The sequence below is a fragment of the Paramisgurnus dabryanus genome, chromosome 12 (genome assembly GCF_030506205.2).
Source record: "Paramisgurnus dabryanus chromosome 12, PD_genome_1.1, whole genome shotgun sequence".
NCBI classification, from domain to species: Eukaryota; Metazoa; Chordata; class Actinopteri; order Cypriniformes; family Cobitidae; genus Paramisgurnus; species Paramisgurnus dabryanus.
The window spans coordinates 44,490-277,778 of NC_133348.1; the positions used below are offsets into that span (position 1 = coordinate 44,490).

Sequence of the window (233,289 nt, forward strand, 5' to 3'; positions counted from 1 at the left end):
TAAATTTTACAAACACATTTGAATTGTTGCACAAGTTGAGATCAAATAACAGGTAGATTATCTGTTGCTCTACTATAATATATTATAATAATATAATCTAATATAAAAATGGACAAAGACGGTATATTCTGGTTTAGAGGAAATTGCTTTTAGATTAGCATGTGTACACACAGCTCTGCTTTGGCTGGAGTAATGCCCATGAACTGTTATTTAATGAGGATAATGAATTTGCTGCTGCAATAAAATAATCAAGATGCATCATCCTAATTTACTTCCATTAGGCACGACCGACAACACGCTGATACTGCTGATATATAACCCAACCAGCAAAAACTTATGTTTATACAGCGGGGTACATTTTTACACAGAGGAGGTTAGTTGTAACACAGCGTTACAACTAAGCCTCCAGTATACAATGATATAAAATGAAACAATGTTAATACTATGAAAAAAAATGATAACTGTTAATACAATATCAGGGGAAATAACTGACAATAAAAAAAATCTTAATTGTGCAGCCCTGTCAAAAAATGTTCATATGCCTCGATGCATAATACAAGGATGGTTAGATGAAGGATCATGGATGGATGAATGTGTGGATATCTATCCATTATAGGCAGATATATCAACAATATTCACCTTTATAGACAGAATTTTATTGAACAATTTGTCTTTAAACAAAATTTTCTAGCAGGTGTTACAGCAAACCCTCTGTTTGTAATAATTAACCACACCTAAGTTGTAACGTTTGCACTCCTGTCACTTTCGATGCAATTGTACAATAACTGTAGGTCCCCCAAACAAACTTTTAAGTATTAATGAGATGTGTGTGTTGATTGTGTAATTTTTTTATTATTAATCAAACATACATATTTTTGTAATGATAGAGCCAATGCCAAAAAGCATTAGGTTGTGCCCCGCTCTCCCCTAAAAAATTCCTTGTTGCACTTAAGTTTAAACAACTTGACTTAAACAAGTCATTTCAACTTTCTCGACTAGTGAGGAGTCGGTATAAGGGTCAGTGACAAAAACGGTTTGGCAAGATGAGAAATTCAAAAAATAGTTTTTTAAAACTAAAAAAAGTTTTAAAAGCATGCATTAGGTTTATAGTGTATTTATGTTAATTTTTGCAACAAAAAATTGCACCATTTTTATGAACTTTAAGACTGAATTGACCTGAAAATGTCAAATGGTGTAACCTCCAATATGAGAAATATTAAATATTTTATCCACCGTGATGGCATGTAAATAAAAATAAAAACATTTTAAAATATCATTTTATTAGTTTGTAAAAAAATCGTATGTAAAAAGTTCACTAGATAATTATATTTTATTCCACATTTTTGGAGAATATATTTATATTTTTATTTTTAAAAATACTAGTTACACCCATTGACACAGAACTGTTACACCACATTGACATTTTTGCAATTATCCTCCAAATATTCAGTCAAAATGAAAAAAAAAACAGAAATTTTAGACTTGGTCCTCAAAAAAGAGAATGTAAATGAAATTTTAACCCTTTTACATTTAATTGAACCATACGGACACAAAATAATTAACGTAACGTCATTGACCCATAAATTAAAAACATTAAGCTGAATGGGCTTAAGTTATTACAACTTTATTTTTATAATTTATAGCAACTTTTAAATAGTCAAAAAAATTACAGTGTATTTTTGATGTATTTGCTAGAAGATGTGTATTAGAAGCAGTGGCGGAGTGGCAATTGGGAGAGTCGGGACTTTTCCCGGTGGGCCGGTAGTGTTTTAAGGCTGCGAGGGCTGGTCTGATAATAGCCGTGCTTTCAGTCTTTAGTCATGCACTCCGGCCACTTAAAACCTATTTATCATATATTTAATATGCTTCAGTGCTCAAAATGTATCTGGCCGCACCGCTCTCTCTATCAAGCCCGTCTCCCCTGGAGTTCTATCAGCCAATCAAAAAATAAAGAAAGAGGCTACACAATAGCCAATCAGAAAATAGGACTGTTGTATCTGGGTAAGATTTAACGCAACAACCAATAAAAAAGCATAGCCTCGCACACCCACAGAGGAATGGAGCTCCGAGCATCACTTTGAACTGCACAGAGTAAGTCTGATCTCCTGTTTTAATGTTACAACAAATTCACAACTTTGACACAAACAATGACAACTTGACTGCTGTTAGAGAATGTTTCCCAGATAATCAGCATCAGTTCTTCACGAGTGTCTTTAACTTAGCCAACAGTTTACATCCTGTTCACTGACAACACCTGCTCAGAACACGTAAGTTAGTTTAAGCCTCGTTTTATTTTAAAACTAGGGAACTGTTGACTTTAAGATCTTTTAAATAATAATTATAACACTTGGTATTTCATGTTGTTTTGCAGTCATTTTATTGTAATTTTAGATTTCAGCATTTGCTTATTTACAGCGAACCATTTTCTTTTTTCTTTTTTTTTAACCACAGAGGGCTGGTGGTCTATGAAATTTCCCGGTCGATTTTTGGGTCCCACTCCGCCCCTGATTAGAAGCAAGGCTGAATCAGTTCATTAAGATTAATTTTACGCAAGAGAGAATGCCAAAAGATGTCAAACATTAGACAATATAAGCATCCATATAAAATAGCCGGACCAAAGGTAATGTTTTCAATTAATGTTTTATTAAACACTCATTAGTGTAATAAACAAGTGGAAAACAGGAAGCAAGCTAATATCTCTCGAATCGTGCATATTGCGGTAAGTGAGACATCTGAAAAAGGTGTTGCAATATCAGGCAACATTGAATCACATTAAACATTAATTACCATAAACTGGACAACCTGATGTTTTTCACATAATTTTAAAGGTGTAGCCATCTCACAAGATAAAAAGTAACTATCCCTTAGTTGGGACTATAGTGGACTATGAACGAGAGTTTAATGTTTATGTGCGATCCATCTAAATAATGTATTCAAAGCCAACTCTGGACAGCTGCTGCGTTTGCCTGTGTGTATGTAAACAGATCAGCGTCTGTTATCGCCCTATAGGTGATAATGCATGCTGGTTATGTTGGCAGAGATAGGTGCAGACAAACAAGTCAGACAGAGAACAGCAGCTTTCTTTGAAATCCAGCCCTTCGAGCTATTAACATGGAGAAGCGCTTTGAGGAAGAACAAAAGGGATTTGCGTTCGTCCTGGCCTTGTGTGAGAGGTCGGCTGATGAATGAGGTGTTGTCGTGTGCTTTCTGCTGACCCTGAGGTAATTACAGACACTGGAGATTTACGACAAACATGCACCCAATCTCAGACACCGGGATGGCCTCTGCAAACCTAAACATGCTTTTAGTCCATCTATGATTCATTCTCAGTCATTTCCACATTCATAAGACACTTCAGCCCCCCGGCTTCTCATTCACAGTCTCAATTTCATTTCAACTTTCCTCCCCCTCCTTCAGTCGATGCTGCAGAGATCCAGCGCTCTTCCCCCCGCCCTAGCCCGCTATCACAGAGTCAGCAAAAGCCAAAGCACTATGGTTGCCGTTTACACCTTAACAAGGTTTTTATGTGTGACTGTGTCAACATCTGTGATGCGTACCTATGGCAAGCCGAGAAGACAGAAACAGTCCTGGCTCTTCGAGATTATACACGGGCGTTTAATGGAATTCGTCAGACTACAGTTTTTGATTCGGGAGGGGCGGAGAAGGCTGGACCGAGATGGTGTCTTATGTAAGGCTTTGCAGCACTCACAGGCGTTCTGAAACATGGCAAGAGATGTAATGTTTCTCAAGAGAACTCGATAGGAGGAAGAGACTGCAGGTTTTGGGAAAGTGAGGTGTACTGGACCACAGCCTCGATGGACCAAGAGACTGGAAACCAGTACCAGTGAGGATAGAGGAATAAAAAGATGGAGTGAAAAAATGCACTGTGGATGAGAATGAGGATGTGAATATGAGAGAGACAAAAGGGAGGAGGAAGAGGAAGGGTGGGGTTCAGATCTACAGATGCCACTGGGTTCTCTCTCGCTTTTGTTCACAGCGTGCATCTCTATGTCACTGTTTGAGACTTACTAAGTAAAAGCAGCAAAGCTTTAGTGAAGGTTTTTATTTAACAGTTCATGCAAAAGAATCAAAATAAGAAGTCCTGTATGGTACAGTAAGAATTATTTTTCATAGCACAAATGTAGCTGTTATGTTATAATGCTACTTAGCTGTAGATCTATAAATACATTGCCCCTAATAGCTTCAATGTAGCTGAACAAATTTAAAGCATAAGTAGCGTCTAGTATTGCAAGGTCTGTGTTTTCGGTCTTTAGTTCAATTAAAACAATCTCTGTCCAAGCATCGCTTTGTGTCCTTTGAGACCGTGTGAAAACAGGGCGTGTTAGGATGAAGCCAGGCTGAGTCATACTATCTCATGGCTGCCAGGCTGCTCCAACCTTGGCCTGCCATGTCCACCCCTCCACCATCCTTTCTCATCCATCGTGACCTCCGGCCTCCTCTCTTCCTTTCCTTTAAAGGAAATGTCTTTTCTTATCACCCCAAACCGTGTCTACCCTTCTCACACTAAATGACCTTTCCTGTCATGTCTGCTTACATAAATATTTGACAGATTTAGAATTGGACTATAAGAGGAAACTGCGACCCCTAGTGGCAGATGTGCAGCACTGTTTGCATTTACGTCTAAGCATATGAAGTGACTTACAGTGCATTCAAGGTTACAGTGCATTTATTCAGTGTTATGTTTTATGAATTGATAAATGAAAACCATTATGGATCTATTTGAAATTTGCCTATAAAATAGATTGCAATTCCAAGTAATAATAGCTATGAAAGAGCCCAGGTGGTCTATATAGGAATTTCACAAAAGATTTATAAATACTTCAACTAATGGGTTTCAGTGGATCACAAACTATAAATAGGCCTATGATACACAACAACAGATAACGCTAAAATCAACACACATCTGCTTAACTTTGATATAAAGAAAGGAGATCAGCAAAACCCATATGAACAATAAATGTATTTCTCTGCTAAAAAAATTAGTTTTTTAATTTTAAAATATATTTCATTTGAACCTTCATATATCAACATATATTGTATTTCAAAATGTGTTTCAGGGGCAAATACATTTCTAATTAAACCACCCATCCAGCAAAAAAACTATTTTACCTGGCCAAAATATAAAAGTTTATAAAGTATGTATAAAATAAAAAAAAATTCATAGAAAATATATTTAATTTGAACCTTTTCAAACCTGTTATAAACAAAATATTTTTCCAATGTGACAGGAATATACTATATACTACTATAGTGATAAAAAATATTTTGCTTATTTTTTTGTATATTCTGAAAAAAAAATTTTTTGCAATATGGGAACTAATAGATAAACTCATAATTTAATTGTCTAAGGTTCACCCTTTACTGTGAACTTTATTCTGTTTTGTTCATACGGTTAATTAAGGTGGTTCTTGCGAATGCCAAGCCTGCAGTGTAAACGCCACCCCCATGAATACCAACCGAAGAATCAAAAGTGAGACTGGACTTTTTTAGGAAAACACAATTTAGTATTTTGACCCTCCACTTGTATATGTAACGCTCCATTTAACACATTCAAATCTAACACTGATTAATTCTGAGAACTGGTATTTTGCTGCATAAACCTGAGATCAGTATTCAATCTACACTATTACATAAAGGCATTATATACCATACTCACTTAGGGAGATGGTTTGGCTCATTCAGGAGTGTAATAGCTGCCTGCACCGTGGTAATTGGTGTGCTGATATATCCTGGTTCTGCAAAAAAGCGAAAAGTGATTATACATGAACTGTAGATTGGCTGATCATATACAGTACAGAAGAGCCAAAACCACTGGAGAGCTGTTATTTTTTTATTGCTGATCGTACCATTTGGTTTGCCCTGAGAGGGATCCTGGCTGGTTGTCGCCTTCTTCAATAAACCTCAGGCAGAAAGACTTTTGTATACCTGTGTATACCTGAGTAAGCAAACCTCTGCCAAGACTAAATTTGACCATGAACCAGAAAACCACACCTGCAAAGAGGGTCTTCACCACAAAGATACCACCTAAATATATATAAATATATATAAATATATATAAATTCAATGTTTTGACTATATATATATATATATATATATATATATATATATATATATATATATATATATATATATATATATATATATAGTCAAAACATTGAATTACACACATTTCTAAATGCTGAATGACTTATGTTGATTTTAGGTCCACAGAAAATTACTGGTCGAGTGGTATGAGTGGTATTAATATTCATGAGCCAAGTTCATATTTAATAGTCTTTATGAATCATTCATGAGCTGCTGCAAATAATAAGCTATGTCTCTTTATACTCAATCACAGCAGGTGGAAATGTGACAAGAGCACTCACAGAGTAGTGTTTATGTTCCTCGCGCATGTAACACTGAGTCCTCTGCACCACAGAGGGATCAGAGCCCATAAAGGGAATGGCATACTGCTCTATCTCCTTACTAAAGAAAAAGGCTCACCTGAGGGACACCAGAATAGCAGACAAATTAACACTCGTAAAAATTCCCATTTTGTGAACCATTCTTCATCTTTCCTAAGAGAGTCTACAGCTATATAAAAATCTTGCATCACTATGAATGGAAAAACAGTATTAATAGAATAAAATACCAGATAAATATCTCTTTTTAACTTGTGTGCCAGGAACAGGAAGGAGTTTATGCCCAAACTTCTTCCTTATTCCTTTGAGACTGGCGGTGTCGGCAAAACCAAAGATGGCCGACCTCCACGTTGCATCATGGCCACATCCGCCCTGGTAAAGAAGACAAGACATCAACAATTTATCTGAGTACGTGTGATGGGACTGATGCAAATCACCTGCTATAACTCTTGATATACGCAGCAGGAAATATGATACGATTTGATGAAGTGCTTATTAAATACTACCTAATATCAGCCATCCTTCTCTTTCCATTTCTGCTGTCTGCTCATATCTGAATTTAATAATAGAGTGTGGATCTCCCTGATGATAATCCTCCTGAACTCCCTGTAAAATAACTATTTAAAATAAATAGCTTAAACTTCAAAGTAAAAGTAAAGACATCCCAAACTACAAGCTACTCTATTGCACTCTCTTATCAAGTTTCTCATTAACAAGAAATCCTACAATTCAGTTTGTTCTATTGGGATATGATGACAGTGTTAAAGGGGACATATCATGAAAATTTTACTTTTTCCATTAAGTGCTATAATTGGGTCCCAAGTGCTTCTATCAACCTAGAAAATGTGAAAAAGAACAACCAAGTAACTTAGTTTTGGTAAACCATCTCACTGTAAGCATGTGAAAAAATAGGAGATTGAAATTTGGCTCCACACAAGGGAATCTTATTATAATAACACCACCTTAATCTGCAGCTATCCAATTTTGGCACTGCCATTTAGTGCAGAGAGAGAGAGAGAGAGAGAGAGAAATAATTGACAGCACAATTGAGTTTCAATTTCAACAAACCACCATCGATGTTTGCATTTTATCAGCTAATTTGCATTTTAAAGGACACACCCAAAAACGGCACATTTTTGCTCACGCCTACAAATTGGCAACTTTTAACATGCTATAATAAATTATTTATATGTTATTTTGATCTTAAACTTCACATATGTACTCTGGGAATGACAAAGATTTATTTGACATCTTAAAAAAGTGAAAAGTCCCCTTTAACATTATTCATGAGCAGCTGCAATGTTTAATTCCATAAAAAGTCTGTTTCTCTCTGCCGAACTTCTCCAAGGTGAACGCTCAAAACTCACTTTTCAATCAAAGTCAATCAAAAATCCTACAAAGTATAAAAGTATGGATTTCCAAGTATGACAAGGATTCAAAGCAGAACTAACTTCAGGTCTCGTGCTTACAGTTAAAAAGCTCTCCACAATGTGAGCGTTCCTGTAAAAACAAGACAAAGGAGCTGTCAGGCATCTGCTGCTCGGCAGGCGAGATTTAACCGCAGCGGCACTAAAATGGAAAACCACACACACTAGCATCCTGTAAATACTAAAAGTCTTTGCTTATTTCACTCCCGCTAATTGGGATGAGATAAAAAACCTGCCTACAATAAGGGCTGTGTAAAGCAAAGGTCAAAGGGCATAGACAGTGCAAATATCATATTAATGTATGTATGCTTTATTGGTAGATGTGTGTGTTACCAGTACTAAAGTTATGGGTTCGACCCCCAAAAAAACACACATACTTAAATGAAATGAATACATGTGCACTGAAAGTTGTGGCGGTAAAAACTTTCTTAGAATATCAACATGAAACCATTTCAAAAAGTGACCCACCTTTGAACTAATCCTCCTGTGTATAAAGGATTCCCAAATCTGCTGGTACTGAATCAAACCCACAGCTTCCAATGATATACATGCCATTCTCCTGTGCTTTAGGGTGATAGTTCAGCTGAATCCCCTGTAAAAACGTCACAATCCAGGAATCAGATTGTGTGTGAATCAAAACGTGGTGATAAAAAATTTACATTACTACCTGTGGCTCTTCACATATGTCAATGCAATGGGTGCCATTTTCTATGCAGGCCTTTACCACAGGTTCTGAATCTATAATGTTAAGAGAAAATGAGACAACTATCTAGAACACTTGATAGTCAACAGTTCCCTGCAATAACACAACTCCATTTATCATGGTTATTGTTCTTCTTGAGCTATAATGGGCATCTTTGTGGTGCAGGACAGGTGTGTAAATGGTCCTTTTCCTGTGCTTTTCAGCAATAGTCTTTGTGGACTTATGGGTCCCACGCAGTTGAGCACAATGAAACATTGTTTGCACACGATGGCCAATGACTCTGGCTCAGCTACATCTGCTACAATAACCTCTACACATTTCAGCTCTGGTTTACCTGCAGACAAATGGCAGCATGTCAATGATAGATGATCAAGGATCTTTGCAAACACCATTTTGTTGATTTATAATCTGGAAATCATACAAAATTTTATAAACAATCAACTGTAATAGTAAAAGTAATACAATTATACAAACATGACATTATTAGCCAGTATTGATTATTGATCACCCATACATTGACATAGACGTTCAATATCACTTATCGTAGATAAAATTACAATTTCAAACTGATTTTGTTATTAATCACAATATTTGCATACATATGGATTATTTATGTGGCTTAGGGTCTAAAATAAAAGTTTAACATTGTATCATATGTCGCTTTGGATAAAAGCCCCAATAATCCTTTAATCTACAATATTTTGCATACTTTCAAAATCCTTGGATATCCGTACAGGAAATTCCAGATTGTGATGGGATTTCCCAAACATTATGCCTTTAATCAACAATATTCACAAACCCTGTAATCCCATCAGATAATCTCTAAACTCATCATGATCTGACTGACCATGTAATTGCTTGTGCTGTCATGGCTAGGCAAATACAATCTAACTTATCTGTTAATAAAACATATGTGCATCGTTATTATTTGCCATTTTATACAAAAACCTGTTCCCCTCGGAATGTCTGTTTCCCTTCTCGCTTTTGTCCCAGCTGTTTTTTCTTAGTATTTATTTTATAGTTTTAAATTGGTGTGTGCTGTATTGGTTTGTACAAGCTCTGTACATATGCTATATACTATACTAAAAAATTAAAATAAATAAAAAACACCCAGCTATTAGTTGGCTGCGCATGCGCTATCGACAGAAACGCGTTATGACTGGAGGGGGAACAGAATCAGCTGCACACCGGCCGGACATTCGGTACACGTCTCGCAAGCTCCTCCATTACAAACTGACCGGTAAATCCGGTCGCTCCGAACACTATTATACAATACGGTCTTTTACTGGACCTAGTAAGCGTCTCCATTATGTGTCTTCGAATTCATGCAATGCGCAGACCGATCGGCGTATGACACCGAATTACCGCGAGAGCAATTAAAAAACAGCTCTATCGGTCTGCAGTCTGCACTACGTCACGGGAAGTCTGTGAAGTGGCAGTTGAGGTCAGAGCCACCACCTCTGCTGTGCTCGGTATGAAGTTTAATTTGAACGCAAAACTATGATGCAATAGTGGTTTAATAGGTCAAGCTGTTCTTCAAATATATTAAAGAGGAAAAGTGCTGCGACTTAAAGTTGGTGAACGTTTGAGGTACTGTCACACATTGAAACAGAGCGACATCTTGTGGTGGAATGACGTATTAACGAGAAGAGAGAGCGAGAAAGAGAGATAGCGAGAGTGAAGTCTTCTACTAGCTATAGTTTATGCTACATAATACAAGTAAGCCTAAACATTAACAGATAACTACTTTAAAATACTAAAGCATTTTGTTTTTGCCTCAGAGTTTGTCAGCTAAATTTTTTGTCTGAGCATTTTATTGCTTCAAAGAAATGTGTGTATTGGATTCTTCAATTATGTATGCTTTAAATCAGTTTGTGGGTGACACATTTTTCAAAAAGAAAGGCTCTGACATGTGTTTTAGGAGTCAATTTCATCACTTTAAAAATAAAATATTTCCAGTCATATTTCAGAAACAGGACTTGTTTTGGAAGGCAAACAAAAAATTAAAATAAACATTAAACAAGACTTTAATTTTCTGTATAACATTAAAACAAAGCAGTACAATTTACAGACTTTATAACACACTGTAAAAAAAATTGCAGCATGAAGTTAAAACAACTTTGGCTTGTAAAAAGTTGACATAACTTATAAAATCAAGTTGAATTTGTTTATCTTCATTTTTAAGTTAAAGTAACATAAAAATATATGTTGATTTGACCAAAAAAATCATTTGAATTTTTTTTACAGTGCAGAAATACTCACACTCATAATTGTTGAATGTAACACATGCTTGTAACCAGATTGTGCTGTCGGTCATAAAGATTCTACTGATATTAGGCTTGCCGCGATAGTCGGTGAAACGGTGATAACCGGTGCTTCAGCCTCTCACCGGTTAGATCACTTGCCCACCGCGACACCGTCTTTCACCGTCGTTTTGATATTTTCGTGTAATTAAATCATTTAGTTTCGTTAGAGAGAGCAAACACTTACAACTGAATGTGTCTGTTGTCTGAATTTAGCGGAGCTGAACGCGCATCACGTCACAGAGCAGCAGGTGTCAGATTTCATTTATTTCTGTCAGAGTTTGCGAGACGAGCTGACTGACCAGATGATGACAGAAGCCGCGTGCTTACTCGTTTTTGTTATAATATACATATATGATGTTTAATATAAGCGAGATCATTTTTGTTGTTGTGTTTTTCATCAAGAAAAATAATAAACCCATCATTCAAGCCGCGCTTTATGGAGAAGTAGCCGGTTGCTCTGCTTGGGACTGGCAGGTTCTGTGAGAATTACCTGCCCACATTGACTCAAGCACTTAATTAAACCAGCTGTTGCACTCACATTGCATGCAAATTCATACGCGATTTAACGCAGCGTACCCAAGCACTGCATTTAAACAGTTGCGTAATTCAAAAGTGAAAGTAAAATGTGCACATCTGAATGCGCATTTATAAGCCCCTCCCACACGGTGAAACCGGGATCACCGGCTTTGTGACGCGCCGATTAACCGGTGGGAAAATTCTGTCACCGCGGCAACCCTAACTGATATACATTTAAACTGTTTGTCAATATTGCTGTACAGTCTTTTTAATAATAAGTTAACCTTCCATAAATTGCCTTATTTATTGTGATATATGGAAATATAGTTAATATATTTGTACATGTATTCACTTGACTTTTTCATATACAGTCTTGTTCAAAATAATAGCAGTACAATGTGACTAACCAGAATAATCAAGGTTTTTAGTATATTTTTTATTGCTACGTGGCAAACAAGCTACCAGTAGGTTCAGTAGATTCTCAGAAAACAAACAAGACCCAGCATTCATGATATGCACGCTCTTAAGGCTGTGCAATTGGGCAATTAGTTGAATTAGTTGAAAGGGGTGTGTTCAAAAAAATAGCAGTGTGGCATTCAATCACTGAGGTCATCAATTTTGTGAAGAAACAGGTGTGAATCAGGTGGCCCCTATTTAAGGATGAAGCCAACACTTGTTGAACATGCATTTGAAAGCTGAGGAAAATGGGTCGTTCAAGACATTGTTCAGAAGAACAGCGTACTTTGATTAAAAAGTTGATTGGAGAGGGGAAAACCTATAAAGAGGTGCAAAAAATGATAGGCTGTTCAGCTAAAATGATCTCCAATGCCTTAAAATGGAGAGCAAAACCAGAGAGACGTGGAAGAAAATGGAAGACAACCATCAAAATGGATAGAAGAATAACCAGAATGGCAAAGGCTCAGCCAATGATCACCTCCAGGATGATCAAAGACAGTCTGGAGTTACCTGTTAGTACTGTGACAGTTAGAAGACGTCTGTGTGAAGCTAATCTATTTTCAAGAATCCCCCGCAAAGTCCCTCTGTTAAAAAAAAGAACACATCAACTGGCCTAAAGAGAAATGGAGGAACATTTTGTGGACTGATGAGACTAAAATTGTTCTTTTTGGGTCCAAGGGCCACAGGCAGTTTGTGAGACGACCCCCAAACTCTGAATTCAAGCCACAGTACACAGTGAAGACAGTGACGCATGGAGCATGATATGGGCATGTTTCTCCTCCTATGATGTTGGGCCTATTTATCGCATACCAGGGATCATGGATCAGTTTGCATATGTTAAAATACTTGAAGAGGTCATGTTGCCCTATGCTGAAGAGGACATGCCCTTCAAATGGTTGTTTCAACAAGACAATGACCCAAAACACACTAGTAAATGGGCAAAGTCTTGGTTCCAAACCAACAAAATTAATGTTATGGAGTGGCCAGCCCAATCTCCATACCTTAATCCAATTGAGAACTTGTGGGGTGATATCAAAAATGCTGTTTCTGAAGCAAAACCAAGAAATGTGAATGAATTGTGGAATGTTGTTAAAGAATCATGGAGTGGAATAACAGCTGAGAGGTGCCACAAGTTGGTTGACTCCATGCCACACAGATGTCAAGCAGTTTTAAAAAACTGTGGTCATACAACTAAATATTAGTTTAGTGATTCTCAGGATTGCTAAATCCCAGAAAAAAAAATGTTTGTACAAAATAGTTTTGAGTTTGTACAGTCAAAGGTAGACACTGCTATTTTTTTGAACACACCCCTTTCAACTAATTGCCCAATTGCACAGCCTTAAGAGCGTGCATATCATGAATGCTGGGTCTTGTTTGTTTTCTGAGAATCTACTGAGCCTACTGGTAACTTGTTTGCCACGTAGCAATAAAAAATATACTAAAAACCTTGATTATTCTGGTTAGTCACATTGTACTGCTATTATTTTGAACAAGACTGTATGTCATATATCTCTATTTTTCTTTATTTGTCTTGTTGCTGCTGTGACACTCAAATTTATCCTGCTGTGGATTAATAATGTATTATCTTGTCTCCTTATATTTAAGTTTTAATGGTTAGAGCACTAATAAAAACTGCCAAGTCAGGAAAAAATATAAATACACGAAAGGCATGTATTTAAAGTATGGAATGCTTAAAAAAACCTGTCTACTGCAAAGGTCAAAGTTGTCAATTTGTATGTATAGATGACAGATGAACATACAGTACATATATAAATATAATGGCAGTGATATACAGTATGCATATCATCTCTTCTAAACCTGTTTCAGTACCTAAACCAAGCACTCCGACCTGTGCATCAGGAAGCACTGTACTGTATGAGAAATATTAAGGCCAGCCTGGTAATGTGCATTAGTGCATATTATTAGTGTCAGGAGGAATACTGTTGTCTGTCCAAGAAATAGGAGTTGCCCTTAAAGTTGCATAAAATGAGTACTATGATGCAGATGAAGAAGAGAGCCAATGTGTAAAAATGTCCACTCCTTGTCGTACAGGTCCAAAATAAAAGTCAATGTTATGAGAGAAGTCAACGCACACATTAGAGTTTCCCTCTCCAACAAGGCAAGAGAGTGCAGTCCAGCCCATGCTAATTGCCACGGTCACCACACACAAGAGGAGAAGAATGAGGCAGGACTTTTTAGTCGACTCATCTGTATGCATAAGAAAAGTAGGTGTAAACATTCTCATTACTGCAAAATCTGAATATAAAGTGCACTTGTGTGACAAGTTGTTCATAAAAATAAAACCGTACCTTGATCGAAAGGGTCATCTGGTTCTCTGAAGCGGACTTTGCGTTTTCTTGAGTATTTCGGCGGATTAAGAGCGTCTGTTCCCTTGACACAATCTCTTTTCTTTAAAATAGAGACTAAGCCATCTGAAGGAAACATCTAAAGAGATAAAGAAAATAAAAATGATAAACAGTACTGTGTACACAGTCTAATGCATGCAAATCAGCATCATCTACCTTTACGGTATTATAAAGGTTCACATAAAATAAAAAATAAATAAGTAAAAAACCAGAACCATCTTAATTTAAATTAGATTTGTTTTTTAAAAAATGTATAAGTTGCAATTGATCAATCATGTAATAACACCAGATACTATGACCACAAGGGGTCAGTATACACAACAGCATCATTAATTTAATTGTACTAACTTTTTAATACACTTCTTAATAAAGCTTGGGGGCCACCATGATGTTATAAATTATTTTGTGGTATTGTCAAATCAGGGGTCAAAACAGAATTGTATGTAACTGTAATGTAGTTTACTATATTGTATACATTAGTATACTATACTGTATATACAGTAAAGTTTATAGTATACAGTACTGTAGTATTTACTTTAGTAAACTGTAGTATACTCTTAGCACATTATTGTATGTTTGTAGTACACTAAAGTATACTGTAGTAAATATGTACGTTAAAATTTACAACAAGGTTCAAAAGCGCTATACTATCTAGGAATTTTACTATAGTTTACTATAGTACATACTAGAGTATACTACAATATTTTTATTTGGTAAGAAACAAGCATGCAGGGATGTAATGATTAATCAGTTGGAGTGTTTGCATAAGAGTTCTAAACTGTCTAAAAGTCATTAAACACTTACATATGTACATGCATAACACTGTTCTGACGACAGTTTATACTGTTTTATAATACAACCACACCTAACAGCTTGGGAAACAATTATCTCCCTTAAAAATCTGTGGATGACATCACACTATTTTGCTTTAAAGGGACATTCCACTTTTTTTTAAATATGCTCAATTGTTTAGCTCCCCTAGAGTTAAACATTTGAATCTTGCCGTTTTAAAATCCATTCAGCTGACCTCCGTGTCTGGCGCTAACACTTTTAGCATAGCTTAGCACAATCCATTGAATCTGATTAGGCCATTAGCATTGCGCTAAAAAATAACCAAAGAGTTTCGATATTTTTCCTATTTAAAACTTGACTCTTCTGTAATTACATCGTGTACTAAGACCGACAGAAAATTAAAAGTTACGATTTTCTAGGCAGATATGGCTAGGAACTATACTCTCATTCTGGCGTAATAACCAATGACTTTGCTGCCATAACATGGCTGCAGCAGGTGTAGTGATATTACGCAATGCCCGAAAATAGTCCACTGCTATTGAAAGTAACCAAGTTTGAGAGTTTAGTTCGCAAAATATAAAAGCAACTTTTAATTTTCTTAGTACACGATGTAACTACAGAAGAGTCAAGTTTTAAATAGGAAAAATATTGAAACTCTTTGGTTATTTTTACCGTGATGCTAATGGTCTAATCAGATTCAATGGATTGTGCTAAGCTATGCTTAAAGTGCTAGCGCCAGACCCAGAGATCAGCTGAATGGATTCCAAATTGGTAAGAATCAAATGTTTAATTCTAAGGGAGCTGGAAAATGAGCATTTTTTAAAAAAAAAGTAGAATGTCCCTTTAACGAAACAGGAAAAACTGTAGCTAAGCCACGTGCCTTGAATATAGGAACATTGAACTGCTTTTCTTTAAAGTCATATACTCTTCAGCTGAAGGCAAATATTAATACACCTTTGCATATTTAGCTCCTGAGGAGTGACTTGCAAAGATGGCACTAGACGGCTGGTGTCCCAGCATGCTGTTGTATTCTAAGGGCAGATGGTGGTACAGTATGTGAGGGATTAACATCACTCCTACAGTTACCTCCTCTATCTGAATGAGTTTGGCCAGCTCATCCGCTGGAACCTGGCCATCGATGTCTGTGTCTTCCTGCTCTTCCTGAAGTTCCTCATTCCAGTAGTCATCTTCTTCAAGGTTTTCCTCCTGCCCTTCCCCCTCCTCGTTGAGTTCACGATCTTCATCTGGCTCGTGTTCAGCTTCTAGCCGTGAGCAGTCACCCGCCCGGTTTTCCCTCACAGCCGAGTTCACTAAAGTTTTCTCTTGTTCTCCGTGTTCTGTTACATGGGTTGGGCTGTTTCGTGGCTTTGTGTCACTCGTGCTCTGTAACCACAGCGCGTTTTAAAACCGGCCCACTGGCTTCAGACAATGTTTTTGGTGGATAGAAAACAAAAGTTTTACCTTTTCTGCATGCAGATTCGGTCTGAAAGAGAAAAAGTAGTGTTTGCACATTTACTGTTACGGTTTATAGTATTAACTTTATCTGTGTTTTGCAAAATATTTCCAGTTATTATAGCAAACACTAAACAGTCATTTTAGTTTTAGTTTCAATTTTAATTTTAATGAGGCTTTAAAATAACAAAGCAACTTTATTTTTATTTTGCTCCAGCAGCTTCAAGTATAAAGTTTCTCAATTAACTTACAGAATGAAATCTATTTACAAATATATAAAACATAAATTTAAAAAGTTACAAATAACAAAACAACCCAAAAATACAAATTAATGAATGAGAAGCATTTCCCTTTAAAGGTGTGTAAAAACCTTTTTAATAATACCTGGTCATGCATAGATAAAAAGGAAAAATTCTGTTATTGTTACAGGGCTTTCTTAAAGGGATAGTTCACCCAAAAATGTAAATTCTGTCATCATTAGCCTCTTTCACACAGTAATACTGGTAAATTACCATAAATTTACCAGAATGAATTTACCAGTAAATACAAAAATGTGCTGTTCAGTGTTCACACACGCAGTGAAATTCCGTCTTTTTAACAGTAAGACATCATTCACACATCATCATTATCAAAATACCGGTAAATTCGTTGAGAAAGCGGAAGTACCTGTGGCGCGGGGCGAGCTCAGTGTTGTATTTGTAAACAATCCACGTCCTTCATATCCACGGTCCGTATTTTGTTGTTTTCACGTCTGTGGTAAACTCTGACAGTCGCGAAGTTGCTCATGACCAAACAACATTGCATGAGGCGACGTCAAACCGATGGCGTTTTAAACAACAGTACTTTTTGCACATTAGGCTTCACATAGGGCGTGCTAAGGACGTCGGCAATTCGGCAAGTAGGTGGTAAGATGTTTTAAACAACTTTGGTGAAGAAATGTGGACGTAAACTTCAGGTGTGCTCGACTTTCAAGCACGGCATGTGTGGAAACTTCCGTAAACAGTCTGGGCGTAAACGCGTCATCTGTTTTAAAACATTATGATTGGCCCGAAGCTGTCAGCGCGGTCTGACGTCGTCCGTTCTAAATGCCGGTAATCCTATATTTTTCGTTCACACATAGCGCTTACCAGTAAATTACTGGTAATCTTACAACCTGTCTTACTGGTAAATTGGGAGCACTGATTTACCGGAAAGGTTCTGTTCACACATGATCTGTTAACTGCAATTTACCAGTAAATTACCAGTAAAGACTGTATGTGTGAAAGGGACTATTTACTCACCTTCATGTTGTTTTAAACCTGTATGAGGTGTTTCTGTCAAACACATAAAAAAAGTTATTTGATAATTGATGGTAACCACACAGTTGACGGTACCTACTGACTTGCAAAGAAGGAAAAACACATGGAAGCCAATGGGTACCATCTACTGTGTGCTTACCATCATTTGTCAAAATATTCTCTTTAGTCTCAGCAGAATAAAAAAACAGGTTTAAAGGGTGAGCAAATGATGCCAAACTTTTCATTTTTGCTTGAACTATGCCTTTAAGCTCCAAACTCACGGTTTATTTCAGCATATGACTCAGAGCTTTACATACGCTCTTACCTCTGGTGTGTCCTGCAGATGTGACTCAATGACTCTATGTGTGCTCTCTCGCTCTCACTTACAGAAGAGTTACTTTGAGTTTGGATGCTGGTTTTCCACTGGGACTCTGGAACCAAGCATATACAGTAAATTTAAGGCCTTTAAAGTCTCCCTGTAGTCAAGAATTGTATAATTTAAAACACACCTTTGAACATCATAATAGCATATATAAATGTTTAACCTGTAACAGTAATTTCTTCATGCTTTAAAACAGCTTGAATGTAACTCTACACCCTTGCCTCATTTAGTATACGCAGATATATATATCAATATGCAAATTAGTCCCCGCTTCTTCTCAATTGCACAGAGCGGACCATAGATATGAATATGAGAATTCGTCCCCACATTCACTTTTTCGCAACACCTCAGACCATAGATATATATGTAAATAGATGCTACATTCGTCAGGTTCAGACATATAACTGCGACGTACGGTTTTACACAATTTATACGTGAACTTACATGTTAACAGGTTACAACAGTCCCCTTCATGTGTGAGCAGCACAGAAGCATATCTGAAGCAGTAGTGCTGCGATCACATCCATACATAATATCTATGACTCAAACTACTGATCCATGCATTCAACTGTGTTGGTAATATAATTGGTTGCATGTTTGTGACGATAGAAACCAAGGCGATTTTAAATGGCGGGAATGAGTCTGCAATTTTATGGAGAAAATACTCAGCAATTGTGTTAAATGATGCATTTGCACATGGCTTCTCTTAAAACATATTAAAAACACCACATAGACATATAAACAACATTAAAAACCTGATTTTCCTCAAAGTGGGACTTGAAATGTTTTGGCTTTATATATCTGTTTCTCATGAATACACACACAGGGTGTCATCAGGAGGGGACATCTGGAAATGTTATCCAAATGCCTGTGTTGAAGGAGGCCCATTAAACATGTCTTTAAATAGTGCTGAAGGTATGTAGTTTAAGGCGCAATTTTAAATTTGGTCCTGGACCTCTTTAACGCAGCATATGTAAAAGCAGTAAAGAACATATAAGGAGCTCAGATATGTAGAATAAGGCGCAATTTTAAAACTTGGTCCTGGACCTCTTTAACACAGCGTATGTAAAAGCAGTAAAGAACATATAAGGAGCTCATATATGTAGAATAAGGCAGAACCTTAAAACTTGGTCCTGGACCTCTTTAACGCAGCATATGTAAAAGCAGTAAAGAACATATAAGGAGCTCATATATGTAGAATAAGGCACAACCTTAAAACTTGGTCCTGGACCTCTTTAACGCAGCATATGTAAAAGCAGTAAAGAACATATAAGGAGCTCATATATGTAGAATAAGGCACAACCTTAAAACTTGGTCCTGGACCTCTTTAACACAGCGTATGTAAAAGCAGTAAAGAACATATAAGGAGCTCAGATATGTAGAATAAGGCGCAATTTTAAAACTTGGTCCTGGACCTCTTTAACACAGCGTATGTAAAAGCAGTAAAGAACATATAAGGAGCTCATATATGTAGAATAAGGCCCAACCTTAAAACTTGGTCCTGGACCTCTTTAACGCAGCATATGTAAAAGCAGTAAAGAACATATAAGGAGCTCATATATGTAGAATAAGGCACAACCTTAAAACTTGGTCCTGGACCTCTTTAACACAGCGTATGTAAAAGCAGTAAAGAACATATAAGGAGCTCAGATATGTAGAATAAGGCGCAATTTTAAAACTTGGTCCTGGACCTCTTTAACACAGCGTATGTAAAAGCAGTAAAGAACATATAAGGAGCTCATATATGTAGAATAAGGCACAACCTTAAAACTTGGTCCTGGACCTCTTTAACGCACCGTATGTAAAAGCAGTAAAGAACATATAAGGAGCTCAGATATGTAGAATAAGGCGCAATTTTAAAACTTGGTCCTGGACCTCTTTAACGCACCGTATGTAAAAGCAGTAAAGAACATATAAGGAGCTCAGATATGTAGAATAAGGCGCAATTTTAAAACTTGGTCCTGGAGCTCTTTAACACAGCATATGTAAAAGCAGTAAAGAACATATAAGGAGCTCAGATATGTAGAATAAGGCACAACCTTAAAACTTGGTCCTGGACCTCTTTAACGCAGCATATGTAAAAGCAGTAAAGAACATATAAGGAGCTCATATATGTAGAATAAGGCGCAATTTTAAAACTTGGTCCTGGACCTCTTTAACACAGCGTATGTAAAAGCAGTAAAGAACATATAAGGAGCTCATATATGTAGAATAAGGCCCAACCTTAAAACTTGGTCCTGGACCTCTTTAACGCAGCATATGTAAAAGCAGTAAAGAACATATAAGGAGCTCATATATGTAGAATAAGGCACAACCTTAAAACTTGGTCCTGGACCTCTTTAACACAGCATATGTAAAAGCAGTAAAGAACATATAAGGAGCTCATATATGTAGAATAAGGCACAACCTTAAAACTTGGTCCTGGACCTCTTTAACGCAGCATATGTAAAAGCAGTAAAGAACATATAAGGAGCTCATATATGTAGAATAAGGCACAACCTTAAAACTTGGTCCTGGACCTCTTTAACACAGCGTATGTAAAAGCAGTAAAGAACATATAAGGAGCTCAGATATGTAGAATAAGGCGCAATTTTAAAACTTGGTCCTGGACCTCTTTAACACAGCGTATGTAAAAGCAGTAAAGAACATATAAGGAGCTCATATATGTAGAATAAGGCCCAACCTTAAAACTTGGTCCTGGACCTCTTTAACGCAGCATATGTAAAAGCAGTAAAGAACATATAAGGAGCTCATATATGTAGAATAAGGCACAACCTTAAAACTTGGTCCTGGACCTCTTTAACACAGCGTATGTAAAAGCAGTAAAGAACATATAAGGAGCTCAGATATGTAGAATAAGGCGCAATTTTAAAACTTGGTCCTGGACCTCTTTAACACAGCGTATGTAAAAGCAGTAAAGAACATATAAGGAGCTCATATATGTAGAATAAGGCACAACCTTAAAACTTGGTCCTGGACCTCTTTAACGCAGCATATGTAAAAGCAGTAAAGAACATATAAGGAGCTCATATATGTAGAATAAGGCACAACCTTAAAACTTGGTCCTGGACCTCTTTAACGCACCGTATGTAAAAGCAGTACAGAACATATAAGGAGCTCAGATATGTAGAATAAGGCGCCATTTTAAAACCTGGTCCTGGACCTCTTTAACACAGCGTATGTAAAAGCAGTAAAGAACATATGAGGAGCTCAGATATGTAGAATAAGGCGCAATTTTAAAACTTGGTCCTGGACCTCTTTAACACAGCGTATGTAAAAGCAGTAAAGAACATATAAGGAGCTCATATATGTAGAATAAGGCCCAACCTTAAAACTTGGTCCTGGACCTCTTTAACGCAGCATATGTAAAAGCAGTAAAGAACATATAAGGAGCTCATATATGTAGAATAAGGCGCAACCTTAAAACTTGGTCCTGGACCTCTTTAACGCACCGTATGTAAAAGCAGTAAAGAACATATAAGGAGCTCAGATATGTAGAATAAGGCGCAATTTTAAAACTTGGTCCTGGACCTCTTTAACACAGCGTATGTAAAAGCAGTAAAGAACATATAAGGAGCTCATATATGTAGAATAAGGCCCAACCTTAAAACTTGGTCCTGGACCTCTTTAACGCAGCATATGTAAAAGCAGTAAAGAACATATAAGGAGCTCATATATGTAGAATAAGGCACAACCTTAAAACTTGGTCCTGGACCTCTTTAACACAGCGTATGTAAAAGCAGTAAAGAACATATAAGGAGCTCAGATATGTAGAATAAGGCGCAATTTTAAAACTTGGTCCTGGACCTCTTTAACGCACCGTATGTAAAAGCAGTAAAGAACATATAAGGAGCTCAGATATGTAGAATAAGGCGCAATTTTAAAACTTGGTCCTGGAGCTCTTTAACACAGCATATGTAAAAGCAGTAAAGAACATATAAGGAGCTCAGATATGTAGAATAAGGCACAACCTTAAAACTTGGTCCTGGACCTCTTTAACGCAGCATATGTAAAAGCAGTAAAGAACATATAAGGAGCTCATATATGTAGAATAAGGCACAACCTTAAAACTTGGTCCTGGACCTCTTTAACACAGCGTATGTAAAAGCAGTAAAGAACATATAAGGAGCTCAGATATGTAGAATAAGGCGCAATTTTAAAACTTGGTCCTGGACCTCTTTAACACAGCGTATGTAAAAGCAGTAAAGAACATATAAGGAGCTCATATATGTAGAATAAGGCCCAACCTTAAAACTTGGTCCTGGACCTCTTTAACGCAGCATATGTAAAAGCAGTAAAGAACATATAAGGAGCTCATATATGTAGAATAAGGCACAACCTTAAAACTTGGTCCTGGACCTCTTTAACACAGCGTATGTAAAAGCAGTAAAGAACATATAAGGAGCTCAGATATGTAGAATAAGGCGCAATTTTAAAACTTGGTCCTGGACCTCTTTAACACAGCGTATGTAAAAGCAGTAAAGAACATATAAGGAGCTCATATATGTAGAATAAGGCACAACCTTAAAACTTGGTCCTGGACCTCTTTAACGCACCGTATGTAAAAGCAGTAAAGAACATATAAGGAGCTCAGATATGTAGAATAAGGCGCAATTTTAAAACTTGGTCCTGGACCTCTTTAACGCACCGTATGTAAAAGCAGTAAAGAACATATAAGGAGCTCAGATATGTAGAATAAGGCGCAATTTTAAAACTTGGTCCTGGAGCTCTTTAACACAGCATATGTAAAAGCAGTAAAGAACATATAAGGAGCTCAGATATGTAGAATAAGGCACAACCTTAAAACTTGGTCCTGGACCTCTTTAACGCAGCATATGTAAAAGCAGTAAAGAACATATAAGGAGCTCATATATGTAGAATAAGGCACAACCTTAAAACTTGGTCCTGGACCTCTTTAACGCAGCATATGTAAAAGCAGTAAAGAACATATAAGGAGCTCATATATGTAGAATAAGGCACAACCTTAAAACTTGGTCCTGGACCTCTTTAACACAGCGTATGTAAAAGCAGTAAAGAACATATAAGGAGCTCAGATATGTAGAATAAGGCGCAATTTTAAAACTTGGTCCTGGACCTCTTTAACACAGCGTATGTAAAAGCAGTAAAGAACATATAAGGAGCTCATATATGTAGAATAAGGCCCAACCTTAAAACTTGGTCCTGGACCTCTTTAACGCAGCATATGTAAAAGCAGTAAAGAACATATAAGGAGCTCATATATGTAGAATAAGGCACAACCTTAAAACTTGGTCCTGGACCTCTTTAACACAGCGTATGTAAAAGCAGTAAAGAACATATAAGGAGCTCAGATATGTAGAATAAGGCGCAATTTTAAAACTTGGTCCTGGACCTCTTTAACACAGCGTATGTAAAAGCAGTAAAGAACATATAAGGAGCTCATATATGTAGAATAAGGCACAACCTTAAAACTTGGTCCTGGACCTCTTTAACGCAGCATATGTAAAAGCAGTAAAGAACATATAAGGAGCTCATATATGTAGAATAAGGCACAACCTTAAAACTTGGTCCTGGACCTCTTTAACGCACCGTATGTAAAAGCAGTACAGAACATATAAGGAGCTCAGATATGTAGAATAAGGCGCCATTTTAAAACCTGGTCCTGGACCTCTTTAACACAGCGTATGTAAAAGCAGTAAAGAACATATGAGGAGCTCAGATATGTAGAATAAGGCGCAATTTTAAAACTTGGTCCTGGACCTCTTTAACACAGCGTATGTAAAAGCAGTAAAGAACATATAAGGAGCTCATATATGTAGAATAAGGCCCAACCTTAAAACTTGGTCCTGGACCTCTTTAACGCAGCATATGTAAAAGCAGTAAAGAACATATAAGGAGCTCATATATGTAGAATAAGGCGCAACCTTAAAACTTGGTCCTGGACCTCTTTAACGCACCGTATGTAAAAGCAGTAAAGAACATATAAGGAGCTCAGATATGTAGAATAAGGCGCAATTTTAAAACTTGGTCCTGGACCTCTTTAACACAGCGTATGTAAAAGCAGTAAAGAACATATAAGGAGCTCATATATGTAGAATAAGGCCCAACCTTAAAACTTGGTCCTGGACCTCTTTAACGCAGCATATGTAAAAGCAGTAAAGAACATATAAGGAGCTCATATATGTAGAATAAGGCACAACCTTAAAACTTGGTCCTGGACCTCTTTAACACAGCGTATGTAAAAGCAGTAAAGAACATATAAGGAGCTCAGATATGTAGAATAAGGCGCAATTTTAAAACTTGGTCCTGGACCTCTTTAACACAGCGTATGTAAAAGCAGTAAAGAACATATAAGGAGCTCATATATGTAGAATAAGGCACAACCTTAAAACTTGGTCCTGGACCTCTTTAACGCAGCATATGTAAAAGCAGTAAAGAACATATAAGGAGCTCAGATATGTAGAATAAGGCGCAATTTTAAAACTTGGTCCTGGACCTCTTTAACACAGCGTATGTAAAAGCAGTAAAGAACATATAAGGAGCTCATATATGTAGAATAAGGCCCAACCTTAAAACTTGGTCCTGGACCTCTTTAACGCAGCATATGTAAAAGCAGTAAAGAACATATAAGGAGCTCATATATGTAGAATAAGGCGCAACCTTAAAACTTGGTCCTGGACCTCTTTAACGCACCGTATGTAAAAGCAGTAAAGAACATATAAGGAGCTCAGATATGTAGAATAAGGCGCAATTTTAAAACTTGGTCCTGGACCTCTTTAACGCACCGTATGTAAAAGCAGTAAAGAACATATAAGGAGCTCAGATATGTAGAATAAGGCCCAACCTTAAAACTTGGTCCTGGACCTCTTTAACACAGCGTATGTAAAAGCAGTAAAGAACATATAAGGAGCTCATATATGTAGAATAAGGCCCAACCTTAAAACTTGGTCCTGGACCTCTTTAACGCAGCATATGTAAAAGCAGTAAAGAACATATAAGGAGCTCATATATGTAGAATAAGGCGCAACCTTAAAACTTGGTCCTGGACCTCTTTAACGCACCGTATGTAAAAGCAGTAAAGAACATATAAGGAGCTCAGATATGTAGAATAAGGCGCAATTTTAAAACTTGGTCCTGGACCTGGTTAACGCACCGTATGTAAAAGCAGTAAAGAACATATAAGGAGCTCAGATATGTAGAATAAGGCGCGATTTTAAAACTTGGTCCTGGACCTCTTTAACGCAGCGTATGTAAAAGCAGTAAAGAACATATAAGGAGCTTAGATATGTAGAATAAGGCGCAACCTTAAAACTTGGTCCTGGACCTCTTTAACACAGCGTATGTAAAAGCAGTAAAGAACATATAAGGAGCTCATATATGTAGAATAAGGCCCAACCTTAAAACTTGGTCCTGGACCTCTTTAACGCACCGTATGTAAAAGCAGTAAAGAACATATAAGGAGCTCAGATATGTAGAATAAGGCGCAATTTTAAAACTTGGTCCTGGACCTCTTTAACACAGCGTATGTAAAAGCAGTAAAAAACATATAAGGAGCTCAGATATGTAGAATAAGGCGCAATTTTAAAACTTGGTCCTGGAGCTCTTTAACGCACCGTATGTAAAAGCAGTAAAGAACATATAAGGAGCTCAGATATGTAGAATAAGGCGCAATTTTAAAACTTGGTCCTGGAGCTCTTTAACGCAGCATATGTAAAAGCAGTAAAGAACATATAAGGAGCTCAGATATGTAGAATAAGGCGCAATTTTAAAACTTGGTCCTGGACCTCTTTAACGCAGCGTATGTAAAAGCAGTAAAGAACACATAAGGAGCTTAGATATGTAGAATAAGGCGCAATTTTAAAACTTGGTCCTGGACCTCTTTAACGCAGTGTATGTTAAAGCAGTAAAGAACATATAAGGAGCTCATATATGTAGAATAAGGCGCAACCTTAAAACTTGGTCCTGGACATCTTTAACGCAGCGTATGTAAAAGCAGTAAAGAACACATAAGGAGCTTAGATATGTAGAATAAGGCGCAATTTTAAAACTTGGTCCTGGACCTCTTTAACGCAGTGTATGTTAAAGCAGTAAAGAACATATAAGGAGCTCATATATGTAGAATAAGGCACAACCTTAAAACTTGGTCCTGGACATCTTTAACGCAGCGTATGTAAAAGCAGTAAAGAACACATAAGGAGCTTAGATATGTAGAATAAGGCGCAATTTTAAAACTTGGTCCTGGACCTCTTTAACGCAGTGTATGTTAAAGCAGTAAAGAACATATAAGGAGCTCATATATGTAGAATAAGGCACAACCTTAAAACTTGGTCCTGGACCTCTTTAACGCAGCATATGTAAAAGCAGTAAAGAACTTATATATAAGGAGCTCAGATGCAAAAGCCACTAAGCGTCACCTCCATCAAAAATTAGATAATGATATTAACTGAATGCTTTCTGCAAGTATTATACGGTTCATGATGACCAAATAAATTCACTTAAAATCCGCTTAATCCCACCCTTAGACCGTTCAGAAATACCGGTTTGTTGGCAGAATCCATTAAGAGTAAAAAAAAAATGCTTATTTACAAGTAAACATGTCAGACGCACTTAGAGCGTTTTGCATCTCAGCTCTTCATATATCCTATTCTTAGTTTTTTTAAACATTCCTTTGTACTAAAACAGTGATTAACAACAGATACGTGATGTTCTTCATTTTTGGCTTTTACACAATTAGGTTGTGTTGACAGTTAATCAGACAGTCTGACCTCTGTGCCTTAAAGATATCGGTGAAGTAACAGTCACATGCGCAGACAAACATATTTAGGAAATGAGTAATTTCCTGACCTCTAACCATAACATAACCGTTTACTTTTTAATGATGCACCTATTACACCTACAACAGATTTTATTAAAGAAGTCTCTTCGTTATAAGATTAAAGGATGCAAACAATGTGATCTTCCCAAGTTAAAACAATTTTTAACAAATAGGATCATCCAAAAAAATCTGGCATGCTTACCCCATTGCTCCTGAATGGAGGCCAGATTAGACAGAAGTCTCTCATGGTACAGCTTCTCCAGAGTGAGAAACTCCACTGCCCATGGATCTGAGATAGTCAATAACTTAATAAAAATAACACTTAGAAAGGAAATGATTAAATACAATATACTTGTAGATACAACTAAACACATTACAATAATAACTACGTAATCCATTATATCATTATGTCTATTATATAAGCTAAAATGATGCCCATATGGTGACCAGAGGTGTGAAAAGTAGGCATTAAGCAATAGTTATAAGTACACTCCTAAAAAATGCTGAGTTAGTTATTTTCAACAAGGGACGAACCCAGCCTTAAGGTTAAATTAACCCAGAAAATGTTAAACCAACATGTTGGGCTCGTTCCTTTTTGACCAAACGCCAGTCTGAAAATACCCCAGCCTTTTTCAGAGTGTACTGACAAAATCAATCTTTTCATTGTTTTAAATTATCCATCCTTACCCCTCCTTTTGTACAACACCCTAAAAGTCAACATGGTCAGACACACCCTAGAGTCCTCTGATGATAGCACTCACCCTGGTCACTATGACAACAGCATCAACAGGGACCGTTAAGCAAATGAAAGGAAAGAAAAGGCAAAGAAGAAACAGACTGAGATTCCTGACAAATTAGTGTCAGATTTAATGTCAAAGGATACAATCTTCTTCACGGAAATAGTCCTCTGCTATCTGTTTTAGAAGAACAAAATACATAGAAAGTAAATCTTTTATTTTTAGATTCTGCATCAATCCATTTCTCTCTCACAGTTTTCATTTAGCATTTTATAAGTAAATTGTTAACCAAAGTTGCATAATGTAAGACCTGAACATTAATTTTTAATCTCAAAATAAAAAAGCTTTTAATAAGAATATTATTTAGTTAACAGAATGCTAATAGAACACACATGCAGGCGCAAGATAGCAAAACTGCATGATTCTGATAGATTCTGAAAAATTGCTATACTTTTTGTTTCTTTTTAATTATTGCTTAAATACGTCGCCTATTTTCAGTGTAATGTTGAAGACATTCAACTGAGCTAAAGAAAAGCAAAGGTCGTCTTGTGTGCTTTCAATTTTAATTACAACCTTAATGTAAAGTCATTGTTCTCCTGCAAAGGCAAACTATAATAGATTAGCCAGTAGCCACACACTGTAAAAAGTGAAGGCTTCTCTAAAAACGTATTCCAGTGGTAACACCAGTGTTCGAATTGAAGGGGGTCTGGGGGGGTCCCGGACCTCCTATAAGCCTTAAGGGACCCCCCATAAAGCACAAAAATATAAATTAGGGGGGTCCCCTGGTTTTTATTAAAATTAAAATACTACATAAATTTAAAATCCTCATTTTGCATGTCACAAAGCGATACTGTCCATTATTTGTCCCAATTTCGCAATAAAATAATTTTAATTACTTCTGTCCGAAATAAAGAAACTCGCAAGTGCGCCTCATGCTGTTTTCTGGAGGAATTGACAGACGAGTTAATGTCTCTATCTGCGTGTGGAGTATTTTTTACCTTAGTTGCGGTAAGAATCTTTAGGTTTAAGGTTTTTTTTTTAAATCTTCTCAAACAATTATTTCATAACAGTGGCAAAGCTATCCACTCAGACTGACGGCTGGTCAACCCAGTCACACAAAATATTTTATTAGGAAAGCAGAAGAAATCACGCTTAAATGATAATAAATGAGAGTCTCTTTAATACTTAGCTTATCGCTCAACTACGCATCTTTCAGAAATAAATAATTATTTGTAGAAAGTATCTTTTGCATGTGTTTTTTTAAACCTTGGAAAATGTAACATGCAGGGCCGAAGTGGGACTCATTTTCAGCCCTGGAGTTTCATGTCTTAGACCGGCCCACTTTAGTTCACCACTGACTATATTAAAATAATATAATTAAATCCTCAGTGCACTATTCTTTGCAGCCTTGCAATTAATATATTTTCCAAAAATATCGTTTCCAATTCAATGCAAATAGTCTAAAAACAGTTATGATTTTGCCATAATCATGCAGCCCTACCATAAGGTATTTTAATATTATTCAATTAAACTTATTCAAAAACTGCTGAAAAGGATCAAATGTTTTCCCCTATATTTTTTCCCCTAGCGTTTTGCATGAAATAGTAGAAGAATAACTAGTAATAGATTAATCATTGTTACATATATAACTTACCGGTAGATATAAAAAATACGACATTTACCTTTTATCAAGTTATCAACTGCTGAAAAGGAACAAATGTTTTCCCCTATATTTTTCCCCTAGCGTTTGCATGAAATAGATGAAGAATAACTATTGATCATTGTTACATATATAACTTACCGGTAGATTTTTACCTTTTTTACATTTACATTTACCTTTTATCAAGGTATCAAGTTGCGCTCAAGTTTATTTTAAATCTAAACGTGCAGCAAGTGCACTCAAATAGACGCGTCTAAAACAAAACTCGTGTTCACAGGCGACCGCTTTGAAAAGCAGAAGGCGGCGGCGCGTCATGCGTTGTCCATGCGTTTTAAATGAATATGGACCCTAATTATGATTATGAACGCAAGAATTACTTCGTGGTCGGAAGTTGGGGCACAATCAACTTGGTCATAAAGCGGTGGGGACGTATATCACCCGCAAATTACACGAATGGGGCTGCTGTGAGTGCTGGGGACAGCAACCTTCAACCTGGTGGCATGATAACTATCTTTAAAATTATGTATCTTTAAAAAGATTAATTATATGTAATTTATACAGTGAAGAAGACAGTGTTATTATTCATTTGATTCTATTTATGTACCTAAATACTACTGTTAGATCTTGCTTTATTTGTAACTTTGTTCTTTTCTATTTTTATATGCTCATAATTTCCAGTTTTGCTGATCCGAAAATTATTCAATCTATGACTCAAAAAACGCAATGTAATCATCCATTTAACCACTACTATATAGTAAAATTATGTAATTTAAGAATGAGTCCACCCTATTTCACCCCTATTCTGTTTAAAAGTTCTGCCCTTGCCAGTGTTTCACACTAATTTGAGGGGTAAACTTTTTTTAGAGTTTGAGTTAAGGGTAATTTGGGGTTTCTTTGATTAAAACCAGGATCAGATGATTGTTGATCAAGGACGATCACATCTTACGTTGTGAAATCACAGCGACCCTATAATGAGGGGGGTGGAGCTTGGCCGGGGGGTGGGGCTTAGCTAGGGGACCCCCCATAAGCTTTGACATAATTCGAACACTGGGTAACACCTAAACTTATTACGTTTTATAAACTGTTAAATAACATGTAAAATATATTTAAAAATTTTCAACTTAAATTTTTAACTTAAATTTAGAAAAATGAAAGAGATAGTTCACCCAAAAATAAAATTTCTGTCATAATTTTCGCACAAATCTGTATAAATCTCTTTGAGCACAAATAAAGATATTTTGAGGAATGTTCATAATCAAACCAATCATGAGCCCCATTAACTTCCATAGTATTCTTTTTTCCTACTATGGAAGTTAATGGGGCTCACGAACGGTTTGGTTACAAACATTCCTCAAAATATCTTCATTTGTGCTCATCAGAACAAAGACATTTTTGGGTGAACTATCCCTTTAGGTAAAAAAACCTTCACAGTTTAGGCGTTACAAGCGGTGGTGGCTCTTGACTGCTCATCCGAGGGGCGCAAATTAAAAATATGTGTTCAGTGTGTCATGTGTGTTGCTTGTGTTGTCAAAATATGTTTTGGTTGCGTCATGTAAACCATGTGCATCACATGTTTTGTCAAAATAAGTGCCTGCTGCACACACGTCAAAACCATTTAGGATAAAAGAGACGCTCACCACGTTCACAAAATACACACAAGACACTCCCTTAACAGTAAACTCTAATTATGCATGAGATAGAGTATCTGGCAAACGTGAGCGTCTCTTTTATCATAAACCCTTTAGACGCATCTGCAGCAGGCATTTTTTTGACAAGACCCGTGATGCACACAGGATCTCTCGATGCGCAGAACACATATTTTGAAAAAAGGAACCACACACATGATGGGCTACATACATGTTGTGACGAAATTCGCACCGAGCACCCTCCAATAAAGAAGTCACCGGCCACCACGGGTGTATAACATCCCCACTCATTCTACAGTGAAAACGTTCTCATGAGCACTTTTTGGTTAGTTGTTTTGTAGCCAGATTGAAACATCTAATTTTCATGTGGCTTAGTTTTAAGACTGAACATACAGTAGCCAAATATAAACACAATGAACTAAATTCCTTTCACAGTTCTTTCTTTAGTCACAAAGACAGTTTTATTAGCTATTACTTCAAAGCACTTTGAAGGATAACATTATTCCTTTAGCATTTTGCACGCACCTGGTGTAAGGAATGAGGGAGTAGCATGTAATCATTTTCTTCAACAAGAGACTGCAGTGAAGCCAGAAGAAAAGGACTCGGCCCAGGCGGCACAATTCCAGAGAGACTATCTGTAAAAAAAGATGATATCATTACAGTATATCTAAAGACACGTGTCATCTGAGGGCATTCATTCACTCTTCTTTCATTATTCCTCACATTTATCTTCTGTCTGTTTTGAACTTCTGAACCGTCTTCTTGAAATATTGTATTGCTGTGCTTCACACGTTGCTGCATCCATTAAACATTTCAAAGGTTTCTATAATTGTTAGCAATGAGAGCCAAGAAAAACGCGTGTATGCATGTTGATATACGCAGTAATACAGCAATATAGAATTCTTACCACAATCTAAAGAGCAGCTATGGCTCTCCGAGGTATTTTCTTGTGTGTTCCTGTTCTCCGAGTCATCTTTATCAGTGTCTACGTCCATAGCCTTTGTCTCTTTCAGCTTGTTCTGATTCTCATCAGAGATCTCATCTGAAGTCTCTGGTTGAGTAAGTTCACTCATCTCTTCCATCTGTTCCTCGTCTCCTTCGTTTCAGGCTTCTCCATACCTTTAAGGTGATCACAAAGATTAAAGTGCACTCAGTAATTTTGTTTATGTCATGTTGGCCAATAAGGCGTCCATCTTGGACACAATGCAGACACGGCATGCAAAAAGCAACAGTGTGCGGTTAACAATGGCATTGTAGATGTGCTTTCAATTCATGATTTTAACATTCAGTTTGTTATGTGATTTCAAAATGATGCCCAATCGATTTAAAACAATTTAGGGTTTATTATGCTACTGATATGTCTTCATAATCCTATGATTCACATTAAAATCATATCTTTTCGTTCAATTGTACAAACACAAAAGGGCAAGTTATGTCACAGAAGAAAAACACTTTTAAGCTGGTCTAATTTTCACAAATCTGTTTCCAGATTTTCTTAAACTCAGTGGCAAGTGCAAACCTCAGGAGTCTTTAGACATAGCCAGAAAAAGCGGTGATAAATTATTCATGGGATGCATGCTTATCTTTTACTTGGTCCAGGCACTCAATAGATGAGCATTAAAACTAGAGACAGATAGATAGATGGAAAAAGGGGGAAGTGTAGACGATTGTCCACATTGTAAATAGTGTGTCACTGTTAGTGTGGTAACAGAATGATGAGGTGGAAAATGCTGAAAGTAAAACAGAAATACTTGTTGACATGACATGACCACAGATGGCCTGATCAGTGTCAATATGAACCCGTATGAAAGCAGAACAGGTTGAACATACAACAACAGGGTGATGATGGTATAACATCATTTATCAGCGGGGCTGAAAGACTGGCGTACATTAGACAGCAAGATAACCATTTACATTTCTTTAACTGTAACTTATTTTTAATAAGTTATTACAACGAAATGAATTGAAAATTGTTAAAAGCATTACAACGTTGTTAGTTGTAGTGAGGTTTTTGGCCTTATTTCAGTAGTATTTAAAGAGCACCTATTGTCCGATTCACGTTTTTAAGTTTTCTTTGGTGTGTAAGTGTGTATTAGTACATGTTAACAATATGCAGAAAGTACAAACCCCAAAGTAAACGATGACGCAGGTTATCGTCTCCAACGTAAATCTCTTATCTTGGACTACAACAAACACACGGATTGTAGGCACCAGTGTAGACAACACCGATATTATCATAATTATACCGCTTTGGACTCACAGCATGTAAGTTAACTCCTGTTAGGATTGCATTGTGCGCGAATCTTTCAAACATGGTAAGGAGCGTCACATTTCCGCCTGACGTCAGAGGTATTCAGGGACACAAAGCTTTTCAAATCCGTGTGTTTCAGGAAGAAAGTGAAATCTGGAGCTACAAAAATGTACGGTATGCGAAAATAATGTGTTTTTTAACTCTTTCGCCGCCATTGACGAGATAACTCGTCAATTAAGAGAAAACGAGAATTTCTGGCTTTCCGCCAGGTGGCGCACTTCCGCAACTTATACAACCCGGAAATAGCGCCTCACGTGAAAGAGAAAGCACTCCGTGTATGTTTTAAAGATCATCTGATCTCTATCAAAAGTCCTTCACAAAAATAGAATTATCTCAGCTTTTTGCTTAAAATTGGGTGTTTGTGAAGAAACCTACCCATATTTGAGAGGTGATAAAAACTAATGAGGTAGGATGAAACTTTTTTTGTTGTTGTTTGAAAGCAGAGGGTCTGTTCTTTCATTTGATATATTGTTTGTTTATATATTTAAAGAAGAACATTTGTGACCCGTCACGAAAACCAGGGACTCAAGTCGGCAGCACAAGTTTCGAGAAAATGAGAAACAAAGTTTTTTTTCGAAATTTGTGATTTTCGTTTTATTGCAGAATCTGTTAGTTGAGATCACGAAGAAGCCTCTCCATGTTTGAGATAGCAGTTTTTGTATATTTAAAAGCGTACATTTTGCGGTTAAAATAGGCTTGTTTTTCCGGAGATTCTAGCGTGCAGCGGGGGGCGTCATTGTCTGTGTGTATATTTACATACTGTTTAAGCTTGTGTTTTCGCCTCCGCCCCCAAAGGGAACAGCGTGACTACTAAATAAGGATAGTTCGCCCAAAAATGAAAATAATGTAAGTAATGACTCACCCTTATGTCGTTCTAAACTCGGAAGACCTCCGTTCATCTTCGGAACACAGTTTAAGATGTTTTATCGTTAGATTTAGTCCGAGAGCTTTCCCCTTCATTGAAAATCTATGTATGGTTTCCATGTCCAGAAAGTTAATAAAAACATCATCAAAGTAGTCCATGTGACATCAGTGGGTCAGTAAGATTGTGTTGATGCATCGAAAATACAGTTTGGTCCAAAAATAGCAGAATTACGACTTTATTCAGCATTGTCTTCTCTTCCGGCTCGAGCGTGAAGTCACGTGACTGTTGTGACGCGCTGCCCTGTTCCTCAGATATGTTTGCTAAGTTTTTTTTTTTTTTTTTCAAACTTATAGCCTGCGTCTCCCCAGACTGTAAAGCTCGGGCGCACAAAACAAAAGAAAAATAAAAGAAGCTGGGGCGGAACAAATAACAGTCAGCCGCATCGTACCTCAGCCGCGTCACTGACTTTATGCGGCGCCGCAGTCGGAAGACGTCAAAGTACCGCGAGAGCTCTTCAAGAAATGTTACGGAGTAGTTTAATTTCGACTCGCTCTCGCGGTACTTTGACGTCATCTGTATGTCAGTTCTTGCAGCGCAGCATGAGTCCAAACACACAGAAGTTACACAGATATCGTTGTATTCTTCATATAATTGGCTACATGTTTTGTCTATCAATATTTTCCATGAAGTCATTGGCTGATGGAGGAACGAGCGAGCCATTGGTAACATCTCTAAAGGATGTCACGTTTTCGACGGCGCTGTTTGGATGATCTATTATACTACTTCCCTATTTTAAATACAAAATTTGAAGGTGGGTTCATGTGTTTAACGGAGTGTAAGCTCATATACCCTTACATGTTATGATTTAAATAGTCTTCAGATTATATATTATATTGTATTACCAGACATTCATGCGAAATCTGATGTAAACAATCTATATTTCACGGATTATACGCATTTGTGGACAAATATGGTCATTGGATAATCTGAAACAGACTGGATTCGACTTGTGATCCCCACAAAGGTAAAAGAGTCATGTTTATTTTTGCGGGTTGTCATTTGGTCATAAAATACTACATATGATGCTAGAACATCTCAAAAAGGGTTTTACAGGGGGCATGGCTTAGCTAAATGAGATGTAAATGAGCCCTATTGTCTCCCCCAGCTGAAAAGAAGAGTCCCTTTCGTCTCGATTTTCTCGGTTTGAGTATTTCTGAGTTCCTATATTCAAATGGCCACAACTTCTCCAAATCTTATCAGATTTCCATGTGTTACACATCGTTGGAAAGCTTAGGAACTGCACTTTCAGAAACTGTGAATAACTCAAAATGCCCAGATCCGACTTGTGTCCCTACTTTCCGTGACTGGTCACATATTCTGGAAGGCATTAAACTTTTGTGAAAATCATGAAAAATGCTGGCGCAACTTTTTTTGCGAAAATAACGTTGTTTTTTTAGCAATGAAATAGGTGCTCTTTAAAGGCACACAAGGCAAGTCTGAGTATTATTTCTCTACTAGCTCCCCCTAGTGTCTGGGAGTAAATGCGTTCTATATCTAAGACTATACGAGACTGAAGGACACCGGGTCGGATACAGCGAACTTGCAAGTGGGGTATTCTTCCTACAGACGGTAGGGGCGGGCGAGAGAGTCTTCATTCGTCATGTAATGAGTCATTTAACCATATACCGACTTACGAAGATGATTTATTAACATAAAAATGCTGCCTTGTGTCCCTTTAATAGCGTTCTGGTTCCCATCCTAGATAATACATAAAGTCAGCACATTACATATAGATAATATGAACAATAATGCATGTTTCACAAAACTTTAGAGTTGAATATGATTATTGTGAATTTGAAATGAATATGACAGGCAAAGAGATGACTGCGTGCAATGCTAGTATGAGAAACGTCACAACACGTTTATATTAACAGCAGTCAGTCAGGTGTTCGCATGTCGCTAAAACAAGTGATAACATTATGACAATAACTAAGCCTATCTTATGACGATTTTACAATTATTATTTAAACTAAACGCGGATATAAAAGGAAAACCACCATTCTGTTCCTTGTTGGCTAACTTTAAAAGTTGCAATGCTAAAACTTTAACGCCATTTATAACAAAGCGTCTGTCAAACAGATACATGTAAACAAAAGCCAGGTAGAGACATAACTGAACTGATATGTTTTACACAAAAACACACAGCATCGCAATATGATCTAACGTTAAATTAATATGTCAAGTAACTTAATCTTCAATAACCATATGCCCATTTTGTTTTCATTCAAACCGACACAGTCACGAGCCACAATGAAACGCTTTCATACTTACTTTAGGTTTCTACGATAATGTTACAGTTGCGTCTGTACATCCACATCTGTTCTCAATGCTGCTAAAACAGCAGCGACCCCCGTTCCCTCATGTGTGAAATGGAGACTGATCTGAAATCAGTTTCGATAGGCAGCCATTGCATCTATGCAGTTGTTTACGATTACAACCGGGGCGTTTCTTACAAAGGTTTCGGCCCACGGGTCTGGGTGGGTGTTTGGTGCCACCAATCGGCTAATATGGAGCATTGATCTGTTTCGCATTTCATTTCTGCATTCAAGTGCCTGTAAAATGACCATTTCTGTTTGCCTGGGTGCAAGCATCCAAGGAATATATCTTATGAAAATAAACAATGGTTTTATTATAGTAAAAGTATAGTGCATTTATTCATTTGGCAAACGCTTATCCCAACTGAAAAAAGACCTTACTGTACAGTGCATTCAATGATTGACCAGTTACAGAAAGATCCATGCATAAGCATAACCATGCTTTTGGGCGGATTGATTAAAAATTGTATTACCATAGTTTTATTACAAATATCATGGTTAAGACACCAGTAAATATGTGGTTACTAAGGTTTTACTACTAATACTATAGTTAAACTATGATTACTTTTGTTAGACCATGAATATTATATAGCATTCATTGCCTGTGAAAGTCAAACAAGCATTCACTTTAACTATATTTATGATAAATGTTATTAGTTTTCCGTTTGATTATGTGGGCCCACTGCTTGGCTCATGAATTGTTCAAAAATATTTTAAGAATACTAAAGTACAATAAGATAACAATAATACTTCATAAACAAAAATCTTAAATTTTTCTGAACTCTTCTTTCAAAATATTTTTTATTTATATTAATGTAGCCTATTTACCAGACGCTTTTATCCAAAGCGACATTTAAAGGTCATTTAACATTTGATAAGGTCCATGAATCATGATGAACTAATACCTAAATTAATATTTACTTAAATATGAACTAATGATGAGTTAAGGCATGTACTAAATATAAACTAATAAAGAGTCATCATTAACTTCAACATGACTCAACACTTGAATTCATTGTTAATTAATACATTAACTAATAACAAAAAACATGTCATGTTTTACTTAAGGAGATTAGTAAAAGCCTTAAAGGGGACATTTCACAATACTTTTTAAAATGTTAAAGAAATCTTTGGTGTCCTAAGAGTACATATGTGAAGTTCTAGCTCAAAATATCATATAGATAATTTATTATAGCATGTCAAAATTGGCACTTTGTAGGTGTGTAAGTAAAAATATGCCGTTTTGGGTGTGTCCTGTGAAATGCAAATGAGCGGATCGCTCCACTAAATGGAGCGATAGTGCAGATTAAGGGGCGGTATTATCCCCTTCTGATATCACAAGGGGAGCCAAATTTCAATGACCTATTTTTTATATGCTTGCAGAGAAAGATTTACCAAAACTAAGCTACTGGGTTAATCTTTAATACGTTTTCTAGGTTGATAGAAGCACTGGGGACCCAATTATAGCACTTAAACATGGAAAAAGTCAGATTTTCATGATATGTCCCCTTTAACTCAGCATTAGTTTATGTTTAAGTAAAAATACATGTATGTCTTAGTTCATTATGATTCATGGACCCTTATTATAGAGTGTAAGTGTTTTATAAAGCATGTTGTCTAAAAGCCAACAATAAGAGTACTTAACCAACCTAATGAATCTGTTTACAGTGGAAACAAAGAAGACAAACATTTTACATAAAGTAAACTGTGTGCTTACATCATAGCTGTGAAGGAAAATATGTCCATGGATATTTAGGAACTGGAGCAGAAGAAATTAAATATGAGTCCGGAAAGAGGAATCACTGTTGTGATTGGCTGCAGTCTGCAATGGCCATGACTTCATAATAAGGTTGTTTTGCTCTATCACTGAACTCTTAAGATGCCAAAGCTGATTAATATGTGCTTTGACAACATGATGGGTTCACTGTTATTTGTTTGAATGTGTTAGTAATACTAAAAAAATCACACAAAAATATTTTTCATTGTTTATTATCATTCCATATTGTTTTTCTAAAAAACATCTCAGCTATTAAGTACAATGGCTATTGAACATCACTTAAACTTATAATAAAAAGCACAGTAAAGTAAACAACATGTTTATTTTTTAAATCACAAGGGTTGAGAAAAAAAATTAATTACTTTAAAATTATTCGCTCTTCGAGCAACTCAATACACACTAAGTGAGTGTTGAAAGTGACTTTTTACAGTTTTTTACAACCTTGTAGGTGACTATTATATATTGACAGAATAAATGTTGCTAAAGTAAGGCGAGGCCTGAGGACTTTTATTAAGGTTTTTCACATTATGCATAATCACATGATATTGTGGTCCAGATTCAGACCACTTTAAACCCCAGGTGAAGCAATGTTTCACATTTGTACATTTGAAAGGTAGTACTGTCACCATAACAATTGTTATGATGCTTAAAATTATACATTGTGAAACAATGCATGCCAGAATATTACAGCGTGTTGTTTAACAACAGACACCTAATCATAAATTATAAGTGCTTGCCTTATTAAATATTCATGCACATTGTAGTCACCGAAATGTCCATGCGCTTCAGCATCTGAGAGTAATGGTTAACTGCAGTGATCAGGAATTGAACTCATTCATCAATCATGGTAACATTTTGTCACAGATGGACAAGCAGTTATTAAAACAGGTTGCATGCTCATTGCGTGATGTACATTCGATGTTGTTAATCTTAATGTTAATGCATCTTAAGAATGTTAAGAGATGAAAAATGAAAATTCTGTAATCATTTATTCCTCTTTGTCCTGCTGAACACAAAGGATGATATTTGTAATGAAGCACAATTGACTTCCATAGTAAAAAATACTCCTCAATGGTGCTCTAAAATAGTCTGGTTACAAACATTGCTCAAAATTGGTTCCTTTGTTTTTAGCAGAACAAAGAAATTATTACAGGTTTGTTACAACATGAGGATGAGTAAACGATGACAGAATTTTCATTTTTGGTTAAACTATTCCTTTAAGGCAGTGTCTTTGAAATACAGCGCAAAATATTGAAACCTTACTGCACAAGATTAACTACAAAACTTGGGTTAACAGTCTGAATCTATTTTAAAATGCGCAAATTGGTGTTTTCGTCCATTTTGTCGTCGGGTGTGAACCTGCAATCTAATGTGCTGAGCTCTCTCAATGTATCAAGTATCTGCTATACAGCAAACTGGATATTAAGTATGACCTGATTAGCACCAATGGAAGCTTGCATATATAAGGTACTGATTTTTGCATGGTTTTGTACACATATCTGTATTGCATAACAGGCAAAAGTGGTCATTTTATGGCATGCTATATTGCTACAAACCCTTTATGATCTACAGGTGGTCGATGCCGGGACTTTTGTTTGCGCTTAGGTTTTTCATCGAAGCAAGTGACCATCAATACATGCGCTTTACAGAGGTTAACATGTCGCTCTAGTCGTTCGGTAACCTGCTCCAAAGCCTCCAAGTGCTCCAGGGAGTCTACTTCGAATGTCTGCCACAAGTCAACTGCAAAATACATAAAAAGCATAATATTGATAAAAATAAAAGAGTAAAGCCATAGACAAACATACAATTTACTATTCACATTGCTAGGGTAAATATTTATTATGAATTTAAAATCAAAACACTTTTCTTTATAACATGGTTTAAATACTTACATTCACGGCTCCATTTTCCTGGATCTATCATCAGATGCTGCTTGGCATGGTCCAGCTCCCGCTTGAGAAGATTATACTTCAGTCTCACCTCTGCAATCCTCTGTTGTCGATGCTCCAGGAATTTTAGCTGTGCGCTAAAGCGAACTATACGCTGAAAATGTGGTAGTCAAAATGTCACTTTCACTTTAAGCACAAAGAATCACATAAGATGCTATTAAACGTGATGTGTGACAGGAGATTTGCTTTCTGCGCATCCATAACACTACAGTTGAGTAAGAGTTGAGTGCACTAATTTATTAATGTACAAAGATGGCAAATTAAATTCTTGATTCTGATTGGCCAGTGGCGACATTCGGAGGTTTGTTATTCCTAGATAACACACCCTCATCCAAGTACTGTGAGTCACCTTTAAAAGTGTAGTTTAATACTTAAACATAAATTCAATATAAGTAAGTATGCATAATAAATGGCATAATATGAGATTTTATTTACAAATGATTAAACCAAATGCATGTTTGTTAGATTTTTTGGTTATAAAACCTGATCACCATATCTCGATTTATTCTGCATTAGCATTCAGCTGGCTATACGTAATCCCTTACATATTATTTTAACTCTCACCTTGTTCCCTGTCCCAGCTCTCTTTTGTATGGAATCCACATGATCTATTTCATAGACCTTAATTTCATAAGAGTCAGAACGTCCCCGATCTGCCCACTGCATTTTGGGTCCACTGGCGGACCTCTTTAGTGTCAGCAGGCTGTCCTGGGATAGGGCTCTTGGACTGGATCCTGTGGACAAAAACAGTAAATATGAAGATGGGGCTTTAAATCATTTGGGTTTGGGTATCCATCCAAACGTCAAGTGAATCTTTGCAAATGCGAATTGGGTTTCCATCGAGTTAATAATGGATAACGGTGGTATTGGTAAACTAGTAACCAACAATAAATAAAACAAGGCACGCTTAAAAAATGGAGACAGGACTGCATTCAGTTTTGGTTGGAAAAGTTATACATTTTTGAATGCATTGTGACGACGTCAAGTCCCATATATGGTTAAGACAATGATAGCAGAAACAACTAGACCAGGGAAAGGCAACATCGGTCCTTGAGTGCCGATGTCCTGCAGATTTTAGCTCCAACCCTGATTAAACCTCGCCTATACCTGTAAGTTCCAGGTGACTCTTTAGACTCTGATTAGCTAGTTCAGGTGTGCTTGATTAGAGCTGGAGCTAAACTCGGCAGGACATCTACACTCCAGGACAGACATTGCTTACCCCTGACCTAGATGGTCAGTCTCATGGGTTTACTGTTCGCTATGTCAAAATTTATTCGCCAGAAACACTTTTATCTCCAATTATTTGCATTTACTCTTTATCGCATAAGCCAAAAACTACGTCAAGCGAGCGTAAAAAACTTTTTTGTGAATTAAATTATTTTTATTCGAAATTTGGTGTGTTTTTATGCGAAACTTCAAAATGTGCATAAAATTGGGGTGATGGAAACTCAGCTTGATTATTAGATTATTAAAATAAGAGATGCACGGATTCATAATTTCTGTGCCAATAACGATATTTGAATACTTAGGACATCTCCGATTCCGAAAAATACAGATACTCCTTGTTTCAAATGATTATGTTATGAAATCCTAGCAGTGCAGAGTGTACAAACTGCAACTAACACAAATTGATTGCCAAGATATAATCGGTTCTAATCATCAGCTGTTTATAAACAAATGGTCGATGTCCGATAGTAGGAATAAATAGCTTTTATCTGGCAATACCGATTACAGGCTGATTTATCGGTGCATCCCTAATTATTATAATTTTTCTTATGCTGGATTCACACCAAATGCGGTAGAGGTGGAAAAAACACGCTATTCGCACGTAATTATTTTGAGTTTACTCGCTTCATTCGTTCGTGAAATTATAGTCAATCGAGACATGGAAATTCTGCGACTCCGCTCGCTTCCATCAATCACGTCACTACTAAAGCTCCTGATTGGTTAACGCTGCGTGATTTTCCGCCAAAGATTTTGTTAACTCTCGCGTTTCCAGCGGCAGCGATCAATTCCCGTCATTCGCCGAACTAGACGTGCGAATGAGGCGGATTCACGTCTACCGTGCTGCGCTAAACGCCTCATTCATGCCACGAGACCTCCAGACGCGCGTAAACGTGTCTTAACATTGACTTAATATTGAAATCACTCACGCTTGATGCCTCTAATGTGGCAGGTGTGAACACAGTATAAGTTGGCGTGCACACCAAAGCTTTTACGCCGGCGGCCAGCGTATGTTTTCAACTGTTTCCAATGAAAGCGCAGCGTTTTTCAAAAAAGCGTTTTTTTTTGCGATGAAAGTCAGCGCTCTGTGTTTTTTCCGCGCTGAACCCAGAGAGTCAAAAAATATTCAAGTTTGGGTGAAAAGCTCAGCTCATCAATGTCAGTTCTAACACAGCCATCCAATCACAGTGGAGGAGGGGCGGGACAAATATCACAACAACCAACTGGGGCATCGTACAACGACTGATAAACAAAGCAGAAGTATCACAGCAACCAAAGTGCTAAACTGAAAAAAGCTGGCAGTCGGCATCCGCCTGATGTTTTCAGCCACGTTTAAAAGCTTTGGTGTGCACAACCCCTTAAAGAATATTATTTAGCTTGTTCCTCACCTAAGTTGGCCTTTTTCTTTGTACTTCTAGCTCCTTTAGCAGCACCTGGTGAGCAGCTCTGATCACTGAAGGAGTTGTGTGTTGAACTGCTGCTGATCGTAGCTTCACTCTCTCTACGCATGCTATCATAGCCGCTACTGACCATACTGCTCCTGTTATAAAGTAAAGCTGTTTTACACATGGCCGGAGGCAACTCCCCACTAAGAACACTGGTGGTATCGCTGGCGTGGCCACTGGGTTTTCGTGGAGCTGTGATCCAGCTGTATGGAGATGGCAATGTGGTAGCCAAAGGCTTTGTACTCAAGTGTTCCTCAGTTTCGTCTAAATCAGACCCACCTTGGCTTGAGTTGCAAAGAGAGTCTCTGCTACTTTTTAAAAGTTCAATTCTTCCTTTCAGAGGTAAAGCGGAGGACTTGGTGGATAAGGATTGCGTTGACCAGTGGCTTTGATTGGTAGATAAACCATTACAAGAAAGGCTTGTTGTTTTGTTCATTGAATAACCATTCGATTTGGAGGATAGATTTTGGGTTGAATTCATGGGACTGCTGTCAGACATCCTTTGGATCTTTGAACTTGACATTGATTTATTAGCATATGATGCCTTGGACCTAACGATTTTGCATTGAGTCGTGTCGTTTGCATCAACGTCATGCATAGGGAAGAATGTTGGAACCCTCCCGAAACTTTGACTAGCTCGACCTATTACAAAGTTCTCAAACTCTTCTTTGAAATTAGCTGCATCATCCATACTGCATGAATGAGTTGGGATATTGATTCGACCCGTCTCTCGCTTGTTCTTGAATCTTGGTGAGGTACAAATACCCTCTAAGCTTCCCGGTAAACTCAAAGGAGTCCCACTTGTGCTCAGATCCAAAGTATGGCTCCTGCTGGATAATGCTTTCAATCTAGCATTAAATAACTTGCTGCTGTCCTCATGAGGAGCTTTTGTGGTCTCATTTTCTGTTTCCAAAGACTGCCATTGATTAAGCATTGTACTTCTGGACATTCTGGATTCTTCTTTATTCTGTTTTGCATTGGGACTATTCTTATATGTAGATGGGAGGGGTGCGTTATCTTTACTCCTTTGTTTGACCATTATATATTGCGTCCTCTCAAGTGTTTCTCTTGGACTAGGTGGATTTTTGTGTTCTGTGTTCATGTGCAGTTGTGGGGCATCCTTAAAGTTGGACATCACAGAGCTCTGCTCTTTTATAATGTCACAATCATACTGTCTGGATTTTGAGATCTCATAGTGCTTTGGATGGTTACAGCTAGGGCCAGCCTTAGCCATATCCCTTACTTCTTCAGTGAGAGGAACATCTGACCAAGCATCACATTGCGGCGGCTCTTTTGATTCAACCCTCACATTGTCAACATTAGTACTGACTGATGTGGGTTGCACGAATGCTTTTTTCTGAAAAGTTACATCAGATGACTCCAAAGCAAATTCGGTCTCTGAAGTTTGCTCTTTAGTGCCTGAATTAAGAAAACTTGTTGTATGTTCTTGACCCACACTGCCAATAATCCTTACAGGCCGACTTCCTGATGTCAAAGATTGGAGTGAGGGTGAATCACGAACGCTCAATATTTTTGCCTTTCCGTTCTCGTTGGTCCCATTTATTGTTACTTCTTCAACCACACTATACACAAGCTCATCCTGTCCGTTGAGATCCAGTGGCTGCTGAACTGTAACAGTAATGGTGGCCTTCATCTCTCGTTGATGTTTTAACATACAGTGTGGAATGTTTTCATTCACAGAAGCAACAGTATGTGGAGAGCCTAAACCGTTAGACAGGGATGAAGAGGATGAAGAAGAGGATCCAGATCTTGGTGCACTCTTGCCAGCAGGAGAAATTCGTGTCCCAGGTTGAATCGTGGAATCGTGCGATTGCATACTTTCCTCTTCTAATCTCAGAGGCAGTGAAATTTCAGTTTTTTCAATATTAGGCTTAGATCTACTGGAGGACAGGTCATGGATCATGTGGTCACACTGCTTGACGGCATCTAACTGCGGGGAACATGTCTGAACAACCAGAGAATTGACTGCACTTTTTATTTCCTCACTGTTTTGAATGACAGGAAATCTCTTTGGAGAGCTTCCCTGTCTTGTATTATCAGATTTATTAGATGTCTGAACATCTGTCGAAATAGATTTATAGTTCTCGGCTTGGCTTAATTGAGGTGCTTTGCTCACAGTGTTCGCTGCTTGATCTTTGCATGGATCCATTCCAACCAACCCTCTTCTTTCTTTATCTACGTCTATATTTCCTAGTCGATTCTGGAGTTCCGCAAACGTGTTGCACTTCAGACACTCAAACTCAGATCTGTCTTGCAATAATGTTGGCACTGACTCTTCCTTATCCTTTTCTATTGATAGCTGTTTCATGCGATATGCGAGTGGTGGGGATATATCGCAAAGCTTCATCAGAGAACGCTTTTTTGACTCTAACTTGCTCTTGAGTGAAGATGGAATAATAGGCCAAACCTCCCCGCTTCTGTCTGACACCTCTTTATTCAGGAGGCCTGGATGATCTATGACAGATTCAAATGACTTAGCACTCCCAGGACGAACTCCAGGCTCACCAAAGAAACTGGGAGAGGACAGATCCTGATCCAGTGTTCCAGTGGATTGAAAGGTTCTCAGCCTGGTGGTATTATGAGGTTTTCTCTCATTTCCTGAACTTCCTCCTCCAGGGGAGCTTGAAGAAGATTTCTAATGATGATCAAAGAATTGTCAAGATGTAAAGCACAGTTTGAATTCAAAGCACTAAAACATATCTATAATTAATAATTCATAGAATAATTCAAATTTCTCTCCTAATTTACTCACCCTTATGCCATCCCAGATGTACATGACTTGAACTTAAATGAATAATTTATTTTAAAATGGCCTTATGTTATCTTATATGGGAGCCCACATGATGATGGTCCTACACTGCGAAAAATTATTTTCAAGAAAAAAAAACTTATTTTTGTCTTGTTTTCAGTAAAATATCTAAACATTCTTAAATTTAGATGCTTTTTCTTGATGAGCAAAACGACCCAAGAAAATAAGTCTAGTTTTTAGACCAAAAATGTCAAATTTAAGTGATTTTGTGCATAAAACAAGCAAAAAAAATTGCCAATGGGGTAAGCAAGTTTTACTTGAAATTTTTTTTTATTTAGTGTTTAAGAAAAATGTTCAAGATTTTTTTGCTTACCCCATTGGCTGATTTTTTTGCTTGTTTTATGCACAAAATATCTGCCAATAAGGGCAAGAAAGTGTTTCTTGAATTAAGTGTTTTTAAATAAGTAAACTTATTTCAAGATTTTTTCCTCACCCCATTGGCAGATCCACATGAATTATACACTGCAAAAAATTATTTTCAAGAATAAAAATTCTTAGCATTTTTGTCTTGTTTTCAGTAAAAATATATAAAAAAAATTAAATTAAGATGCTTTTTCTTGATGAGTAAAATGACCCAAGAAAATAAGTCTAGTTTTTAGACCAAAAATGTCAAATTAAAGTGATTTTGTGCATAAAACAAGCAAAGAAAATCTGCCAATGGGGTAAGCAATTTTTTCTTTGAATTAGTGTTTAAGAAAAATGTACAAGATTTCTTTCTTACCCCATTGGCAGATTTTTTGCTTGTTTTATGCACAAAATCACTTAAATTTGATATTTTTGGTGTACAAACTAGACTTATTTTCTTGGGTCGTTTTGCTCATCAAGAAAAAGCATCTTAATTTAAGAATTTTTAGATATTTTTACTGAAAACAAGACAAAAATACTAAGAATTTTTATTCTTGAAAATATTTTTTTTGCAGTGTATAATTCAAGAGAATCTGCAAATGGGGTGAGGAAAAAATCTTGAAATAAGTTTACTTATTTAAAAACACTTAATTCAAGAAACACTTTCTTGCCCTTATTGGCAGATATTTTGTGCATAATACTAAGACTATGTTTTCTTGAAAATAATTTTTGCAGTGTATTTCATAAAAAATTACAATTTTCAGGTTTGATTTCATGGGGACTTTAATGATAGATGTATGTGCTTTTTAACAAACGATAACAGAAATAATGTTTAATTGTATTTAACTAAAGAAAGTCGTATACATCTTGGATGGCATGAGGGTGAGTAAATTATGAGGGAATTTTTAGATTTAGTTAAAGGGATAGTTCGGCCAAAAATGATATTAAACCCATGATTTACTCACCCCCAAGCTGTCCAAGTTGCATATGTCCATCGTTTTTCAGACAAACACATTTTCAGATATTTTATAAAATATTTTAGATCTTTCTGTTGATTAAATGTAAAGTAACGGGGTCCACCCATAGTCCACGACCTTCGAGTCCAAAAAAAGTGCATCCATCCTTCACAAATTAAATCCAAACGGCTCCAGGATGATAAACAAAGGTCTTCTGAGGGTAATCCGTGCGGTGTTGTTGTAGAAATATCCATATTTAAAACTTTATTAACGAAAATAAATACCTTCCGGTAGCGCCGCCATCTAAGTCGCGTCCGCATTCAGGAGAGAGTATTAGCGTAGTGTACGCACTTTTCTTAGTGACGTATGACAAATTCGGAGGGCGGGATTTAACGTTTGGATTTAATTTGTGAAGGATGGACGCACTTTTTGGGACTTGAAGGTCGTGGACTATGGGTGGACCCCGTAACATTACATTTAATCAACTGAAAGATCTAAAACATTTTCTAAAATATCCGAAAATGTGTTTGTCTGAAAAACGATGGACATATGCCATCCGGACAGCTTGGGGGTGAGTAAATCATGGGTTTAATATCATTTTTGGCCGAACTATCCCTTTAAACTATTCCTTCAAATGACTATGAAAAAATACCCTGGTCCTCTTTTGTAGCCTTCGGATGCGAGACGCAGTCTGCATTGTACAGAGGGTCTCTGTGAGGTCTTCAGATGAGGTGGATATATGGGCAATAATTGTGGTGGTGCAGTTGATGTTGCTCAGACAGTCTTGTAGTAGCATTGCCAATTTATTTCCCCTGTAGTGAACAAACAACCACTGATAATGTTCTTTATGTTTACATAGGCTACTATTAGTAAAATTGCTAATATCATATATAAATAGACATACTTATTTGGGACATGTTTATGTCTTGTGAGCTTAGCGATGATTATGTTTCCGAGATCTGCAAGACAGACCCCAGAATCCCTTTCCCCCACACAGCTTCCTAAAGCGACCAGGCTCAACTTGCTTTGATCCACATTCACTAAGGGAAAACAATTGTGTTAAAAGAAGAAAGCACTTTGTAACAGTTATTACAAATAAAATTTGAGAACATGATCGGAATGTCACAAATCACAAATGCAACAACATCGATTACAAGATGCTTAAAATAGACAAATGTATGATATTTCACTCTGTGGGTTAGTGTCGCGTAAGGGGATAATGTTATCCAATAGGTCTTTGTGTGGATCAAGATTCATACAGTTACAGTTTCTGTAGCCATGAAAAAGCAGTTGAACTCACTCCCAGATTTGGTGCTACCCCCGATGTGCTGCTGGCGGACATGAAGGGTAAAAAACATGTGACAGCGGTGTCCCGGTGTTCCTCCACTGTTCACCATCCCACTGTTACGCGACGCAATAGCTGCATCTAATAGGGAAGCAGCTATTTCTGGAGTCGGAGCATTTAACACACTGTGGTTGCAAAGCTGGAATAAAGGTTCGACAACACAATCTAATTATGAGACTTTTAAGTAAATGGGAATGTTTCAATTAACATACCAATGAGGCTCTATTTAATTCTGATTGATTTCCTGTGAATACGTATAGCCTACGGTAGTTTGCCGTGCAAGAGATTACAGTTGTTTCTTGCTACAAGAGCAAGAGGATGGCATAACCTTCAATTGGGACCCTGCTTGTAAAAAACACCAAAAATATTTTTTGTGTTTGTTGTTTTCTATATAAAACTATCCATGTGCTCAAAAAAATGCTGGGTTGTTCCAACCCATGTTCGGGTAAAATGGACAACCATATACTGGGTTGTTCAAAATATGAAGATTATCTAGTTAATTTAAAGGCAGGGTGCATGATTTTTGAAAAACACTTGGAGTACCAATACACACTTGTAGCCAATCAGCAGTAAGTTGCCTGGCATCGTTGCGTATGTGTGGGGCGGGGCTGTCACAATGATTAAAGGTGACATAGAATGATTGAATGGGGTATTTATCTCTGTGATGTGACATGTAGACAAAAATATTTTTGTTTGGGTCTGTAATGCCTTAGAAGCTTCCTAAAAACCTCTCTCAGATAGCTCTATTAGGGTGGGGGATTTTAAACAAGTGGTTTTGCACCTATTTGGCTCCCTCTACTGGCTTAACTTGCAATCTCATTACTGATTGGCTAACTTTGTTGCCACTCAAAAAATGTAGCCAATTATTTTAAAGTGGAGGGGCAGTTAGATGCCTGTGATGTCATAAGCATCAGTTTTTCAGATTGGGCCGTTTTCTGGCTGACATTTCTAAAAGAGGAATTTCTATGAGACTGAGATGTTTAGCATGTCTAGCACTTTTTGTTTGTTTGTGAATGCGGGTAGACTACCATTATTCAACAAACTGGTTAAAAATGGTTTTTCATTCTCTGCCCCCTTTAAATAATCGTCTCATCGCAATTGTTTGACCTCATTGCGATGTTTTCAGATCACCGCAATGATTGCACATCTGTCTAAAAAGCACAAGGGGATGCTGCAGAAATTGATTTTTTTGCAGCCACTTTATTTCTTAACAGGAATTTGCAGTTTTTGAAAGATATATTCATTAAATCATTACTTTTAAATATGTTATGTGTATTAATATTTACTTCCAGGTAAACCTTGCAAAAAAATTCATTTAAATAATCACAACAATGTGTGAAAATGTTTTCATGAACAAAAAATATATGAGAAATAAATGTCAAAGCAATAATCGTCATGACGTCACAATTTATTAGACAATTAACCGCCAGCCAAATTTCATAATCGTGACAGCCCTAGTACAGATTCTGTTGGGGTAGGGGCGTGTTTATTAAGTTGATTTCAAATATCAACATTGGCTTTCAGAGACCATGTACCCCGCCTTTAACCCAAAGGTTGGGAGTACTTAAACAACACTTCAGTTTTTGTATTTTCCAAATGTTTGGGTTAAATTGCATTAAAGCTTATAATGTGGTAAAGCCACTTTGGAACAAAATGCTTTGTGTAGACTGCATCTAAACTAATCACATAGCATTCAACACTTGCCTGTATGCCGTAGATGGGGTCCTCTATGAGGTAAGCGTCTTGCTTATAATTCTCTTTGCCTGCATCAACATCAGAGAGTAAATCCCTGATGGCATTGTTTTCTCCACAGACCTCTACAGCTGTGACTGAAACCGAGATGTTAGCCCATGTCTTGTCTTTCTTCCTGTTAATGAGCTTGAAAAGCCAAGAGATAGCACAAGGAATGACTCCAAGGGTTTGAACGCAACCATCATGGCCAAACATCGTGTAAGTCATTCCTGTAAAGCAAAATTAGGCAAGTGAGAGTTTTTTCAAACAGTATAGCTAGCAAACATTAAAATGAGAATAACAAAATAACACAATACATTTTCCCTTTTGGAATACCAAAAACCCAACGGTTAAAATATGCTTAAGTGAATCGGCCACGCCCAATGCCTTTACGAACTGGGGTGTAAAATGCGTTATGGCAATGTCATCACCAATTAAAAGCGAAGCACTTTACTTCCAGTCAAGCATGGTCCGGTATAAAAGATTTATGAATTCTGGCTGTGAGCCAAGGGCCAACATGAAAGCCGGGTAATTCAATCTCGCTAAAAGTCAATGATGTCATACTGCACGTTCCACATAGAGACTGTTGTCCTGATTTCGGGCGGATGACTATTAATAACCTTAAAAATGGATGACCCGCGATGACCCACTATGTAGGCCCCGTGTCGTCTTTTTAAGTAATGGATATGCATCTATTAAGAGGATTCACAGGTCTGAATATGAACCTTTTGTGTCGACACCACGAGGCATGGTCCTTTAAAAAGAAAAATCTTGGGAACATATACTTGATTGATTTGCTTTTTTACTTAAGATGTAAGTGATAGATAGAGTGCCTTTTACACACTTGTGGTGTAAAATATTGATCGTAGACAGATTGACCATTTCTGGTTTTATTAAAGGAAGACTTTATGGCAGCTTTCTGTAAAAGGTTTTAATATAACTCACTTACCCGCATTGGTTTGTCCAAAGCTTAAAATGCAGCCATCAGCCCCAGCAAGCACACAATGTAGCAGGTCACACAAGCTGCTTTCACAAATTTCAGCCTGAAAAAGAATTATATATTATATTATATTATATTATATTATATTATATTATATTATATTATATTATATTATATTATATTATATTATATTATATGGGCTTGTTATGAAAAAAATACAGCTGGCCAATTAAGGCAAAACAGGAGACTTAACAACATAAAGAACAGTGTGTACTCTGTAAACTGTAATCCTAAATTGGCCAGACCCATTTACCTCACTTTCAGCACGTAGGTTAACCAAATATTACTGCATGTCACCATACACTTATGTGGTTCATAACGCCCCCTTTTTCAGATTTCTCCTACAGTCCGGATTTTAAGGGCCTGCCGGTAATGTGTCTCCTGTAGCATTATTACTGGGAGACGATCCCAAAATGGTTTGGCATCAAGCCAAAGATACATCTACTGCTGAGTGAATTCAGGTCAATTGATTGTACCAGATGAGTCTGTCCAGATATTGAATATCTGCACTCAAGTAACCAAATCTGAAAATGTTGCATGTTTGGATATTACAACTCCAATGGGCTCCAGACCGAAGACAGATCGGTTTTCAGGACATATGATGGAAAGAAGGCAGTGGCCCTGACCTGGGTTGAATCGTGGCCAAATGCGGCATCGAAGGTGAAGGATTTTGGTGAGAACGCAGTGCCAGTGGATTGTGTATAAGTTGTGTTGTGTGTGGCTACATTCAACACTGTGATCTGTTTCTTTCGCTGGTCCAGTTTGACACAGTGGGGCTGTGAGGCGTCTGAGGCAGATACCGGACAGACTCGCAGCATCACTTTGACCTACAATTGCAGAAGATACAAGTTATGACATCCTGCCTGTGATCCTACTGTTTTCTACCTAAAATCATCCAACATTATGTATAGAACATTCTTTGAAAAAATAACCTTGATATCTTTAATATTAACTGAGTTAGGTCATGTCAAAGACTTAAATCAATGTGAAATGAATGAATGGACTCAAACTTTGATACTCCTAATCTCATTATTAGATTTTGAGATTTCAGGCTGGATTTCCTAGACAGGGTCACAGAAAATATTCCTAACCTTGAGAATTCTAGACTTGAAATATCTCACGTTATAAGCATGACGTCATCAAGTATATATATATATATATATATATATATATATATATATATATATATATATATATATATATATATATATATATATATATATATATAAAACCAGGTTAAGGTTAATGCTTTGTCTGATATCTAATGCATCTGCCCAGTGATATCAGTCTGTCAAATCATATTTAGGAGAGATGAATTATTTAGGAATCCATTATCTCTGCAACACTTGCTGGACGTGCGAGGCTGAGTGCGATCCGAACTGCAAGGTGCCACCCTGAGAGCGATATAATTTGAAACTCAAGCTGAGTCCCATCAGTGTGAACTGCAGAGAGTGAAGTCAGGGTAAACTAAATTGATTTCCCTTCCACAAGGAGGTGGTGCGATGGAATGGGAAAGCCATTAACATCACATTTAATGGTTATGTAAGAGCGAGAAGCATCTCTAAAACTACAGACAGGTAGAGATTAGACGTGTCTCAAGGACAGACTAAATGACATTTTAAACACAGGTTAAACAAGCGGCTGGCTGGTCTAAGTTGAAGATGGTTTAGCTGTACGTCCAGCTGGGCTGCACAAACCATTCTGAAACCATTAAAGCAGACCAAACAAACCAGCATGGCACATCTGAATGGTTTAGTCTGTTTACACTTTTACAGAGATACAACCCCAAATCAGAAAAAGTTGGGACACTGTAGAAATTATGAGTAAAAAAGGAAAATCTCATAAACATATATTTTATTTACAATAGAATATAAATAACATATCAAATGCTGAAAGTGAGACATTTTGAAATGTCATGCCAAATATTGGCTCATTTTGGATTTCATGAGAGCTACACATTCTAAAAAAAGTTGGGACAGGTAGCAAAAAGAGGCCAGAAAATTTAAATGTACATATGAGGAACAGCTTAAAGGGGAAGTCCAATCTAGACATTTTAGCCTGTTTATCACGGGTAATTTATGTCCACTTTGCATTATACATGAGGAAAAATAAATAAATTTGCACGATTTCGATTATTAGATTGATAGTGTGTTGAAGCGGAATTTTCGTAACGGTCTTTAATGGACACAATTAACCAGAATGCACTGCGCGAAACTGAGTCATTAGCTCCACCCACTAACCACTGTTCGATGCAGTCGTCAGGTTTGTTTGACTTCATGCGGCGCCGCAGGAACCGACAGCTGGATGACGTCAAGGTTCCGCGAAAGGGATTTAAAAGCAAACTCCTCCGTATGATTTCGCGAATCGCTCTCGCGGTACTTTGACGTCATCCCGCTGTCGATTCTTGCAACGCCACATGAAGTTGAACAAGCCTAATAACTTCTTTTACCGCTCAACTAGCTCTCAGATCAACTCAAGTCAACTTGAAGTTAGCCGGCAGACGAACCCATCCAAAGAGTAACTCCGCTTTAACCGTCTCTGAGGGGGAAATCACCAAGGCCCTCGATAAAAGATGACTAGAACCTGTGCAGTATGTGGATGTAAGGACAACAAATTCAGGCCACCGGGAGTTTTTATTGTTGACATCAACGCGACCCTCAGCTGACCCACCACTACACTACTTTGAATATGCAGCCAGCACTTTCGTCAGGAAGATTTTGAGTACTGTTTTCAGCCCAGTTTTTCCGCGGACTCAGGTAATGTAAAATTGTTAAAATATCTAAAACATCATTTGGCTTAGTTGTTGCTTGTTTTGTGTAACTACGGTAAACATACTACGTAGAAAGTTATTATCATGTTGTTGTTATTATAAACACGAGCAAAGCAAGCTAACGTTAGCTCCTGTGCAGCTGTCAATCAAAAACGTTATCATCTACTGTCAATCATCTCGCCTCAAGACCCGCCCCCATTTAGAACATTCAGAATTAATGTAGTCGTGCATTTTTCTTCCGGTGATTTGATGACGCGTCAAATCACCGTTACTGTAGCAGTTAAAAGCTTTAATTTTTTATATGGAGTTAGTACATTTGATGGCAGCACAATCAACTACATATATGGCATGAAATATAGTGTTTGAGCATAATGTTGTTTTAGGGTGGACTTCCGCTTTAAGGACTAATTTGCAACTTATTAGGTCAATTGGCAACACAACTGGGTATAAAAAAGCCTGTCAGAGTGGCATTGTCTGTCAGAAGTCAAGATGGGCACAGAATCACCAATTCCCCCAATGCTGCGGCCAAAAATAGTTTTCTGAGTTTCTCAGAGAAAAATTGCAAAGAGTTTGTGTCACGGTCTTGTCAGACCTTCTGTACTAGATTAAGGTCTGAGTACATCTGACAGGACCGTGACAGTATTATGTTCTGTGTAGGGACACGTGGAGTCATATTGTGTATGTGGCTTCCACGTGTTCCCACTGTCTCGTCACTTTTACCTTACTCCCTTATGTGCTCGTGTCTTACGTAATTAATTATGTTCACCTGTTCCCCATTGATGTCGTGTCTTTATATTGCCCTCTCGTTCTCTGTCGTGTGCGCGTTCATTGTCTCAGGTCAGAGCTTTCATGTGTTCCGTGTTTCTGACTGCTGTTTCTATGTTCCAGTGCTTTTGTTCCTGTTCCGTGTTTATTTCCCTGTTTTACCCCCACGTGGGTTTTTGTGTTTAATAAACCTTCAGTTTATTATTATTTCAGTCGTGTCTGCGTTTGGGTTCTCTTTTGTTTATACCAGTCGTGACAGAATGAACGCGCCCAATTGAACCCAGCGGACACAGCATGCAGTGTGTGTCGGACCCGGAATGGTGGTCCTCGATTGCCAACCAGACTCTCTCCGGCAGTAGTCCCTTCCCACCGCAGAAGGGGCTTCCCCTTAATGACTACGCCCGGGCGGTCGAGAAGAGGAAGGGATGTTACCCGGAGTTTTTAGCCAGCGCCTATCTGGTGGCGGGTATGGATCACCCTCCACCGATTCAGGAGCGAGGCAGTTTACTCCAGCTGTCCTACTGGGATTTGGTAGACTGCCTCGCTCAACGACAGAGCCCAGCTGAAACTGCCCGACCTCTTTCACCCGCCCCTAAGCTAGGGGGTATCCTCACGGGGGCGATCAGGCTGGGGAGGACGACTTCCGCCTCACCGGTGCTAGAGACTACGGCCGCACCCGATCTTCGTCCTGCGTTACCGGTCTCCAGACGGAGAAGGAGGAGGACGAAGGGGGCTTTAGAGCTGCTACTACAACCGGCGCAGCCGGAGTCACGTCCCCCGCCGGCGCAGCCGGAGTCACGTCACCCGCCGGCGCAGCCGGAGTCACGTCACCCGCCGGCGCAGCCGGAGTCACGTCACCCGCCGGCGCAGCCGGAGTCACGTCACCTGCCGGCGCAGCCGGAGTCACGTCACCCGCCGGCGCAGCCGGAGTCACGTCACCCGCCGGCGCAGCCATCTGCGCAACCAACCGCGCAACCCGGGACATACCACTCCTCTGCTTTTCAGCAGAGGTTTAGGACTCAATTTCCACATTCTGGACATTTGTTTTCCCCTGTTATTGCCCCACCACCCCTTCATGATGTTCTGTTTTTGTTAAGCCATCCCAACCCGTTTGTTACGTATGTTTGTTTACCTTTGTTGTTTATTGTGATGTTGTCATGGTTGTCTTCTGTTGTGCAGTCTCTTGTTTCTCGTGTTTAATGTTTTGTTCTGTGGCGTCTTGTATCCGCCTTTTAAGGAGGGGGTACTGTCACGGTCTTGTCAGACCTTCTGTACTAGATTAAGGTCTGAGTACATCTGACAGGACCGTGACAGTATTATGTTCTGTGTAGGGACACGTGGAGTCATATTGTGTATGTGGCTTCCACGTGTTCCCACTGTCTCGTCACTTTTACCTTACTCCCTTATGTGCTCGTGTCTTACGTAATTAATTATGTTCACCTGTTCCCCATTGATGTCGTGTCTTTATATTGCCCTCTCGTTCTCTGTCGTGTGCGCGTTCATTGTCTCAGGTCAGAGCTTTCATGTGTTCCGTGTTTCTGACTGCTGTTTCTATGTTCCAGTGCTTTTGTTCCTGTTCCGTGTTTATTTCCCTGTTTTACCCCCACGTGGGTTTTTGTGTTTAATAAACCTTCAGTTTATTATTATTTCAGTCGTGTCTGCGTTTGGGTTCTCTTTTGTTTATACCAGTCGTGACAGTTTGAAGTTATCATCATCTACAGTGCATAATATCATCCAAAGATTCAGAGAATCTGGAACAATATCAGTGCGTAAGGGTCAAGGCTGGAAAACCATACTGGATGCCTGTGATCTTCGGGCCTTTAGACGGCACTGCATCACATACAGGAATGCTACTGTAATGGAGATCATAACATGGGCTCTGGAATACTTCCAGAAAACATTGTCATGAACACAATCCACCGTGACATTAGCCGTTGCCAGCTAAAACTCTATAGGTCAAACAAGAAGCCATGGGCTGATGGTTTGGGGTTGCATGAGTGCGTGTGGCATGGGCAGCTTACACATCTGGAAAGGCACCATCAATGCTGAAAGGTTTATCCAAGTTTTAGAGCAACATATGCTCCCATTCAGACGTCGTCTCTTTCAGGGAAGACCTTGCATTTTCCAACATGACAATGTCAGACCACATACTGCATCAATAACAACATCATGGCTGCATAAAAGAAGGATCTGAGTACTGAAATGGCCAGCCTGCAGTTCAGATCTGTCACCCACAGAAAACATTTGGCGCATCATAAAGAGGAAGATGCGACAAAGAAGACCTAAAACAGTTGAGCAACTAGAAGCCTGTTTCAGACAAGAATGGGACAACATTCCTATTCCTAAACATTGGTCCTCCTCCAGCTGTTCCTTATATGTACATTTAACTTTTCCGGCCTCTTATTGCTACCTGTCCCAACTTTTTTGGAATGTGTAGCTCTCATGAAAACCAAAATGAGCCAATATTTGGCATGACATTTCAAAATGTCTCACTTTCTACATTTGATATGTTATCTATATTCTATTGTAAATAAAATATAAGTTTATGAGATTTGTAAATTATTTCATTCTTTTTTTACGTACAATTTCTTCAGTGTCCCAACTTTTTCGGATTTGGGGTTGTATATTATTATATGAGGCGGATTCCAGGACAGGGATTAGACTATTCCTAGACTTAAGGAAAGGCAAGGCAAGTTTATTTGTATTCATACACAGAGGTCAATGTAAGAGCTGTCCAAACTAAAAACAACTTGCAATGAGATATCTTAAAATACATCAGGGCCCTTTATTTTGCCTAAAAATGCCCACCAGTAATGTTTTTAGTAAGGCATGTTTGTTAAATTCGATTTCCTAATTAAACTAAAGCCTGGCTTAAGCTAATCCCTGTCCGCGAAACCACCCCTATGTTTGTTTAAATAAAATTTTATTTAATATTATATTGCTACCATGACCCTCATAATAAAATTAAGGAAGTTTGACATGACCGTATTAAAGATATCAGGGTTATAAATTGACAGAATGTTCTTTACATTATCTAATACATTATTTCCATTATCACAAAAAATTACTTTAGCAGGGTTTTCACATACAGGGTCACAAATTCTTTATCTAACTCTCAATATAAGCACAGTAGGTAGGTCAAAGGACCAGAGTCAATAATCCCTTGTATACCACGGTTACCACAAACATTGCTCTGGTGCCTATTTTTAAGACATTTGACAAGTTAGGTGTGCGGTTATCAGAAATTAATGCATACCCACGGAACATTTCTCAGCCAATCAGAATACAGCATTCAACAGACCCATACTGTACGACTTTTGAAACGCTGGATTGCTTTTTACATTTTGGTTACTGTAGTTTTTTACTGAGTAGTGTAATACTTGAGCCGTACCTTCCCCATCACAGGTGGTTCCTTGCTCTTACTGGCAGATTGGAAGAAATTGGCTGGAGTGGGAGGAAAGGACTTCTGCAGTAGACTACTGAAGTTTGTTGTATTTTGGAAGGCACCACTCTCTGAATACTGCCTCCCTCTCCTAACCATCACATTCAGCTTTTGTACTGCCCTGTGAATGTTTAATCATTGAATATACTTGAAAGGACATATGAGGTTAAAAATGCTGAAATCCTAAGGAACAGCTAGATGAACATGAAATAAAAAATCATCTTATTACTTGACAAAGAAAGAGACGGCAGCTGAGGTTCCCGCAGGGAGAAGGGAAGACATGCTGGAAGCTCTGGATGGCTGTGAAGAATTGTAGTTGCATAGGGTCGACGAAGTCATGCTCTCCTTCTCAGGCTCCATTTGTGCATGCAAAGGACTCTGGGAAGTCTGAAAAACATGAACCTTGGTCATATTAAAGGTTAATCATATATATTTTATAATTTGACAGACAAAATGTATTCAATATGTTCTATTTAAGCAATAAAATTAGGTTATATTTTATATATATATATATATATATATATATATATATATATATATATATATATATATATTTATGCATTTGGCAGACACTTTTATCCAAAGCTACTTACAGTACATTAAAAGGTACAGGGTTCCCACACTTTAGTTAACTTCAATTTCAAGGACCTTTCAAGGACTTTCCAGGTGCAATACCCTCAAATTCAAGGTCTACATGCGGGGACACATTTCAAGTGAGAGCAAGGTAACATTGTGTTACCTTTTAAGATACATTGTTACAGTTCCCTTTCGAGGGAACTCACGCTGCATCACTGTGGTGACACTTTGGGGACGCCTCCAGGGGTAAGTGCGTCTGAATGTGTATATCAAATTCAACCAATGGTCAGGCTTAACAACAAAGACAGGGTGATGCGAGAGCCAGGAAGTATATCACTATCTGAAATATTGCCAAAGACGGCCTTACAAGGATGCAGAAAATATGGCTGGGGAGACGCAGCGTCTCGTTCCCTTCTCAGGGAACAACAGTTACATACGTAACCCAGGATGTTTTCATGTGTCAAACACAACTATGCAAAAAAGCATTTAAGTATGAATCAACATTCGCATTTACAGAAGATATAAGCACATAAAATGAACAGTTTAGCACATGTGCTTAAAAAGTCTAGAATTTTTATGATATTATCCTACACTACACAGGGAATAATATGGATTTTTTTTCTTGCATAAAATAGATTCAAGCACTTTCAATTATCTGTATCTATGCATGTATATTTTCAACAACTTCCCAGGGCCTTGAATCCCCCCCCAGATTCACAAACTTTCAAGGATTTCAAGGACCTGTGGGAACCCTGAAGGTATACATTAGCATGCGTGTTCCTTGGGTTCGAACCCATGGCCTTTTGAGCTATTATAATAATACAGGTTATTATGATATAAAACAGAATACCTGCAGCCCAATGCTAAGCCCTGACTATATTCACATATTGATATATATTACATTATAAAATTAGCGACCAGGCAAAATATATGTGTAGCCACTACAGCAGGGGTCTCCAACCTTGAGCAAGGGCTACCACAAGGGATAAAACAACTTTTTTGATGTATACTCAAAACTTTTTTGTTTTACTTCTTAATATGTTTTATCATTGTTTAAAATGTTATAATGCCAAGATAATATAAAAAATTATAAAGAAATATTAAAATTGAGTCTTTTAATAAGATGTGCTTTGGCGGGCAACCTAGTGCCTGCGGGCACCATGTTGTAGACCACGGCACTATAGTCCTATTCTTCTTCCTAAATGGGTGTCTACACTGTCATTGTCAATTTTATCTAACAGTGTATGAACCATAAGTAAAAAAATTAAAGGTGTAGCGGAGGATTTTCTCGAATTTTAGAAAAGAACCGCCTTCTCCACGTTTTTAAAAAATGCATTTGCGCAACAATCCTGATTGACAACTAGGAGGACCAATAGTCTTGATGATCCACCCGGAAAAAGAAAATCCTCCGCAATACCTTTAAATTAGGACACCAATGAGCGGTCCTGTATAAACACCACCACCAGTTCAGAAATTCACCTTTGTTAGGTTTTATAACATTTGAACCCTTGATTTTAAATGACATTAATAACTTTTAGCTTTTGATTTGAAAAATTATGGCTGTGTTAACGCTACCCCATGAATGCAATACTGCATAATGCAAAAACTCTATGATACAGCAGTTGTGTAATGCACTGCAGTCAGATGCTATTCTAAGTGGATGAAGCTGACTCACATGCAGATGAAGTCATGAACTTTCTTACATGTGTCTCAGCATACAAACAAAAAATGTCTGCCCTTCAGGCACTGCTGGAAAGGTCTTCAGTTTAGCATCTAACTGATCCTCGCAGCCAAGATAAGTATCAGGCTGTATTCCTTTGCTTCTGTTTAAGTAAACCCATGTCTTCCCTGCAATCATCCACATTTCCAGAGTCATGATAGCTAAGCACTATCTGCCTTTATCTGTCTCATTGATGTTTTAATCCAACCATGAGAAATGGGAGTGCCCTCCCTGCTCCTTTCCATTAAGTATCTCTTGCAAGAATATAATGCCAATTAGTACTGGAAGTCTACTCTTCTCTACCTCTTCCTTCTCTCACTTCACTTTTCCCCAGAGAGAATCTTGGATTTAATTACATGCATGTATTATTTCCGCAGTTTCACGTTTCCTAAAAGCATGCTGCCCAGTGCCGTCAGTGTTGCATGATTATCTTAAAAAAGCCTCTCTTTTGCTTTTACTCCACGCTATAAATCTATCTTTTAAACTCCAAGTGCACTAGACCTGAGTGAATCCACCTTGGATGTCGGTGTAATGAAATGAAGCTGGACTAATGGACTGGTTTGCCATAGACTTGGCCAGTGATGCATAAAGATCTTGTGCTGATGGACCTGTCTAAGATTTCCACTCCATGCCCAATCTCATAATGCATTCTCATTTCAACTGTATTTACGATCAAGCCGTGTATGAATATTTTAATGGTCATTAAATATTACAGCAGTATTGATCGTGATTTTTGTTGTTGACAGATAGCTACAGTATACGGATACTGCGGGCTTTGCCATTAACCAAGTCTTGTATTCAGTGCCTGTTGGTTCTAATTGAGGCTGACTAGAGGGAATCATAATGATGTTGTAGAGTTTGTTTAGAAAGGCATAGTCATAAATTTTGATATCCCCTTAAATTATGCACATGGATGATATAATCGACATACAGTGTAAACATAAAAACATTCATTTAGTTATAATAATTTGGAAAAAGAATAGGCTTAATGTGAGGCGCTCATCAGATGCAAAAGCCTCTTAACACCACCTCTGTCAAAAATGCGATAATGATATTAACCAATCACTCTGTGTACATATATACGTCTGATTAAAAACAAGAAAAACATGCACTTAGAGGCTTTTGCATCTGAGCTCTCCATATCTTCTTGGAAAGTTTACCTTTTGAGAAGCTGAATTAATTCCATTGCATGAGGACATTTGCAACATGGCCTCCAAATGTTGACGGTCTCTAATCCAGAAATCCGGTGCTTCATTGCAGGACCTCTGATGGGGTTTTGACGCAGCGGGTCGGTGGCTTGAGGTTCTGGGGAGAGTTTGTGAGCCTAAGCCTGTGGATGAGATGTTGGCAGTAGAAGAAGTGGTCCATATGGCCCGGTCTTGGGTGAGGATCGTGCGGATGGCCTCCTGCTTCAGCTGGCTAAAGTGAGTGGAGCAGACGCTACAGCGTCCATCTACGTTGCTCCAGGCTTCTAAAGCACCAGCAGGTGCTTTCATGCTCTCATAAAGATGAATGGGGAGACTGGGATCCTGAAGCACAGAGAGAAGAATGTTATTGCTGGCTGTTAACTCTTTCATAACTGAAAGATTAACTCAAGTGTAAGAATAATTGCATACTGCATAACGACAATTATAGCATGCTTTTTGTAATCTATTAGTCTTACATCAAAATTGACATGCTTTTTAAATCTTACACTAAAAAATAAGTGCTAATAAGCACTAAAAGCTTGTAATAGGGGAACCATTTCTAGTGCTATAGACGGTTTCATCGGACGCACGTGATACACGTCTGGATCCGAACCTTACTTCCGGTTTCGTTTTTTTAATGGTCTGACTAGTTGCTAAACTGATCTCTTGAACAAATGCCTCGTCGAAAATAAGAAATGTTTTGGTTTCCTATCTAATCTATGTGTTGTTTTTTTGCTTGTTATATAAATAAACTACGTTTAAAGTACTTTGTTGATATTTATTCTTAGCGGAGTTTACCGGAAGTTACGTGCGGACCGCGACAGCCGCTTGTTTATGTTGTTACTGCTGAAACCGTCTATATAGCAGTGGTTCTCAAACTGTGGGCTGGGGGGGCCCCATTTTATGACATTTTATAAAATACATTCATTTATCATGAATTCTGTGTAATAAAAAAAGGCTACTAACTAACAGCACTACTTTGTATAACTTAATATGTTTTGTTTAATTAAAATGTTAAATTTTAGAACAGTTTTTTTGTCATAAATTTTCTTTGGGGGGCCGCAAAGGAATGCACCGTACACAAGGGGGGGCCGCACACGGAAAAAGTTTGAGAACCACTGCTATATAGCATCTATAAAGCACCCATGAAGATTGAAGAACTATCCAAAGGTGATATAGCACTACTATAGCCCCAAATATGGTTCTATATAGCACAATATGGTTCTACACAGGTACTACATGGTGCTATATGGCACTTAAAATGGTTCCCCTATGATTACAAGCCAGTGAACCACTTTTAGTGCTATTTAGCACCGTTTGTTGTTCTGCTGGTGATCTGCTTTACTCCTAGGCTGTAAAAGAACCATTTTGGTTCCTCAAGGAACCATTTAGTCAAAGGTTCTTTGAAAACCCATTTCTTTCAGCTTAAATAACCTTTATCCACTATACAAAGAACCTTTGTGAAAAAGAAAGTAAAAACATCCAAAAAAAAATTTCTATTTCATCGTGTACCACTTTTATTTTTAAATGTGTATACTTGTTGAAATTGCTAAAACCAATTAAAAATGTTGAAAAAAAGAGGCCTGAAATCACACAGTATCCGTATATTGAGTTTACTTGAAAAACAACTGGTCCACTAACCTATTTCTTTCTAAAACCAAATACTGAGACACCCACAAATGCATCTCTGTCTGAAATGATTACATTAGTTTTTACATGAATGTTCTTTTTAGCAGAAACTGACATATTTCACCCATTACATGCCAGTGTAATAAAGGCTAGACTAATGACAAATGAATCACAGACCAATTGCAAAAGCTAATCGATTTAAATTCGTTTCAAGGGAAGAGAAAAAAAAACATGTGACTCATATGTAATTGAAATATGAGACGGCAGATAGGGTGGGCGCAAATGTGCATCCTAAATACCCACGACACTTTAATATCTCTATTTAGATCTAGTAAGAGATGTTTCTTTATATCGTTTAAGGTTTAAAAACCAGTATCTTACTTTGGTAGAAAGGTTTCCGTCAATTATTTGCTTGAACGCTTCCCCTCTGAAGATGTTGAAATAAGAGACGCACTTTTTGCATAAATGTCCCGTGTGTCTTTGCGTCCCAATGGATCTGATGGAGTTGTATTCTCCGCATCCATTTAACGATTCCTTGGTCAATTTTGACCGGAGGAGAGAGTGCGTGAAGGGTGTAGGATGTGAAGGAGTGAACCCTGTCCATGGTGCTGTATGGGAATCGCATGATGAAGAGCCAGCGCCTTCGGGCGAAGGACGGTCGACGCTTAAAAACTCCTTATGCACCGAATGACCCTTAAAACGAGGACTTATATGAACGTTGGTCATCTGTAAGAAACAAAAACATTTTAACATTTTATAGAAACAGAATTATATATAAGCACATTTACGGTGCAATATTCATAGTTATGCGTAAGTTTAGGCTTATTTAATTTATGATATGTTACTATTTTATCATGATGTAAAATAACTTATTTACCAAAATATGAATGTGATTTATCTTAAACCATGAGATCCATAGCCTACTTACCATACACCGTTGACTGTCTGTTGTTTCAGAGTAGCTTGTATGATTCTTTATATGGAAGCGCAAAGAAATCTCAATGTCCTACCACAGCTTTTCATCCGATCCATAGAAAAATAGCTACTTCCGGAAAATGTAACGAAACTTTATTTCGTGTAAAAACCCTCAACCTTCTCCTCTCACGTGAAGTGATTTCATGCACTTCACATGCACTGACTTCATGCGGCTCGCATCGATTTTTTTGTGTTCTTCGAGAAATCCAACGATTAGAAGTGAATCTTGAATCGCCGTTCAATCAAATGAAAAGTATTTGAATGAAATCACTCCATGCGATATTTCCCTTAAGTTAGCGATGTTTTAATGTCCATTATTAACTTTAGGATATTCCTTAGAAAAAAGTGCATGGTATGATGGAGAAAAAAGCTCTTTAGACGTATCCTTGGGTTGTTGTTGTATTATGTCTTCATCTTTTTTGTTCTCTGTTACAGTACCACCCACTTGTCATTGCTCTAAGGAATAGAGATTACAAACACTGTTGTGGTTACCATAATGCGAGATTGACCATGAGATAGCGCCACCTATCGACTATCATTTAAAACCGCAAAAGTGCGCTGACCAAATGATGTGGATAACCTTGTAAAGGCACTTTAACATTTTGTAAATGCGTTTTTTAGCTAATTTGATTAGTCTGGAGAAAACATTTGTGGAAAAATAATATATTGGTAAACAACCACAAACCGCAAATCTACGTTGATTGAGAGGTCCAGTAAAACTATTTAATTATAACTAAAAATTAGGGTCACAATCTGATAAATTTTGGACGTGGACCATGTTAACAAATTTCTACCAAAAGTCAAATTTGCTTACTCCAGTACAAGTATAAATATGTAGTACAATGGGCTGTGAAGTCTGTGCCAGCTGTACCAGGTGCTGTTAAAAAAATGTTTTAAACAAAATGTTAATATTAATATAGACTAATTGGTAAGTTAGAAATCAGGAAATGCATGGCCTATGTAAACATTAATATAAGTCAGTTAAACCACAACTAATTGAAACATTCACCTGTTTTATAACTTTGCTGTAACTACACCACTTCTTGCAATAATTCTTTTCAAAGACATCTACAGATGAAGTAAACTCTTAAAGGCTCATAATAACCACAAAATGAACAATATAACAACATGAAATAAAGCATTTAAAAAAGAATATGCTGCTGAAAAAACAATAAAAGTCCTTTATTCACAAATACCTTTATTAACTAGTTGTTTATCATTATTAATGTACTTTGGGCCTTATTCTAGTACACTGTAAAAAATACTTTGCTGCCTTAAATTTTTTTGTTGAATCAACTCTGATTTACAAGTCATTTCAACTTACTATTATTTATCTTGACAAGAGATGAGTTGTTATAACTACAGGTGAGTTGTTATAACTTATAAAATTAAGTTGACTTTTCTCAACTATATTTTATAAGTTGTGACAACTCATCTCTGTTGACATGACTTGTAAATCTGAGTTGATTTAACAAAACATTTTAAGGCAGCAAAGTATTTTTTACAGTGTAGGATTTAAAGGGATAGTTTACGGAAAAATAAACATTTTGTCATAATTTTTTCATCCTCATGTTGTCTAAACCTGAATGAGTTTTTTATTTATTTGATGAACACAAAAAAAGATATTTTGAAAAATGATAGTAGCACACAGCTGTCTTAACCATTGACTAAGGGTCATAATAACCACAAAATGAAAAATATATCAAGTTGAAATAAAACATTTAAAAAAAGAATATGCTGCTGAAAAAAACAATAAAAGTCCTTTATTCACAAATACCTTTATTACTATTAATTGTTTATCATTATTAATCTACTTTGGGCCTTATTCTAGTAGGAATTAAAGGGATAGTTATGCAAAAATAAAAATTCTGTCATTATTTTCTCATCCTCATGTTGTTCTAAACCTGAATAAGTTTTTTTTTATTTGATGAACACAAAAAGATATTTTGAAAAATTATGGTAGCACACAGCTGCCATAACCATTGACTTCCATAGTAGGAAAACAAATATTATGGCAGTGATAAATGTTGAAAAATATATTTTTTATAAATTATTGTAAGCACAGTTGACGGTACCCATGAATTACTTTTCCTACTATGGAAGTCAATGGTTGCAATCACCTTTGTGCTTGCTTACCATCTTTTATCAAAATATCTTATTTTGTGTTCATCAGAAATTCATACAGGTTTAATACATAGCAGAAACCATACTGCAGTTTTTTTTAAGACCAGTACAATTGTCATTAAAACCATCAAATCCATTCTGTGATGGTTTCTGTTGTTTTATTTTCAGTTTTATGTAACATAATATGTAAATCTCTGGTGACGTTATATGTTTAGAATCCCAGGGCAAAAAAAATCTGTTCATTGCAGTTTTGTTGGTTGACCTACACAATCCGGGTCAGCTACAGCGATCATTACGGTAGATCACGCCCATGTTCTTTCAGTTCAGTTACACTCGGGAGGGGCCTAGCAGTGAGGGCGCTATAGAGACTGTTTTGCCGGTAGACAGACGCAGAATCACCGCGGCCGTGCGCAGGTCAGACGAAAAAAGCGCGGTTTAAAGAGCAATATTTTACCATTAAGTCTTTGTTTTTATAAATTGCTTGATCATCTGCACTAAAACGTCAACATGAGCGAAATCAACGTAAAAAAACTCAAGGTAAACGAGTTGAAGGACGAGCTCAAGAAGCGTCAGCTCTCCGACAAGGGATTGAAGGCCGAGCTAATGGAGCGGCTGCAGGCCGCGCTCGACGCCGAGGCCCTGGCCGGAGCGGAGGAAGAAGCTGCAGATGAAGCCGCAGAAGATAACAAGGCTGATGGAAACGGTGTTGACCTCGGACAAGAAGAGATGGGAGAAGAAGCGCCAGATGCGGAGGGGGAAAGCATGGAGGCCGAAGAACAAAATGAAGACGGGGGTGATGATGCAGCAGCTGCTGTGGGCGATGGCGAGGACCTCAAGCAAGACGATGAAATGGGTGAAGAGGAGGATGGGGATGCCGGGGTGGAAATGGACAAAGAATTTGATGAAGATGAGGACGACGAAATCATAGATAAGATCGACGATGAAGACGGTGAGCCAGAATCCCAGACAGTAGAGGGTGAGTTTTTCGTTGGGAATTTTTATTTTTTTACGCCGGCAGCGTTGTATGTTCACATGCGCTTTGAAGCCGGTGAGATCATCACTTAGCATAGGCGGCTAGCCGTTAGCCGGTGGCTATTGTGTGAAAGAGCCGAGATAGCAAGCGTGCTAAATCCTGTTTGTTTCAGTTAACGTGCTAGTTTGTGGTTATTCGACGCTCTATAAATCTATGTAACTGAAAACATAGCGACTGGTATTTTATGCTAGTGTTTTGGCGAGTGTATAATTTGGTTTACCAAGTTCATTGTCTCGCGAGAAAATGTCCTCGTTGCATGCTCGAGGCGGGCCGCGCTTACGCTGACTCAGAAATAGCTGCAGAAATTTAAGGGATAAAGAGGCAATATATGCTTGTAGGGATTATGAATGAATTAACGTACGATCGGCGAGTGATACAGTTACTATCCAGATTGTGGGATAATATGTGCATCCTTTATAAACCCCATAGGGGCTTTGTTTCGTTTCGGCTACTATATCGCCATTGACTTCCGTTCAAGACTCCACGTTGTTGCTGTTCTCCGTTTTTTGTTGCCAGAGAATTTAGGTGTAAATGTTGGCTGGTTACATATACAAACCCTTCATGTAACGTTATATTTGTGAGTGCATACAACATTTAGACACACAATGTCCCACCCACAACAATTATTTTATTTTTAAACATCATGACATGTGTTTGTCTTATCTGGTTTATGCAACTGAACCAGAGATCGTAGTCATTCCACAAGTTGGACTATGAATGTTATTATGCAATAACCAAGCAAACTATTCTGTCTGATCAGAGGTGGTCGGTTTATTTTGTAAGTCTTGGAGACTCCGAGCACACCTAGTCGTGTGGGCCACCCTTAAACCCAGGGTCCAACACGTCCGGGCATTTCATTACTGTTTGTTTTATTTTCAAAGGGGATGCGGACAAAGACAACAGTGCTGATCAGAAGAATAAGAAGGGTGTTAAGAGACGCCGAGAGGAACATGGAAGGGGCTACTTTGAATTTATTGAAGAAAGCAAATACAGCCGGTAAGGATGGGAATAATGGCCTTCATTATCCCCGAAGTGCCACTTTTAATATATATTGGCTTTAAGCGCCAATACCTTACCCATACAACTACAACCCTCATCTACCTCTTAAGTAAAGTGAAAGATTTGTTGAGGGTTATAATAAAAACACCTTACCTTAATTTAAGACAACATTTAAAACATTAACATGCAACAAAAGTGCTCAGATTGAAATATATATTTATATTGTTGAACACACACTTGCGCGTGTGGCGATTCCGACAGCAAACAATGGGATAACGGGAGATGCGGCTTCTGTCATGACGCCGGGGGGAGGGGCAGCGACATACACTTACAATGACGTCACGACTTGGGGCAGTTATGTGGTGGACTATGGTAATGTAGCGAGGATGAAGGGGAGGGGTGGTCGGGATTGTTTTACAATTTTCAGATATGCCTTCGTCGTGTGTATTTTAGGTTGTTTTTACTGTCGTTTATTGTATTTTTATTTCTTCTTCGATTAATTTAACTGGCTATTTGTTTTTCTGGTTTTTTTTCCATTGTATTTGGAATAAGTGTTTAAAAAATGTAATAACTTTTCATTTTGAAGTTTTTCTATTTCTGGTCAATGGGTAAGTACAAATTGTGGTATTATTAATTTGTGTTGTACTTGTGTGGTACTTTACAAGCAGTTGCCGACTGCATACAATGAGAATCTTCTGCCTAGTTTCAGATTTTGGTTTATGTACTGCAATACAGTCACCAAATTCCTGTAAAGAAATAATTTTTAAAGTGATATTTAGTAATAATATTTAATGCATATTAAATGTAACATTTATTTTTTTGAGCCCAATTGTAATTTTTTTGGGATCCAACAAAGAACAAAAATACTTGCAATGTTGGACTTAGTAGGAAAAGACACCCATTGGTTTCCAAAATTAATGTTTTGGTGTAAATGCTGCTTAAAGTCTATTTGGCATCTATAGCAAGCTATTTATTACCATTAAAAAATTAGTTGTCCCATTACTTGTCTTTGTTACAAAGGCAATACAAGGAATGTAGTGCCTGATTGTATTGTTAGCGTATTATTCTAGGCAAAGACAGGGAAAACTTGGTTTGTGTTTTTTCATTTGTGAGTTTTTAAACTTTTATTACCAAAAAGATCTGCATGCCAATGTAAGTCCTTTTAGCCCTTTTGCAGATCATGGCTTAACACCAGGGAAAAGGCAATATCCTTTCCATTGAGTAAAGTGTGATTTATAGTTCTGCTTAGGACCTACACCATAGATGCCCAAGGATGTACAATGTGAATGCAAAGATGAACTAAGTTGAGGAGTGGTATTTAACTTAAACTGTAACACAGCTCGCTGTCTATTTACCTCCATCGCTCCTGATGCATCTTCAGCAACGTACACAACAACCTGCTGCTTAAGCTTTTGCCTTGATACTGAGGGTTACACCAGTAAAATGCCTGTGGTCCTACACAGAATTATAATTAGGGCTTAAAACATAGCAGCTTTTCCATTTCCAGATTTTTTTTCCAGGTTTCACATAAGCAGAACCGGTAAGCAACGATGGTAACTTTTTGCATTCACAAATGTGAATTTATAAGGAATGCAAGATTTGAGCAGCCAATGTCTACTGTAAATCCACTGTTGACATAGCTTTGAGAAAGGACCTCACCTGGACACGAAAAGCATGACAGCCATCGTGGTCATTTTTCATAATCTCTGTGTATTAATGGGCTATTGCCTGTATTTCAGGTCCAAGTCTCCTCTTCCACCTTTGGAGGAAGAAGATGAGGAGTTTGATGACACCTTGGTCTGCCTGGATCCTTGTGAGTTCAACTTGTTTTAAAGGGAAAGTCATTTTTGGGGTGAAATGTATTACACCTTACTTAAATTAGAAAAGAAGTATAAATGTTATGACTAAGTATAAGAGAAATTTGTGTGGTTTTGTACTAATGCTTATTTTGCTGTCTCTTTAGACAATTGTGACCTTCATTTCAAGGTCTCCCGGGACCGCTACAGCGCCTCCTCTCTTACCATGGAGAGTTTTGCTTACCTTTGGGCAGGTGGCCGTGCCTCCTATGGTGTGAACAGTGGCAAAACCTGCTTTGAAATGAAGGTAATAAACACACCGACCACTTTATGTACATCAGTAAGTTAAGAGCGAGTGATTTTGGGATCAGCACAAATTCAAACATCTTAATTATATGCCTCCTGTGCTTGCAGATAACGGAGAAAATTCCAGTCAAGCATGTAAACAGCAAAAGTATGGATGTCCATGATGTCCATATTGGCTGGTCTTTAGCTAATGGAACACTTTTAGTTGGTAAGCACAGTGTTATATTTTCAATAACCGTTTGAATTACTGCATGATGCATGTTTTGCCAAAATGAATGCTTGCACAGCTATTTTCATACCCCTGTATATTGAACACATGTGTGACTGTTACTTTCCTAGGTGAGGAGGAACATTCCTACTCTTATTCTAGCAAAGGAAAGAAGACCACAAACTGTGTCACCGAAGACTACGGGGAAAATTTAGAAGAAAATGATGTCGTTGGCTGCTTCATTGTAAGATCATGATGTGTTACTTAATGTTTCTCAGTTAGTTCAAGCATGTTTTTTGTATATTGTGTTTGACACTTTAATCTCTTACTAGAATTTCGAAGCAGCTGAAGTAGAGATTTCGTTTTCCAAAAATGGCAAGGACCTTGGTGTGGCTTTTAAGGTCGATAAGGAGTCCTTAGGTGGAAAAGCTCTCTTCCCCCACGTTCTTTGCCACAACTGTGCCGTTGAGTTTAATTTCGGTCAGATGGAGACCCCGTTTTTCCCTCTGGTGGAAGGCTTTACCTTCCTGCAGCAAATTCCGGTGGATGTTCGGGTCAGAGGACCTAAAGGACCCGAGACCAAGAAAGATTGCGAGGTAACCTTTAATTTTCAGTGAAACATGAAACATTGGAATTTTCATGGTTCCATCAGTTCTGGGTCATCATAGAAAATTGTCAATAATACCCTTTATGTTCACCTATCATCAATTTTTTTTTTGGCATAAACATGCATTTTCTGTAAAGCAGATTTGAAACTACATCGTGAAAGTGCGATACAAATAGATGTTGTAATCACTCATTGAGTTAGTTGAATAAGTGATTGTAATTGCTCTTTATTTCTAGGTGATTGTCATGGTCGGCCTGCCTGGATCTGGAAAAACTGTATGGGTGAAGAAACACATTGAAGAAAACCCTGGAAAGTACAACATCCTTGGTACCAGCACCATACTGGAGAAGATGATGGTGAGGATCATTCTTTCATCATGTCACCAAATTATTATTATTAGTTTTTTTTTGCATCTAATAAATTTTTTGCTTTTAGATTGGCAGCATGAAGCGGCAAAACAAAGACACAACAAAGTTATCTGCCATCTCTCAGCGAGCTCCTCTGTTCCTGGGCAAGTTCATTGAAATTGCCGCCCGTAAAAAGAGAAACTACATCTTGGATCAGACTAATGTCTCCTCACCGGCCCAGAGACGGAAGATGTGCCTTTTTGCTGGCTTTCAGCGCAAAGCTGTAGTGGTCTTCCCCACAGATGAGACCTTCAAGGAGAGGACACAGAAGAAAGCAGAAACAGATGGCAAAGATGTACCCGAGCATGCTGTTATGAAAATGAAAGGTAATGCATGATGTCAGATTTTATCTTTGTGGTCTGAAACTACGTGTAGTTCATTTATCAAGGAGATGAATTGTATCTACAGGTATCTACACACTACCAGAAGTAGGGGACTACTTTTCAGAGGTCACCTACGTGGAGTTGCAAAAGGAAGAAGCCACTAAAGTTTTAGAGCAGTACAAAGAAGAAAGTAAGAGTGCTCTGCCACCTGAGAAGAAACCCAACCAGGGAGCCGTTACTCCTAAAAAGCCAATGGGACGAGGCAGGGGGCCAAAGAACCAGTTCAGTCGGGGTGGCGGTCCAAGCCCTCGGAGTAGGGGTGGATTCCAGAACCGTGGAAACTACAGAGGAGGTAAGAATCAATTTTGGATGAATAACCAAGCTTTTTTGCTCTTTATGAGATGGTAATATTGAGTAGTACACGAAATCATGCAAATATCTCTCGTCAGTGCCAGCACATCGTGGTGGTGGTTATAACCGCCCTCCACATGGCTTCTTGCCACCACCTCCTGCGTACCGAGGAGGATATCCTTCCCGAGGCAACTATAGCAGAGGTGGAGGAATGGCTCCTCACCGTGGAACGCCTCATAGGGGTGGATATCGAGGGAACATGAACAACAGGGGTCAAGGAATGCACCGCGGAGGGCCAGCGAACAGAGGCAACATGAATCGTGGTGGTGGATCCAACCAAAGAGGAAACTTCCAACAGGTTGGTTATTTTATTTAAAGTCGTCTAAACTTGGCGTAGCTTAAAACACACAGTTTGATCTGACGTGAACATTTTATTTATTGTATTTATCTTTTTAGAAGCACCGTGGCAGAGGAGGCAACCAGCAGAATCGTGGTAGTTTCGGCAACAAAAATGGATCTTATGCACAGTCCTTTAACCAGAGTTGGCATCAAGGGGTGAGTTGATTTTTAAAGTATTTTCTGTATTGGTTGAATGCAAATTTTATGTATGGTGAATTTCTATAAAGCTTCCAAAAATACATACATGTTAATGAAACTATGATATAACAAAAATAAAATATCAGGGCAATTCACCCTACTATAGTCAAATTGTTAGCTTGAGTAGATTTAATTTGAAGCCTTGTAAGGTCAAAATGTTATAAAAAGAAAAATCATAATATTACGATTTGACTGATTTAACTCTTTCCCCCTTTAGTTTTGGAACCAGAAGCCATGGAATCAACAGTATCATCCAGGATATTACTGAATGGGCATTTGTATTAAAGACTGGTGGCCTTTGGTGTGGTGAGATACACAGCCACAGAATAACCATCCACTTTTACAGTTTTTTTTTTTATTTTATTTTAGATTTTTTTTAAGCTAAGTCCGTTTTTTTTTTTAAATTCAAGAAGCTAGTGATAAACACTCAATCCACCTCTAAAGCGAACATTTTATGTTCTCTATAGTTGTGTAGTAACTTCACTCGCTCAGATTTTTGTAAAATGTATTTTTCCTCCCCTTTTGTTTTATCACAGCTTTGAAATTGTTATATCAGGAATTAACTTGTCTTGTTAGTGGAATGCTTTGAATTTCAGGGTTGTGCATTTTATTCTGTAAAATGTCATTTTTACGAAATGTAAATTATTATTTTTCAATTTTTTTATTTGTAAAAAATGTTGTGTAAGAATCCCACAGTACCGTAATCATTTTAAAAGCTTTTGGCAATTATCATATTCATACATGCACAGTTACTCCAGCCCTATCGGTGATGTGATATATTGTTGTTCTATATTTACTTTTCGCAAATCCAAGTTTATTTGTTTGTGTTAGCCCAAATTGTATTCGTAAACTTCACAGGTTTGCAATAAATGCTGTGCTTGCTTTCCTAAGACTTTTATGGCTTTGACTGATATCTTTTAACAAGTTATATCAAGGGCATTAAAGCGCCTTTTGAAAATCAGTCAGATATGGCTCTTAATTCAGCTCTTTTAATTGTCTTCCTGTCTTGCAGGGCATACAGAGGAAACTTTTTTAAAAGTGTTTTTCAGTCAAAGTTTATAATGGTTTAAAAAATTGCAAAAAATCTTTTTCAGCATTAAACTGTAGATATAAAAGAAAATGCATTGCATAGTTGCATAGTCTCTTTCTATTATCTGTGAAACCTATACGTATTAATTCTTTATATTACTTAACAAAAACTTTGACTTCTGCTTTAATATAGGTATTAGTTTTGTAAATACTGCCTAGGTCTAACAAACTCTTTACTAACCTAACAGCTAACTCAACTGCAAGACACCTATGGGCATTTCTTTTGTAAATGATTAACTTTGAGATTGCATAACTGATTGAAAGATTCACTAATTAAAAGTCTTAAATGACTAAAATTTTAGTAAATGGGTGTCAATGGTGTTCACCCAATGTGTTGTTTTTCATTAAATCTCTGCTAAATCATGCAAACCACAGTGATTCAGCGGAGTAACTGCTATATTGTTAATCTATACCGCACTTACCCAATTTGCTTCACATGAAATTGCATAATAGAAACATTTGGCAGAATACAACTATCTTTAAGGTGTTTTCGCCAAGACACAACTTTTGCTTACTATATTCTGCTAACAGTGGCCTTGACATTCATTTTAGGTCTAACATGCAGCACATAAGTACATTTAAAATCATTAACCGTGTTAAGCTGTAAAATGCAGCTGAATTTAAACCTGAATCAAGATTTCATTTTGAATTTAGAAACACTCCAGTTCCTTCTTTCAGTACTGTTATATGTTGTTTGTAATTTATCCTGTCTCGAATATGACAACCCCCTGTATATCATACACCACAAAAACATGACATACTGTACATTTACATTAGGACAGGCCCTTGACTCTTTTTAATGAGTAGGTTTTTAAAAATAAGTGGCAAATGGCCGAAGAAGGGCAGCTATTTTTTACTTAAAATAACTTTTTTTCCCTCTGGATATAAGTGAATATTTTGTTGAATTGCATACTGTTTAAATTGACTCATTTTAGGATGTGTTTTTCTGTATGTTGAGAGTCCTTGTCCATTTATAGAAATAGTTAATGACATAGCATGGCATGAAAGGCATGGTGATGCTGTTTTACTGTACAATGTACATAGACCTTGCTTGCAAATGACACAATTTTACGGAAGAGAAGTTCCTTTGTTATATTAAAGTGTTGTAGAATTGAGATGATGGTCCAGTTAATGATATTTGTATTTTGACATTGTTTTTTTCCAACAAAATGAATGTTACATTATTTTATAATGTAAGGAAATGTGGCATTTAATTGTGTAATAAACCTGATGGATGAGACGCGATTAATCATGCTTGCTTCTCATTTTATGCATATTTTTTCTTTAAAAATGTAACCAATTTCTACAGATTTCTTTTTTCCATTTTCCATTATTTACATTAAAACTGCTGACTTTGAGATTACAGTTAACAAAATATATAAAAAAATGAATTGTGGAAAACTATGTATGGTTACCATTGTAATTATTTGTAAGATTAAAGCTTGTTATATATTTGATTTAGAACCATTTACACCTACTTCATTTATGTGTTAATTCATTTTCAAGTAAGCAATTTGTAATTAAGCTCTTTTATAAACACAAATGTATTTGCAGATGGCACATGGAGAGCAGACGTAAACACTGGAATATGCAAACGTCCACGGTTGACCAAGAGAAAAGTCAGTCGTCAATGAAAAATAGTTTAATTTATATTCAGTCACATATGTGAAATATACAACAAAGCCATTCTATTTACTGAACAAAATATAACATCTACAGATTAATCTGAACACTATGTGTGTCGTCATATACAAATGCAAAAATAAATGCATATCAGCTAAGCAATATTTACAAATTTATACAAAGTGCTTAAGGTGTATAAGGGTTAAGTTGCCAGCACCCTCGATCACTTTTAACTTAAGGTAGAGTGCGTCAAGAAAGCGATGACAAAATGGCACATTCATACAACTGAAATATTATCCATTGCGCATCCACACTTTTCAACAATCATATTTGGGAATTCGGCGACCTCGATTTCAGTATAGTCTCCCTTTTTCACTAAATACATCATAGGTAGCGGCGCGCTCTCAACAACAGCGCACTTCCGTTCTCCGTAACCATAGTTACGCTTGGGCTGCCGACAGCCGCCCATGCACCTGAACGCCTGATACCCGGATGGTTCAATTATCCAGTACTGGGTCCAAGTGAGGGCTCGAAAATTGATAAAGTATTTTTCCCTGCAGCACATTTCGCTGTCTTTGTTGTTTTCACAGTCTCCACTAGACCTGCAATGCAAATAATAATAATTGTTAACATATTGTCTTTGTTAAACACGCTTTTCTATGTGCTTAAAAATAATGTCATGTAAAAAATCTACACATTTGTATCTTGTAAATTAACACATTGTTTTAAAAATGCCATTTAACTTCTTTAAATATCTTAAATATCTATGCAACATTTTAGGAATATTTAAAAAATTGTAACATTAAACATTGTGAGGTGTGTGACCAAAATGATATTTTAATAAAGAAGTCACTCTTACCCAAACTCTTCAAGGTTGAGGGTGTAAAGAACAAGCTCAGGATTTCCCAAAGTGTTGTCATTTGGATCTTGAGTTGTGAAGTGAACGCGCTTGGCCATTTCTGCCGCGTAACTGCCGGGTCTCTCGCCCTCGATCCACACCTCAAGGTGCATGGGCATCTCCATTCTACTCTTTGACCAATATTGCACCGCCTGGGTGACATCAAAGCTCTTCCAACCCGTTTCGTGAATAGGAATCAACCTAAGTAGGTGAAGGGTGAGACAATTAGTATGCATGCTCCTTAACGCCAATCACAAGTGGAATTACCATAATGAGGAAAGAGTAAGGACTGTCTGTGGCCGTCTCTGCGTACCTGGAGTCAACTAGTGAAGTTCTGTTCGACCCGTCTTCCATGAGTTCAACCCAGTAGATGCTCACACGGGCGTTGTTGACGGGTCTGTGGCCCTTTCTTTCCGGCATGGAGCGTTTATGTGGGGCTTTCTTAAAGAGTTTCAGCTCTGCCATGGTCACTTCGCTGTTCTCAGGAATCCTGGATTTCATCTCGAAGACCACACGTTGACGTGTCGTGTCAGAGTATACAAACTCACCAGAGATATCTGAAAAAATATTTTGGGAATTAATAAATGAATGCATGAATAAATGCGCAATGCGCAATTACATTTTGTTTGTAAGAAACAAATAAAAAATTAAGAGAAATACCAAACAAAAGCGCAATAGAAATAAACATGAATTGAATCATAGCATTTCATATTATTTCACTGTTCTTGTCTCTTAATTTTTTTTTTTAATTGTGTTATTTAATTTTTGCAATATTCTCTTACCTGCATTACCAGGGATTCCCCTCAGGATGCCTGCCAGACTCGGAAGAGAGCGGCGTTTCCTTGCGTGGTGCAGTTTAAGCATGGAAGTATACTTGTTCTTTATGTGCGTTGGTATCACAAGGTTCTCCAAATCCCTCTTGTGAATTTTCGGAACCTCACTAAGTCCGAGTTTCTTCAGCATTGCGTCTTTCATATCTTCATGGCTGAAACCGCTCGCAATGGCGAAAAGTGCTGCGTAAAGAAGGCAAAAGGCGCGCATGATGGACATCTTCCAGGTGAAGGTGCTGTAGAGAGAGGCTGTGAAGCTGTCCGGTTCTCTGGCTGAGATGACTGCTTTGACAGCGGCCCATCCTTATATGCACCCACAAGACCCCCAGTCGTTAACACTTTGACAAAGGGGTGGTGACTGACATCAGACAGAAGGTGATACATGAAAGATACGTTTCATCGGAGAAATGAACGGTGTACTTCAAACTAAACTGAAAGTTTGTGCAAATTATGAATTATAAATAAGCATCAAAGTAATAGCAATTTATATAATAAATTATCACTTATACAAAACATGCAGAGAGATGATAGACAGATCAGATAGACAGATCAGATAGATAGATAGATAGATAGATAGATAGATAGATAGATAGATAGATAGATAGATAGATAGATAGATAGATAGATAGATAGATAGATTGCTACAGTACATTGACAATTATTTATTTAAAGGTATTTGTAAAACCCTTTAACATAACATAATCTGACAAAATTGTTACACAAGACTGCTTTTCAATATGGGCAATATTATCAATGTATACATTTTTGCATTTAAAGTTCAGTGTATTGCCACATGGTCACATGGTGTTTCTGTTGTCTGGACCCACAGATGACCTACCAGACACCGTGAACCACAAACGCACTCTTCTGTTCATCTTGCATATGCATGTTGATGTAGCCCCGTTGTTCCTCGTGTGTACATTCCCCTGGACATTGCAAAACATTCCTAGTCTGGCAAGAGTCTGTCAGCATGAACGTTTCAGTCTATCTGTCTAACAGCCTTTCCATTGATCATCCTTGCTGCGGGCCCATCGTCATCATTGGGTGGCCCGAGGGATTAGATGTTTATTCGGAGACCACCATCCTTCTACTTGATACACAGATTAAAATTATTAGGCAAACAGACTGTTTAATCCAGGGTTGCAGTATGGATGTGGATTGGGAGGCTCTTCACAGGTTGGTGATTATCTGATTCCATTGCCAGATTTGCAGGGCCTTGTTTGGTCACACTAACATTAGAAGAGGAGCCAGTGGCACTGAAGGCCCAGTGTCTTAGTTTGTGTATTGGCCCCTCTATTTGCTCTAAGATGTCAGACAGACTAAAGAAGCTCACAGGAAGAACAGATGACAAATGACTGGCTGGAGATGGAGGCAAATTAATGCAATACAAATGCAGAAGCAGACAAAAGAGCTCACTGTTTGAGCCCAGAGGGTTATTACCATATCTGCTGTAAGAGATGATTAATTAGTTGTTTCTGTTTATATTTAGCTCATTTACAGATATATTTGGATGTATGTCTAAAATGTACCTCTGAATTTTGTTTTTAATATAGTTTGCTTGATTATAGTAATGATTAGTCTGCACTGTGAAAAGTAAAAGTAGTAAGTAAATCAATTTAGGGACTACACATAATAGCTTAATCTAAATAATAACGTAATATAAAAATAATATACATGTATGGTGTTCCAAATGTACAATTTTAATTATTTCTTTCTTTTTCATTTCTGATGTAATGTAGTTTACGTAAACGTCTTGTTTTGTACAATACACATGATTCGTACATCAGTAAATTAAAGTCCTGAATTCTTGTGTGATTTCTGTCAGTCTTCTGTCCTTCCCTTGTCGATTATTTTGAGACCCTTTGGTCAATATAAGTACCATGTAATTCTCACAGGTTGTATATCTCTTATCAAAGGATGGAGGTAAAACCCAATCAACAAAACACGCGCTCATTAACACCTCTCTACTACATACGAAAGACGCTCCCATTCAAACGATCCCGCCTCGGTTTGATAAAACAACAAACAATCTTATAAAGGTAACGACAGTAAATACTGCTCTTTCTGTCAGTGAAATGTCATTAGGGAAAAATGCATGCAAATATTTGCTGTAAACCTGCTTTAAACATGCATTTACGCATTATGCATTTTTTATTCGTATCTTTTGGACCTTTGGGTTGATAACAGAATGTTTCCTGTTAGCTTAAATAAGGAAAGCTAAATAATACGTGGATGTTTATTGTGTATAACCAAATTCTCAGGTTTCACAGAAATTAATAATTAAATGTTAACTTCCTGCTCAACATGCCAACATCCTGCCGAAGTTTGGTCCTACTACATCAAATGTTTGTACATGAAAGACGTGATTAGCACCTTATTAGGCTTGGTGTGGCAGTTGTCAGATTCAAAGTCATATGAGTGTGTTTATGAAATAAGTAACACTGACAAAAGAACAGGCCATGCTTTCAAATGTCAAACTCTTTTACTTGAACAGCTGTGCTGTGGCAAAGAGCACTGACATTATTGTTTGATGTGGCGATTGTTTTTCAACTAAACAATTTGAAAAATTAAACACCCAATGAACAGTTTGCAAGTTAATTTTTTTTTTTTAACACTGGACAGTTTAGATATTTACTTTGTGATATATTCAGTAATTTTAACGAATTAAAATGTTGCATTTTGTAAGGATTCTCGGCAAAAGGAAATTAATAATTAAAACAAATGCAATTGCAATGTAGACCTTTGAACACAAGAGGGGGAACGTGCTCTGTTTTCAAGAACGAAAAGTTGTTTGATGTGTTGCCATAACTGACAAAGTAGGTCGCGTAATCGTACCCTATCTTTTATTTGAATGCACACATACAGTAGCTTATCCAATCCTTTTCGAAATAAAATTATAAACCATTCGGCCCTATTGAAAAGAGACCTTCTGTAAGAGGAAACATTGTTTTATTGTTGCAAGGTTGTTTCATTGTGTAAAGTCTAAAGATAGATGTGTTAACCTTTGTCCAGAGTTATATATAAATATGCTCTCAGTTGTAGGCCTGTCACTGTAAAAAATATTTTTGCACTTAAATTTTTTACATTTAATCAGCTTGGATTTACAAGTCAAGACTATTGATTAGTCAAGACTATTGATTAGTCAAGACTATTGATGAGTTTTACTGGCGCAGGGCTTTTTGAGTGTGCAGATGGGTGAAAAGGTGATGTATACCTGTAAATTAATATAAATCTCTTTTTTTGGTCTAGAAGCCTAATTTTGGTCTTGTTTTAAAGAAGACACTTCAATGTTTTTTTTTACAGATTTTTCAAAGAAAGTTTAAATTTAATGTAATAAATAAAAATAATTCAATTAAGCATTATTTTATACATAAAATGATAAAAAAATTAGGTTTGTGTTGGTTTGCTGTGAGGTTTGCTGCATACTCTTGTCACAAATTAATAAATTACAGTCACTGCATTATTATTACTGCTAAAATGTTTTGAAATATGAAAACTACATTCACCTTTCCAACAATATATAGTTTGTCGTGATAGATTAACATTTACATGCAAAATATTTAAGTAAACTTAGGTGTCCCACTCACGGGACAGTGCCAGTTAATGGGTTAAAATGTAAGTGCAATATATAAAAATACAATAAAATAAGAATTTAGAAATAAAGTTCTGAATACTGAAAATGTATTTAAATACAGTTCTGAAAAGAATTACACAGCAAAACTCAGTTTTTATATCGTTTTCAACACAATTATCTAAACATCCTTACAATCGTATGCATTTACTTTGCAGGAAATGAAACAAGTCTTGATTTTGGACAAAAAAATGTAAAGGTTATGCTTCAAACAAGAATTGGGTAAAAACATTTTTTATCTTTACCTCATTGGAAAACTGTGCATAGGCTATGCATAAACTTTATACAATTATGTTAGATTTTAATCTTAAATATTTGAATAAAATATTATAATTTTGCTTGAGTAAATACCCACAGAGAAAACATATAGTATACTTCAGTGTTTACTAGTGTAGTATACTACACTTGTAGTAATGTATAGCCTAATACATTATTCTGTAGTATTAGTTATAGAAAATGTATAAACTGTAGTAAAACTTATATTACTAATATTTACTATGCTTAGCTTCAAAAACACTAGTATCTTTAAATTGTACTATATACTAAAGTATAGCCAATCACAGTGGTTATATCTTGTTTCAATTACTTTTATTGAAAAACAAGTAAGCAAAATATATATTTTGCTGTGTAGCTATATTCCTCCATTCCAGTGACGGTCGCCATGATGATGACGGGTTTCGCCTGCAGCAGCAGCAGCGAGCCGTGAGACGGAAACACGGCGACCGGGAGCAGAGTCCTTCGCCGACATGAACGAGGACGCATATTTCAACCTCATTTCCTCAAATCATCCCTCGACAAGTGCTTATCCCGACACCGTTTCTGAAATTAAAGCAGACGAAGGCACGGCTCATATACGAAGAGAGGAATTTCAGGAGAAAACAGCTTGCTAAGGGTTTCGCAGTCCTGGCAGAGGAGGGGCATATCGGGCTTTGTAGCAATGCAGATCCCGTGCTGCTGATGCGCTTTTGTTACTGCATAATGGATAACCAAGGATCATCATATCTCAGGGGATTGCTTTAAACTTCTTTGGTGACTTCTTTTGTTTAAACACGAAACCTTAAAGGGAGATTCCGATATCTGGAAGGAAAAGGAACACGTCTGGTGTGTATATATATATATAAATATCTACACATATATATGGCAAATCCACCGGCCAGGGCAGGGTCGATGGCTGCAAGTTGTCTTTAATGCATCTGAGGATGGTGTGGAAACGCATTGGTGCGAGAAGAACCATGATTGATCGACCATCATTTTTGTCTTCATTGAGCTGTTAAGTTCTTCCCTTTTAAAGGAGATATCACTTCACTGGCTGGATCCAGTTGCCCATACAGTGGGAGCAAATATTGAGCAAACTCTGAGAGATCAGCACCGTTTGAAACCATGTCTGGAGAAGTGCGTTTGAAGAAACTGGAAAAGCTGATTTTAGATGGCCCATCTCAGTCCAGCGGCCAATGCTTCAGCGTGGAGACCTTGTTGGATGTTCTCGTTTGTCTTTATGACGAGTGCAACAACTCTCCCATCAGAAGAGAGAAAAATATTTTGGAGTTCCTAGACTGGGGTAAGGTGTAGTTCATGTTTTGCATGCCTTGCTTGTCATGTCAATATCAGTATATTTAGACCCAACTGTCACCCTTAAACAGCTGAGAGGAGAGTAAACTATTGTTTTTATTGTCTGACATCGGACAGCTGTTTAAAAGACAAAGTTCCTGTAGGGTTAAACTCACTGTGATGTTCACGAGGGGGGAACAGGAGTGTAGATGACATCATTGCTGGACTGGTTTGTGCATGAATGTGGAATGTGAGTCTCACCTTAATGCATCTTAATGCTGAAACAAGGTGGATACTGTGTAACATGCACAGTATGCTTTCAAATGGGCCATAGTGGAGCAGTGCATTAAAACTTTACATCTGGTTTAGCAGGGGAATTGCATGCATCTCATTAGTAAAGACAGCCTGTAGTCAAGGCAAATACGTTTTATGGGGGCAGAGTTCATGGTTTATCTGTAAATGATCAAAATTCCCGGGAAAGCTCTGTGTGCACATTAAATTAAATGGGAAGATCTCAATCTAAATTCTATCACAATGTTATTTTATTATAAAACAACCGAATATCAGACCATTGAGCAAACATTTCGACCCATAGCTTTCTTCACATCTCATGTGACTTTTTATAGACACATGATTTCAATTCACGACCAGCTCGGCTCAAATGTTTAAAATTAAGCTTTGGATCTCTTAGAAAAGTTGCCGTCATGTGTAACTTTCTGAGAAATTCCTAGAATCAGGTTCTGGGTCGCGGCACAGCTCCTGAAAAGTTGGGTTGGGTGTCAGGGAGTGTTTACAATCGTTTCGACTTGCTTGGTGCTCCCATTTAAATAGGAATGCAAATCTAACGTGCCACCATTCAACGTAGGTAGGCCTGCGTACAGGTAGTCAACGCCAAATATAGTAATAGGCCTAGTTACAAGCAGGTGCAACACGCTGTGAGCAGGCAGTGTGTTTTTTAGATGGACCTATTGTGCGTCATTATATGTGTGTACTGTTTGTGTGACGGAGTGCCCTTTTCCTGTGGGGAGTCTCAGTAGGGCAACGCCAGGAAACGCCGCTGGACACGTGATGTCATACAGGGAAACGGCTGCGCATTGTGTTTGTCCCTTTTGTGGGGGCTTGACTATTTAAAGACCCATTGGATGGGTTATTCACTCGTGAGCTCATTAGCACACGCTCACTCATTCACTCACATTTCGACGTAAGCCGCTGTGACGCTCTTTGGCACGGAGACCAAAGTCACAGAGGAGTTTATTGTCACCAAGGTCAAATTTTGCCTCCATGTCTCACTACTTTATGAAACACATTTCACAGCTGGTATGGGTTGAAAGTCTGGACTGACTTTTTAGCAAAAACTGAATGAAGGCCATTTGCCTTGTTGCTCTGGTTTCCCCTTTAAAGGAAAGTTGAAAAACACATCTTTTCAGGAGCAATTGCTGATAGTTTAAGTAAGAAGTTGAGCGCTGACCACATTGAGTACTGATGGATTGTAACTGGAGCCTTGAGGCCATCACAATGTACCATAACGTAATGAGAATCACATGTATTTTCAGACAAAAACGCTAAGCTACATTTATACACCAAACCCTTCGGAACGTGACAGTCCTCCAGAGAAATCCATGAGTGGTGATACATTCACATTTTGTTTTTTTGATAAAGTCTAGACTGCTAACCCAGAGGCATATTGTATTGTTCTAAATATTTTTTTTTCATTGTGAAAGCATGAATTCATGCAGGCTTCCTGAACTGTTCACTGAAATTGATCTACGGCCAGCTGGCGGCCTGCTTTTCATTCTTTTTCCCTTGACTGACCCGAAGATTGGAGGCAGCTTGGGGAATGATTTGACAGGGTTTCCCACATGATACATTTATTAAACAGTGCAGTGTTTTACACAGGTAATCCCTCAGATTTACCACGGTCCAAAACCTATAAAAAATTTGTAATGCTGTCTATTGCTAACATATGTGTTAATGGAAATTAGATTAAAAGAACGTGGACTCCCTGCTTTTCCTTACAAAAGTGCCATTGAAAATTCCATCTTTTACCCAATCAAATAGTCCGTCCATCTATCTATCTATCGATCTATGATGATTCTGTCTATCTGTATATTTATATCTATTTATCTAGGATGATTATGTCTATCTACTCTGTCTATTTACCCTATCTATCTTCTACTTATCTGCCCTATATATCTACCCTATCTATCTGTCTGTCTGTCTACCCTGTTTGTTTGTCTGTCTGTCTGTCTTTCTATCTAGGATGATTATATCTATCTACCCTATCTATCTATCCATCTACCTACCCTATATCTATATATCTATTTATCTAAGATGATCCTATCTATCTACCCTACCTCTCTACCCTACCTCTCTGTCTGTCTATCCACCTACCCATCCACCTACCCATCTACCTACCCTATATCTATATCTGTCTAAGATGATTTTATCTATCTACCCTACCTCTCTACCCTATCTATCTGCCTGTCCTGTTTGTCTGTCTATCTAGGATGATTATATCTATCTACCCTGTCTATTTACCCTATCTACTACTTATCTGCCCTATATATCTACCCTATCTATCTATCTATCTATGATATTCTGTCTATCTGTGTATTTATATCTATTTATCTAAGATGATTATATATATCTACCCTACCTCTCTACCCTATCTATCTGTCTATCTATCTGTCTGTCTGTCTACCCTGTTTGTTTGTTTGTCCGTCTGTCTGTCTTTCTATCTAGGATGATTATATCTATCTACCCTATCTATCTACCTACCCTATATCTATATATCTATTTATCTAAGATGATCCTATCTATCTCTACCCTACCTCTCTGTCTGTCTATCCACCTACCCATCCACCTACCCATCTACCTACCCTATATCTATATCTGTCTAAGATGATTTTATCTATCTACCCTATCTATCTGTCTGTCCTGTTTGTCTGTCTATCTAGGATGATTATATATATCTATCCATCTACCTACCCTATATCTATATATCTATTTATCTAGGATGAATAGATCTATCTACCCAATCTATCTATCTATCTATCTGTCTGTCTATCTATCTATCCACCTACCCATCCACCTATACCCATCTACCTACCCTGTATCTATATCTGTCTAAGATCATTTTATCTATAGTATCTACCCTACCTCTTTACCCTATCTATCTGTCTACCCTTGTCTGTTGTCTGTCGATCTAGGATGATTATATCTATCCACCCTACCTCTCTACCCTATCTATCTGTCTACCCTGTCTGTCTGTCTGTTTATCTATCCACATACCCATCTACATACCCTATATCTATTTATCTAAGATGATTATATCTATCTACCCTACCTCTTTAACCTATCTTTCTGTATGTCTACCCTGTCTGTCTGTCTATCTAGGATGATTATATCTATCTACCCTATCTATCTACCCAATCTACCTGTCTATCTATTTGTCTGTCTATCTATTTGTCTGTCTGTCTGTCTATCTATCATCCATCCGTCCACCTATCTATCTGTCCATCTGTCCATCTACCTTTCCATCCAGCTACCCATCTACCTGCCCAACTACCTACCCTATATCGATATCTTTTTATCTAAGATGATTATATCCATGTACCCTACCTCTCTACCCTATTTGTCTGTCTGTCTGTCTGTCTACCTATCTTTCCACCTATCCATCCACCCATCTATCCACCTATCCATCCACCCACCTATCCACCTATCCATCTACCTACCCTATATCTACATCGATATCTATTTATCTAAGATGATTATATGTACCTTACCTCTCTACTCTATCTATCTGTCTACCCTGTCTGTCTGTCTGTCTATCTGTGTGTCTATCAGTCGTACAGCTTTGTAAGTATTGCTCCTCCCTGTCACATTCTGTTTCTCTTCCAGAAGGCTTGGCGCAGATCACATCACTCAGCTGTAATAGTATGGTTTAAAGCCAAAGAATTCCCCTCTTCTCCCTCATTGGTTGATTTCCATCCCTTTCCCATTCCTCAGCGCTTTTCTTCAATCACCACACCCTCCAGCGTACTCTCTCTCAGACAGGAACATCTTATTTAGTGCTAACATTATACACGCAGTAGACACCTCCCATGCCTGAAGCGGTGGTATCCACCGATCTGGGAGAGAGAGACGTGTTTAAGTACTTGTGTATTTCTTGTAATTCATTCTAGACAGATGCTTAGGGTGTGTTTCACTAATAGAGATCTGTTATTTGAGATTTGAGCCAAACACCAGTAGCCAAACAATCCAGGCTGCATTTGTGTTCAGAGATGCTCCTTGTGCAATGGAGATGAACTGTATGGAAGTGCTGACTCAGACCTCTGGTTCTTTGCTGGTCTGGTGTGCAATGTTAACGGGTTCGCACAGCAGCTGTTTGATGCCCACGCTTTCTTCTCTATCTCTTTCTGCATCCTCTGTGCATCTTAGGTCTTTATTATTGAGCGTCTGAGTCAGACAGATCAAATCAGTCCGGAGTGTTCTGTCCCATTGCACACTGCTGACTGGATGTAATGCGGCATGCATGCACACAATGGGTGCTGGCTTTACCTGGTGCTGTCTCTTGATTTATGTTGTTAAATAGTAGTGTATTTTTGTCATGCCCTTGAGCTTTGATGCATTGGAGCAACAGATCCTGATGTTAGCATTGCTAAGCTGTAATGCTCAACATGATCCACAGAATTGACCCTGACATTCAATAGGCTAAAAATATAAGAGGAAAATACTTGGTATGAAAAAAATGACAAATGTGCCCATCATGCCCCCTTTACGAGGGCACCAGTGGCACAGGTACTTTTCGTCCTTTTTATTGCTATTGGACAGAAAAGCGATTTGGTGGTTCATTGGTTTTGGCTTGGTTTCTAATTCGGTTGGCGTGCATTTCTATTTCACATCATAGTTTCCAGTCCTCAAGGGTCACAGGAAGCTCTTACTGGCCATGTGGCATGATGAGGCAACCCCAAGTACCACACAGTGTGGAAATCCTGTGGTTGGAGTGATTTTGGTTACCTTGTCAGACCCTGATAGAAATAGCCTCACACATCACATCTACGTTAGGCTTTGTTTTCACGGTCGTATAAATCTCATGAGATCTGCAAATGACAAAACGACCCTCACACTTCATAAACTATAATGCATGACCCACACTTTTTTATGAGCTTTCCGAATTGTAGTACTTTTAACATAATTGCTCCTGCATGTTAAAAACGTTTAGCTGAATTGTCGTAATAGCGGCATAGCTGTAAAAAATGTTTACGCTTCGCAATTTGTGTAATTTGCAAAATAAGGATGTTTAAATAGATTGAAATCAGCTTCGGGCGGCCGCGGTTGATAAGCATCATGCATGCTTTGAGCCAAATTACTGCTTTCACTAAAGTGACCAATTAAGATTTCGGACCTATCCTTGGCTGCAAGTAGACCTTTAACGTAGCTCCCTACCTAGACAGCATGACGCTAGCTATGTAGATTATGCCAGGGTAGTCACTTATAAGCTTTTTGTTTGTGCATTAGCAAGCAAGGCGGCACGCTTGGCATTGGGACACGGTTAATGATTCTCATTCAATGTTTATCGGAAGGTCATTGCAAAGCGAGTAAAATAGTTTCAATATAGCAAAAGAATCTAATAATGTTTTTATAGCGCTGTGCTTTTCCTCTCAACTTCCAGACGGTCTATTGTGGGTGTGTTCGGCTAGATTAAAGGCACTGTTGATGGCTGTCACATGTCAAATATATCAAGGTTAAAGATGAGATCTCTCATTATGAATGCTGTCAGCATGTTTATGGCGGGGTGAGAAGGAAGGGCAAGGGTGCAAGGAGATGCTTTAAGGATGGGGGTGTGGGTTTTCTCATACATATAATTCATTGTGTTTTCGGTAGGAGGCACCTTTCAACTCATTTTCGGAAATGCTTTTGGTTTGGTTCTTCAATAATTCTGTTCCGTAACACAAGAAGAATCCAAATAACATCTCTGATGGCTTTGTGGTTGATATGGCATTCGCATGTCTGTTCTGCAGTCGAGCTGAAAGAACATGCCCCCCCCCAAACCTGTCTGTCATCAGTCGACGTGTTTTGCAACATCTTTCTTTGAAAGCCAATCTGCTTTTTTTGAACTCCCGTGCGCATTTGTTCAAACAGTTGTCGGAACACGTTTCGCCATAATGCATATTTTCGGGGTACTTACGGTTTCAAGTCCCAACACAGACACCTTTACTTTGTATGTTATAATTAGTAGTTGTTTCCAGCCTAAGGGATTGTGGCCCAGAAAGTGTTTTCACTGGAGGACTGCTAGGATCTGTATATATAGACTTTTTGACTTTTTCATTTATTCTTGGTGCTGAAAATGGAGGTTTGATGGAGGCAGATTAAAATTTGCGCCTTTGTGACTTATTCCTTTCCAGACTGAGGCCTAGCTCATTTCGATAAGAGGATATTGTTTAAACGGCTGTTTATGAGCAATATTTATTCATATTACACATTTAAGTGGAAATTTTATAAACTCACACCGTACACAGCCATCTCCAGGCTCAGAATACAGAATAACCGACAGCAATATATTATAGAGCACCTATTTCTTTGCTAAAAACAATGTTATTTTGTGTATTTGGTATAATACAATGTGTTTGCGTGGTTTATGGTTAAAAAACACATTATTTTCCACTAGGGCTGTCACTTTTTATTTGATATTCGAATATGCATTCGAACATGACGTGAAATATCCGTATTCGAACTATAAATAAACCATCCGGTTTTTAAAATGCCATGTGTAGCGCATTTTTTACAGTAACGCCTCGTAATAGGAAGGAGTCTGAGAGTGAGACCGACGACGGGAACTGTGCGCAAGAGAGGGAATCAAATGGGACCAACATGAACCTCGTGTGCATGTCAAGATAGAATTATTATTATTATAGCAGAATAAAAAGCTTGTGTAAAGGCATAAAAAATTTGTTTGGTTCCGGTTTCCGACCGGCCCTGTCAATTTATGTGCGACCCAAATTTATTTTATGAGCTTGGGGAAGAAATAATACACATTAAATAAATAAACAAATAAAAAACTTTGAGGCGAACTATAATTTACCTTTTAGTACAGCACCGTTTTTGTAAAGCACGCGATGCAACATTCGCTAACACATCGTTGTCGTCACTTAAAAAGGCACTGGTAACTTTTGGTTTGCATTCAAGATGCTGTTACGTGAACAGAAACGTTATCTTTTGCCCCTGGCGAAAGTTCAACACCGGCCTCCACATATTGCGTTTCGTTCTTTATTTATTTATTTTTACTTTAAAACACGCAGTGTATTCGTTAAGCTGCATTTACTTTTCCTACTCTCGCTCGCTCGCTCTTTCTCTCTCTCTCTCTCTCTCTCTCTCTCTCTCTCTCTCTCACTCACACACACACACACACACACACACACACACACACACACACACACACACGTACACACACTGACGCGAAGGGAATAATGTGTTTCCATTCATTATGGGTCATACTCACTAAATGCAAATTCAACGATTTGCGCGAATTGATTACATACAAATTCAATGCAATGACGCAATCAGACGCGTCCTCGCAAATGACACGCATTGGGCGGTGCAATTGCCGCGAAAACATACGTTTTCCCATTAGTTGAAAATATGCAGCTCAAGCAACTTTAAGAATGCGCACGCGTGAGAGAGAGAGAGAGAGAGAGAGAGAGAGAGAGAGAGAGAGAGAGAGAGAGAGAGAGAGAGAGAGAGAGAGAGACACACTCCAATAAAAAGAGATAATCCGTGGAGACGTGGCTCTGCGCTGCGTGAGACAAACACGCAATATAGCCAAAGTCACCTCAAATATATCCGCTATTCAACTTAAATATTTTACAATTCCCTACCTATCCCTTGCTGCCACTGGAAAAAATAAAATAAAATAAATTCCCTACCGACCCATGACCTAAACTGACAACCAACCAGAACCAAACTTTATTTTTTTTATGCCTAATACATTCGCATTATGAAATTAGCATGTATGAAGATCATCCATGATGATTTCATCATTTTTACAATGCAATGTAAACTTTATATTAAACAACAACAGCTATATTTTACTATGTTCTTACCTCAACTTTGAATTAATACATACATACCTTTTTTTTAATGCATACACTTCATCTTTGCACAGGGCGGTGTTAGCATTTAGCCTAGCCTCATTCATTCCTTAGGATCCAAACAGGGATGAATTTAGAAGCCACCAAACACTTCCATGTTTTCGTTATTTAAAGACTGTTCCATCAATACACAAGTAAGTATGGTGGCACAAAAGAAAACGTTGCGATTTTTCCTGAGTATTGCTTTCATTCCTTCATTTGGAAAAAATGGATTGTTCAACACATCATTTCATGCTTTTCTTTTATAGCTGTTCCATTTTCTCGCATTGTGCTTGTAAATCACTGTCATAAAACGTTTTGCACTTAAGTTAACAGATTTTCCATCCATTGTACCAGTTTTCTTAACCTTGCGTGAACGACATTGCGAGGGGTTTGCGTGCATGGATCACGTTACAAATTGCAGTTTACTAATGGGGATTGATGCTTGTTTAGAATAGGGAAAGTACAGTTGACACACACTGTCTAGGCATAATGAAATTGTCACATTGGCCTGTTCCAGCAAAGTTGATTAGCGATAATGATGATTGTGATGACTTGGGAGGTGAAGCTACGTCTGCCTTCGGGTCATTTAGTCGAGGTAGGAAACGTCCAGCGAGAGTTAATTCAGAGCCGGATTCGCATAGAATTCAGTAGGGTAGGGTTACAGCAACCATGACATATTTTGCCACGGGGAGGTGAGTTGATGGCATTATGTTGGCCGAAAAATTCCTGCAAAACTAATGCTGGTATTTAAGTCCCTGCAAGATAAACGTAAAAGCACAGATGTGTGTTAAAGCCTTTCACTGCTCCTGTCTCAGTGTCATCTTGTTGGATGACTACGTAACCTTCTCTGGGCTATATGACCTTTCTGCTTCTCTTCCAAGTGTATTAGGTTCTGAGAAGTGGTGATCCACATTTTATTTATACATTGAGTGTCATATGGGCCAATATCATACACTACCCAGTACCCTCATTTGCTTAAGACAGACAGCGCAGCTTTTTATGCATTATTGACCTTCTGTTGTTGTTGTTTAATTCACCGTACCGCATCTGACTTGTAGGTAAATAATTGCAAATAGCGCTTTCCAAAACCTGTCACTGACTGTTCGGTTTTCATTCATACTTCTGAATCAACATGCAATTACGCATGCAGACTGCTAGTAGACCGTATCCACGTGTGTAACCCGCATTAGCAGTGCAGCAAACAAAGAAGAAGCAGTTCACCCAGTAAACCCATAAAAGAAGATTCTTATTCAGATGGATAAATTGATAGGTAAAAAGATGTAAAAAGGAGGGATTTGGTTCACCTCACAAAACAGGTGATAAGGCTGCAGGCACAAAGCGAGTGCATGAACCTGGAACATAGCAAATTAGACGTTGCAATTCCAGCTTACACTCTAAAAAAACAAACGGTGCTATATAGCACCAAAACAATTGCTTTGGATCGTAACGATAGAAGAACCATTTTAGTGCCATATAGCACCGGTGAAGAACCAGTGAAGCACCAGTGAAGCACCAGTGAAGCACCAGTGTAGAACCATAAAGGGGCCATATAGCACCACATATGGTTCTACATAGCACTATATGGTTCTACACAGGTGCTTCACTGGTGCTTCACTGGTGCTTCACTGGTTCTTCACCGGTGCTATATGGCACTAAAAATGGTTCTTCTATCGTTACGATCCAAAGCAACTGTTTTGGTGCTATATAGCACCGTTTGTTTTTTAGAGTGTAGGAAAATGTCATGCCAAGACTTAAACGCATTTTTAACATTGCGTTTAGTCTTTGTCTTTTGTGGAGAGTTTCTGTTGTTGTTATTTGTCGCATAACCTTCCTGCATTCAGTGCATGTTTATCATAGCTCAGAAATGCGTTTTACTTTTTGCTACCTGTAATGCACTTGCAGCACGAAGCTTCGGTTTCAGACACGTCTAATGGGGGTTTGTGGATTCTTCGCCTGCCTTACTTGTTTACATTTTTCCTCGAGGAACGTTAGCACAGGGCTCCTGAAACATGCAAGGCCTCCTTGCCCTGTTTGTTCTCAGTGTTTTCCTATGGCTTTATTGTGTTTGGGAATATCCTGTTTGTGCATTGCAGACAACTGTAATTCCTGTCCGGCCATGCCATGGGGGGGATTCTTTAGGGGATGTATATGAATTTGGGATTTTGAGCGTCATGGGTGCTCGCTGTACCGTTTAACACAATTTATCGCCCCATTGCATGTTTATGCAGTATGAAAGTGATTCTCAGACATGTTTATGTACGTTTGGTACTTATTAATGATTTAATGCCCCTCACTGAAGGTTTCATATATCACCCCACAGGAACTGTTGTACTCTGAGCCATGACTTTGCCTTAGGGATTGGATTCATTATGAGTTATTTTTTTATTCATTTGATATACCGCCGCCATCCAGCTTGTTTAATAACAGGGAATGCCATTTTGTATACAAAGGGAAGCTCCGCCCATAACCAGTGTTCTGTTAATGTAATTTATTCAGTCTGTCTGGACTTTATTAGCTCATCTTACCAATGGCCTTAATTAGTATTAGTCGTAGAAATATCTTCCTGTTTGTTGAAGTTTGTAGTCTGCAGCAATGCATTGTGGGAATGATAGCAAACAAAAACAAATAAGCCATTGCATGCTTCATACTTTTTTAATGGTTTATTATTGTTTAAACCTTGAACCAACATTCCCCACTTGAGCATCATCATGCAGTATGTTTTATGCACTAATAACCAGACCAGGGTTTCTTAAAACCCTTTACGGAAGCGTATTGTACTTTAAAAAATAGCAATAAAGTTTTGACTCTCTTCCAGCGCTCTATAATGAATGCAAATCTGATATGATTCATAGAAATGCTTGTCTCTCTTAGCATTAGCATGGCCTCGTTTTTTTAAATTGTCTTAGCAGCACTTTAGTGTTAATGCCTTATTGGTCTCTCTAGTAACAGCAGAGGAAGGCCATCCTCAGGTCTTTTAGCTCCAGAAGCCAGGACGTGTTTTTCTGGAAGCTGCATTTTTGCGTTGTTACCTCACCGTGGCCGTAAATAATCCCTCTTATGGCTTCCAGATGTCCCCTTGCCAGAAGGGTGGATGTGGGAGCGCGCATTTGCTATTTTCCTTTACATCTGTCTGTACACACCCCTGTCCCCAAATACAGAGAGGAGGGCAAATTTACACAAGCACACGCTGATTCTCACGAGCAGGGTGTCACGCACACCCTTAACCAGTCTGGTAGGAGACGCAAAAAAACGGGACGTGTTTTTCAAGTCTCACAATGCCAGTTTTTTTAAACCTCAGTAAGCTTACTGTACCTAAAAGTGTTTTTTTTTCTTTGTGAATAGTTGACGATTTCATGTCAACTATTGTTTGACAGGCTCATAAATGGCTATAATAGTCAGTAATGTGGTGAAGTTTACATTTACAGCATACTGCATTACCTCGCTCTCGTTTGTCATGGCAACTGTTGCTATGTTATGCATGCCCGTGTTGTTTTTATTGGGTTTTCAGGTGAATGATACTGTATGGCTATTGTTCACCTGCCAGAACCGCTAAAGCTAATATTGTTCATTCACTTATCCTTAGATACATTGGGAGGAGCTTGATTCATGATATTGCATGTGTTCTCGGGTTTCTCCATTCATGGTCCCGATGTGGTCGGTGTTTATTTGGTTTAACTCCACGAAGAGCCGTGATCATAGGGCTGCATAGTTAACCGAAAACAAATCAGCAAGATTATAATTATGGTTGCTCGTAAAAAAAAACATTCAACAAGAAGTGCGCGCACATCTAGCAGGCAAAAACTCAATGAAGGTGCTGCACCACAAAACAAATCAATCACAAAAAGGAAAAGTTTGCAGCATAGCTCCAGAAGTTTCTCAACTTTTTACCACAAGTAACAGTTTGAGCCATGTGGCTGTTCATCTTCATTTAATAAACACATGTTTAAGTAGCATAATAAATAATTTTTCTACTTTTTTGGAGATGTGGCGTACCAACTTTTCTTTTTTGCCATAATTACATTACTATGAAAATGACTCGACTTATCTCAGCAATTGGGTATTGTGAACAATCACAAACAATGTGCCGTTTGGATAAATGCTGTTCCCACGTGTTTGGATCAACACCAACACAGTCTCATGGCTACGTAATTACTTTGAGGTAGCTAATTCGTAGAATTTGTACAATCTCATTCGTACATTTTAGTACGATCTGCTTTCTCCCGGTGACGCTGGGATTAGAGGTGGGGTTTAATTCTTGCTTTTTTGGAAATTGTATGTTTTGTACGATTCACGTGGTACAAATTTGTACGAAGTTACTAGTACGCAAAGTAGGTATGTTTTATAGTATGATCTGCTTTCTCCCGGTGATGCTGGGATTAGGGGCATGGTTTTAATTCGTGCTTTTTCGGAAATTGTATGTTTTGTATGATTCACGTTGTACGAATTTGTACGAAATTACTACTGCGCAAAATAGGTACGTTTTGTAGTACAATCTGCTTGCTTACTGTGACACTGGGATTAGGGGCGTGGTTTCATTCATGCTTTTTCATAAATTGTATGTTTTGTACGATTCATGTTGTAGGATTTGTACGAAATTACTGGTGCGTAAAATACGTACGTTTTAAAGTACGATCTGCTTTCACCCGGTGATGCTGGAATTAGGGACAAGTTTTCATTCGTGCTTTTTCATAAATCGTATGTTTTGTATTATTCATGTTGTACGAATTTGTACGAAATTACTACTGCGCAAAATAGGTACGTTTTGTAGTACAATCTGCTTGCTTACTGTGACACTGGGATTAGGGGCGTGGTTTCATTCATGCTTTTTCATAAATTGTATGTCTTGTACGATTCATGTTGTAGGATTTGTACGAAATTACTGGTGCGTAAAATACGTACGTTTTATAGTACGATCTGCTTTCACCCGGTGACGCTGGGATTAGGGACAGGTTTTCATTCGTGCTTTTTCATAAATCGTATGTTTTGTATTATTCATGTTGTACGAATTTGTACGAAATTACTACTTTGCAAAATAGGTGCGTTTTGTAGTACAATCTGCTTTCTCCCTGTAATCCTGTGATAAGGGGCGGGTTTTCATTAGTCCTTTTATGTAAATTGAATGTTTTGTAAGATTCATGTTGTACAAATGTGTACGAAATTACTGTGCCGTAAAATATGTACGTTTTATAGTACGATCTGCTTTCACTCGGTGGGTGACTCTAGGATTAGGAGCGGTTTTCATCCGTACCTTTTTGTAAATTGTATGTTTTGTACGATTCACATTCTACGAATTTGTACGAAATTACTACTGCGTAAAATAGGTATGTTTGAAGTATGATCAGCTTGTCCCCAGTGACGCTGGGATTAGGGATGGGGTTTCATTCGTGCTTTTCCGGAAATTGTATGTTTTATACAATTCACGATGTATGGATTTCCACAAAATTACTACTTGGTAAAATAGGTGTGTTTTCTCATGAGATTTGGTTGGTTTGAATATGTAACTGACAAAATGCTTACATACAAATAAAAAAAATTATAATACCAAAGGAAGTAATTAACAAAATAGATTTTTGTAGCAATTGCAGGACACTGTTTGTGGGTCTTCATGTACCTCCTACTATAACGTGGTTATTTGAGCACTTCTGGAGTATTTTATTCATTTTTAATTCGTGCTTTTTCAGAAATTGTATGTTGTGTACGATTCACGTTGTATGAATTTGAACGAAACTACTACACCCGGTGAAGCTAGGATTAGGGGCGGGTTTTCATTCGTTTTTTTATTGTATGTTTTGTACGATTCACATTGTACGAATTTGTACGAAATTACTACTGCGTAAAATAAGTATGTTTTGAAGTACGATCTGCTTTCACCCCGGTGACCCTGGGATCAGGGGTGAGATTTCATTTGTTTTTTCTGAAATTTTATGTTTTGAACGATTCAAGTTGTATGTATTTCTCCGAGATTACTACTGTGTAAAATAGGTACGTTTTCTCGTGATATTTGGTTGGTTTGAATTAGGAGGGGGCGATCCGATATTCCGTATAGATATTAGTCCGATATTTGCGAAAATGGTCGGATCGAATACTGTAGAAGTCGGGGAGTACAATCCGATCCGATACCAACACGGACCTTGTCATGGCAACTTGGCATAAAGCGCGACTTGCTGAGCAACATGAAATTGCACAAAGTTGCACTTTAAATTGTCCAAAGATACACCTTAAATTTAATTTTACATTTTTGTGTTGACTAAATAAAAATGTTGGTACTAGTCTGTTTGAAACCATTTAAATAAAAATGCATTTTGCACAATGTCATTTGTTGCACAGTAAAACGTTTGAGTTTTGTAGGTCTGTTTAAGTTTTTGTAGGGCTAACAAATGTGTTATTTGTAGTTTAATTGATTAAAATGGCGATGGAGATGGTATTGGATCGGTATCGACAGATACTCAAGGTTGTGGTTTCGCCATCAGTATCAGACATGAAAATGTGGTATTGGCCCAGCCCTAGTTTGAATATGTAGCTGACAAAATACTTACACAAAATAAGTGTTTTAATGGAAAGTCCATGAATCAAAATAAAAAAATTATAATACCAAAGAAAAAATTAACAACAAAACATTTTGTAGCGATTGCAGGACCCTGTTTGCGGGTCCTCATACCTGTATACCTCCTACTATAAGTGGTTACTTATTCGTCTTTGCAGTCCGTCTTTGAAACAGAAGAGCCTTTTAGTACATCAGTAGTTGCTAGTTGTGAGCATTATGTCTGATTTTATGTATTCAAGGGGTCCACCTGATGTAGCACAGGACTCCCACTGCAGCAGCGCGCGTATTTTAACATGTGGCTGCCGTTAACCCATGTCAAACTGTTGAAAGTTTTACCGAGGTCAAGCATGGCTGATTTTGTCCAGGGATGTTGGAGAATATTTTTTCCCTCTCTCCAGCCGTATTTTTGTGTGGTTAACATGTTGTTAGCTGACAGGAGGGTGTGATAGAGTACCTGACCTGTAGTATGTTACTGTTTTGACTGTTAGATTAACTGTTGGTCAGTGACTCAGTGTAATTACAGTAGCAATGTGAAACAGTGCTGATATAATGACCTGGCTGTGTAATGAATGCCCTGCTGGGACCAAAATGCCTGGAAGCCACCAATTGTACCTTGGAGATCTACCCACTTATTTGCTCCGAGAGACAGATGTTACTTATAACACTGCTTAAGATTATGACCTCATATGTAAACTAGAATTTTGTGTGTCAAACATTTTTATCTTGATTTTTACGTTTTCTGAACTTGGTGCTGTGATGATTTGGGTTTGCAAGATTACTGCTATCTGGTTGCTTGGGCATATTGTGAGGTTTCTAGGTTTTACATTTACATCTTTTATCCAAAGCGACTTAAACTGATGAATAAATGTATAGCTTGAATGCATTTTGTGTTATCGAATCCATGACCTTTGCATTGCTAATGCAATGCTCTACAAAATGAGCTCCAGTCTCTCCTTTAGCTTTTTTTCAAATCTAATGCTTGTTAGATATATGTGATCCTTAAGTAGTCTTAAGTAGCACAGGTATATTTGTTGCAAAAACCCCAAAATACATTGTATGGGTCGAAATGATCAATTTATCTTCAATCAAAAATAAAAAGGATATTGTGTTAAGATCATGCTTCATGAAGATATTTTGTACATTTCCTACCATAAATGTATCAAAACTTTATTTTTATGAGGGGATGTAGTTGCTGATGACTTCCTTTGGACCAATTTTTGCACCTTTTTTTCACCCTCAGATTCCAGATGTTCAAATAGTTGTATCTCAGCTAGGGCTGTAACAATAAATCGCATGTCCCATTAAAAAGACCTGTCTAAAATCGATTCTGCATCGCAAGGCTGCGATTTTGTGTTTCATGCACAGCTTGTGCGTGTCCTATGGCGTTTTAGTCAGTAAGAAGTCCATATCAATCTAAAATCATTATGAGTCGGAGTCGTTTATAACGTGCATTTAAAAAGGCAACACTCGTTAAATAAAATCATTCAAAATATTCTTTATTATCATGAAAATACCTGAAACAATCTTAAGAACGGCGATATAAATATCCTTCTAGACATTTCCAGGAATAGCGTCCGTAATGCTACTTCTTCTGTGGCACAATTGGAGTTACTGCACGAGAGCGCCCTCTGGCTTTTGGATGTGGTGACATTTTACTGTAATTCATTCAAATTCATTCATTGAGAAAACGCGCATTTGCACGATAAATCGTTACAGCCCTAATCTCAGCCAAATGTTGTCATTTTTTTCAAACCATGAATCAACGGAAAGTTTATTTATCAGTGTTTAGATCATCTCAATTTAAAAAAATGTACCCTTATATTAATGAAGAACATCGATATAAATATGCTTATAGGCATTTTCTTGAGATTCGTGTGTAATTCATAGACTGTAAAAAAAGATGGACAACCTGAAGCTGCTTTCTTCTATTGTAATAAAATGTCTGACGATGGGCGCTGACATGTTACGCAAAAACGTCAGTTTGGAGCCAGGGCATGCCCAGAAGTAATTGTACGTGGAGCCTGTAGGGCGGAGCCGCAGTATCAAACTTCCCCCAAACGAATTGCCCAACCATGCCCATTGAACATCGCAATTTTATTGGAAGTGTATTTAATTTTTTTATTTTGACCCAAGTCCCATTCGTTTGCATGGAGAGGGTGGGGTTTATGACGACTTCTGCATCCAGCCACCAGGGGGCGATCAAAGAGCCAGTAGCTTCACTTTTCTAGATGTATGAGGCACACCCGCTGTAAATGGTACTTATTCTTTGGCACTTTTAAGGAGTTTCTGCACGAGAGCACCCTCTGGGTTTTGGATGTAGCGGCATTTCGCCAAAATTCATTGAGAAGCAAACCGCACGATTTATTGTTACACCCCTGGTTCTGATTGTTATTTGGTCGTTCTGATGTTAATGTCACAAACTGCACCTGTGGTACTAGTACTTGGTTAGTTGCACTAGTAGCCAAGAGGTCTGCAAAGGTATCAGACTTTTTGCACATGCCACTGCCACTGTTTAAATTGTCTTTCTATATTTAATGCCAGGAAATTCATGCATATAAGTGTGGTTCCAGTATCAACATGCTTCTTGGGGCCACTGTGTGCTCTGGGAGATTTTCTTCACTCTGAATGCGCTTAATAAGCTGAAACTAAACAAATTTCACTTTGACCTGTTTATTTTAGTCTGACAGGCATTTCCTTTTCTCTCTGAGGGCCCAGACTTCTTTACACTTCTCTCCTCTGCAAAACTCCCATGTTGCTATGGCTGCAGAGATGCCCCACCCTGTGTGCTTGATGCTGATTGGATGAGATTTTTCGGTTCATAACTACGAGCTTGCTGCAGTGGCAGTTTTCACCGTGTGTGCTCTCGGGGAACATTTTTGCAGCATCACAGTTCAGAAAAGCATGAGTTAGCGGAACATTTTCGGAAAATTCTTTAAACAAAGCAAGCAAGGTCACGGTTACATCATTCTGGCACACTACTGTAGGTTTAGAGATTGCTCCTGTTTAGGATAAGAATGGCAGACTTTTACCTTTTTCAAACAACGGTTGAGATCATTCCCTGCTTTTTCGCATATTTGAGCTGGGGACTGCAGTCCTTCCTCTAGGATGGTTACAGCCAAGATCTGACCTGGACATATGTCATAACCACAGAGAGAAAGAAATAGCAGTGCGCAAACGTATTCTGCAGATTATTTGAGTCTAAACAGCAATTTGAACAAGTTACTCAATCAAATGTTGACAACTGTGGTTTTGTAAAATATAGTATGTTACTCTCCTAACACCATGTACCCTTCAATTTAGGAATAGTTTACCTAAAAATTATTTTTGTAATCATTTTTTCACACAACCTTTAAGAATTTTTTCCGTTAAAGATATGTGACTCAATCCATTTGTAAAATATAGTATGTTACTCTCCTAACACCATGTACCCTTCAATTTAGGAATAGTTTACCTAAAAATGATTTTTGTAATCATTTTTTCACACAACCTTTAAGAATTTTTTCTGTTAAAGATATGTGACTCAATCCAGTTAAAGTCATTTTTCGTGATGTAATGTTTTCTTCACAAAATCATTTTACATAAAGTAAAGATCTTTCTTTGAAAATATTTGATATCTTTACAGTAAAGTAATGTCAATCAGTGATCAAAACTTTGATGCTCTTAATCTCATAATTGCAGCGAGACTTTAGCCTGGATTATACAGACAGGGTCCCATTTTTAAAGTTATTCTGTGCCAGGTCTGCGTAAAAAAAACGAAAAAGCGCCTTTTGTGCACTTGAATATGAATTTTAATATGATGACATTAAATACATTTATTTTGGGGAGATCTGTTCTTTTACGCACGCTCATTTGTATATTCTTATCAAGTTTTTTTATTATTAATTTAGTCTTCTCTTTCATTTTTACAGCCAAACCTTTCACATCCACGGTGAAACAGATGCGCTTGCGAAAAGAAGACTTTGAGATCTTGAAGGTGATTGGACGGGGAGCTTTCGGAGAGGTATGTACCATCTACATCCAATTTGTATCTTATAAAATCAGCTTTATTCAACTAGTGCACTCGGTTTTTCCATAAGCACAGGCATGATGTATGTTAACCTTTATTTAGTAGTTTTGAGAGCCTGTTAATGTCCTTTCATACAGATGTGATGATGTCTTTGTGGAATGCGTGGTGGACGGGCAGGCCAGGAAAACTGGCAATATTAGGTTACTTAGTGAGGTCTGGCCGTCCGTGAAGCGGGATCATTGGACATGAGCCACGTACTTCAGCAAAAAGTATTTTTATGAACCAATATTTATTACACATTGAATGAGAAAGCAGCTCTGTGGCACATAGTTCCACGTTTACTCAAGGTGTGTTAAAGGAAAACACCACCATTTTTTAATATATTACTATGTTTTTACATCAACTGAGACAAATTAATACATACCTGTCTTTTTTCAATGCGTGCACTTTTAATCATTGTAAAAGCGCCTAGTGAATGTGTTAGCATTTAGCCTAGCCACATTCATTCCAATAGCTCCAAACAGGGATGAATTTAGAAGCCACCAAACACTTCCATATTTTCCCGATTTAAAGACTGTTACATGAGTAGTTGCACAAGTAAGTATGGTGGCACAAAATGGCGCCATAGGAATGAATGGGGATAGGCTAAATGCCAACACATTCAAGAAGCGCTGTACAAAGATTAAAGTGCACGCATTGAAAAAATATATTATGTATTAATTAGTCTAAGTTGAAGTAAGAACATAGTAAAATATTGAAAAAAAGTAGTATTTTCCTTTAAAGCCGAAGTATAGTCAATTTTTTACATGAACGTGAGGGTCTGCGTATAGTATAGTCCATTTTTTTACGTGAACATTACGTGAACTATGCGCATTGCATGCGTTGGTCGTGCATGCACCTACAGAAGAAGGTAGTATGTAGCCCAGATGCATTGCATTTCGTCACAATTCACATGCGTTCGACTGTGTGCGTATGTTCGTGTACACATAAAAACAGACTATGCTCCGGGCTTTAACATATAGTGACGTATGTTAAAGGCTTAGTTCACTCAAAAGTCGAAATCTGTCAAAAACATTAACATAACTAAAGTAGATATTAAAAGACTAAATGTGTCAGTCACTCGATTTTTCTCTACTTGTCAATGTATGGTGAGCTATGATTTCAACACACAACCCCGTCGGGAGCATTCTCGCCTGACAAGACCACTCCACAGGGTTTCCGCCCTACCGTCCCCTCACTTCAATCCAGCTGTGAAAAGTCTGTTTTGCATAGTGTGAGACGATTTCCAAAATGGCACTAGAAAGGAAACTGTGGCTGTGAGAAAACGTGCAGAGGAACGCTACTACAAACCACACTGAGATTCGCTTATATGCTTTCATCTCCTCATGGATTAGAAGCAAAAGCCCTTAAATAAGTTTAGTAAAATATTTGGTTTATATATAACTGATAAACAAAATGTATTATATCCAAACAAAATAAATAAAATGAATTAATATCGGCATGGATTGCTGTTTGTCTCAGCAGTTTGTTGAATTGGTGTTTTTGAATGAATAAATTGATGTGTCATGTGTGAAGATGTCTTTACGTACTTGATGACCGAAAAAAAGAGCAGTGAACTTTGAAGGGCTGAGCTAAGAACACTGTGCGCCTTCCTGATTATATCACTGTGGAGAACATTGCCAGGACATCGTTGCATTGTCGGGTCATCATTTAATAAATTTTACACACCTAAATGAACCTTGTGTTCTGTGTATTAGGGCCAGGCGATAACGTTTCCTTTTTTATCTGATACCGCCAAGGCCAATATCACAGATATTTATTACCAATTGCAATATTTTAATTAAATAAAAAAAAATTGTAATTTGGGCCTTTTAATAAAGCATTTTTTATCAATATCAGATTCAGAATAGAAAATGTCAGGATGAGTCAAGTTTGTAAATGATCTCTCTAGTTTGTGCAATTAATATTATGCTTTGTAGATGTAATAAAATGTGCTCCAATAGCTCAGTTTATAGGTCATAGCAGTGCCAATGGTCACAAGTTCGAATCCAGGGAACACACGTACTGATAAAAATGTCCCTTGTAATGCACTGTAAGTCACTTTGGATAAAAGCATTTGCCAAGTGTAAATGTTAAAGGAACACTCCACTTTTTTTGGAAATATGCTCATTTTCCAACTCCCTTAGAGTTAAACATTTGCTTTTTACCGTTTTGGCATCCATTTAGCAGATCTCCGGGTTTGGCGGTACCCTTTTTAGCATAGCTTAGCATAATTCATTGAATCTGATTAGACCATTAGCATCACGCTCAAAAATAACCAAAGAGTTTCAATATTTTTCCTATTTAAAACTTGACTCTCCTGTAGTTATATTGTGTACTAAGACCGACGGAAAATTAAAAGTTGCGTTTTTTTTTTTAGGCCGATATGGCTAGGAACTATACTCTCATTCCGGCGTTATAATCAAGGACTTTGTTGCCATACCGTGACTGCAGGATGCACAATGATATTACACACTATGCAGTGCCCAAAAATAATCTCTTGCTATTGAAAGTTACCTAGGGGGCTGTTTTCGGGCGCTGTGTAATATCATTGCATGTTTTATTTAGATTTTACTTTAAAATTATTTATTTACATTTCATGATTTAATTTTAATTTAATTATTTTTTCATAACCTCATGAACCCCTGCAATTCCCCCGCCAACCACCAGGGGTTTCTGAATCCCAGTTTGTTTAATCCAAAGATTAGTAAATCACTTTGTTTCTGTCTACACAGTTGGGGGCGGTTCACATTTTGCATCTAAAACTGCGCAGAAAACGCGACTGCGGTGCTTTCCCCCTTTCCAACGCGCTTTTTGACGCAGCATTTGGAAAATTTTGCAATTTTGTTTTAAACCTTGACTGCCCCACTCTCTATTTAAGCTCCATTGACCTTTGTCTACATTTAAAATAATGTATTTGCATGCGCAAAAGAGGCAAAATGTGAACTGCCCCTTAGCAATAGTGGCCTAATGGTTAGAAAGTTGGGCTTGTAATTTGAAGGGCGCTGATTCGAGTCTAACGATTGGCAGTTTGCAACTGTGGTGCCCTTGAGCAGGCACGTTTCCGGTGATGGCAGTGATAGCTGCGTTTGTTCACTTATCACTCACTAGGATGGGTTAAATGCAGAGGTCACTTTTTAAGGATTCATTTCATTCGTGGCGCCCAATTCGCATAATTTGCGCACCCAATTCGAGTAATTCGCAGTTTCCCGCGCAAGTTTGTGTCTATTTGCGTCTTTGCATCGACTTTGTATGTAATCTACTCGCACATTATCATTGAATTTGCATTTGGTGTGTGCGCCCCACAAGACAGTATTCCTTGTATATCTGTTATAAAACTACATTTATTGTAAAAGCGGCAGTACAAATAAATTTGAATTGAAAATTAAAAATAACACTATTTATCTAACACACTAAATGTTTTTATACACCAAATATATAGATGATTACTCACAAAAGGTTCATCGTATTTGAGGGTCTCTGGCATCATAAAGTTTGAAAATCCCTAGTGTAAATCCAATAAAGATGAGTGTTTTCAGGCTTCCATCATGTTTAACTGACATGTTTATCTTCCTCACAGGTTGCAGTAGTAAAGGTAAAAAATACAGACAAAGTATTTGCCATGAAGATCCTCAACAAATGGGAGATGCTCAAGAGGGCTGAGGTAGGCTGGTGTTTTTCCTAACATCTCTCGGTAGAGCTAAATATCACAAAAATATCTGAATGTGTTAAGCTGTAAATTTTAAGTTTGGTTTTCTCATTATAATGTATAAAAATTTACCCTGTCAGCAGTAAGCTTTACCATCAGACTTTTTAGCTTTGCTGATGCTGTTTGCCTTTAATGGCATGTATCAGCTTCCCATGTGTCATTACATGGATAAGCTTTTTTTAAACACATAGCCCTTGATTTGTGATTCAAAAGCATGGAACTTATGAGCTGTTGTAATTATTTGGTTACTTTTTGATTGAAATGATAAAAAAAAAATGATTGTCACATTCGACCCCTTTGTTTCCTCAGACGGCGTGTTTTCGGGAGGAACGGGACGTGCTTGTAAATGGGGACAGCCAGTGGATCACAACATTACATTATGCTTTTCAGGATGAGAACAACTTGGTGTGTAAAAACTGTCAAGCTTGTGTAAAATTTGAATTATGTCATCGTTCCTGGTTTTGGGGGTAGATTGTGTAATTGCATGCGGCAGACAAGGCACAATGAGTAATGCAGCGCCTAAAGCTTCGGGTTTTGTTATCATTTGTCATTGATAAGTTGTAGAGGGGGAGATAATGTGATGGTCATCAATCACTGGTTTCGGCTTTATAGCACAGTATGTCTTAAGTTGTTATATTTTGTATATAGTGTGACAGAAGAAGACCAGAGTAAAAGGATGGATAAAGAGATTTATAAATCATTATTCATAAATAACTGAGATTGGCTTAATCCAAGAAAGGGAATTTTGTGGATGTGACTACTCAAAGATTGATATCCTTGTTTTGCAGTTCCCCAAAAATGTTCTTCTCTCAAATTTCTGTCTTATTTAGTCCTTGTTTCTTTCTTCTTATAGTACTTGGTGATGGACTACTATGTAGGGGGAGATCTGTTGACTCTGCTCAGTAAGTTTGAAGATCGTTTGCCTGAGGACATGGCCAAGTTTTATCTGGCTGAGATGGTCCTGGCTATTGACTCTGTGCATCAGCTACATTATGTTCACAGGTGAGCTGCAATCTCTCTCTTAGGACACAAATTACATCTAACTCACACCCGAGCGAATGTTTGACAGATCCTGTTTTGTTAATGTTTGTCGGACAAGGCGGGGTCTTTACTTATTTGCATAATGGCAGTCACCAATTGTATAGAGTCCGTGCTTTGATGTATGTGTTTATACAAAAACTTTTTGGTTGGCTTCAGCAGCCATTATTCCCACCTAACACAACATTGGCCCACAAACGCACTTTCTCCAATATACTCATTCTCCTCTTCACAAATAGACATGCAGTCATTTTATTCTTGGTCTGTCAATTGCAGGCTGGTTTTGGGGCACTTGGAGGGACAGGCAGGGGGAAGTTTTTAGCAGTAATCATGGGGTTTGAGGTGTGGTCAGCTCTCTTCTCGTGGGACTTTGGCACATTCGGTTTGTGGAGGGTGGGGACAGCGTTGGTCTCTAGAGATGGGGTTGGTGTGGGTGTGTTTTGTATGAGAAAGTCATGTCGTAGGGTGTGCATACGGGAGTAAGTGCATGTGTGTGCTGGAGGGTAGGTGTGTTGTGTGAAACTAGTTCAAAATGACTCCATGATTTACTCACCCTTATGCAATACGGATACATATGTCCATCATCTTTCAGACAAGCACATTTGAAGTTATTTTAGTAAATGTCCTTGCTTTTCCAAGCTTTATAATGGTAGAAAACAGGAATCTGAGACTTCTGACTTAAAACACCAAAAGTGCATACAGAGGTAATCCGCAAGGCTCCAATGTGTTCTGCGTGTAAGCAAAAATACATATTTCAAAATTAAGAAGTAATCCACATGGCTCCAAAGGGTTAACACGAGTTTACTTTAATATTTTTCATGTAAATGTTAATCTATCACGACAAACTGTATATTGTTGGAAAGTTTAAGAATGTAGTTTTCATATTTCTAAACCATTTAGCAGTAATAATAATGCAGTGACTGTATTTTATTAATTTGTGACAAGAGTATGCAGCAAACCTCACAGCAAACCATTATGTATTATTGTTTTTTGTGTAAAATAATACTATATTGCATTATTTTTATTTATTACACTAAAATTATTAAACTTCTATTACAAAAAATTCTTATTTAATATTTTTACCTGCAGACACTTCTGTAAAAAACTTTAAAGTGTCTTCTTTAAAATAAGACCAAAATTAGGCTTCTAGACCAAAAAATGGCAGAGTTATATTAATTTGCAGGGGTATATCACCTTTTCACCACACACTCAAAAAGGCTGTGCCAGGTAAAGGGTTAATAAAGGTATTTTGCAGGTAATCGATGCGATATTGTAAGAAAAATATCCATATTTAAACTGTAATAACTAGCTTCGGTAAGCTATTATATTTCAGGGTTTCCCGCAGCACATTTCAGTTCGGGTGGCCCGCCTAAGCTTGGAAACCCTACCGCCTTAACTAGGTCATCAAAAAAAATCGAAAGTTTGCTGCACAAAAGGCCGTCAAGTGCATCTCGGAGAATAGCACGTACGCGCTTTACACCGCGAGCGGGGACACGCGCCACATGGCCTAAATGAGAAAGACATGATCCGGACCGTCACTGTCTGGAGGATAACTAGCCAGTTGATAAAAAATCTCGGAGAATAGCGCGGATGCGCTTCACACCGCCAGCGTGCACACAACCCACACGGCCGAAATGAGATAAAGACGTGGTCCGTCATGTCTGGAGGATAGCCAGTTGATAAAACGCGTGTTCGTGAGAACTGTAAGTGGACTTATGTTTTTGGGTTTATTTAAGCCTGTTATTGTACTAGTCTATAGTTCTTGCAAATTTAAAGTAAGTGATTTTAGCTGGTGATTTTGTTGTTTGAGCAACCTGCTAGCTAGGTTTCACGTGCCTGTTGATTCGATATTATTGTTGAGCGCTCTTGCTCAGTAGTTACACTCCTTTAAGATAATGTAATTAATAGTGGGAAATAATCCGTTTTTACAATTTTGCGCTATCTATCATCGTTCGCCAGACATTCTACAACATCTGCTTCAGTTTGTGTTTATTAACCCTTTAGTTTCACTTCATCATGCAGCTATTCCCGTTAGAGGTAAAAACATTTAACTTGTTAATAATCTAGTATGTGTTCATTTTTTGTCATAGTTTTTTCAAGATTAAGTTTTATTTGAGTGTTTTAAATAAAAATATTTTAATTTTCATCATGAATGCCCCACCCTTTTGAATGCCACGCCCTCGGCACCACCCACTCGCCCAACCCTACCACCTTAACTAAAAAAATTTCTGCGGGAAACCCTGTATTTCATAATATGGATATTAGTCTTACAATATCACATCTATTACCCGCAAAAGACCTTTATTAACCAGTTGGAGCCATGTGGATTACTTCTGTGAAGGATGAAAGCACTTTTTTGGCCTTCAAAGTCAAAAGTTGTTCCCTGATCCCTGTTTTCTCCCATTATAAGCTTGGAAAAGCAAGGACATTTACTAAAATAACTCCAAATGTGTTCATCTCATAGATGATGTAAATATGTATCTCAGATTTCTTGAGGAAGAGTACATCATGGTGTAATTTTGATATTTAGCTGGAGTATCGCTTTAAGTCTCCAAAGTCATGGGTTTGTACAAGTGCACAATCTGAAGAACTGATTTAAACTCACAGTTTACACAAAAATGAAAAAGTAATTCACCTGTGATTTTGTTTTTTAAATTGAATAAACCTGTAGCTCATTTTGTAGAGTTTGGGTTAGCACCATAAAGGTTGTGGGTTTGATTCTCAGGGAACACATATCAAATTGTTTACCTTAAATGCTGTTTAGGATGAAAGAGTCTGCTAAATGCATAAATGTAACTGGATTTTGTATTTTCTTCCAATTTAGCATTCATTTACATTTTTAATACAGTCTTCATGTATTGTGTCCCGTTACCATTCAAATAACGTTAGCCTTCTTCTGTCCTGAAAGCTTCTTCCAGGAAAATCTTGAAGCACTTGCTTTTACCCACCCTTATTAGACTAAGTGCCCAAGCTGCTCTGTTTAAGTGAAGGATTTTTAGAGCTTGTGCTTGTAAGTGGTGTTAAGTGTCTGCCAGATATTTGCATACGGTGCCCTCTGTCTTCGTCAATCCTTTCCTGAAGAGGGCCGTCCCATGTCACAGCTGAAGGGTCTGCTGGACGCAAACGCATCTGTCCTGTGTGCTTTTGATGCGGGTGACCGCTGCATTGTGTAAGTGTGAACTGGATTATTGATCAGGGCCATATGTGACTTCTGCTATTGATCAATGCCATGCGTGTGATGGGAGGTTTCTTGTCACAGCTGATCCCAAAAAAGTTGGAATTTCGTTCGGAACCCAAGACATGGCTCACCGTACTTCAAAAGTCAAGAGGGAATATCCCGTTACCTGTAAAGATCCCCTATCAAAGAGTGAAACACAGTTGCCTGAGGCACTGAAGTCACATTCATTTGAAATGGGACAGGTGAATAGATGACCTCATGGAGGGCTTTGTTTGGCGGCACCAGCTGCGACCCTAGTGCTTGTAGCGCAGCTATTTTTTGAACTCGAGAGGCTTGACCTATAAAGCTGAAATGTGCACATACTTTTTTTAGAGGTCCTTAATTGTGATAGCCGGATGTATCGGCCGGATTTGGATTTTTTTTTATATTGCCATTGTTTGATGTAAAGGCAAACGGTCAAATGAAAATCTTAATTCACTTTATGATGTGACGTTATGTTTTGTTACACAAAATAACACTCCTTATTCAAACAGTAGCTAGAGAAAATGTATTTGTTTAGATATCTTGTAAATATTTTTCGAAGTATGGCATTTTGTCCTCGGCCATTAAAAAAACAATATTGGCCGAACACTAGTTCTTTGTGATCGAGGTCAATCAAAAAGGTTGAAATGTATCCAACCTCTCCATACAATAAGTCCCCCACCCCTCTCCCTTCCTGTCTCTAGTTGACCAGCCATCCCTCTGGTAGGCATGAGGCAGTGCCAGATGGTGCTCACAGATGGTTATTGTGGTCTTAAAGTGAGATTACCTCCCTCTGCTTGTAGTCCGCTGCTCCTTAAGACATCAGCCGGGGACAGAGGCACCCAATTATCACCTATACTACAACCCCTGCTGACCATGCCGGGCCTTATAATGGAACGTTATGAAGTGAATAGGCTTTAGCCTAGCAGGAGGCATGCGGTCAGGTTAACCAAGTCTAACACAGATTTAGGTTAAGTGTAGTTGGAAAAGGAACTGGGTTACGATTCAATTTTTTAAAAAGATGGCATTTAATAAAATGTGTTATTTGTTAACTATTCATTCATGATCAAATATATGTATATGAAGAGTGACTAATTTGGGTAAAAATTTGGTTTCTATACCAAGAAAGTGACAAGATGAAAACCAATATTTTCTGTTACAAACTTTCACGTGGCATCTTTAGATTATAATAACATTAAAAATTCGAATCCATAATTTGATTTTCAAAGATTTATTTTAAAAACTGATAATTTTTTCAGCAAAATGCAATAAATCCATGACGAGTTTTTTTTGTTCAAAGTGATTTAAATCTATTGAATCAATATATAAATGTGCATTCATCTTTGCCATGTTATATTCATTTAGTTGACTAGTGGTATACACTGATTAAAAAAATAAAACATTAATGACATTAATCAAAACACTTACTTTGTCATATTAATAACACTGTCATTGCTGCTGTCATCCTTGGGACGTCGCCGCTGAACTTTTTTGACAGCGATCAGCTGTAAAATGTTTTGGTCCTTCTCGATTTTCGTTGAATTCGAGTAAAATAATGGAAAGTTTAGATCCCCTGGGGTCAATGTGTTAGCATGACAGAAGCTTGATGCTGTCGCGTGAGGACGAGCAACAGCTGGCATTTTTCCTTCGCCCGAGTGACTCTCACATAAATTATTCGATTTTGATGGCTTACGTTTCTTCAACGCCACAGAAAACCACCACAGGTTTATCAATGCCATCAAAAGTATTATTTTGTTTTTGTTTGTTCACGGAGTACAAAGTAATAAGGAAAACTAGGACTTCATGTGTATTCAAAGCGCTGCCATTATTGTTTACAATGCGTGGAATGGTGTGCTGTGATTGGTTAAGTGGATTTATTGCATTCTGCAGAGAAGAAGGATTGGCGTTTGTCGCGGTTTAGAAAAAGAGGGAAAGATGTCAGAATAACATGCCGGATATTGGATTTTGCAAAAAATTTAGAATTTAAGTTTTCATACTGACCAGATACAATACTGGTTTTGGTGGTAACTAATTAAATTAATAAAAATAAATCCGTTTATCGCGTTTTGGAACCAAATTCTATATTATAGAATTTTTTTTATCTGATGTCACTAAGGAGCATCACTTAGGACTGTTTTAAGATTCGGCACAAACCTAATTCATATTTCAATATGTCATGTCCTAATATTAATTCCTGATACATTAAATGAATTATAAATAAATAATAAATCCCATTGTGCATTTGTTTAGTAGTCAAAATCCACTTCAAACTATCGCTAAGTCCGAAATTGTGTACTGTGACAGTATGCACTGATTTAGATGAAGTACCTACAGTGTTTTGGGTAAAATATGACATTTTATATAATGTGGGTGCAGTAAGAACGCATTTCAACATACTGCATCCGCCACGTTTATTGTCATGTGACCCGTATGTAAGTGGTATACCCAATGCTAATGTTTAGGCTCCTTAGGACACGTTTGTTTGTACTGTGTCTGTTAGCGGCTCAGTGTTTCCCTTCTAATTGGTTTAACAGGTGCTGCTTTGCTTTAGGCTGTTTGCTCTGTGGCAAAAGACCATGGGCCCTATTTTAACGATCTGAAACGCAAGTGCGAAGCGCAACGCGCAAGTGAGTTTGTGGGCGGATCTTGGGCGCTGTTGCTATTTTCCCGGCGTGAGAAATAACTCTTGCGCCGGGCGCAAATCAATAAGGGGTTGGTCTGAAGTAGGTTCATTATTCATAGGTGTGGTTTGGGCGTAACGTCAAATAAACCAATCAGAACGCTAGCCAACATTCCCTTTAAACGCAAGGGCGCAAGTTCCATGGTGGGTTGCTATTATTATGACGGATTTACCAGGCGCACGCCAGGAGCGGTTCACAGCCGAGGAGACCGACGTCCTTGTACGGGGGAATCCCACGCTTGCCAGCATAAATCGGGCACGCCGTGTAACGGGTGGTGGATCTGCCTCAGGACTTGACGCCAGCAGAGGACATCGCTGCGTCCACCCTCACCGCTGAAAGGGTTTGGGGGCTTTGAAATCGGACCCAAGAAACGCAAGCAAGGTCCAACCCCAAAGTACACTTACAAATCAAGTTCATATACATTAAGGTTTCTTATGAAAACATTTTAATTATTATTTACATAAAATAAACGTAATACAGCCACACAACAAAGTTATGAAAATATTTTAATCGTTATTTGCATGAGAATAAATAAAAACTATCACCACAATGCTCACCACTATGATTCCCCTTATCTCGTGTATTAATATTTTTAAGTGTAACAATTTATGATTTGCAAAAATAACTGTTGCATCTGTGTAGATTAGATAAGCAAAGTGTATGCGCGTTGTGCACCCTATACATTATGGTCAAGCATGCGCCCTTAAAATAGCATAATGAACAACGCGCAACGCGCCACTGACTTTAAACTTTTTTTTTCTGGTCAGTGGCGCAATTGTTTTTTGAAACTGCAAAATAGCATCAGGGATGGTTTGCGCCCGAACACGCCTCTTTTTTCGCGCTGAACCACCCAGGGAGCGCAAGTTCATTCCCTAGTTTGCCGACGTGCTTCTGTGACGGGAAAAACCCGCTGTGCGCCGGGGCAAAATACGAATGATACATGCGTCACGGACAAAGTCAATTGCGCTGGGTGCAAGATAGAGCCCCATGACTGTGAGAATGAGCCAATCAAGACAAGGCTGTTAAAGACTAATGTGACATTCAAAATAAAGAGAGTGATGGGCAGTATGGTCTTGTTTTGGTGATGGATTTGTGTATTTAGAGGTCAGCTGTGTTTAAATGATTAATTAGTAAAATAAATTTTTTGCATTAGGATTTCAATTAAAAAGTAGTAGTAACAACATGCTGGTTAATTTATAAAACTCATACAATATCGTTCAAATGTGTAAGGTCACTTATTCGATATTTACTAATATTTATATTAAATCTAATTTAGGTGTGCTGTGTATTATAAACGTTTTGACAGTACAGCTTCATTATTGTGGAGTGTGGATTGAGGTCAAGCCATTATGGCCTGAGTTCCAACACCCACTGAGTTCCTACCACAATCCCAGACAGACTTCTCTCTATGTGAAAGCTCTTGACACATGATGCGGTTTCATTCTCCATTTAGATGTTTTTGTATAGCTAGTAGCACTAATATATATCATTTGAAAAATGTGATGCTTATTTGCTTAATAGCGCAATGAATAACTGTCCGATTGCAATCCTACAAACAATTTGTACAGTTATCGCTTATATGTATCATGTGAACAATTTGATCCAGATATTTGTTTAATACATTGATTTACTTTCATAGGTCTGAATAAAAAAAATCAACAGAAAATTATGTCCCAGTTAGTATTGCTAATGTAGGGGAGAGCGGGGCACAACTTAACGCTTTTTGGTTTTGGCTCAATCATTCAATTTTTTTTTGAGTTTGATGAATTATATTTTACACAAGCAACACACACATCTCTGCTACAAATGAACATTTGAAGTTTGTTTCTATACCATTCTTGGACAATTACACCAAATGTAACAGAAGTGCAAACGTTACAACTTACCCCATAGGTGGGGTTAATTGTAACAGCCAGGGGGTTAGTTGTAACACTTGCTAAAAATTAAGTTTGCAGGAAAATATTTTAATACTATTTGTTTATATACTTAAAGTGGATATTGTTTATAAATCTGTCTATAATAGACAGGTATCCACACGGTATTCATTCATCCAGCCCTTTTCTAACAATAGTTCAATTATAAATGGATACAAATGTCTAAATATGTGAGAAAAAGCAGCACAATTATGACAAAACATTTTTTATACGTGACCCAGTCGGTAATAACCTACAGTTTAAAAATCTAATTCTGAGATAATGAGCATCAAATTTTAGCCATTCATTTCATTATGATTTTAATCTTTGACACGACTTTATTCAATCAATATTAAAGATATTAACAAAAATAAATTTGACACACGATTTTTGATAAGACAGGCACATTTATTTTGTTGGCAGACAGCAATCATTTGTGGGCAGCCTATTTAGAACAACGGCGCAAATTACGCAAACGTTAGTTGTTTTCATATCCTAAGTGCTGATGGGGTTAGTTGTAACACAGCGTTACAATTAACCCCGCTGGGTCAAAATATTTTCAAGTCCAACATAAAAGTTCCTACGAGCTGCAGACATATTTCAAAATGATGCTACTGTATGTTTTAGTCAACAACACACCGATTAATATGATATAGCATTGGATTTGGTATCTTACACGCCCAACTCAGAAACCAAAACAACATATGATGGAAAAATGTACTTACATGCCTCCAAAACACTCGTTCAGCAATAACTCTCTGGTAAAACATTATATATTTCCAATAATTTGCGGGAGACTGTCTTTTGACAGCGTGAAATCAATACGGAAAAAACAAATCGATCAACCCTGAGCAACAATGTAATCAGTCCGTGTTACAACTAGCCCCGTTTTTGCCCCGTCCACCCCAATTTTAATGTCTTTTAATGATTTTAATGTCCAAAAATCAGCACTGCATGTATTTTTCATATTTTTTATATTTGTTGCATTTATCTTTGCTTTTGTCTCTTTACTTACTGTATTTACTAATATGTATTTTCTGCAAAGCAGCTTTACAACAATGCGCTGTAGAATAAACTTTGACCAATTAAATCGAATGGTAACTTTACATTAGGGTTGCATTTTTTAACATTAGTTAATGCATTAGCTTACATGAACTGACACTGAACAATACAGCATTTATTTATCTTAGTTCATGTTAAGTTCAGCAATTATTAATATAGTTTTACTATTACATCACCTCAACATTATTTAATGCCCAATATAAAACAATTGCATTGGCATTTACTAACATTAACAAAGATGAATAAATGCTTAGAAATTATTGCTCATTTTTGGTTCATATTAGCCAATTCATTTACTAATGTTAACAAATGCACCCTTATTGTAAAGTGTTACCAATTGAATGCTTGGCGGCAGTGTATGCATTGGTCATCTGTCTTTCAACTTAAACATACTTTATCTTCTGTCACATTGCTGACATTAAAATTCAACACTTGGAAAAAATCTCTCCCTTCCACTTCTGCCCTCAGTCAATATATGAGCATTTTGCCAAGCTAGATCGCAACTCGCACACACACATACACAGTGTGTGAACCTGTCTTGTCTTTTAAGGCTGTTAAATGCAGGAAAGAACATGCCAAATTGCCAATAGTTTAGAGTTTTAGAGTTTATCAGCTGTTATGATTAATGATGTGCTGAATAAATATAAGTAAGACTGTGTATGTACATGTGTTTCTAAGTTTTTTTTATGCCTTTTTACACTGTCATCTTTGTACTTATGCCAACGGTGGGACAGTTGCATGATTTATTGATGTGGATGAACATACGTGTGTTTAACATCTTGTACAGTGTCCAGAAGTGTCATGGCCTTTATTTGAATTATGCACAGTGGCAACAGAAGTTTGGCTCAAGCCGATGACCCCTGTATGTCACCTTTGACCCTCATTAGGGCACCTAAGGTTTTTGCTCTGTCCACCTGCTCGCCGTTACATTTACACATTTGACAGATAATTTTATGCAAAAAATGTTTTTGTGTGTTTGTGTTCACTGGGATTGAACCCATTATATAGCCGTTTGCTCTACTAGTGCAAAGGTCTATATATCAACTGAACTAGATTTATACATTTTCTGATTAAATGTCTTTATACACAGTACTTGCTGCCATGATGCTTTTGGTGGTTGCAAGTGTGCTGCTGTGTGTGTTGAGAGATTGTAGTGCATTAGCTATGTCTTTTTAATTGTTCAAGTGCATTGCTTTGGGTTCGCTTGAAGTCCCTTTATAGTCCCTTTGATTATTGCATTGCTGTGGGGTTGCTAGGTGATTCTTTTTTGCCTCGAGTCAATGAATAAAAGCACGTCGTCTCATTTTAATTTATTGACATTTTACCACAGTCCAAATATAAGACATTGCCATGGTACAATATCAATGTGCATGGTTATACTATACAGTAGTATACATATCAGTTCTAGATTTGTCTTACATCTTAAATGAGTGTTTGCTTTGTTTTGCTTTGTTTTATGTATAATCAGGGATATTAAGCCGGACAATATTCTGATGGACATGAACGGTCACATCCGATTGGCTGACTTTGGCTCCTGTCTTAAACTCATGGAAGATGGAACAGTGAGTTCAATGTGAAATCCTCAAGCTCACCATTTCTGTCTCCTAGTAAGATTTTTTTATTTACTTCCTGTTGCCTGTTTTCCTTCAGGTCCAGTCGTCCGTGGCAGTGGGAACTCCAGACTACATCTCTCCAGAGATCCTACAGGCTATGGAAGATGGGAAGGGAAAGTATGGACCGGAGTGTGACTGGTGGTCTCTGGGTGTTTGCATGTATGAGATGCTGTATGGAGAGACGCCTTTCTACGCCGAATCTCTGGTGGAGACCTACGGCAAGATCATGAACCACAAGGTGAGTCATTTGCATCATATGATGACTTGTGGTGGATGTTGTGCCAAGCGCTTGACATTCCTGTTGTGCATGTAAGCATGATGTTATTTGTGAGTGTGTCCTGAAATATGTTTGCGGTGGAGTAACTTCGTTTTTAGGGGACCCGATTGTTCACATTACTCAAGAGCAAAATCTCTCTCTTTCTTCTGCTTAAAATAAATTAAAAAAGAGTCGAATTAGCAGTGAATTGTGAGTGAATTAAAACATTTTTTCTGTTTTTCCTTTACTATTTTATTCTGGATTAGTCATCTCAACCTAACAATGAGGTAAAAATTCACCTTTTCATCAAGGTTTATTTAGTTTTGTGCATAGCTTTGCTATGTAAAAAACCAAGGGGACTTTAGTGGCATCTTGAAGGAATTGCTAACTTAAAAATTTTAATTTTGTCATTTACTCACCCTCATTGTTCCAAACCAATATCCCAACATCCTGTTACTTTTAGTATATATGACCCTGTCTGTGAAATTTAGGCTAAAGCCTCATAATAAATCAAATAATGAGGTAAGGTGCATCAACGTTTGATTTCAATAATTTATTATACTTTGATTTAATCTTTGACATGACCTTCCTCAGTCAATATTGTAAATCACAAAAACTTACTTTTGCTGGGTTTGCACAGACTGGGTTACTGGTATACTAGTGTAGTTAGGTAATCAAGTAAGCAACCCCTCATGTAAATCCCTTTTTTATTCCCAGGAGCGCTTCCAGTTCCCACTTCAAATGACGGATGTTTCAGAAGAAGCTAAAGATCTGATTCGACGACTCATTTGCAGTAGAACGCACCGACTGGGCCAGAACGGCATCGATGACTTTAAGCAGCACCCGTTTTTCGTGGGTATCGACTGGGACAACATCCGCATGTGTGAAGCCCCTTACATCCCTGAAGTCAGCAGCCCCACTGACACCTCTAATTTTGACGTGGACGATGATTGCCTCAAAAACTGCGTATGTGTCTCATTTTATTCTATATGAAAGTAACATAAGCGATAAGAACAGTACAGAAAGCATAGAAATAAACGCTGATCAAAATGATGAAAATCAGAGAGGTAAGCAGGCAAGAGTGGGGCGAAACAGATTTTGTGTGTGCAAGAACTACCAACTGAGAGAGTGTGTGTGTTACAAGGAGCTCTGCTTTTGTCATATCCACATGAAAAAAACTATAGTACATAATACATACCATAGTATTAACTATAGTAACTGTAACATATTTTGTGGCACTTTATATTTCATGGATTCAGATTGCACTACACACTGAACATTATGGCGGCCTCTAAAGGTAAAAATTAAGTATTACATGTTGGGATTTATTACTTACTTACTTACTTATTCATTTAGTTGACGCTTTTATCCAAAGCGATTTACAATTGCTATATATGTCAGAGGTCGCACGCCTCTGGAGCAACTAGAGGTTAAGTGTCTTGCTCAGGGACACAATGGTGTGTCACAGTGGATTCGATCCCGGGCGAGTGTCTTATCCACTGCGCTTACAAAAGCATACAAGCATACAAGATGAAAAGCCGCTAAACGGCACCTTTGTCAAAAATTAAATAATGATATTAACCGAATGCTCTTAGCATGTATTATATATTCATCCAATACTTTCACTTCAACTCCGCTTAATTCCCAACTCAGGCTATTCAGAAATACCAGTTTGTTCGCAGAATCCTCTAAAGGCCACATAGATTTTTAAAAGAAGTCTTTCTAAGTGTACAGAAAATAAATTTGATGAAGATCAGCACACAAAACGACAGTGTTTCACATTCAAACTTGGGTCCCTTGTGAGTAATTTGACCTGAATACAACCCAAATGTGGCAGTCACATGAATCACAGCACCCCCTAATGTGTGCTTCAGTTACTTAATTTTTACATCTTTTGTAATGTTCTAGTTGCATCTTTAGTGATTTTGCAACTGTTTACTAATCAATGTCTTGTCCAACAAAGTGGATTTTTTTTAAAGATGAGGTTTTTGTCAAAAAAAGCTTGCGTGCACTTACTGTACATTCACACCGCTGCCGGTGAGAGCGTCAAACAATGCTCTGGTTGCCCTGCCAACGACACTGTAGAAAAAGTGTAGTGGACGCTCAAATGTTACTGACTAAGAACATTTTGATTGCCATTAAAGTGAAATAACCTAAACATAAGCCTGATCAAAATTGCTCATTTACAAAAAACATGTCAGCGGCCCTTAGAGGGTTTTGCCTCTGAACTCCTCATATATTTTCCACCCAAATGCCTTAGTCATCTGCTTAGTCGATGAGTTACGTAGAGATGCATTTAGAAACTTAAATGAGTTTAATGGATATTTGAGTCTTATATTGATTTTCTGAAATATTTTAGGAGACGTTGCCTCCACCTTCTCACACAGCGTTTTCTGGACACCACCTTCCATTTGTAGGCTTTACTTACACAAGCAAATGGTGAGTCAGAATATCGTGTTTGTCATGCTACCTTCTAAAAAAAACTATTTAAACTGGCATAAGCTGTTTTGCAGGCCTTATCTGGTTTTAGTTGGTTTCCCAGCCTTGCTGTCATGGTTTTGATTTGATTTGATTGGTAAGCAGGCTGTTCTCTCAGTCTGACTAGCTAAGAAATTCTCAAAGCCACTTAACAGACCAGGCTGGAAGACTAGCTTAAATTAATAAACTGGCTTAAAACGGTTCAAGATGCAGATTCATACATTTCCATCTTTGGGTATACCAGGGGTCTCCAACTTGGTGCCCGCAGAGTTTGTGAGGTGCCCGCCAAAGCCCATTCTATTAATAGTCTCAATTGTAATATGTATTTATTACATATTTTTTATATTAGCTTGGCTTGGTTTATGTAACATTTTAAACAATACTAAAACATATCAACAAGTAAAATAAAAAGGTTTTGAGTAGACTATATTTAAAAGTAGCCCTCCAGATTGTTTTATCCATTGTGGTAGACCCCTGGGGTATACAGCATGTAAAAGTGCATGATTTAGATTGTGATGTTAAAATATTTCTATTCAAGTCTTAACTGCAGTCTATTATGTGTACGTGTGTAGCACACTGTCAGACCGAGGTTGTCTGCGGGAGTCTGTGGGAACTGCACAGGTAGATGCTGATCTTCAGAGAAGTCTGGAGGAGAGCCTGGCTTCCGAAGCTTATGAAAGGAGAATCAGACGTCTGGAACAGGAAAAGATGGAACTTTCCCGTAAACTACAAGGTGAGGGCATTCTGTAAGGGAAAGTTTTGTATATAAATGGCAACAGTGCATAATAAATCCTATAATGAACATTCAAGTCATTATCAATGTTATCAAGACATATGACACATACACTCACCTAAAGGATTATTAGGAACACCATACTAATACTGTGTTTAACCCCCTATCGCCTTCAGAACTGCCTTAATTCTACGTGGCATTGATTCAACAAGGTGCCGAAAGCATTCTTTAGAAATGTTGGCCCATATTGATAGGATAGCATCTTGCAGTTGATGGAGATTTGTGGGATGCACATCCCAAAGATGCTCTATTGGGTTGAGATCTGGTGACTGTGGGGCCATTTTAGTTCAGTGAACTCATGATCATGTTCAAGAAACCAATTTGAAATTATTCGAGCCTTGTGACGTGGTGCATTATCCTGCTGGAAGTAGCCATCAGAGGATGTGTACATGGTGGTCATAAAGGAATGGACATGGTCAGAAACAATGCTCAGGTAGGCCGTGGCATTTAAACGATACCCAATTGGCACTAAGGGGCCTAAAGTGTGCCAAGAAAACATCCCCCACACCATTACACCACCACAACCAGCCTGCACAGTGGTAACAAGGCATGATGGATCCATGTTTTCATTCTGTTTACACCAAATTCTGACTCTACCATCTGAATGTCTCAACAGAAATCGAGACTCATCAGAGCAGGCAAAATTTTTCCAGTCTTTAACTGTCCAATTTTAGTGAGCTTGTGCATGTTGTGGCTTCACAAATGCTTTGCTGCATACCTCGGTTGTAACGAGTGGTTATTTCAGTCAAAGTTGCTCTTATATCAGCTTGAATCAGTCGGCCCATTCTCCTCTGACCTCTAGCATCAACAAGGCATTTTTGCCCACCGGACTGCCGCATGCTGGATGTTCAAGTCATTATCAATGTAAACCCTAGAAATGGTTGTGCGTGAAAATCCCAGTAATTGAGCAGATTGTGAAATACTCAGACCGGCCCGTCTGGCACCAACAACCATGACACGCTCAAAATTGCTTAAATCACCTTTCTTTCCCATTCTGACATTAAGTTTGGAGTTCAGGTGATTGTCTTGACCAGGACCACACCCCTAAATGCATTGAAGCTACTGCCATGTGATTGGTTAATTAGATAATTGCATTAATGAGAAATTTAATTGGTGTTCCTAATAATCCTTTAGGTGAGTGTACACTGCAAAAAACTTCTTTAAGAAAAACACCAGCGTTTTTCAATATTTTACTAAGTTTTTACCTCAACTTAGATTAATTAATACATACCTATCTTTTATCAATGCGTGCACTTAATCTTTGTACAGCGCGTCATGAATGTGTTAGCATTTAGCCTAGCCCCATTCATTCCTTAGGATCCAAACAGGGATGAATTTAGAAGCCACCAATTCCTTCCATGTTTTTCCTATTTAAAAACTGTTACATGAGTAGTTACATGGCACAAAATAAAACATGCCGGGCGAAGTAACAATAATTTGTTTTCTTGTCTATGTAATTTCTTACAGTGTACACACTTTTCATGATCTTTTATTACCTTGTGTCCCATAGAGGCCACTCAGGCACTGCAGTATCCAGATTCAGACGCCCCGGTGAATGCTAATAAAGAAGTCGAGATCCGGAGTTTAAAGAGTGAGATCGACATACTAAAAAAACAATTAGCAGGTGAAAGCTCAATATCACTTATTCAGGGCTGAATCCCGGTCTTGTGTTTTTTTACTGTACTGTATTGATTATCCACTGAGTTTACAATATCTGATTTACTCTATAATGTTTCATTACGGCAGACTCTGGTCAGCTGGAGCAGCAGTTGGAGGAGGTCACCACAGCCCGTAAAGATCTCAAAGACTCTTCTAAAATCATCAAGAGTTTAGAGAAACAGCTCAAGAGTATCACACAAGAGAAGGACGATCTACACAAGGTACTTAAATTCTGTCGTATTTTGTGAAAGAGGCAGACAACCATAAAGCCCCGTGTCCACCAAAGCATTTTAAAGCGACTGAAACTGCAAGTGCATGCCAACTGTGGTTGCAATGATACTTCTGTTTTGTTTCATATTTAGTTCCCCTAAATATTAAATGTGCTCATAATTTACCCTCATGCCATCCCAAATGTATATGACTTCCTTTTTTAAGTTGAACTCAAACAAATAATTGAATATTAAAATGCCTTCATTTTACTTTTATGTATCGGGCTCAACATGGCAAAGCTCCAAAAAACACATTCATCCATCATTATAGCAATTCAAATGACTTCAGTGGGTTATTAAATGTCTTCTAAAAAGAAACAATAAGACAAAATGTTTCATATTTTGAGCTTATTTAGCGATCAATATCTTGCACATCCATGGTAACATATAGATGATGGCATAAAAGAATCTTATTTGTGTGTGATGAAACATGCATATGACAACTAGTAACGAAAACCTGGTTTTATCTACATTTTCCAACTTTTTGGATTGATTGTGTGGACTGCTAACATATTTTAACTCAGTTAACACTCTGCAATGTTACCTTAGTCTCTGTAATGTATTCGATGGTTACATCTGTTCAGGAGCTGCTGGAGTTGACTGAGAAGCTAAAGACTCAGATGAAAGAGCTGAAGGAGGCTCACAGTCAGAAGAAGTTGGCCATGGAGGAATTCTCGGAGCTGAACGAAAAACTGAGCGACCTTCGCTCGCAAAAACAACGACTGAGCCGACAGCTCCGAGACAAAGAGGAGGAGATGGAGGGCATCTCGCAGAAGCTGGAAGCCCTGCGACTGGATATCCGCAAGGCTGAGAGAACACGTAAAGAGGTAAGCGTGCACCATAACAGCCTTTGGAAAACTTTGAATCATGCTTTGAATTAATTAAGGATTGGTTGTTTGCATGTGTTGAAATGTAAGAAAAGAGGATATGATAAATATTCCTACAGCCCTTTAATGTCAGTTTTGTGTGTTTTACTGCCTAAATAAATGAAATAAATAACCTACTTAGCTAGTAGCGGTAGCCTATGCAGCTTAGACCAGTATTCACTTGATGATGGTTAGATGCTGGTATCGTATTTGTTGGCTAAGTGTTTGATGTTGTAGTTGGAGGCTCAGGTTGAGGAACACGTGGCTGAAGCTCAAAAGGAGAAAAAGCTACGAGAGAGATCCGAACAATACAGCAGACAGCTAGAAGAAGAGCTGGATGGCATGAAGGTAACTCACAGTTCATACATGTATGGGATTTCAATGGATGAAATCAAACTTTGATGCTCCTAATCTCATAATTAGATTATACGATTTTAGCCTGGATTTCACACACAGGGTCACAAATAGTCAGTTGGTTATCACAGAGTAAACCTTGACATGATGTTCAGGTCTGACTGTATATTGTTCCACGTAAAGGAATAGTTCACCTAAACATAAAATTATCATAATTTGCATAATAATTTCTTTTGAAACAAGACAAAACTGTTAATATGTTTAATATATTATTTCATTGAAATGTAAACAGAAGTGATGCATTTAAACATGGTGGCATGTCAACAACTTCAAATCACATCAAATTGTTGTACTTTTGTGTCTCATATGACAACCCTTACAAAATGGTATTACTACAAAAAAAACACTATAGTTAAAGAGCACCTATTGTCCGATTCACATTTTTACATTTCCTTTGGTGTGTAAGTGTGTATTAGTACATGTTAATGATATGCAAATGGTACAAACCCCAAAGTAAACGATGGCGCGAGTTATCATCTCCAATGTAAATCTCTTTTCTTGAACAAACACACGGATTGTAAGCAACAGTTTACCTCCTGAGATTGGTGATGTAGTAGTAAAGACCGACATTATCATAACTCCTCACGCTTTGACTCACAGCCTGTAAGTTAACTCCTGTTAGCATTGCATTGTGAGCAAATCTTTCAAACATGGTAAGGGGCGTCACATATCCGGCTGACGCCAGAGATATTCAGGCCAATCACAACATACAGATTAGCTGGCCAATCAGGGACACAGGGCTTTTTTAATTCGTGCTTTCAGGTAGAGAGTAAAATCTGGAAGCTCAAAAATATGGAAAATAATGTGTTTTTTAACTATAAACCACGCAGACACATTGTATTATACCAAATACACAAAATAACGTTGTTTTTTATCTATGAAATAGGTGCTCTTTAAATAATGGTCACTACACATTTACTGTAATAAAATCGACCAATCACAATCAAGGATCTTAGAGAACATGATTAATAAGTAGATTTTGTCGATTAATAAGAGGTATGAGCTCATTACACTATATGTCTGGATTATCCTTCAGGAGTTAAAACAGTCCGGACCCTCCGGCACAGCTGTGAGCTCGGACCAGCAGCAGGAGCTGATTCGGGTCCGGGCAGACCTAGAGAAGAAGAACGTTCAGTACGAGGAAGAGATGTGTCGTCGGGAGACGCTTCACAGCGCTGAGATAAAGACTATGAAGAAGGAGCTACACGATGCTGAGAGCCAACACCTCGCGCTCCAGAAAGAGATTCTTATGCTTAAAGATAAACTGGAGAAAACTCGAAGAGAAAGGTTCGTCCATGAACATACGCGAGCATTATTTCCCTTTATGTCTTTCATTGTAGAAAGTAATTGTGCAGTTACTAGCTTTTTCTAGTATATCAAACTATATATATATATTATAGTGTTTTCTTGGCTGGTTCTGTGAATGACAACCTAATACCTATTGGTATAATAAATTGGTTTCTGAAAACAAAACAGAATATTTAGATCTTGGGAATGTGTTTGTCTGCTATGTGCAATATCAGATGGTCCGTGAACAGCCAAAAAGCTAAGATCTTAAGTTTAGACCACCAGCTACTGGTGCCAATAATGTAAACCAATACATGTTTTCCTTTGCATTTAAAGACCCTGTATATTTTCTTTAAAAACTATTAAATCTATAAAAGCAAACTTGGGCAGGGCACATTATAGGCCATATAAAGTAAGCTTCAAAGTTGGACTAAAACCACAAAACTCTGCTCTTAATCCTTTGGGTTAAAGGTCTCTATGGTTTCTTTGGAGCAGAATATAGCTTTGCTGTAAACTTCATTGATGTGTTCATACAGTAAAACAGAACGAGAGGAGATTGAGATGGAGAACGAGAAGGAGAGAGCTCATTTGACGGAGGAGAACAAGAATCTCACCAGTAAAATAGAGAAGGTGAGATCTCCATAACTCCTAAACACAATATTCATGATATTCATCAACCCTATACTGTACTTCTCTTTCATCTACATCTTGAAGTTCTCCTTTCCCGTTTGGCACTTTCCCTCAATTTTCCAACATTCCTAAAAAGGGATCGTAACCACTCTCACTCACACTTACACACAAAATTGCTGCTTGGCACAGCCAGTGTTTATTTTGGACCGAAGAGAAACCGGAATCAGCCAGTCAAATAATTCTGCAAGTTCGGACCTATCGAATAGTAAAGGGCTTCTTATTTTTTGTGGCATGGACTTGAAAATACCTGGAAGCTCAAAACACAAAGGCCAATTAAAACAATAGCACAGTGGGCCAGAGCTGTCATGTCAAATGCCAGATTGGATGAAGTTTAGGAACCTAAGCAAGAATGATAGCATTTGGAAGAATTAAACCAGGATGTGAAGTGCATGAATATATACACATTTCTATAAAAGTGGACCACAGAGGTTTGTATAGATCTACCATATTACTTTTGCCTCCGGTCTTTCGTACAGCGTTTGTTCGATTTCCTGTAGGATAGCTAAATGTAAGCCGAGTTGATGTGAGGTTAATGATAAAAAATGTTTCATATTTGAAGAAAAACTTGTTGGACAAAACATGCAAGTCTCATAATCTTTTTAAATACAGAGCTTATATTTTTGTGATAATCCAAAAGTCTATGGGAAATATGAATGGGCCTTTTGGCGAGAGAACCAATGTCCTGCCATCTTGAGGTTCTTCAAATATGAACCTTTTATGATTTTCGAAGTCTAAACAAAACAAAAACTAATTTAGACTTCAAAATTCATAAAAGTTGTGTTTATCTCTGAAGATTATCTAAGAAATATGTTGGCCAAAAAAATATGTCATCGCTGCGGCACCCTATACATCAGTGACTGTTTAGCAGCCACCTGAGCATCATGGCAGTACATTTTTTTTTATTAGTTTGTAAATATTTTTGTCTTTTTCTTCAGCTGAGCTCTGCGTTTGAGGAGCTGAGCAACATTCACAAGCAGCTGGAGGAGGAGATGAAAGAACTGACTGATAAACAGGAGAGCGTCGCCCATTGGGAAGCACAGATCACAGAGATCATCCAGTGGTGAGTGGAGCCCTGTGTCCAGAGACCTGAGGTATCACTGACACCTATGGATAACCTTCACATGTCTGTGGATTCAAATGTGTGCCATGATGTGCATTCACTGGCTTTAATGTAGAGCCCTCTAGTGGCTGCATGTCATTTAAATTTACATTTATGCATATGGCAGATGCTTTTATCCAAAGCAACAGTGCATTCAAAGTATACAGTACATTTTTATCAATATGTGTGCTCTCTGGGAATCAAACCCACAGATTTTGTTGTGCCATAAAAAGCTACAGGAGCACATTAAACTGTTTAAAGCTGTAAACTGTTTAAAAACAAAGATGTATATTTGTAGGTCATTAGATTTTGTGTTGGAGCATTGAGCTATATTTGATAACATATCTTACAACCACAATCTCAGTGAAGCAATAGTTAGCATATTGACGTAGTATTGTTGATATCACAAACTACTTAATAACTTCATCTATAAGTCCGATTTTACAGTTTATTGAGTGCACATGGCAGATGTCTAACTTTGACTTCTGTGCAGGGTGAGTGATGAGAAAGATGCTCGTGGGTACCTTCAGGCTCTGGCCACTAAAATGACAGAGGAACTTGAAGGACTGAGGAACACCAGCCTGGGAGCCAGAGGAACGGTAAGACACACACACACACACACACACACACATATGCACACATATTTATATGACTGCATAACAACTAGATAAGGATGAAACATGCATTACCTGCTCTTCTGATGTGGTGAGTCTCGCTGGTGTTGTCAGGACATGCCGTGGAAGATGAGACGTTTCGCTAAGCTGGACATGTCTGCCCGTCTGGAGCTTCAGTCTGCGCTTGATGCCGAGATCAGAGCCAAACAGACTATCCAGGATGAGCTTAACAAAGTCAAAGCGTCCAACATGGCGACCGAATGGTGAGACCACACACACACACACACACACACACACACACACACACACACACACACACACACACACACACACACACACACACACTACCTGAGTTAACTGATACTACAAAGTTATTGTTTGGTTATTTAATTTTTTTAAGTCCAAAAAGGTCTAGCGAATTTGTTTCACTTATTGTTATTTCTTTTTGAATTAATAGTCCTTCAGTTGTTTGTTGGGTGTTTTTTTTTCTAGGATGGTTTTTTTAAAGTGACACAACTTTTCATATCTGCCATTTCTGTTTTACAGCAAATTGCAAGAATCTGAAAATAGGAACCAGGAGCTGCTGTCAGAAATTGAAAGGTTGAGAAAGGAGACTGAGGAGCTGAGGATGAGGAGAGGTGATATTAAATGTGCACATAAATCTGCTCAGCATCAACACTAGTGAATAAAAAATCAACTTCAATCCAGCCTAAACGGGTTCGCTGGTTAAAACGGACACTCCACTTTTTAAAAAATATGTTAATTTTCCAGCTCCCCTACAGTTAAACATTAGATTTTTACCGTTTTGGAATCCATTCAGCCGATCTCTGGGTTTGGCGCTAGCACTTTTAGCATAGCTTAGCACAATACATTGAATCTGATTAGACCATTAACATTGTGCAAAAAAAAATAACCAAAGAGTTTGGATATTTTTCCTTTTTAAAACTTGACTCTTTTGTAGTTACATCGTGTAATAAGATCGACGGAAAATTAAAAGATATGGCTAGGAACTATACTCTCATTCTGGAGGGCAATGATATTATGCAGCAGCCAAAAATAGTCCCCTTAGTATCTTTCAATAGCAGGGAACTATTTTCGGACACTACGTTATATCATTGCGTCCTTGATTATTACGCCAGAATGAGAGTATAGTTTCTTGCCATATCTGCCTAGAAAATTACAACTTTTAATTTTCAGTATGTCTTAGTACACGATGTAACTACAAAAGAGTCGAGTTTTAAATAAGAAAAATATTGAAACTCCTCGGTTATTTTTGAGTGCAATGCTAATTGTCTAATCGGATTCAATGGATTGTGCTAAGCTATGCTAAAAGTGGTACCACCAGACCCGGAGATCAGCTAAATGGAATCCTTATGGTAAAAATCTAATGTTTTACTCTACGGGGGCTGGAAAATTAACATAATTTCCAAAAAAGGGGAGTGTCCCTTTAAGCTGGATTAGATGCACCCATAGTATTAGCCAAGCTGATTTATCTGATCAAAAACTTCTCTCTTAGCCTTACCGAGCTTGAGCTGTCTGTTATAAAACTATTTTATTAGAGAATGGGCTCTGTTAAGATCTTATAGACGTTATTTAATATGTACTATTTAATAAGTTAAGTCATTCGTTGTGTAGGTGTAAAGCATCAAGATTCCCAGAATTCCTTCTTGGCATTCCTCAATGCACCCACCTCTGTTTTGGATCAGTTTGATGTAAGTTTGATATCCCAAGGCTTCCTCCTCTCTCCTTTCATGATCATTTTATTATTATTTTTTACTTTTTAACTTTCTTCTGTACTAATACTTTCTAATCTCTGTTGTTTTGCTTCATTTCTTGACATAATATGTAGTTATTGTTTTCTTCCTTTCTTTCGTTGTGATGTCCATCAGGACTCATTTTCATCCTCTTCATCTTCTTTAGTTGAATTTTGGGAAGATGTAAGTTACCTTCATGTTGTCATGGAATATGTGTGTGTATAATCCAGAAAAAAAACACAAAAAAAACACAATACTGCTCTAGTTATGAAATGTTTATGGCTGTTTATGGACGTCACACATGCAGTACAGTAAGACCAACCACTAACATCCAAAGTAAGCCACTCACTTATTCCTGATTTGGCCCAGTTGGTTTGGATTGGGAACAGTAAATTGTGCTAAAGTCAGAGAGCTGTTTTCATCCCTGCAGGAAAGGTCGAACAGGGTGTGTGGTTTCAAAAAAAGTGTTTTTTAACTGGAAAAACTTGCAAAAATAGCTAAATCAAAATACTCTACATAGGCTCTTCATAATGCATTCTGAGAATGACACAAAAGAGGTATCTTAGGAGGCAGCAAAATTACTCTTATTTGAACAGTCGTGTTTACAGTATGATGCCTTTGTAGGCAGTTCACTAGATTTTAAGGCAGCTCAAAAAGAAGATAGAAAAAATATGCATGCTACTTGTTAGCATTTTTGTACTTGCCTTTCAGACTGTACTTATAAGACCACATAATACATACACTTTATATCTTAAATATTTTATCCTTCTAATACACCCTGATCTGTTTTGATAGCGATTATTTTTGAGAATTCTTTGATATGAAGTGAACCCTTTGTGCACATAGACTTAGAGATTCAACCATAGATTAGACACGTTCCTACAAGCCCTCATTCCCAACACTTATTAAAATAAAAGTGCTATAAAAGATTCTTCATAGATATGCCATAGAAGTAAATTTATGCCATAAATTGCCTTTATTCAAATATCATATCTAACGCGTATTTACTATTCCTTGAATCCTTAAATTCTTGCCTGGCTGCCAAACCTCTGTGCATAGTTGTGATCCATGCTTGTCATCTCTCCTTGTCTTTAGCAAACCAAAAAAATTTAATTTTTGACAAGGTATTTGTTTAAGAGAGATTTTAGTTTAGTCACTAGCCAGATGGAAAAATAAATAAATACAGAACGGAAGTTCACTTCAGTTCAGGTGAGTAACCAAGACAACGTGCGTGCTTTCGATGAAACTATATATAGTCTAACGTTTTTTTGTTTTTTTTGTTTTTTACAATTTTTTTTACATGTTTAACAGAAATGATGTTAAAGGTTCTTTATGTAACCAGGCATGCAGCCAAAAATAGTTCTTCTGTGGCATTGTGTAGCACTTTTATTTTTAAGAGTGCATCCACCTTTCTCCTGCGTTATACATGAAATTTGACTGTCATCTTCTTTTTCTTTCCAATTGAAGCGGTCACCTTCTTTTGGTCCAGGACACAAAACCAGACGTGTAAGACTTGCTCTTGTCCTGTGTTACAGTAAAATCCTCCTGTCATGTTGTGTCCTGTGGGTGACAGCCTGTTTTGCACCATGCATGGGTGTCATTTTTTTTTGTGGTTATGTGTGCATTGCATGAAACCTTTAAAATGTGATTTGCCTTTGAACTGTATTGGTAAACCTTTCTGTTGTGTGGTGAAATGTCTATTATAAAGGGTGTGGTAACATTAAATTGGTGCTTTTTATATACAATTAGCGTTGATATTTGCTATTTAAATGGGAATTATTACTTGTCTCTGTATGTGACCCTGTCTGTGAAATCCAGGCTAAAATCTTAATATAATGATGAGATTTGGAGCATCAAAATTGGATTTCAATCACTTCACATTCATTTTAATCTTTAAAGGGACACTACACCTTTTTTTAAAAAAATATGCTCATTTTCCAGCTCCCCTAGAGTTAAACGTTAGATTTTTTACCATTTTGGAATCCATTCAGCAGATCTATGGGTCTGGCGGTACAACTTTTAGCATAGCTTAGCATAATCCATGGAATCTGATTAGACCATTAGCATCGCGCTAAAAATAACCAAAGAGTTTTGATATTTTCCTATTTAAAACTTGACTCTTCTGTAAGTACATCGTGTACTAAGACAGACGGAAAATTAAAAGTTGCGATTTTCTAGGCAGATATGGCTAGGAACTATACTCCCATTCTGGCGTATATCTTTGTGCCTCCTGCAGCAATGTTACGGCTGCAAAGTCCTTGATTATTACGCCAGAATGAGTGTATATTTCCTATCCATATCTACCTAGAAAATCGCAACTTTTAATTTTCCGTCGGTCTTAGTACACAATCTACCTACAGAAGAGTCAAGTTTTAAAAAGGAAAAATATCGAAACTCTTTGGTTATTGAGCGCGATGCTAATGGTCTAATCAGATTCAATGAATTATGCTAAGCTATGCTAAAAGTGGTATCGCCAGACACGGAGACTAAAATGGATTCCAAAACGGTAAAAATCCAATGTTTAACTCTAGAGGAGCTGGAGTGTCCCTTTAACATGACCTTACTCAGTCAATATTAAAGATATCAAGGTTGTATTTCACAAAATGTTCTTTACATTACGAAGGATGATTTTATGTAGAAAACCGTAAATCACAAAAATGCTTGGTCTTCACAGACTGGGTCATGTATTTGGGTATTATTTAACCATATAAACATTAAGGGTTAGTTCATCAAAAAAAAAAAAGAAAATCTTGTCGTCCTCATGTCATGCCAAGCCATATCCGTTCTTCAATCTTCAGATCACAAAAGGCGACAAAATATTTGTGCAAAAAATGAAAAGTTCAGTCTTTATTTACTGAAAATCCTCTCCACCACTGTACATTTCAAATTTGTTGTAGTTTATTCAAATACAGTGCGTGATGCGGTGTGCCGGTTTTGACATCACTGATATTGTGTCGTAACCAATCGCTTGGCACATTTGCTTATGCAAAAGTGTGCATGATATATGTAAGCAACAGCTGAGGTCAGAAAAAAGTCATTGGAACGACATGAGGTTTTAGCACCACATTTACATTTTCAGTTGAACTTGAAAGAAAGACCTTCATACAGTATATTGTGGTTCTGGTTCCTCTTATTGTTTTCCATGTAGCTCCATTGGTTTGTGGGCTGTTTATGTGCTTCTTTACATCTTGCATGTGTAGTGGATGGGTGGTCTCTTTTTAGTGGGTGTGCCATTCCTTTACCAGTGTCTTGGCTTGGAGCCTGAGTGCTTTACCATCGCCTTTGTTCTGCTTGGGATGTAATTCCAGTAAATTAAAGATAATTGTCTTGATAAGCATTATGGTTTTGCTAAGTGTTATGTACGTGTTCTGCTCTGCATGTTGTTGTGCCATTACGATTTATGTCATGACGACGCTATTGTTAAAGTGAATTCTTGTTCTTTCTTAGCTTGATTCTGCAGATTTCACTCCATCCAATACTCCATCACGAGATGAAGATTCACGATCTCGTCGCATATCACGCTCTCGCTCCCCGTCCACCGCCAGCGACATGGAGCCTATTGAGGTATCATGTGACCTCAACTCTTACAGTGAATACATGACTCAATTTGAATTCAATTCTGTTTTATTATGATCAGGCTTTTTCCAGTGTGGAAGACATTGTTTGAAAGCAGCTTTATTATAGTGCAGGAAGTTATGTAATAAAATATTGCAAAGATAAAAAGAAAGCAAAAACTAAAGGCGATTTCTAGTTGCATTCACACAGCTAATAGTAAGTTATGTCCATCATAGAATAGTCTGATATGTTGGTTTGTTCTCATTCTAGCTGACCGACCACACATCACGTGGACTTCACACTCCAACAAGCAGATCTGGGTATGGGAGCCTTGGACATTCGTCATCTAAGGTAAACGATTTAGGTCACATATCAAAAATCTTACAGTTATAGTCTGATAGGGTTGAGCTGTGTGACTATGTATGCGTGTATGTATGCGTGTATGTATGGAAATGTATCAGTTTTATTTGTTTACTATTGCTGAATAACGACACACATTAAGGGTCACACTTTCAGATGAAATATAATTTTTAAATTCAGGTGTGTTCAGACACGCATGTATGGGTGATTCTCACGAAAACTTGGTTTTAAAAATGTCAAGCATGAAAATTTAAAAATTGCTTAAATTTACTTTCTTTCCCACCAGACATTGAAAAACTAAGTCTGGAGTAAATGGGAACATTAATTTAAACACTTTTACTTATCATTTAACACTTTTTGTAACATAATTTAAAAAATGAGTCCTAAAAAATCTCATTACCGCAACAGTCAGAAAACATCAACACTGACATATTTTCAAAATGACATGACAAACCTGAAAGAACTTAATTGTGAGATTCTGCACATGCATTTAAAATCAAAGTATTATGCTTCTATTAATTAAATTAACATTTAATAAGCATCTGTTGTGGTAATGATAATCAAAATGTCGTGTAAGCATTCTGACAAGACAATATTTCAAATTAACTGTAAAAAAAATGATCTTACCTGGTAGCCATCTTGAAGTAACTGGTCCATGTGCTTGGTCACTCAAAATCAAACTTTATTACAATTCTATATATAAACTGTTCTCAAAAAGTGTTGCGGAGGATGAGAACATCAGGCATGGACACATCATTTTCCCAATTTTTCTTCATTATTATTATACATGAATATACAGTAAATATTTTTTCTGTCATCTTAAGTAGTCTAGCAAAACATCCATTTATTTTTTTTCTAAATATTTTTGTGTTAATTTGTTTAATTGCAACATAACGCATGTTCAAACACAGCCGGACACATTGCGGTAATGAGAATTTCAGCAGAAAATGAGGTAAAATTGACAAATTATAAATTCTTATGTTGAAATCACACATTGTGCAAGGTAGAACACAATATTGTGTTAATTCTGATGCTTTTTAATATTACTATATTACACATTTTATAGCTAAAAACATTAGTGCCGTGGTGTTTCAATGGTTTCGTGAGAATCACCCGTATATTGCATGTTCACTTGATATAATTGAACTATATAATTGTCTATAATTATGGTTATTTAATAAACCCTATTATTAGTAGCGTGGGATACTGTTGATATAAAATTACAATATTGTGAATATAAGAAGATTATGGTCATACCACACACCTGTATTGTCCAGCATCTGTCCCTATACCGCATACTAGTATACTTTTACCATTAGGACATCTACAAATTTTTTTTAAAATACATTTTTAATATTACGTTTGCTTCACAGCCCAAGGCACACCAGTTCATTGTGAAGTCCTTCGCTGTTCCCACTAAATGTAACCAGTGCACATCTCTGATGGTGGGGCTTATCCGACAGGGTTGCACCTGTGAAGGTGAGGGGAAATACCCTGTTTATAACTGGATACCAGGTTACATAGTAGTTACAGTACCTGCGCCTCAGATGTGGTTTTGATGGGAGGGTCTCTGATTTCATGACTGTATACATTACCTACCGTGTTAGTGTGTCATGATTGCATGTCGGGAAAGCCCAGTTTAAAACCATTGCTTTAGTGCAGTGGTTGATTGACAAGCGGGTGGGCGGTCCTTCACTGGTAGAGGACCGCCCATATATCAGAATACTGCACATTTCTTTATACAGTCATTGTCATGTATGATAATAATAGCTTAATATACATGCTATACTATAAAATAAACATTAACATTCTTTACCTGGCTAACAATGGTATGTCTTTGTTTCATGCTCAAACTTAATGAATTGAAGCATATTGATTTATTGAGTGTGCCCCTATCCCAGCATTCCTTACTGACTCACTGCCAATTCCTTTTTAGTCTGCAACTTCTCCTGTCATGTCACGTGTGCTGATAAAGCCCCCTCCGTATGCCCCGTCCCACCAGACCAAACCAGGGGCAAACTGGGCATCGACACGCAGAGGGGCATTGGCACTGCATATGAGGGGCATCTCAGGGTAAGATTTACTACATATGTCCTACTTGTTCTTATTTTGTTACTATGCACATTGTTGTGTGTGTCTGGATCAATGACCCTTAATAGTTAAGGCACTAATAGCATTTACTGGAAAAAGTGTTGCATTGTGTAATTAAGATTTGACTGTCTTTACCAGGTGCCAAAGCCCACAGGGGTGAAGAAGGGTTGGCAGAGAGTGTGGGCCGTGGTGTGTGACTTTAAACTTTTCCTGTATGAGCTTGGAGAAGGCAAAGGTGCGCAGCCTGGTGTTACAGTTAACCAGGTCATCGACATGAGGTGAGGGAGGTGTTCATGCAAAAACACATTTTTCAAGTTTAATATAATTAAAGTGTCATTTTATCTGCACAATTTTAGTCAAAAATACTACAATCAAATAAGTGTTACCGCATAAGACATCCACGTGCAAAACCGGATATTTCATGTTATCCAAGCATAGTTTGATGATCCATTTTATCTACTTTTGTGGAATAAAGGAAATTTACTTTTTGTACATAGAAATAAAAAACTTGTTAATTATTAGTGGCAAAAATAGTGCAGAATCTTAAATATTTATCATTATTATAGTCCTAAAATTCCCTTTTTGTTGCCAGATTTTGATTCTATTTCTAGACTTTTATTTTTGGAAACCCCTGTATGATTTGATCAATATTTCAGTCCATTTTATAGTTATTAACTCTTTTGTATCCTGTACAGAGATGAGGAGTTTTCAGCGAGCTCTGTTCTGGAGTCTGATGTCATCCATGCTAACAAGAAAGACATTCCCTGCATCCTAAGGGTAGGACCATACAAGCACATTGTTTCCTCTCCTTACAGCCATGCCCTTTAGGTGGTCACTTAATTTTCACACTTTGTTTCCTAGGTAACAGCCTCTCAGATGTCCGCCACCTCTGGTCGAAAGATGTGCATCCTGATGCTGGCCGACAACGAACAGGAGAGGACGAAATGGGTGTGCGCCCTGAATGAACTCCACCGCATCTTAAGGAAAAACAAGCTGAAGGAACGCTTTGTCTACGTGCCTAAAGAAGCCTACGACAGCACGCTGCCTCTCATCAAAACCACTCAAACTGCTGCTATTATTGGTACAGATACACCCAAAACTCATGCAATTTGCATGTGCTCTGTGCACTGCAAAAATGACTTTCTTACTTAGTATTTTTATATTATATTATATATATATAATATAAAATTATAAAATGAAAAAAAATCTTAGTATTTTTGTTTTGTTTATTATTAAATTATTAAATAATTCTTAAATTAAGATGCTTTTTCTTGATGAGCAAAATGACCCAAGAAAATTAGTTTAGTTTTTAGACCAACAATATCAAATTTAAGTAATTTTGTGCATAAAACAAGCAAAAAAATCTTCCAATGGGGTAAGCAAAAAATCTTGAACATTTTTCTTAAACACTAAATTCAAGAAAAATGAAGAAAAAATGTGCTTATCCCATTGGCAGATTTTTTTTGCTTGTTTTATGCACAAAATCACTTAAATTTGATAATTTTGGTCTAAAAACTAGATTTATTTTCTTGGGTCGTTTTGCTCATCATCATAACTTACTTACTAAACATTTTTTTCTTAAAAGTTTTTTTTTGCAGTATGTGAGCAAGCAAAACGCCTTTCACCGCAAAAAAAAAAATGACTTTCTTACTTAGTATTTTGGTCTTGTTTTCAGTAGAATTATCTAAAAACTCTTAAATTAAGATGTATTTTCTTGATGAGCAATATGACCTCAGAAAATAAGTCTAGTTTTTAGACAAAAACGATACAATTTGAGTGAATTTGTGTTTAAAATAAGCAAAATTATCTGCCATTGGGGTGAGAAAATGTAGTGTTTAACACTGCAAAAAATGATTTTCATGAAAAAAAATCTTAGTATTTTTGTCTTGTTTTCAGTAAAAATATCAAAAAATTCTTAAATTAAGATGCTTTTTCTTTATGAGCAAAACGACCGAAGAAAATTAGTCTTGAATTTAGTGTAAGAAAAAATAAAACTTATTTCAAGATTTTTTTCTTACCCCATTTTTGCTTGTTCTAAGCACAAATTCACTTAAATTTTATATTTTTGTCTTAAAACTAGACTTATTTTCTTAGTTAATTGCTCATCAAGAAAATACATCTTGATTTAAGAATTTTTTGATATTTTTACTGAAAATAAGACAAAAATTCTAAGTAAGAAAGTCATTTTTTTTGCAGTGAAATGCGTTTTGCTTGTTCACATACTGCAAAAAAATGATTTTAAGAAAATAATTTTAGTAAGTAAGTTATGAAAATTAATCTAGTTTTTAGACCAAAAATATCAAATTTAAGTGATTTTGTGCATAAAACAAGCAAAAAAATCTGCCAATGGGATAAGCAAATTTTTTCTTAATTTTTTCTTCATAAATAATTTTCATCAAAAATACTAGGACAGCAATTTTTTGCATTGTTGCAAAGTGATTAACCATTTTTTTCTGTTTTTAGATCATGAGAGGGTTGCTTTGGGCAACGAGGAGGGCCTGTTTGTCATCCATGTCACCAAAGATGGTAAATCTTTCTTTATAAATAAATCTGTCTTTATTGCCCAACATGCTAGGTTGTGTGATGTAGTTAGGAATCATAACTGGTTATTAAGAAGTTGTCGAATTTCAGTAGAGCATGGCACTACCAACACCAAAGTCATGGGTTTGATTTTAAAGGAAAGCATTTACTGATAAAATGTATACCTTAAATGCCAAATGCATAAAGGAATTAATATGAGACTCTGCATCTACTTCTTACAGAAATCCTCCGTGTAGGAGATGTTAAGAAAGTTCAGCACATAGAACTGATGCCTACAGAGCAGGTGCTGGCCGTGATCTCCGGTAGGAACCGGCAAGTGTGTCTAATGCCCATGGCGGGTCTCGATGGGCGGGATGTAGACAAGAACAAGGTGGCAGACACGAAAAACTGCCAGGCGCTGGTGTCCGGTGTGGTGCGCAACATGACCTGCTTCTGCCTTGCCATTAAACGTCAGATCTCCTGCTTCGAGATAAACAAGAGCAAGTCTCGTCACTGCCATCTGGTGGACATACAAGTACAGCACTTCTTAACTTTATTATTTTATCATTTACAGCTATTAACATTTAGCAAAATCTCCTCAGTCACCAATAACGCCACATCATTTTAATGTATATACATCAGTATGTAGATTAGAGGTCTACACGGGTCCAAAAATTCCTACCCGAACCCGATCAGACCCGCAAATGTGCAACACTGAACCTACCCGGACCCGTCTGTTGTTTTGAAAGCTGGACCCGGACCCGACCCGAACCCGTCTATTATTTAAAAGCTGGACCCGGATCCGACGAAGACCCGTCTATTATTTAAAATCTGGACCCGAACCCGTCCGGGAAGACACAGACCCGACCGGCAAATATTCTTAGCTAAATGTTATTAATAAGTCAATAAACAAGTAGCGAAAATTAAACTTTTTGTCTTACCCATAGAAGTTAGTCTTCTCCCTCCTTGTACCTGTCTGTGTGATGCACAATCCTTATTTCCAAGAAAGTTCCATCCGTGTTATTCCTCTCTTGACGATTGAAATGTTTAATGCTTATTCCAGCTTTTAAAGTCCACTTTACAGTCATGGTGATTAATAACGCAGTTTTACATCGGGTCAACTTGCTTAATAATGTTTGCCCATTTGGATTATAATAAACGATTGCTCGTTCAGTGCCATGGCTGCTTTCGTTGCTTCTTTGCTATCATCTCTGTGCTCTTTGAGTCGCGAAAACTTTAGATATAACAGCAAGACGGTCAATTTATAATATTATTATAAAAATAAGAGAAGTCAGGGCAAAATGCGCGGTACGGCGGAATAGGTCCCGCCTTCTAAATAAAAGAGCCAATTGTCAAAGGTAAAGTCATTGCGTCTCACTGCAGAAGCTCCTGACTGGTAGCCAGAGACACATTAAAAGAGCACATGCGCGTCAGCTGCCTGGTTGGAGCAACCAAATATAAACTTTTTAACGCAATTTTAGCGTCATAGAAAAAATGTATGCGACAGTTTTTGTTGCTGATTTTGAAATATTTTATTTAAATGTGAGTGTGTGTTCTCCGAGTCCGATTGACCTCGGGTATTACCCACAATGTTAAACAGACCCGGGCCCCGAAGTAATAGATTGAGACCCGACCCGGACCCGGCTGATCATTTAAAATATAGACCCGAACCCATACGGGTCCCGGGTCGGGTCCCGGGTCTTCGGGTCTCGGGTCTTCCGTGTAGACCTCTAATGTAGATTCCTACTTATTAACAAGCACTTTCTTTATTTTAGGCTCCAGGTATTGTCCAGTGGATGGCGCTGTTCAACCAGTACTTGTGTGTTGGCTATCAAGCAGGCTTCATGCGTTATAGCTTGTATGGAGAATCTCCTCCGATCAGTTTACTCCACCCAGATGACCCCACACTGGCCTTTATAAGGGCAGACAACCTGGATGCTCTTTGTGCGGTAGAAATCTCTGGAAAAGAAATGCTGCTCTGCTTCAGTAAAATCGCAGTTTATGTTGACACACACGGCAGACGCTCCCGGCAGCAGGAGCTGATGTGGCCTGCGATACCCACCGCCTGCTGTGAGTTGAGATGGTTTCTTACTTCACTTTACACCAAGTCATAGCCTTAAAGGTACATACAAGAATGTCTGTTGCATATTGGACAAAAGCTAGAAATGCTGTCCATGTCCGAAATCATCTCCTATACCCTTGTTCGCCTTTCCATACATTAATTGACTAAAATAGTCATCTTGAATGAATACAAATTAATGTATTCAGACACTTTGTTCCTGCAAGAAGGGATGCGGGTGCCATCTGCTGCCAAGACATGGGAATTAATTAGGTTTGACCTTCACAGGTGGACGAGTAGCAGCTAGCCATTTAGTGGACATTAGTTGTGCACTTGTTATTGCAGTGCATTATGGGATTGAATGAGTGCACTCAGTATGATTTCAGACACCACTAAAAGCAGCTGTTCCCTCAAATAATGCACTATTAAGGGTTACTGTGGACACAGCCTTTATCAATCTAGTAAGCACTGATTTGATGTTATCTATAAACCGCTTTTTCATATAAACGGTTTCATTGTACGCACGTGCAGTGACTCGATACGTGTCTGGTCCAAACTTTACTTCCAGTTAAATTTTTTTAATGGTCTTGACTAGTTGCTAAACTGAACTCTCGAACAAATACCTCGTTGAAAATAACAAATGTTTTGGTTTCCTAGGTAATCTATATCTTGATTATTTTGCTTGTTATATAAATAAACTACGTTTAAAGTTCTTTGTTTTTATTTATTCTAAGCGGAGTTTACCTGAATTTACGTGTTGACCATGAAATCTGCATGTTTATATTGTTACTGCTTAATACTACTATAAGAACACACAGGTTTTGTAATGTATTGTATTTGCAGTCTTGACTTATTTGACAATAATTTTTTTAATTAAGATGTATTTTCTTGAAGAGAAAAACTAAGAAAATAAGTCTAGTTTTTAGACAAAAAACATAACATTTAAGTGAATTTTTTGCTTAAAACAAGCAAAAAATCTCCAAATAGAGTAAGGAAAAAATTATTAAAATAATTTTACACTGCAAAAAATGATTTTCAAGAAAAAACATTCTTAGTATTTTTGTCTTGTTTTCAGTAAAAATATTAAAAAAATTCTTAAATTAGGATGCTTTTGCCTTATGAGAAAAACGACCCAAGAAAATAAGTCTAGTTTTTACACCAAAAATGTCAAATTTAAGTGATTTTGTGCATAAAACAACCAAAAGAATCTGCCAATGTGCTAAGCAAAAAAATCTTGAACATTTTTCACTAAATTCTAGAAAAATGTAAGAAAAATGTGTTGCAAAAAATGATATTTAACTACAAGCAAAAAATCTTGAAAATTTTTCTTAAACACTACATTTTAGAAAAATTTGCTTACCCCATTGCCAGATTTTGTTGTTTGTTTTATGCACAAAACCACTTAAATTTGATATTTTTAATATTACTGAAAACAAGACAAAAATACTAAGAAATGTTTTTCTTGAAAATAATTTTTTGCAGTGTGTGGGTTTTTTGCTGTACTGCAAAAATTACTTTCTTGCTTAGTACTTTTGTCTTGTTTCAGTACAGTTATCTAAAAACTCTTAAATTAAGATGCATTTTCTTGAGGAGCAAAATGACCCCAGAAAATAAATCTAGTTTTTAGAAAAAAAAAAACACAAAATGTAAGTGAATTTATGCTTAAAACAAGCAAAAAATCTGCCTATGGTTTAAGAAAAAAAATCTTGAACTTTTTTCTTAAACACTTTATTGGTTTTATAATGTATTATATTAACAGTCTTGACTTATTTGCCAATGTTGTGAAGAATACCGTGCCATTAACACCTTTTATTGTGCCTGACCAAATAAATCTGAAAGTCCCACACTCGCGACAAAAAATGACTTTCTTACTTAGTATTTTTTTTCTTGTTTTCAGTACAAAAATCAAAAAATTCTACAATCAAGATGCATTTTCTTGATGAGCAAAATGACCTAAGAAAATAAATCTTTTTTTTTCCGTAAAACAATCAAAATAATCTGCTAATGGGGTAAGAAAAAACCTTGGACTTTTTTTTAAACAATTCAAGAAAAATGTAAGAATAATTTCCCTTACCCCATTGGCAGATTCTTAGCTTGTTTTAAGCACAAATTTGCTTAAATTATAAAAACTAGACTTATTTTCATCATCAAGAAAAAACATCTTGATTTAAGAACTTTTAGATATTTATACTGAAAACAAGACAAAAATACTAAGTAAGAAAGTCATTTTTTGCAGTATAGATGTCAGATGCCTTTCTGTCAGTTTATGCTTCATGAGAGTGATGCACACACTAAAGTTCAGGATCTGGCCCTGAAAATATTTGGTTTAAATGACCTTGTGCCTGTTTTAAATCTAACAGGCTACAACGCCCCCTACCTGTCGGTTTACAGCGAGTATGCAGTGGATGTGTTTGACGTGAACAGTATGGAGTGGATTCAGACCATTCCTCTCAAAAAGGTTTGTTTCAACTGTTACTTAAGCAGGGATCTCAATACATATTTGATTTTTGTATGCTAAAGCACATTATAAACTGTGAAAACATAATGAATTAATAAACAGATCTTTGCTGTCTTCACGCAGGTGCGGCCGCTGAATATGGATGGCTCTTTGAATCTGTTGGGATTAGAGACGGTCAGACTCATCTACTTTAGAAACAAAACTGCAGGTAACAGAGGAGACTTCACAATGAATTGTCAGTAATGAGGGCTTGAGTGCTGTGATGATGTTGTATAATTATGAATAATTCTGAGGTGTGCATGTCCGCCTTTGTGTGTGTTTATAGAGGGGGATGAGCTGGTGGTGCCTGAGGTCTGTGACAACAGTAAGAAGCAGATGGTTCGCAGCATGAGCAGCAAGAGGCGTTTCTCATTTCGTATTCCTGAGGAGGAGAGACTGCAGCAGAGAAGGTGACTGACGTACACAGATGCAGCAAGATAAACACTGTTTGTTATTTCATTTTACAACTGATAAGGTTTGAGGGATTAGATTACCAAGATTAAGTCTATAGGTGTGTTCAGCAGTAGGTGTTTTGTTTTCTATCAAAAACACCTATTTATGTGGTCACAGTCATGCGAGTCGCAAAACTGTACCCTTACAGAGACTAAAACATCATTGTATATACTACTCATATAGCTGAAGTCTTTATTAAACATATTTGCCAAAAATATAATTTCCTACACTGCAAAAAATTATTTTCAAGAAAAAAAATCTTTGTATTTTTGTCTTGTTTTCAGTAAAAATATCAAAAAATTCTTAAATTAAGATGCTTTTTCTTGACGAGCAAAACGACCCAAGAAAAAAAGTCTAGTTTTAGACCAAAAATAGCAAATTTAAGTGATTTTGTGCATAAACCAAGCAAAAAAAGTGCCAATAAATTTTTCTTGAATTTAGTGTTTAAGAAAAATGTTCAAGATTTTTTGCTTACCCCATTGGCAGATTTTTGCATGTTTTATGCACAAAATCACTTAAATTTGATATTTTTGGTCTAAAAACTAGACTCATTTTCTTGGGTCATTTTGGTCATTAAGAAAAAGCATTTTAATGTAAGAATTTTTAGATATTTTTACTAAAATCAAGACAACAATACGAATATTTTTTTTATTGAAAATAATTTTTTGCAGTGTAGGTGTAAAATCTGCTTTAAATAAATGAAACTGAGTGTGATCGGTTGAGCGGATTCAAAATGGCAGCATTTTAAGTCTGATTTTAATGTAAATCTTAAAGGGCCGGTTTCCCAGACAGGGCTTATCGTAGTCCCAGACTAAAATGCAGATTTGAGCTGGCTTATTTAAAAATACTTTCATTGACATATCTTAACATGTATCATTGCTGTTGTTTTGTCTCAAGATGCACACCTGTTTTTTGTAAGGTTTGTTTGAAAAAACTACTGAAATGTCCTAAAAATAGTCCTGGATTCATCCAAGAAACTGTCACAAAGTGTTTTTAATATAAAAAAATGTGCTTACAGAGAGATGTTGAGAGATCCAGAGAAGAGAAACAAGCTGATCTCAAACCCTACGAATTTTAACCACGTGGCTCATATGGGTCCAGGAGATGGGATGCAAATCCTTAGAGATCTTCCTATGGTGAGACAGCCTGCACCTATCAGACTAATGAATAAAATCTGCTGATCAGAGTCATCTGTATATCACGCTCATACAAACCCATCTTGCTGTGTATGCTATTCTGTTTAATCGAGTCACTTTACAGAAACCTTTGGTTCAGAATCCCCTTTGACCAAGATTATGTGAACAGTTATGTATATTTTATATGTAAATGACTTAAATTAAATAAATTATATCCCGTGATGCAATCATAGGTGAAGTTTGGGGGGACCGGGGGTGCACTCCCCCCCAGACAAAAGCCAATTATGTTTTTTTCTGAGATATTGATGAAATAGAAATATGTGAATTCATGTTTTATTTGTCTAATCGTAATAATTTCATGGGTAGACTAAATAAAAACATTTTTAGCCTTAAGTTACTAATTTAAATAAAGTTTATTTAACTAAGTTTGGGAGGAGCATGGTCATGTAATCAAACCAATCAGCACGAAGAGGTGTCTATAAATAGCCGTCCCTCACCTCTGTCACATGAGAGTTTTTGCAGCATCCCTCCTCCCCGTCACCTCACTCTCAGCTAGTACAGCTATCCCAGTTGAAGAGGGGGATACTCTGGGTTCGCGTTAAAATTTCAAGCTCAGAGACCTCCCCCCGGACAGCAAGCCAAATATGCTTTATCTATTTCCGTTTTCGTTACATGTTAATGCGAACTCGTAAAGCCATATTTAAAATCATGTAGCCGCACTCTCACAAAATCTCAAAGTATTGCAGTACCCTTGTTTGCCAGTAGGTGCCCCCAAACACAAATGCAACTACTTGTGTACATTGTGTCATAAATGTCCACATACTGTATGTGTAGCAGCACACTGCAAAAAATGATTTTCAAGAAAAAATTATCTTAGTATTTTTGTCTTGTTTTCAGTAAAAGTATTAAAAAAATTCTTAAATTAAGATGCTTTTTCTTGATGAGCAAAGTGACCCAAGAAAATAAGTCTAGGTTTTAGACCAAAAATATCAAATATAAGTGATTTTGTGCATAAAACAAGCAAAAAATCTGCCAATGGGGTAAGCAAATTGTTTTTGAAATTTTCTTGAATTTAGTGTTTAAGAAAAATGTTAAAGATTTTTTTGCTTACCCCATTGGCAGCCTTTTTTGCTTGTTTAATGCACAAAATCACTTAGATTTGATATTTTGATCTAAAAACTAGACTTATTTTCTTGGGTCGTTTTGCTCATCAAGATAAAGTATCTTAATTTAAGAATGTTTAGATATTTTTACTGAAAACAAGACAAAAATACTAAGAATTTTTTTCTTGAAAATCATTTATTGCAGTGCAGTATTTCATCTCTTATCTGTTTTCATCAACCATGCCACTCATTGCATGTTTGTGTGTCCCTCTTCTGTGTGTTTGTGTGTGTGTGTGTATGGTGATGTTTTTATAACATGTGACGTGTAGAATGTACGTGCCCAGGACAACCGAGCCGGGTTCAGCGGTTCCGTCAGCATCCCCTCCATCACAAAGAACCGAGCCGAGCCTGGGAGATCTATGAGTGCAAGCAGTGGCCTAGGAATAAGTAAGTACTAATTGTAAAATAACAAGGATGCCAGTACATGCACACGAAATTTAAACCCATGACCTTGGTGTTGCTAGCCGAAGACATATAGGTACAGAATGCATATATGCCTTTTCTCCTATCACAAACATCGTTCCGTCTCTTCAGGATCTTCCTCTCAGAATGGCAGCGCTCTACGGAGGGAGATGTCGGGCAGCAGCTACAGCTCGAAGCGACAGACCATGACATCACCATCTGAGAGCTCGCTGTCATCAGGCGGTGGCATGGATGTCTGTGAAGCGCCACTCTCACAGTTTGACAGAGAGGTGAGTCATGCATGATATACAGTAGGAGGAATCAGATCGGTGGTATCTTCATCACCTCATCCATTCCTGCGGCTGTCGACATCAGTGCCGGATTAGCAGTATTCAGGACAGTATTCAGTTTCCATGGTGATTGCCTCTGGTTAGATGTTCTCATGTCTTAATTTTGAGCCTTTCTATAACTAAAGAAATGTCTTGCCATTAAATACCTTATTTAAAAATACTACAACCCGCCCTATCCCACCCCATTCCCATCAGGCCTGCAACGAGCATAAAGGTGGACCACTTATAATGCCATCAGCCCCAAAAATGCGCTTTAGTGCTTCGCCCCCAGCTTGCTTTGTCAACGCCTACCCCACTCTATGCCTGCCACCCCATTCCACAACATACAGTACTGGTTTACCCTCAAGCTGGGTCCCATTGCAATCCACCGTGCCCTTATATCACCTGTCATCCCCCATATTGCTGTGCTTTGCACCCCCGGCCGCCCCCTGGCCGCCCCATTCTCCTTCAGCAAGTGTGGAAGCCATTTTGGCACTGAGTCTGCCCTTTCCTTCTCAGTGGCAGGCCGTATCGCCCTCGGAGAAGACCCCCGATCTGAAAAGGGCTTTAAGGACACTGCTTAGTAAGATGAAGGTAAAATTCACACGTTTGCAGTGAAACACACACACAACACATGGCTGCTGTCAACCGCAATCCTGCGGAAAGCTCCTTAAATATCCACTGCCATTTTATGCCCATCATAAAGCACACAGCCTTATAGTCCCTGCCTAATGGTGATTCTAGTGAAGCAGAGAGCTTCGAATGTGAATCAAGCTTTCATCCGCATGTTGCGCCTCCATATCGCTCCTGCTCCCTTTTTGTCCATTGCTGAAAATCAGAGTCCTTATGGGAGGGAGAGTTAGACTGGAAACATATGCAGTGTAGCAGTTACAGCAAATGATGTGTACGTTTTTGTATTACTGTGGTATTTTAGTGGTATATACCTTCATGCTACTAAAACTAGATATTATTAAAATTATTATGACAGGTTATTATTATGATTATTATTATTATTACACTGCAAAAAATAATTTTCAAGAAAAAAAAATCTTAGTATTTTTGTCTTGTTTTCAGTAAAAATATCAAAAAAATCTTAAAATAAGATGCTTTTTCTTGATGAGCAAAACGACCCAAGAAATTAAGTCTAGTTTTTAGACCAAAAATATTTTATTGCTCATCAAGAAAAAGCATCTTCATTTTTTCTTGAAAATATTTTTTTGCTGTGTATACGGTCCTGTCCCGTGCATATTTTCGTACAAATGCATTTGGGTGCCGTCTGTTCCACCATAAACACCAAACATATTTGCGCAAATTCTGCAGTCAGCTGCCATGTGCGTTGCCAAACCAACATTTACCAAGAGCAGGTGGAGCCATGCTTGTGAATGACACATTCAAATCGCATGAAATCGAGCTCACATGGTTAAGTAGAGTATGTTTCAGGCCTTAGGGTGGGATTTAATGTGTAAAGTTGAAGTTCATTGATTTGCAAGCTGTGAACTTGGGCATGTTTTTGAGGATGGGTACTTGTTCACTTATTACTTTATGGTAGCATGTCCTCAAAAACATTACTGGTTTAAGGAAGCACTTCATTCACTTTTTATGCTTTGTACGCATGGCAGAGACCAGTTAGGAAGAGGGGTATATAATGTAAACCCTTGGCCTATAAGATTATAAAACCTACTATAAGCAAAATAAAGAGTAGCTTTGAACTGCTTTGTTGTAAATTCTAAACCTTACACAGGTACTTTCTGAAATTTACGCTGTGCCATGTTTACAAAGTTATTCTCTGTTACAAATGTGCTAAATGTCAGATTCCATTTAATTGCATTTTATTTGAGCCCCACAAAATTTGGACTCTTTGCAATAGGGCTGTCGCAATATCAGCCCCATAAAAATATGCGGTTTTCGTGGTCAAAAGAACTTGCTATAATACTGTTGTTGCCACCATTAGATTTGTTGTTTTTGCAATGGTATAGTGATCATATATAAATTATTAGAATACAACAAGAAAATACAGGAAATTTCTATGTAGTATTAAAAACAGTAAAAGTATCAGCTGATTGTCAAGTATTTAGGGTAAACTCCCACTCCACTTGAGCAATAGCAGGAAACTGCAGGATCTCTTAAACCTAAATAAAATTAAATACACATTTATAATTCTAATAAAATTACTTGAGGATTGCAGTCTCCTTTAAAAAGCTCAAGATGTGTTTTGTGCCAAGAGAGGTCAAACTAAATACTGACTGACTGATGCCTGACGAAGACATTTAGTCCGGAATTTTTTTTCATATTTTCCGTATTTTCTGTTTGTATCTTAAAGGGGGACACTCCACTTTTTTTTGAAAATATGCTCATTTTCCAGCTCCCCTAGAGATTTTTACCATTTTGGAATCTATTCAGCCGATTTCCGGGTCTGGAGCCACTTTTAGCATAGCTTAGCACAATCTATTGAATCTGATTAGACCATTAGCATCGCCCTCAAAAATGACCAAAGAGTTTTGATATTTTTCCTGTTTAAAGCTTGACTCTTCTGTAGTTACATTGTGTACTAAGACCGACGGGAAATTAAAAGTTGTGATTTTCTAGGCAGATATGGCTAGGACTATACTGTCATTCTGGCGTAATAATCAAGGACTTTTCTGCCGTAACATGCCTGCAGGAGGCACAATGATATTACGCACTGTCCGAAAATAGTCCCCTTAGTAACTTTCAATAGCAGGGGACTATTTTTGGGCACTACGTAATATCATTCTAGGCCTAGAAAATTGCAACTTTTAACTTTTAAACACAATGTAAATACAGTAGTCAAGTTTTAAATGGCAAAAATATCGAAATTCTTTGGTTATTTTTGAGTGTGATGCTAATGGTCTAATCAGATTCAATGGATTATGCTAAGCTATGTTAAAAGTGGTACCAATTTTCAAAGAAAGCGGAGTGTCTCTTTAAGGTGAAATGGCTGTTGAATTATTTACGAAACTAGCATGTGTCGTATTACCACGTATAAATAATCATAGTTTTAAATCCCGCCAGTTTTGTCAATAGCGGTATATTGTGACACCCCTACTTTGCATGTGTAGTTAAATGTCCATGTTCTTTGTCTGTCATGTGAGTTTTCAAAGAAACCTACAGGGATAGTCATAGTACTCTTACAGTGGTAACACTTTACGGGTCTTATTAAAAAATACATTTGACATTATTTTGTCTGTGTGAAGTCATTTTAGAGAATTGTTTCTAAACACATTATAATTTTTAGAAATGCATTGCTGAAACACGTAACAAAGACTGTGAACTGTGTAGTAATTAATTTTAAAGTTACCAGTTAAACAGTTTTTAAGTTTTATATTTGGGCGGGGCCCCTAACACAATTGTGAGCATCCATTCAGGTTGTAATAGTATTTAAAAGTTATCAGAGACGTTAGCTTTCACGCGAGTGGGCGTGGTTTCAGCTGTTTTTCAAAGATTTTAATTACTTATTTTATTTATTTGGTGTTTTTTTAATCATTTAATCAAAATTGGCTGGGTGGTTAATATCACATTTTTCTGTGGTGTCACAAACTGGGAACACATTTAATATCAGACTTTAACTAACAATGAGCAACGTATTTTAAAAGCATTAAGTTAGTTTTGGTTAATGTAAGTTAATTCATATGCAGATCTTTTTGATTTTAAATATGCTTTCGTAAATATTAAAATGAACAAATTAAACGTGTAAAGTGTTAACTGAGAGTGCTGTAGTCTCTATTGTCAAACTGTTATAACAGTACTTTCATATTTATTTTTCAGGACTCCGATTCGCCAAGACACTCCACCGCATCCAACAGCTCCACCTTCAGCAGCCCACCAAGCCCCTCCTCTCCGCACAAGACCAAGTCCCTTTCGCTGGAGAGCACAGATCGCACAGGGTGGGACACATGATGGACTCACGATGAACCAATCACGAACATGCTCTCCGGGTCACACCCTGTCACAGTGCTCCTCCCCTTTCCATACTATTGCACAACAGGCCCCTCCCATTTATTAATTTGCATAATGGATCACCACTGAGGAACATACAGTATATACATGGAGAAACCACACCACCATGCACAGGAAGCATGATGGAGTCTTTGTCGTGTGTGTGGATATGTGTATGATTGAACAACCGGGATACAGAAATTGACACGACCCCGCAGTGCTGACCGGATGAGAAAAACTGGATGCAACTGGCTCCAGGCGTCTCATTGGAAGACTCTACTGCTAATGGAAATTATGGATTTTACTGTGACAGGTGTTTGTACATAGACTGGGTTAGGGGTGAACGTTTATTTATTTATCATTCAGCAATTTCAAGGTGAAAATACTATCAAATTCTTCGATTCGCTCTTCACCATAGACATTGTTCAATTTCCTGGAAATTCAGTCCTGAAATAATTTACTTGGAAAATAATGCAACGATGTATATTTTTTATTTGCTTTTAAAAAGTGATGTGTGCCGTGAATCGTTTGTTAATTCAGCTAAATAGATGAGAGACGGCCGAATTGTGTGTGAGGTGCTAACATGCAATCTCATCTGTTGCTTCCACTTCTAGATTTGTAGGAGCTTTCGGTGATCCTTTCTCTGTTATCTTCATTATTGCCAGTCTTCGTATAATCTAAACCTTCTGAAAACCAACATGACCTGTCAAAACACATCACAGTAATGTATATAGGCTAAAAGTATAGTATAATATATAATGAGGAAATATTGTAGAGATAAACTATGTGAAAAGAATCTCATTGCTTTTATTTTTAAAAAATTATTTTAATATACTCGCGCCGAGACCATTAAAAAAAACTTCAGTTGTGTCAGTTCTTTTAGACAGTTGTTATTTTGGTTTACGGGACGATACTGCCTTGTGTATTTCTTTCTTTTCTTTTAATAACAGGAACTTTAAGGTTTTTGTGAGACACAGGCCATGCAAGCTGTTTTACTACAAATGTGCTTTAACCATAAAAGCTGCATCATCTCTCCGGCCTCAGCTTCGCTTAATTTCACATTTATTTTTTAAGATATAGCAATATATATATATATATATATATATATATATATATATATATATATTCATTGACCGAAACTGTCCAAATGTCAGCAATGTTGTATAAGAATGCACACAAATATCGTATTTCTGCCATGGAAGTCCAAATGGTGGAACTCATTCCAACATGTAATCTGAGAATTTGCAAACTGACATTTAATTTTCTTTCTGAATTCATGGTTTCTTCTAATGTTACAGTACATGAAATAATCAGAGGTGGACAGTCATGAAGTATTTTTACTTTCTGCTTAAAGGGATAGTTCAACAAAAAATATTCACTCTCATGTTGTTACAGTTTGCTCTGATGAATACCAAGGAAGATATTTTAAGGAATGTTTGTAACCAAACAGTTCATGAGCCCCATTCACATCCACAGTATTCTTTTTTACTACTCGAGTAAAGTAGTATCCGAACCTTATCAGTGATTTTCTTAAGAAGCTCTTCCTTACATTACAATGAATAATATCATATGTTTTACTTTACTACCTTTCAAGAATACAAGTTGTTGTTGTTTTACATTCACTTAAGTATATTAAAAATGTAGTGCTTTCTTGAGATAACATTTAATGTAATTTGGTATTTAATGTACGGAGTCCCTAAGGTGACATTGGAGTAAAAAAATTGTAAGTTTAGTTTCATGTGCTCACGCAAAACCTTCATGTGCAGAATTTTTGCAGAAAGTTTAGTTTTGCGTGTGCATGCGAAACTATCGCGTGCACACGTGAAACATTCGCGTGCGCACGCTCGTGAAACTATCGCGTGTGCACGTGAAAGCGAAAGTTTCATGTGTGCACGCAAAATTAAACTTTATTTAATTTTTGATCCATGTCCCCTTAGGGGCTCCGTATTACCGAAATATAGTGAATTAAAAAAAGTATGATAGAATGTAGTGAAGAAACGTTTCCAAAGAAAAACAAAGCAAACTTGAAACATGTACTTAAGTAGAAATTAAAAATACTTCACTACTGTCCAAAAATCACACTTTGTTTCACCCACACAGTTTGGCTCTTTTTACTATGGAAAAAAATATTTTATTGGATAATAATACATTTGCTAAGCATTGAAACATCACCACTGCTATTAAATGTAAAGCATTAAGCTATATTATAAAAGTTACCTGGGGTTATAATAACAGTTGGAAAAATGGTCTCTGTCAATTCCTGATGTATACTGTTCAAAAATAATTGGACCAAAAGCCTCTTATGTGCAATCCAAATAAGCCCACAATTATAAAGTTGAAATTTGAGTTGCATTATTCTGTTTTTGTGGCCAGTCTTTACCAATGGTCTATTGAAAAGACATTTTAGAAATGAGAGAAGTCTAATAACCAGCACAGACATTTCCCACACATTCTGTATATTCTTGAATTTCATTTAATTATGAATTGCACAGAAGAGTCTTCATGCTTTTGCATTCCATTGGAAAAATCGAGCAGTTCTTCCACACATCTTGATTTCTGCACTTAAGTCACCGATGTGTTTGTTCCTTCCACAGAGAGGTTCACTTTTATAATTTGTGAAAGTTGAATTTGCCGTTTAATTTCCACCTGTACTAAATAAAGCATTTAACATAAGTTAACAACCATGTTGGATAGGGACTCCCACTGAAAACACTCTCACACGTTACATTTATATGAAATCATTCTCATCTCATTTTTTTTGTTTATATGCTTTGTAATAATTTGTAGTTTTGCATGCAATGAATCCTCATTCTGTATGTTTCACGTTGGTTTTGTGTTTCTCACTTGAAAACTGTCTTCTTATGTGGATTTCACTACAAAGACAATTTTTGCACAGAGCTACTTAAAGCAGAAGGTCAAAGAATGGACAAACTGGCCACTATGCATATACGGAGACTTTACCATATTACCTGACGCTGATGTATTTCAATAAAGAGAAATGACACACATGAATCTTAATGTGTAGTGGTGATACTTTATTTTGCACATAAATTACCTGGGATGCTCATTTACGGACATGTTATTAAAAAAGTATTTTCACAGTTTTCGGTAAATTATGTTGATTCGAAAATGACAACTAATTCATGTTAGTGCTAAAACTCAACGGAGAAGAGCTCAGTTGATATGCCAATTTAAGAAATAAGTCTAAAATATATCTATTCTAACTTTTTGTGTTTTACATTTTTTTTATCAAATTCATAGTCCAACCTCAATGTGCGAGGCTTACAGTATCAAGATACAAGTTGTGTCCTACAAAACGGTCAAAAGTGCAACAAACAATAAAAAAGCTGTTTCAAACTAGAACTTTAAAGCATTGAAACATTAAACAGTAAGAAGTTCAACACATCACAGAATGATGCTTAAGAAGCTCTTACCTTTAACCCTGTTTATGTAGAAACACACTGATTCCAGACAGCTTACACAATCTCATTATTTCATATCTCTGAGAAAATCTTAACAGTACAGTACAGCATTTAACCTGAAAACATTACAAGTCTTCAACAGCAGAATTCATAAAGTCCATTCGGCTGAGTTGTTTCTCATTATTTTACATTGGTAAAGCATTGGTGAATGTTATCCCAAGGTCCCAGATTCATGCCTAGGGATCTCAAAGATGTATTATTTTTCTTTTTCAGAGTCATTGTGAATTCAGAGCCAATGTGAGTTCAGTGTCAATGTGAATTCAGTCTATGGGAATTCAGAGTCAATGTGAATTCAGTCTATGTGAATTTGGAGCCAATATGAGTTCAGTGTCAATGTGATTTCAAAGTCAATGTTAATTCAGTCTATGGGAATTCAGAGTCAGTCCGAATTCAGTATATGTGAATTCAGAGCCAATGTGAATTTGTCAGTGTGAATTCAGTCTGTGTGAATTCAGAGCCAATATGAATATAGTGTCAATGTGAATTCAAAGTCAATGTTAATTCATACTATGGGAATTCAGAGTCAGTGTGAATTCAGTCTATGTGAATTTGGAGCCAATATGAGTTCAGTGTCAATGTGAATTCAGTCTATAGGAATTCAGAGTCAGTGTGTATTCATTTTATGTGAATTCAGAGCCAATATGAGTTCAGTGTCAATGTAAATCCAGTGTCAATGTGAATCCAGTCACTGTGATATCAAAATCGGTGAGAATTCTTTTAATGTGAATTAGGAGTCAATGTGAATTCTTCATCTCAATGTCCTTTTCACTCATTTGCTCTCATCTGCTGCAATATTAAGGTTCATGCCTTGGTTCCATCCTCCTCTATGACACGGTGAATCCCATTGCCAGGAACGCTTTGGATGGTCTGGGCAGTGATGCTGAGGTCCCGTACGCTGCTGTGCCGCGATTGGCTCTCCAGACGCTGCAGACTGCCATGTCGCGAATGATCGTTGAGCCGTAGGGTGCTCCCGTGAGGCAGACGGTCTTCGGCACCACGGAAACTACTGGCTGTGTACCTAAATTGGAAAGACAAAGAATTTAAGTAATATTTATTGTAAATAATCATGTTTATCAGACTCTTAATTGATTCTGCCAACAAACAGGTGTTTGTAATTGACCTGATGTGAAATACGTATAATACATTTTATTTTCTCACCTCCCATCTCGTGAGCGGTGCAGACTGCCATGAAAGCTGCTGGCCTTGCTGCTCGCACGGCTGGTGCTGGCACTGGGGGGTTCGTCCAACATGGCGAGGTGCGTGGAGGAAGCGTGAGTGGAGGTGCCCTGCGTTGAGGTGCCTCTGGACTTTCTCACCACTGGGATGTTGGGGTCCCTGAGGAGAAGTTGGGTGAAGTCAGGCTCCTGGAGCACCTGCCTGCTCTCGTGCACGGTGCTGCTGAGGGTGGTGAGGAGGGGAGAGAGTGGAGGAGGAAGAGAGAGAGGGAAAGTGGAGGGCATAGAGGAGTCAGGGAGTTGGGAGGAGATGTTGGAACAAAGGGACGGAGAAGTGGTTAATGTCCTGATATAAGGGGCAGGGGTGTGAGTCAGAAATGAAGTCTTTACATAAACCTCACAGACATTTACAACTAATGAACTCATTGCTGTGGCTATTTTATTTTTATTGGTTTAAACCTCAATTTATTATTGTGTTTGCTACAAATGTGACCTTGGCGCTTTGTGCATCATGATTTTAACATGATAGTAAACTTACTCTTTTCTGCGTTGCCCGTTGAAGAAACCAGCCCACTCAAAGCAGGTCTTTTTACTTCCAACCCAAAACACTGATGGAATGCCCACCACCAGCATCATCAGGTACTTAATGAGAAACAAGGCGATATCTGGCCTGCTTGTCTGTTCCACCTGTAAAGATAATAGCAAAAGATTTTTACATTCTTATACAGGCAGAATCGAGATTAAAGTAATAAACAACCTAAGAAACCTATATCAATATTCAGAACAAAAAGTCTCCCTTATGATTCATGTACAGTATTTGTGGATAATGTCGTGCATGAGTAGTTTTCTGTATGTTTATTTCTGGGTTGTGCATGTTTGATTGTGTGAATGGAAAGTGCTTTTATCTCGGCTCACTGCACAATTGCCGTAGGGATAAACAAGCTGCTGTCCATACACATGCCTGTCATCTCTTTCTCTCCACACACACACACACTTTTTATACTTTAAATGGAGAATTACTTCTGCTCTGAATACGCTCAGCCTGCCTTTACTTTCAGATACATTACTGTCACATATTTAATTCATGTTTCATTCAATTTCATCAAAACAACTCAATAACATTCGCCAACACTATTTCTTTGGGGAGTTCCTACACCCAGAGGCTTTCCTTACCTATTGTTTAATAATAAAAAAGGTATATACCAAAATACCAAATTGTAAGGTTTAAAAAAAGTCATATATTTTTCAATGGTTCAACAATACATTTTTAACACTAAAACAGTTCCTAATATTGTGCACTTACAGTGAGGACAGACTGCGGAGGTTCTCAATTATTAACAACAGCAATGCCATAGTAAGTGATGTTTGCAGTCTGTAATACTTTAAACACGGTTATATTTTTAAAACAGTGGTATTTCACGCATACTTTATGAACAGATCAGCCCTTAAAGGAGTATTCCATGTTCATAAAAAAAGGTTTGATGATTTGCTCACCCTGTGTCATTCAAGATGTTTATGTCTTTCTTTGTTTAGTTGAGAAGAAATTCAGTTTTTTGATGAAAACATTCCAGGATTTTTCCAAATAGTGGACTTCTTTAGTTGACCTTAACAATTTACAGTTTCGATGCAGTTTAAAATTGCAGTTTCAATGCAGCTCCAAAGGGCTCTAAACGATCCCAAACGATGCATAAGGGTCTTATCTGGGTCATTCTTTATCTGGGTACTTTACAACAGTTGAAATAAACTTTAAATACCAATAAATTATAAAATATTTCCATGTTTGTATTCTGTTGGATGAACACAATTCGTGCATTATTAACAATTAAATTTTTTGTTTTAAAATACATATTTAATTGAGTTTGAGAGATTGCATTTCTAACAAAATATGCATGTTCCCACCATACCTTAGAAATGTATGATGGATTGCAACTGCAACAATATAACATTTTTTAAAACAAATTTTAAATAGTTGTATTGTGAATATAGATATTATTTAACATGTACAATTTTATTTTATTTTATTATATATATATATATATTATAAAATTTAAGAAATAATGAGTGTCCCCCACATTAATGTCTGTGGTGTTGCAGCAAGGAATGTCACCCCTTTAAGAAAAGGGGGAAATCTATTTGGACTACTTCCTGTGTGTAAAGGTCATTGCTCAGGTCAAGTGCTGGTTGATATGAGGGGTGCATGGTGAGTGCATTCTTTCTTATTAATTTTCTGAAAGTTAGCTAAATTAAATTTGTTGCACTTTATTAGTGTCTATGGTGTTATGTTTCTAACTTGGCATGGGAGTGGGACAGTTACTGGTTTAAAGGTATACCAAGGTTTTAAAGAGTCAAAACCACTAAAATTTTCTGTGATACCGTTTTCAAGGTATGAACTGTGTTTACACAAAATTAATTAAATCATGTAATTGATGTTTACATTTGAATTACATATTTTTGAAAGAATATTATCATTTAAAAGCTTTATTTTTACCTGTCATGATGTATGTTGCTTAAAAATAAAATGTATTGAGTTAAAAAGTTGATGTTTTTATACACACATATTTGAAAATAACACATTTTATTGTTACAATGGCAATACCGCAAGACCGTGGTATTTCTGCTTATGGTTATTATACCGGTCCGGCAGAATCTCATACCGGCCCGTGCCTAATACTTAATTAATATTTCCTTAATGTCCCCTGATCTTGAAATCATCATGATTGCCGCCTCAATTTTAGAAAAGACTGGATTTAGGCTGTTACTGTCTTTTTACTTTAAATATTGGTAACCCCACAGACATGTGGATGTTTCACCAGTGTTTTTTTTTTAATGTTAAAAATTATTTTAAATTAAAAATGTTATTAAGCATATTAAACAAATTTTAAATGCATAACAATACTTTTATAAAAAAAAAAACAAGCATTTTTATAATTTCTGCCTCTCATTTGCCACCTCAATTGATGACCCATCTAGCAAATATAGTTTTCGCCCCCTCCAAAAAAATACTTTTTAACCACAACCTCATCTTGCACTAGCTTTGTGATGCGCCAGTGTGACCTTACGTATCACGCAATAACGTCGAAAGGTCAAGCATGACGTATGTGAAACTAATGCACCAGTGTTTACAAGTGTGGAGAAAGAGGACCGCTCCGACGCTGTAAGTTGATTGTTTAAAATGGTCCGCAGGTGTGCATTTCACATATGTAACACGTGCCCTTTCGACGTGATTACATAGTACGTACATTTGCGCTAGCACGTCACACCCCTTATGTAAATTAACCATGGTTTTACTACAGTTAAAAAAAACAAGGTTACTGTAGTAAAACCATGGTTTTGCTGATAGTAATCAATACACCAAAAAACATGTTTACTACACTTTACCACAATAAAAAACATTTTTTGTTAGGGACGGCTAGTGCTAGACGTAAAGTTGTGGTTTAAAAGTACATATTATTTCTTTTTTTGGCATAAATGATGATCGCTTTGCTAAAGACCCTTATGCCTTGGTTGGGATTGTTAAGAGCCCTTTGAAGTTCCATTAAAACTGCAATTTTAAACTTAAAACCATTGAGGTCCATTAAAGTCAACTATATGGAGAAAAATTCTGGAATGTTTTCCTCAAAAAACTTCATTTCTTTTTGTCTGAAGAAAGATAGACATAAACATCTTGAATTACAAATTATCAGGATTTTTGTTTTTTTTGAAAGTGTAGTAATCCTTTAAGACTTTGAAGCCACAGTATGTATATACTGTATACCTCCTTTAATTTATTTTCTTACCTTCATTGGGCAGGGAATGTGGTACTCTCTGCACCGCTCCTGTACCCAGGTGCTCTCCCAGACTGATCTGTAGCTCTGCTCATATAAATAGCATCCAATCACTGTCAGTAGAGGCACCAGATACAGCACTGAAAATACGCCAATCCGAATCATGAACTTCACCAGTTTGTCCTGGTTCTCCTTCTCTAAAGGGATCTCCATTCGAACCCTATTAAGTGCAGCAATGCCGGCTAACAGCAGCACCACGCCTACGACCACATCCAATGCGAGAGGAACCAAGAGGAACCATCGCAGGGCCATTAGATCGTAAAGCCCAACAAAGCAAACGCCACTCATGCTGTCGCCCTCGATTTTGTTCATGGCCATGAGGGTGATGGTGAGTGCTCCCGGTACCCCCCAAGCCACGGCATGGAAAAGCAAAGCCTTCTTCTCAATAGCTTCACTTCCCCATTTGGGAACGGCAGCCAGGAACCAGGTGATGGTAAGGATGACCCACCATACGCTACCTGCCATGGTGAAGAAATAAAGAGTCATGAAGAGCAGTGTGCAGGCTTTGTTATGGGAGCCCTGGGTGATGGTGGAGGCGCGGAATCGACCGGTGCTTGAGGCATTACACGACACGCGATCCTCCAATAGGAAACCCAGGAAGAAGACCAGGGACACCATCATGTAGCAGACGGCATAGAAGATGATGGGCCGCTCCGGGTAGCGAAATCGTCCGACGTCGATGAGGAAGGTCAGGAAGGTGAAGAGCGTGGCGGACAAGCAGACGATGGAGACGACCCCAATGAAATAGCGGGCGAAGATGAGCTCATCCTTGCGGAAGTACATGTTCGGGCAAGGAGGCGAGCAGTCACGCACACCCATAAATGAGTATCCCAGCTCGGGGTCAATCTTTAGCTCTCGTGGGCACCAGAAACCGTAGTCCCGTTGAACAGATGAAGGAGATTCTTCTGTACCATCACTGCTGGGGAGAAGGTCTATAGCTCGTGGATAAGAATCATCACATTCTGGAAACCTTGAAGACAGATAAGACAGATTATTATAGCGTTATGTCAGAGTTTTTTTACAACCAAGATGACTGAAATGTGGAACTGTACCTGCTACACTCCATCTCATCTGGCCAGGTAACCCCAAACATTTCCATGAGTTTGTAGCAATCGCTCTTGGCAAGTTGGCACAGGCGTCGACATGGCAAGGTCACACGGCCATACTCGGTGCACACGGGTGCATAAAGGGCACACAGAAAGGGGCGGATTTCTGTAGAGCACTCCAAATTCACCATAGGATGAAAAGGCTGAAAAAGGAGGGGTACAGAGAAAAATATATTAAAATTATTATGGATGCTTTAAATCAAAACTGTTTGGATGTATGGCTATATGCATAGATGCTATTGCTATGGTTTATTTTGAGGCAATTTGTACATTTGGACGTATTAAATTAATAATTGTGCAAGTAAAAAATTTAATCAACAACATTAGGAATACCTAAAGAAGATAATGGGACTGAAATGTATTTAAAACAAAAAATTTCTTTTAAATAGTGCACAGGTTTTATCTATTTTTATTAATATTGGGCATTGCCGTTTTCCTTAGCACCTAGTGATGATTATGCAGGTGTACTAAATTACCTGTTTATTATCAATAAAATAAAATAAAAATTATTGATTTGGTCAGCAAAAGATATATCATATTTTAGTTATTCTATTAGTCTTGATGAATGTATTATATTTATTTTATTAAGAAATTGTTTAGAACATAAATGCTGCGTTCCTGACTACTTGGATTTAGGATATTTCCTATCTCAACCCTGAAATACAATTGAAAATATTGTATGCAATGTATATTTGCATAATTGTGCAATTAATAGTTGTTTTTTTTTTTTTTTTTTTTTTGAAAAACACGCTGGTATATAATTGGCCACCAGCTGACATAGTATTTAATCTAATAGCTTAGAGAAAACAATTCATCTTCTGACATTTTTAACCATTTTATTTGCCAGTCATCTCAAAAACATCTCTGCGTTATTAAAAACTGCTCTTTGCATTTCATTATCAAAATCATATAATGTATTTGATCTGTAGTGACATCACATTAATGCATCTCTCTGAGGAGGATTTTGTTTGTGGTGTGGAGACATGCTGTTTATTAGTGAGGTCTCCTTACACCATGTGGTATTCTGGAAGCAGCACCAGCTTTGGGGCCGGACACAAATATGCAAATCCCTGGGGGGAGACGGAGAAAGGCTCCACCCAGGACCAGACAGATAGACAATAATGCTATCGCCCCTGCTGAGTACAGGCTTTTGTGCTGGTAGGGTGGGGGTTCTGAGTCCCCCCTTGTGTCAAATTTAAAAGGACTAAACTGACTGTCGTACACAGGCACAGCCCATATTAACTCATACTTTTTGCATGCATTTACTGTAATTCTTTTGAATAAAAAAATACCATTACTTAAAATCATAGCAGAATATTTATATAGTGTATGTATAGTGTCTAGCTATTACACCAATTGTTTACTTAAATTTAATGAAAATGGAGTTCTTAGGGCGCACTCACATTATCCAAACCAAACCAAACCATACTCCAGCGCGATTGTCACCCCTCCCTACTCTCCCAGGTGCACGCACTCACACTGTACTTCTTATCGATCCGAGTCCGGGCGCGCTTTCGTCATTAAGATGCGATTGTTTTGAAAAAAACAGGAAGTAAAGCGCTCTCTTAACACTGGAACCCACCGTAATGAAAAGTCTGTGTTTTTTATTCTGAGTCATTTGGTGCGCGATTACAGTGTCATCATATTGCTTAGTTGATCTGTCACGTGTGCAGCTCGGACATTCACGTTACCCCGCTGCTTGCAGCAAAAGGTTTTTACGGAGGCAGATGAACGTGAGTGGTCACGCAACTGACGTCTTCACCTTTTGAATCGCGCTCAGGCGCGATTGCGCTCACACCACAGCCTTCCGCGCCTGAGTCCAAGTAAACCGCGCTCCGGCCCACCTCTGCAACCCGGCCGCGGCGCGATTAACCAATCCGCGCCCGGGCACGGAACAGAGCGATCACACTAGTCAAACAAACCAGGCTTTGGGGGTCAAACGCGCCCGAGCGCGGTTTGGTTTGGATAGTGTGAGTGCGCCCTTATACTGATACAATCAGGGGATGTAATGCACTAACAGCACTGTATCTACCCAGCCCTGGAGTTATTGCAGAAATCATATTTTTAATCTACTGGATTAAAAATATATACAGATTACAAAGTTATTCACTCACTGCCAGCACCGTAGATACCACCCAAAATGTCTAAAAAGGATTAGGATGGATGTTAAGCCTGTCCATTCTGGCACAAAGCATTTAAACCAGCATCATTTTCACACACATAATCCATAAGCCGCCAACATGACACACAGATGAGAACAGGCTTCACCGATCAGACCACTAAAATACTAATAATATGACTTCCATAAATCACTAAATATACAAAAGATTCTAATTACTTTTTAAACATAATTTTCTGATTTTTAACAGACAATAAGTGCAGCTACATAAAATGCACTTAGCTTGATATGTCAAATACAAGTGACTTGTATTGTCGAATTACATGCGCATGGAGAAATTGGATCTGCACGCTTGTTGCAACTATGGTTATTATTACTATGACTGTATTTCGATACAAAAGGTCTTAGAAAACCACTGAGCTCAATTGAGTGGACATACACTGGCTATTACACAACATAAAAATAAAGCGAGTGCCCACATTGCCAATATGATCTCATCATGGCTGTCATGCCGCATTACGTGCAATGGAATAATCTGATAAACTTGAAAAATGTGTGCATCCCACCCATTGCTGCCTTAAGGGAAAACATACACTTCCCTCTTAATGTCCATACCAATGTCTTTGTGTTTCTCAAGGGCTTTACTGAATGTTATTTCGGGACACATAAAATGTCCAGAGATGGCAGATATGTGAACGCATGCAGAAATGACAATGATTGTTACTTCCTATTTGGGCACAGAGCATTTAAAGTATTTGTATGCCATAGGAAGCAAATACTGTATATGGAACTGTAAAAAATAAAAAATTGGTTTTGAGTTAATTAAACTTAAAAATAAATTTGACAAAAATGTTTAGTTAACTAATATTTTTTTAAGTTGAATATTAAATATTGGAATCCATTAAGCTTATCTCCGGGTCTGGCAGTATCATTTTTAGCATAGCTTATCATAATCTATTAAATCTGATTAGAGCCTTAGCATCGCGCTAAAAAATAACCAAAGAGTTTCAATATTTTCCTTTTTAAAACTTGACCCTTCTGTAGTAACATTGTGTACTACTAAGACCGACGGAAAATAAAAAGTTGCGATTTTCTAGGCAGATATGGTTAGGAACTCTCATTCTGGCGTAATAATCAAGGACTTTGCTGCTGTAACATGGCTGCAGCAGGCGCAACGATATTACGCAGCACCTGAAAATAGTCCCCTGCTATTGAAAGTAACCAAGGGGAGTATTTTCAGGAAGTGCATGATATCAGTACGCCTGCTGCAGCCATGTTACAGCAGCAAAGTCCTTGATTATTACGCTACAATGAAAGTCTAGCCATACCTGCCTAGAAAATCGCAACTTTAAATTTTCCGTCGGTCTTAGTACACGATATAACTACAGAAGAGTCAAATAAATAGGAAAAATAGCGAAACTCTTTAGTTATTTTTAGCGTGATGCTAATGGTCTAATCAGATTCAATGAACTATGCTAAGCTATGCTAAAAGTGGTACTGGCAGACCCAGAGATCAGCTGAATGGATTCCAAAATGGTAAAAATCAAATGTTTAACTCTAGGGGATCTGGAAAATTTGCATATTTTTAATAAAATTGGAGTGTCCTTTAATAAAATTAATAAGATCTTTATTAGTATGACAAGTTACACATGCTTCACATTTTATCCTGGTGAATTTAATGCACCATAAAAAAAGAAAAGGTGATTTTTGTGAAAATTGCATTTTTTTGTGTGTCTCAAGTTACGATATTGTGTAACTAACTCAGAAATGCCAAAAGGGACCATTTTAAAGTTACATCTTTGTCAGTGCACTGACGACCTATTGATTCCATCTAATTGCTTAAACTGCATAAAGATAATGGAAAAACAAGGAGGCACACAAGAAGAAATTCTCAGTCACCTAACCTGACCTTTTCAATGCATCCATTCACAAGTAAATACGCTTTCTCCCTCCCTTAACCCATAAATCAAGTGTACATATGCCTGTGTGTGCACCCCCACTGCTCATTCATACAAACTCCAGTTGAGCTCCAGGACTCTGGTCAAGATTCTCACATACCTAAAACCACAACAAGAGTAGTTTTTTAATCATTTACAAATTTTGATCTTCCTTCCAAGTTCTCTTTACCAGCAATCTTAAGGCAAAGTTCATTCAACTACAGTACCATGACAACCAAAGATGCATAACTGGCCTGGCCTAAGGGGAGGGGTCTAATGGAGAGAGGTCAGAGTGCGAGTGACGACCACCTCCTGAGAGAGAAACCCTGCTCTTTTGTTGCAATACAATCGGGATCAGTTTCCCCGGCAACCGCAGTACCTTGCGTGGGGGAGGAATGGAGGAAAGAGGAGGCAGTGAAAAAGGACAAAGAAGAAGATATGGATGGAAACTAATGGTCAAATCAGCCAAATTTCAATGATAACTTTTTAAGTGTAAATGTAACTAAAATCTTACTTAGTCTTACTACATTCTATTGCATATCTAAAGATGTTAAATAAACTATATTTATTAGCTTTTTTTAGTTAAAATAGTAAAAAAATATTTAATTACCTTGCAAAATTGTGAAGCAATACACTTTTATACCTGTGTATGCTGTCATGTAATGTGACAGTAAACATGATTAAAGAGCTATATATTAACATCAATATTCCCAATTTGTACTATAAACAAGGCAATTTAACACACACACACACACACACACATAATGCAATTGTAGGTACTAAGCGCATATTTCATCAACTCCATCTTAGGGTCAGATTAAGATACTTACAATTATTGTTGTGTAATGCAAAAATGTACAGTCTAATAAATCTAGTCCTATGTTTAAACCTGAAATCATAGCATCTTAGTTTGCCCGATTGCATCACCGCAGCTGGACGCCCTTGATGACTATGCCATGGTTAAAATAACAAGAGGACAAGGTCATGCATCGTCTAATGTTTGACAAATGGCAGAGGAAGTTTGTTAATCAAATGTCAAACTACATCAATCAGTGCACCGATAACGCAGAAAATTGTCAGGTTTAGCCAGAATTGTCTATGCTTGTCTATCTTCCTATTACTGTATCCAACCACAAAACCCAGAATATCATCCCTTTAGGCAACTGCCCCACTTCACAAATAAGGTTAACCAGAGTTCAGAGAAAGATGATGCCACTGTCCTGCAGTATTTTAAAAACTGATTGCAGGGACCTTTATCTGCCCCTTTTGAAGCTAGACAATACATAGGGGGCAGTTGTGACAATTTAGTAAATACAGTTTTTTTGAGCTACTCAAAAGCTGTGTGCTTAGGAAAGCTGCAAAAGCTCATGGCTATTTAAAATTTTTTGTTTATTTATTTATTTCTTTTTTGTGTTAGTCGTGCATCCTCCAGTTTGGACATAGGTTTGATGCCATTTAACGAGCTTTGGTTTGTCTTTTTTTTCAGATTTCTTCCAGCTATTTTGGGGTTAGGAAGAACCAATAAATAAAATAATCAAATATTTTTTTTTGAACATGAAGCCGTGTAATTATCCACGTTTGTGTACAACAGGTTCCAGTTACACAGAATTAATTATTATGGTGCAAACAACAAAAAATGTGATGTCCATGTATGTGGACACAACAGGTCATAGGAGGTTAAAACTTGGTTTTTATTTTACATATAGCTTGTACAAATGTATCTGTACAAATCTGCATATGAATTGTGACCACTTTGGATAAAATTATGTTAAAGTTGCCAAGAAACAGAAGTATTGATTATGCTTGTTCGACTACATGCAGCGCCGCTAGAACTGACAGACGGATGACGTTATAGTGCCGCGAGAGGTAGCCGAAATTATACTTTGTATATGATTTCTCCAATTGTTCCTGCGGTACTTTGACGTCATCCGGCTGTTGGTTCTTGCAGCACCGCATGAAGTCAAACAAGCCTGTTGTCTTATTTTTTCAAGTGAAACTGCTTTTAATATGAAAAAAAGGTAGGGCATGACTTGAATTCATCCATCGAGAACTCATTAGATCGTTGGAAGTTGGGTCATGTTGCTATTTGCTAATCGCTGTGATTTTTCCCTAGACCCCACCTGTCATGTATCACGTGTGGTGCATATGACTGGAAGTAAAGAGAGATCAATTCGAGGAGGGGAGGAGATTTGCGTTTTTGATTAAAGATTTTTTTTTAAATAATGAATAATACAGTTTTCATTTCAATTTCATTGCAACTTTAAAGGTAAAATGTAAGAAATATATTTAAATATACATGCACAATAATTTAATAATATTTTGTGCAAACATGGCTGTAAAAGTAGCATTACTTTGTGTTACAGTGGAAAAGTAAACATCAAATTTCTGCACAAATATACAAGAGCAGAATTTTTTACTTTTATTTCGATATCTCTTTAATTTAATTTCTTGTTCTCAGTTATATTAAGAATGTACTTGAGAGAATAAGTCGAAAGCTTGTGAAGTTTTAGATAACGTTTAAAGTGCTGTGTGTGTTCAGATATACACTGCCACTGTAACAAGCTAATGCAGCTGCTCTCGGTGGGCTCAGTGGATTAAACATCGGTTAGATTCAATTCAGGCGTTACGGATGCAGATACGAAGATTATAGAGCCATCAAAATAAACAACGCACTCAGGCATCCTTAACTGCTCTTAACAGCAGGCACTGTGATGTTAACTCTAGCATGCCAGTGTATTGCAACCTTGTTATCTGATACTTATTTCGTCATGCCACATCACAAAAGGCAACAAAACAATGTTTGAAAGGGCAAGCTGTTTAAGAATAAAGATTTGGCAAAGAGTCCCGTAGATCAGGCTAGAGATTAATTTCCCTTTAAACGTTTCTGTAAAGTGATCTGAATTGCGTTTCCCACCAGGCACAAGAAATCTGGGTCAGATCTAAAATAATGGTGTTGGTCTATACTTTAATATACTTTTGAAGTTATTTTAACAGCTATTGTTTACATTTCAATCCAGACCATTTTGGAAATAATTCAGAATTTGATATAAACAGAATTTGTATATAATTTGTGTAAACAAAACATCCGCATCCTGATGTATGACTGTGTTGAGGTCATACCACAGTATAATGGTTATATCCTTAGATTAATGTAATGTAACCTGATCATGTCATTAAAACAATCAGTCGATGTATGATGATAGACACTTTACCTCCATTGCGAGAGCAGCGGTTTGTTGGTCATAGTGATTTAAAAGGTTGGGCATGAATGTGGTATTGTAGGTGAGGCCCTGGCACATCCGTAATGTGATCGGTTCACAGGTAAACATGCTATGGCTCCCAGTAGCTTCCATATTGATTGCCATACATACAGTCAGCATGGAGAACAGGACCCAAATGACAGCCATGGTTGGGATTTCACTCCGAAGCTTGCAAGAGAGTGAGGGTTTATCAGGAAAATCTGAGCTCCTTCATTTCCCCACAAATTATCTGTTGCTTGACGTAAGACAGAAATTGCAAGGATAGGATGTGTTTTTCCATTTTGCCTTGCTGAATCCTGGTCTTGTCGATGTGTTTCAAGCCATTTTCTGTTTTCTGCTTTGGCTGTCCTGTATATACGGGCTTTTAGTTTGGTTTTGCTGTGCAGGAAATCTCAATGCTTATATCTATGGATGAAAGGCATAAAATATCAGATGTCAAATTAACAGACTAGCATTACTTATTCATGAATGTTGTGACAGCGTTTACAAACATTTAAAATCTTCAGGTTTTCCAAGGCATGGGAAATATTGAACAATGCCTGATCAAAGGCCCTGTCACATAACTGTGACAGCAACTAAAAAATTAAGTGTATTATCTAAAAGACCAAAAACAAATTTGGTAAAAAAAACTGTCACCTTGGAAACAATAACGTGAAATACAGAATATGAGTTTAAATTATAAACTTAATCTGATTTTTATTTGAATCAAAAATGAATTTAAAATGAATCGATTGAGAGCGTTACGTTGGCAACGCAAAGGCCGTGGGTTCGATTCCTAGAGAACACAAATACCGATGACAACTACACCGTGATGCACTAAACGTATAGGCGTCTTCCAAATAGCTACATAAATTTAAAAAAATTATATACATTTATTTCCATGCAAACCTTACGTGCGAAATACATTTTACTTCCAATATTAGAAAAATAAATATAGTGATTTTCCACAAACAAACCAATATCTTTTAAAAGAGTCTTTCTCTCAGGAAAGTCAGATAAAACGGCGACTTTGTTACCGTTTTGCATTCGATAGTCACAGAATTTGGTGTTACATGTATAACAAGTATTTTTGCAACATAAAATGATTTGTGCTAATTATTTTAAAAGTCTATTTACTACGCGCGTTCATTAAAATACAGCAAAAAATGTGACGCTTAAGTAACAGATGGGATCTCCATCGTCGAAACCGCGTCGGCGTTGCGTTTCAACGAAACTACGTTAGCTACCTTCAAAATAGGTGTTTGATGTACTCATAGGTGAACTGCAAATTACCATTCTCTCTCTAAACATAACCCTATGCAAAAATAAAAAAACAAATAAATACAAATTTGTAAAAGTCAAAGAATCATTCTTACCTCTCTGGTGGAGATAACTCACATGTGGGACCTCCCTCACTCGTCTTCTCATCTAACAATAAGATCCCTGTGTGATCCTTGTGCAGGTTTCTACTGGGGGCGCGCATTTGACGGTGACGCGGAAACGATTATTGTTTTGTAACCATTGTATACAAAAGCACATTAGAAAAACTAAAGGTCACGAGCGTGAAATAAACAGATCGGATGCAAGCGTCGTGTGTATGGAAATAGCTTAGATTTATCCTCTGATATCATCATTTCAATGGCTCGGGGCCGTTTGGATCAAGGAGCGTCTTCGCACAATCATGAGATGAAGCTGGAGGTTCTGAAAGCTGATTGGTGGTAGCTCGGATCAAAGGGCGGGTGTGTTTGGAAAGGGCGGGACAGAGAAAAAGAAACGTGATTGCTATGGCGACTGGTAAACTGTTTTGTACAGGAAGACCAAAGCTATCAATAACGCATCGATAAACCAAGAAACAAGAGATATATCCTTGTCTTGTGATGACTTACATGATTATGTTGGTGTGATCCTGATGCATAAGGTAGGTCTGGTATTTAATTTTACAGTATATACAGCCTACTCTAACGTTTTACTAGGTGTTTCATGTTATTGTTTCCTACTGTATGTTGAAATCACTGCCCACTTGTTTGTCACACCTTAATGTTGGTACACTCTCAATGATAAAGGTTCCTAAAAGGGTCTATGTATGGTTGATCACAGATATTTTTTAGATGGAGCTGCGTGTAAACGTCTAAACCTCATTGAAAAATGCCTCAAGCACCCAGCACCAAAATGCAGACCAAACTAAGTACCTGGACACCTCTAAATCATCCGCTCTCCAATGCTCATGTATGTGTCAAAGTGCAAAAGTATTATTTATACCATCCTATAATTTCAGAAATGGTTTCAATGGGAATATGTAAGTTAGTGTCCAGATTTTCAGTAGCATACGTTTGTGTAAACTCTTGCAGGTTTTTGAAGATAGAAGAAATCTGCTTGGAAAATGGGTAAGGCAGAAAAATGCAATGTTTAAATACTATATTTTTTACAATCTATCCTCTTTCATTTGCTTCTGCAATGTCTTGTATTTGACATTTGCTCAGTGCCTGTTACTGTTTGTCGCAGTTTGACAAGTGGACAGACAGCCAGCGGAAACAGGTGCTGCAAGACTTTTTCTCCAGGTGCTCTGTCAGCCAGCTGAAGTATCTCAGACAGACTTTGAACAGCTGCGTACCAGAGGAAGCCGTTGACTTCACCAGGGTTCTTCCTAGGGTCATATCCTTGTATATATTTTCCTTCCTAGACCCCCGAAGCCTCTGTAGGTGTGCGCAGGTATGTTTTTTTTATCATGCATTATTGCCGTTGCTGAAGTGTTTCTATCCATTGTTTAAAATAAATTTTTCTACATGCACACTTAAAAATATTCTGTATGTATTTGTACAATTGCAAAACATTTTTGTTGTTTTATGCATAAGTTTTGCTGTTTTTTGTTTCTAGATTTAGGCCAGTGGAACAGGAAAAACTATTTTATTCAAAATATTCTTAAAGGTGCCGTAGAATGTAAAACTGTATTTACCTAGGCATAGATGAATAATAAGAGTTATGCACATGGTTATGACATATTGTGAGCCTCAAACACCATGTTTCCTCCTTATGTAAACCTCGTGCATGCGAAAAAAAGCTGGAAAACAGGCAAATCTCAACAGAACCCAGTCGACATGTACGGCCCAACATTAAATTACACATTAAATTAATCCCAATGTTGTTGCAATGCAAAAAACAAAGTTTTGACTGCTGAGTTAGCACTATATGCTAATTAATGCTATATGCTAGCGTTTAAGCTAAAGTTCTACTATTGACATTACAGTTACGTTTTGCAGGTCCATACTGAAAAAACAAACAGACTTATCACTCAGAAATGTCCATTAAAGGCGCTCTAAGCGAATATGCGAGACATCACTTTTTGTTGATGTTTGAACTGTTTTCAAACAAACGGAGCGTAGCTAACTCCTCCCCCTACCCCTCCCTTCCAGTCTTTCATGAACGCGCCCAACCCCCACCCCCAAATCCTTCTTGTCGTTTATTGGCTGGAACACTTGGTTTTGTTTTGTGGTGCTAGGTTTGGCCACTGTGTTTATATTGAAGTTTGTAGAGCCTGGGCTGTCTACAGAGATCGCATTTTTTTACAGTTTGATCAGCGGACAGGCAGCAAGCAGATAGTGAGGAGATGTTTGCTGTATTTAACAAAAAAATGTTATGGTCTAAAACGCGTGAAATTGCTCAGAGCACCTTTAACAATCTCCAAACAATTGATTATTCCTCAAATTACATATCTTCGTCTGATACAGGGTCAAAATAAGGTCTGTTTACACACACAGAGAGCTACTTAAGGAGCTGCTCTGTGAAACAGCCAATCAGAGCAGAGCTCAACATTATTATTCATGACCCTTTAAAATGAGGTAATAATATTCTTTGGCACCTTAAAATTTGCTTTTAAGTTAAGTTTGCTTTTTTAAATAACTGTTTTGTTTTAATTTAGATATTTTTCCTGGGGGAAAAAACGCAAAAAAATGTGTCGCTATCATCTATTTATCTATATTAGTATGTAATCTTTGTAATATTGTCATTGGCAGGTGAGCTGGCACTGGAAAAGCCTTGTGGAGCTTGACCAGTTGTGGATGCCTAAATGTCTGAAACTAGGCTGGTACATAACCTTTACCCCAACCCCATTTGAGCAAGGTGTATGGAAGAGACATTATATAGAAACAGTGCAGGAGCTTCACGTTAGTCGGCCAAAGGTAAGACAGTCATATTACAGTATGTGGAGAATGGAATGAATATCTATTAAAAGTTTATAAATAAGGGAATTTCTTGTCTTCTGTCATATTTCAATATATTTGACCAGGTGCCTATGAAAGAGGAGTTCATTGTCCCAGAGGTAAAAGTAATTGGTAGTGAGATGGAGAGGTCATTTTCTCAGACTGGTCACACGGACTCAGAGTTTGTCCTCTCGAGTCTGCGTGCGAAGAGTAAAGATGGCAATGGCTTGTTGAAATCAGTCAAAGGTCTTCCACCATGGAGAGACTCGGACAGGCATCCCACTGATACAGTACGCTTTAACTACTTAGATAACCTTGACCCAGTGGAGCATGCAAGAGAAGCGTAAGGAAATTGCACTGTCTTGAAATATTTTATCTAGCACACATGTGTCTTGTATCCAAAATCCTTTCCTGTGTTTTCGCACATGTATTAATGTTTCTGTGTGAGTGTTTAGGTCAAGTGCAGTGCAAAATGCCAATGTATCTTATGTCTTCAGACTCAGAAAGGGCAGATGCATTAATTTCAATGCGGCAAAACAGGAAAACGCAATAAAGACACCATCCCATTCAACATACAAACTGCGCAAGGCCAAATCTTTGGTAAGCAAAAGTAATAGTTTCCAGGACATCATGATCAAGTGGCATCATTCCTATTAAACAGACCATACATGTGCCGTACAAAGGAAAATAGATGCACTGTATTGGTTGGGGAAGAAAATAGACTTTAACTTAATACTTAAAATAATTGGATTTTATAACTAGAAATACAAGTGAAACTGGGGCCTTTATTTTTGTTTTGTCCCAGATGTTTTTGTCATTCGATCTCAATGCAGCAAGAAAGCAAAGAAATAATAGGCCACAATGGGCAGCACAGAGTTTAGAAGCTTTTCCAGAGCACAAGGACTCCATAAAGACCTCCCAATGGAATGCTGGGATACGTCCAGGCCCTGTGAGGCCACCAGTGCCCAGACTAAGTAAGGATGGGATCCGTGCATCACAGAGATTAAACAGAAGCACACCAAGTAAGTAATCGTAAGTAGGAAATTGTGCTTTTGTGCTAGTTTGACCAATGGTGTAAAGTTATGTTGTGTGAAACTGCAATGATCTATTTTTTATGATCTAACACACATTTTTTTTCTTTCAGCTGTGTCACTTTTTGAAGGACAGCCATGAAGAATCCAATGAAGCTTGAGACACAAGGCCATCTACTGGATAATGTTGTAATAGCAAAACAGGATTACGAATGCCTTGAACCTGAGGCTACTCATATGATATGACGTGCATTTATTATGTCTTTAAATGTTAATAATGTAGTTTTTGTTTATGTCGAAAAACACAGCACAATATAATTTAAATATGTTTACATAATTATTTATTTTTTCCTCGTTAATCCCTTAAATGTTTAATCACCACTGGAGGTCCCCATTTGCCTTAGATTCCTAGTAGCACGAAGAAAAAATGCAGCATAAATTTTAAAACAACTTGGTTTTGCAAGTCAATTCACGTACTTTAAGTTTTGACTGTGACTAGTTGACATAATTTATAAAAAAAAACTAGTTGAAGTTGTTTAACTTAATTTTTGAATTTAAAGTAGCATATAAATATATGTTGATTTGACACAATGCTGCAATTTTACAGTGCATATATTAGCTACAATTGTATTTACATTAATTTGAAGCAAAATATTGTCATTTATTTGTATTGTTTACAAATTATTAGACTGTTTCAGATTTTAAAACTTAAAACCGATGTATAAAAATATATATAGAAAACGAATAAATCTGATTGCTGTACTCATGTTCTGCTCTCCGTGGAAAATGTAATTTATTAACCATTATTTTAAGCAGTGTGATTATATTTTCTACATTAGTCTTTTAAAAGGTTTGTTAATTTGTTTATTAAGAAAACAAAAAATATTTATATAATATAAAAAATATATAATTAATATATTTGTATTTTTTATGATTACCATAAGAAACAAGTAATAAAACAAAAAGGCGGTCAATAAATAAGCTATGCTGCCATTTTATTAAAACAGGACTTTTACTATGAAACGTTGACATTCAAGCGACCATTTTGGTTTTGCGTCACTGTGGCTCAGTTCACGGTCGATCTCAGCTGTTGAAGTATTCAGTACATTCACAGTGGCTGTTCTGCAACTCAAGTAGAAAAGTAGAGGTGGAGCTGTTTTACGGTTGTGCTCGTAGACTTGACAAAATCAAAAGCTTTGGAAAAACTATTCACGGAAATTGCTGGTAAGTGCAATATAACTATGTAGACGTGTCTACATTTTTTAATCATTGGATAAGTCGTTTCCAGCGTTTGCTTTACCAACGCGCGAGCCAGATGAGTTGGTTAAGTTAGCGCTCTGTCAAACATAAAATTCCCATAGCCGCAGGAAGTGTGATTTTCACTCTTGGATAAAGTGAGTATTTATGTGTTTGCTATGTTTTGACCGGTGGTTTGTTTTATTGTTACGGTTTAGTTTTACGTTAACAAAAATATATTCCCATAAATCAACACAGTATTTTATTCATGGCATGCGTTAGCACTTCAGTGATTTATTCAGTGGACGTTACGAGGAAGTTTAAATCGTTAAAATATTTGTAGATAGCGTTATATATTCATAGCAAATGTGTATATATTTATAGCAAATGTGTATATTTAATTTAGTTTTCTTAATTTACGACCCTAATGTTGTTTTACAGTAAAGCCACCCTCTGGCGGGTAAATTGAGTTGTCAGTTGGCTGTCTCGTGCGGCTTGGGCTCGTGCTGAGTGTTCACACAGTAACTTATATCTGATTTGACCATTAGGTTAAGTGAATAATATTTGTGATTTTAAATGCATTACATCTACAATTAACAACTAATGTATCTGAACTGTGTTTGAGATCATATTGTGGGTGTGGTGAGAACCATATAGTTTTAAAGTTTAAGCCCCAAAACAGTTTTGCTTCTGTACTTTCTGCTGTTGTGGAACATTGTGATCACTTCATCTCTGATCTGTCCTGACAATACTGACATTCCAGTCGTGCTTTATTCATGGACTTTATATAAATAAGATTTTGACCTAAATCCACATTGCACTGCTTAGGATAAAGCTTGTTTAAATTTATCACAATGGCAAAGAGAAACTCTTTTTGAACACCAGGCCACAACAGCTGTTATTTTTTACTGACACTTACTAATGGAGTGCTGAGAAATAAAATATCCACCCATTGGATCATGTACAGGAACTGATTAATATAATAAAGTGGCTGTAAAACCATTTCCATATTTCCCATTCATTTTTCGGATGTCTTTTCCAATGTCTCCTGTGCCTTTCTGGCAATCCAGAGGAGGTTTTCTAGATTTATTGTCTTTTCCCCAGATCAATAGTAAAATTCTCCCTGTTGCCAGACGGATGGCAACAGCTGCAGTCCTCTGCATGGTGGTTGAGCCTCTGGGTTTGGCTTTGCACGATGTCTTTTGAAATGTCAAGAATCTTATTTTAGGGTGGTTTGACAAGTTTCCCATTCTGACAAAGTTTTCATTGTTGTTTAAAAGCAGAGAAGCATCTGAACGTTGATAATAGTCAAATTATTGTGGAGTACTTCCTCTAAGCACTTGATAGTACTCATTCAAACCTAAAATATGAAATTGTCCCTCTGTACCATTCTGTTTTCTGATTATAGGCTTATTGGATTTGCTTGTTTGTCCTCGGATAGATCGGCCTATACCTAAACAGTGGGATTGTTAAATCACGTGCTGCATTCATGTTCAATTCAAACTGATTAGTCTGATATGCTTTTCCTTAATCAGGCTTTAATAGGCGTTTTATGTCATGCTGCGCATGTGAAAGATCATGAAAGGGAGTGCGAGAGGTTGTAGTGAACGTGCAGCGTTTTGGCAGGGTGTAAATACATTGTATGTTGTCCAAAAGGCCTCTGCTGCCTCGTCCAGCTGGCAACAAGGCATGTGTAAAATCACTTGTTAATCCACAGAGGTCGTTTGTCTGTTCAATGTAGTGCAAGTGTAGCGGGAAAACAGGATGCACCCTCAGTTGTTTTAGCTGTCCATGGTTTTCTAAATTGGTGTGGATTGGTCATCTTCTGTTTTGTCAATTTTGATCTCTTTGATTACAAAAGTATGATTTTTTACATATTTAATGTAGATTAGATTTTGATGTAATTTCTAGGGCTGTTCCGAATACCATTTTTTGAGCTTCGAAGCTCTAGTAGAAATAAAATCGAATATTCGAAGCTTCGGAAGGAGGGGCTGAACATATTATTTCTCTTTAATAAAGGCAGGAATCTCTGTGTGTGTGTACGTGTGTGTCTGTCTATCCACAGTTTTATTATGTGGCGAATGTGTTGCTGGGAACTCAAGGGAGTGTAGTGCATTTTTTTCGTGCAATATGGACATGTGACACTTCTAGAATTAATAAACTTTAAAAATACTACAGAACAGCACAAGCCGGAAGCGGCGTGCCTGTCATGCATCATGCGAGAACAGCATTAGTGAAACAAAACACAAGACCAATACTTTTAATAAGGTAGCCTATTTTCTAACAACATTTGTCTAACAAACAAACATTCCCGTATCAGAAATTAGCAGCACAGTAATTACTGACAACGTAGGGTAGGCTATTTAAATAAAACAACGAAAATAAATGAACGAAGTTCAACAAACTGTAATAAAACGGTAGCATACTTTCAAAATCAAGTTTATTTATTATAACACTTACACCATCAATATGTTTTTTTCATCAGAACAATAATGAAGATATTTTGCAGAAACCCCAGTGCTCCGTCATGCAAGTCAACCGATCCGAACACTTTAAGAGCTAAAGCATATATATCCAATACAAAAGTAATCCCCCATATCTCCGTGTGACATATTGACGTCTTGTGAAGCAAATCAATAAGTTTTTGCAAGAAACTGAACGTTATTTACAACACTATTAGCGTGAATGCCAAAGCAGGAAGCGCGCTTTCCGTTCGAGGCGATCTCTTCTTCTACTGGTGGAGTTTGATGGCTGTTGGCTATGGATGTTGGTCTCTCTGCGCCACTTACAGAGCGGGAGTGTGAAGCGCACTTCCTGCTTGGCAAAAGCTCTGCATTAACGCTGAAAAATATTTATATATATATTCGAATCTCAAAACTGAAAATCGAATGTCAACCCACCGAACGAATATTCGAATATTCGAATTTTCTGGTCCAGCCCTAGTAATTTCCACTTTTATCCTACTTTTTATCCTGCTTTGTTTTATATGTTAATTTTGATCGATTGTTTGCATAAATATGATCATATGACAAGTTTGGCATCACCTGTATCTGTACAAAAAGATCTGCACTTCATACTGCTTTTCTTGGAAAGAAGCAGATGGGTGCTTAGATTTTACCATTTAATATGCTTGAGTAAATACTCAAAAAATGTTGTGTTTATCAGCAAATAGCAGGTATGCAAATTAACTAACACCAGGGTTTCCTGCAGAAAATGTGTTAGTAAAGTTGGTAGGGTTGGGCGGGGTGGTGGGACCGAGGCAATGGTACGTATGCATCATGGTGGACATTTAAATATTTTTTTATTTAAAACACTCAAATAAAACTTAATTTTGAAGAAACTATGACAGAAAAATGAACACATACTAGATCATTAATAAATTAACTGTTTTAAACAGAAATCTCTAATGAAAATAGCTGCGTGATGAAGTGAAACTAAAGGGTTAATAATCACAAACTAAAGAAACTGTTGTAGAACATCTGGCGAACGATGATAGATAGCGGAAAAATTTTAAAAACTGATTATTTCTTACTATTAATTACGTTATCTTAAAGGAGTGTAACTACTGTAGCATGTAAATATTGCACATAAATAATGTGAGCAAGATCGCTCAACAATTTAATCGAATCAACAGGCACGTTAAACCTAGCTGGAAGGTTGCTCAAACAACAAAATCACCTGCTAACTTTTAAATTTGCAAGAAATATAGACTCATACAATAACAGGCTTAAATAAACACAAAACATAAGTCCACGTACAGTTCTCACGGACACGTGTTTTATCAACTGGTTATCCTCCAGAAAGGATGGACCACGTCTTCATCTTATTTCGGCCTTGTGGCGTGCGTGCACGCTATTCTCCGAGATGTTTTAACAACTGGCTAGTTATCCTCAAGACTAGGGATGGGCATGATTAATCGACGATCGAGAATTGATCATTAAGAATTTAGTCGATTACGTTAATTTGTTATTGATTAATCGAATCCTTTTTTTTATCTAATGCAGGTTGCGTTGCCTAGCGTAGCGTGTGTCTTGAAGCAATTAAATGAATTTCACTGTGTGGCAGCAATTCAACATTTTACCACCAGGGTGCAATATTTGACACCATACTTCGTTATCTGTGACCTTCCGTTTTGATTTCAAAAAAATAATCATGAAGAGGTCATGATTTTTTGGAACAAATGAGGTTTCTGTTCAAGAATGCGGCTCCTAGCTGCAGGTTCGGCTGCTTTAGAGCGCCGCATATTCAAGCACATATATGGTCTGTTTGTCTAACTAAATGTAGTTTAACTGTTTGCCACAAGTTGATTTTGTAATAAAGGTCTCATGGAGGAAAACACGCTGTATTTTTGTATTCAACAAAAGTTAAATAATAATTTTTTATTATAAAAATATTAATGATTAATCGATAGTCGATCGTTAATTCTCCCGACAATTGACTAAAAAAATTTAATCGAATGCCCATCCCTACTCAAGACAGAGAGGTCTGGACCACGGTCTGGAACACGTCTTTCTCATTTCGGCCGTGCGGTGCGCATGCCCGCTCGTGGTGGGAAGAGCGTTCATGCTATCCTTCAAGATGAACTTGACGGCCTTTTTTGCAGTGCATTTTTTTTTTTTTAACGACCTAGTTAAGGCGGTAAGGTTTCCCAGCTTAGGCGGGCCACCCGAACTGAAAAGTGCTGCGGGAAACCCTGTAACACACAGCAATGCAACAGGCTGTTTTTGTTTATTTTTTTGTGTGGCTGTGTTGCATATTTGTTCGATTGTTGTTAATTACAACAAGTGGAGTAGATACATTTGAGTCATACCTAGTGGACACCAAGCCTTTATGCTTGAACACTGTCTACAATTTTTATTTCACCTGCAGGTTAAATGTTGGTTAGAAGATTTGGCAACATGGGTGATTTCCACTTAACCACCAGACACATTAAAGGTAGTTGACAATACATTGGTTGCAATACTGGGAAACACCAGCATTTGTTTTCTTTTGTTCCTTATTGTTTTTCACTTTCTTGTTTCCTCTCTATGTGTTGCTGAAGGGGACACTATGCTGGTGGTTAAATCACAGGGGAAGTAGCTTATGTGAAGTGCAATGATTGTGAGAACCGCCAGTAATATTTCTACATAAGATTGTAAGTAGGGTGTTTTCTGAAATATTGTAGCCATACTGACGTGTCTGCTGAGAGAACAGAAGCGCAGTTTTGCTAGCTGCGGGCCGTGTTGTAGGTGATAACCCTGTGTCAGGCGGCAGTGGCATACTGTATACTGGATTTTTCCCAGACCTGATTTCCCAGCTGGCATTTAAACTTGACTGTAACCTTGGCCTTCTGTCTGGCTTTTCTCAGTGATGCTGCTTTTTCATTGATTTAAGCAGCTGCTGGAATTTGAAGATTTATGATGTTTTCATCCATGGTAACAGTCTGTGAACAAAATGCATCATAGCTCAGATATTCTCTCTCTCTCTTTAATTCAGACTCACTTGTTTAAGTGTGTGTGGCATGGTGTTTATTTATTTGTTATCAGTTTATTTGGAATGGAAGGGTAGCTAAATACCATGTGCTCCTTTTTGTGACATCAAACAACAATGAACTGGAAGACTGCATGACCCAGATTTTTTTGATAGAGTCAGTCAGGAATTCAAATTAGATGCAAAGCTAGTAACTGGTTTAACCCCTTTTTGTAACAAAAGCCAGTGCACACGACTGAATAATGGGTGGATCGGTTGCATATCAGAGTTTTTTTTTCTCTTTAATTTTAACATAGCAGAGATACATGGTTATTATATACAAAGACAGGAACCAAATATCCAAGGGTTCGTGTTTGTGTTACATGGATTGTAGGTATTATGGTATGCTAAACATTACAGGCTTAGATTGGTTTCAATGTGTCCTATGCTATGAAACATGGCTCTTTGTATCCCAGTGTGTTTGAGATGCAGAGATCACAAAACAGAAGTGCTATTCATACCAAAAGCAGGCTGTAAGAAGAATTGTAGGCCTCAGAGTCCTACACGCTTTATGACGGACTGCAAAGGCCGTCTCTGAATACCAAAACCCCCATCGGTTTACGCACTGAGAGTGTTTTGTGTTTTTCTCACCCCTCCCTCAGCCTGATATCCACAATTTGAAATAAATTGTCTAGATAAAACCATTCCTTCTAAGAAGAGAAAAAGCTGTGAAACAGAATGATGTAATTTTTTAGTTTCATATTGTTGCACACATTCATACTGTTAGGACCAGATGTTGTTATGTGATCTTTGAATGGGATTCGTTGTTTTGGAAGTGCTGCTCCACCCCTTTATTACAGATCATGACCCTTTAGTGCAGAGTATGCAAAGGACACATGCAGAGGAAGCAAGGCAACCATTGTGGCAGTGTTTTTGTCACCCCGCCTTCTGCCAGCTTGCCCCCACCCCACTGGTGCCCATATAGGGGCAAAAATAACCAGCCTGCCCTGAGCTCAGTCACATTTACTCCAGCCTGAGGGAGGCACAGTTTCTTTAACCCAATTTTAGGTTTTCTATCCTACACAGTCAAAACAGAGGTCTTTAAAATGGATGAAACCGTGAGGTCTCGCCCTGTGGTGTCTCTGTTATGTTATGTAGGGTGGAGCTGCTCATGTGCCTTTTAGTGTTTTGTGATCTTTGCAAGTCTTTTAGTTTTAAGAATCAAAGCCTTTTTTATGACAGACCTTGTTGTCTATTGATGCAAATCGTCACGCCAGATATGGTGTCTGTTTGTTTAAGGGGTAAGTTTAATCTATGTGTTGTATGCTGTGGGATTTTTAAAGCAAACAAAATTGACTTCTGCATGGGTTTCTGACCTTTCTGAATTGAGGTGGCACTAAATATTTTATTGGGTTTAGGCCACCCTGTGTGCTTGGCAAACTGTAAAGCTGCAGTACTGTACAACAATTATGGTGCCAAGCGAATGTTTTTTAAAACATTTGTATTTTTAGACATTGTATAATCTCATTTTGTTTTCAAATCTTCGTCTCTGGTCTAGAGGTTGACCGGATTTTACAGATAATCAAGTTGGTCCCTGCTTGCCGATAACCGATTAATTGACCGATAGTTTTTAAAATGGATATTGGGTATAAAAGAAACATAACACTCAAAGTGAAACAGTGCTTAAATGTATTACCATAGTAATAATGAAATAAATGTATAAATAAAAATATATCAATTATAGAAATGTATGGAAGTAAATACTTCTGTAAAATACTTCCACTGGTAAAATTAAAATTACATAAATGTATATGTGTGTAGTCTTGTACTTTATTTGCTTCTGTTAAAACATTTATGGGTGGTTTCCCGGACAGCAATTAGCTTAAGCCAGAACTAGGTCATGGTTTAATTAGGAAATATAACTAGTTTTAACAAACATGCCTTACTAAAAACATTACTTGTGTGCTTTTTGAGGCAAAACAAAGGTCAATGCTGTATTTTAAGTCAGTTTGGACAGCTCTTACATTTATTTTAGTCTAGGACTAGTCTAATCCCTGTCCGGAAAACTGCCCCGTAAATAAATTATTATCTAATCAAAGTAACAAAAAGTGTATTGCATTGAAAAAAAGAACTGAAATCAGATTTTGTTTAGTTGGGTATGTTCATTCACTGCATATAGTTCACTTTTATTGTTATTTACTTAAAATGTAGATAAATCATGGAAAAAAGTAACCAGCAGGATAAAAACTACGCAAATCGATGGTAATAATAATGACATTAAACATTTGTATTTAAAGGAGTAGTCTACCCTTTTTCCATATTAAACTTTGTTATTACCTCAACCTAGATGAATTAATACATACCTATCTTTTTTCAATGCGTTCACTGTACAGCGGTGTTAGCATTTAGCCTAGCCCCATTCATTCCTATGGTACCAAAAAAAAGTTTTATTTTGTGGCAACATACTCAGGGCTCAAAATTAACTTTTTTATTTGGTACCACTGGTGCTCCCAACTTTAAAAAGTTAGGAGCACCAGCAAAAATGTAGGCGCACTCATCCAAAAATTATGAAGCACCACAACTACAATGTATAAGTTAATAGATTTATTTTATTAAAAATTAAACACCACAACTGGGCTTTACACATCCTATGGCCAAGATTTGAAATTTGGTCTTTTTTGCTGCATAGATTACTATAATAATACCCAAATGCTGTTTAAATAATATAGCAGCAATAATAATTTAACAATTACAGGAAACACAAATATGATTACAATAGAAAATCTAGCAAACACATAAAACACTGATTGATGGTGACATTACAAAAGTGACCCTATATAGAAGGCTAATATATATTGGTATTGATAACTGCATTAGCAGGATGATATTTCTACTAAATAGGCAATGTTTTTAAAAACATACCATCAGCATTGTCGTGTTCCACCTTAACATGGAATACAAGGATTTCTGTCGGATGTCCCTCAAGCAGGATGCGCACAAACATCATCAAACACTATTTGATAGACAGGTCGGTGTCTCCATCAATAATGAACACATTTGTCACGACAATTCTTGTGTTTTTGGCACTTTCGCCATGTTTAAGCAAGGTCTCGCGCTTAAAATGTATGGATTCTGCCACCGACGCCGTTTTACCTGCAACCTCCGTTTCACAGGATTTACAGTAGACGCAGTAACATAGAGTCATTTTCATAGCGGAGCCACTCGTAATCTTTAAGCCTCTCTCCGAAAGGTTTAACGTTAAGCCTTATTTTCCGGTTGTGAAGTTGCATTTAAATCCGGACCGTCGTTATGAATTAATACAGTATTAACATTGGCTGTAGTCGCCTCGTTCTCAATCTCTTCATGCTCGCGGTTCGTTTTTTCACATTTTCGCGCTTTGCGTACCAACGTAGCACGGCAACAAGGAATGATTGCCATTCATATTAGCCAATCTGCGCTATTCATTAAACGCAAGAACTTAAAGGTGAAATTTGATTGGTTATGTAATGTTGAAGAGAATGCTGAACCTGGAACAGCATACACAATCTAAATCAAGTCACACCACAACAAAATAGGCAGTCGCACAAATGCTCCCAAATATATTTTAAGGTCACACAGATAAAATTTTGGTCGCATATGGAACCAAAACAGTCGCAATTTCGAGCCCTGATACTTACTGGTATAACTCTTCATGTAACAGTCTTTAAATAGGGAAAACACGGAAGTGTTTGGTGGCATCCCTGTTTGGTACCATAGGAATGAATGGGTCTAGGCTAAATGCTAACACATTCACGACGCGCTGTACAGTGCACGCATTGATAAAAGATAGATATGTATTAATTCGTCTAAGTTGAGGTAATAACATAGTTTAATATGGCAAAAGACTAGACTATTCCTTTAACATTTGTAATAATCATGACATTAAACATAGGTCTGGGTATCGATTCAGATGTTCCAGATCGATACGATTTCGATTCACAAGCTGTCGATTCGATTTCGATTCTCTGGTCGTTTTTTTGCCCAGCCTTAATTAATGTATTTTTGTGTAACCGTTTTAGGTACTACTAATATTACCGTTCTGTAAGACAACAGACTTGGGTTCCTGCTGTTGTTTCTTTGCTAATGCAGCATCTATTCAGCAAATGAATTACTTCATAATGATATGAAGCAACGGACTCGCAAAAACTATCGGCATGGATTTTTTATAACATAAACAGTCTATATGTGCTTAAGAGTAAAAGTGACTTTACAGGACTCTGTTCTGTCTGTTGGACACTTTGCATAAACCGTCTAAGATCTGCTCGTAAGAAGTGCATGTTCTCCAGCCTAGTGCTTGTCTTACCTTTTAATTTCAGTATAATTTAACATTTTGTGTTGAATTTGCATATGTCCTTTATCATGTTGTTGAAGGGTTCATTTGAATCAGTGAGTGTTTTGCTGATTCACCCAGTATCTCTTATAGATATTTTCTACGGCTATGATCCCATATGAGATCAATAAGTACATTTTCCAATGTCGATGCTGGTCATCCTATTTTAGCAACAATGAATCGGAGAGAAACCCCAAGAGATATGCCCGCTCACAGCAAATGAGCTTGTTGTGGAGACAGAGACAGGAAATGGTTGTTTTACTACACTGTTATTGGTTAGGCCTTTGTGAATATTGTGTACTGTTACTGTACTTTTATGCAAAGTCTTTTATTCAGCTTCTCTGAATTACTAGGAGACTGCAAATATCTGTGCATGACAAGCTCATGACCTTCAAATCATTCTATTTATATCACTTTGTTACTTTCCACTGTGGCTGTCATCAAACAGGAAGTTTTCATTCTCACCTGTTATCATGTAACATTGTTTGTGTGTGTGTGTGTGTGTGTGTGTGTGTGTGTGTGAGTGTGTGTGTAGAGCTGACTGCTCATTTCAGAATGTTTATATTTGCATGTTACCTTATCGACATGTTCACAAATAATAAAATTACATTGCTTTAGAAATGGCTACGGTTGTAGGCTAGATGAAAAAAGAGACAATCTAACCTCTTTGGATATTAATCCTCGGACTGATCGCGTGCTCTTTATGTTGCGTGAAAATTTGATAATGTATGAAACCTGATTCTGTTGTTGATCTGTTGCGGTTGTTTGCACGTTCAAATTAGATAAAATGTTTGTATTACTTTTAACGAGTGACAGACAACATCACCTGTATTTCTACTCAATTACAATTTTATTATTAAAATCATATCAGTAAATGTTCAGTTACCAAGATGCAGTTGTTAACAAGCTGCGTGTATAACATCCCCACATATAAGTGCAGACCAATGTTTCAAGTGTTTATTTTTTTTTTTTGCGGTTATGACGGTGAGGAGCTCAGACCCGCGGCATGGGTCACGTGACCCCGGTATGGCGGTAATCCGGTTAACGCCCCAGGCCTAGCCATTGACCACATCATGAAATTGTAGTGTCATTCAGGACAAATCACCTTCTGTTTGACCACAATGTGGTTTGACTTAGTCCTTGACCACACTGCAACATAGTGAAATGATTAAGCTAAGTTATCTTTTAGTCAGTTGCAACAGTTTCTCAGCAGATGACATCATGTTTATGCATTGCCTTGATTGCTGTTATGCGATTAAACTCATATGTGTGTAGTTATAGACTTGATAAGGGTGCTATGTGTGTCAGACAAGTGAGACCTGGAAGTTTGAATATTTCATGCTAAAAATCATTTGGCTAAGCTTGGGTCATTTGAATGGCCCATCTGCCCCTTGGCAGGTACACAGTGTTGTCCTGGAGTTAAGCAGCTGGTCAGAGTCTTCTGTTTAAAAAAAAAACTACTTAATATTGATTAGTTTGCAGTATATACGAGTTATTTTGCTGTAAGCTAAATGTTTCTATCTGATTTGAATTATGATTAGTTATTTTCTGCTAATCATGTTAATGCATTTTAAATAAACTAGATACAGATACAGTTAAACCATGTAGTTTTTTATCTTAAGATAAGAACATAGCAAGAAAACCAAAGCATTGGATATAGTTTGTGATGCACTTATCAAAATATATAAATTTGTAGGACCTGTCTATTTTAGATTTAGCTAAAGATGACTTGACTGCTCCTGCCTCTTGTTTCTAGGTCAGCAGTGCTCATCATCCATACTACTATGGTTCTGTTGCCCCAGAGGAAAGCTGTTCAAATGTGCTTTGCTGTGCAAAAAGCTGTTAGTTGCTAGGGAGATTTTTATACCCATGTGTGGCTATCAGGCGTTTTTGGAAAGAACAGCTCTTGAGACAGCCAGGGTCCATTGAACACTCAGAAAGCATCAAATGCAAGTACAAATTGGCCTTGGCAAGTTAATAAATGTTACTTGTCAGTTGTCTGGAAACTTTGACATAATGCATGGGTTTAAAATAAAATGCTAGAACAATAGTCGAAGTTTCACTAATTGAAGTGACATGAGGATTTTTCTTGGATGCTATCTAGGAACAACAACTGCTGTGAGTGTGAGTCTTCACATTTTTATAAGAGATGCGAACAGACAGAGATTGGCTTCTCGCATCAGTGATGTTGCAAGTTACACAATGACCTGCATTGTTTTTCATAAATATGCACAGAAAAGAGCCACATATTCCCTTTGGTACAGAGACACAATTTTTCAAATATTCTTCGGTTCACTTCCTTTATTTATAGAGCACTTTACAACTGCACCAACAGACCAAAGTGCTGTACAATCAAGATAAACAAAAACAACATTATTCTGCTTGGTAAGAAATATTTATGTGGTTTCAGTTTTCCTGTTTTTTCAAATAGAGCATTGAATTAGTAGCCCAAAAGGTCATCGGTTCGAACTTCGACTCTCAGGCACACATGTATGATAATGTAATCACGCAGTGTGTCTCTTTGGATTAAAACATCTACCAAATGCATAGATGTAAATGTAAATCCACTCAATTTACAGGTGAGCCAAGAATGTATTTAATACCCTGTGAACAGCCGCATGAACTGTGAATATATTATTTGTGGCTATTAGTTGTCCTATATTTTTTGGCCTCTAGCAGAAATATTCCATTAGTGATGTGATTCAAATCCAGAATTGCTTTGTATTTTCTGTTTAATCTTCAATGATGCTATTCAGCATAGTGCAGCTTGTTTTATTGGGGTCGATGGAAAATTCCACTATGCGTTCTGAAAAAAATGTTTATTGTCTGAGAATTCAGTTTTTTTCCTGATTTCATTATCTGGATTAGTGAGACTGTCCTCCAAAAAAACGACTTCATATGTCGTTTGTGCAAGCACCTTATTACGGTGTAAAGTGATGTATTAAGGGATTAGTGTCCTCTAGCGGCAATAGCTTATACAACCTGTTGTTACGTTTTAAGGTTTTTGCCTTATACATCAGTTAAGACACATTCCATTTTTATGAATTTGTAAATGTAGAAACGGTTTCATAAACATCTATGGTTTTAAAAATATTTTTGAGCATTTAACCCCACACTTACCCTAAACCCAACCACTTCTCAACCATATAAAACACAACACGCAAGTAAAAGTACATTCACAGGTATTTATTGCATAAAACAGTATAACAAACCATTCACGTTGTAAACCTGCCGAACTGAACCCATACGATTACTTGATATGAAGAATCAAAACACACAGTCAATCTTATTCAAATATAAACCAGCATGACGTAGTCCGTCACAAGAGCCAATAGTGCTTTACATTCTAAGCTAACGTAATGCTGAAATCGGTCACGAGACACACGAGAGCCAATGCCTTTTCACAATCATAGATGAATTAATGATATTTGTAATGTGTCTACTCAATTAAATTGTGTTTTATTTGCAGATGATACAACTTTGTTTTGTTCAAATCAAAATTTGGGACGGCTTCTGGACATAGTGAAAGCAGAAATGAAAATGTTAAAAAAATGTAAAAAAAACTAAATTTATGTTATTTAGTAACAAACAAATAAATACAAACGTCGAGATAAGAATTGACAATTATGAACTAGAAATGGTAAATGAAATTAAATTTTTAGGGGTCATTATTGATCATAAGATTAGTTGGAAACCCCACATAACCTACATAAAGTCAAAGATTTCTAAGACTCTGGCTATTTTGTCTAAAACAAAACATATTCTTGATTTAAAGGCCTTAAAAATACTTTACCAGTCTCTAATACTGCCGTATATGACTTATTGTGTAGAGATTTGGGGAAATGCATACAAAACAATAATAAAACCAATTGTAATTCTCCAAAAACGTGCTATACGGACTATAAATAAAACAGATTATTTTCACCCAACCAACAAGTTATTTACAAATTCCAATTTATTAAAATTTGATGACTTAGTGGAATTCAAAATAGTTAAAATAATGTTTAAAATAATAAATAATAAACTTCCTGACTGTGTCCAGAACTTGTTTCAAATGAAATCAATCTCCTATGATCTTAGAGGAACTCTTATGTTAAGTAAACCCCGAATTAGAACTAATGTTAAACAAAGAAGTCTGTCAGTTCAAGGAGTTACACTGTGGAATAGCCTCGATGACGAGATGAAAATGTGCAAATCCATTAGTAGATTTAAGAAATTATATATAAAAAAAAGATTACACTATATAAAACAAATCAAACTTAGTTTCTTTTCTTTTAGTCATTACATGCAAGATGAATTTGGGTCTTTGTGTTGTGTGTAAAACAAATGATATGTAAAAAGGATTGGCGTAATAAGCATACGCTTCAGCCAATACCTTTTCGGTCAACCTTTTCTTTTTTTTTAAATAATTGTTTATATTGCAATTTAATGTTTGTGTTTATGTTTGCTTGTAAATTGTCTTTTTTTTATTTTCTTATTTTGAAATTGACCGAAATAAACTTTAACTAACTAACTAACTAACTTATCATCGCTTCTTCTGGCGGCAGTGTTTGAATCGGTAAACACCGTTCTGAAATTTGCAGCAGATTGTCATCACTTCTGCACATGGTTCGAAATTAACACCCGCCAAGCGCCAAATGCGGGTATAGATTTTCTGTTTGGCGACTAAACTCAAAAGGTTATCTGCCACACTGGCGGGTGATTTTCATACCAAAATAGTAATGCAATATAATGTGTTTGCCAGTAACTAATCTGGGGAAGAGGTGAGCTAACCACAGAACGTCTCTATGCTCCAAGTCTCAGAAACAACTCTTTGTCAAACAGAAAATTAAATTAATGTATATGGTGACAAAAAAAGGCGGTTTATTATTCTGGCCAGTAAAAATATGTTTGGCTGGTGGATTTTTTCCATGTACCAGTGCCCATGGCAGGTAAGACAAAAAGTTAATTTTAGACCCTGCTGCTGCATCTCTTTTTTTTTTTCAAATAAATCGATCGTTTGACCTCGGTACACTTGGAATATTTTAAGTACATTTTTAAAAAGTTGTGACTGTTTTGAATGCTGTGTTACTATCACATAATAATTAAATGTGTTTGTTATTTGCCCTAAATATGTGTAATGTGTAATAAAATACAATGGATTCTCGCAGTTTAAATTGAAAATCTTATCCCAGTACATGTCACCATAGCAAAATTATACCCCAATATAAAATTTTATACCCTAATATATTAAGTTTTACCTGCTGCCGTTAGTGGAGCTAATGTAGTAAATGCTTCTATTGGTCGTATTTGGTGAAATGGACAAACGACCAAAGCAATCGTATGGGTTGGAGAATGGGTTGGGATTAGGTGAGAGAGAAATACTAAAAATAATATCTTAATCGCATTAAAGGGATAGTTCACCCCAAAATAACATTCTGCCATTTATTTAGGGATGCACCTGTTGACCGGCCATAAATCGGAAACGGACGTTTTTTGCTTATGCGCGATCAGCAACCGTTTTTGTTGTTGTTGTATTTTTCTGAAAGTGCGCCCACGTGCACACTACAGTTTTAATCATTCACAAACATGTCTTTTTTTTGTGGAAGTATTTCGAAATCTGTGCACAGCGGTCAATTTGGATACTTCTGTCTGTCTTTTCTAAGACTTACCAATTGTTATAATTTAGATTTGTGCTGGTCAGTTACAAACAATAGGTGAAATTCAACTGCTAGCAAAAACTTGGTGGGGCTGAAATGTGTTTTCAGATAGTTACAGCTATTGTTTTCAATAGCCAAAACCCAGTTTAGCCTGTTAAATACCAAATAAATGTGTTTATGTATATTTCATTTTTTCTTGTTTGATGCTTGATAAGAATAAAAATAATTGGAAATCGGAATGAAAAATCAAGATCGTGCATCCCTACATTTATTCACTGTCATGCCATTTAAAGCCTGTAAGTTATATGAATTGTTTTTCTCTGGAACACATAAGTATAAGAAGTATAAAGAAATACAATCCTATAAATAAGATATATTGAGAAATGTGGATATGCAGTGGAACTCAGTGAGGCCCAGTGTGGTTTGGTTACCAACATTCTTCAAAATAATATTCTAAAGTAAATTATAAAAGAAATAAAAATTTTATTCACTCTGTTTTTGAAGGTGCCCAACTGGCGTCAATGCCATGTGCAGCATTTGTATCATGGTGTTTGCTTATCTTAAAATACCTTTGGTTTTTCAGAGCATGCGGGCTGGGGGAGTAGGGTGCTTGATGGCTTCTTTAGTGAGAGAAAGGTGTAGCGATGGAGAAGGAAAGACCACTCATCCGGCTCATCTGTCTGGAAGCCGTACGCCCATATAAGGGCATATGACTTTATCGCAGAGCCCCCATAGGGTCCCTCCATGCCCTGTCTCCAGGTTTTAAAGGGGGAAGGGGAGCGTGAGCCGTACGTACACTGACAGATGGAAGGCGAGCCGGAGGGTGGGAGTTCTTTATCTCTGTCTCTTTATTAGACAGCCTGGGTTTATTAATACTGTTGGTCCGTATCGATGTGTCAGGGCAGAAAAAGCCAATATATTAATTGGGATCAGTGATCTTCATCTAAGGACGGAAATTAAGAAGTGTAAAACTGGAACGCCGTCTGGTGGGATGGAAACCGTGAGTACCACTGTGTGATGACAAAAGGAACAAGCCTCTCAGGGACAAAAGGTCAACATGTGTTTGTATCGGCCTATCTTTGTAAAGGCAGTTCTGTAGGGACCTAAATTACTTAATCATTATGACAGCTTCCTTTTCATTGACAAATCGATGTGTTCATTTGGCGTCCTAATGGTGTTTCACAAGTTTTTTTGCTTTCATCATGATCATTGCATGAATGCTTGATGGTTTAATTTCCCTTTCCTGTTTCTAAATGAATCAAAATTATGACAACACGTATGCTTTACCTTTGATTACTTAATAGTATAAGTAATTATTAAGATTTATTTTGTATGGGTTAATCTTTTCTTGCCATGAATATAGCTATAGACACTGGAATGGCAATAAGAATAAACAAACAAACTTAATTATTACTCCTTTATAATTTTTCTTTATGCATGTATGTTTATATATGTCATACTCTAAATGTAATTAGGTTTGTCAACAACAAATAAGTTAATGTGTAACCTGCACAACTTATTTGTTTCACTTTCCTTTTGTTTCAGAATCAAGAACAAGTGGATGATCTAAAAGAAAACAAACGATCTCATCCAGAAAAGGTAATAATCATAAACCAGCACTGTCTGGCATCCTGTTGATTACTGCAATATCAGTTGTACAGCTGTATCACGCTTGCAAGTTTCATAAAAGTGTGCTTCTCATTTCCTTTTGGTGTAAACAAATGAGCAAGGAATCACAGACAGACAATATACACAACTGTTGTGAACTCTGAATGAGTGCCGTGGCGTTCAGTACCCACAGAGCAGGAAGCGTTGAAGTGTAGACCCGATGTCTCTCATAACATATATGAAGATTTGATAAACACAACACTGTCACTGTAGGAACCTCATTAGGAAGTGAATAAACCAGTAATTTGTGAGGCTGTAAATATGTAAGACCTGTGCGGGTGTGAGCTCTGTTTCAAACTAACTGTGATGCATAAGTTCATTTACTGCTCTCTTTATGAGCTGCTCAGCAGGCAGAGGCTAACAGAGGTCTTTTTAGACATGGATAAAGTGGCTTATTGTTCTGCTCGCATGGCCTTTAATTGCAGCATACATGGTTTAATTGCAAAGCACAGAAGCTTTTGATTTTATCGAAATCCTAAGGCAGCGGGGGGCTCGGCGTTAATGTACATCTATATTGCCTCTGACTCGCAGATGGGCTGAACTTAAGGCAAAGCAGCTAAGATAATCAATTTGGTCTATTTTGTTAAAGCTGCAAACCTTTGCCTCTATATCGCCATCTCTGTTTGAATCATAAAACTGCAGGCTACTTTATATACTTATCTTTACATTTGTTAAAAAAACTGACATTTCCCACAAAATCAGACCCAAAATCTTAAATTATAAATCATTAGTATAATAACCTTGCCGTTTTGAATTCATGTAAGGTAAGGAGACCTTATGCATACTCGCTCAAAAACGGATTTTTGTCAATTTTTAACCATAAAAAGTTAAAGGATAATTCCGGTATTTAACACTTTAAGTCTCATTTCTGGTTTGTTTTGGATGAACTACAGTGATGGACACTGAAATTTTGACAATGGGTCGTGTCTTGAGTTTTTGACTCGTTTAGAAGCGTCTCTTGACTGCTTCAGAAAGAGGTCAAGGGCCATGCACAAACATGTCATTAAAACAACACTTAACGTTCATTTTCAAAACTGTGCTACTCACCGAGTGGTTCGTGGTGTTTGTTGATGATTAAAAACAAGTTGTGTAGCGAAATACAGTTTCTGTCGTGTTTTATTTGGCATTTTGTAAAATTCCATTGACTTCTCTTGGAAGACTCATTGCTCGCTGATATATCACTCCGCCGCCGGGAAACAGAAAAGGGTCTGTTTACATGTGGTTGTAGTTTTTTCGCTCGGTTTCTCTCAGAAGAAATGTTTCCCGTATTTGATTGCTCAGTGACCAGCTTTAGGTTTGAAGTTGAGCTCGATTGTGACTGTCTATACGCTAGACACCGAGCGTACTTGTATTGCAAAGTGGTTGTCGCCATCAAGTGGTCGGGAGTGTGCTAACGCTTCAAACTCAAATATAGAGCGGAAGTATATACGCGTTTGTAAGGTATCTGAAAAAATAGTTCCACTATAGCAAATAACACAGATTGAAATCATACATTGAGCCAATATATTTGTTTTTAATCGTCAACGAACACCACAAACCACTCGGTGAGTAGCACAGTTTTGAAAATGAACGTTAAGTGTTGTTTTAATGACATGTTAGTGCATGGTCATTGACTTCCATTCTGAAGCAGTCAAGAGACGCTTCTAAACGAGTCAAAAAGTCAAGACACGACCCATTGTCAAAATGTCTGTGTCCATCACTGTAGTTCATCCAAAACAAACCAGAAATGAGACTCAAAGTGTTAAATACCAGAATTATCCTTTAAGGATTGCAGCATTGAAGGAGATGTGTGTAACATTGACTTCTAGAGGTTGAATGTGGTAGCTAACTTAAAAATATTGGAGACTATTGGATATTCCTGTCCCTTCTCTGGTTGCCAGACACATACAGGAAGGCAGCTGACGATCGAAAGCATAAGTGTATCTGCTCATTGTTACATTTGCAATGTTTTTAGATGTCTGCAAATTACAACCCACTCGTGTTTTACTTGATCTTGATCTTATTTCAGAGGTTGCATCAACCGAAGGTCGCATTTATGGGATATTGTGGTCTCATTTAAGCAATTGTGATAACTGGCAACCGAGCTGTCGAAATAAATAAACTATTGAGTACATTGGCAGTAGTGGTCGACCGATATGGTTTTTTTATGGCCAATACTGATATTAAAAAAGCTGTACAGCCGATAAGAGGCCGATATAACACAAATGTTATTACAGTAAATAAGAGACAAACCGAAAATTGGTCAAAATAAATAAACATTAGTTATGCATAACATTTATACATATACCTTTTGAAGTACTTAAAACATATTTATGAGACATAATTAATGTAGATCTGACATCTCATGGTACTGTTTGAATAAGTGTAATAAACTAGTGTGGTGTTAACATCATGTTAAAAAGTAAATAATGATATAAATGGTCATTTTACTGTCTCTCTGACTTTGGATTTAAATTGAGTGACATTGTCTTTTTTATTACAAACATCATATTTAAGTAATAGAGAAATTTACTGGCCAATTGAAAAGATTAATCGGTCGCTGCCGAAAAAAATCCAAATATCGGCCGATATATTGGCCTCTGCAATATATTGTCCTATCACTAATTGGCAGTGGGCAGGATCACACAATCCAAAAAACACGTTTCACAAAGAGAATAACTGACTACAGCATTGTTTTTCAGAGAAACAGATATGTGAACTTTTTTTAGTACAGTAAAAAACCTACATACACTTCCTTTAATAGTTTAGTGCTTTTACCAATGGCCACACTTTGTGTTAACATGCACACTGCACTATATTTAATACGTTATTGAATTCAATTTTATTTATATAGCGCTTTTTACAATTGGTAATTGTTTCAAAGCAGCTTTACATTAATAGAAGCAGGGGAAAACACAGAAAAATCGACAGACAACAACATAAGTAGCAAAATACAGCGGCTATGAATAAACTTTACAAGCGAGCGTATTAATAATGTAACGTATAGTAGTGGGTGCTTAGTTAAGCCAATGTCGGCTAACTCCCCAGTTATAGCGTATATTAGATCATACTGCTCATACAGTTAGGGCTAGCATTTGATTTGATAAAAAGTCAGGTTCTGTTTCCCTTAGATTCATAAAAGTATAGTTTCAATATTAACTGTGACCAAATTTTATGGTAATCAATATATGTCTATACATAATTGCTCTAGAATGGTTAAAAAGGTTTCTGTTTGTTTGTTTTTTGCTCTAATGCATTTCAAATGTTTAGTGCAAAAACATGTTTAGAAAAGTTTAGACCTAGTTAATGTACACAATTATATTTCTTGTTTATTTATGACATTCTGTAATTTTAAATAATCTTACTGCACAATTATCTCAAAATTCTAATATTCAATATATTGCCCAGAAAAAGTTATAAAAGTGACCCCAATGCCCATGTACAGCTGTCGGCATGAAAAACATATCACCCTGCATCAGTTTCCCTTTATTAAAATGTGTTTGTTTGTTTCTAGTTTAAATCGAAAGTTGTTTTGTATGACACTCCCTCACAAACTTTCCTGGTTACTCCAGTTTAAAACTCATCCTCATACTTCACATTTTTTCCATACTAGCTCCCAAAAGCACGTGCAGGGCACTAGAGCACTCTTGAAAGGTCTATTAATTTGACAAGCACGGTGTTGAAGGTTCATTGAACTGCACAGACTGTTAAAATCCCTCCCAACATTACACCATAAGGTCACTTCATTACTCATGCAGGTCAAGGCCCGTATGCACGTGCATATGTTTTCAGATGCATATGTAATGGCTTATATTATAGGCAGTATGTGGGCAGACAGTGCTGTTTGAGCGCAGGCGTGCCAGTTAAACACGTTGTACTGTGATGATTCACTTTGTATAATGAATAAAGTTCATAGAGATGTACGCAATCACACAGACGGAGCTTAGAAATGGGCCAAATGCTCTGTGCCCGCTTTGTTTCACATCCACCAAGTGACAATTTTCTCATGCTTTTGCATGAGTTTTTTTCCGATGGTTTGACAGGAAGCTTGTTTGAATCTGCACTCTTGTGTGGCGGTTAACCACATACTGAAGAAACTGTATTGTCTACACATCCTCTTGCGTAGAAGTGCATCTGGAGAATCAAACTGACTTGGATTAAAAAAAATTGAACAATGGATACAATTTTAATGCATTTCTATGTGTATGCACACTAGACAAATGTAAAAGCCAAGTATTTTGGCTGAGATGACCTGTTATAGAGCCGTTAAAGGGATAGTTTACCCAAAAATATAAATATTACTCACTTTCATGTTGTTACAAACCTGTATAAATTATTTCTTTGTTCTGATAAACACGAAGGAAGATATTTTTAGGAATGTTTGTAAACAATTCGATCAAAGACCCCATTGACTTCCATATATACTGTAATTTTTTTCTACTATGGAAGTCAATGGGGTCTTTGATTGGTTTGGTTACACACATTCCTCAAAATATCTTTCTTTGCGCTCATCAGAACAAAGAAATAATTTATACAGGTTTGTCACAACATGAGAGTGAGTAAATGATGACCGAATTTTCATTTTTGGGTGAACTATCCCTTTAAGAAATGAGAGCGACTGCTGCCTGTGTCTTATTATGTAGTGTGCACTTGCGCCCTCTGCTGAAGAAATAATGTAATACATCAATGGCCATGTTTGAAACAATGCCTCTGTTTTCTTACCCAGGAGTTCAGTCTAAATGTGTATGTAGTTATCTTACTTATATAAGGATAATATGCAAATTGGCATGATTTGCACATTAAAGGATTTTTGGTATAAACAATAAAAAATGAGTTATAATTTAGATCTGGAGCTAGTTTCTCCACCCTTTATCTATAATGATAAGCAGATGTAAAGCCTATCTAGTAATTTAGCTTACTTCTCCTCATATAATTTAGAGGTCATTGTAAATTTGGAGTTACCACCCACAGCCAGAGGACAAAATAGTTTCTAAAACACGTAATGCATGCTGTCATTGCAAATGACACCATAGCAGCTGTTTTACAAGGCATTCCAGTATGATGATATTCAGACGGGATGTTTTTCAGTAAATACTAAAATATTACCTATATATAAGATTCTATGGCATGATAACTTTGCAAAAATACCACCTTTCAAATTTTACTGACATTATCAACAATAGGAGGGCAGCAATCTGTCATATCTTATCTGTGAATAAGATCTTTTGTATACAAAAGAGCCTTGATGTCAAATGTAGTAAAAGCCAGGCTGTGTTTACTCTAAATAGACAGCAGAGAGCATCTTCTGTCAACTTACTGTACTGAAGCAAGCCACGCAGTGTTGAGAGATTAGGGCTTGTTGGTCATACATCTAGCATACTACCTTAAAATGGTGTAAGCTAAATATTTCACGTAAACATGTTCTTTTTATCATTATATCTCGATTAGGTTTCGCTGGAATGGGTAATCTTCTAAAAGTCCTTACAAGGGAAATAGAGAACTATCCACATTTTTTCCTGGACTTTGAAAGTAAGTTTTGGAGGTGGAGTCTGGGTTTGGCGAGACTCTGTAACTAAATGTTTTTTTTCCAGCAGTGCCAGGAGGAGCTGAACTGACCATTTAAATCCTCCTATATGACAGTTTTTCCTTTTGATTCCCTTGGTGACTGAATGGTATGAAATGATAAAAAATGTTTGGTTCACATTTTGTAAATTCACATTTCCAAAATTTGTCTTTTGAACCAATGCAACGTGCTGACAAATTTCTCAAAAAAAGTTATTTGTGAAAATTCATTTAATCTATTAGATTTCATATTTTCACCATGTGAAGCTGATAAGGGAATGCTGTGTTTATGGGCATGTGATTCTAAATTATTGTCTTTGACATTCAACCTTTTCTCTCTCTTTTTCCACCCCTTTTCTCGCTTTTCTGTTTCAGAAACCAAATGGGGAATCTGTTAAAAGTGCTCACTTGCACAGAGCTTGATCAGGGGCCAAACTTTTTCCTTGACTTTGAAAGTGAGCAGAGCTTTTGCCTGGGCTGGTGTCTTGTCACTTTTTCCAGCTACTAACATTTTGCAAGTACCATTGACAGAATTGTCCTTGCAAATCTACCTGTCCTGCAACAGCAAATCAGAGCTGGGTAATGCTTTTGCATGTGCAAATTGTTTGTGCAAATGAGTTTGATTGAGTGCGAGCGAAAATGTAGGATATCCTCTCTTTTTATTTTAACGTGCAATCTTGTAAATGTTCTTTGAAATGAAACAAAATACTCTGATTTGTTGTTTGCAGACTTATATGTGCATGAGTTAACAATCTCTATTTCACTTACCCAAATGCTAGTGTGACAATTTGTATTGCATTTAAAAAGCTTGATTTTAGTGAAATGATCTTTGTACTCTTTGCAGCTGTGCTTTTTCTTGCTCTGTGATTTTATTTTAAATTTTTATAATTGGTCTGCTATTGGTTTCTGTGCTATCTCCCTGTCTCATTCTGAGGTCTTCTACCTGTCAAACCTTTACCTCTGTATAACCTTGAGTAATCCTTAACTCGAGTCCAATTATATTACACTCCATAGGCTTTAATGGGAAGTTACCCAAAATGTACAACATTTTCCAAGTACTTCATTTTCTTAAGAGCCCTAATTTGGATCGTGATGCTTTTTGTTTGAATACATTTAGAAGCCATCAGATATTGATACTCTTCAAATCACTTTTGATACATGTAAAATTGGGAAAGCTTTGAAGAAAGTAAAAATTGTGATTGGTTTTATATGTGCTGAATGTGTCATGTACATTTGTGTGTGTCTGTGTGTGTGGTGCCCCCCAAAATATGTGGACACTTAATGTGTACCTAATGTATGGATGTCATTACATTAGATAACAACTTATCATTTCATGTAGCATTTATTTTAAAGGCTGAAAACAAAAGCACACTTTTAGTTAGGGATGCACCGATACCGATACTGGTATCGGGTATCGGCCTCGATACCACATTTTCTAAAGTACTCGTTAAAAGTCCCCCGATACCTGGAATCGATACCACGGTCTGAGAAATGTCTATGTTTGAGCGGCGTGTAAGGGGTTAATGCCTCTTGTGTTGTCCAAAGAGGCAGAGTTTACAACAAACTAGAAAACTATTCCTTTGTTTTTTTGTTAAATTATATGACTAAAGCTGTTACCTGTAAATTTAAATCATGTTTTTTTATTAAGTACTCGGTATCGGCAAGTACTGAAATGCAAGTACTCGTACTCGTATTCAAAAAAAGTGGTATCGGTGCATCCCTACTTTTAGTGAAATGTATATCAACCTGTAAATAAACTAACTTCGTACATATAACGCTACAATTGAAGTATTTAAAAGAAATGGCAAAAAATAACAAAAGTGTTTTGCTGACAAAAGTCTAGCATCAGTTGTTCACAAAAGCCATTTGGTTTGATAATGTTCTCATCTAATGTAACAAATTTGTTGAATTAGCTTGTGTGTGTGCTGTGTGCTCATCAAGTGTATTTTTATTAGACGCACAGCCGACAGACACTGAGAGAGACGTGTGGAACCAGGTGAACGCTGTCCTTCAGGAGTCGGAGAGCATCCTATCCGGCTTGCAGGCCTATAAGGGGGCGGGCCAGGAAATACGAGATGTAGGTCTGACATGCCCACAAACGTTAAAAGAAATTGTATAATGCCTTTTGCTTTGAGTGTTAGGTGTATTTGTTGGTTTTATTTTTCTTGCCATTTATATTTCATCTGACTTTCTTGTGTTTTTTTAGGCAATACAAAATCCCAATGACATGCTTCTTCAGGAGAGGGCCTGGAACTCTGTGTGTCCCCTTGTCATTCGCCTAAAGAAATTTTATGCCTTTTCATTAAAACTAGGTACTTGTTTCTCATCTGAAATAAAAAAAAATTGTGATTTGTTTTACGAATTATCATCCTACTTAGAGAACATTTTATAAAAATATAATCCTCATATCTTTAAAGGAAAACACCACTGTTTTACAATGTTTTTACCTCAACTTAGATGAATTAATACATACCTATCTTTTTTAAATGCGTGCACTTTTAATCTTTGTACAGCGCTTCTTGAATGTGTAAGCATTTAGCCTAGCCCCATTCATTCATATTGCTCCAAACAAAAGTTTTATTTTGTGCCACCATACTTACTCGTGTAACTACTCATGTAACAGTCTTTAAATAGGGAAAACATGGAAGTGTTTGGTGGCTTCTAAATTCATCCCTGCTATAGGAATGAATGGGGCTAGGCTAAATGCTAACACATTCACAAGGCGCTGTACAAAGATTAAAAGTGCACGCATTGAAAAAAGATAGGTATGTATTAATTCGTCTAAGTTGAGGTAAAAACATTTGAAAAACGTTGGTGTTTGATAGAGTAAGGCCATATCAAAGAGTGAAATCAATGATTGATATCAAACTTGTATGCTCCCAATCTCATAATTAGATTATGAGACTTTCGCCTGGATTTCACATGTTTCAACATATATGTTCACATATATAAGTACATCCACATATATTCTCTCCTTAAAATAAATTGGAAAATGTGCTGTGTGTCTGATCTGATTTCTCCTCTCTTTATGCAGAGGAGGCGCTGCAGAGCCTGTTGGAGTCTCTAACGTGTCCACCATTCACTCCCACTCAGCATCTGGAGAGGGAACAGGCCCTTGCTAAACAGTTTGCCGAAATCTTACATTTCACCCTCCGCTTTGATGAGCTTAAGGTGCCAAGCTAAATCAGTGTTATTATTTAAATACATTTTGTCGCTCTTTAAGAACAAAATGCATTGCTCATGATTGTTAAATAGTTATGTTTGTTTAGATGAGAATTCCAGCCATCCAGAATGATTTCAGCTATTACAGAAGAACGATCAGTCGAAACCGACTAAACAACATGAATGTAAGTCTAGGCACCTGACACCCGAGTATAGAGTTGTTTCATAATTCACATATTGTATTTTTTCCCCAACCAGCTTGATATTGAAAATGAAGTAAATAATGAAATGGCCAACAGAATGTCTCTGTTCTATGCTGAGGCCACACCCATGTTGAAGACCCTGAGCACAGCAACTACAAACTTTGTGACCGAGGTATTGCTCTTTTGCTTTTCTCTCCCTTTCTTTTAGCCGGTATAAATACTGTCGATCAGACTGATATTTATTCATTGGTGCTAAAGTGAGTCTTTTTCTCTACAGAATAAGACGTTACCTCTTGAGAACACCACAGATTGTCTGAGTACCATGGCAAGTGTGTGCAAAGTCATGCTGGAGACACCGTGAGTGCCCAATCTATTGCCCCCAAAAAGTGAAATATCCCAGAGCTGTTAAACTAAATATAAGCACTCCTGTCATGGCATTAGCCAGTCAAATCAGTATTGTAGTTATAGGGATTTAAGCGGACTGTTTGTATAATATACAAATGAGTTCGGAGAGCCAGCTTTTATTCTCAGAAGCTCTTGTATTATTGGAGACGTACATATTTGTTTAACATAAAATTGTGCCAGTAATCTTAGTATTTTTCAATGCTAACAGAGAATACACAAGCCGGTTCAACAGTGAAGACACGCTCCTCTTTTGTATGAGGGTGATGGTGGGGGTTATTATCCTTTACGACCATGTGCATCCAAACGGTGCCTTCAACAAATCTTCGAAAATTGATGTAAGGGTACATCTTTCCTCAAGCAGTCAAATGACTTTCCTTTTTGTTTGATTAAAAATGACATTTTCTATAATATGTGATGTACGCCTGTTCTCCAGATGAAGGGATGCATTAAAGTCTTAAAAGATCAGCCAGCGGATAATGTCGAAGGGCTTCTCAATGCCCTCAAGTAAGTATCCAAACCTGCATTGAAAGAACAATACTAAGATTAGTTTAAAAATTATAATTTGATTATTATCTATTTTCCCCAGGTTCACCACAAAACACCTGAATGATGAATCCACTCCTAAAAATATCAGAACGATGCTCCAGTAATGGTTTTTTAATTGAAGCGGGTCAATATTCAGACCTCAAAAGATGTATATGTTTACATTTATTTAAGTATTCAATGTTAATACTTGGGTGTATTTACTTAATCATTCCCTCCAAGTTACTGCAATGTAAAGAAAGCAGACCTTTATTCTAAACAAATTGCCTATACTGTTGACAAAAGCACAGATTAATAAAACCAAGCAGCCTTATAAAAAAATCACAGAAATATAATAATTTGCCACTTTCATCAGACATTGTGTTATCCAAAGGGCCTAATGCATTTATCAGGAGACACGCACTGTACAAATAAAAAGTTGATTTAACTTAAAAAAAAGTATCTAACCTAGTTGCCTTAAAATTTGGAGTTAATTCAACTTGAAAATATTATTATACTCAAAAAAGCTAATATTTTAAGTTGAATTGAACAAATTTTAAGGTAACCAGATAACTTACTTTTTTAAAGTTAAAACAACTTTTTATTTTTAACAGTGATGTGCTATTATCTTAAGTGTAGTCAACAGCCAATGTGTAAAGTTTGTTTGGATGGTTGTGTCTTTTTGTATTTTGTAATGAGGTAATGAAGAGAGACAGTTTAGTTAAACACCATAATGTGATGTAATCGTTTTTTTATTTTCTGTTTTTGTTCCTTTAAAATCTGTGGTGAGATATTAGCTTTTATTTTTGTTATTATGTGACGCGTGCTCTCTATGTCTGCGCTTCTTTGTTCCTAACACATTCGTTACTTAACAATACAGCTTTAAATTTGAAATAAAAGTGACATTTTCATTAATTTTATGTGAACCTGACTCACAGAAAATTCACTAACTCACTGCCGACTGCGCATTTCTGTGCTTTAATTAATGTACCTTACAATGCAAATCAATTTACAAATCATCTTCAAGCAGCTTCATGCAAAATAAAGTCTGTAATTTTACAAATTTTAATAGAAAGGATGAAAAAAATGATTGATTAAGTACTTACAGGTAGATCTGTGATTTAAAATTCTGCTCAAGCGTGGGCTTTCCAAAAACCCTTTAGGGTATCTTGTCATATGGTAAAAGTGCACGCTGCCGTCATTAAGGTCATTTACTGTAGGTTATGTAGTCAGTTTTAAATAAGCATGCAAATCATTCTGATTATCCTTTCCAACACCTGATGGCAGTATTTTACTACGGTAAAGTCAAACCGTCCTCAACCTCCGCCAGTGTTGTATAATCCCAACTCAAACACTGTTTGTCAACTATCATGATTCTTCTGATGACATTTATGAATGGACCTATTACTCTTAATGCTGGTTTATCTCTGGGATAAGCAGTCACTTGTTTTTTTTAAACGGCACAGAGCCACGAGTTCGTGAACTGAAAGGGAAGAAAAGACGCCCATCTCTAATACGATTAGAAAAATGGTCCGCCAACCTATTCAAGTCTTTCGATCTGGTCTGAAACCTGCTTCGATCTTCAGGGACATTTGAAGGAATTAGTTTTTTTAGTCTCAGATGTTGTGCAGGCTGGTGGAGGGGCGTTAACAATCCAGTTTTATGCGAGCTCTGTGTAATGTGTGTTTAAAGAGTAATTACTGCATCAAACCCTCGCATGTAAAATCTTCCTCCATTTATAAACCCCAAGATAGGCGTATCATTACAGGGAAATGAGCCCTGACGAATGGCAGACCTCTAAATAAAGACAAGCAACCTTATATATCGCCCATGCCACAGGCTTAAAGCATTTCAGCGTTATTGATGGCAATACAATCTCCTATTGTGTCCCGATCAATCAGCAGGGCAGAATGTAATTATTGGCATTGTGTAGTATAGCACAGGCCTGGTGACTGCATTGTCTCTTTGAAATTGCCGTGTGGTTAAACTGCACATGGTTTCCTCCTATATGCAGATTTTAAATCCTATACACTCTCAGAATAAAGGTGCTAATATGTACCACTTTGTAACATATATATATATATATATATATCATACAGGTTCAGAAAAGGTACTAAAGCCATCACTGTGGTGGTACCTTTTACCCAAGGAGTGCATGTTGGTACCCCAAAGGTACATATTTGTATCAAATGTATAATATATATATATATATATATATATATATATATATATATATATATTATACATTTGATACAAATATGTACCTTTGGGGTACCAACATGCACTCCTTGGGTAAAAGGTACCACCACAGTGATGGCTTTAGTACCTTTTCTGAACCTGTATGATATTTACATTTAGGTTATTTAAAATATGTGATTAACATGACCCATTCCTTGTTGTGCTATATATGATATGATGAAGTATTTCAGTGTTGCAGGAACACAGGCTGTGCGGTTTTAGCTGAGATTGGCAGGCATCCATGCACCGTGCTGTTATTGTTTATGGCCCAGCATTCTTGATGGAGTGGCCACTGACTTCATATTGTTATGCAATCAGAAATGTCTCAGTATGGAGGAGGAAAATCCAATAAGGTGCCAAATACTGATGGCGGCGCTGCACAGCCTTCGAACAGAAACCTGGTGTGGCCATCGAGATAAACCCGTGACACTTAGCGTGCAAGCAACATTTCAGCACTCTAAAAGTATGTTATGTTTATTCTTCATTGTAGTACTAAAGCTCAGCACATCCCAATCTTGGCACGTGTCCTAAATTCCCCAGTGTGTTTTTAATGCACTTGATGTGAATAATTCCTAACCAAAAGAACATTAAATGTCAAATTCTTAATGTCAAGACATTAAAACATTACGTATTCAAATATTCCTAGTCCCTCTTGGCTATTTTGAATGTCGTCCAATTGAGCGATTAGGACATGCTGTCTAATTCATACTGGTTTGCCTGTTATGATGAATATTAATTTGGAGCTTATACATTAAATGGCGTTCTTCATAATTCTTGCAATGTCTTATTTAGTGTTTAGATGCACAAGTATTTCATGTCTATCTTGTACTCATTCATTCAGGTTGTTGTTTATCAGATTTTTGCTAATAACTCCTCATGCTTTTAGTGTTATATTCATGCCATCATGCCTTAAAAAAAGTAGAAACCGGCTATTCACTTTAGCGCTTCTCCCTGTGTGCATTTCAAGGAAAATCGAATGCAGTCTTTAGCCTGCAGGGAGTTAACTGATCCGAAAGCAGCTGGGCGTGACGGTGCAAAAATTGAAAAAGAAAGGATATTTGAGTGTTTCGAATACAATACTTGAAAATTCAGAGCACATGCTATACGACTGGGAATATGGATTATGTGAACAACTTGAATAGCTGATCAAATGTTTTCTCCATGGTTGGGAAAGCGCATTGATGAGAGCTTTGGTCTTCGGGCATAATCCTGCAAACAATTTTAATCCATTTGTTATGGCCACCATTGCAAAATATACTCTCATAATCCAGTCAATGCAAAGTAACTTCTGTTGTTTTGCAATTGTGTCTTTAAAACTCACTGTTTTTGCTTATATCATGTTAATCTTGAGTACCTATAGAGTAGTATTACATCCTTCATATTAGAGTCAGACCGATATATCGGCAGGCCGATATTATCGGCCGATATTAGGCATTTTCCAAACTATCGGTATCAGCATTCATAATAGCCGATAAACGGATATAAAAAAAAACCGGACAAAACAGCCTTCAACTATGTCTTGAGTGTTGCCGTTGTATAGTTTGTCCACCAGAGGGCACTCTACAACCTCCCTGTTGGCAACACTCATGTATAACGTGTCACACATCCTGCAACCTGTTGATCCAGCCAGAGTTGGGCAGAGAGAACAACGGTTAAGTGAGTTCCTGGTGAGTTGGTCACGAGACAATAAAAAAACAAGTTTCTTTTTAAAATGCATTATCATATTATTTTAGTTAAAGGTGCAGTGTGTAAATTTTGCTAATTGCAACCCATGGCTCAGTCCACTGCTCTTCCCTCGCTTTTGAAACGCATAGAGAAGCTACAGTAGCTACCACTGGAAAAACTTGTCATCGATGGAGACAATTTAGTAAAAAAAAGTTTGTCCTTTAAGGGCTTCTGTAGAAACATGGCGGCACAAAATGGCGAATTCCACATGAGGGGACCCTCTGTGTATGTAGATAAAAACGTCTCATTCTAGGGTAATAAAAGCATAATGGTTCATTATTAAAATGTCTTTATACACCCCTTATAATATAGTTTTGTATATTATTTAGCATTCCTGTCAAGAGATCCTTTTAAAAATTACACACTGCACCTTTAAAACTCATAAATAACTACAAATAACCAATGTTACGGAAATCTGTTAATGTTTTGTTGCGCGTTTCTGAAATAATAATAAAAAAATCGGCCGATATATCGGAATATCGGATTTTAAAACCAACAAACATTTGTATCGGCATCGGACTTCAAAATCCTTTATCGGTCTGGCTCTACTTCATATATCCAAAGAGTATTTAGTTTTATCATATTTATTAATTACAGACCCGCTGTATGCATATAAATTATTTTTGAATAAGCCCGACCTCCTGGAGGCGTACCACAGGATGAGCGAGTCACGAGCAAGCAACACACACAAAACATCATCCCACTTTCTCTTAATAATAACTTGCGATTCACTACATGCTCGTGTCGTTTACATTATATGAACCTACACGCTGATTTCCAACAAAACAGACATTTGATGCAGTTTTACTTACCGCCTGCAACTCAAGACCCGGTTAGGACCCCATTTCATTTTCAATCCGATGTTAAACAAACACTGGTGTCGGCCGGTGACTTCTTTTTTCGAGGGCGCACGATGCGAAGTTCGTCACATGTATGTAGCCCATCATGTGTGTGGTTCACAATTTCAAAATATGTGTTCTGCTCATCGAGAGATCCTGTGTGCATCACGTGTCTTGTCAAAATAAGTCCCTTCTGCAGAAGCGTCTAAAGGGTTTATGATAAAAGAGACGCTCGCGTTTGCCAGATACTCGCATAATCTCATAATCAGAGTTTACTGTTAAGGGAGTGTCTTGCGTGTATTTTGTGTGTCTCTTTTATCATAAATGGTTTTGATGCGTGTGCAGCAGGCACTTATTTTGACAAAACACGTGATGCACATGGTTCACATGACGCAACAAACACACATTTTCGCCACTCAGAAGAGCCGCCACTGACAAACACGCATGCAAAACTCCACTGCTAACCCGGATAAACAAACTATCTATTGTTTCCATAAAGCGGTGTTACTTGGGAAGCTAAACAAGCTTAAATTTCCCTCACAAACAACAACACACTTTTTTGGTGACGTTGTTTGCGTGTCAGCTCTTTGTTGGTGTGTGCATTCGCTACATATCCGGTTAAGGTGCCCATATAAGGACTTCCACTGTACTTCCTGCACTGAAATTACTTATAATGCAACGCAAGTTTGTTATGTATGAATCTTTCATGTTTGAAAAAACTTTCCAAAACTTGTACGAACCCTGGCGAAGTGCATTCAGCACAGAAATACTGTGTCGACTGCTTTTTGAAACATAGCCTATGTTTAGCATGAGGAGTCCAACTTACCCCCTGTTTACATTTACAGCATTAGGAAGTAAAAGCTAAAATGACTTTGAGTTAAATTTGTAATGTGTAAAACATTTTTTAAAGCATACCTACAGTGCCGCAGTGATGGCAAGATGAGAACTGAATGCATTCCTTGCTGAACTGAATGCAATTGAATGTATCCTGCTATTCATGGGCTTGTTCTGTTTTATTCCTCCGGCAGCGGTTTGTGTATTTTTGACGTGTTTGTAGAAAGGCTATAAAGCTAAAGCTCTTTGTGCTGTGAATGCTCTCATCTCAAAGACCTTGGCATAGTTCAGTTCACAGGTTCACTCTAACTTCGGAAAACTCGCTCGCAAACTCTCCTCGTCCTGAATAATAGATCGCATTTTCTGAAATATACATGAAAGCGTTGATTGTGTGCTCTATCTGAAGTGTGGCGTATTACGCAAGACGCAGCTTGATGAATGATACATACCCAATTCCGTCTTGAATTATGTTGCATAACTGCCGAGATGCGTGCGTACGGAGACCTTGGGGCCTTCTTTGCTTTTGATTATAACAAACAGCTTTCTCCTGTGCTTTTCGTAGCGCAGCTGCCAACCGTCACGTAATGCCGGATAATTGCTGTTCTTGCTCCCCGCGTGGTTGGCAAACTAAGACCTATAGCTGATTTGTCTTTGTTGTCTCAAGAAGTAACAGCTATGTAATCACTCAATTAGATGGTGGATGGTGTTTGTGTGAAAATACTATACAGTGGAAAGAACCACCGTGCATCTGTTTGTGTTATACGGAGCAGAATTTAAGTGCATGAAAAGTGTTTACTTGTAGGTGTGTAGAAATTCTATTAGAATATTTTATTGACACCAGATGATGTTTGCTTTCTGGACGCTATGGTCATCTGGATGCTTTGTGTTACTAATTAATGTTTAATAAGATATTTAGTGCGTGTGTGGAAAATGCATTAGGCTTTAAGGATGATACACACTTAAAGGGGGGTGTAGATATTTCATGCATTCTGACTTATTAACACTGTTTAAGAGTTGGATCCCTCCTGCTAAACAAGTGTCAAAAAAGCAGTTGAACGTGTAACAGTATTTCTGTAGGCTACCAAATTCACTACTTCAGCAATTTCATTGCAGGAAGTACAGTGGAAGTCCTTATATGGGCACTTTAAACGGATATAGATGCACACACCAACCATAAGCTGATACGAAATCAGCGTCACCAAAGAAGTGTGGTGGTGGTGTTTGTGAGGGAAATTTAAGCTTTGTCAGCTTCCCAATGAACCCGGCCTTATGAAAACAATGGATATAGTTTGTTAAAGGAAAACACCACCAATATTTTACTATGTCCGTACCTCAATATAGACAAATTAATGCATACCTATATTTTTTAGTGCGTGCACTTTTAATCTTTGTACAGCGCCTCGTGAATGTGTAAGCATTTAGCCTAGCCCCATTCATTCCTTAGGATCCAAACAGGGATGAATTTAAAAGCCACCAAACACTTCCATGTTTTCCCTATTTAAACTGTTACATTGAGTAGTTACACGAGTAAGTATGTTGGCACAAAATAAAACTTTTGTTTGGAGCCATAGGAATGAATGGGGCTAGGCTAAATGATAACACATTCAAGAAGCGCTGTACAAAGATTAAACTGCCCGCGTTGAAAAAGGATAGGTATGTATTAATTTGTCCAAGTTGAGGTAAAAACATAGTGAAATATTGAAAAACGGGGGTGTTTTCCTTTAATCTGGGGTAGCAGTGGAGTTTTGCGTGTGTGTTTGTTTAACATTGGATTTCGTTGAAATGGGGCAGTCCCAACTGGGTCATGAGTCGCAAGCGGTAGGTAAAACTGCACTGCAAAAAATTATTTTCAAGAAAATATTTTCTTAATATGTTTGTCTTGTTTTCAGTAAAAATATCTAAGAATTCTTAAATTAAGATGCTTTTTCTTGATGAGCAAAATGACCCAAGAAAATAAGTCTAGTTTTTTGACCAAAAATATCAAATTTAAGTGATTTTGTGCATAAAACAAGCCAAAAAAAACTTCCAATGGGGTAAGCAAATTTTTTCTTGGATTTTTCATGAATTTAGTGTTTAAGAAAAATTTTCAAGATTTTTTTGCTTACCCGATTTGCAGATTTTTTTGCTTGTTTTATGCACAAAATCACTTAAATTTGATATTTTTGGTCTAAAACTAGACTTATTTTCTTGGGTCGTTTTGCTCATTAAGAAAAAGCATCTTAATTTAAGAATTTTTAGATATTTTTACTGAAAACAAGACAAAAATACTAAGAATTTTTTTCTTGAAAATATTTTTTTGCAGTGTGCATCAAATGTCTTTTTTTGTTCGCAATCGGCGCTTAAGTGCATAAGATGTAATGATCATAAGTTATCCAGAGATATTGGGATGTTTTGTGCATGTTGCTTGCTCATGACTCTCCCCTGGAGGAGCTCTGATTTATTCGGAAAGAATCTGTAAACCTGATCTGTCTTTTACAAATCTGATAAAACTAAAAACTGAAGGATACTACTCTCTAGGTACAAGATTAACATGAGATAAGCAAAAGCAGTGTGTGTTATGTGAGCTTCAATTCTTCTAACATGTGACCCTGTCTGTGTAATCCTATAGGAGTATTAAAGTTTGATTTCAACCATTGATTTCACATTAACTTTGACATGGTCTTAATCAGTCAATATTAAATATATCAATGTTATATTGTCACAGAATGTTCTTTACATTCCATGGAATGATTTTATGTAGTAAACATAAAACGACTTAAATAAATAAATGACTTTTCACAGGCAGGGTGACATTTAATCAAACCTTTAACATTTGGAGAGGGAAAATGTCTGTAATTGCTTCCTTTAACACCAGCTTGCCCATGCAAGCAAGGAAAACATTTAAGACCAGCGGTGCTCCTTTTGCCGAGATATTGGACATGCATATGCATATTAATCATTAATGAGTAATCAAGCTATTTGCATTCAGTTCCTGTGAATTAAAGAGACGGATTATAACTGTAGTCACCTGCAAAAACGTGTAAGAGCATTTTATTACATACAGTCAGTCATCTGCAAACCAACTAGCTATTTGATTCAATGTCAGTTATCATCTGCAATAGTCAGTAACCTCACAGAGACGAATCAGATTCCCCTTTTTTTTGGTCCCTTCTTGTCTGTGTCCTGAGGGGAATGACACAAAACTTTTCAAATGCATGGGAATTTGCCATGTTGAATTGATTCCTTTGCAAGCACAATAGCTCTATTATGCCTATTATAGCATAACAGGGCACTATAAATTATTAGCTGTTATCCACATTAAAGCCGTACGATCAGACCAAATGGTTAAGCTCTAAACTACGGTCTCTGCTGGGACTGCAAGTCCCCGCAGTGCAGCTCTGGTCAGGGTCTGCGGCTGACTGCAATGGGAAGGGCTGGTCCTCCCAGTCCTATCCCAGAGTTCTCTTTGATTGGTATGCAGCACCAGATGTTCTTGTTCTGCAGTGTGGCTTTCTGAACGCTGGTGTCAGGGAGATGTACTGCAATAGGGCGGGGGGTGAAATAGTCTGTGTGCTTGTGGAGGGTAAGGGGAATACCATGAAATACACACACACACACACACGCAGCTTCGTGCTAGGAATCCCTGTCTGGAATGATCAAAGTCACCTGTCTGTGTTACAGTAAAATACTATTTTGCTCGCAAAGAAAAATTGATTGGAAGATGGTGGTGTCTCCCACAATATAAAAACCTTGCAACTGCTGCTCTATAGATTGGGCCCATTGACTTACCATAGTATTTTTTTCCTACTATAAAAAGTCAATGGACCCCATCTTTAAAGTGGACTACTCCTTTAATTATACAAAAATTATATTTTTTTTTTACCATATATTCTTATTAATCTGTATTTGCATAACGGTCAAATATGTAACCCAGTCAGTGAAAACCCATCTAAAGTCATTTTTTGTTATTTACTGTTTTCACACAAAATAAGCCTGCATAAGGGACATTTTGTACAAATTATATCTATATTATTGTTAAATCAATTCTATATTATTGACTCAATTCAATGTAAATTAAGTAAAAATAAAATTTGATTCTCCAATCTCATTTTTAGATTGAGATTTTAGCCTGGATTTCACAGGCAGGGTCACATGTGCAGTTATGTTGAAACTGGGTTGTTTTGCATATTATACGCTCTAAAATACTTGATTTTAACCTATGATTTAGTAAAATATGGACAAACCCAATCAATGGTTTATATAAACCTTTTATCAGTCTCATGGAGATGCGTATAAATGGCACAAAGTGTAAAAAATTCATGCAATACATACGCCAAATTCCAATTTTGCATGCATATGATATGGCAGTCCTTCCTGTTCACTTCATACGGTAAAATTTTTTTTACCATTGTCGCTTGGGTTTGGGTTTAGCACAACTTTTTGTTACATAAAACAGTCCTTCCAGAGTGTTTTTGGGATTGTTGGAGGCAAAAATCATTGATCTTGCGGCACGTTTCTTAAAAAATGCGATGGAATATGCGGGATATTTATGCAATTTTATGTAATGAAATTGCGGGAACTTGCAAAAATTGCGGGAACTTGCAAAAACTGCAGGAATTTGCAAAAACTGTTTGCAGCTTTTGCAGCTTTTCAATGATGTTCACGTCACATAATCACGTCACTTCATAATGTTTCCATGGCAACAGGGGACATGGCTGCGCTTGTGTGAGGTAAATGCAACACTTTTAACTTTATGCTAAGATATATGTGATTTTTGCTTTGAAAATAGTTATTATGAAATCATGCAAGCCCTGCATGCGCACGGAAATCTGCAATTTATGCTGCGAAAGTGCGGCGTATTTTAAAAAATGTGTCCCCCGCATAAATATGTGGACTTTGGCTGATTATGCGTTAAATCATGCAATTGCATAATCACGTTTTTCTGGAGGGACTGATAAAATGACATCCTAACCAAAACACCAAGCAACCGTGGCTTGAAAATTGACAAAAACATGGAGAAATCATTAAATAACATCCTAAAGCAAAACCCAAATCTAACCCCAAACCCAAGAAAAAATGGTTTAAAAAACAGAAAAAGTTGAGAAACCAATACATAAAACGACACAAAAAGATGCGCCGTATTAAGTGAACCGCAAGGACTGGCATATCATATGCACGCAAAATTGAAATGTGGCGTATGTATTGCACGAGTTTTCACACTTCGTGCTATTTAGGCTATACTCATCTACATGAGACTGGATAGCCTGTCCATATTTGACTCAATCATAACCTATGCCAACCCAATGCTATCTCATGGCAATTTGAACGTATTTTATGAGGTAAATTGTATTAATTGGTACGACTACATTTATACATGATTTGCCTTGACCCCTGTGATGTTGGGTAATAGGGACAGGGTTTCGTTTTTTTTTTAATGAAAATCGTAGGTTTTTGCACGAATTCACATGAATGAACCAACTTATAAAATATACGAATACTTGTGAGATAAGGCTGGCTAATCAGCATTGGTTCATTTAAACCAAAACAGTTGGGTTTGTCCATATTTTACCCAATCATGTGTTTGACCAACCCCACATTTATTTTAGATTCTGCATTGCTTGGCAATACACCAACATTAATTTTTCAGGTTAGTTTGCAACTATTTTCATAAAGAAATGTCTGAAAAGTAAGTTACTTATTAGCTTTACAAAACTGCTGCATAAATCATAAACCCCCAATGTTAGTATTCACCACAATGGCACTCTTCATCAAATGATTTTGCTTAATTATTATTAAAAGCAATATAAACCGTGTTACACAAAAGCCATTGTCTCAGCTTTTCAACAAATTAGCACTAATTAGCAATGTTATTTTGGGAGTGCTATCATTAGTCTAAATATATTCCCTCACGTCTGCACAACACACAGTAAATGAAGTCTCCTGCATGTACGATAAGCGTTCAGGCTCCGGAATCGCATCACTGATTTCAATGGATTTTCTCTGAGCGCGAGTTGAACCCAATTAATCTCGAGGCAATAAATTCTCACCGCAGCAATTTCCCCAGCAAACCTACCGGGCTTCCCCCCCTCATGCATTTTTGTTGCGTCTATTCATTTCTGTTATGCATTTTGTTCCCATTCTTTTTCCACACTGCCCATTTACTCCCTTCTGTTGATAGATCGCCCTCCATCCTTTCATATCGTCCCATGTTCACTTGCAGCCTCCTGCTATCTTTTCTCCAGTTGCACTCCCATCCCCCCTGACTATCTTTAGCCTAGGTTCCCAACACTAGCTTTCTCTCTTCGTCCGTCCTGTCTCATCTCATTTGGTTTGCCATGTTATTCTTGCACCTGTGGGCATAAGAAACCCTTGAACATCAAGGAGGATTAAGTATGATCTTATAGCCAGATCAACCTCAGCAAGAACATAAACTCAACAGAGACCCAGCACAACCATCTTGATATTACTCTCTTCATCTTCTTAGTTAATGTATTATGCTATTTCATGGCCATACTTTATAAAAGAGCTTTTAAGATTAAAGTTGTTTTAAAAAATATTTTTCAGATCGTAAATTTATGTTCTCTAAATTAGTTATTAAAGGAAAACATCACAGTTTTTCGATATTTTTTTACGTTCTTCCCCCAACTTAGACAAATTAATAGATTATCTTTTTCAATGGGTGCACTTTTATTCTTTGTACAGCGCTTCTTGAATGTGTTAGCATTTAGCCTAGCCCCATTCATTCCTATGGCTCCAAACAGGGATGAATTTAAAAGCCACCAAACACTTCCATGTTTTCCCTATTTAAAGAGCGAAATGGGTTAAGCAAAAAAAATCTTGAACATTTTTCTTAAGTACTAAATTTTAAAAAATTGCTTACCTCATTGGCAGATTTTTTTTGCTTGTTTTATGCACAAAATCACTTAAATTTAATCTTTTTGGTCTAAAAACTAGACTTATTTTCTTGGGTTGTTTTGCTCATCAAGAAAAAGCATCTTAATATAAGATATTTCTACTCAAAACAAGACAAAAATACTAAGTAAGAAAGTCATTGTAGTGTATTAATTCATCTAAGTTGAGGTACAAACATAGTAAAATATTGAAAAACTGTGTTTTTTCCCTATATATAATGCATCAACTATAACAATAATGCATCAACTTTCAAGATGTACTGCAAAAGTGGCAAGCTGTATGCAATTAATGTTTTTTTTATTATTATTGAAAATATATGTTATATATACAATATCTTAAATGTACAATATTGACGATATTTTGATAAATTATGGTAAATCCATAGTGGGAAAACAAATACTATGGAAATAAATGGGTACTGTCAACTGTGTGCTTACCATCATTTATCAAAAAAGTTATTTTCAACCAGCGTTGGGTCAATAAAAAGGACAAACTCAGCAGTTGTTAAATCAACCCGGAAATTTTTATATTTGTCCCAACAGTGGACTAAAATAATCCAGCATTTTGGGTTGAAACAACCCTGCATAGGTAAATTACAAATCAATGATTTGGGTTCGTTCCTTTTTGACACAACAATGGGTTTAAAATAACCAAGCATTTTTTTAGGGTGTAATGAATCATTTTCAAAGTTTATGTGTTAAAGGTGCTCTATGCATTTTCAGCGTTTTTGTCAAACAGCGACCCCTAGAGTCGCTGGAGAATACTTGCAACTGTCGTAATTTCCCACTCTAGTACACCTCCAGAGATAATGACCAGGTAATGTTTCACAATTTCATACAAATATTAGGCTATTGCATAGTCTACTAAACTACAGATGATGATAATAAGAAGTTTATTCCAAGTGTAGAGTGCATATAATAATAAAGTAGCCTACCGCGTTTGCTGGCTTATAATGTTTTTACATGTTTGCAGCTAAATCACAAGTAAACATTACAAAATGCCATGACAAAGTTAATTGTGTACATTGCATTATTTCATAACATTGTTCGTTATAATGTCACTATCCATGATTATTGCTATTTATCATAATAGTTTGCAAATTGTGCATGTTTACACTATTTACAACCTCTAGGCTTATTTATGTCTTGATAATTATGTAAGATATTGACAACTGTTGTCATGATAATCGCATGACATACTACAAGCAAGCGCAACAACATACAACATAGACCGCAAACAAGTTTACAAATGAGAGATTTACTTACTAGTCCATCAACAAGAACGCCAGATCAGCATCTCTGTTGCATCCAGTGCTGTCTTTTAGCTCACCCCAACGAGTAAAAACCTGACCGAGTGGGACTCTTGTCCGGTTCCTAACGGGGTCAGATTCTCTTTTCCTACTCTCTTCCGAACGCTCTTTCTTAACTTTAAAAATCGTTTAGCATCACGTCTCAAATTTGCGTGTGCAGTTGCTGTTATCGGCTTGATCGACTTCATGCGGCGCGCAAGAACCGACAGCCGGATGACGTCAAAGTGCCGTCTCGGATCATTCTCGCGGTACTTTGACGTCATCCAGCGGTCGGTTCTTGCAGTGCCGCACAAAGTCGAACAAGCCTAACGTGTGTGACGTCGTTGCCGTAAAGCAAGTCGTGATTCTCGCGAGATTTGTCAGGGGCGGTTCTCTCAAGCTTGCATTGCTGGTTTTGCTAGCGGCGTCCTCCCCAAGCTACAACAGGAGGACGATTCGCCCTACTATGACTTTGTTTACCACCGAAATAACTTTGAAGCTGTTATATTAAGTTAAAATAACTGCATAGTATGTCTTTAAGTAGTTCACCACCAAATAAAAAGTCAATTGTTTACACCACGCATAACAGAGTTGTACACAATAATGCTGAAAACGTGTTATTGTTTTACATTTCAGTATTTATACAAGCAAACCAGATAAACTGACATGAGTACAAACAATTATTCCCCGCAATACGCACATAAACACTTGATAATTGATATAGTTTGAGATGGCATTAAGTAATCATTAATACTACATTCATTATTGCAATGGCCATGCTATGCCTTCATAATTTTGAAATCTTAATGAATTGCTTTACCTTATATAACCCTCAAATGCTACATGTTTTTTTTTTTGGTGTTTGCTTACAAATTCAACATTAATTTCAAACCTGTGGGCACGCCACAGCGAGCTTGCTGTGAGATGAATTGTGCAGCAGTGGGAATTCGGCCTCCCATAAGCACTTGGCAATACAAAGTTGAGTTTCATGCCTGAAGTCTCTTTATATTGTTGACAATAATGCTGGAATAGCAGCCGCTGCTTTCTGAGTGTTTACACAATCCACTCTACTGTGAATAGAGACATTTTCTTTAAATGGGCTATAGTGTACTATATGCAGGGGCAACATGATTCATTTGAAGATTTAGGTTAAGGCCTTTGCATACATTGACTACAACTGATGCAAAAGTTACGATGAAGAATTAATATTTTAGCAGTGCTTTGGTGCACTTACAGGGCATTGTGTTAGCAACGTGCAGGCCATGTGATGGTACCTTTTCAAAAAGCACACTAAAGAGTGCATATTAGTACCTACATATATATACAGTACATGTCTGTGTGAAAATGATATTAGGACCTTTAAAGTGTCCCATCCCAGTGACAAATCTTGTACTTTTTCTGAGTGTAATGCAAGTGCTATGTTTAGGTTCGCGCTACACATGGTCTATTCTGTAAACAGATGGCACGGGACAGTCCGTGTATGTTTGTGTGCAAGCATCCAACCTCTTGTGTTGTGTTTTGTAGTACCCAGTGTGGCCCTGGCATGGTTCGCTGATACCTGATGGGAGAGCGGCAACTGCCAGGTTGTTAGGGTTTTAATGAACCAAAGAGCAGAACGGACAAGGGCGAGTCCAACCCGAAGCATTTGGGCAGCTTTCTCAGGAACACTTGATAATAGCGGCTATCATGTGGTCTCATACATAGGCTGGAGAACATGCTAAGTGTTAAATGTTAGGTCTCAACAACATAATGTTCATGGGAACCCGGTAGTTAGAAAAACAAAGGTGGCTTAGCACCTTGTTAGAAGTGTCATTTAGGTGTATGTTTAAGGTTGCTCAGAGGTGGCAAAGGAATAAAGGTAAAAGAAAAGGTTTAGCGTCCTTCGAAGGATCCAACCTTTGAATTGGGACACGGCTATTATATCTGGTCACATAACTTCTAGACTTTAGGGATGGATAACTTTATTGATCCTAATTTACACTGTTGTTCTAGAGCAGTAAACGGACGTTATTGTATATGAATGTTTAATGATAGCAAAATAAACAACAGATCTTTAGTAAATTTCCTAGTCACTGTATGGAGCTGGTTACCACAGCTACAGTAAAACAAAGATTGGGTCCTACAAACAATCCTTATAAGGTTGATTGTTTTTTTCATTGGTTAACCTTTCCTCTGAATGTTTGCAATGTCTAACCTGTAGTTTAAACATTCACAGTACAGTTTGGCTTGGGGGATCATGTCCCACTTCACAACCATGATGTACACTGCAAAAAAAGATTTTCAAGAAAGAACAATACTTAGTATTTTTGTCTTGTTTTTCAGTAAAAATATCTAAAACTTTTTTTAATTAAGATGTTTTTTTGATGATCAAAATGACCTAAGAAAATAATTTAAAAAATATAAACTTTAACTAAATTAGTGCTTAATGCAAGCAAAAAATCTGCCAATGGAATAAGAAAACATTTTCTTGAAATAAATTTACTTTTTATAAATAATTAATTCAAGAAAATTTTTCTTATTCCATTGGTAGTTTTGTTTTGCTTGTTTTAAGCACAAATTTTATATATCTTTTTGTCTAAAAACTATATTTCCTAGGTCATTTTGGCCATAAAAATACACCTTAATTTAAGAATTTTTTTATATTTTTTTCTGAAAACAAGACAAAAGTACGAAATAAGAAAGTCATTTTTTGCAGTGTAAGTTCCAGATTCAAACAGGATACCACACTGCAAAAAATTACTTTTAAGAAAAAAATTCTTAGTATTTTTGTTTTGGTTTCTTAAATGAAGATGTTTTTCTTGATACGCAAAACTACCCAAGAAAACAAGTCTAGTTTTTAGGTTCAAAAATATCAAATTTAAGTGATTTTGTGCAAAAAAACATAGAAAACGAGCAAAAAAATCTGCTAATGGGTTAAGAAAAAAAAATCTTGAACATTTTTCTTAAACACTAAATTCAAGAACAATTCAACAAAAATTAGCTTACCCCATTGGCAGATTTTTTTGCTCGTTTTATGCACAAAATCACTTAAATTTGATATATTTGATCTAAAAACTAGACTTGTTTTCTTGGGTCATTCTGCTCATCAAGAAAAAGCATCTTAATTTAAGAATTTTTAGATATTTTTATTGAAAACAAGACAAAAATACTTAGAACATTTATTCTTGAAAATAATAATAATAAAAAAATGTATAATTATTTTTAAAATAATATTAATACATTTTATTTAAAGGCGTCTTTCGAAACACTCAAGGACACCGTACAATAAAAATGAGGGTCATAAAACAAATCAAGACAATACAACAAAACAACAGATATATAACACATACAATATTTATAACTGATCAGAGAAGGCTAATTTAAAGTTTTAAGTAATTTAGTGATTTAAATGTAACCAGACAGTCACTATCTTGTAGAGATTGTGGAAGAGAATTCCAGAGATGAGGGGCAGCGCAGCTGAACGTTCTGGAACTCATAGTGACTAAACGAACAGAAGGTACAACAAGAGAGACAATTGAGGAAGATCGAAGTGTACGCTTCGGGGTGTAGATGTGAAGCAGTTGAACTTGTTGATCTGACGCACAAGGTAAACAAATTAATTTAATGATGTACCCTGCATGGCAAAAAATGACTCCAAAGATGTAACCTCTGCATTAAAAAGTGACATCGTGGGACGCTGACCAAACATCAATATGTGACACGTTGGACGTATGGCTTATTTGGACGTATGGCTCTGTTTGGTTTAGTACAGGTCTTGGATGACGACATTGCGATCCTCAGATTCCTTTGCATTTTCTGATATAAGACCCTGACTGCTCATTTTGGTTTAGTCTGGTCCGAAAGGGAGCTTGCATTAAGACCTTCACATAAATTTTATCTGTGCACTCTCCCTTGGCATGCAATCCTGCATTAATTCTGTTTGAAGTATTAGACCATCTCATTAATGGACAACCATGAACCAGGCCCAGCTGAGCTTGCCCACAGAGTAGTTGAAAGAGCTTAATTATGGCTAATGTATCATAGTCACGGACAAGCATCAATTCCCCTGCTCAATTCTGGAGCCGGCCATGGTCATATTTCCTCTGTTTCTTCTGATAGTTTTGCCAGCTCATTCATTTAAACTGGGCCAAAGTTGTCCAGGAAATGTGGACAGATGAGGAGTTATTTTGTTTTAGTAATATAATATGACAAAAACAATTCATAAACAAGACATGCATGATTCTACAGCGTTGCTTTAGCTGCGTTATCATTGTAAAGCTGATAGGTTTGATTCCCAGGGAACACAAATGCTGATAAGATGAACTTTGAATGCACTGTAACCCGGTTTGGATGAAATAATCTTTTAAATGCATAAATCTAATATAATGAGAGCAATAAAATACATATAAAAATGTTTTGCTTACTGCACTTTTTTAAAGGTCCCGTTCTTCCTGATCCCATTTTTTAAACTTTAGTTAGTGTGTAAAGTTGCTGTTAGAGCACAAATAATCCCTGCAAAATGATAAAGCTCAAAGTTCACTGCCAGGCGATATATTTTCTTTAACACAATTCCCCTTTCAAAGCCTACAACCAACAGGCGGTTTGGACTACAGGCCTCTACATCCCGGTTGAGTGACGTCAATAAAACAGTTTTTGACTAAACTCCGCCCACAGGAATACGTCAGTCACCAGCTTTGGCCCAAACGGCTCTGCTAAGCTAAACTGCTAGAATCACAACACACTAAACAAACTACACAATCAGAACTCGTTACGTATTTCTGAAGGAGGGACTTCATAAAACAAGGAACACATCAGTCCGTTTTTAGGACAGTGAAAATAGCGCTATACAGATAAGTAAATTGTGTGAAAAATACAGCATTTTTTACATGTGAAACATAAACACATGTTACATTGCGCACTGTAAATACAATCAAACTTTCAAAAACACAGAAAGAATGGGACCTTTAAAGGAATAGTCTACTCATTTTCAATATTAAACTATGTTATTACCTTAACTAAGAAGAGTTGATACATCCCTCTATCATCTGTGTGCGTGCACGTAAGCGCTGGAGCGCGCTGCAACACTTCGATAGCATTTAGCTTAGCCCCATTCATTCAATGGTACCACTCAGAGATAAAGTTAGAAGTGACCAAACACATAAACGTTTTTCCTATTTAAAACGAGTAGTTATACGAGCAAGTTTGGTGGTACAAAATAAAACGTAGCGCTTTTCTAAGCGGATTTTAAAGAGGAACTATATTGTATGGTGGAACAGCACTTTTGGGAGTACTTCGACTCGGCGCAGTAACACTCTCCCTCTCCCATTATGAGAGGGAGAAGGGGAGCGGATTTTTCAGGCGAGTTGAAGTACTCCCAAAAGTGCTGTTCCGCCATACAATATAGTTCCTCTTTTAAATCCGCTCAGAAAAGCGCTACGTTTTATTTTGTACCACCAAACTTGCTCGTATAACTACTCGTCTTAAATAGGAAAAACGTTGATGTGTTTGGTCACTTCTAACTTTATCTCTAAATGGCAGCATAGAATGAATGGGGCTAAGCTAAATGCTATCGAAGTGTCGCAGCGCGCCCCAGGGCTTACGTGCACGCACTAAGATGATAGAGGGATGTATCAACTCTTCTTAGTTAAGTTAATAACATATTTTAATATTGAAAATGAGTAGACTATTCCTTTAACAATTATATAATAATATACTGTACTGTGATTTCACTTTTAAAAATTTTAAGCTGTTGTAATGTAGCAGCATTGTGTTGTAGTTACAGATATGCATTACACATGTCTTTACAAATACTGTAATTTACAATAAAACTAATAATATGTTACCTATAGTGTAAAAGTCCAATTTATTTATATAATGCTTTTTAACAATATTGCATTAAAGCAGCTTTACATGAAAGAAACCACATAAAACAGGAACATTTTTAAATATGTAGTATACAGAAAAGAATATGCAGTGTTAATGCAAGTTAATTGTCCTCATAAATCAATTACTGTATAATCTAATAAATGCCATATACTTCTTCTATGACTATCAGACATTTAGTCAATTAATATGATAAATAACATGCATCATGCTATATTGACTCCTAAAAAAGTTTTATAACTGCATGACTTTGTGGTTTTATATTTTCACTCTTTGCCGGTTTATTTATTTATCTAAACTTGCGCTTGTCAGCATGTTTGAGTTTGCATGTTGAGTGCTGCTATGTGGTCCTGTTTGGCATCTTATACTAAAAGCTCACCACAATGGTATTAAATCCCTCTTAATTGTTTATGGAAGATCTTTATTACATTATGCAGAATATTGCCACATATGGTGTAGATTTTGAGATGTCAGGCTAAAGTGTTATACAACCAGCAGAAAGAAAATGAATTTAAAGTGAATTAAGTCCAGGTTTTTTAGGGAAAACTAATCACCTTTATAGACAACTACAGCTGTTAGCACACTGCAGCTCAATGTGTTTTGTATTGGCTAAAAATAACATACTGTAGACTGCATGGAGTAATACAATGCATGCTATATTTTCATTTGTTAAATTTAATCCTGATTATTTTTTTTACAGTTAAGTTAAAAGCCATTTGCTCTGTGAATACAGAATAGATGGAAGTGATCATGGTCAATATTTTATACAGTATGTGTGTTCATGTGCAATTCCCTTCACCCTGCTGTGATTTTTCTATTCAAGATTTTAATTGTCACCTTGAGCAATTCTTTAAGCAGTGTGGGGGCTTCGCCTTACAAATGCTTGCAGACAGGAGCAAGACCTTGAGGTCTCAGTAAACGGATTACTGTTGAACTGATGCTGTGTTTCTGTGCATTGTTGAACAAGGCCACGGTCAGACGTGCAGTTTTTCTTATTTTGCAGTTTATTCACATCTGTGTAAAGTCTGACACTTGAGCTTTCAAATCACGTGCACATTGTATTTAGAAAGGTGTTATGACAGTCAATGGCCACCATGACACACATACTGCAGAGCAGAAAAGAACTTGAAAATTAACGTTGATGTGATAATTATGTTTTGCATTGTTTACAGATGAAATAGGAGCAATCTTTTACATTTTTTATAAAGGATTTTTTTTTAGAGAACATACAGTAGCGATAACAAGTAGGCTACTGATCATAATAAAACTATTGATTTCATTATACAGCCTTCTACAACGTAGTGCAACTTCTTTGAGAAGTAAGATGTAAATTTAAACCTTTTATGTAATGTATTCCTCCCTCATAGCTTATTAAGGAACTAACAATGCTGTGGTATGTACATATAATGCTATTTTTGAAAGACATTCGTGGACAGAAACAAAAAGGCTGATCTGACAAAACTGCCCTTTGTTGCATTATAGATGTGTTTTTGCCGCACTATTACAAAGTCAATTAATGTAGAATCAGCTCTTTTGCAAAGTAAGCAAGATGTTTCCTGTCAAAAAGATCATGTTTGCAGAATCAGCTCTTACTAAAAGTTGAGTATTCATGGTAAAATTTTTATTGAATTTAGCTAATGGGATAGTTCACACCAAAATTAAAATTCTTCATAATGGCTTTGGATAGTGCCCCACTTTTAAAGCTCTTAAAAAGTGCACACAAAACAAATACATACAGTTAATAATTGACTTCAGAGGCGAAGCAATAGGTTTTTGTAAGGAAACATTTATATTTCAAACTTTATAGCCATATGTGCGTTCACTAGAGAGTTGAGGTCAGACTGACTTCACACCCAACCTTACAAAAACCCATCGAGTGGCTTCAGAAGACATTCAAAAAACGTTTTATTTTGAGGTGAACTATCCATTTAAATTCATACAATAAATCATTTTTTTAATAAATAAGGAAATATGTATTATGTCATAATTATTGTTTATTTAAAGATCCAACAGCGCAGAAACCCAGTGTAGACTAAAACTTGTTCCAAACGCCCATATACAGTAAGTTGTTGTATATCAGAAGGGGGCGGTGGGTGTTGATGGTGACCCTGTCTGCTGTCATGGGCACAGTCTGTTTCTTTGACCCTGACAAACACTGGATGATTGCCCCTGTCCTCCACAGAATGATGACTTCACTGTTTGGACTTTTATTATTTAAAGGCGGAGTGCACAATGTTTGAAAAACGCTTTGGAAAAGGGTGTCGGGCCGACTACCAAAACACACTTGCAGCCAATCAGCAGTAAGGGGCTTGTCTACTAACCGACATCCTTGCCGGGGTTGCGTACGTGTAGGGCGGGTCTATTAAAAGAAGGTCCAGATTCTATTGGGGTAGGGGCGTGTTTGTTTAGGTGATTTCAAATGTCAACATTGTCTTTCAAACATTGTGCACTCCGCCTTTAACATTTGCACTACGGACTTTAATGATTTGGTGAGATATAGTACTGCTAAAGTCTTAGATTTTTTTGGGTTGTTTGGAGCTTAAACTCACGTGGGAGAGACTTTGTATAGATTTTACATTGTATCTCAACATAAAGCACAACCTTTATAATTATTTCAAATTAGATCCATATATTTGACCTAACATGAAGTAGAAAAGAAACTTTAAAAAATTCCTTCACTTCAAATTTTTTTTAGGACTATTGTGACAATTGCCTCTGGCAAAAACAGCAGCCATACGCGCTGATTTCTTTTTCCGCCGAGGGTGCTCAGCACAGCGCCACGCAACACCACACAACGCTCACCCCCCCAGTCACATTAGCTACAAGCGACAGAGACGGAGCGACAGGCTACCATTCATTTTCAATGGAAGTGGCCGTTTGCCAGCGACGAGCTCGCCGCTGCGCGAGCAAGGCGGGGCCAAAATAGACAAGCAGGCTATTTTATGCAAATGCTGAGCGATGCGACAAAGCGACTGCCAATTGGAGTGAAGGAGCAGCTTGACGTAGGTCTGTGGTCGAGTCTGAGAAAATAATTCAAGATGGCAGAAAATGCGTATTTATGTATATATCTGATAACTTTGGCATTTTATCTCATATATTTTGTTACTTTTATCGAGAAATAAATACTTTTAAATCCAAAAACACCGTTCTTGTAACTTAACAATACCTCTAAAGTGACTTTTGATACCGCTTTTGGAAACTAGCCAAGGAACGCCCATCAAGCGAGTGTGTGTCGCTTGGTGTCGTTCACTTTTGTAGCTAATGTGACTGTAGGGTTAGGTTGCTTAGCAATAGCAGACGCTACGGGAGTGCCCAAGTGCTTTTGAAAGGTGGTATTACTGTGGGTTCCCACCAACGCGAGTTCAACGATTTGCGCGAGCAGATTACATACAAAGTCAATGCAAAGACGCAATCAGATGCGTCCTCACGTGGGGCAATGCGAATGACGCGATATGGGCGGCGCGTTTGCCGCGAAAGCACGCGCTATTCACCTCAAACGCCTCTTCGCTTAAATAAAAAATATTCAACTTGAACAAAAAATTAGCATGACACGAAGCTAAATCCATTTAGTAATATAGAGGGAGTAACGCGATGCACCGCATTTGGTGTGTACATAGCATAACTGTGGGTTCACCCCAGATGCGAGTTCAACGATTTGCGCGAGTAGATTACATACAAAGTCAATGCAAAGCAGCAATCAGATGCGTCCTCACGTGGGGCGATGCGAATGACGCGATATGGGCGCCGCGTTTGCCACAAAAGCATGCGCTATTTGCCTCAAACGCATCTTCACCCAAGTTGAAAATATTCGAGTAATCTAGAGTTATGTGATGCCCCACGTTTGGTGTGTACGTAGCATTACTGTGGGTTCACACCAGATGCGAGTTCAACGATTTGCACGAGTAGATTACATACAAAGTCAATGCAAAGCAGCGATCAGATGCATCCTCACGTGGGGCAATGCGAATGACGTGATATGGACGGTGCGTTTGCTGCGAAAACACGCGCTATTCACCTCAAACGCATCTTCGCCTAAATAAAAAATATTCAACTTGAACAAAAAATTAGCATGACACGAAGTTAAATCCATTTAGTAATATAGAGTGAGTAACGCGATGCACCGCATTTGGTGTGTACGTAGCATAACTGTGGGTTCACCCCAGATGCGAGTTCAACGATTTGCGCGAGTAGATTACATACAAAGTCAATGCAGAGCAGCAATCAGATGCGTCCTCACGTGGGGCAAGCGAATGACATGATATGGACGGTGCGTTTGCTGCGAAAACACGCGTTATTCACAGGACGCGAGTTCAATGATTTGCGTGAGTCATTAGATTACATACACAGTCAATGCAAAGCAGCAATCAGACGCGTCCTCACGTGGGGCGATGCGAATGATGCGATATGGGCGGCGCGTTTGCCGTAAAAGCACCACTATTCACCTCAAACGCGTCTTCGCCCAAGTTGAAAAAATTCAACTTGAGTGAAAAATTTGCATGACACGAAGTTAAATCCCGCCGGTAATCTAGAGCAAGCAACGCGATGCTTTGCATTTGGTGTGTACGTAGCATGACTGTGGGTTCACCCCAGACGCAAGTTCAACGATTTGCGCGAGTAGATTACATACAAAGTCAATGCAAAGACACGATCAGTCGCATCCGAATTGGGCGGTGCGATTGCAGCGAAAACACGCGCTATTCGCCTCAAACGCGTCTTCGCCCAAGTTGAAAATATTCAACTCGAGCGAAGAATTTGCATGACACAAAGTTAAATCCCGCGAGTAACGCGATGCCTCGCGTTTGGTGTGTACATAGATGCAAAATGTGAAGCGGCCCATTAAGCTAATCATCAAAGCATTGTAGATATTACAACTGGTGAGATCCACCAATCAGAGAGGCTATCTTGATTAAAATTAATTGAGCATATCTGTTGTATTTCCGTGGGTGTTTGAGCCTCTGAGCACCCATGGGATCAGCACCTATGACAGCAGTTATTTTTATTATTCAGTTTTAACCAGAAATGAAAAGGCAGATGATAGCAGACAGCAAAAGCAACATCATTTACTTATCAAAAATGTTATATCACAAAAGTGTTTTTTCATGAATTTTACAGAGACACTTTTTCTATTCTAAATTTCACAGTAAACCTCTCCAGCCTTCTTTCACACTTCAAATAAAAACCCATTTCCATTATTTTGTTTTCCATTACTCTTCAATAAAGAAGAGTGATTTTGAATTTTATGGCGCATGTATTTAATTTGACGGGGTTGCAACATCTGGTTCTCCATCTGTGTGAAGACTCCCGCTGTCAAGAGCTATGTATATAATGTGGTGTGCATCATCCACAGAAAGATAGTGAAAACCCAAAGCCTCAGGACCATCTAAAGCCCATAACTCAAGCACCCAAACAAGACCCATGGATCAATGAGTGCCCAGCCCGTCGACCAATCAGCTTTCACCCTGCCAGAAATCAATATCTCATCATGGTCCCAAAATATCTCCAAGTGCAGGAACTGGAACAACTGCCCTGCCACTGCGCCCATGTCGGTTTCAGTTATTCTGGGCTGGAATGGACTTCACAGTTAATAGTATAGTTAATGCTCTGTAGTGGTTTCCAGTGAACCACCTGAGAAATAATACCGCTGCTGTAGATTCCTGCTCATCATTGCATAAAGTATATAGAAATTAATATACAAACTAAAGGCTGGTTTTGTCTTATTGCAGAGCTGTCCTGTTTAATGCATCAGTCGTATACTCAAGGTTCTCATTCAAGGCCCTAGTTACAAAATTGTATTTAGTCCATATAATAAATCCTGCTACCTTCCCACTATAAAAGCATTTTATCTATGTTTTCAGCCCTCCACCCATGTAAGCGTTTGTATTCCACAGGATTTTAGGTCCAATAGATTATGTGTGGTGTCAGTGAAGTGTCTGGCCACTGGAAAATTGATGTCCTCTGTCCTCATTGCATTCCTGTGTTGATTGATGTGGATACGTAGCTGTTTTTTCTCTAACAGTGTGTGGGCTGTTTGCAAGCCTCACCTTTTTTAAATGAGAAAATCATACTACTGAATTTTTTTTTCATTTAGACCAAAGAATGAAAGTTTACCTTGAATTTATTCACTGTTTTATTTTTACTCTTCACTCTCAATCCCAGAGTCACTGGAGAGATGCGGACATGCTGCCAAAGCAGCAGACATAATCTGATGCTTCCGCTTGGATGTTTCCCCTCCATCTGAATACACAAACAATCTTCTGCATCCAAGTGCCTTTAATTTCAGTAACACTCCTACTAATATCCAAGGGCCTCATCAAAAATCATTGCAGGCAAATAATACAAATTTGAAGAGTAGACATACTTCAGATGATGAGATCCATGTGCAAACTTGCAGATAAAGTAATCACTATTGCTGAGAGAGAGAGAGAGAGAGAGAGAGAGGGAGAGAGGGAGAGAGGGAGAGAGAGGGAGAGAGAGAGAGAGAGGGAGAGAGAGAGAGAGAGAGAGAGAGAGAGGGGTGGGGGGGAGAGAAAAGTATTTTTACACTTTGTCCTATTTACTTAAATGAAACAAGTTAATACAACACAATTTTAATTTTTTTTTTGTCTCAACTTAATTTTATCATGTTCAATCCACTTACAGTAAATTTTTAAAAATGACATCTTATTATTTTTATGTTGGTACCACATGATTTTTGTTGATATTACTAACTGGGCCGTGGATCTGTCTTTCCCAGCAATCGCCTTTGGAGAGTCATTTTAAAATGAAGTATTATTGTATGCATTTTTAGGTAAAGAGAAAGACTTTATAGTGTTTAATGTTCACTTATCTTATTGATTTAGAAAAGTTTTTTTTTTTTTATACTTTTTCGAATTGTTTGGTTACCATCGTGCAGAAGCGTGGCGCTTGTGGTTATGCTGTGGATGTGACGTACTTCTCTCAATGAGCACTTACATCTCAGATGCTCATCCAATCTATCATATGTTATTATTATTATTATTAGCAGCATGCTAACATGTGCTTATGCTAATTAACATGATATAGAAACTGACAGTTGGTTTAACAAGACATTTTCTGTTTGAATTAACTTGTTTTCTCCTTGTTAAAAAGACTAGAAATAATTGCGTGGAAAAGTTTTCCTTAACTGAACTAAATTTATCGCACAAGATTTTTTATGACCAAAAACTATATTTATTAAGTTGGTGCAACAAAAGATTAATTATTTAATTGAACATATTCTATTAAGCCTAAACTAATTTCGTGGAAAAGTTCTCCTTAATTCAATTAAGTTGAATGAACAAACTATTTTTTTTTTGAGTGTCCTTTATGGATGATTTTTCAGTAAATAAAAAAAGACTTTACCTGGGTTTTTACAGGTAGTGTCACATTTGTACAGACATGAAATTATTTTTCTGTATGTGCATGAGTTGAAATAAAATATTTGTTCATGATCTAATGTCAATGTCCCAAACTGAGCTTATTTGCTTATCTGCATGTAAAAGTCAATATTATTGAAGATTATAGTATGAACTCATGAAATTGTTTCTCATCAAATTGATCAAAATTGAGATGTTTTTACCTATTAATTGTATAGCTTCATTTAACAATAGTCTCATTTGTTTCTATTTTTATTTCTCCTAAGCAATTGAAGGCAAAACATCCAAGACTAAATTGATACTTTAAATGAAACCCAACTGAGAATTCCATCAAATCCCCTGAGCTATGAAAGAGCAACATCCGAACAATAACATTTCCTATGGGAAATTTCAACATGCCACTAAAACACTTTCCTAGAAAATCACATTAACTTGTAAATCTAAATTTTAAATAAAATCTGGTTCATTTGGGTCCTCATGACCCTGGCAGGCAATTACTGTGAGATGAAGATGACATGCGTGCCAATAAAAATTGTTTTTTTTTTCACAGCATGCCGGCCCTGTCACAACACAGCTACTTCATCTCTTCAATGTGCGAGTTCGAATGAGGAGAAATATTACAGAGTGTCTCACGTACACCTCCTCTGCCCTAAAGTGTTTGACGTGCAGCTGAGCGTATTTTTATAGCAGCTTCAAAAGTGCATTGCCTTATGAACTACCAGAGCAAAAAACATAAAAAAAGTGTTTGTTTTGTCAAGCTATGGCCAACAATAGAAACTAAACATCTTCAGTCATATTATTGCAAGCGAATTGAAGAGCAATATTCTGCAAGATTTTACCTCTGCATGAAGGCTTTAGTGTAAACAGACGGGATTCAGTGAGAATACTTTCACTTTCATTTGCATATGCTTGGCAATGAAAACTGTGTGTGTGGGAGAGAGAGACAAATCATAGCTAGACAAATGTAAAATGAAGATTATTGTAAGACCAGTAAGCGATGGCTCTCAGAGGGTATTGTCAACCCATAATAATGACCAGGACCACAATCGCCCAGCTGTGGAATTGAATAGAATGTGCTTTGCATAGATATTAAAAGAGCTCTTTCCCAATACCATTTGGCTTACTCAGATACAGCATGTGCCAGATATTGCCCCCATTGCTTTCCACACAATAGCTGTGCTATTAAAACGTTACAAATTTCTATCTCCTTGTAAAAATGATGGAAACTGTTATCACATTGAAAGATTTAATTCTACGAAAAGAAGGGTTTCTCTACCTGTATATTAAGAACTGGCCACGAGAAAAAACATTTCTACCTGTGGTGCATTTGTATTTCCATTTCTTTTGCAAGTTGATGGTGTCATACTCATTCAAGTGTGAATTATGCTACAGCACTTTATTTGAATAAGTCACATTTTTATTGCTTTTTTATATAAGAATTTTAGCTTTAAAGGTGCAAACAGTACTTCTTTAATTTTCCAGATCCTGATTTCAGTCACATGGGGGGGGGTCTAATTTCATGCATTCTGAATTAAAGAGTTGGATTCCTCATGCTAAGCACAGGCAAAGGGTCATGTTGGACTTGGAATGCACTGCCAGGTTTCGTAGTTTTTATCAAACAAAAGAATAATCTTGCTTGACTTCGTTTTTGGGCAATTTCAGTGCAGGAAGTACAGTGGAAGTCCTTATATGGGCACTTTAATTGGAACAGTGCACACACAAACCAACCAAGAGCTGACACAACATTAACATCACCAGATAAGTGTGTTTTTTGTTTGTGAGGGAATTTTAAGCTTGTTCAGCACTGGTGGCTCATGACTGCTCTTCCGAGGGGCACAAATTCAAAATATTGCTTGTGTTTTTTTTAAAAATATGTGTTTTTTGCATCATGTGCATCACATGTTTTGTCAAAATAAGTGCCTGCTGTATACGTGTCAAAGACGTTTATGATAAAAGAGACGCTCACGTTCACAAAATACACACAAGTCACTCACTTAACAGTAAACTCTGAGTATACATGAGATTATGCAAGTATCTGGCAAACACAAGCGTCTCTTTTATCATAAACCCTTTAAACACTTATTTTGACAAGACACGTGATGCACACAGGATCTCTCGATGCACAGAACACATATTTTGAAATTACGAACCAAACACATGACGGGCTACATACATGTTATGACGAATCTCGCATCGTACGCCCTCTGTAAAATAAGTCAGCAGCCGCCACTGTTTTTTAGTTTCTCAAAGAACCCAGAATTATTGGTTCGTTGAAATGGGGCGGTCCCAACCAGGTCATGAGTCACAGGCGGTAAGTAAAACTGCATCAAATATCTCTGTTTTGCTGGCATTCAGCGCGTAAATGCATATAATGTACAGTAAACAATATGGACATGTAGGGAATTACATGTTATCCAGAGATAGTGGGATAATGTTTTGTGTGTGTTGCTTGCTCGTGACTCGCTCTGCACCGGGAACACCTCCAGCAGGTCAGGTTTTTTAGCAGTACAGGGAAAGTAGCAGTACAGCTGTTCTTTCTTTGATGCATCTGATAAAACTAAAGACTCTTTGGAGATATGAAGGATGCACACTACTCTATACTAGGTACTCAAGATTAACATGAAATTAGCAGAAACACTGTGTGTTATGTCATTTTATTTCAATCTTTGACATGACCTTACAGTCAATATTAAAGATTTTAAGATTATATTTATACAAAATGTTATTTTCATTATGTATGATGGTTTTATGTAGAAAACAGTAAATTACAATAAAGTGACTTAGTGTGGTTTTTACCAGAAAATCCAACGTTAAAGTTGTTGTGAGTCAGTGGAATGTAATTTCGCATCATTGTTTAGTCACCGGTATGAATGTAATTTAACAGCCTCTCCTGGTATTTTTTTATATTACCATACATAACTACAAGTGTTTCGTTGCCATGGCTACACAGGATGATAAAAGGGATTGCCTCAGGTTTGTCCTTGTGGAAAACTCCAAATACGTCATGTTTAGCGCATGAATGTGGGCTCACTGCAATCACTTGATAAATGTCGCTGTACAAAAAATCAGTATATGGCATTTTGAATGCCATTAATACATTATTAAAACAGAATTACTCACTGAGATGCATTTATTAAGGTTGGAAAAAAATGAAATATCAACAAATTAATACATTTTCTGCAAAGGATCCTAACATGAATGCACACTCTCAGAAAATAAAGTACAAAGGCTGTCACGTGATGTGTCCTAAATATATACATTCAGGTACAGATTGGTATTAATTTCGTTTGATGTGTAGTATATTTGAGGTACTTATATGCAACCTTTATTTCATACATTATGGGGCGGTTTCCCAGACAAGGCTTAGACTAAAATGCATGTTTGAGCTGCCTTAATTTAAAAACACATTGCACTGACATAAATTAACATATATCAGTTTTGTTGTTTTGTCTCTCAAGATGCACACTAAGGCCTAGTTCTGGATTAATATAAACCCTGCCCGGGAAACTGCCCCTATGAATTCACAAATGATTAATCTGCTTTTGTTTTCCCGCAGACATAAAGTTTAAAAGCCCTAACTTCGATTTAAAGGTCCATAAAAAAGCGCAGTGAGCCGAAAATAGCCCCAAACTACTTTTAAACCAGTTTATTTGCTTCTTCTCGTGTAACCAAGCCAAAGTCTGATGTATTAAGTGGAGAAAGTAATGTAATGACAGCACAACCCTTGCTTGACTTCTGCTTCATTTTCTATACTGTAATTGATCGGCTTTAAGCCCAAAGCCCTCTCTGAATCCAATATATTATCCGTTGCTGTTGGACTGCAGACTAAGAATGTGTGGCCAGGAGAAACAGCTCCTACTGGACACTTATATCACCCAACCTCTCCCAACATTCCTCTGGGATGGGAATAAACTAAAATTTTAATGAAGGCGTGCTGTGCATGGCGTAATGCTTCAAGCTTGGGATGAAGACTGAAGGAGCTTTGCCTTGAGTGTGTGGTTTTACATAATGCAAACTCTGACTATTATAAAACAAGCAACTGAAAGTGACAAAAAACATTTAAATATTAACAATCCAGCTGGTTTCGTAAAACAATCAAGCAAATAGCAACCCCCCCCCCCAAAACAATCACATACAATGTCCACCAAATTTCATTTGACAGCGCTGGACCATTTTTTCTGATTTTTATAATCTGTAACCTTTGTGCTGCCACTTAATTACTGTGATAAGTGATAGTAAAAAACCTGTAGTCTATCCTCGCTGTGTCCTGGTCCCTGTCACTCATGTTATTTGTGAGGGGAGTGATAATGCTAATTATGAATATGAAGCATTCACAGGACGTTGCTGCCATGGCACTTAGCTGGCAGTGTGGACAGGTGGCATCTCATGAATATTCATTGGTCAGCCTTCATTCTCTGACAGCACCGGTGTGACAGCGCAGGGAAGTAAGCAAATGCTTTCGGAGAATGTGATGCATGGTGTGTTACCATAGCAATAGGCCATGATAATTTAATACACATTTTTATGTGTGTCTGCATGTGATATTTTGTCTAAAACTCAACTCAGTAATCCTTTACTATTTTGTTCAAGGGCATACCGTTAACCTAATCTTGTACTTTTTCTATTAGAACCGAAAGCCTATGATGTACACAAAAATATATATATATATATTAGCTTAGAGAAAAAAAATCTAAAAGATTTTTAAGGTTGGTGAGCAATCCAACATGATGACCATAATGATGTTTTTCTTTATCTCCAGAAGGATGCAAAAAAGTGTGGTACGCATTGAGTATAGACAGCGCACATCAACAATTTGACCCCCGCCCACTGAGGTCACTAAACAAGCGAAAACATGTTTCCTGCTCTGATGCCAGTCGATGTTTCCAGGTGCCAGAAATGTTTACTTTGCCTCAACTGCTGTAAAATGAAAATATGAAAGAAATCTGGGTTTAACAAACACTAGTTAACAGTGCAGTTCATAAATGTGACAACCTGTCAAAACTCAGCTAATGTCATTTATTGTGATACAGGCCTAATGTTTTCAGCATAAAATTACCCTACATAAAGAACATACTGTGAAATTATAACCTTAATATCTTTAATGTGAACATTTCACAAGACTTTTTTAAGATGTAAAATAAATCTTTGGTGTCCACAGAGTACATATGTAAAGTTTTAGCTCAAAATACCCCACAGATAATTTATTATAACATGTTAAAATTTGCACTCTGTAGGTGTGAGCAAAAATGTGCAGTTTTTGGGTGTTTCCTTTTAAAATGTAAATGTGTTGATCTCTGCACCAAATGGAAGTGCCGTGGTTGGATAGTGCAGATTAAGGGGCAGTATTATCCCCTTCTGACATCACAAGGGGAGCCAATTTTCAATTACCTATTTTTTCACATGCTTGCAGAGAATGATTTACCAAAATTGTTTTTAGGCTTTTTTTACATTTTCTAGGTTGATAGAATTAGAACATGTTTTAGATCTTTCAGTTAAAGTTACGGGGTCCATGTCCTTAAAGTACAAAAAATGTGCATCCATGTCTAACAGGAAAAAGTCTCATTTATTAAATATGTCCCCTTTAATATTGAATGAGTAAGATCATGTAAAAGATTAAAATTAATATGAAATCAATGTTTGGAATCAAACTTAATCTGAACATAATCTTAGTATTAGATTTTTAGACTTTAACCTGGTTTTAACTTCTTTTTACTCGATTTTATAGGTCACATAAGATCTATGGACCCTTATTGTTGAGGTTTATACATAAATCTCTTTATATACATTTTTAGTTTATGTTGCTAGACAACATTTTGGTGCCCACCATAATTTGCACAATGAACATGGATTCCTTGTAGCATGCAACAAGACTTTTCAAAGAAGTCTTTTGTATAAAGATGAAAATTAAATCTAAAGACTGCCAATGAATAGAGACCAATGTTTAGCCAAAATAAGTTTGGTTCGGTTTTTGGCCTATAAAAACATTTAGTAATGCCCTAGCAACTGCCTAATAACACCTTATAAAACCTCACCAATGCCCTTATAATCACCATCACCCCTGCAACCCCATATAAAGACAGGGTGGCCTGTTTTATTTGGGCCTGTCACAGGTGTCCTGCGCGGGGCACCAAGCTATATCTTATCATCAGAGTAGCCTGTGTCATAAATAGCCCCCTAATTTCCTTATTCACCCTACATTACTCCACTAAAATTGTTCACTCGATTGAGCTTGCTGGAAACGCTGCAGTGTGGGTGCCATCTTCCACCGAGGTGCAAGAGTAAATTTGATGCGAGCTTCAGAGTAGGGGCCAGCGGTGATTGGGCATCAGTTGTACACTATACACTCGTTGTGGAGTTGAATGAATGCACACAATAATGTCCACTATGATTTCAGTCACCACTAAAAATCAATGATCCCTCAAATAGTGGACTATGTAAGGGTATAGGGGGCTATTTGGGACACAGCCATAGAGATTGCAATCTTCTTCATATGGTAAGTTTTGCCCCAGCAAGCATCAGTCACACTTTAATGTAATGATACAAATTACAATCTTATTTTTGTGCTTAGTCATGCCATTAACTTGCTCTTTTAAATTTGTTTTGCTGCATTGCAGTGCTGTTTCATGCCGGTGACATACTGTGGAAGGGAGGGGAAATAATCTCTCACGACTTTCTTTCAGATCAGGAAACACACACAGCCCTCCAGAGCTGAACTTCTTGCTGTAACTCTCTCCGTCTTCTGTGAAAACAAGCTTCATGCATAAAAATGTATTGTCTGAA

General features: G+C 37.3%; 9 protein-coding genes across 26 annotated transcripts; 4 read left to right on the forward strand and 5 right to left on the reverse strand.

The window, feature by feature from the left end:
* Positions 1-5,956: 5,956 nt before the first annotated feature.
* Positions 5,957-9,322, reverse strand: LOC135749709 (saccharopine dehydrogenase-like oxidoreductase; the record flags this gene model as incomplete). The annotated part of the gene is given in 8 exon segments (XM_073811480.1): positions 5,957-6,065; positions 6,382-6,499; positions 6,653-6,794; positions 7,874-7,922; positions 8,314-8,587; positions 8,640-8,645; positions 8,773-8,886; positions 9,262-9,322. Coding segments are annotated over 8 exon segments (873 nt in total), but the record flags the coding sequence as incomplete, so codon positions are not given.
* A 3,975-nt stretch (positions 9,323-13,297) lies between these two features.
* Positions 13,298-36,604, reverse strand: cnstb (consortin, connexin sorting protein b). Of its 2 annotated transcripts, XM_065256059.2 has the most exons (11): positions 36,444-36,604; positions 31,844-32,055; positions 31,660-31,731; positions 31,462-31,571; positions 27,777-27,807; positions 27,096-27,182; positions 18,043-18,148; positions 16,450-16,471; positions 16,075-16,371; positions 14,140-14,275; positions 13,298-14,038 (listed from the first exon to the last, which is right to left on the reverse strand). In XM_065256059.2, exons 2-11 carry the CDS (start codon positions 32,016-32,018, stop codon positions 13,824-13,826), a joined length of 1,251 nt encoding a protein of 416 aa, XP_065112131.2. In that variant the 5' UTR covers positions 32,019-32,055; positions 36,444-36,604; the 3' UTR covers positions 13,298-13,823. The 2 variants fall into 2 exon arrangements, with proteins under 2 accessions (XP_065112131.2, XP_065112132.2); XM_065256060.2 differs by lacking the exon at positions 31,660-31,731 and having other exon boundaries at positions 36,444-36,602.
* Positions 36,605-38,715: 2,111 nt separating this feature from the next.
* kif26bb (kinesin family member 26Bb) lies at positions 38,716-64,566 on the reverse strand. The gene is made up of 15 exons (XM_065268307.2): positions 64,107-64,566; positions 63,560-63,904; positions 61,523-61,891; positions 58,296-58,453; positions 58,016-58,187; positions 51,716-51,916; positions 51,039-51,132; positions 50,063-50,319; positions 48,314-48,497; positions 47,918-48,053; positions 47,666-47,825; positions 42,826-45,538; positions 40,778-40,947; positions 40,157-40,307; positions 38,716-40,004 (listed from the first exon to the last, which is right to left on the reverse strand). Exons 1-15 carry the CDS (start codon positions 64,107-64,109, stop codon positions 39,805-39,807), a joined length of 5,313 nt encoding a protein of 1,770 aa, XP_065124379.1. The 5' UTR covers positions 64,110-64,566; the 3' UTR covers positions 38,716-39,804.
* A 2,067-nt stretch (positions 64,567-66,633) lies between these two features.
* On the forward strand, positions 66,634-75,242 carry hnrnpub (heterogeneous nuclear ribonucleoprotein Ub). 2 transcript variants are annotated; one of them, XM_065268206.2, is made up of 13 exons: positions 66,634-67,253; positions 68,192-68,306; positions 70,049-70,122; positions 70,273-70,412; positions 70,520-70,619; positions 70,751-70,863; positions 70,952-71,215; positions 71,463-71,582; positions 71,662-71,959; positions 72,042-72,308; positions 72,406-72,665; positions 72,764-72,862; positions 73,122-75,242. In XM_065268206.2, the coding sequence occupies exons 1-13, from the start codon at positions 66,785-66,787 to the stop codon at positions 73,170-73,172; spliced, it is 2,370 nt and encodes a 789-aa protein (XP_065124278.1). In that variant the 5' UTR covers positions 66,634-66,784; the 3' UTR covers positions 73,173-75,242. The 2 variants fall into 2 exon arrangements, with proteins under 2 accessions (XP_065124278.1, XP_065124279.1); XM_065268207.2 differs by having other exon boundaries at positions 66,634-67,226.
* Positions 75,243-75,575: 333 nt separating this feature from the next.
* On the reverse strand, positions 75,576-77,564 carry lft1 (lefty1). Its single transcript, XM_065268403.1, has 4 exons — positions 77,297-77,564; positions 76,828-77,071; positions 76,476-76,715; positions 75,576-76,218 (listed from the first exon to the last, which is right to left on the reverse strand). The coding sequence occupies exons 1-4, from the start codon at positions 77,562-77,564 to the stop codon at positions 75,894-75,896; spliced, it is 1,077 nt and encodes a 358-aa protein (XP_065124475.1). The 3' UTR covers positions 75,576-75,893.
* Positions 77,565-81,149: 3,585 nt separating this feature from the next.
* On the forward strand, positions 81,150-150,187 carry cdc42bpab (CDC42 binding protein kinase alpha (DMPK-like) b). 4 transcript variants are annotated; one of them, XM_065268396.2, is made up of 41 exons: positions 81,150-82,533; positions 101,108-101,199; positions 104,825-104,908; positions 105,263-105,358; positions 105,807-105,955; positions 116,315-116,408; positions 116,497-116,697; positions 116,982-117,002; positions 117,433-117,681; positions 119,075-119,154; positions 119,766-119,926; positions 121,497-121,610; positions 121,733-121,866; positions 122,499-122,741; positions 123,018-123,128; positions 124,231-124,481; positions 125,018-125,111; positions 126,107-126,231; positions 126,764-126,869; positions 126,999-127,147; positions 127,431-127,522; positions 128,520-128,596; positions 130,106-130,144; positions 132,086-132,202; positions 132,464-132,544; positions 133,927-134,032; positions 134,490-134,626; positions 134,783-134,922; positions 135,340-135,421; positions 135,506-135,725; positions 137,108-137,170; positions 137,407-137,699; positions 138,940-139,234; positions 141,584-141,681; positions 141,805-141,889; positions 142,007-142,130; positions 143,192-143,309; positions 144,742-144,859; positions 145,007-145,164; positions 145,723-145,797; positions 148,987-150,187. In XM_065268396.2, the coding sequence occupies exons 1-41, from the start codon at positions 82,356-82,358 to the stop codon at positions 149,116-149,118; spliced, it is 5,382 nt and encodes a 1,793-aa protein (XP_065124468.1). In that variant the 5' UTR covers positions 81,150-82,355; the 3' UTR covers positions 149,119-150,187. The 4 variants fall into 4 exon arrangements, with proteins under 4 accessions (XP_065124468.1, XP_065124470.1, XP_065124469.1 ...); XM_065268398.2 differs by lacking the exon at positions 116,982-117,002 and adding an exon at positions 128,774-128,821; XM_065268397.2 differs by lacking the exon at positions 116,982-117,002.
* Positions 150,188-150,276: 89 nt separating this feature from the next.
* fzd3a (frizzled class receptor 3a) lies at positions 150,277-167,725 on the reverse strand. Of its 2 annotated transcripts, none has more exons than XM_065256071.2 (7): positions 167,416-167,725; positions 166,013-166,465; positions 158,691-158,887; positions 157,591-158,608; positions 154,353-154,501; positions 153,798-154,034; positions 150,277-153,657 (listed from the first exon to the last, which is right to left on the reverse strand). In XM_065256071.2, the coding sequence occupies exons 2-7, from the start codon at positions 166,205-166,207 to the stop codon at positions 153,441-153,443; spliced, it is 2,013 nt and encodes a 670-aa protein (XP_065112143.2). In that variant the 5' UTR covers positions 166,208-166,465; positions 167,416-167,725; the 3' UTR covers positions 150,277-153,440. The 2 variants fall into 2 exon arrangements, with proteins under 2 accessions (XP_065112143.2, XP_065112142.2); XM_065256070.2 differs by having other exon boundaries at positions 153,798-154,037.
* A 95-nt stretch (positions 167,726-167,820) lies between these two features.
* On the forward strand, positions 167,821-172,012 carry fbxo16 (F-box protein 16). 2 transcript variants are annotated; one of them, XM_065268317.1, is made up of 9 exons: positions 167,821-167,957; positions 168,137-168,265; positions 168,388-168,423; positions 168,542-168,748; positions 170,050-170,214; positions 170,322-170,578; positions 170,733-170,835; positions 171,041-171,267; positions 171,380-172,012. In XM_065268317.1, exons 2-8 carry the CDS (start codon positions 168,185-168,187, stop codon positions 171,263-171,265), a joined length of 1,074 nt encoding a protein of 357 aa, XP_065124389.1. In that variant the 5' UTR covers positions 167,821-167,957; positions 168,137-168,184; the 3' UTR covers positions 171,266-171,267; positions 171,380-172,012. The 2 variants fall into 2 exon arrangements, with proteins under 2 accessions (XP_065124389.1, XP_065124387.1); XM_065268315.1 differs by having other exon boundaries at positions 171,041-171,257.
* A 318-nt stretch (positions 172,013-172,330) lies between these two features.
* fam49a (family with sequence similarity 49 member A) lies at positions 172,331-200,385 on the forward strand. 11 transcript variants are annotated; one of them, XM_065268280.2, is made up of 13 exons: positions 172,331-172,490; positions 189,504-189,557; positions 195,054-195,134; positions 195,543-195,622; positions 197,123-197,244; positions 197,374-197,479; positions 198,202-198,338; positions 198,437-198,514; positions 198,588-198,704; positions 198,810-198,889; positions 199,146-199,272; positions 199,371-199,441; positions 199,524-200,385. In XM_065268280.2, the coding sequence occupies exons 4-13, from the start codon at positions 195,550-195,552 to the stop codon at positions 199,585-199,587; spliced, it is 975 nt and encodes a 324-aa protein (XP_065124352.1). In that variant the 5' UTR covers positions 172,331-172,490; positions 189,504-189,557; positions 195,054-195,134; positions 195,543-195,549; the 3' UTR covers positions 199,588-200,385. The 11 variants fall into 11 exon arrangements, with proteins under 11 accessions (XP_065124352.1, XP_065124351.1, XP_065124357.1 ...); XM_065268282.2 differs by lacking the exon at positions 172,331-172,490 and adding an exon at positions 172,529-172,660; XM_065268281.2 differs by lacking the exon at positions 172,331-172,490 and adding an exon at positions 188,653-188,958.
* The last annotated feature ends 32,904 nt before the right edge of the window (positions 200,386-233,289 follow it).

Excerpts from the sequence above, each read along its gene's own strand:
- fam49a (XM_065268280.2), top strand. The coding sequence starts at position 195,550 with ATGGGGAATCTGTTAAAAGTGCTCACTTGCACAGAGCTTGATCAGGGG. Across the intron at positions 197,480-198,201 it reads TGCCTTTTCATTAAAACTAG|AGGAGGCGCTGCAGAGCCTG; the intron begins GTACTTGTTTCT and ends CTCTTTATGCAG. Across the intron at positions 198,705-198,809 it reads CTACAAACTTTGTGACCGAG|AATAAGACGTTACCTCTTGA; the intron begins GTATTGCTCTTT and ends TTTTCTCTACAG.
- fzd3a (XM_065256070.2), bottom strand. The coding sequence starts at position 166,207 with ATGGCTGTCATTTGGGTCCTGTTCTCCATGCTGACTGTATGTATGGCA. Across the intron at positions 154,502-157,590 it reads ACATTCCCTGCCCAATGAAG|GTGGAACAGACAAGCAGGCC; the intron begins GTAAGAAAATAA and ends TTATCTTTACAG. Across the intron at positions 153,658-153,797 it reads CACCGCTCACGAGATGGGAG|GTACACAGCCAGTAGTTTCC; the intron begins GTGAGAAAATAA and ends TTTCCAATTTAG.
- hnrnpub (XM_065268206.2), top strand. The coding sequence starts at position 66,785 with ATGAGCGAAATCAACGTAAAAAAACTCAAGGTAAACGAGTTGAAGGAC. Across the intron at positions 70,864-70,951 it reads ATGTCGTTGGCTGCTTCATT|AATTTCGAAGCAGCTGAAGT; the intron begins GTAAGATCATGA and ends ATCTCTTACTAG. Across the intron at positions 71,583-71,661 it reads CCATACTGGAGAAGATGATG|ATTGGCAGCATGAAGCGGCA; the intron begins GTGAGGATCATT and ends TTTTGCTTTTAG.
- lft1 (XM_065268403.1), bottom strand. The coding sequence starts at position 77,564 with ATGTCCATCATGCGCGCCTTTTGCCTTCTTTACGCAGCACTTTTCGCC. Across the intron at positions 77,072-77,296 it reads GGGAATCCCTGGTAATGCAG|ATATCTCTGGTGAGTTTGTA; the intron begins GTAAGAGAATAT and ends ATATTTTTTCAG. Across the intron at positions 76,716-76,827 it reads ACTTCACTAGTTGACTCCAG|GTTGATTCCTATTCACGAAA; the intron begins GTACGCAGAGAC and ends TCACCTACTTAG.
- fbxo16 (XM_065268315.1), top strand. The coding sequence starts at position 168,185 with ATGCCTCAAGCACCCAGCACCAAAATGCAGACCAAACTAAGTACCTGG. Across the intron at positions 168,424-168,541 it reads GAAATCTGCTTGGAAAATGG|TTTGACAAGTGGACAGACAG; the intron begins GTAAGGCAGAAA and ends TGTTTGTCGCAG. Across the intron at positions 171,258-171,379 it reads ATTAAACAGAAGCACACCAA|CTGTGTCACTTTTTGAAGGA; the intron begins GTAAGTAATCGT and ends TTTTTCTTTCAG.
- kif26bb (XM_065268307.2), bottom strand. Across the intron at positions 45,539-47,665 it reads GGCTACAAAAGAGGACCAGG|AAATCTTCTTCAAGCTCCCC; the intron begins GTATTTTTTCAT and ends GATCATCATTAG. Across the intron at positions 40,948-42,825 it reads AAAGAAAAAGGCCAACTTAG|GATCCAGTCCAAGAGCCCTA; the intron begins GTGAGGAACAAG and ends TTTTGTCCACAG.
- cnstb (XM_065256059.2), bottom strand. The coding sequence starts at position 32,018 with ATGGAAGAGATGAGTGAACTTACTCAACCAGAGACTTCAGATGAGATC. Across the intron at positions 14,276-16,074 it reads AACTCATTCAGATAGAGGAG|ATGTTTCCTTCAGATGGCTT; the intron begins GTAACTGTAGGA and ends TTATCTCTTTAG. Across the intron at positions 14,039-14,139 it reads AGATGACCCTTTCGATCAAG|ATGAGTCGACTAAAAAGTCC; the intron begins GTACGGTTTTAT and ends TTATGCATACAG.
- cdc42bpab (XM_065268398.2), top strand. The coding sequence starts at position 82,356 with ATGTCTGGAGAAGTGCGTTTGAAGAAACTGGAAAAGCTGATTTTAGAT. Across the intron at positions 82,534-101,107 it reads TTTGGAGTTCCTAGACTGGG|CCAAACCTTTCACATCCACG; the intron begins GTAAGGTGTAGT and ends TCATTTTTACAG. Across the intron at positions 137,700-138,939 it reads GCCATCTGGTGGACATACAA|GCTCCAGGTATTGTCCAGTG; the intron begins GTACAGCACTTC and ends TCTTTATTTTAG.